The sequence below is a fragment of the Pelodiscus sinensis genome, chromosome 14, assembly GCF_049634645.1.
Source record: "Pelodiscus sinensis isolate JC-2024 chromosome 14, ASM4963464v1, whole genome shotgun sequence".
NCBI classification, from domain to species: Eukaryota; Metazoa; Chordata; order Testudines; family Trionychidae; genus Pelodiscus; species Pelodiscus sinensis.
In genome coordinates, this window is record NC_134724.1 from 35,677,076 (window position 1) to 35,907,840 (window position 230,765).

General features: G+C 54.9%; 4 protein-coding genes and 3 non-coding genes across 16 annotated transcripts; 3 read left to right on the forward strand and 4 right to left on the reverse strand.

Moving 5' to 3' along the window:
• Positions 1-685: 685 nt before the first annotated feature.
• On the reverse strand, positions 686-36,957 carry SHF (Src homology 2 domain containing F). The gene is made up of 7 exons (XM_075897458.1): positions 36,498-36,957; positions 13,872-14,001; positions 11,116-11,334; positions 9,907-10,038; positions 6,665-6,818; positions 5,515-5,634; positions 686-1,623 (listed from the first exon to the last, which is right to left on the reverse strand). The coding sequence occupies exons 1-7, from the start codon at positions 36,876-36,878 to the stop codon at positions 1,437-1,439; spliced, it is 1,323 nt and encodes a 440-aa protein (XP_075753573.1). The 5' UTR covers positions 36,879-36,957; the 3' UTR covers positions 686-1,436.
• An 18,888-nt stretch (positions 36,958-55,845) lies between these two features.
• LOC112546594 (U1 spliceosomal RNA) lies at positions 55,846-56,010 on the forward strand. Its single transcript, XR_003090331.2, has one exon. It is a non-coding gene; the product is annotated as a U1 spliceosomal RNA (small nuclear RNA).
• Positions 56,011-61,801: 5,791 nt separating this feature from the next.
• TRNAH-GUG (transfer RNA histidin (anticodon GUG)) lies at positions 61,802-61,873 on the reverse strand. Its single transcript has one exon. It is a non-coding gene; the product is annotated as a tRNA-His (tRNA).
• A 3,592-nt stretch (positions 61,874-65,465) lies between these two features.
• Positions 65,466-65,537, reverse strand: TRNAH-GUG (transfer RNA histidin (anticodon GUG)). Its single transcript has one exon. It is a non-coding gene; the product is annotated as a tRNA-His (tRNA).
• Positions 65,538-66,144: 607 nt separating this feature from the next.
• Positions 66,145-111,833, forward strand: LOC102457463 (sodium/nucleoside cotransporter 1-like). Of its 7 annotated transcripts, none has more exons than XM_075897456.1 (18): positions 66,146-66,456; positions 86,384-86,463; positions 86,534-86,619; positions 92,620-92,711; positions 93,215-93,404; positions 98,088-98,229; positions 99,331-99,444; positions 100,281-100,358; positions 100,730-100,810; positions 101,440-101,520; positions 101,948-102,073; positions 103,198-103,328; positions 105,382-105,550; positions 107,942-108,139; positions 108,702-108,783; positions 109,465-109,525; positions 110,351-110,465; positions 111,324-111,833. In XM_075897456.1, exons 2-17 carry the CDS (start codon positions 86,401-86,403, stop codon positions 110,463-110,465), a joined length of 1,809 nt encoding a protein of 602 aa, XP_075753571.1. In that variant the 5' UTR covers positions 66,146-66,456; positions 86,384-86,400; the 3' UTR covers positions 111,324-111,833. The 7 variants fall into 7 exon arrangements, 6 of the variants coding, with proteins under 6 accessions (XP_075753572.1, XP_075753571.1, XP_075753570.1 ...); XM_075897455.1 differs by having other exon boundaries at positions 66,148-66,456; positions 109,502-109,525; XM_075897453.1 differs by having other exon boundaries at positions 66,153-66,456; positions 109,502-109,600.
• A 2,925-nt stretch (positions 111,834-114,758) lies between these two features.
• ALPK3 (alpha kinase 3) lies at positions 114,759-167,521 on the reverse strand. Of its 3 annotated transcripts, XM_075897450.1 has the most exons (14): positions 167,283-167,521; positions 150,124-150,162; positions 146,893-147,014; positions 137,896-138,013; positions 133,989-135,381; positions 123,907-125,821; positions 122,213-122,360; positions 119,940-120,067; positions 119,085-119,120; positions 118,461-118,735; positions 117,858-117,946; positions 117,188-117,405; positions 116,480-116,528; positions 114,759-116,098 (listed from the first exon to the last, which is right to left on the reverse strand). In XM_075897450.1, the coding sequence occupies exons 1-14, from the start codon at positions 167,441-167,443 to the stop codon at positions 115,759-115,761; spliced, it is 5,031 nt and encodes a 1,676-aa protein (XP_075753565.1). In that variant the 5' UTR covers positions 167,444-167,521; the 3' UTR covers positions 114,759-115,758. The 3 variants fall into 3 exon arrangements, with proteins under 3 accessions (XP_075753565.1, XP_075753566.1, XP_075753567.1); XM_075897451.1 differs by lacking the exon at positions 150,124-150,162; XM_075897452.1 differs by lacking the exons at positions 146,893-147,014; positions 150,124-150,162 and having other exon boundaries at positions 167,283-167,482.
• Positions 167,522-174,850: 7,329 nt separating this feature from the next.
• Positions 174,851-219,444, forward strand: LOC102457218 (mucosa-associated lymphoid tissue lymphoma translocation protein 1-like). Of its 2 annotated transcripts, none has more exons than XM_006128025.4 (15): positions 174,851-175,231; positions 177,418-177,533; positions 178,425-178,543; positions 180,216-180,369; positions 184,942-185,117; positions 189,626-189,722; positions 191,851-191,877; positions 194,371-194,574; positions 200,633-200,810; positions 202,471-202,545; positions 203,808-203,935; positions 204,944-205,075; positions 206,880-207,031; positions 209,355-209,480; positions 215,650-219,444. In XM_006128025.4, the coding sequence occupies exons 2-15, from the start codon at positions 177,524-177,526 to the stop codon at positions 216,010-216,012; spliced, it is 1,941 nt and encodes a 646-aa protein (XP_006128087.2). In that variant the 5' UTR covers positions 174,851-175,231; positions 177,418-177,523; the 3' UTR covers positions 216,013-219,444. The 2 variants fall into 2 exon arrangements, with proteins under 2 accessions (XP_006128087.2, XP_075753576.1); XM_075897461.1 differs by lacking the exon at positions 174,851-175,231 and adding an exon at positions 175,257-175,463.
• The last annotated feature ends 11,321 nt before the right edge of the window (positions 219,445-230,765 follow it).

Here is a 230,765-nt window from a genome sequence, read left to right on the forward strand (position 1 = left end):
CCTCAAGGAAGCAGCATACCCAGGGAGGGAGCCCCAGGTTCCCAAGACCCTGCTCCACTGGCAGACAAGGGAAGAGCCCCCACAGGATCCCTGCTTTCCTGCCTGTGGCTCAGCGTCGGCCGCTCTCTACCCACCACCCAGAGCCCCTCCACATTCGCTGCCCCAGCCTGTGGCCCCTTCCCATCCTGCCCGCTAGCTGGGGGCCCAGGGCGATTCACCCACACTGGCTTGGGGATGGGCTCCTCCACTCTCAGACGCCCCAGCGGCTTCTGTTCCTGCGAGGGAGCGGTGCCTGGCTCATCTCCCAAGACAGCAGGGTCAGGCCTGCGCCCTGCAGCACGGCGGGCTGGCGTCCAGGCTGGGTCTCCCGGCCCGTGTCCTTCAGCTCCTTGCCGTCCCCGTGCTGGGGGGACGGCCCTCGATGCTGCCAGGCCTGGAGTGCACGAGGGCGATGGGCCTGAGCACTGGGCTGGGAGCCTGGAGTTCTGACCCTGTGACCCAGGCCTGCCCCCCTCCGAAGGGAAGGCGTTGGAGCCTCCCACCCAGCCGAGGGAGCTGGATTGGGGCTGGAGGAAGAGGCTGTGACCTAGGGGCGGACGCCCCCGCCTTTGAGCCCCATGAGCTGTAGAGGCCCGTGGGTGGGGCGGGGGCAGGGCCAGCGCTGCCCCATATCTCACTGGGAGGGTGGCAGCTTCGCGCGGCTTTATTGGTGCTGGTGCGGCACACTCGGTGTGTACATTGGCCAAGGAGCGCAGTGAAGGGTCCCCTGCCCACGGTCCCAGCTCTGCAGTGAGCTACGCCAGCCGGCCCGGTGGCCCATCCCACGGAGCCGTCCTCCTCCAGCAGCAGCAGTCCTCCTCCACGGACCGGCCCAGCTCCCCCTGCCTGGCTTTCTCCTCCAGTCAATTCTCGGTGATACTGGGGGGCAGCCCAAGGCATCTGCAACTGGCATCTACCCCACAGCTCCTTCACGCCACCTGTGGGCCGGCCAGCACTGCCAGGAGCCAGCCCCTCTGGAAAAGGGCCACGTACCCGGCTTAGCAATAAATTATCCCCCTTGGTCCCTGGGACTCCACCAAAGCCCAGGCCCCTGTTCTGTGCCCAGCCTGGGGAGCCAGCTGGGACAGGCCTGCAGGCGGGGGGAGAGCGGCCGGGGGCAGCGGGCACGGCGACAGTCAGGCCCAACCCTGTCCCTGGGGTATGTACACAGGCTGGTCCCAGAGAAGGGGCGCCTCCCTCCTGGAGAGCTCTCCTGGCGGCAAGGAGCCGGCGTGCCGCTAGCGGTCCTGCCACTCCCGGCGCCTGCCAGGCTGTACTTCGGCCTGCGGCCCGGAGTCCGTCCCTGGCTCTGCTCCGTACGCCAGGCTGGGGGCTGCCTTCGGCGAGCTGCGTGCATGCCAGGCCCAGGCCGGGGGCTCCCGGCACTCCCTGCTGGGCTATAGGGTTCGGATAGCCACTGGGTAGAGCAGAGACATGTGCTCGGCCCCCTTGATGGGCAGCTTGTGACTGGCGTAGTGGTGGATGATCCTGGGCACGCTGTCGAACAGGGGGCTGTTCTGGCCCAGCACGTATTTGTTCTCTGGGGTGCGGGAGAGTTTCATGTGCATGAAACCCTGGCTGCTCCTACCGGGAGAAAGAGACAAAGCCAGGATTAGCGGGGGGGAGTGCCACACTCCCTGCCCTGCCTGCGGCGGCATGGCCTCCCCTTCACACAGCTTAGTGCCAGCCGGCCCAGCCCTCCAGTATGTGACCGCAGGGCAAGAGGGCACAGGGGCGTTCGACGGCCGAGTCTCATGCATCCTGCTCACCTACCCCTGCAGCCCCTCACAGCGCCAAACACCCCCTGATCTGCGGCCCCTGCTGCAGGGTCCTGGCTCCAGGCACGAGTCAGCCCCCTTCCAACAGGGACACTTGGGTTCAGGCACAAGCTGCACAGCCTTGGCAGGTCCCTGGGGCCTGCAGCACTTTCGAAAACAGCCAGTTCCCTTGTCTGGGTCCCTGGAGGGGAACTAAACCCTCCTGGCGCCTTCCCACAATCCTCTGCTCCCAGAGGGCCTGTTGGCCAGACCTCGCTCCCTGCTGGAGAAGGGCCCCCAGGCAGCTGGGTGACGGGGGTGAACGGTGGCAGGTTCCCTTGGTAGCAGGGTGCGCTCTGCACCGCACGCTGCCCTGCGGCCCACGTCCCCCCCAGCGACATGAGGCACCCGCAGCCTGAGCCCCACGGGCCGGAGCGCCTTCCCCGGCCTGGGCAGAGGCTGTTCTCCAAGCCCCAGCCTGACCCAGAAAGCAGATCCCGTTACATCTCTGCTTCCTGCCTCGGCCTGTGCAAAAGCCATGAGCCCCTCTGGGGAGCGACGAGGGCCCCGTGCCGGCGGAGCCGCGTGGGAAGGGACCGCCGCAGCTGTGGATTCCAAGTGACGGGCTAATGGCCCTGTTGCTATTAATTTGCGTCTCCGAGGAGCGCCACAGCCTGTCTGCCGCGTCTGGAAGGCACATTACCGCAAAATATTGATAGCTCGCGAGCCGCCCGGGCGCTGAGGCTGAGCTGTTTCCAGCTCTGCGGCCAGCCCCCTCCCCCAGCCCCCGGCACCAAAGCAGCTGCGCCTCACCCGGGGGCCGTGCCCGCGATGGATTGATGGCTGCATTAGTGGAATGGGTTTCACATCCATTTGCGAGCGCGGGAGCGGAGCCAGCCCAGGGTGGGGGCTGTGCTGCTGCAGCGACTGAGCCGAGGCCGGCGGCTCCCAGGGAGCGGGGCAAAGTGAATCCCGGCTCCATTCCAGGGCTGGCGCTGCACCAGTCCTGCAGCAAGCACCAGTGCCTAGCCCCGGCTCTGCCCGCCCGTGGGTCACTCCCCCGACTGCCTGCCCCTGCTCTCAGCCCGAGCCTCAGTCCTTCCAGAGCTTCCAGAACAGCCGGTCTGCTCTGACAAATCGTCAGTGGTGGAGAATCCATCTCCACCCTCAGGAAGCTGTTCCAACGGCTAATTACTCTCAGGTGACAATTTACACCTTGTGCCATCTGTAGACGGAGATCAAGTCACCCCTTAACCTTCTCTTTGGTAAGCTAAACGGATCGAGACGGGCGTCTATCACTGTAAGCATGGGCGGTGGGAAACGGAGAGCTGGGGGAGGCAAGCTGCCTGAAGCCACGCCCCCCACAGGGATCAGCCTCCAGCCCCCCTGCCCCCAAGGCATGGGGAGGGTGCAGTCGTAGCCAGGTGCTGAAGCTGGGGTGTGGAGTGTGGGCGGGGCCCTGCCTCCCAGTTTGGGAAGGCATTGCCTTCCCCCGCCTCTTATCCCCGCTGCCCACGACTGCAAGGCAGATTTTCTAACCCTTTCGTCATTCCTGTGGCTCTTTTCTGACCCCTCTCCAATTTATTAAGCTTCTTGCATTGTGGGGATCAGAACAGCAGGCGCTACACCACAGCAGTGCCAAACACGGAGCTGAAAACTCTGCTCTTACACAAGAGTCCCCTGGTGACACATCCCAGATCACGATTAGCCCTTTTGGCCACAGCCTCGCACTGGGAGCTCATGGACAGCTGATCAGCCCCCATAACCCCCAAGTCTTTTTCAGAGTCCCTGCTTCTCAGGATACAGTCCCCATGCTGTAACAGTGGCCTGTATTGTTTGTTCCTAGATGTATATATTCACATCCTGCTGGATTAACAACGCAGACTGTTTGCTGACAGCCAATTTACCAGGCAATCCAGAGCACGCTGCATCAATGACTTGTCTTCCTTATTTACCACTCCCCCAATTTTTGTGCCATCTGCAGATTTTATCAGTGCTGATTTTCTGGTTTCTCCTAGGTCACTGATCAAAGTGTGAAACAGCGCAGGGCCAAGAGCTGATCCTTGTGGGATCCCACTTGGAAACTCACCTGCTCAGTGATAATTCCCAGGGGAGAGTTACATTTTGAGATCTATCCGCTAGCCAGTTGCTGTAGCCATTTAACGGTATCATTGCTAAGCTGATATTATGGCAACAAGGCATATGCCTCACGGAAGTCTAAATGTATGTCAACATTAATATCTTTATCAATCAAACTCGGAATCTCATCAAAAAGATATCAACTTAATTCAATATTTGCTACAAACCATATTGATTGGAATTAATTACATTACCCTCAGTTCATTATTAATCAAGTCCCGTATCAGCTGCATTATTATTTTGTCTGGATCAATGTCAGGCCGACAGGCCTGCAATTACTCGGGTCATCCTATTTACCCTTTTTAATAATTGGCACAACATTAGCTTACTTCTGCAGTTCTCCAAGCCATATAGCAAATCAACATTCAAGTCAGCTCTTTTCAAACTCTTGAATGCAAGGTATCTGGACATGCTGATTTAAAAATGTCTGACTAATAGTTGCTCTTTGACTTCCTCCAGAGGAACCAGTGGAATAGAAAGCATCGTCTCACCACCACATCATGAGACTATATCGTGTTTTTTTTCCAGAACAGAAATAGTTAATGAACACCTTGGCCTTTTCTGCATCATTATTGGTAATTCTACCATTTCTGTCTAATAATGTACCAATACCATTGTCAGAATTTGTTTTTGTTTGGTTTCTAATATTGTTTTAAAACAATTTCTTTCTTATTGTCCTTAACGCTGCTTGTGACTCTTAGCTTCCCTTATCAATTTTCTATAATTCCTAACTTTGATTTCATTTCTATCAACTACTCCTTTCTTCCATTGTTTATATAAGCAGATATATAAGTACTTTTTTGTTTGTTTTTCACAGCTGCCTTCACATTTCCTCTAAGCCAGGCTGGTTTTTTTAACCAGCTCAGCTTTCTTCCTCAACTGTGGGATTGTGGCATTTAGTCAGGTATTTTTAAGATTCACAAATCGTATTTTTTCTGATTAAATTCTTTCTCCCAACACATTTGGCTCAGAATTGTTTTCAGCGCTGTGCAAGTAGCCCTGTAAAAGCGCCCGGTACATATATTACTGGTCTGGACTTTACGCTGCTTGCACATTATAAATGTGATCAAGTCACAATCACTTACACCTAAGCTACCATTAAGTTTTAGTTCTCTGATCAATTTCTCTTTAAGTGTCAAGACATGATTTAATACCTGTGTTGGCTGCCACACTTTCTGAGCTAGGAAACTGTCATCTATAATGTTTAGAAATTCCAAGGATGCTGTAGAATAGAGACCTCCAGCATGCGTCACTCAAATTGAAGTCCCCGAAGGTCACCGAGTGTTTTTCTTCGCTAGTGTGATTTGGTGGTTTTTAGCAGACACCAACTACCACCCTGCCCTGTGTTTTATCTGGAAGGGCGTTGATCCATAAGCATGCAAGATCCTTTTCTTCCAAGTTATCAGTGCCTTGGAAAGAGGTACTGCCCTTTTAGACATAGTGTGCCCTTCCCCCTCCTGCATGCCCCTTTGATCCATCCCCAACAGGTTCTAACATTAATTGCTGTTAATGTTCGGGGCTGGGCTCCTCCTCTCCCTGGCTGCCCAGCCCCACCCCTGGCCTGGCTGAGCACACTCACTTGAGAGACAGAGAGAAGTCGTTCTTGCTGGTCTCACTGTTGCGCACAAGGTAGCTGGCCTCCTTACACAGCCTCAGCAGGGTCTCAGCGTCCGTCCGGCTGATTGCCCCATGGTACCAGCTGTCAGGGGAGAGAGAGGCTGGCTCAGGGGTGCTGCCCGGGCATGGAGCATCCGGCTGCAACTTCTGCCCGGGGCAGAGTGAGCAGGAGGCCTCTGCCAGCAGAGATGGCAGGCGAGCCAGGCCATAGCAAGCAGAACGCTGGGGTTCTCTGTGCCGGCCCTGCAGCTGCAGGGTCAGCGAGATAGGCCTTGGGGCCCTAAGCATGCCAATGCCAGGCCCCTGGGCTGAGTAGCGAGCCATGCACAGGGCAGGAGACCTGGTGGAATGGCCGGGGGGGGGGGGGGGAGGGAGGAGAGACTGGGAAAGGCTATGGAGAGTGCAGCAGAGCTCCAGGAAGGATGGAGGGGGGCAATCCGGCCTCGCAGCAGGGCGAGGGCAGACGGGAAGGCTGCGTGGGAGTGGACGGGCTGTGAAGGGGAGTGGAGCGGGACCAGAGAAGAGCACGGAGTGGTGCTGGGCATAAAACGAGAGACGAGGGGGGCAGGATATGGGAGGGAGCAGGGTAACGTGGCAGGAGGCGGAGAGGGACGCTGGGTGGGGCAACGGGAAAAGGAGGGGAAGCAGGTAGGGCTGCAGGACACTCGGATGGGGGAAATGGGGCAGAGTGGCAGGGTGCAGGGGAGGGCCAGTGGGAGAGAGCAGTGGGGCGCTGGGAGAGGGGGGAGCATGACAGAGCAGTCGGAGGTGGGGGACAAACAGGCCAGGGCAGTGGGATGATGGGGGTGTAGGGAAGAGGGGCAGGGCAGCAGGATGCTAGGGGAGAGCAGGGCGAGGTGGCGGGTTGCAGGGGGGGTAGGGCAGGGTGGCAGGCTGCTGGGGGGGAGCGGGGCAGGGTGGCGGGAATGCTGAGGGGGAGCGGGGCAGGGCGGCGGGCTGCTGGGGGGGCGGGAGCAGGGCGGCGGGCTGCTGGGGGGATTGGGGGCTGGGCAGCAGGCTGCTGGGGGGATTGGGGGCAGGGCAGCAGGCTGCTGGGGGTGGCGGGGGCAGGGCAGCCGGCTGCTGGCGTCCCTGCCCGGTACAGGACTCACCACTGGCTCTCCAGAGGCAGGGCGGGATTGATCCTCTCCCCGAGGGCTGGGCTGGGCTCTGTCCTGGGGATCCCACTCGTGTGTCTTTGCGCCGCTCGGGCCTTCTCCTCCCTGCTGGGTGACGAGTGGCCATGCCCGGGCCCCTCACCCTGGCCTTGGGGAGACAGACGCAGTGTTGGGGGCGGCAGGAACAACCTGGATGCGGATGCTGCCCCCCCACGGCCATTCTGGGGCAGAGCGCCAGTCTGCCAGTCCTGGCTCACAGGCCCCGGCGGGGACAGCGCTGCTGGGTGTCCCCATTGGGCCCTGGGGCGCGTGCGTGTCGGACCCCTCGGAGATGCGGCTCTGTCTGGGGAGGGGACACGTGCAACCACTACCAGCCTCCCCACAGCCGCAGGGGAGACGCGGGCCCTGCACAGCGCGCCTGCAGGAGCTGAGCCCAATCCCCTGGAGCAGCACCGGAGCCCACCCCGCCGGCGGCACGGGGCCGAGGCAGACTGAGCGGCGCCACGGCAGTGCAGGGGCTGCGTGGCACAGTGCGGCGTGCCACGCCCCCGGCATGGCTCCAGCAGGGAGACTGAGCTGGCACAGCCTGGGCCGGGCGGGGAACTCAGGCCAGGGCTTAAAAGGGGGACAGTGAGGCTGCACAGGAGGCGGCACGGGAGGGAACTGACGGATGCATTAGGGACCCGGTGTCCCACTAGACCTCACGGAGGGGCCTGCCTGGCCCCTCAGCCGGCCCAGCTCCCCACGGCAACGTCCACCTGGCCCCTCAGCCTGAAATATTCCCTGTCTCCTTGCCTGTGAGGCTCAGAGACTCTCCCATTCCCTCCTCGAGTCAGGCTTCCTCCAACGGCCCTCAACTTCCACACCACGCTTCAGTCCCACAGCCCCCTCCAGCCGCGCTCCCCCCCACAACCCTCTCCAGCTGCGCTCCCCCCCACAGACCCCTCCAGCCGCGCTCCCCCCCACAGACCTCTCCAGCCGCGCTCCCCCCCACAGACCCCTCCAGCCGCACTCCCCCCCACAGACCCCTCCAGCCGCGCTCCCCCCCACAACCCTCTCCAGCCGCATTTCCCCCCATAGCTCCCTCCAGCCACATCCACCCCCCCCAGCTTATACCCCCTTGTCCCTACAGATCCCGCTGGGCATGGTTTGTGTTGGGGGGGGTTGTGCAGTATCACAGGGCACTGCCTGCTCTGGCAAGGTGCCAGTGGTGCTCAACGTTCACAACCCTGGGCTGAGAGGCACTATGTCCGAGCCCCCTCAGCATTACGATCACCCAGCCAGTGCCCCTCCCTTCCCGGGGCTGCTATGTGCCTGGCCCACACACAGATCCTGACCCAGGGCTCAGCCACACGGAGCCAGTGAAAACGCAGAAGCTGCCCCAGCGACCTGGACCGAGACATGCTGATGGGAGCAGGTGCAAAAGAGACCAAACGACTGAACCGTTCCAAACCATCAGGCCTCTGGTTAGTTCCAGGCCTGTGTTACACAAAAGCAGTGTGGGGCAGGAAATCAGAGAACCAAGTATCGGTGCGTCCGCAGCTAGGCCTCACAACTGGTACCTTGCCATCCCTCCCCTTGTAATTAACACGCTTGTTTTATCTAATGCGGCGTCCTCACTCTGAAGTGTCAGGGTAATTATTTCAAATAATAAGCTGGTATTTTATTTCCTTGAACACGGAACAGACCTAAAATATGTGTACTGTCCCGCAGAGGGCTGGGCCACACAGGACATAGTAGCTCCCTACAAACATCTCCAAGACTTCCTCGTTATCCACCTTTTCCTGAAAACTCCCCTTTGCCAGATACTTTCAGAAAACTAGACAACGCCCCCACTGCCCATCATGCCGACGGATACCGACCATCTCATGGTTTCCTCTTAGCTCTGTTTGTACCCCAAGTAAGACGTGAATGGGGAAAGGAAGGAGAAGGGTCGCAATCTACCAATTAGAATTCAGGACCGGCAGCAAACTGGCAGTTGATGTTAAGGCTATTAGGGAAAAATCCCTGGTTGGCAGATCTAAAGACAATGAGCTTTCAAACTCTACTAGTAACAATGAAACCCTAGAACTGGTACGGGCCCATCGCTAGATGGAGATGGGGACATTCTTTATAATGAGGCAGAAAAGTTCAACATACATTGCTCTCTGTTTGAAAAGAAGCAGAACCACCAAAGACTTTCTAGTCCATTAGCAACCGAGGAAGATGTTAGATACAATATATGCAGTCCTGCTTTCCGTACTAAGGACTGGACTAGACGATCTCTTGAGGTCCCTTCCAGTTCTATGATTCTACAAGTCTAGTAAGGCTAAACATCATTAAATTAGCAGGTTTGGATCACTTGAACCCTAGCGTTCTAAAAGAGTTGGCTGAGGAGATTTCTAGCCAGCTGATCTTAATTTTTAATACATTTTGGAGTATCAGAGAAATTCCAGAGACCTAGGAGAGTGAATCAGAATTCTAGGGCTGGAAGAGACTTCAGGAGGTCATCAAGTCCAGACCCCTGCCCAAAGCAGGACCAACCCCAACTCAATCAACTCAGCCAGGGCTTTGTCAAGCCAGGACTTAAAAACTTCTAGAGATGGAGATTCCACCCCTCCCTAGGGAACCCAGCCCAGGGCTTCCCCACCCGCCTAGGGAAAGAGTTTTTCCTACTATCCAACCTAGACCTCCCCCACTGCAACTTGAGCCCATTGCTCCTCGTTCTGCACCTGTCACCACTGAGAACAGCCTCTCTCCATCCTCTTTGGAACCCCCTTCAGGAAGTGGAAGGCTGCTCTCGAATCCCCCCTCACTCTTCGCTTCTGCAGACTAAAAAAGCTCAAATCCCTCAGCCTCTCCTCATAGGTCATGTGCTCCAGCCCCCGAATCATTTTGGTCGCCCTCTGCTGGATCCTCTCCAATGAACGTAAGAACACTGGTCATGGCCGTGACTCCCACCCAGCCACACCCTCTCCTTTCCAGACCCCATGTGTCTCAGGTTTGGTTCAGGATCTGGGCCTGCACTGAGCTCCCAGCATTATGGGCACCCTGCATGTGGCCTCCTGGAGGTTGTGGTCTGTGCCAGGCAGCGCAGGGACACTCTCTGTGCCACAGTGAGTGTCCCTGTCGGGCATTGCCCCCCCTCCCTGGAGAATATTGGGGGAGGGAACCAGCATGGCTGCCCGTGTGGGGCAGGGCCCGGGCACTGCCCTGGCTGGAGCTTCCCAGCAGCCCCCTGGGTGCGGTCGACTCACCACTGGTGTCTTCGTGGTTGTGCTGGGGCTGACTGGGCTGCGCGGGGGCCTCACTGTCGGGGGGGCTGGCTCCGCCGTCGAGCTGGCCCACGGGCGGGGGCCACGGCAAGTCTTTGATCACTTTGATCTCAACTGGACGGAGGCAGCAGAGAGAGCGCGTGAGCGGGCTTGGCCCTGTTCCGGCACCCCGAGGAGGGGGGCAGGAAGCAGTGTGGGGCAACCAGGGTTGCGGGGGGAGGGCAGCCACACGGCCGTGCCAAGTCCCCATGTGCCCAGCCTCACACGTGGCTTCCAGCTCCTGTTGGCTGCTCCCAGGCTGGCCAAGGCTGCAAATCCGCGCTGCTTAGACACGGGCATGCAGGGCCCTGCCCAGATGGAACCGGGGCCAGGCCCCTGGATGGAGCTGCTGCAGCGTGGGGCCGGGTGCAGCCACTAGGGGGTGCTACACACCTGAGAGGAGTTCAGCTGGGGGGACAGTCCTCAGCAAACAGCCCTGATGCACCGGCTGCAGCCCTGCTAGCAGACCAGGGCAACTCCACCCCTCCCCCCGACTTGCCCCCAAGCAGGAGCCTGGAGCCATGGGGCAAAGCGGGGGGGGGGAGACATGGAGGGAGCCCCTGTTCTGCCCACCCTATGGGGAGTGGGATGGGAGCAGGCCCAGTGCCAAGGGCAGGGCATGGCTCCACTCCCTCCCCAAGGCCCGGACAAAGCGGGGGCACCCGCCAGGGAGACGGGAGGGTCGGGCCTGGACCCCTCCTGGGAGAGATGGGGGGGCATGCCCAGGCAAAGCCAGGGACGCGGGGGAGTCTCCAGCAAAGCCGAGTGCAGGAACCAGTGCAGCCGGCTCCTGCCCAGCGCCCCGAGACAGAGGGGGTGCCCCGGCCGAGGCAGCCCCAGCGCCTGCCCCTCACTCGCCCTGACACGGCTGAGCTATTGCAGCTGCGGCTCAGATAAGAGCTGGGCAATTAGCGAGCGCAGACGGGCGAGCCGAGGGCTGACACGCTGCATGGATTTCCCCATTAGCCAGCACAAACGCCATCAATCCCCACCGGGAGATGAATGGGCCGGGGGTGCCTGGGACTCCCGAACCGAAGGCCCAGAGCTGGCCCAGGGCACGGGGAGGCCAGTGAGCAACTGGCAGGGCGAGGCCTTTCCAGCCTGCCCCTGCCCCTGCCCCTGCCCAGGGCAGCCAGGCCCCTGCCCCCTCACCTGCAAAGGCCTTGGAGATGCGCTCCTTCTTCCACTCCCAGGGCTGGTCGTACTCCTCAGGCGGGCGCTCGTCGTCCTGGGGCAGCCGCGACTCCCGGGACCGGGCGCAGGATGGGCGCTCGCTGTCGGGGGGCAGCCCGTTGGGCACCGGCTCGTAGGGTGTGTCGTACAGGGGCAGCGGCGGGGCAGGGGCCTCCAGGGAGCCCTTCTGGCGGATCTCTGGCAGGAGGGAGAGGGGAGAACACCGTGAGCGCCTTCCCAAGCCCTGCCCGTGTCCCTGAAAGGCTGAGCCCCCCGCCTGAGCCTCCATGCTGGGCCAGGGCCGCCATCAGCAGCGCCAGGGCTGGAGGCAGAGACCCAGACGACGTGAGAGGCTCTCTGGGGCACGGGAGACGTTTCACTGTCTCAGAACCTGCCAGCACACAAGGGAGTCACCTGCCACGTGCCGGGGCTGGGCCCCCCCGGCAGAGAGCCCCCAAAGTCTGTGAAGAGGCCCCCTTGCAAAAATTATTGCCCCACCCCCACCTCTGGTGGAATGGGGGTTCCCTCCCTGCAGCACCTCCCCCCCGGTCCGTCCCTGTGCAGCTTATCAGCCCATGGGCCCAAACCTGGACGTGGCTCTGCCCCGGGGCAGGCCCCAGATGACACCCTCCAGGAGCTACGCTCTCTAGTCACCCCCAAGACAACCCCCCACCAGTGTCCCCTGTAAGCTGGGTGCTTCTGCACTCAGGCCACATTCCGGTGTTGCCCAGCTGACTGGTGCACATTCGCTCCTGCCTCAGCGCACGTAAAAATTTATTCTGCACCTGGATGGAAAAGATTAGTGAGAACATTACCCCCCACCCAAACGCAGCCCCCTGCACAACCGCCCAACCTACACTACACCCCCTGTCCCTGGCACCATCGCCCCCTGCCCATCAGCCCCTCCTGCCAATCGCCCAGGCTCTGGGCCAGGAGCAGGGGGCAGAGGAGTGAGCAATCCCAGCAGATGGCAAAGAAGGCAGGAGTCCAGGGGAAAGGGATCACGGTGCCAGACCGGCGGGAGCAACAGATGGACGGGGGGCCAAGGGGAGGGGCCTGGAGGGACAAGCCAGAAAGGACGCTGGCCGTGACCCAGACGGATTCGTTTGCAGGCGTTCACGTTGCTTTCTGCTCTGGCCCCACCCCCCAAAACAAGCCGGGTGCTACAAAGCAGGCTGGGGAGCAGGCGCCCCAGGCACGCCCACACTGCACAGGGCAGACAGCGGCCCCACCCGATGCCCCAAAGGACAGTTATGCCCCCCCCCCCCACCCGGCGTCCGTGTGCTCCCTGTTTAGGGCCGGCCCGCTCCGCCCGGGGGCCTGAGCCACACACGCGAAACCGCTCGAGCAACCTCGCCGCGGCCTGTGCTGGCACCCGGCCTCCTGCGCTGAGCTGCCAGGGCTGGGCTTTGGAAACAGAGACTGAACAGACGTGCGGGAGGAGCGCACGCCGGGTGCTGGCCAGGAGGAGAAGTCACCCGCCGGGTCCCATCCCCGCTGGCGCTAGCACAAAACAATCCCCCATTGGAGCAGCTCAAATAGTGCCAGCCTGTGTGGGGCCGGGAAGCCCCCGACTGCAGGGGCGCAGGCCCCGGCCTGCCCGGAGCCCGGCTTGCCAACTCGGAGCCTCCTGGAGCCTCCTGCCTTCACCAGCCGGGCCTCTGGCCTGAGGGACTCGGGGTCAAAGCGCCATCGCGCCTCCTGCTGTGCCCCGCCAGCCAGTCTCGGCTGGGCCAGCCGCAGGGGTGCTGCCCTGCCCAGGCGACTCGCCCAGCGCCAGTCCCACACGGCAGAGCTCCCGGAGATCTCCAGCTGTGACCTGACAGCGTCAGCCTTCTCTCAACTGCCCCGGCCCCCAGGGAGCCCGGCCCGGGAAGCAGACAGCGAGCCGGGCTGCCGTTAACGTCCATGGGAACATCCAGCTCCCCCTTTCAGGGCACGACACAGGCTGAGCCCCCGAAGAGCCCGGCCTCAGGGTCAAATTCCCGTGGCAGCCACGCCCCTTTCGGCAGAGGACGCCTAGGCCCGGGAGGGGCAGCAAACAACAGGCACCTGGGGCCCAGCAATGGCCTGTGTGGTCCTGGATGTTTGAGAGCCACAGCAGGGGAGCCCGTCTGTATCCTCCCTCCACAGCTCCCCCAAGGAGAAACTCCCCAGCCATCGGCTGCTGACAGCACCGGCCCTTCCCTCCCGGCTCCACCGGCCCCCTCGCATCAGTGGCATGTCCATCATCCACTCAGGGGGGCACCCCCAGCCCCGCCCCATCTGCTTTCAGCAGAGACCCCACGTGGCCCCTCGTGACACACTGAAAACACGGCCAGACCCGGGTACGGTCCATGTGGCCCCTCGTGACACTGAAAACACGGCCAGACCCGGGTACAGTCCACGTGGCCCCTCGTGACACTGAAAACACGGCCAGACCCGGGTACGGTCCATGTGGCCCCTCGTGACACACTGAAAACACGGCCAGACCCGGGTACGGTCCACGTGGCCCCTCGTGACACACTGAAAACACGGCCAGACCCGGGTACGGTCCACGTGGCCCCTCGTGACACTGAAAACATGGCCAGACCCGGGTACGGTCCACGTGGCCCCCCGTGACACACTGAAAACACGGCCAGACCCGGGTACGGTCCATGTGGCCCCTCGTGACACTGAAAACACGGCCAGACCCAGCTATGGGCCACGTCCAAAGCTCAGCAGCACCGACCCATGGCTCAAAACGCTGCTCTTACCCGCCATCATCTTCTGGGCCTCATAGGGCTCCATGTACCCATCGTTTTCTGCCACCTTCTCCTGCCCCGGCTGGCCGCCGCCTGCTTGCTTGGCATCAAAGGGATCCGCATAGTCCTCCAGGACAATCACCTGCCAGGGGAGAAGACGAGGAGGGTTAGCAGGACCAGGACTGCCCCCAACCGCCTGCCCCGCTCTGCCCAGCACGGGCCCCCCTAAGGGAGGCTGCCCGGACCTCGGGCTGGGTAAACTCCTCTGTACAAGCCCCCAATACGCTCCCAGGCCACGGGCCAGTGAGCTGCCCTCTCCCGCTCCATTCCCATTGCCCGGCCTGGCCCCGCCGAAGGACATGACCTGCCCCAGCCGCTGTGGGAGCCGAGCAAGGCAGGGCAGCGTGTGCACTGCAGGGCGTGGGATGCTGCCGGCCGCGGCTGGTAGGTGGGAGCTGGCTGCTACCCCGCTGGGGAGGGGAGACCAGGGACCGGCCGCTAAACGGTCAGTTCCCGCCAGCTGCAGCGCCCACCGGGGATGGGAGCAGCCGAGAGGCCTCGGAAGGCCCCGTCTCCTGCACATTCAAGCGTTTGCCTCTCTCCAGCCCTGCAGCTCCTGGCAGGCTTCTGCCCTGCTGGGGAGAGAGCCTGGCTTGCAGGTTCACTGTGATCCTGGGCATCCTCCCAGGGCCAGGCGGCCCCAAGCTGTGTCGGAGAAGGCACCTCTGGAAGTGGGCATGGGGCCCTGGCTGGACTGGGGTTCCTGGAGCTGCTGCCATGGGCAGAGCTGAGCTGAAAAGGGCCCCAGGTGCACAGCAGGGCCAGCCAGGGCAGGGCCCAGCCCCACCCGGGGTGAGCGGGTGACGAAAGGGGGTAGGGATGTAATAGTGTAGTTGGTTAACTGGTAAGGAAAAGGTTGATGCTGTAGACTACACGTATCCTGCCCCCCCCTCCCCCCGGTAAATGTTTTAGCAGGCTGGCCAGTAGCCCGGCTCAGTTCCAGCTCGCACCGGGTCTAGGAGCCCAGCCCCCTCCCCAGACAGGGGCTGCTGCCTCTGATACAGAGGCAGCAGCGTGCAGGGGCAGGGGGCTGCTCAGGAGTAGGGCCGGAGCGCACTGGCTGCCAGCCCCGCCCCCGGGGATTATAGACTAGTCGAGGAACCGCTGAGAATTCACGAGGTTAATCGACTATTCAATTCACCGGTATTTCACTTCCCTGGCAGGGGACCCGGGGTCTGCCCAGCCCGGAGAATGGCCAGCAAGGCGCACGGGGGAGCTAACGGGGGAGCTGGGCCAGGAGCCAGGCTGGCTCCATGAGCCGGGCAGATCAGGACACCTCGTGGTCAGGAGGCATTTCCAGCCCCGGGAACCGCCCAGCCTTTGTCTGCTAGTCGCAGGGCTCCCAGACGAAGGCTCCTTTCCCAGCGGATGCCCCCACGACACAAGCATCAATCGCACAGCCCAGCACTGGGCCTTCCTGAGCAACTCGCTACAGTGATGGCCTGCCGGAGGGTCACTGGCCTACCCCGGGGGAGCAGGGAAAACGGCTTCCCACGGTCGACCCAGAGCAACCACACGCAAGTCTGGAAAGGCGTGTGCACGCACACCTGGCACACGGCCCTGCACACGCGGGGACACCTTGCACGCCCTGGCCCCTGACAGCACGCACTCCCTCGAAGACAGAAGAGATGGCAGATGCCCATTCAGACGTGGACCCGGCAGCCGGTCACGGATGCTCTCACTGGGTGTTTTGTAGGGCTCCCAGACCCAGGTCTGAATACCCCAAGCGCCAGCGTGCACCACTGCAGGACAAGCGAGTATGAACAGGCCCCACGGCACAGCAGCAGAGCCTGCAGGTGCATTTTTATTGGCATCCCTGGGCAGCAAGAAGGGGGGGGGGTACCCAGACCCGGCCTTCTGGACAACGCAGCCCAAAGACAGCCCACAGGGGAGGGATAGAGAGACAGGCTGAGAGTCTTAGCAGCAACAGAAGAGATGGCGAGACACCCAGGAGTCAAATTACACAGCCGGAGCCAAAGAACCAGACAGGCAGAGCCTGGCCAAAGGGCTTTCCTAGAAGCTTCCGTAGGACAAGAACAGCCCGGAGAGAGGGGAGTTATTCATGGCACAACAAGGGGGTTCACTGGGGCTAACAGGATGGATTGGAGGCTGGGAGCCTGCAGGCTAATTCGCAGGAGCTGCTCTGTGCCAGGAGGCTGCAGGCAAACGGCTGAGGCGAGCGAAGGAAGTCCCACAGCTCGGGATCCTGAAGCTCAGATGAGCCAGTGTGCTGGAGGGGCCGATTCGCCCCGGGGTGCTGGCCGGCTCAGGCACCACTGGGTCATCCATGGAAGGGGCTGTGCAGTTCACCCCCCACATGACCCTCTCAGCAGTGCCCCCAGAAACTGTCATGGGAGGGGAAGGCCCAGGCTCTGAGCCCCACAGACCACAGGGGCAGGCACAGCCAAGGAGCGAGTCAGAGCAGTTCTGGATGGGCAGGCGCCTTCATCCCCCGAGTCCCTGCACCAGCTCAGCACCTGTACAGGGGCCTGAGCAGCAGAAGCCAACGTCTATGGAACATCCCAACCGGCCTGGTGTTGGGCACCTCGGCTACAGCTCTCCCCTGACCTCGGGCTGGACCATGGCTGGGGCTCGGCTGCAGAGTCGCTGCTCCCTGCCCCCCAGCAAAGGGCACAGCCCCCTCCCCACGTTCCCCGCAGTGACTCACTGCAGTGGGAGCTGAAGGGTCTATTCCAACGCTGGCTCTTCAGCCCACATCCACCCTGGGAGCCGACACTGCATCCGCCCTGCCCCCCTCCTCCAGCACCTGACACTGGGGCCCCTTTGGCCCAGGCGAGCCTGGCTGCAGGGGCCACACCAGCCCGCGCACAATGCTGCTCTGGCTCTCTCCGGCGCTACCCGGGGGCCCATGGCCGCTTTGGGGACAGCCTGGATCTGCCCACAGGGCCCGGATTCTCCACGGGCTAGGCCGGGCCAGGCCATACCGCTCCAGGGCAGCTTAGGTGCAGGCTCAGCCCAGGCCAGGGCTCTGGTTCCTTGCAGAGCTTTTCTCCAGGCACAAGCCCACGCTCAGCACAGCCAGGACCACAGCCCCTTTGGCCCAACGAGGAACCCAACAAGAGTGACCGTCCAGGGGACAAGGGACCACACACGCTGAGCCAAGGTGGCCCCAGCATCAGTCTGAAACCTCGTCCTGCCCCATGCCTGCTTCGCCTTCCCGCATCACACCCCACCTCAGGGACTGCACCCCTGTCCGCCCAGCTTCCCTGTAGCCTCCACTGTCGCCTGCAAGCAGTGCAGAGCCGGGGCAGCAACTGCCCTGCCTGGACACCACCACTGGCCCCCGAGCACGACGCACTTCATGGGCACCTCTTAGCTTCATTTCCAGGTGCAGTGCGCACTGAAGCACACGCAACATCACCTCAGCTACGCCACACTCACTGGATCGCCTGCAGCACGGGCACTGCGCAGTCACCCCAGCCCTGCCGCACTCCCTGGATCGCCTGCAGCATGGGCACTGCGCAGTCACCCCAGCCCTGCCGCACTCCCTGGATCGCCTGCAGCACGGGCACTGCGCAGTCACCCCAGCCCTGCTGCACTCACTGGATCGCCTGCAGCACGGGCACTGCGCAGTCACCCCAGCCCTGCTGCACTCACTGGATCGCCCGCAGCACGGGCACTGCACAGTCACCCCAGCCCTGTCGCACTCACTGGATCACCCGCAGCACGGGCACTGCGCAGTCACCCCAGCCCTGCCGCACTCACTGGATCGCCTGCAGTATGGGCACTGCGCAGTCACCCCAGCCCTGTCGCACTCACTGGATCGCCTGCAGTATGGGCACTGCGCAGTCACCCCAGCCCTGCCGCACTCCCTGGATCGCCTGCAGCACGGGCACTGCGCAGTCACCCCAGCCCTGCCGCACTCACTGGATCGCCTGCAGCACAGGCACTGCACAGTCACCCCAGCCCTGCTGCACTCACTGGATCGCCCACAGCATGGGCACTGCGCAGTCACCCCAGCCCTGCCGCACTCCCTGGATCGCCTGCAGCACGGGCACTGCGCAGTCACCCCAGCCCTGCCGCACTCACTGGATCGCCTGCAGCACAGGCACTGCACAGTCACCCCAGCCCTGCTGCACTCACTGGATCGCCCACAGCATGGGCACTGTGCTGTCACCCCAGCCCTGTCGCACTCACTGGATCGCCCACAGCATGGGCACTGTGCTGTCACCCCAGCCCTGCCGCACTCACTGAATCGCCTGCAGCATGGGCACTGCGCAGTCACCCCAGTCCCCTGGTGCCCACTGGATCTCCTACTATAGCTGCACTGCCGTCACTCTGGCCCCTGTGCATAGTGTCATTTGTGTTCCAGCATTTCCACGTCAGACCCGTCTCTCCCGAGGGCACAGTGCACGAGGCCCCTAGGTGCTGCAGCACCATCCCACAGTCACTTGCTGTGCGACACAGGCCTGGGCTCGTCACAGTCACACGTGTTCATTATAATCTGCTTAACCCAAAGCCTTTTCTTCCTTCCTGCCTTGTGACCAGAGCAACAACAGCCGGAGCCTGGGACCAAAGCAGGAAGGAGAGCTGGGCCCTAGCTGGGAGTACCTCCCGTGCTGCCCATACTAGCTGTGCATCTCCTGGGATGCCCACAAAGCACCCTCCATCCCAGAGTGCACCAGGACATTTGCACTAGTGCAGGAAAGGTGTGCAAACATGCACGAGTGCTGGTGTGTGGTGAACGTCCTGTCAGGGTGTGGCAAAACAACACACAGGAGACTGACAACTATTATTATAAACAGTATCTTGTGTTTCTCCAGTGTTTTCCCTGCCAGACGATGCCAAAGCCCTTGACAGAGTTGAGTGAGGAATGGTTCTGTTCACAGCTACTCTTGCTGCAATGCGCCCACGCCTGGGGAGGTGCACAGCTGCTCTTTAGCCACACACAACAGCTCTGAATAACCGGCCACACGTACGTCAGAGGGGAAGTTTGCAGCTCAGCCTCACGGCCACGAGTGGTCAGATGGAGCCTCAGCAGCGACTGGCTCTGGATCTAGAGCATCCGTGCCTCACGCTGACTGTATCCAGAGACACAAACATTGGCAGAAACAGCCCCGTTGGTGGACTGGGCAGCGCTCTCACTTCAGAACTCTTGGCCATCTGGTCCTGGTGGCTTGACACGGTTCCAAAACCTCCTCCACTGACAGCGTAGCAGGGTTCCTGCTTCCGAAGGACTTCACCGGTTTGGTGGGGAGTTCGTGTCTTTTGCTAGCTGCTCTTCAAATTCGTTCGCCTGCCTAGTTATATCTGCTAGCTCATGCTCCCTTCTATTTGCCTCAGTAGGGTTTGACTTCCAATGGGCAAAGGACACCCTTTTAGCTTCCTCCTACTTCTTCCACTCCATTATTTACCCATCCAGGCATTTTTTTGGTTCTCTTAGTTTTTTTTTGTTTGTTTGTTGGAGGGAAACATTTAATCTGCGCCCTGTTACAGTGGGGTTTTTTTTAAATGGTTTCCAGGCCGCTTGCAGGCTGTTCCTTGTCATTTCCATTGAACTAGCCATTAAAATGATACTGGGGTGGGCTGCTTTAGTACCCGCCCCCCCCCCCTCCATGAAGTTAAATTCACTGTTATGGTCACTGTTACCCAGTGGTTCAGCAAGATTCACTTCTCTGCCATGGCAACTTGGACCAAGAGCTGCAACGTGTCGCATGCTTTTGGCACAAACACCCTCTGCGCACCCTCCAAACAGATGGGCAGAAACCAGCACTGGAGCAACACCTCAGGGCTGTGTGAGCTGCCATCGAGATAACTGGCTCCTCTTCACACAACCACCGGCAGGACCATCACCGTCATCTTATTTTACTTTGCAAATTACAGCTCCCGCCCCGGCTTCCACCCAGCCCTGGCAGCAGCCTCCCCGAACTTAACAGCCACGAAGCCAACACATTCAGGAGTTTCAGGCCCACCTCGACGATGCAAAAAAGGGCGACAAGTGGCGAGCGAACCGCTGACACTGGGAAGGCCACATTCTGACACAAGCGCCTCCGTGCAAACAGGCCATCGTGCAAACTAAACCGTCTATTCCTCCTGCCGTTCTGCATCTGTCCGCAAATCAAACCCCCGCCCCTTCAAACAGCAGCTCCTCTGGCGCTTGAGGAGACACACTGCTTTCCAGGCATGAAGCCTCCACGAGGTTCCCTTTCCCAACTGCTGCCCCTGCCAGACTACGTCCCAGGGCATGAGGGCGCTGTATTCCACACCATCCCCAGCTCTACACTGCAGAGAGGCAGGCTGTGCCGGGGCTCTGAAGAATGCTCCTGGGAGCCTGCTGCCCATGTCTAGAGTGCTGCACAGATCGAAAATCTGTATCCATATCTGTATCCGCACACAGGAGCTGCGGACAGAAAGCGGGCTTATGTCAACCTGTGGAACTCCTTGCCTGAGGAGGCTGTGAAGGCTAGGACTATAACAGGGTTTAAAAGAGAACTAGGCCTGGGATGAACCTGGAGGAAGGGCGTAAGTAAAACAAGGCCCGGTGGGACCAGAACCTGCTGCTGCTCCCACATGGCCACCAGGAGGCCAGGAAGAGCCACATCCAAGGAGCACTGTGAGATTAGGTGCCACAGGAAGTCCCGCCCAAAGAATCCAGAGGGAAGCACCCTGTGGCCCTCTGATTGGCCTGTGCTCACTATTTAATACCGGGGGGAGAGGGAGGGGTCCAGGCAGCCCCCAGACCTCACCAGTTCGGACCTGGTCTGACTCCAGCTCTTGCCGGTGACCCCGGCTCTAGCGATTGCCTGTTTGCGCACGTCCGCCTCATGACGGCCTTTGACTTGCGGAGGCCAGCCAGGCCACCCCGTCCCTCATGCGAGCAGAGCCAGGGAGCGGGGCGGGAGCCGGCACCCAAGGGAGGGATGCTTCACATCAGCACCAAGGTCCCAGCCCCCGGGAGCCACAGCCTGGGAGCAGCGGTGGCTGCAGCAGCCCGGCAGGGCAGGTGCCCGTAGCCTCCAACCCAGACGGGCGAGCCCAAGGCAGAGCAATTCTCACCTGCCACTGCAGGGCGCTTCCTGCCCAGGCCCGCAGGCTCCGTTGCCCCTGGGCAGTGCCCACACAAGCCAGGCGCTGAGCCCTGGGGAGGGGCGGCCACCTCAGCTGCTCCCTTGGGGGGCCAGTAGCCTGGCCAGGCTGGCAGGAGCAGGCTGGGCCAGGCAGGAGGGAGGGGGCAGGCTGAATGGCTGGGGTGCTCAGGCTGATCTCAAAGCTGCCCTCCCTCCCACCTCCCTGCCCAAACACCCTGCAGACACAGCAGTCAGCTATGGGGCTAAGCAGCTTTTCTGGGAGGAGAGGGGCTCTCTGCGGGGGGAGGAAGGGAGGAGAAACCCAATGCTCTTTTTTTTAATTGTGTATTTAAAATCAGATGTTTATCCTGCCATTTAAATAACACTCTGTTCTTTGTTTAAAATAAACCCATTTAAAATGAAACCAGAATTTAATACAAAACATGGAGCGGCCTGAACTTTTTAACACGTCATTAAAAAACATATCGACTCCCCACGCCCCTATGAAAACACGGAGCGAAAAGCTGCTTTTCTACATAAAGAATCAGGGAGGAAACCCCTCATTGTTGAAGTCAAGCTTCCTAAATAGCGTGCAGTAGGTCAGCCTACCCAGCTTAGCAGCCTGCTGCATTCCCACCAGTTTACAGTGAGACTAGGAATTTAAACTCCCATCTTTTTCTCTTTGGCATATTTGAACATTTTCCCAGGCTGACCTCAATTAAGCAGCTTAATTCACTGCCTGCCGTTAACCCCTCTGCACCGCAAGCCGTTCGGCTGGAAGCGCAAAACGGGTTTCGATAAGCGGTAGCCCAAACACTGAAGGCGGTTTTACATAAAACTTCGTTTTCTACGCAGCGTGGCGTGTTTCATTACATTCCAGGTCCCATCCTCATGCAGCTTGACATGAAACCAGCAAAAAATTCATTATCTAGTGGATTTACCATTTCCCACCATACTCAACAATTTTTTAAATGAAAATAGGAAGTTATATGATTGCTGAAATAAATGGATATCGTAACAGCGTGACTCTCCTAGGCAGGAAAAAGCTGTGCCAAGTCTACCAGAAAGGCTCTGTTTCGCTGTAAGTCAACACGTTTGGACAACCAGAGCAAGCAGTGAGCGGGGGCACCAGTCTATAGAAAAGAACTTTGTACAAGTCACTGACGCACAAATGGAAACGACTGAAATCAGGCCAGCCTGGCCTTCCGCCAGCGAGCCGAGCGCGCGCTCCAAGAACAGCCAGCCTCTGGCTTGCATCAGGAGGCAGGAAATTCGCTTCTGTTGCTCTCTGTTCTTAGCACGGCTCTGAGCTGCCAAACAGCTCTTCCCAGCGCTGCGCCTGCCTCGCCACGCTCTCCTCCCAGCCATTTCCGAAACGCGGGGCTCCCGGCTGGGTAAGCAGCTCAGCCCACAGAGCTGAGCAGCATGCAGCTCCAAGTCCCATGGGCTGCCACTCACAAGAGGCCGGGTTTACCACAGCTGCTGGGCTCGGGGACCCTGGCCACAGACCGGGCGCAGGACTCGCTCTCAGCTTCCAGGGGCATGGCAGGAATGGGCCGCAGCCAAGCTAGAAACTGTGAGAGACAAGCAGTTTCCAGCCGCTGCAGAGCCAGCGCCGTGGGCCCTCAGCCGTGCCGAGAGCCCAGGGCGGTGGGAGCTGTGTCCAGACACGTCCCTCCCTCAGCTCCACGGAGAAGGGGTGGCCCCAAATTAGGGTTGCCAGATGGTTTCAACAAAAGTACCAGACACTCTTGACATTCCATCACAATCTACATTCCGTCTGAGTTAGAAAACACCGGACAGTTCTATTGTCTCAGTTCCATTGTCTCCATTTGTTTCCCGAACAGAAAGCTCAAATATTAGACTGTCCGGTTCAAACCCAGACACCTGGCAACCCTACCCCAAACGGCGCTGTTTCTTTTGCGGTCAGCAAGACAAAGCCCCATGCTGGGAACAGACCTCCACCTCTGCAGGCCAAATCCAAATCGCTAGCACAGCGAGGTGGGGAGACCCACCAGACCTGGGGGGGCCATGTGAGCCCAGATCACACAGGGGCTGATCTGCCCTCCCACCGTTAGGGGTCAGTGAGACCGGTGGGGGGCAGATTCCCCACAGCTGGTGCAGGCCTCCCGAGCTAGCTAGCCAACCCGGCAACTCCTGCAGCCCGTACCGGGGTGGGGAGTTATAGCTGATACACATGCATCCCCCTCACAGAAGTGCAAATACCGAAACCCATACCCCTCCCTCCGTCATACGCATGCGATGGCTAAGCATGCTGTAATCTCACACTCGCACCCCCTCTAGCAGGCAGGCACACACACCAACACACAGACAGGTACAAACACGCGCCCGGAAGCAAGCGTTTACACACAGCCCTCATTCTGCCTGCGCTCCGGAAGGGCAGAGACCTGCCCTGACTGGCCTTTGGGAGAGGCTCAGGGGCCATGCTGCTGGGGTGCCCAGCGCCCTGGGGGCTTGGAGAGCCGGGAGCCAGCATCAGCTTTGTGGGCGCTCAGCCAGTCTGGCTGACCCGGGCCACAGCGGCCGTAGAGTTACAGCCGCTAAGGCAGCTCCTTGCAGAGAGAGGAGCCACATCTGTTAGCTGGAGCGTTCAAAGCCTTTCCTTTCATGTGAGCAATAAATTGTCCCCATGTGCTGGGTTGGGCGGAAGCCAGGAAGGCAGGTCAGGGGCTTAGCTGTGAGCCGGGTGGGGGAAGGGATTCCAGGGCTAAGCAGGCAGGCTCCAGGCCCACCCAGACCCAGCAGTGTTCAGAATCCCTCCCCCTCAGGCATGTCCGGGCAGCTGCTTCGTGCAGGCCTGCCAGCCTCAAAACCAGCGTGAGCATCAAGTCTCTCTGGCAAACGCAAACCACAGCAGAGGCTCAGAGTACACAGATCCCAAGGCCAGAATTACTCTCCCGGCAAAAGAGTACTTCTCTTTTCCAGGCCAAATTGCTCTACTTTCAACTGCCAGCCAGTATTAGACCTTTCGCTGCTGGACCGAAAGCCTATCAGTCAAGCCCTTAACCGTCTCTTTGTTAACTGAAATAGACTGAGCTCCTGGTGTCCTTCACTGTAGGAAGGTTTTCTCAGGCCTTGTCTCCACTTGCCGGAGGATCGACATTGCGCTAATCCATCTTCTGTTGTTTGATTTAGTGGGTCTAGTAAAGACCCACTAAATGGAACACTGAGGATGCCACCGTCGGGGCAGGAGGTCGTGATCACGGACCAGACAGGACACAAGGTCACTCCTGAACTTGAGAGAGGAGCGTGGCCGTTTAACCCTGGCTGCATTCCACAGGCTATGGTTCTGAAGAGCTCCGAGGCAGTCATGGCTTGCAGCGGGGCTGTGACATTCGGCAGAAGGACAGCACCTGGGCCTGGGAGGGCCACCTAATTCCAAACAGACTGGGCTGAGTTACCAGCTGCTGAAAATAGCCATTTCCCATCTGCACGTTGCTCATTACAGCTAGGACTTGGCTTGCCGCCAGCCCCCGAGCTCTGTTAACGCGGTACACACACGCGCCCGCGTGCACACAGGTGTCACCGAGCTGCACGATGCACCGCCAGAGCGCGTCACAACCCTCGTAACTGAGCAACGAGGTCACACGCCACGGAGCAGTTACCAAGCTGGGAACGGAGGCCAGGCCTCTAACAGGGCAGCCCTGTGATCGGCGGCTTAGCTGCCCCGTGTCTCAGGCAGCGTCTGCCAAGTCTGTGTGTGTGGCTGTTAGGGAGGTAAAATCCCATTTAACTGGTTAAATGTCATGTTTAACCAGCTAACAGATTAAAACAGGGATGGGCGCCGGGGGGGGGGGGAAATCTAGCCTGGGTAGCCTGGAGCAGACTCCCCACCCCCCACGGACGGCCTGGAGCAGCCCCCTAACCGTAGGCCGCTCCAGCCCACTTAAGGACCTGGGGATGGGATGGTGAGGGGGGGAGCCCACGCGGGGACTACAACCAGGTAAGAGGGCGACTGATGTAGATGTAACCCAACCCTGTATTGTGCATCTTCCCTCAGTGGCAGAACCTCAGAGGATAACAGTCTACTGCTGCTGCTAGCTACAGGAGCCAGTGCTGAAGGCCCAGCCTTGCCCATGGGAGCAAGAATTATAGCGGCAACTAAGGATGTTAAGTAGCAGGTAACTGACTAATCGTGTACTCGATACAATCTGTATTGAGTACACGATTAATCGATAAAGGGCCACGCTGCGGCTCTGCCGTTTAAGTGTAGTAGCAGCCAGGCACACGGGCACTCTGGCTCCTACTATGTTTAAGCAGCAGAGCTGCAGCAGGGGTAGGTCTAGGACCTGGCACGAGATGGGACTGCTAAGTCCTGGCTGGCGCCAGGTCCCCTGCTATGGCTCTGCCTTTTAAATGTAGTAAGAGCCGCAATTAATGAGAGTTTGTGCCAGGTCCTGGACAGCTGCGCTTCTGCCTCTCCTCCTCCTCCTCCCCTCGCACTGCAGAGATGGTGCTGGGGGAACCGGCTTTAGAGATGGCTCCCCCAGCATCAGCTCCTGCTCCTTTCCCCCCCCCCCCCACGCCTTGCTGTCTCGGATACACCCTAGACTTATCAGGTAGTCGACTACTCAACTAGTCGCTTAGGGTATGTCTACACTACCCCGCTAGTTCGAACTAGCAGGGTAATGTAGGCATACCGCACTTGCAAATGAAGCCCGGGATTTGAATTTCCCGGGCTTCATTTGCATAAGCGGGGAGCCGCCATTTTTAAAACCCCGCTGGTTCGAACCCCGTGCAGCGCGGCTACACGGGGCATGAACTAGGTAGTTCGAACTAGGCAGTTCGAACTAGGCTTCCTAGTTCGAACTACCGTTACTCCTCGTGGAATGAGGAGTAACGGTAGTTCGAACTAGGAAGCCTAGTTCGAACTACCTAGTTCGTGCCCCGTGTAGCCGCGCTGCACGGGGTTCGAACCAGCGGGGTTTTAAAAATGGCGGCGCCCCGCTTATGCAAATGAAGCCCGGGAAACTCAAATCCCGGGCTTCATTTGCAAGTGCGGTATGCCTACATTACCCTCCTAGTTCAAACTAGGAGGGTAGTGTAGACATACCCTTACATCTCTAGCTACAACAGAATTTGTTTTGGCTTTTAAAAAACCCTAGGAAATTGCACACAAACGTCTGTATTAAAAACACTCGGTTAGGAAATGCCAGAATCAAGTTGCCCTTTCTACCGTAATTCAAGAGCCTGGCTTGCATGCATGATGACAGCCTGTAATTACATGATCCCAGACTATTCTCTCCATGGGCCCCCGTCTCACTCGCTGCGCAGGCTGAAGCTGCTCCGTGGGGGCTGTGTCGTGAAGGAGGCCTCACCCGCGAGGACCCCTGCCACGTTTGTGGTAGGAAGGCGGGTTGGTGCGCACAGTGCGGGAGTGCACAAGGAGAAACGATGGCCTCTTGGCTGTGTCAGGTGAGTGCTAATGAGAACTGGATTCCATTCCTGTGTCTGAACTGAGTCCCCGTGTGACACTGGGCCAGGCACTTGCACCAGACTTTTCACAGGTGATCACTAATGTGCAGAACAGGCAGAAGGTCCTTAAAAATGATGGGGGGGGGGGCGACAGGAGCCTGAACCATGGCCCCACTCTCTATGCCCCCTTCTCCCCAAGTCTCCACCCTTACACCACCCCTTCCCCTGAGGCCCTCTGCCTATGCTGCCTCTTCCCCCCAAGATCCTGCCTTCCTTCCTCCTCTCCCCCCCCCAATGTTGCTTCCTCTTATAGCTGTTAAAAGGGGGAGTGGCTCCTTCCCCTCCCCCCTCAACGTTCCCTGTGTGCCGTGTGCTCATGCAGCCAAGGAAGCGAGATTCCAGTGCTGTGCAGCTCACCCGCAGAGCGCTCACAGCTAGGGGTTTTTTTCTGCTGGCGGTGCACATTCACCCACGCCTCAGTGCACATAAACGTTTTATTCCACACATGAACGGAAAAGCCCAGCGGGAGCATTGTCCACGTTCCGGCGCCGCTGGTTGCATGTGCCTCACTTCATGGAACACCTTGGAAGCCTGCAGCGGGACGAGCACGGAGGCTGGAGTCAGGAGGCCCCAAGTTTGAATCCTGCCTCTCACTGGCCTCACGCCTGTGACTTTGCCAACCTGTCCACATTCCCCTTACAAATCCTCCCACGTCTCTGAGGAGCTAATCAGCCTCTGCCTGTACGGAATGAGAAACTGTTCCCGGCCCTCACACACCCAGCCCTCGGCACTCTCCCCCCGAACACCCAGTCACAGAAGACTCCAAATGTAGTGCAAACTCGCACTTGAAGTCCCCTCTGCTGGAGGGAGGACGGACAGACGGGGACGGGGGACACACACACACCCCTCTATTGAGACATTACATCCCTTAACATGGGGGCTGCTTTGATCTTTCACAGACGAGCAGCAGCCCGGCAGAGCTCAGGAGACAATGGACGACAATCCCCCGTCCGCAGGGGGTGCCGGTCACAAAGCAGGGGCCACCTGCCCCATGGCGAGGAGCAGCAGCTTCGTCCCCAGGGCCCCGGACTTCCTGTGCGCTGGACGAGGCCGAGTCACAGACTGTGTCAGAACACCGGTGCACACGGGGGCCAAATGAAGGTTGCCCGGGCAACTGCAAAGCGGGCATTTCCCCTAGTGTCCGAGGGCCGGCCTCGGTGCCCTCCGGGGCCTGCCCGCAGCACTGCTGGGGTGTGAGACGGGAAGAACCCGGGGGGCAGAGCCCCAGCCGGCTCGGCCATGCAGGAGGCATGACACTCCACTGCCTCCTGTCACTGGCAAGAGGCAGGGTTCGGCTCAGCTCCACGTGGGGCTCGGATGCAATCGCCCAGCTCTTCCAAAACCGCCCCACGCTCCTCCGCCGAGCCCAGCCCTGCCGCTACTCGGGGAGCTGCTCAGGCCGGGCGGGACACATGGGCTCAGGGACAGAGCGGGCCTCAGGAGAGCAGTCGGCAGCCGTGCCAGGGCAGTCATCCCCAGGCGGGGACACGGCCGCTGCTCCAAGTTGCCCGCGGCAGGCGGGATCCCTTCGGGCCCGGCCAAGTGGGGAGAGAACCAGGCTCTGGGGGCACACAGGACTCTCCCCCCCATGTAGACAGGACTGAGAAGGTGCCCCCTGCTCTCCACAGAGCCCGCTTGGGTCTCAGGTTTGCCGACAGTGGAGCGTTTATTGGGATTAAGCGGGGGGCGTTCAAAGCTCTTCCAGGCCAGTCCCACATGCAGACGAGCCGCCGGCCCCACAGGATCTGTAACTGGGCTCCTAGGTCAGTGGGGCACTGTGGAAAGGACACCCCCTGCCTGTGCTCTGGTGTATAAACCTGCGGCACCGTGCCCCCAGCCCTGTGAGCCTCGGCCTGCTGTTCTCGGGGCGCAAGAACAGCCCAAGCCAGACATGCCTGAACACTGAATGTGCCTCACGCACACACACGCCCCCGACACAAAAGCACAGCCTCACACCACCGCACACATACACCAGGCCTGCGCACACCCCGTCACCTCCCACGCACACACACAGCAGGCCGCTTTGTGCGCTCGTGATCAATACCTGGGAGTTGAACTAGGACCCATCGGAGCTGCTACAGCTAGAACTGGAGATCAGGCCTCCCTAGCCAGGGCTGTAAGACAAGGGGACCGGCACCGAGGGATTCGTGACACACGTTCACTGGTGCAGGACGTGCACAATCCAACCCAAATGCCAAGGGGCATCTATACTCTAGCACCCAAATGTGCACACACACATGCACAACACAAACACACACTCACGGGTCGTGCACACCACCCAACACACAAACCGATGCAAACACTCGTCTTAACTAACAGGCTCTGGTTAATTGTGAACGTGTGGCTTGTGCAAAGGCCTGGCCGGCAGAGGGAATACACCAGAGCGCCAGGGCTCTCTCCAGCGTGCACTGGCTGCAGAGGGTGCCCGGGCCTGCCGCTGTCTCAAGAGGGGGCGTCGATTCCTACCGGCAGAGGTGAGGTTGCTTGTGGAATCTGAACTGCGCATTTCCTAACTGCCGGCTCTCTCCAGAGGTCTATGCCCGCTCCCGGCAGCGCCTCCCCCCCAGCCCAGCCTTCCTTGGCATGGACAGCGAGGTGGGCAAGCAGAGGGTTAGCGTACAGTACTCACCCCGGAGCACATCCCCAGGTGTTGGATCACCGGGGAACCAGCCAGAGCGCCCTCGGCTCTTCCGAAGCTTCGCCGCCACTTGGGGGTGACCCTTGTCACGATTGGCCTGCGCCCGCAGGGGACCTGCCCTGGCCAGGCAGAAGAGAAGCCGCTGAGCCCCAGCGGCTGTCGCTCCGAGGAGTGTCTCCAGCAGCAGCCTCCCTGAAGCAGCCGCTGGTCCTGCCTGCGCGGTGCAGCATGCTGGGAACGCCCGCTCCGGGCAGGGGGCAGCAGGCACTTTCGCTTTGGGGGCTGAGAACACTCCGGGGAAGGAGGCCGGAGACCGGCTGCTCCACCCAACAGGGCTTCGAGGGCAGGAGGTGGCAAGGCAGCACTGCCTGCCCCACGTCCAAATGCCACGAGCCGGTCACAGGTGGTGCTTGGCTATTAGCCGACGGAGTCACATGGGTACAAGGAAACTGTCCGGAGAGGCTGGCCGGCCGCAGCGCTCCAGGGAAAGGTAGAATGGGGGCGCTGGCCTGGCAGGTCCCTATCACTGGGTCACGGTCATCCCATGGCAGGTCCCACCTAGCGCTCTGTGGTCACCCTGCACACCCAGAGCCAACACCCAGCTGCCCGGGGCCCTGCACAGCTGGGACTCGCCCCGGCTGCCCACCTCTGGCACCCGGCACATGACGAGCGCTGAGGCCCTCGCCCCCCTCCCTCTCAGCATGGCTCCAGGGCCCCTCTGTGAGGGGCTGCACTCAGAGAGGTGACCAGCCAAAAGCCCCAGGCCGGGCAGGGGAGCAATAGGATCAGCTCCCAAGCAAGGGCAGAGGGGCCCGTGTGCTGCACTCCCAGGCCCACGGCAGAGCAGCACCAGAGCCCCAGTGCAGCCGCCAGGGCTTCTGCAGGCGCCAGGGCGTTGGCTACGCCTGCTCGGCGCACGGCCCAGTGTGAGAACTGCCAGCCCCTGGTCTGCAAGGTCGCTCCCCTGCCCTGCCTTGGGGAGCTGCCCCTCCGCCCTGCCTCCGGGGAGCTGCCCCCCTCGCCCTGCCTCCAGGGAGCTGCCCCCTCAGAAATAGGTCTCGTGGGGAGACAGGCCCGGGAAGGCCTCGCTCTCTGAGGGCAGGCGACCCAGTGCTCAGGGGGGTCTCCGAGGCAGCTGTCTCCCTCAGAGCTACCAGCCCTCAAGAAAAACAGGCCAGCCCAGTGCTGGGAGGAGGCGTCAGGACGGCTGGGCACCAACCCCACTTCTGCCAGTGACTCACCGCGTGACTGGGCGCAGCATTTCCCCATTTGTGCCTCAGTTTCCTCCCCTGGGCCACGGAGGGATGGCAGGAACGGCTGCAGCGTGCTTTGAGATCCGCCTTGGGCTGGGCTAGCGACAAGCAGGAGAAACCGGCCCCTCTAAAGCACCACTCCCAGAACCCTTCTCTCAGGGGCCGGCCTCTCCCGGTGGCATCGTGCCCCGGGGCCAGACCCCCCTGCTAGCCCCATAACACCACCTCCGCCCCAGACAGCGCAGTGCAGAGAGCCCGCGCCAGGGCCACGCTGCTGTCAGCACCTCAGCAAGCACCCCAGGGCTGGGAGCAGGGGGGTTCTAAGAGAAACCTCCCCCCGTTACTGGAGCGGGGCCAGCCCCTACCCCACTGCACGGGGACTGTGACACCGAGAGGCGGAACTGAACCTAGGACCTCTGGAGCTTAGCGCACGAGCTAAAAGCCAGCTGGCTCCCAGCTATGGCTCTAGGGCAGATCTCTCTCTAAGTGCAACTCCGTGGGCCAGGGCCCTACACCCAGCCAGTGTGTGGGCCACATGGGAAGGGCGAGGGCCCGCGCCGCGCGGCAGAGAGGAAGCAGCCTGACAGCCCGCCCCACGCCTCCAAGGCCCGGCTGCTCCCACAGGAGCCCAGCGTCCTCCCGGGAATTCTGCTTCCTGCAGGGAGGTGAGGCAGGGCAGGAAGCTGCACCCTGCTCCCAGCCAGGCAGAGTGGGCGAGCGACCGTGTTCCCCAGAAAAGCGTGCGCCGGGCACAGAGAGGCTGCCAGGCCGGTGCTCTGGCCCCACCATGGGAGGCAGACGCCTGAGGACCCAAGTAGCCTCTCCAGACACCTTCCAGCCCAACGTTGATCACGCCTGGCGTGGGAGGGGGGCAGCCCTGTCCTGCCCAGACAACGCCTGGCCCCATGCGCACCCCGACCAGTGACTCTGCCAGCTCCCTCCCATTGTGTTTCACTTGTGCATGGGCTGTGCCCGGGCACCTTGCTGCGTCCGTTATGAATGCAGAAGAATGGTGTGACCCTGGCGCCTTTCGCGACACATTACGCCCTGCCGGAGCCCCAGGGTGGTGGGCATGGCTGTTGGTGATGCACACGCGGCCGTCACTAGTGACACACAGCGTGACTCAGAGCTAGTGACACATGGAGCTCCTGGGATGTTCTGCTCTCCCTCCTCTCTCGGCCCATCCTGCTCGTGGTCCTGGGGGTGGCACAGGGAGCCCCATTCAGGCAGGGCAGGGGCTGCCAACGGGCTCTCCCCAGCCTGCCCACGATGCGCCATCTGCACGGGCTGCCCCTGGAGCTCTGCAGCCCCACACGCAGCCCAGACGCCTCCTCGCACCCCCCGCCGAGCAGGCCTGTGACAGTCGTTAGCAAGCGGCTCGCTCCGTAAGACGTGAAACCAGCCCTGAGCGAGGCCACATGACCCCAAAGCAGCTCGCCAGGCAAACGCCAGGCGTGATCCTTAGCACCACGCTGGCCTCACCCCCCTCACCTGCGCCCGCAGGCCAGCTGATCTGACTCCATCTTCCGGAGCCGCTCCTCTCAGCCTGCTCCCGTCCCTGAACCCAACTCCTGGGGCAAGACCCAAACATCGATCCCACCCCAGGCAAGGAGGATGGCCCAGGGATCAGTGCACTGACATGGGACACCAGAGCCCCGGGTTCGGTTCACAGCTCTGCCACAGACGCCGTTCATGACCTCGGGCAGGTCACTTAGCCGCTCGGGGGGGCTCAGTTCCCACGTGGGAAGTGGGGCCTCTAGGCCTCCCCAGGTAAACACATAAAGGCAGTGAGCAGCCAGTGCTACGGGAACAGGGGCCAAACACCCTCCAGAAACAGCAAGCCCAGAGCCTTCAGCACATCAGGTCCAAGACGGATCCTGCCCACCCAGGACTACAGCCTCCCCAACCTGAGCCCGCCAGCTGAACGGAGGGCAGAGCCCCAGCAGTCCAGGGAGAGGCCAAGACGCTGCACATGGCTCCATACCAAGGCCCCGGTTCCCGCTGGCTCCCCATATCCCACACCCCTGATCTGCCCGTGTCTAACCCACTGAGCCGGGGGTCAGAGCCCAGGGCTGTGTGAGAAGCTGCCGGCCTGGACAAGCCGAGCAAGGGAGTGACCTTTCGGGGGGTTCCTGTAGCTGGTAACACTGCTCCGGAGGCTGGGATCCAGGCAGGCCCCTTCCTCCCAAAGACACAAAGCAATCTCCCGGCTCTCCTCAGCACTGGCCACAGGCTGCGGACCGGGCTCAGCAGCAAGGAGCCGTAGGGGTGCTGCGATCCAACAGCGGCACGGATGCTGTGGGGGGAAACATCACTAAACTGTGCCGCTCCCCCCTCTCCGAAGCCCAGGGACTGTCTCCCTGCGTTGGTAACGGGCAGCCCCAGTTTCCTCCTGTCCCTGCCCCCAGGTGCGATGGGCCCAGAAGTCGCACCGAGAACCCCTCTCCAGCAGCACTTGGGACTCCGAGATTCTCTCGGGGGGCTTCTGGCGCGATATGCAACGGTCCCCAAGAGTCCCGCCCTGGCCAGGGGGCCCAAGAAAGCAGCACTGGCAGCTGTGATTTAAAAAACAGGTGTGTGTGTGGGGGGGGGCTGCATTTCAGGACCCCGTTGGCCAGAACAGCCCCAATTAGAACAGCCCCCAGCCTGCCACACAAACTTCCTAAGTCACCTCAGCCTCAGAGCAGGGGGAAAAGTGGGGCTTTCCACAGGAATGGCGCTCGCCGCTGCTGCTGCCTAGTCAGCACCCCAGCCTGGGAAGGACGGGGTTTCCTTTCCATCCACCCGGCCGGGAGACGTTTCCCCTTCCAGCTGGTGGCCGGGTTCCTCCACGCAGAACGCAGAGGCAGATGGGTTTCGCCTGGTGTATTGCCGGGGACTCAGCTCGCTCCCCGCTCACGCTCTCAGCGGGGGGACCCTGCGTTTTGCAGCTTGCTGGGGCGCCAGGCCAGGGAACCTGGTTCATTTAAATCAAAGTGTCAGGTGTTAATTAAATAGGAAAGGGAAAAATGCAATCAGCAGAGCACCTTTCCTGCATTACTCAGATATTAAATCAAATGCCTCTCACCCTGCATCTCCCCACTCCCAGCGTGTGTGCACGCGCACGCACACACAGCGCACGCACACACAGCGCAGCAATTTGCTGACTGTTTCAGTGATGGTTATGGTAGCAGAAACAGTTAACGATGTTGACAATTCACTCCCCATCTTCAACTCTCAAGAGGCGGCTCCCTGCCTCGGAGCAATTGTGCCAGGCTCTCTGCAAAGTCAGGCAGATGCTACTCAATACACAGCACGTAGGTTACATGCCCAGCCAGGAGTACCAAGGGCCAGCTCCCTGAAAAGAAAGCTCCGATTCAGGCACACAACTGGTGATCCTGGCCGTCTGGGCAACGCGGCAGCCATGCCGTCATGGGATCCAGTCCTGCCCACGCTGCGTCATCACACTCACCACTGCAAATCTGCACTGTTTACAGTTTGATATCGCCTAGCTTCAGCTCCCGGCCTTGTGCTGCCAGATTAAAGAGCCCTTTGCTAGCAAAAGTCTCCTCCCCGCCCAGGTGCTTACAGACCACGCACTAATCACCCTGCTCCTCGACAAGACAGAATGCGCGCTGGTCTCATGCTGGAAGGCAGCTAATTCTGTGCCGAACACGCTCCAATTTTTCAACTCTGTCCGTGATGTGGAGCCCCCAGAACCAGACCTGCTAGTGCCATATACAGAGATGATCTCGTCTCAGCATTCCGCTAACAAATCCACCTCCTTCCCACAGATTCACAGGGGGCGGCCTTGTTCTATCTACAATGACCCCGAAGTCCTTTCCAGGGTCCCCGCTTTCCAGGATACAGTCCCCTAGCCTGCCTTCCTTGGTCCTAGAAGCAGGAGTTTACATTTGGCTGGATTATAATGCATGCTATGTGGCTGTACCCTTCTTTACTAAGCAGTCCTGGTGGCTCTGTCACAGGGACGGGTCCCCTTTGTCATTTACTATCCAACCAATCTTGGGATCTGCACACTTCCCCAGCAGTGATCACTGATAGCGAAACCGAACAGCCCAGGGCCAAGAACAGATCCCTGCAGGGCCCCGTAAGAAACAACCACTCATTGCTGATTGTTCGTTAACAACCAATTAGAGAGATCTATCAATTAGCCACTTTTAGCCCATTTAAAATACACCCTCTGGATTTTGCGGCGTGCTTGTTGAATCCAAATGGCATGCCGCGTGAAATCCAGGCACATGATTACATCAACACAGTTACCTCCATCAACCAGACTTGTCATCTTGTCAAGGGGAGACAGCAAGTGCATTTGACAAAAGCTGTCTCCGGCGAAGCCGTGCAGACTGGATTCCGTTCCAACTGCGGGGGGCTCCCTTCCCTGGCATAGCTGTCCCAGCTTCCCTACACAGGGTTTGAGGTTCTCCTCCCCAGCCTCACGCCCCTTCCCCAGGTCCCGGCCACGTTATTTGCGGTGGCACCCGGAGATGGCTCCGCTCAGGGCTCCTGCTGAGCCCCACGGCACAGAGCAAGGTGAAAATGCTGGAAGCCTCGTCCCCCTGTGTCCGGGCAGTGCCTGCGAGATCAGAGATAGATGAGGCTGCCCTCAGCTGCCTCCTGGTGGGGGGGCAACACACTGCTGGGGAGGCGCATGGAAGGAGGCAGTGAAGAGGGCAGGATACTGACAACATCCTGCCTCACCCCAATCCCTGAGGAACCGGCACGAATGCCACACGGCATAACAGCAGGCAAACTCCCCACCTGTGATAAGCCCGTCCGTCACTATGCGCCTGACATCCCGCCTGCACAGAGCACCCGCGCGCCCGCCTGATGAGGCTCCAACACCACCCTGCCGCACCAGTCACCCGGGGCACGGCACAGACGACGGGGGAGCGTTTGTGCTACCGAGCACGGATTGAAGGCGAAGCAAAGTGGCTCGCTGCGAAGGATATTGCCAACTGAGTGATGCGGGCTGATGTAGGGTGCCCAGGTACCAAGTGTGAAAATGAGGACAGAGGGCAGGGGTAAGAGGCACTCAGATAAGAAAAAGCCCCAAGTAGCAGGATTGTCCCTAGAAAATCGGGACATCTGGTCCCTGAGCACACTGCTGGCAACCCACGGGCAATACAGCGAGGGGGGAAGAGGGATCAGCCCGTGCAAAATCAGAGCGTCGTCTGCTGGGGGCCACAGGCGCAGGGCGATGCTACTTCACCCAGGGCGCTTGCCCTTCCAGGGAATCCACCTGTGTCAGGCACAAGGGGGGTGGCGGCTGCCGGGGCCGCCTCCGCATCACACAGGGAGCTGCTGTTGACATGTCACAGGCAGGTGCTTGCTGCCAGGACAATGGGTGGAAGGCAGGACAGTCAGGGCACATTGTGCTGGGAGCTATCTGGGCACCAGTGCCGCTCCGAAGGAGAGCTCAAACAATGGGAGCAGCGCTGGGCCCGCCCCGGAAAGGCAGCTCTGAGCTTGCCAAAAGGAAACCCACTCTGCCAGGGGAAGCCGCTGGGCCAGGGCAAACAGCAGCCCGAAGAGACAACGTCGCGCCCCTCCGCCACCTTTTCCTCCCCCAGGCAGGGCACCCAGGGGCGGAGGGTGAGACCGATGTGCGGGAGCCAGCACAGCTCAGCAGCCCGCAGCTGGCACAGGCAGCTCTGGCAGCAGCACGTCGTTCCCGGGCAGGCCTACATGGCCCACGCCAAACCAGAAACTGCAGCGGCGCGGCCGGGCAGTGACTCCGGAGTGAAGCCGAGAAGCAGGGGCTGTTGCAATCCCTTCCCCGAGCCACCTCCCGCTCGCTCCTGGAGTCAAGCCGAGCCCACTGGCCCCTCTGCCCCGCTCGCCGGCCAAGTCCCTCTGCGCCGGACCCGCTCCGGCCTGGGCACCAAGCAGCCTGCGCGGCTGAGGTGCCCAGGGGTGAGCTCTGGAGCCCGGCCCCTGCCCGGCCAGCCCCGGCTCCCTGGCACAGCCAGCGGAGCGGCTCGCCCGGCCAGCCCAGCGCGAAGCGGCCAAGTTAGTGGCGGGACCTGGCAGCGGCTGAGCAGGAGCAGCGCGGGGAGAGCGCGCAACACGTGGCCTGGCCCGGGCCCCCGGCCCCCTCCGCGCAGCGGTCGGGCCGGGTCCCGGGGGTGGCCGGCCGGGGGCTCCGAGCCAGCGGGGCTCTCACCTGCTCCGGGGCGGGCTCCTCGGGCTTCTCCGCCGCGTCCACCTTGATGAGCCGGTGCTTGGGCGAGCCGTAGCGGGCGTCTGGCGCGGCGCCCCCCGGGCCGGCCCCCGTGTAGGGGTCCTCGAAGTCCCGCTCCCGCTGCAGCTTGTAGGCGGCCAGGATGTCGGGCTGGGCCGCGGCGGGGGCGCCCCCCGGCGGCGGGGGCGGCTGGGGCAGGCCCGCCCGGTAGTCGGGCTTGGGCGGCGCGGGCGGCGCGGGCTTGGCGCTGCGGAAGCTCAGGTGCTCCCGGAGCCAGCGGGCCATGCTGCCCACGCACTGCGGGGCCCCCCCGGGCCCGGGCCCGGCGCGCTCCGAGCCGCCCGCGGCTCCGCTCAGCAGCATCGGGACGGGCGGACTGAGAGCGCCGAGGCGGCGGCGGCGCCCGGAGCCCGGCGCCGGCCGGGGAGGGGGAGCGGGTGAGGCGGCCAAGGGGAGGCGGCCAGTGCCACCTGCCGGAGCCGCGGCGCCTGCTGCACCGACCTGCGCTGCGCCCTGGCACCCCGCGCCGCGCGGCACTCCCTGCGCTGCGCCCCGCTCCCAGCGCCCCCCGGGCCTCCTGCCTTCACACCCCCCGCGCCCCCCCCCCCCCCCGCTGCCTGCGCTGCGCCCCGCTCCCAGCGCCCCCCGGGCCTCCTGCCTTCACACCCCCTGCGCCCCCCCCCCCCGCTGCCTGCGCTGCGCCCCGCTCCCAGCGCCCCCCGGGCCTCCTGCCTTCACACCCCCTGCGCCCCCCCCCCCCGCTGCCTGCGCTGCGCCCCGCTCCCAGCGCCCCCCGGGCCTCCTGCCTTCACACCCCCTGCGCCCCCCCCCCCCCCGCTGCCTGCGCTGCGCCCCGCTCCCAGCGCCCCCCGGGCCTCCTGCCTTCACACCCCCTGCGCCCCCCCCCCCCCCGCTGCCTGCGCTGCGCCCCGCTCCCAGCGCCCCCCGGGCCTCCTGCCTTCACACCCCCTGCGCCCCCCCCCCCCGCTGCCTGCGCTGCGCCCCGCTCCCAGCGCCCCCCGGGCCTCCTGCCTTCACACCCCCTGCACCCCCCCCGGGCCTCCTGCCTTCACACCCCCTGCACCCCCCCCGGGCCTCCTGCCTTCACACCCCCTGCGCCCCCCCCCCCCCCCGCTGCCTGCGCTGCGCCCCGCTCCCAGCGCCCCCCGGGCCTCCTGCCTTCACACCCCCTGCGCCCCCCCCCCGGGCCTCCTGCCTTCACACCCCCTGCGCCCCCCCCCCGCTGCCTGCGCTGCGCCCCGCTCCCAGCGCCCCCCGGGCCTCCTGCCTTCACACCCCCTGCGCCCCCCCCGGGCCTCCTGCCTTCACACCCCCTGCACCCCCCCCGGGCCTCCTGCCTTCACACCCCCTGCGCCCCCCCCCGGGCCTCCTGCCTTCACACCCCCTGCGCCCCCCCCGGGCCTCCTGCCTTCACACCCCCTGCGCCCCCCCCCCCGGGCCTCCTGCCTTCACACCCCCTGCGCCCCCCCCCCGGGCCTCCTGCCTTCACACCCCCTGCGCCCCCCCCCGGGCCTCCTGCCTTCACACCCCCTGCACCCCCTCCCCCCGCTGCCTGCGCTGCGCCCCGCTCCCAGCGCCCCCCGGGCCTCCTGCCTTCACACCCCCTGCGCCCCCCCCCGGGCCTCCTGCCTTCACACCCCCTGCGCGCCCCCCCCGCTGCCTGCGCTGCGCCCCGCTCCCAGCGCCCCCCGGGCCTCCTGCCTTCACACCCCCTGCGCCCCCCCCCGGGCCTCCTGCCTTCACACCCCCTGCGCGCCCCCCCCGCTCCCTGCCCCCCCCGGGCCTCCTGCCTTCACACCCCCTGCTCCTCCCCCCCCCCCGCTCCCTGCACTGCGCCCCGCTGCCTTCTGCGCGCTCGCAGCCCTGCGCCCCCCGGGCCTCCTGCCTTCACACCCCCTGCGCCCCCCCCCCCCCCGCTGCCTTCTGCGCGCTCGCAGCCCCCCCGCTCCCTGCGCCCCTTGGGCCTCCTGCCTTCACACCCCCTGCGCCCCCCCGCTCCCTGCGCTGCGCCCCCCCGCTCCCTGCGCTGCGCCCCGCTGCCTTCTGCGCGCTCGCAGCCCTGCGCCCCCCGAGCCTCCTGCCTTCACACCCCCTGCGCGCCCCCCCCGCTGCCTTCTGCGCGCTCGCAGCCCCCCGCTCCCTGCGCCCCTTGGGCCTCCTGCCTTCACACCCCCTGCGTGCCCCCAGCTCCCTGTGCCCTCCAGGGCCTTCTGCCTTCACACCCCCTGCGCACCCCACAGGTTTCCCTGTACCCTTACACCCGTCTGTGCTCCCCACACCCTGGTATCTTCCTGCATGCCCTGCAGCACCCCTGCGCCCCCACACTGTCCCTGCATCCCCGTGCATTCTCCTGTCCCCAGTCACACTGTCTCCCAAATTTTTGTCACCTAGCCCTCTATCTATACAACCCCCTCTCCCACACTACCACCTCTGACCTCTAACCCTCCCATGTCCACGTACCTGCAGTGCCCCGTCCTTGCGGCCTCCCACACCCAGCTTCTTGTGTTCCCCACAAGCTCTGAACCCTCTGTGTGCCCCTGGCCTGAATCTATCTACACCAGGCATGATGGTGCCCTCTCCCCATCTCCTCTCAACCCAAAGCACCTCCATCTGAACAGTGCTTGATCCTGTACAAGCGTTACTGGCTCCCCAGGGCCAAGGAAGGCCATGGACAGCGGTAGGGGGTGCAGTCACCCACAGTGTTAGAAATGCACCCTCTGCTCCCAACACCACTCCTGTGGTATGCCCCATGCAGGGCAGCTGGCAGTGAGCTGACATCTATGGGTCTTGGGTCTGGCTGGCCCACTCCTCTCTGTCCCCTGCCCCAGAAGTGGTCACTGTTACTCCTTTTGCCCTGGGAAGCCGGCAGGGCTGGTGACTCAGACAAGACATGACGCTGTTCCCTAATCCGTAGGAAAACGCCTGACTTGCCCAACACTGGTGAGTGAGGGACCAAGAATGTAGCTTCTGAATCATGCAGAAGCCCTTCCACGTGCCAACAGCACAACTCCTACCTGGGTCTGCCACAGCCACCTGTGACCACGGCTCAGCAAGCTCTGCCCTGTTCACCTTGCTGGGCGTTCATTCTGAAGCCTAATGGTGGGGACGGCAACATAGCAAACGAGCAGTTTGCTGCTGAACACACTTCTCCCACAACCCGGAACAGACTCACCCAGGCCGCCTCCGCACTGCACACACCTGCAGCACTTTGAAAACGTGGGGGCAGCTGCAAAATAATTGACCTGCATATCAGAGTACACCAGAGAGAAGGCTCGCTGTGCATCAGTCACCTGCAGAGAGGGGGTTGCCCACATCTGCAGCCTGTTGACTGCCCTGGGGCATCGCAGAATCTGAAATTCAGCGGCCCTGTCTCTCCTTCAGTTCCAGCATGCAAGAAGCCCAGGGCATGCACCCTCAGGCGTGTGCATGATAGCTAATTGCTTTGAAATGGGGTCTGTGGCAATGTGCCAAGACGCACAGGCTTGCAGTGGGGCTCTGCAGAGGCTCCGGTTTGCAGCAGTCCTCCCTTGGGCGTGCCTCTCTGGAGAGCTGCCTGGAAGTGCTTCTTCAGATGCAGTCGGAAATCGGTTTGATGGCATCCTTCTGCTCCGTGTCCCTGCGCCGCGCACAAATGCCATTGTTTGCCACCACTGGCACGTGGCGCCTTCCCACGGGAGACCCAGGACTGAACCAACAGATGAGGAGAACTGCAGGGTGTCAGCAGCATTTTAGGGCAGCAGTGGAGCTGTGGGGAGAATGGGGGCCACTGACAGAGCTGGGGGTTAGCCCAGGGCTGGAGTAGCAGAGGGGGGTGGGTCTGGACTGAAGAGCACTGGCCGAGCTGGATGGATGGGTGCCCAGGGCTGGAGTAGCAGGGCAGAAAGACAGACAATTGGAGTGAAATGCTGCTATGCCCCCACTAGTGTAACACCTCTTCCTGGGGAACTAGAATCCAGCCTTTGAGTTTCATAAGGTCCCTTGCCCGCTTAGTGTCGCAGCAGGGGAGCTGGACTGAGCCAAGCTATTCCTGGGTATTCTGCACAGACAGAGCACCCCACTTCTCTGGAGAGGGAAAACCAGGATCCCCAGGGGGAAACTGAGGCACATCTACACTGCAGCTGGTGTCAGGACCAGCTTGAGGATTCGTACCTCACTGGCTCTGACAAAGTTAGCATGCTAAAAACTAGAACTGGGGCTGCGGTGGCACGGGGGGTGGGTGGGTGTAGCTGTCCTGGCATCTCAGACAGGCTCACTCTGGGGGCAGCTAGCCCCGCCCACCAGCTGCAAGAGCAGCTCCACTTCTATTTGTTGGCTGCCAGTTGGATCACAGCTAGCATGGGGACAGCTCCTGGAGCTGGGCATTACACCTCTGCCTCGACGGTTGCCCTCCTGGGCTGGTCTGCACTGGAACGTTAGGTCGGGGTAACTATGTCAGGCTGAGAGTGAAGAAGCCACATCCTGGCGTTAATTACACTGACAGCGCCCCCAGGGTCTCATCTAAAGAGTTTGTCCGTCGGTCCCGCCGCCGTCACTCGGGGAGGTGCCTTACCTATGGTAACATCTGCACTGACGGGCGGCAGCTGTCGCTCTTCAAAGTGATGAGCCCACCCCGAGACAGACACCCGAGGAGCAGAGATACCCCATGTGTGGGTGACGCTGTCACACTGACACCTTGTGGCCAATTCCCCTCAGCCCAGGGACTCTCTGTCAGCCTCCGCTACCCCCACTGGGTCACAAGCTGCCCCAAGGGCCGATCCCCTGGCCAGGAGTCACTGCCCCATCCCTGACCCGGCAACATGCAAGCCCCAGTGCAATGCCACTTGCCACGCTGTACCGAGACGTTGTGTTGGGATGCAGCCTCTCCGTGGCCCTGCGTGTGCAATGGCTCCCCTGGGCCCACGGTACACAGGCCTGGGGGGCGGGCGCTTACTGCTCTCCAGTTGTAGGCTCTTCCCCAGTGGTCCATGGGGGAGCCCACAGATCTGAAGAACAGCAGCTGTGCACCAGCAAGTCCCCTTAGCAAAACTGCCTTCAGTTCCCTGGGCCACTTCCCCACAGTCCCAGCCTTCACTGATGTCTTGCCCTTAGCTCAGGGCTCTTCTAAGCTCAGGCCCAGCAGCCAATCAGGAGCTCTCTCTTTCCTCCCTGGATACTGCTAGCACTGATCTGTCCCTTGTGTTGCAGTAACCTTTGAGCACTCTGTCCGCACTCCTCCCGCTCCAGCAAGAGACTGCTCTCACATTGACCTTGCGGCTCCTTTATATAGAGCCCTCCTGTGCCCTGATTGGCTGCTCCCTGCAGTCATTCTAGGCTGCCTAAGGGGACTTCTCTGTTCTTTTCTGTGGCAGGGTCAAGAGACCTTCAGTAGGAGGCCTCCAGACCTAGTCCACCCCATCACCCACCCCACAAAACCACTAGACTGCTTCAGCCAGCCACCAATCCCGCTCGCTCTCACGCCCACACACCGTATCTTTCCTGGTGTGGGCCTGATGGATGAGGGTTATAAACAATGACACACAAGAAAGTGTAGAAGGCACTAGGGGGCACTGGCAAACATAATCACATTAGAGAACTTAATCACAACCATAAGTACAAAATGATGGGGTCTAAATTAGTTGTCACCATGCAAGAAAGGGAATTAAACCATTGTGGATAGTTCTCTGAAAACATCCGCTCAGTGTGCGGTGGCAGTGCAAAATCTACCAATGTTAGGAGCTATTAGGAAAGGGGTAGACGATACAGTTGCAAATATAATGGCATTATATAAAGTCGTGGTATTCCCAGCCCTTGAATACCACATGCCGTTCTGCCCAACACATCAGAAACAATGGATTACAATTGGAAAAGGTACAGAGAAGGGCAACAAAACAATTAGGGAACTGGAACAACTTCTGTGCAAAGAACGATTTGGAAGATGGGGACTGTTCAGCTTAGAAAAGAGATGGCCAAGGAGGGATCTGCTAGAGCATGAGTTCCCAAACTGGGGGGTGTGGAGAAATTTCAGGGGGGGTGGTGATCCAGACCCCCCCCCCCCGCTTTACTTCCCCCCAAATTTTGCTGCTATTTTTTGTTTTTCAGCCCCAGTTGTTCCTTTTTTTTGCTCAACAAGTTTTGCTGCTATGGGAGGGGAGGTGTGTGTGTGTGTGTGTGAGGATTTCTCAAGAATCAAAAAGGGGGCGTGATGCTGAAAAGTTTGGGAACTGCTGTGCTGGAGGTCTGTAACATCATGAATGGTGTGGAGAAGCTGAATAGGAAAGTGGTATTAACACCCTTCACGGAACACAACTAGGAACTGCCTGATGAAATGAACAGGCTGCGGGTTTCAAACAAACAAAAGGAAGTACTGTACGCACCACACTGTCAACTTGGGGTGTGCCACGGGATGTTGTGAACCCTTATAATTATGGGTTACTTTAACCAATTACCCACTCACAATGAGGATTTACGCCCACTTTAATCTGAGTGTTCACCTCCCAAAATAACCAAGGTAGGGGAGTTATCAATAGAAGGGGACATCAGGATGCACAACAGAGACTTCATAGTGCTCTTCCTAGAATCAGTACTGTTGTTAGCCGGCCACACACTGCAAGCAAGCAAAGGAGAGACATTTGTACAGAATGCGTAGTACAGGTTGAACCTCTCTAATCCAGCACCTTCTGGACCTGACTGGTTCCGAACCAGAGAGTTTTTCAGATCATGGGAGGTCGATATTGTCTAGCTGCGTTACCAACATTTCCACTGCTTTCTGGGCTGAGAGAGGATATTGAGGGGTAAATTAGAGCTAAATCGCAGCACAGCACACTGAGAGCCAGGCCCGGGGGTTGTAAACACACTTCATGGGACCAAGGGAAACTTGGCTGCACCCGTGAAGAGTGGACATCCGGCTCACTGAAATCATGCTGGATGACGGATGTTTCTGGAGCAGAGTGCTCTGGACTAGAGAAGTTCAGCCTGTATCTGCATTGCTCCCCCCACCCCTTGCAGAAAAAGCTGACGTCTTATAGTCTTCATTCTCACCCCCACTGGTTGTCAGCCTGGTACTATTCCTCCCAAGACACGCAGACTGGACACAGATTTCATGATGTTACGCTGATGCCTTTGAGCTTCCACACCCCACTACTTTTGGAGTGCTCTGTTTTCCACAGGCTAACCCCTTAGTTCTCCCTATACTCATTAACATTGCCATAGTAACAGGCAGTCACCGTAAGGAAGTCTTCAACTTTTCACCCTGTCTGCAAAGGTCATCGTGTGGTGTCTACTGATCTCTAGTAGACATTATTATCCAAACTCAGCAGCTGGTTTCAAACCATCAACATGTTGCAAACATACACACAAGCTCAGCAGATAGTAACTTAATTGATCTTCTCTTGAGAGTAATGCTAATTTACCCTAAAGCATAATTTGACTAGTTATCATACTAAACTAAGACCTCTAGGGCCTGTGTATTACAACACGAATTCCTATTTATATTTCACCTCTATATCCTAAACATACCTCATCTTTTTCATCTTTAGCTATAAGTTGCCACCCTTGATGGAGTGATTAGCTATAAAAAGCCATCACCCATGACTATGTTAAGGGCTGGTTGTTTCTCTGGATAGGAGGTTCTGTGAGGGACAAATAGAAGCATAGGCACAGACTTGATAAAAACATTTGTGTGGGAGAGTGAATTACTTTGGTTGTTTTTTACTGTGGCTCTTGGTTGATTTTGGACATTGGTTGGAACAGCTCTGAAGGACACTGGATAGGCTGAATTCATTGTGGCTGGTTCCTTTTGTTGTTTTGACATAAAACCTTTTGCTATCCACATAAGGAAATACTGAGTGATCACTATTATTATAATGAAAGCTTGAACCACAAGCCATCCTCTGAATCAAGTTTCTATTCCCAGAGGAGTTGCTAACATTTAATCTGCTCCATCTGATAATTTACAAAATGTTTGTTTTGCTTGGTTTGTGATGTTCCTGATTTCAGTAAAATGCAAACTTTATTTTAATAACTATTTTATTTGCAAATCCAGTGGCAGCTAATGCTCTTGAAACTTCCAGTTGTTTTGATCTACAGGCAGTCCCCGAGTTACACGGATCCGACTTATGTCGGATCCGCAGTTACGAACGGGGCCCTCCCTCTCCCTGGTCTCCAGCAGACCAGGGAGAGGAAGCGTCTGGGCTGTCCGCTGCCCGCGTGTTCCACTGCTTTGCTCCCCGTCCCCCTGGTCTGCAGACCAGGGGGACAGGGAGCAAAGCAGAGCAAAGCCACGGAGCCCGAGGGCAGCAGGACAGCCACGGCGCGTCTGGGCTGTCCCGCTGCCCCCGTGCTCCGCGGCTTTGCTCTGGTTGCTTGTGGTACAGCAGCTGGGGCGCTGCTGGTTGGTCCTGTAGCGCCGCTCTGGGCACTACTGGACCAACCCGGCAGCACCCCAGCTGCTCTGCCCCAGGCATCCTGATTCAGCCACTGCTGGTCAGTTTCAGCAGCGGCTGAATCAGGACGCCTGGAGCAGAGCAGCTGGGGTGCTGCTGGGTTGGTCCAGTAGCGCCGAGGAGCGGCGGCGCTACTGGACCAACCCACCAGCACCCCAGCTGCTCTGCCCCAGGCGTCCCCAAGTCAGCCGCTGCTGAAACTGACCAGTGGCTGACTACAGGAAGCCCCTGCCCCAGGCTTCCTGGAATCAGCCGCTGATCAGTTTCAGCAGCAGCTGACTTGGGGATGCCTGGGGTTCTTAAGTTGAATCTGTATGTAAGTCAGAACTGGCGTCCAGATTCAGCCGCTGTTGAAACTGATCAGTTTCAGCAGCGGCTGAATCTGGACGCCAGTTCCGACTTACATACAGATTCAACTTAAGAACAAACCTACAGTCCCTATCTTGTACGTAACCCGGGGACTGCCTGTACTCAGTTTTGATTGTCTCGATTGCAAATAACATTTTATTTTTAAAAACACGTATAAGAGAGATTACACTAAGCCCAATACCTGTAGTTGAACAGAAGTTTTGAGTTGTGAACACATACCTAATTTGACCTTAATAAAATTGTTTGGTTAATAAACATTACTGCCTTGTCTATTATAGGTCAATTTCTCCAAAGGAGATTTCTACTTCATAAGTTGTACAGGACAAGACAGTGGTGTTGAACTGGGATTTAGTTGGTTTCTTGGTTGGTCCTCTTCTCCTTGGCCATATAGTGATGGTGTTAACACACAACACCTGCAGCTATACTAATGGTCTCTTTGTGAGCAATGGGTGAGCCATGAGTTGGGGGTAGGGGATTTTTGATAAACCACTAGAAAAAGTTCCTGCAGTTACTCTCTGTAGATATTGTATTCCAAGGGGACATCCAAGCAGCAGTGTTATTTTGGAATAACTGACGTTATTTCAAAATAACATGGTGTGCATCTATACAGCAAGTTGTTATTTTGAAATAATGTCGAGCTGGAGGACTTCTTACTCTGACTCCTATAACCCTCATTTCACGAGGAGTAAGGGAAGTTGAAGGAAGAATGCTCTTCCTTTGACTTCCTGCTGTACAGACAGCCCCAAAAGATTAATTGAGCTATTTCAACTTCAGCTACACAATTAATGTAGCTGAAGCTGCATATCTTAATTTGACTTTCGGCCTGCTGTGCAGACATATTCTACGTGACCTACAGAACTGATAGTTGCTGACCGATCCAAATATGGGTGTGGTTAACCAAGCACAGGTAAAATCACTGTGAACAAGATATACAGGGATTCTGGTGCACCACAATTTTCTTAATAATGTGAACCACGATTAGGATGGGGGGGGGGGGCATGTCATACATCCTACATTTCTGATTGCCTTGATATCTATTTTCATTTAGTGCAGCATTCAGCTCTCTCTACTGTAAATATCTGAATGCATTTTGGACAATACCAGTTTCAAATTTGCTCTTCTTTGATAAAAGGTGGGGCATTTCCAATTCTAACAATTAAAGGCAGCCAATGATGCTGTTTAACACGTATTTACCATATGCAGAACAAATGTTTCACACTATTGTGTACTCATTGATGAGCAATAATCTTATCCACAAAGAGCACCAAAAAGAAAACTGTTCTCGTGGTGTATTCAACAGTGAAATTCAACTACTATGACAACTTGGCAAATTTCACACAAGAGGAACATGAATAAATTGAACCTGTTTGACTTATACACCTGGTATAGGTGCAGCCGCCTCCCCCCTCTGAAGTTATTGGCTGGGGAAAGATCTTTGTCCACTTTTCTGAGGTGCCATGGTGACCTCCACTAACACACTTGGCTCCCTTGTTTGCACCATTGGAGTCCCTTCAAATACATACTTTTCCAATTGACGCTTTATAGACAGCTAATGCGATCCCATTAGTCCAGGCTATAATTTTAGTGCCTCCCCTATTTTGGTTATTAGCCTTCTCCAAATTCAGCATACTGCCATGGGGAATGACATCATGGACTCTAGAACTGGAAGGGACCTCGAGAGTTCACTGAGTCCAATCCCCTGCCCTCACAGCAGGACCAAGCACCATCTAGATCATCTGTTCAACCTGCTCCTAGATATCTCCAGTGATGGAGATTCCACAACCTCCTTAGGCAACTTATTCTAGTGTTTAACCCCCCTGACAGGCAGGAAGTTTTTCCTAATGTCCAACCTAAATTTCCCTTGCTGCAGTTTAAGCCCGTTGTTTCTTGTCTGATCATTAGAGGCCAAGGAGAACAATTTTTCTCCCTCTTCCTTGTAACACCCTTCATCCTGCTTCTCTGAAGATGAGAGCCGTGTACCAAAGGGTATGCCTACATCAGGCTGTCCCAGATCTCAGTTATGGGGTGTCAGAGCTCTCACAGGCTGGAGCTTTCGCACACTCTGTTTCCTCCACATGGGGGTCTGATACCAGACTGAGAGTTTGCGTTTAGTTGACTTGCCAGGTGCCTGCACCAACTCAACTGTCAGGGCAGCCAGGTTCTAAAATGGAGGAACAACACCGCCAGGCAATTCTCGCTGTAAGCCAGTTCTGACCATGGCCTCACCTTGGCTGGTGGTCGGATACCTGCAAAGACCTGTCTTTTCCCTGATACAGCTGTAGTTAATGAGCATGGTAGATTTGATCTGTTACCTTTCTTTTCCCACCTGCTCTTCTGATGTGTATCTTGAGGAGCTGAGTCCACCGGTTGCATTGCCCACGGTTTGGCACTGATGGGCTAAACGCAGGGCCAGATCTCCAATACCCTGCTGGTTTTTATCAAAGTACATTTTTGCCTTTCGCTTGGATTTTTCAATTTTAACAGCTACCTACCAAGGCACATTGTACACCTGCCGGTGCCAGATTGGAAGACTTTCTTAGTTTGTAAGGCCAGTGCAAAAAAAAATCCTATTTTGCTTTTGGTCAGCCCCCTCAAAAGGCTGGCTCTGGCAGCAGAAGGTACTCTAAAAGCCATTGAAATGACAAGCATTCCCACCTCCCAACTTGCCATGGGCATTGATCAGCTTCCAATCTGATAAGTGGATTGGTTCATTCGACTATCTCTGAAAACGGGAGGTGATGAGGGAAGTGGGACTTTGGTTAAATTATATTCTAACCAATAAAATGGGGTTGTTTTTAAGTGTCAATGTTATTTTTGATGAGAGCCCTCATAGAAAATACATCGGAGCATTAGGACTGGCAGAAGGTGGGTTAATCTGTAACGGGAAAAAGCTTTTACCCCCTTTGAAAAATATCCACTATCAGCTCCCTTTTGTGTAAGAGGTAATGGTCCTACAAAATCAATGTGCAGAGTTTAATCAGTTCCCCAGTGGTTTTCAAAAGGAACATCGGCATTGAGAATCTTAACCGCTGAACTGGGTTTATGTTATTTTTATTTTCCTTTCGCAGGGCTTTCAAATCAGAGACAAAGTCCTTTTGACTTCCCTTAATCAGAGAAGCTGAAACGGGAGTGATAGGCTGGCTCACAAATGTGAAAGCCAGTTTACGTCGCATCCCCTACAACCCTTTCTGGGAGCTAAATTTGCTTTCAGGGTAAGCCACAGAGGCTCTGTAGTACAGCATGAGTTAATATTCTATTTCACCTCTATATCCTAAATATATCTGAGGTGTCTTTTGGCCTTGTTGCCATGGATAGAAGAGAACTGGGTGTGGTAACGTGGGAATTTTGGGGTAATATTTTTGTGAATCCATGCGTTCCTCAGTTTCCTCCCGTTACTTTGCAGTGCTGCCCCCTGAAGAGGAAGGGTTACATTTGCTATCAGGGCAAACTAAGAGGCATGGGGAAGGGTCACCTGACCCCATCTTGGTGGAGTGAGTAGAGTCGTTAAGGACTGACCAAACCTAACCCAGATCAACAAATGGTCCAAAGGGAGAAGGCAACTTCCAATGACTCATGAACACTCAACAATGGGATGCTCTAGCCAAGAAGGTTTGAACCTGGCATGGTCCTGCTTGGAAACTGGCTATTACGAGAGGTGTCCAGCAGAAAAACACAGGTGCTGGAAGAAGTAGGTTGCTCTTTCGGACTAAGGGAGTCGGAGAGACAGAACTTGGAAAACGGAGTTCGCTACAACGTGGTGGGTGAACTGCTCTGGTTTGCCCTGCATGGTCCCTGCTTCAACCTGTCTTTCTCTGGGCTAACCAATGCCATGTTGCACTCACTGAGAAATCCAACTGGTTTGAAAACGGTGCTTCAGAGTCACTGAAAATACTGGCTGGAGCACGTTAATCCCAGGGCTTAATCTGTGAATGAAAAGTGCCAGGGCTGAAGCGAGTCTTTTGCTTTTGTAACCGATGTGGCAACCCGAGAGATCCCAGGGCAGTGAGCTGCCAAGCCTAGCGAAGGTGCGGGTAAGCCCTGGCAAGCCCTGGCACAAATTACACCCTGATTAGTGCCTGAAGAATGTACACGACTCTACCAGGAGAGCGTCTCGCCTGGCCTCGCTGCACAGAGCTCCCCGTGTGCAGTAGGGGTCCGTGAGCCCTGCAGCACAGTCGAGGAGGTGGCAAGGCAGTATGCCCCCCTCCTCCGGAGAAAGGGTGAGACTCCGTCCTGGCACGCGAAAGGGGTCCCTCCCAGAGGCTGCTTAACAACTGGGATGTAGCACAGATCCTGTGGATCCTGCCAGTGGACAAATAGGCAAAAATAGGGAGGTAACAGTGTAGTCGATTAACCAATTAACCAATAAGCAAAAAAGTATAGGTTAATGCTATAGACGTCACACATTCTGCCCCTCCTTGCCGGTACATTTTTTAGCAGACTGGCCAGCAGCCTGGCTGAATCCCAGCTTGCACTGGGTCTGGGACCTACCCCCGCTGCGGCTCTGCATTTAAAGTGTATTAGGAGCCGGGCGGGCAGGCAGCCCAGCTCAGTCCTGGCTTGTGCAAGGTCCAGGACCTTCCCCCACAGCGGCTCCATATTTAAAGTGTGTTAGGAACTAGGTAGGCAGACAGCTTGGCTCAGTTCCTGCTCACACAAGGTTCAGGAGCTCAGACCCCGCACCCAGCTAGAGGCTGCTGCCACCCTGTGCTGCTGCCTCTGTATCAGAGGCAGCAGCATGGGGCGACAGACAGCCATCCGCGAAGGGAGCTGGTTTTTTAACTGGCTCCACTTGTGAACCAGTTTCTGCCTGGCACCTCATGCTGCTGCCTCTGATACTGAGGCAGCAGCACAGAGTGGCAGGGGGCTCCCCGGGTGTGGGGCACACTGGCTGTCAGTCCCACCCCCAGGGAATATAGAATAGTTGAGTAACTGATCAGAATTCATGAGGTTAATCGACTATTCAAATAACCAATATTTCACAACCCTAACCACAACCCCATGCATCAGGTGTCCACAAACCTACTGCCAGAAATTGGGACTGGACAGGATGGATGGACTTCTTAAAATTGTCCTGTTCTGTCACTGGCAGAAGACAGGATACTGAGCTAGACAGATCACCTGTCTGATCTAGTATGACTGTTCTTATGCCTGGGCTGTATGGCCTGCCTCTGCCCACCCTAAAGAACAGGAGAGAGACACCTAGTTACTGCTGCCACCAGGGGACAGACACAACAAAACCCTCAAGGAAGTTCTAAGCACAGCCAGTTTGTGCTGGCATGACACAAGGAAAAAGGTGTTTCCTAGGGATCCCAAAAGAAGCTTTTAGGTCAGAAACAAATATGGAATTAGTCCTACCCTTGAGAAAGTGTGAATGTTTTAACGCATCAATGAATATACAGAAATTATGCTGGACCAATATTTACAAGAACTTTCTACAGCATCAAACCCACTGGATGAACTAAGTCCAACACCTCAGGGTTATGGGGCCAAATGAAGAATCTGCCCTCAAAAATGGGAAAAGAAATTATCTCAGCCACTCCAGTTCTCAAGTGCGATGATGTGATCAAACCCACGAGGGTTGGTGCACATGCAAGTAGCTATGGACTAGGTCAGGGATGGGCAATCATTTTTGATAGTGGGAACCACTCCAAGATTTGGTAAGTGTTCAAAGGCCGCACGTTGGGGGTGTATGTGTAGGGTCTGGAAGAGAGGTTGGGTGCAGAATGGGGCTCAGGGTAGAGGAAGGGGATGCAGGACATGGTCTGGGGTCTGAGACAGCATTTGGGTGAAGGAGGGGACTGTGACCTGAGGTAAGAGATTTGGGGTGCAAGAGAGGAGTGCCTAGGGGAGAAGTGTAGGAGGGGTGAAGGGTCTGGGAGAAGTTGTGACCTGGGGAAGTGGGGGCGTGCAGAGGGTTTAAGTGGTGACCAGGGAGAAAGAGAGAGCAGGGGCTGGGGTTCAGGAGAGGGTGGGGCAGGCTCTGGCCAGGAGGCATTTACCTAGGCAGCTCCCAGCCAGTGGGACCCTCAAGCAGGCTCCCTGCCGGCTGCAATCCCAGGCCGCTCAAAGCATCTGGTTGCTGGGTCCATGTGCCTGAGGGCCCTGGTGGACTGTGGGCTGGCTGCAAACCTTGGTGGGCTGAATCTGGCCCATGGGCCACATTTGCCTGCCCCATGCCTAGGTGCTACAAGGTTACAACAAAATGACTGAGTGGAAGTTAGTTGCATTGTGCTCTGCACACTCATGGGAACAGAAATACGATCTGCTGGAGTGCGAAGGAGCGCCTGCCGAGCACGTGGGTGGACATTCCACGTCACAGAGCTCTATGCAGATTGGATTCCTGTACACTGACCGAGACCATCAACTGCTTTATGAGCGGGACCCAGCGCTGCTGAGATGCCCATGTCTATCGATGAGACTAATGGGTTCATAGAATCACAGAATCCTAGGGCTGGAAGAGGCCTCAGGAGTCATCAAGTCCACCCCCCTGCCCAAGGCAGGACCAATCCCAACTAAATCAACCCAGCCAGGGCTTTGTCAAGCTAAGACTTGAAAACCTCTAGGGATGGAGATTCCACCCCCTCCCTAGGGAACCCATCCCAGTGCTTCACCACCCTCCTAGTGAAATAGATTTTCCTAATATCCAACCTAGACCTCACCCACTGCAACTTGAGACCATTGCTCCTTGTTGTGCCCTCTGTCACAGCCTCTCTCCAGCCTCTTTGGAACCTCCCTTCAGGAAGCTGAAGGCTGCTATCCAATCCCCCCTCACTCTTCTCTTCTGCAGACAAAACAAACCCAAATCCCTCAGCCTCTCCTCATAGGTCATGTGCTCCAGCCCCCTTGCTAAATATGTTCTTGCCAAAACCCAAGGTAGCAGCAGACATTGTCAGAGAGCCCGGCGGTGCTCTCAACTAGCTGGGAGCTCGAAGATGCCATAGATGCACACAGACCCACGTCGGAAAATAGGCTACAGCAGCCACAACAAGCAACCTCAACAGCTGTGCAACTTCAAGAAGGTCCAAGCAGCAATCGAGCCACCTGGCCTAGTCACTGAAGGGCACTAAGGCAATGGCAACTGCGGTACATGGACAATTAAGCAAGTCAAATGGACTCATGACTAAGGCAAGTGGCTTATAATTTAGAATTAGATGAGAAGCCCTCAACTTCGCCCAGGAAGGACATCCAGGTCTGAGAAGGCCAGCCCGTGCAGTGGCCAGGCATTGGCAAGTTCAAAGAAGAAAGTATCTGCATGTGAACATCACAGAACAAAGCAACGTAACTACCAAGAGCCTTTAACACCTCTGCCAGGCCGACGTTGAACGAGACCAGCTGTAGAGGTAAGTGAATACAGAGGACACTGTTATCTGAACATACGGGTGTATTTTTTCAGGTGTATAAAATAATACCCATGGAAGTCATACCACATTGAAGTGTGATAGAGACACTGAAATGCAGTTGTGCTCCTTCGTATTCCTGGACAACTAGCGATGGACAATGGCCCACCAACCCCTTCAGTGGAATTTAAGTCATTCCAAAGGAAGTCTGATTTTAATCATTACTAGCAGCCCACATTACCCACGAGCAAATGGAGAGGCTGAGAGAACTGTCCAGACAGCCAAGAAAATCCTACGGCAGGAAGAGCCGTTCCTTCCTCTTTTGAGCTAAAAATCAACACCGATAACAGTCACTAAGCACAATTCCTGATGGGAAGACCACTCGGAACTACAGTTCCGCTGGGGGACAAGACCCTATCTCCAAAGGGGCCAGACATGAAGAGATTAGGCAAATTGTATTAAAAGACAAAAAATGCTTCTGAACTTTCAAAGACCCTCTCTCTGAACTGCCTGGTCTCGAATCTGGTGAGTGTGTTTGTGTCAAACTGGGTGGAGAACACCAGCTGTTAGAAAGGAAAATAATTTATCACCCAGATTATATGTGATTGAATTCTCCACGGTTGATCTCAACAGAAACTGTCCACTTCTAAAGTCTGTTCCTCAGAAGGGACCATCAGCAAAGAAAATGCCACAGACGGTGGATGCAGAAGAAGACAATGATTCCAGACTGACCACAGCTGATCATTGCAGCTAATGGTCAGCCAGATGTTGTTTTGCTCTCTGGTCACGTAATTCGAAAACCAGATTCAGAAACACTGTTACTCGTGGTCCCGATGTCTCTTGTCTGATATTATGTATGTGACTGTGGTGCCTCGGCGTGTGTGGAGCAGGGGATGTATCTCGGTTAGGGGTTTATAAGGTGGGACCCCGATCTTTAATTGGGCCCCTATGTGCTACCCTGATACAAATAAAACACCCATGCTGGAGACTCATGGGCAAAGGCCATAGGGTTATGCAAAACTAGGATGATTCAGAGACACGTTATAAATGGAAAGAAAGTAAAATGAAGAGGGGAAGATGTAATGGAATATTAAACCGTATAATACTGTTCAATACTAGGTGGTACCCTGTGTAGCATTCCTTATCTGAGCTGCGCATAGCTAGCTGTGTACTAGAGATATCTTAACGAGACCACATCTTCATGTCTCTCTCAGGCGGACGTTCTGTGAGCAGCATGTGCCTGATACATGACGACTCGCGTTCAGCATCACTCTTGGTTAATGATACCTGGTGACAGCAGCAGGAAGAACTCGCTGTAAAGCCCCCAGGACTGGAGCTCTGGATTTTGCAGACACAAACCTAGTCCAGAGATGGGAAGGGTTTGAGCTGTGTACAGCCATGGCCAGGCAGGAGAACAACCACATGGTGGGAAAGGGGTTGACAGAGTGCTATTAGCTGGAGATTTCCTCTGCAAACAAAGTACACAGGCTTTGCTCTAATTGCTGCTAAACCAGGCCCATGCATGCATGGATTACTGCTCTCTGCAAGCCAAGGAAGGGAGCTTAATGCCATTCCTTGAGGTGGAAGATGATCTAGCTATGTATTTTAGAAATGTGCATCTGTCTGAGAGTCCGCTTGTTCAAGAACTCCTCCTAAACGGTCAGAGCTACGGCCGCCAAATTCAGTAGGCAGCTTCCTCTTCTCTTAACTTGAAGCAAGGTCAGGGTTTGGTTGTGCCTGGAAAACGGGAAGTGCTGGGAATGGGACAGTTCCTCCATAACATGGAAAGGGAGGGGGCAGAGAGAGGAGGGATGTGAAAGGAAGAGGCACCGAGAGGAGGGAAACTTCCACCTGCATATGAGCATGTTTCACCAAGAAATCCTGCACACGCAGCTTGGAAATGTGTGTACATGGGTCAGGCCAATTCCACTATTCACAGGAAAGGGAACCCAAATCAGAGGCTGTCAAACCTGAAGCACATTCATTTAAAGATTCAGGCAAATTCTTGGGGACATTTTTGTGGTCTTCATCCCTTCCTCACCCGTTTACTAATGTTTGCAAGACCAAGCGAATTGCCTATCGACATGCCAAATCACTGAGAGGCACCAGCCTGTTCTGAGCCAGAAATACAGCTCCTCATCCCATCCCCTTCAAACAACAGTGAGAGGAATTAACCGCTGGAGCGGTTCACCCCGTTCTCCCTTCAGCACTACAGAATCAGCCGCTGTGACCATGACCCTGAGCTTCAGAGCTGCTGCATGGTCTGATCCATCATTCCATTAGCCCTTGATGAGGTGTGGAGGATGGCAGAGAACTTCATTTCCCCGAGCCTCGCCGTGCTGTGCTGGAAAATGGCCGGCTGGAAAATGGTAGGCTTGACAGTTTCTCTGCTATACTAGCAGATGTACCCGGCATTACTTGGGTCTGTAAGTGAGGTAGGAGTGCAACTAGCTCTTCCGGGGGGGCATGCAAGGTATGATTTTGGGCCCTCCTCCTCTCACTGCTCACCACTTGAGCATCGCTGCTTAGCTAATGTCAATTATTTGACCCCATCTTCTCAGTGCATTCAAGAGCAATTAAAGAAGTTTGCGTAGTTTTAATTGTGCCTAGTATTACACAGGGGGTGAAAGTAACGTAAGTTACTCAGGGCAGAGGGGCAGGGGAGTGCGATATGACTGTACCTGTAAGTAATTTAAGTGTGGGGTGGAGTGTGGGCTCCAGACAGGGGGTGGGTGGGTTCAGGAATAATGGGGGGGAATGTGGGGGTACTGGAATCAAGGCAGGGGTCTGGGGATAGGGAACTCAGGGCTGCTCTTCCCCCCGACTCTCAGGGAGTGAGGGGGAGTGCGCAGCATGTGAGTCTCCTCTGCTCTCCCCTGGAAGGCGGGAGCGAGGGGAAGGTGCACACGCTGTACTTTCCCCTTGCTCCCCCAGAGTCAGGAGACGGAGGGCAGAAGCGTTCCAGTCTCATGCGGCTGCAGCCCCCCTCACCCTCCATAAAGGGTGAGGGGGGAGTCTAGAGATTGGGGCAGCTCCAGACCGGGGGAGGGAGCCACACCCATCCCCCACCCCCAACCAGCCCCTTTCACTTGCCTGCCTGCCTGCTTCTAAGCAAGGCAGCCTGCAGGAGAGTCCTGGGAGCGCAGCTGGGAACAACAGCAGCCGAGCACCCCAGCCCGTCGGCGTCTCTGGATGGGGGAGATACCATGCTCACGAAGGTGGTTTCCCCAGGGTGAGGCTCATCCAGTGCACTGCGGGTGTGCTGACCCCTGCGATTTCCCCAAATGCGGGAAATTCGACTGCATGATTTGTGGTAGAGGGGGACTGCGTTCACGCTTTCCCCTGGAAATCCTTTCTGCGGCGTGAGGGAAGACCTGGCACACGCGTACCTCGAATGCACCAGGTTGCAGTCCCTATTCCGGCTCCTCCAGCACCTTTTATTGAGGTTCTGGCTGCACTTTTCCCCTCACCTTTTTATTTATGCACACCCCATCTGTGGCCCCACAAAGTCGTGAGAAATCCTCGTCAGCCTCCTCCTGGCTCTGGCGAAAGCTGCTATATACACTACCAGGAGAAGGATGCTGGACGAGGAGGTTCTCTGCGACTGTGGGGCCTACTTCCGCTTCTCCCTAGTGTCATGCATCCGGGCGGAGTTCCTCTGGGTGGTGTCCTCTGGCTCCATTGACAGATGTGAGGAGCAGTGGGTGCTGTTCGGGGATCTCTGCTCGGTGTCCCCATCCGGGTCCTTCATTTTAAATCTGTGACCCACACCCCTTGACCCTGTTTTGTCATTATTTGTCCCCCGATATTAATTGGATCCTGGGTTTAGTCGTCCCTCCTGCAAGGCTGGGGGAGGGGCTTTGAGAAGTGGGCGGGCTGACGCCTGCCCACCTCTAGGGTTTCAAATACGCATGTCATGTTTGCTCCCTCGCTGTGGAAGAGGCGGGGCGAGGACAAAGCAGGGCGGGGCTAGAGAAAGGGGGAGAGCAGGGGCAGGAAGATGTGGGGCAGGACAGGGCCATGGGCAGAGGAAGAGTTGTCCCAGGCCCCGCACCCCCCAAGAATAGCCCTGGGGGCCAGACAATAGTTACGTAATGACAGCAGATGTTGGGATACAAAAGCTTTCTACTCTTTAAAAGACAAATTGCTGGCATCACATGCCTGAGTGTACTCAGTGAACATCCTTACATCCAAGTTCTCAAGCCGCAGTCTTCTCCCTTTACCTGGCCGTGAATTTCAGTGCTTATTGATGGAACTACTTTGCCACTGGTCTGCGTGTGCTGGGTGCAATCGATGTTTGCTGGCATTGACTGAGAACCATTGAATCCTTCCGAGCCTCCTGATGCGACTAGGAATCTGCGCAGGAGTGTGAGGTGTATTTAGTATACGAAGCAGAGATATCACAACCGGAGCACCAGGACTTTTCTCCACGGCGCCTCCTGGTACTGCCTCCAAAGAGCCTGTCCTGCTGAAAAGCAGATGCGTTGCAGCCAGAGTCAGATTCAGGTTTCACAGCCCGGGCCCTGTGCTCAGGGCCATTCTGATCCAGTTTTGGGTCAAGCCCCATCAGTTCTATTGCACTGGAACGATGCAGCCTCGGCATTGCTCAATGGAGGTTGGGCCTTTAATAAGTAGCTATATCAGCATGGGGTTCCTCCCTTCCCTGGGGCCAGGGAACATCTTCCTGGTACTGTCGCTGGTGCAAGAAGCCAGCTGAGAAGTCTGCAGCACCAGGAATGAGACAGGCCCAGTATACAGGGCCAGCCACACTGCTGAGACATAGAATCATAGAGCTGGAAGAGACCTCAGAAGGTCATCAAGTCCAGCCCCCTGCCCTAGGCAGAACCAATCCCAACTAAAACAACCCGGCCAGGGCTTTGTCAAGCCGAGACTTAAACACCTCTAGGGATGGAGACTCCACTACTTCCCTAGGTAACCCATTCCAGGGCTTCACCACTCTCCTAGTGAAATAGTTTTTCCTAATATCCAACCTGGACCTCTCCCATCGCAACTTGAGCCCATTGCTCCTTGTTCTGCCATCTGTCACTACTGAAAACAGCCTCTCTCCATCCTCTTTGGAACCTCCCTTCAGGAAGCTGAAGGCTGCCATCAAATCCCCCTCACTCTTCTCTTCTGCAGACTAAACAGACCCAACTCCCTCAGCCTCTCCTCATAAATCATAAGCTCCAGCCCCCTAATCATTTTGGTTGCCCTCCGCTGGACCCTCTCCAATGCATCCACATCCTTTTTGTAGTGGGGGGGCCCAGAACTGGACACAATACTCCAGATGTGGCCTCACAAGAGCCGAATAAAGGGGAATAATCACATCTCTGGATCTGCTGGCAATGCTCCTCCTAATGCACCCTAATATGCCATTAGACTTCTTGGCTACACTGTTGACTCATATCCAGCTTCTCATCCACTGTAATCCCCAGGTCCTTTTCCGCAGAACTACTACTTAGCTGGTTGGTCCCCAGCCTGTAACAATGCTTGGGATTCTTCTGTCCCAAGTGCAGGACTCTGCACTTGTCCTTTTTGAACCTCAATACACATACACTGAGCAGTGAAACCATCTCACTCCTCTGATGGGCGGGAGCACACAAGCCCCCATGCCCTTGGTCCCAGCACCTCTGCTGGCCACGTCTCTTGGCTGCTGCTAGCTGAGGCCTGGGGCACCCACCCTCTCTCCTGGGATGACCAGTGGCTGCTAAAAAGGGAGGTCAGATCTCATTAGGGAGGCCTCTGACAGGAGCCAGAGCAAGGAGCCGACAGCTAAAGAAAGGCTGTGAGAGGGACCTAGCGCCAAAGGTGCCCAGGCTGGCTGTGCGCCCCAGGACAGGGTCGGCGCCGAGGCACAAGGACACACAGTAGTGGAGAGGTGAATAAAAGAGCCACAAAAGCGATTCAAGGGCTGGAAAAAAGGCCTTACAGTAAGAGACTTAAACCCTTAATCTGGATGCCTTTCTCAGGGTCGCATTAGTCAAACCCAAGTTACTGGGTGTGACGGCGTGTTGGGGTCCCCCGCCTCCTGCACCCCCGTAATGGCACGAACAGACTCCACCAGCTGGTAGAATAGAGGTGGTTTATTGCTTCTTCAGGATACAGCACAGCACAGATGTCATCAGGTTACAGGGCAGGCCTAGGATGCCTCAGCCCCCCTTGAGATGGGGTGGGGTGGGTCCGGCTTCTAAACCCCCCAGCCTGTTGCTGAGGCTGCTTCCTCCATGCTCCCAGACAGAAACTAACCTAAACTAACTCTCCTCCAGCCCTGCCTCCCAGCCAGGGCAGCATCCACCTTCCTTTGTTCCTCTCCATGGGGGTTAGCTGGTCAGACCGGTTGAGACACCCTCTTTGCATAATGACTCATCGCCTGTCTTGCTCGGTGGTGCTACAGACAGTGGCCAGTGAGTTAGCAAGTTACCCCCAACTATGTCACACTGGGCTTGACAGACGGTGTCAGGGTGAGGTTCACTGGCCTGGGACGTGCAAGAGGGCAGACTAGAAAAGTCCCTTCTGGCCTTAATCTCTCTGGAACAGTGAGGGATTGGCGGGTGTCATCTCTCGGCAGACCCTGGCGCAGCAGCCTGGGTCTCCCTGTCTGTACAAACAACTTAAGATGCCAAAAGGGAACCAGATAGCCCCCATCCGAGTGGGAGAGGAGGTGTCAGCAGCGTGCCAGGCCGCACCGCTCACCGCTAGCTCCAGTGCACATTAATCTTCAGGAAGGTACCATACTCCATGTTGACTTTGTTTCTTTAGTGCAGAGGTGGGGAACCTAAGGCCCGGGAGCCGGATCCAGCCCCTGAAGCTTGGGGCTCCCCTCAGCATCGGGAGCCTGCGCTGGTGCTCCAGTCCCCCACCGTCTCCCTATGGAACTGGAGCACACAAAATCTACTAGCCTGGTGCGTGAGGGGAGTGTGGGGAGTGTCCTTCTCCTCCTCAGTCAAGGGCCGCACCAGCGAGGGGGTGGTTGGTTTGTTTGTTTGTTGCGCTTCTCACTTGTGTACGGCCCAGAACGGATTTTTCTGTGGGTCAGAGGCCTCCAGCCCAAACAAGAGTCCCCAGCCCTGCTTTAGCATCTCACTTGAAACCAACCTGAGTTCAAATTGCTGGCTTCCCTGTGCCCCAGCACAGTCTGTTGGGTACGTCTGCCCTTCGAACTGGAGACGTTAATCCCAGCTCCCAAGCAGACATACCCCCGCTGTGCTGCGTGGCCACATGCTGGTTTTTGTGCACTAGCTCAGTGAGAGCTGGTGTGAGTAGGTCTCCTTCCGCTGGCAACGACACCCCCAGCCCTCCAGTAAACGTACCCCCTGGCTAGCACTTCTGGGGCAGGTGAAGGAGGCCCCAGAGGAGCTGCTGTCCAAGTCAGAGGTGGATTGCTAGGACTTTTGAGACAAGGAGGGGTCTCGTGGGAAGGGGGAGCCCCCGTCATTGTGCGTGGGGGAGCCATGTTCCAGGATGACCAGTCCTGAGTTGTGGCCATCTCTGCTCTCCCTTCTGGAACTGGCTGCGAAGGACTCTGTGTCTGGGATGTGCTCTGGAGACCCAGCAGAGCCATCAGTCATGGCTGTCACCCTAATAGAGACCTCTGGGCTGTGTCTGCTCCCCCAGGAGGAGTGAAATGAATGGCTGCCCACGTGGTGAGGCCAGGTGCAGGAGCGGGAGCATGGCGCTGGGAGTCGCGCTGTGGTTAATGGGACTTGTCGCCACGCCAGCCCCAAGATTGATGTTTCCACGGCAGAGGGGCCGCGTCTCAGGGACGCCGCGTTCTCAGCTCTTGTTCCCGCCTTAGGGCGCCTTTGAAAACTACAAAACTTCCAGGGCTTCGAGGAGGGGGCTGCTCACTGCGGGACGTTGGCAGATCCTCTGGGCGGCAAGTGCTCTTCCAAGAGCTCGCTGCAGCTCAGCGCCGCGGTGCAGACAAAAGAGCATGTTCTGCCACTGCCTAGCCTTGCCTTGCCTTGCCAGAGACTCAGTAGGAGCCTGCACAGTTAATTTCCCCACCTGGCTCTGCACCTGACAGCCCATCTGTTACGGGGCCCTGCTGCGTCCCAGCCCAGAGGTTGTCATACAGCCATGGCAGCCCCGGGGCTGTGTGAGTTCTCCAGATGCTGGGCCCTCCTGTCCAAGTAGCAGCACCAAGCCCCTGTCTGCCTTCCACCCACTCTTTCATTTCCACTGTTTCCCTAGCGTCTCCTCGCTGCAGCCTGTATCTCACTGGCCCCCCTTCTGGTAACCGCAGGGACACAGCTACCTGGTCCCATTGCAGGCCCAGTGTGAGGGGTCACAGTCTGGGGCAGGGCCCCCCAAGCCTGCTGCATCCCCAGTACCTCCAAGCCTGCTGTTTCCAGAGTGGCCTCCATGAGCCTGCAGCTTACATAGCACCCCCGAGCCTGCCGCCCCCACAGTGCCCCTGAGGCTGCCGTCCCCAAAGTGCTACCCCCGCAGCGCCCCCCTGAACCTGCCGCTTCCACAGCAACCCAGAGCCTACCACCCCCACAGTGCCCTCACAAGCCTGCCACCCCCACAGCGCCCCAGAGGCTGCCGCCCCCACAGTGTCTCCAAGCCTGCTGCCGCCCCCACATCGTCTCCGAGTCTGCTGCCTCTGCAGCACCCCCCAGAGATTCTGCCCCCACCACATAACAATTCTGAGCCTGCCCCGCTGCGGGGCGTTGTGAGGGGAGGTACAGAGCTCTCCTCCCCCCACGTAGTCTCTCAGTGGCCACGAGTGTGGCACTTGCTCAGTCCTTGGCTCAGCAGAGCACCTGGGCCAGGAGGGGGTTGTGTTGGGTGGGAGGGGGGTGTCCCCCTCTGAGGTGCAGAACCCAGCAGGTTTGGGACAATGCTGAGCCCAGGAAGCAGGACAGTTGCCGAGTGCACAGGGGACTGGCCACACGCAGGGAAGAGGCGGGCGGGGAGCAGGGCAACGTGGACAATGCCACTTCTGCAGCACCAGCGCCGGGACCTAGTGACTGATGGGCCAGGGAGGAGGACAAAGATGCACAATGTCCCTTGCCCCTCACAGGCTGGCCCTGCCCAGGTCCCCCCAACTCTCACAGGCTGGCGCTGCCCGCTCCTTGTCAAGCTGGCAAAAAGGAACTGAGCCCACGTGCCGTGCTACCGCTGTACGCGATGCCGTGACTCGGATTCGAACCGAGGTTGCTGCGGCCACAACGCAGAGTACTAACCACTATACGATCACGGCGAGCTACTGGGACTCTGCGACAGCCGCCTGGCGCTAGCGCTCTTCACAGCGGCGCCGCTGACGTCATCCGTTATACTACACCAGTAGCTCCGCCCCCTGTTCTTTCTAAGACCCATTCGTGTTGTCGCTTCTACGCATGCGTACCGCAATGGGGCGGGGCGGGCTCCGTCCGGCAGGGAGCTCTGTGCTGTGACTGCGCATGTGCACGATAGGGCCCGTCGTGACAGACGCTCTCCTCCTGAGCGCGCCTTTTGGGGGCGGAGCTGCGGGTGTCACTTGTGAGCATGCGCGTGCTCGCTGGGCGGGTGTGTGGGCCACTGCCAAGACAGGCCCGCTCCAGGGCCTCCCCCCCCCGTGAGGCACAGTGACCTCCCGCCCCGCGGGCACACACAATGACCCACGGGCACGCGCGCACACATACTCCTCCCAGACAAACATGCACACTCAGCCACTGCTCCCCCACGGGCACACACACTGCACTGGTTCACACCCACAGGGGCACTCACATCTATTCACAGCCTGATATCCATGCACAGCTGTGTGTTCAACACCCCCACCTTACACACTGTGCAAGTGCCCCCTTATGTCCCCCTTGTCTCTCCTATGAAATGGGTACATACAGAATGGAGGCAGAACATGCATTCCAGAAGAACCTTGACTTACTAAACAAGCTACACCAGCGGTGGGCAAGCAGTGGCCCGGGGGCCGCATGCAGCCCATCAGGGTTCTATGTATGGCCCATGAGACATTTTGTTTATTGTTGCCCATGCGCAGAGTTGCCAGATTCCGCTGGTTTCTGTCTGTGTCATTTTTTCCACTTAAAGCCAGGGCATGTAAAGTGAGGTGCGTGCTTATTGCACAGAACATTGTGAGAGCCATGCACTCCCTCTGGCCAATCAAAGCCCTGCTACAGTTCAGTCAGCACATCCCACAAGTGCAGTTAGCAAAACTTCTCTATCCCGGGAGAAAATCTTGCAGCCCACATTGATGAAGGAGGGCCACTCCTGTGGCCCACTTACTAGCCTAGGTTGTCCCTTGCTCAGCTACACTCCTGTCTTGTAGAGCTATACTCACCCACAGTCCTTGCAGCATTTGACTGCCAAACTTCCTTTCATAAGGCAAGCACGTTGTTTAGCTTGGCTCCTTAGTGCAGGATCTCATGAGTTTCATTGTTTGAGTTTATTCATAACAGGACATCCCCACTTGCTGATTTTTTCCTGTAGATTCTCTGGTAGGTTTCTTGTAGGCTGTCTATACTGCACAGCTTTTAGCAGCAAGGCTGTGTAGACGTGGCCCTGTCACTAAAAGTTGGCATCTGTCTCTTGGCCTGGGAGAGCACAATAGGCTCTATCTACCTTCTATCTCCCAAATATCATGGCAATGAGCACAAGGTAATTTACCCATTAAACACTGTACAGTACATACAGTTTACCATAACCTTGAAAGAGACATATAAACAATAATACTACTTTAAAGTTCTACTGTAAAATGTAACAGCCCAACTATCATTTACACATCTTCCCAACAAATCCTTAAAGGTCGATCCTGGGTCAGTTAGCCTATGAGCTGGTTAACCTTCCTGCCATTTGCCACATTTTAATCAGATGTCTAACATTTCAATCAGATAATGTCACAATCGCTGCAGCTGACAAAGCAGCATTCACACATGTGCTTGCCTCCATAAAACCTTGTTGTTCATCGGGAGGTGGGGGTTAAGCACCCAGGAAAAAAATAAACGTTTTATTGGGCAAGTGCAGGTGTAGACATAGCCCTGGTCTTTTGACTGGTATCTCGGTAGGCAGGCAGGTTTCGTGGGGAAGAGGACAATACTCACAAGGCCTGACAGATAGATAAGAGTCTAGTATCAGAGGGGTAGCCGTGTTAGTCTGAATCTGCAAAAGCGGTGAGGAGTCCTGTGGCACCTTATAGACTAACTGAAGTGTAAGAGCATAAGCTTTCGTGGGCAAAGACCCACTTCAGTTAGTCTATAAGGTGCCACAGGACTCCTCGCTGCTTTTGCAGATCAGAGTCTGTTTCTTCTGGCTTCCAGACCTCAAGAACCCCTTTTCCAGTCTGGACACATCCCTACAGACACTTTATAATGAGTATGACCAGTGGGCACACCTGGCCATGGGTTGTGACCTTACTTGTTCCCCATTCTGTGACCTGTTAAGGAGATACCCAACTCCAGGGATCCCTGTAAATCTCTGTGCCCTCTGCCAGTTAGCTCCCTGGATTGCAAAATGTTTTTTTGGGTTTGTTTCTAAGTATTTGAATAAAAGTTACATTTCTTTTGAGAAGCAGTGTGGGCCCAAAGCCTTTAAGGAGGTGGGTGGGTGCCAACAAGCCCCCTAAAAGCTTCACCAATGAATTAGTTGTCGCACTCTGCAGCCACCACATTTGGGGTACGTCTACACAGAAACATTATTTTGAAATAACTAGTTATTTAAAAATAACTTAGTCTGTGTCGACACAGCAGGCAGTTATTTCGAAATTATGTCAAAATACTGGCAAGCTGGAGGACTTCTTACTCTGATTCCTGTAACCCTCTTTGTACGAGGAGTAAGGGAAGTTGGAGGAAAAGTGCTCTATTGCAAAATAAGTGCTGTATAGATGCCCCTCATTTTGAAATAAGCTATTCTGAAATATGATACACATTTGACATAGCTCAATTTGTGTAGCTTATTTTGAGTTAAGCCTTGCTGTGTACATGCACTCTTGGAAAGCTGAACCCTGAAGGTATGTCTACATAGCGGCACTATTTCAGGATATTTCCAGTATCCTTAAAGAGCTTTTCTGCATCTTTTGAGCAAGCCTGTTATTTCAAAATATAACAGGCTCGCTATTCCGACATTCTTGTAAACCTTGCTCCATAAGGAGTAAGGGACATTTTGGAATAGCGTTCTACTTCAAAATTTGGTGCTAAATTTCAAAATAAGCTGTTTTGTAATTAACTTGAAATAAGCTATGCAATTTGCAAAGCTCAAATTGCGTAGCTTATTTTGAGCTATGAGTGTAGTGTAGACACACCCAGGAAAAGCCTGGCTATGCTTGGGTTCCCTAGCACAGTGTTTCTCAATATTTTTTACAGAGTACCCCTTTTTCCAAAAAAAAAAAAAAAGTAAGTATACCCCCAGTACCTACAGTTTTCCGACAGACTTTTTTTCCTACCATTGCAACACGTTTATTTAAACAACTTAATCATAGCTGGGCAGCGGATGAAATTTTTGGATGTAAAAAGTACAAAAATAATACAGCGCTGTAAAACTTAACTGAATTTTTGTTTTTTCTCCAGATTTCAATGGTGTTGACATACCCCTCCAGACTTGTCTCAAGTACCCCTAAGGGTACTGGTACCACTGGCTGAGAAACACTGGTGGGGGTGCCACTGCTGTGATAGGCTGGCTCAGCCTTAGCTTCTCCATCTTGGCACCCCATGACGTACCCCCAATACCGTAACAAGGGGGCTGTACCTAGCACCCCGGAATAGGCTGGCCAAGCGCTGGGTGCCTCTGACACGCAGCTGGTACTAGTGCTCCACCACCAGCAAAAAAACAATGGAGCCCACGTGCCGTGCTACCGCTGTACGCGATGCCGTGACTCGGATTCGAACCGAGGTTGCTGCGGCCACAACGCAGAGTACTAACCACTATACGATCACGGCGAGCTACTGGGGCTCTGCGACAGCCGCCTGGCGCCAGCGCTCTTCACAGCGGCGCCGCTGACGTCATCTATCATAATGTACCAGTAGCTCCGCCCCTTGTTCGTTCGAAGAGCCGTTTGTGCTGTCGCTTCTGCGCGTGCGTTCCCCAATGCTCTATCCTGCAGAGGGCGCCATGCCGCGTCTTTGCGTGTGCATAATAAGGCCGGGTAGGCGGAGCCGCCACAACGAAACCCCTCCTCCTGGGCGCGCCTTTTGGGGGCGGACCTGCGGGTCCCACAATGAGGGGGGGACGAGCTTTAAGTCGCGCGCTGCTCCACACAGACAGAGCGACACGCCGGGCGCGCGCGGAGCTACCTTCGCTGTTCTGCCTGGCTCGCTGGCAGAGGCCGAGCCCCCACCCGGCCGGCCTGTCAATCAGCGCCTGGCGCGCGCTGCTGGGCGGGGTCTTACTCTCCTCTCCTCCCCTCCCCAGCCTGGGCCGGCTGGCTAGTCCGTTAGAGCCGCGCGCTGCTGGGCGGGGTCTCACTCCCCTCTCTTTCCCCCTCCCCTCAGGCCGGCTTGTCGGTTAGAGCCGCGCGCTGCTGGGCGGGGTCTCACTCCCCTCTCTTTCCCCCTCCCCTCAGGCCGGCTTGTCGGTTAGAGCCGCGCGCTGCTGGGCGGGGGGCGCTCCCCGGGGCCGGGTGGCACGTGATCAGGCCCCTTGTGGGGCGCCGGGCGCGTCCCCTCCGCGCTGCCGCTTGAGCGGCCTCTGGCCGGCGGCGCCCCCAGCAGCAGCCCGCCCGCACAAGCCGCCCCTCCGCCGTGCGGGCCCGCGCCAGCGTTGCTGCGGCCCAGCCAGGGGCTGTCCCGGGGCCATGCTGCTGCAGCGCGACAAGGCCGCTGCCTCCGTAGTCGCGAGCGAGCCCCTTAACCGGGACAGGCAAGTCACGTCCGGGCTGCGCCCCGCCAGCCTCGGCGCTCCCGGGCCGCCGTCCTGCGAGGAGCCTGGGCGCTCAGCCCGCGGGCCCTCCTGTCCCAGCTGCCTAGCACTGCACCTTGCCCCCTTCCCACCCCCATGGCTGGGAGCGCAGGGCTCCACGATCCATCTCAGGGACTGAACTGTCGGTTAATCGAACAGTCGAGTGCGCTCCTGAATTCTTATCAGTTACTCCACTAGCTTATGGGGGGGGGGGGCTGGCAGGCAGCCCCAGTCCTGAGGAAACCCCTGCCACTCCACTCTGTCAGAGGCGGCAGCATGCCAGGCAGGAGCTGGTCCACAAGGGGAGCCAGTTTAAAAACCAGCTCCCTGTCGCATGAGGTAGCAGCACCCCTCTCCGGGGGTGGGTCTGAGTTCTAGCTTGTGCAGGGTACAGGAGCTGAGCTGGGCTGCCTGCCAGCTGGCTCCTAGTATGCTTTAAATGCAGAGCTGCAGCAGGGGTAAGTCCTGGACCTAGTGTAAACTGGGACTGAGCCAGGCTGCTGGCTTGTCTTCTAACAAATTTAGTGGCATGGGGAGGAGGGAAATGCATGTAATATAGTCTATAGCATTAACCGATAAGCTTTTGCTGATTGGTTAATCAACTACACTATTACATCCTTAATCTATCTGCAAAGGGCTATAACAATGTGAACCAAAATGGATTCTTCAAAGTAGGCAGAGATTCACCCAGTACACTGAGCTAGACAGTACTGCACCAAGGGGTGGGAGTATTTCTTCTAGGCATCAACTGGGGATGACCTAAGACAGATGTCCTGATAGCCCTCCTCCTTCTCAGCAGTAGGTTCCATATTAGGTCCTGGGCATAAACATCAATCAACATATATGACTCTATTGCACTTCAACAATACCAGCCTGGATAAAGTTCTTGGTAGAGAGAGATGAGGCCATCCTGTCTCTGGCTGACTGAGTCATGCAGTAATATTAAGTAGAAGTGGGCTTCATCCTCCCTGACTGAATTAACCTCATTATCTCTAGCCTTATTCTTGCCTGCATATTTATAGCTGTCTCTGGAAATTTCCACTGCATGCATCTGACGAAGTGGGTCTTTGCCCATGAAAGCTTATGCTCCAATACATCTGTTAGTCTATAAGGTGCCACAGGACTCCTTGTTGCTTTTGCGGTAATATTAGTTCATTCCAAGTGCTTTTTATCATCTGTCCTCTGACTGTTTAAGAAACACTGCAGCAGAAAGTTCATTTATTTGGGGAAGTGGACACATTTTTGGCAGTGGTGTGGCTGCTTAACTAATTCCTTTGTTTAGTTATTTTTAAAAAGTACCCATAACAAAAGAAATGAAATAGTAAAACCCTCTGCTCAGCTGTATGTTGCAGAATACTTGTTAGTATTCTTTTTTTTAAATTTTGGTTTGTAGTAACTGGGGACTCAGTTAAGATTGGAAGCTCATTGTGTTAGACATTGTGAAAAGACAGTTGATCCCTGCAGTGAGAAGCCAATAAAGGCACAAACCCCTAGGGTATGTTCTGTCTGAAGTATGCTTCTTTATCAAGGAGTTCTACCAAAGTCATTATGTGAAAATCTGTAAATTGGCATAGAGATGAGTCATCTGGGATAAAGAAAGCAATCTACCAACTGGGGCTATTAAGTGTGTAATTTGTTAATTGTGTAGTTGACCAAAAATGTGTTAAATGCATGATTAAGCAATAAGGGTTAACACTGCAAGCACTCAGTCCAGGAGTTATCCCTGCTGCTGCTTTGCATTGAAAGTCATTTAAGAGCCCGGTGAGCAGGCAGCTTGGCTCGGTCCCAGCTTGTGCTGGGTCCTGGGAGCTACCCCTGCTGCAACTCTGCACTATTATTGCAGAGCTGCAGTGGGCTTAGCTCCCGGGACTAGGTGTGAGCTGGAGCTGAGCCAAGCTGCCTGCTCACCTGGCTCTTAAATGACTTTCCGTGCAGAGCAGCAGCAGGGATAGCTCCTGGACAGAGTGCTTGCAGTGTTTTTTAGCCAACCTGCTAAAAATATACTGGTGGAGGCAAAGGGGATGCATGTAGCTGATAACATTAACCGATAAGCATCTGTGTGTTAACCTATAAGCTTCTGCTTATCAATTAATTGTTTAATCGACTACACTATTACATCCCTACTAGGAACCCTCAGTGATTATCTTTGCAAACCTGAGGAGGACTGGAGACTTCCCAAAGGACTTAAGAAGGGCAAACATAGTACCTGTCTTTAAATTTGGGCACTAAGTGTATCTCTACTCTGCAATTGATATCCTCCACCTGGCCTGTGCCAGGTGATTTGGGCTCATGGAGCTTGGGATAAGGGACTGTTTAATTGCAGTTTAGATTGTCAGACTTCAGCTGGAGCTCAGGCACTAGGACCTGGCAAGTTGGGAGAGTCCTAGAGCTTGGGCTGCAGCATAGTCCCTAACATCTACACCACCATTAAATAGCCCCTAAGCTTGAGTTGAAGTCAGTTGGCAAGGGCCAGCTGTAGATGTCTAATTGCAGTGTAGACATATACAAAGTTGACCTGGGAAATTGTAGACCAGTGAGCTTAACTTAAATACCCGGAAGGATAGGAGAACAAATGTATTAATCTGTAAGCACCTAGAGGATAGTAGAGTTATACAGCATAGCCAGCATGGATTTATCAACAAGTAACCATACCAAACCAACCAATTTCATTCTTTCATAGGGTTATTGACCTTGTGGGTAACAGGAAAGTGTAGACATCTTGATTTTTGTAAGGCTTTTGACATGGGCTTACATAACAGTCTCATAAGCAAACTAGGGAATTTTGGCTTAGATGAAATTACTGCAAGTTGAACTTCTCTAGTTAGGCACTCTCTGGTCCAGCAATATCTGTGGTCTGGCATGATTTTAGTTAACCAGAGGTCCACTTATGGATGTGGCCAAGTTTCTGGTAAGTTTGTGGAAGTTTCTTTCTCATAAAGTTTGTTTACAATCACAAGTCCTGGCACTCAGTGTTCTGTGCTGCTATTTAGTACTAATTTACCCCTAAATGTCTTCCAAGAGCCTCGTAAGTAGTGAAGTGTTGATAACGCTGCTAGACAATATCAACCTCCCATGGTTCTGCAAATTCTCTGGTTCAGCACCAGTCAGGTCCTGAGGGTGCTGGACTAGAGAGGTTCAGCCTGCATAAGATGGGTGCACAACTGGTTGAAAGATCAGCTTCAAAGATCCCCTGGGGTCAATTTTGATTCAAGTACTATTCAATATTTTCATTAATGACTTGGATAAATTTACAGATGTCACTAAGGTGGGAGAGGTTGCAAGCACTTGAGAGGATAGCATTAGAATGCAAAATAATCTTGACAGACTTCCTTTCCCCCCTCCCCTTTCAGCAGGCTAGTCTGCAGGACACTTGACCCTGTGTGCCCTCCCTACATGTTGCTTCTGCCAGTCATGCATTTTTGGCACTGCTCTGGCCTGCAGCCATTCTGGCTACACCATGGTGCTGGAAACAGTTCACAGAAATATTGCACTGATTTTGCTTGCTCATTCATCACACTCTGCTGCCACCTAATGGCTTTTCTGTGACATTGAGTTGTAAAAATAATTTTTCCCCTCTACTCTACATCCTGCTTGTCTTGCATCCTCTGGACTCTGCTTTGCAACTGCAAATGCTTCCCAGCTGAGTATTAGCTATGATGTAACTAGCTCCAGCGTTTCCCGCAAGAGTTAGTTAGATCAGGTTTTTTATTTTAATGCTAAATTTTCAGTTGTCCACAATTTTCTGCAAATTACTCATTTAAACTATAGTAGGAGAGCCTTCACACATTCATGATCTTTCAGTTTCTTATTTTCCCCTCATCCCTCTGCAGCTTTTTTATATTTTGTTTATTGCTCCAGAATTTCATTGCCATTTTTGTCAGAAACAGGTCTGTCAAGAGGGAGATGGACTGGTTATTTTCACGTTTTACCCCAATTACCTCTCATTTATCATTTCCTTATACATAATAAGCAAAGGTGAGTCTGGTGGAAACATCAAAAGCAACACAATGGCAAATTTATTACGAACCCTTTTTCAAAGCACAAATAAAATAGCGTGGAAATACAGACTGACAAAACCAGAAAGCGCTTGATGTCTTAATAGAATCACAATTAGAAGTTAAATTTCAGTACTGAAAGACTGAAATGTTCAAATATCTGAGGTAGGCATAAAGAAATCATTTTGTAGCATAACTCTTGGATTCCTAGTCTTCCAAAGGGGAAAGAATATTCACGTTCATTTCAGTTACACATACATGAACTGTGGCTTTCACAGGTCAGAGCTTAGGAAGCTGTGATTGTCTTTAATGGCTGGAGTGGTAGGGATAGTGCGGTGACCCCTGTGCCATGTGGAAAGTTGGGGATACAGGAACGTCTCAAATGGGCTGCAGAGGCAGGTATCCCATAGTTGGGGACTAGATGATCTCCTGAAGTGTCTTCCAACTCTAATGTATGATTCTATACATCTGCACATCCACCAGAGTCTGCAGCATCTGTATTTGCTCCCTGAGAACCCTACTATGTCCTGGTATACCTTCCTCTTCTTTTCCAGCTGGGACTTCAGGGCCTCTTTCCTCTCCACTCTTTCTTTCTCCAGGTGGCCAGCAGTGTTCATTCTCCAGACTCTGTGCTCCTGATCCAATGCAAGTGTCAATTTGGAGCATCTTCTGGATCATGTCAGTGCAAGTCATCTTCTTTCTCCTCCTTATCTAGCTCAAGTGTTCTGTGGCTGTGAAAGGGGAGACCTGGAAGGCCACAAAGGCAGCAGCTGCAGATTCAACACATATACCATTGGCATGTATTCACTACAAAAAGTAAAACCTGGGAAGCCAGCCTCACTCCCCTTGGTCCATAAAAATTGTAAGCAGCACTACGTTCTCACTTCTGCTTAGGATGCGTTGTGCATGCACGCATCACAGCACCACCCATAGTGTGTATGCCCTGCCATTGAGTGGAAAAATGAGGCAGGAATTGCTGGGACACATGAATCTAGTAGTTCACGGTGAATGCACTGAACACTGGCATCGTATCCTGCAGGCAGGGTGATTTTAGCCAATATATCACTCCTGAAGGTAACAGGCATAGAGCGCTCGGCTGCTGGCATCCTCAAGTAAACCACGACTATGCACTGAGCGGTTGTGTGCTGCCATGGTGCCTGCTAAAATTATCACCAAGTGGCATGGGAAAAAAAAGAAATAAGGCAGCTGTCCCTAGAAACCAGCAGAAGAAGAGTGCAGAGAATCTCCATGAATTTTTCACCAAGATCTCAGGAGGATTCAAGGGATAGCCCTACGTGCGTAAACCAACAGCTTCACTTGGGCCCCTGCCTAACTCAAGGGGAGGAATAAAAAGCATTTAGTTACCCTACCTAAAGATTCTCATCTGAACCATTACCTCTTCTAGCATGAGTAACTTAGCAAAAGCTCAAAAGAGTGTCTGCAGGGTTTTTTTGGCGGGGGAGGGGAAGGCGGCATCCCTGTAACTGAAAATGTATGTACACTTACCAGAGATTTTTTCCTCTGAACTATGCTTGTTCAGGTAGGACTGTCTGGACTGCAGTAGAGTCAAAAACAGATCCTGGCTCTCTGTGCAGCTGGATCCTCTGGTTGCCTGTTCCCCCATACTGCTCCTATATGGGAGGGGAAGAGGTTCATTATATATAGCTGCCATTTTGAATGTGATCGCCATCTTGGACTGGCAGAAGAATAACCTGTTCTTCCTCTTGGGGGCCCCTTCTCTGTTGGGCTTTTGGCCCCTTTTTTGAGTTTGGCACCAAAATGAAGGAAAAGGCAGGAACTGTAGTGTCTAGTGACAGTAAATTTTCCTACCAACCAAAATGCATATAAGGGAGTGTCTGTCACTCTGAGAGTGTGCTGTGTCTCTGGATGCTGTGCAAGCAGGTCAGCCCAGGGAGACATAGAGACCCTCATATAGCATACCAGCCAAGCTTACAGTCAAAGCCTTGAGGGAATAGACTTCAGAAGGAGCCAGTAACGTCTACAAAGATCCCTTTACCTTACACCAGTGGTGCTCATCCTTTTTTAATTTGCAACACCCAGGGATGGGAAAATTTTTGTTGTGCAGCAAAAAAAAACCCAAAAAAGTGCTGGGAACATTTTGTTGCGTCCCCTTTAATTTAGAGTGCAGGTCTGCTCCCCCGCCGTGTGAGTGCTAGGCCGGTAAAACAAAATGGCGGCTGGCCCGGCGCTGCGACCCCCAGGAAGACAGACCACTGATTGTGCACCGCTGCCTTACACCACCAGACAGAGAGATGCACAGTGATTGCTCCTCTCCCCCAACATAACAGTTCTTTACACTGGACTTGATGATAAACAAATATGTTTTATTAAGTATAAAAAGTTGGATTTAAGTGATTGCATGTGAGAATAGACAGATCAAAGTAAGTTACTAAATTAAAATAAACAAAACAGACCAGATAACCCTAATACACAAGAGTGCATCTATACTGCACCCATAACTCGATGTAAGCTATGTAATTTGAGCTACGCAAATTGCATAGCTTATTTCGAGTGAATTTCAAAATAGCTTATTTTGAAATTTGGCACTGTCTACACAGAACTTATTTTGAAATAAATTGGTATTCCGAAACATCCCTTACTCGTGGAATGAGGTTTACAGGGACATCGGAATAGTGAGCTGGTTATATTTTGAAATAATGGGCATGCTCAAAAGATGCGGAATAGCTATTTTGGGATACCTCTGGTATCCCAAAATAGCACTGTAGTGTAGACATAGCCTAAAAAACCTGTCTCATGCATTTTTTTACCCTAACAGTTCTAATAATCTCTTTCAGAAGCTAAGTAGGCTCCCAGCTTGGGCCCAATCCTTCCCTTTGTTCAGTCTTAGATGCTTCCAGCAGGCATCTTGGGTGATAAGTGGGGTCTCCTGGCATCTGGCCACTTTTATTGTTTTATTCCCCCCTTCATATCCATTTTGCCCAAGGCAGGAATTCTTTGTGCTCAATTAAAAATTTTTCACCTGGAATGGAAAAGTACCAGATCCAAAATGGGTTCCAGCATCAGGTGGCCTAGCCACATGTCCTAAACTACAATCCAGGGTGACAGGGAAAACAAAGCCACTCACAAAGTGTTACCTTATTTCCTATGCCATTAAGTGCCTTCTCTTCCCCATATCAGTTATCATCCTTATTAGCACATTTAGAATTATAAACAGATCCACACTTTGTATTTCTAATTTCACATACAAGAATGATACATGTACAAAATAGAAAATCATAACTTTAAAATTGGTTTGTTATACGATGCATTTTGCTTAAAGCATCATTGAGTCATGCATATTTATATTTCATAAAGCCTGGCAGGAACTGACACAAACATTTAATCATTTTAAATGATTGTTGTAAAAATACTGTAGAACTAGCTTTTGGAACCAGGTTTCATATTGACAAGGAAACTGTTAGCCAATATAATCATATGATATCTTTACACTTCAAGGTCTCTTGACTCTCTCTGAAAGCGCAGCTTGACACTATGCAAAACAATTCCGAGGAACTTTAGCAGATCAGTTTCTTTTTTCCTAGTAAATGTGCCAGGGATTAAACGTTAAATCTGTTGCTTTTGAAAGCAGGCTAATACTGTCACTGACACACACAAACAAACACACACATTCTCTAAGAGCTCGCACACACTCTCTCTCTCTCTCTCTCTCAGAAGTTTACAAGAAAATTCCTTCATGATGCACCTCAAAGATCTCATTATAGCTAGAAAGCCAGGCCCACCCACAGTGCAAGGTGCTTCATATCAGTGCCACGCTGCATGGACTTGATGTTTCATGAGCACGTGCCCTTGAACTGGTGTATGTGCAGCACTGCAGGCTCTCACTATCAGCTTAGTTCTGTTGCAATAATATTTGTGAACCAGCACGCATCCCCTTGTTGTGTAGCATGCCACTGCTGCCTAAGTTTCTCATCAGATTCCTGCAAATAGACACTAAGGGTATGTCTAGACTACATGGCTCCGTCGACGGAGCCATGTAGATGAGTTTACTAGACATAGGAAAATGAAGCGGCTATTTAAATAATCGCCACTTCATTTACATAAAAATGGCCACTGCACTGTGCCAATCAGCTGTTTGGCGGCACAGCGGGGCAATCTGGACGTGCCGCGGTCAACAACGGAAGCCTTTGTCGACCGCTCCGGTATGCTTTGTGAAATGAGGTTTACTGGAGCATTTGATAAAGGCTTCCATTGTCGACCGTGGCCCGTCCACGCTGTGCCGCCAAACAGCTGATCGGCAGAGCATGGTGGCCATTTTGATGTAAATGAAGCAGCGATTATTTAAATCACCACTTCATTTTCCTATGTCTAGTAAACTCATCTACATGACTCTGTCGACGGAGCCATGTAGTCTAGACATACCCTAACTGTGAGAATAGTGTGACACTGTTGCAAACAAGCAAACATCGTTCTGGGATGTATTAGCAGGAATGCTGTGAGCAAGACACAAAAATAATTCTTCCACTCCGCACTGATTAGGCCTCAACTAGAGTATTGTGTCCAGTTCTGGGTGCCACATTTCTGTAAAGATGTGGACAAACTGGAAAATGTTCAAAGAAGAGCAGTACAATGATTAAAGTCTAGAAAACATGGTCTATGAGGGAAAATTGAAAGAACTGGATTTATTTAATCTGGAAAAGAGAAAACTCTGGCTGCGTCTAGACTTGCATGATTTTCCACAAATGCTTTTAACGGAAAAGTTTTTCCGTTGAAAGCATTTGTGGAAAAGAGTGTCTAGATTGGCACGGACACTTTTGCGCAAGAGCACTTTTTGCGGAAAAGCATCCGTGCCAATCTAGACGCAGTTTTGCGCAAGAAAGCCCCGATCGCCATTTTCGCCATTGGGGCTTTTTTGCGCAAAACGGTTCTCAATTGTCTACACTGGCCCTCTTGCGCAAAAGCATTTGCGCAAGAGGGCTTTTTCCCAGAATGGGAGAGTCATTGTATTTGCAGAAGAACACTGACAATCTTACATTAGATAGTCAGTGTTCTTGCACAAATTCAAAGTGGCCAGTGTAGACAGCTGGCAAGTTTTTCCGCAAAAGCAGCTGTTTTTGCGGAAAAACTTGCCAGTCTAGATGCAGCCAGAGTGGACATAACAGCTTTCAAGTACCTAATAGGTTGTTACAAGGAGGGAAGAAATGATTCACCTTATGATGGTACAAGAAGGAATAGGCTTAAATTGCGGTGTGGGTGGTTTAGGTTGGACATTAGGAAAAACTCCCTTTCAGGGTTTTTAAGCTTTGCAATACACTGCCTAGGGAGTTTGTGGAATCTCTGTCATTGGAGATTTGTAAGAGCAGGTTAGACAGACACCTGACAGGGAAGGTCTAGGTCAATGTTCTCAAACTTTAGCAAGTCAAGGACCCTCATTTTAATTTAATTTTTTTCAGGGTTCCCCTGTCCTGCCCCACTCCTGCTTACTCCATCTCCCTTCCCTCTATTACTCACTTCTCCCACCCTCATTCATTTTCATTGGGCTCGGGAAGAGCGGTTAGGGTGCGGGCTTTGGAGGGAACTCTAAACTGGGGCCAAGGGTTGGAGTGTGGGAGGGGGTTCAAGGTCCTATCAGCATTTACCCTAAGTCCCAGGAAGTGGCTGCCACTTATCTGATAAGCTGAGCAGATAGCTTTAGCGGTTCCTCAACGCTAAAGCCACATTGGACAGGCATTGGCCACACTGGTGATGTATGTGAATGTCTCAATGAACTTTTCAGTTGAAAAAGACCTTTCGACCATGGCCGGAGCATAGAGAAAAGGCAGAATTAAGCCAGATGACTTGATGTTAGACTCTCAAGAATATAGATTCAGCATGTGAATAATTCTATGCAGACAAATGCCCCTTCTCCTACAGCTGTTCTGAGTTATACACAGCACACAGTTTGGAACATAACCAACTGTCAAAAATATTCAGGAAACATATTTGCAGAGATTTGAGAGCTGATACTGTATTGTCAGGAACCTAAGAAAACAGACATCTTTATGTTGCCTGGCCTTATCTTACTCTTTTTTTTTGCTGAGGTTCATGTGCACCTAGCTCTTCAACCTCTTTCCAAAACTAATCTAAAGTTTGCCAAGTTTGGGGAATTTGCTCTACTGTCTCACCAATCCACTGAATAGAAAATCCAATATCATACATCGAGATCTGAAGAATATCAGACAGCACTTCAGATATGTTGCTGTAGAGGCAAGGGAGAAACACAAGTGAAAAGCATCAAGTGTGATGAGAAAACCAGTAGCTGAGGAGAAAGACTAAGCGTCCCAATTTGCTGGATATTGCACCACACTTTTGAAGAGTTTGATCAGAGCTTCTTTGCTGTGCTTAACAGTTTTTCCAAGCCTTGAATGAAAATTCCCCCTTGTGGTACAAAGAGAAGGCATTGAATGTGTTTAGAAGTTCAGCTTGTTTTGAAGATAGAAAAACACAGGGATTCCTTCTAAATGTGGAGAAAGTGCAACATTTTCAGATGCCATTTGCTGCAAAACTGAGGACGAGTTTTAAAACATGAGTGTAGCAAAGAACAAAAAGTGCTAGGGGAACTTTCTACTAACACATTTCTGAAGCCAGATTAAATGAATATCTGAGATTTTGTCAAGCAAAATAGCAATGAACTGTGCTTCCTCAGTAACGTTGGCAATGGAATTAAGTTGGACATTCATTACTTACTGCTTCAGTGAAGTCATTCTGAATTCTGTTCTCGGTGCGAGAAAAAAAGGTAGAGGTTTCCAAATGCTGCCAAATAAAGGATCAAACCCACTAATTAATTCTAAGGTAACTACAGAATTGCTCCATTGCAGGGAATCATCTGACTTGTGAATGCTCATAAAAAGCCAGCTCTCATTCTTTAATATGTTATGCCATATGAATTAGCCCTTGCAAAATGGTCTGATTCTGACAATCATTTCCATTGTGTTGTCTCACAGTGATTCTCCTTTGCTTATCTAACTGAAGATCAGTACGAGTTTGCTCAGACGTTTGCAACTGTAAACAGGCTGCTAGGTGATGCCGAGTAGTTTTGTGATATCTGCAGGCATTGTTTGGGTTGTTTAGGTCATTGCATCCTCTCTTTTTTCACACATTCTTTTAATTAACAAAAAGTAGAGGAGGCCAGAAGTATAGCTTGTTTGTTTACTCACACCCATAGATCCATTCACATGTGTACACTATTTCCCTGAAAAAACATTTGCAGCTCATTTCCTGCTTTTTTATAAAGACTCACTTCTTGCTTTTTGGGTTTTGGCTTTCTATTTCTTATAATTTCTGGGGTTCTTTTGAATAGACTCTGACACTAAATAAATGACAAATTTTTCCCTAAACTTTCTATCCTGGTGAAAATTTCACACCCCTTATTTTGTGCTACCACAAACAATGTAATTGTACACTTGAATGCCTTGAGTATTCAAGTCTACCCTTGCAGCAGGAATTCTCTTTGGCTCCGTCTCAGCTGTAGAACTGCACAGGTGATGAAAAAAGAGGTAACAGTGATCATCACCTCCTTGGACATATTTAATATTCTCTTTGCTTTTCCACACCTTCATATTGTCATCAATGAGCCATTTGTTATTCCAAATTGAGCTTTACACAGCAACCCATATGTAAACTCTAATCTCTTCCTGACGCTCTTACAGAAAAATATTGCTTTGCAAAGTAGTGGCTGGTGAGAGAATATATGGCACAGAACAGAACATACAAACAAGAAGCATATAAAAAGGCAGTTTTCAAGGATGTTCTTCAAAGCCAAGTCAAGAGTGTTAATGAAATAGAGGGGCATTTTGCTTTTAAGTCCCTTGAATATTTAAATAGATTTCTTATTTTAGAAAACATGCCGTTTCAAATTAATTATCTGTGTAATTATCTAGGGCTTCGTGCGCTATGAATTTCCAGTTTCTCCTGCGTACATATTTAATGGAACCTGGTTATCACTAAGTGACTGTTCTTACCTTAGTTTCTCCCTCCAGTGCATGCCTTATGTTTTCAATGACACACTTGCTTGACATTTACTCAACATGTCTTCCTCTGTAGGGTGCATGTGAGATCAGACATTGTAAAAAATGATGTCCTCCATGCTCGTTCAGAACCTGATGACAATTCTGCCTTATCAATCACCCAGTTTTGTTTGTTACATATTTCTGTAAATGCTTTTCGTTGTTTGAGTTTGTCTTTTCCCTGGACACTTGGGTTCCCACTGAGGATGCTGAGGAAAATTACATACAGCTCAGCAACTCAAATCACATTAAATTCCTGAATTTGGGTCACTCAGAGATTATAAACCAACTCTCTGGTCTTATTGTAACACACTCTTGGCTGATACCTTAAAGATTTTGTGAGAATTATGACAATATGAATGAATTTAATATACCAAAAGGAAAGGGGCCTATGAGGATTTACTAACAATGGTGTTTCACAGGGCAAGGTGGAAGGAACAGGGCTACTCACTCAGATTATTGGGTTTGAGTTTCTTCAGTGGTTACTGTTAGCCAAGTCATTAGGAATTTAGCTGGAGGAGTGTGCAGGAGGAGCAGGCATGGGTGGTACCTGATGACCTAGGAAGACGGAGTCCAATTCCTTGGACTTTTCTGTTAATTGGTAACCTGCTCCTTTGCCAGCCCTGGCACAAAGCAATGGGAAGGACGCTGTAAGCTCGAGGGAGCTGAGAATTCAGTATTTAATCCCTACAAGAAGGTCTGCGGTGAGTCAGTTACTAACAGGGGCTGCAGCCAATGGGGAGTGGGGCCACCTGGGCCGAGGATCCTTGACCAGGGCACCAGCTCTGCTAGAGAAACAAAAATGTGGGAGAGAGAAAGGAATGGGCAGGGCAGGGTGAGGATGAGAGCAAATGGCCAGGCTGACAGAGCACTAGGGAAGGTCAGCACCAGGGCCGGGGACGGAGGACATGGAGGCTCTGGGCTGGTGTTCTGAGGACAGGGCTTGGTTTGAGTTTAGTGGACTCTTAGGGCTGAGGTTGTGCCATTCGTTGTATTTGAAAGGAATTGATGGCGAACCTGAGGCTTTTTGGGACAAGCAACACTTGGAAGAATCCAAGTCTTCATTATCTAGAGTCTCATTCCTCAGTGACACCTCCACTTTGGAAGCTCATTCACTCAAACTCAGAAGGCCTCATAGTGGAGTGGGGCAGGCAAGGGTGCATCCTCTACATGTGGTGGCATTGGATGACCTGGGGGAGAAGGAGAATACCTGAGCTGAGAGATTGCACTCTGTTCCTGGCTTTCTCCCCTAGCACCATGGGCCAGTCCCTTTCCCATGCTGGTCTATGCAGTGGGGATAGGGGATCTTAGCAGCCTCTTAGGAGCTGCACGCTTTGTGTCTGACAAGGCACTGGGCAGCCTAGTGGGCAGGACCACCATTCATTCACTAATCCACACCTGAGGGGGGGAAATGCAAATGAGCATGTGTCCGTTAGGCCAGTGGTTTTCAAACTAGGGGTTGCGAGTCGTGACTCAGCACTGGGTCACACAATGTCAGGCACTAGGTCCCCTTGCTGTAGGCTGACCCGGTCACTAGTGGGGGTCCTGAGGCAGACTTCCCGCCTGACCTGGCACTGTGGACCATGTTGCATCCTGGAAGTGGCCAGCAGCAGGTCTGGCTCCTAGGTTCAAGGGGAGAGGCCTCTATGCACTGGTCCCACCCCAAGCACTGGCTCCACATTCCCATTGGCCCGTTCCCAGCCAATGGGAGCTGGGGAGGGTCTGTGCCTGCAGGCAAGAGCAGTGTGCAGAGCTGCTTGTGGACCTCCATCTAGGAGCCAGACCTACTGCTGGCTGATTCCGGGAAGCCTGCTTTAGCGCCCCCACTGCACCGCTTACCAGGAGCTGCTGGAGGTAAGCCCATGCCCAACCATTAGCACCAACTCCCTACCCCAGCCCTGAGCCGTTCTAAACCCGGAGCCCACTCCTGCAACCCAGACCCCTCATTCCTGGCTTCCTCAGAGCGTGTACTCAAGTGAAAAGATGTAATTATGTTGGGTTGTGAGCATCACAATTTTCGTCAACTGGGTTGCGAGAAAAGAGTTTGAAAACTGTTGCATTAGTCTGCAGGGTTGCCTTCTCTTGCCATTTCATTGATTTCAAGGCCACAGGGACTGTAGTGATCTAGTCCCGTGGTGTGAAAACATTTTCAGTTGTGTCCCCGTACCAGCAATGGAGTCTCCCCATGCCCCCTCCATTACTACACAGCTTCCTCAGCAGCAGAACTTGGGCTGAAAGCAGCCCTGGGGGTGGAATTGGGGATGTGGGAGCAGCTGGGGATAAAGTTGAGCTGGGCTGCGGACAGGAAGGAATGAGGGCAGAGTTGGGCTGGATGCAAAGCGGGAGAGGGAACTGGGGTTGGACGATGGAATGGAGTTGGGACTGGTGAGGATCTGGCCTGGAGGCGCAACAGGACTGTGGGACTGAACAGGGTTGAGGGCAGAGCTGGGCTGGTGGTGGAACCTGGCTGGAAGTGTGGTGGTCCCTCCTCCCTCCTGTGGGGGTTGCCCTTGGCCCTGCTGTGCACCCCCGAATGTTCCTCTGTGCCACACTAGTGAGGAACACTATGGGACCACTGATTAGGGATGTAATAGTGTAGCTGGTTAAACGATTAACCAACAAGTGGATGCTGATCAGTTAACACTACCAGCTACATGCAACCTCCCCTTCTTCCCTCTCACTCTTCTCTGCCCCTCGCTTCGTGGCTCTGCATTTAAAGTATTTTGGGAGCTGGAACACAGCCTGACTCATTCCCAGCTCACGCCAGGTCCTGGTAGTTACCCCTGTTGCCAGGACCTGGTGCGAGCCGGGACTGACCCAGCCTGACTGTGCCTGCTCCCAAGCTCCTTTAAATGCAGAGCCACTTATTGGTTAATTGTATTACATGCTTCCTGACATCTCTGCCACTGATCTAGTCTGACCTCCTGAATAACACAAGCCGGAGACTTCCTCAAAATAACCCCTAGAGATGATTTTTTAGAGAAAGTCCCATCTTTATTTTAAAAAATGGCCAGTGATGAAGCATGAACAACATCCCTTGATCAGTTGATCCAGGGGTTAATTATCCTCCCTATTCAAAACGTGCATCTTATTTCCAGTCTGAACTGGTTTGTCTTCAACATCCAGCCATTGGGTGGGATTAGCTCTTTCATTTCTAAACGAAAGAGCCCATAAGTAAATATTTTTTCCCCAGGGAGGTACTTATAGCCTGGAATCAAGTCACCCGTGCACCTTCTCTTTGTTCAGTTAAATAGATTGGGATCTTTTAGTCTGTTACTCTAGGGAAAACCTTGCTAACTCTTTAATCATTCTCACAGCTCTTCTTTGAGCCCTTTCAAATTGCTCTACATCTTTCCTCAACTGTGGACACCAGAACTGGACTGAGCATTCCAGCAATAGTCACCCTAGTGCTAAGTAGAGAGAGAAAATAACTGCTCTGCTCCTACTAATGGTTCTCCTGTTGATGCATCTCAGGATTACATTAGCCCCTTTGGTCACAGCATCCTACTGGGAGCTCAAGGACAGCTGACTATCTACCACAAACCTCATCTTTTTCAGGGTCACTGCTTTCCAGGACAGAGCCCCATCATGTAAGTGTGGCCTGCAGTCTTTGTTCCCAGATGTAGACATTTGCAGTTAGCCGTATTAAAACACACCGTGTTTGCTTGCCCCCCAGTTTACCAAGTGTTCTCGATCACTCTGTGCTGTGGCTTGTCCCCTTCATTATTTACCATTCCCCCAATTTGTGATGATTTTGTTTTCTTCCGAGTGATTGATAAAAATGTTAAATAGCACAGGGCCAGGAACTGATCCCTGCAGGATCTCACTGAAAAAAACCCTACTCAGTGATGATTCCCCATTTAAATGACATATTCAGACCACCAGTTAGCCATTTTTTAATCCATTTTATGTGTGCCAGGTTAATTTTATATTGTCCTACCGGTAGTTGTTTTAATTAAAATACCACACAGTATAAAATCAAATGCCTAGCAGAAATCTGTTACTTCCACACTATTATCTTTAACAATCACATTTATATTAGGGGGAGGGGGTGTTGTGCTGCACCCGCTCCTCACACAGTGTGTTGGGAAGGCCAGGGGGAGGTCAAGATTCTAAAGCAGACCAAGACTATGTTATAACCTTGTAATAAAATCTCACAGTCGGGAGCCAGGTCTAGGATTGCTGAGTCTGACTGATGATGTCTGAGCTTTTGGGGTGGGTGCATGGTGTGAGTGCGGGGTCAGCGGCACCTACCCCCAGCCCATTATGTGGGCCTGGGTCATATTGAGCCTTTGGCCAGCAATGCCAATGGCAGGGTCCTGTTCACGTTTAATCTAATCGTGGCACCATGACAGGGCAGAGTTAAGGGTGTTTGGGAGCCTCAGCTGTGCTTTTCCCCACTGTGATTGTCTACACATCACCTTAGCTTTGAATTCCTGGGTTTTGGGGGGGATAAACCTGTTACTTAGTTTTATTCTCAGCCAGTTGAACATTGGTTTTGTCCAGGGCTAGAGCCCCGGAAATGAGCTCAGGAAAGCAGCTGAACAGTGACTGTCTGCTCCTGTCCCTCTGCGAGGCAGGCCTGGGGCAGTTGAAAAGAAGGAGGCTGCTCGGGGCTTCTCCTATGTTTGGGCAGTGAGGAGGGAGAGAGGCTTCCCTTGGGCAAAGAAGAGGGAGAGATCAAATGGACCTTCTTTGCACCCCTGAGCTCACTGGCAGCTCTTCGCTTATTGTAATGTTGAAGGGACAAATTCAGTGCTTCTCTGGACAGGAGAGAAATTCAAGGCTCTTCCTGTGTTGTCCCTCTCCTGCAGGCTGTTCCAGAGCTGGGAAAGAGCTCCCAGCTTTATCTTCTGTAATACTTTGGGGCTTAATCCAGAGCAGGTAGAGTTGGCCCTGTAACTCTGGGTGCTCTGCTGCTGTGGTTCACATCCCAGACGCCAACAGCCAGCAAACGCGTGTGTAGCTCCCTGAATGTCTGTGCGCAGTGCAGCCTTGTTTTAGCACTCCGATCCCAGCAGCTTGTCTATAGCACAGCAGCCCCACTCTACTCTCCACCAGCCCCAGTTACTACCTGCAGGGTGACCCCAATACACCCTATGACAGGTGTGGATTGTATTTGCTCTGTTCGCTTTGTTATGTTGCATGTGATTTCTCCTATCCTGTAGTAAACCCATGTGTGTGCCTCAGTTTCCTTGGGCACTGCACTAATGCCTAGATGATGATGGGATTTTGGTGTGACAGCCTCCCCCACATATACAGTGGAGCTGTGTCTAGATTGGCTAGTTTATCCAGAAAATCATCCGCTTTTCCAGAAAAACTTGCCAGCTGTCTACACTGGCCGCTTGAATTTCTGCAAAAGCACTGACTTCCTACTGTAAGAAATCAGTGCTTCTTGCGGAAATACTATTCTGCTTCCGTTCAGGCAAAAGTCCCTTTTGCACAAAGCTTTTGCGCAAAAGGGCCAGTGTAGACAGCTCAGATTTGTTTTCCGCAAAAAAGCCCCAATCGTGAAAATGGCGATCGGGGCTTTTTTGCGGAAAAGTGCATCTAGATTGGCATGGACGCTTTTCCACAAAAAGTGCTTTTGCGGAAAAGCGTCCGTGCAAATCTAGACGCTCTGTTCCGAAAATGCTTTTAACGGAAAACTTTTCCGTTAAAAGCATTTCCAGAAAATCATGCCAATCTAGATGCAGCCTGGCTGATGCTTTCTGTAACCTGAGTCTGGAAGGGGGGTGTAACCAGGTAACACCTATTTCCTGGGCAGGGCTGGCTGCTGGGCTGGGGTGGGCTGCTGAGTGTGTGAGTCTCCTATAGACATAGTCTCCTATAGACAACCACCTAACCTCAAGATGATTCTTACCAACAACCTCAGGACATACCACACTAATACCATCCCTGGAACTTTCCCTTGCAACAAACCCTGTTGCCAGCTTTGTCCACATATTCACTCTGCTGATACCATTATTGGACCTAACCAATTCAGTTATAAGATCAAGAACACATATTCCTGCTCATCCAGAAATATAATTTATGCTATCATGTGCCGACAGTGTCCGTCTGCTATGTACATTGGACAGATGTCTCAGACACTTCACCAAAGGATCAATGCACAGAAAACAGATATTAGACAGGATCACAAAGAAAAAACAGTTTCTTGCCATTTCAACCAGAAAGGGCATTGTCTCAAGGGCTTAACTACCTGCATCCTGCTTCAAAGACATTTTAACACCAGACTTGAAAGAGAATCCTCTGAACTGTCATTCATGCTTAAATTTGACACTTTACACCTAGGTCTCAACAAAGACGCTAATTATCTTACCCATTACAAAGATAGCTTCCCCAATTATCACCTCTAATATCATTAGCTCGCAGACATTTACCTCCCCCCCCCAATCCCCTCTCTGTTCTGAAATTTGATTTGTCCTTTTCATATGTGTTCATTTTTTTGATTGTATCCTTTGGTATATATGGTCATGCCAATTTTCTTCCACTATTTGATCTGAGGAAGTGGGTCTGGCCCACGAAAGCCCATCACCTAATAAAGCATCTTGTTAGTCTTTAAAGTGCTACATAGTCCTGTATTTTGTTTGAGTTGGTCTTGGCTGGTTTGGAGTGCAGGGAGGGGCCAGGGGCCTTGGCTCTCGGCCCCCTCTCTCGAAGATGGATTGGACTGACTGCTTCTGGTGTCTGGGTTGACAAGTTTGTTCTATGCTGTGTCCCTGTCAACTAATAAACCTGTTCTCCCTGCCAACTGAGTCACATCTGGCTGCGGAGGGGGGTGCAGGGCCCAGTGACTCTCCACAACTTTGTGACAATCCCCAGTCCCAAAACTGTCTGCCCTGCTGTGTCCAGCCCAGAGGAGTCACAAAGGTTTGCTGCTCCTTTTAAGAGACAAAAGTACAGCTTGTCCCTATAACGGGAGTGAATAATCACTGCAGTTCAAATGCAGCGTGGAGTTGTACCATAGGCAAATAGAGCAAGTTAACAAAAGGACAGAGGTTACATGATAACAGGCACAAGAAAGCGAAAGTAAAGCAGGCTACAAGCAAACACGGGTGAAAATATGCTTTTTAATGGCTAAAACCCAACTTAATAAGCTACGATTTTGCTCTAGGTAATTTTCTCTTCAATCGGTCTTTTTCTAGTATGGCTAACCAGGTCCCAGTACACAGAGTACAGGAGTGCTTGGTTCTGTGTCTCCTCAGGTGTAGGCCAAAGGCGGAGTCTCTTTCTGTCCCTGATGTCCCCAAAGGAATTGTCTTTGTCCTAACATCAGGAAGGCCTCCGGGGATTCAGTCTCCTGTGTCTCTCAGGGTGCAGGAGCCATGTTAATTCTCTGTCTTGTGATTTTGGACTCAGAATATCTTTGCTGGTTTAGCTAGAGTAATTTTGTTTACTATAAGTAATTCTGTGGGGATCAAATATTTACTAATGAGCTCTTCAATCTAGCAGACAACAATCTAACATGAGCCAATGGCTGGAAATTGAAGCTGGACACTTTAAGACTGGAAATAAGGTGCACGTTTTTATCAGGGAGTGTCATTAACCATTAGAACAATTTACCAAGGGTCATGGTGGATGTTCTATCACTGACAATTTTTAACTCAAGTCAGGATGTTTTTCTAAGGACTTATTTCAGGAAGTTCTCTGGCCTATGCTCTCCAGGTGGTCAGACTAGCTTTCTGGCCTTAAATCTGTGAGTTCTGAGCTTCCTTCCCTTGGGTCCAAAACAAGGAAGCTGCTCCGGGTTTCAAAGCAATGGCTGTTGCCTCTCAGCTCGGGAACCAGATGGTGCTCAAGGCATCATTCCTTCATACGATGGACTATTGTGGGGCTGTCCAACTAATTCCTGAGTTTGTGTTATAGCTGGAGTACATCTGGATATGGCGGGTGTCACAATTTCACTCAATGAGAAGGGATTGACGAACAAAGCTTTCGACTCCACGGTAAATCTTTCCTATTTTTCTGCATGGGCCTTTGAACTTTCTCTAAGAACACTAACAGGGTATTTTACAGGAAGAAGAAGGATTCCCAGAGGAAGAACAGAATCCACCTCCTGAGAACAACAGAAAGGAGAGAGCTAGACGCCCGGCCTTCTGGAGGTATGGTAATCCCAGCATGTGTCACTGCTCCCCAGACAGCTCCTATTAACTCACTACACATGCCACAGTAACACAGAGACTAGCACACAGCCACTTTGGGTATGTCTACACTGCAAGGTAAGCCCAGAGTCCGGCTCAGACCTTAACTCCTCTTCCATCTGTACACACATCTCTTGGCCTCGGCCCTATAGCCCCATGAAGATGGAAGGTTTGTACCAGAGTCAAGGTGGTGCTCAGGATACGAGCCCTTGCAATGTCCTTGGGCTCTGATGCTTGGAGTCTGCCAAAAGCATCCCACAATTCTGTGGGTCATCTTCCTTTGTCCTCTTCTAAGTATTGTTACTTGACTCCAGGGAAACGGAAGCACCCCCCTCCCCTTGTTCTAGTACAGCAGCTTTGCGGTTAACCCTTGTGTTTTACTCTGACTGCCAACCAGAAAACACACCTTAGGAGAGTGCTCTGTTTTGGTAATGAAAGCGAGCTGCACCATGGTCGCATGAGACAACCAGAGCAAGATCTTGGGTAATCTTTGGTGCTCAGCCAGCAAAACAACAGATTTCAGTAAGAGTGCATAGAATGCCCATAAATACCCACAAATCGCAAAGAAGTTGGTAGTGTTGGCAATTTGCCAACCAGAGACTAATTCAGGGAGCAGATGAAGGAGTTCCAGAATGAGTACTGGAAAACCAGGACTGCAGCTGCGAGTCCAGCAACTTGCTGACATTGTGCCCTTCTAGCGATGGGTTTGACCAGGTGCCAGGTACTGTGCCGAGTGCTGATCCACCAGTGGTAGATGGTGACTTGCTCAGCCAGGATGACACCTCGGTGCCCACAGAAGCCACCAGGGGACTCACTGAATGAGGCAATTGAAGTGACTGCTGATGAGTCTGGGGCCATATGCAGAAGAACAGCCCACCAGGGAGCTGGCAACAGAAGGGAAAAGAGAGAAGCTGCCTTGGAGTCCAGTAAGTTTCTGGCTTATTTTTCTGTTTATTAATATAGGAAAGGGAGGGATTTGCACTCTACGACCAAATGCCCAGAGCTATTATAAGCCCTGGGTAGTGGTGTGTAGCTGCTAGTAGTGCATTGTTCCTGTCCTCCCCCCATGGAATGCCAAACAGGGACCAGGAAATGCCAGCAGTAAAACAAGCATTTCCTGGGAAAGTACCTTCTGGTTTGTTTAAATAAGACCCTTGTATTAGCCCTCTGAACACTACTCAGTACCAACCCCATTTTGCAATGAGCTGCCTGAAGGCTGAACTGTGTGGGGCGAAAGGAAGGGCAAGGGGTTCAAATGTGGTCTTCATGGCTAGTCCATGTCTGTCCCTGCCATCTAAGGGTCACAAAATTTTTAGCCCCAAATCTGGCTGGGCGTTTAAAATCAGCCCAGAGATTTCCCAGAGGCAGAAGAAGGATGGCTGTGCAGTTCCCTGTGTTTGCATGCCATCCTGCCAGGCTGCAACAACAGCCATAGAGAGGCACTAGGCCACATGGATGCTAACGCAGCACCTTGTTGATTTGTTTGCAAAATTTGACCCTGGCCTGGAGGCTGATAGATTAACTCGGCTGTGTCCAGGGAGCTTCTGTAGGCCAAAGCAGCCTTCTGTCAATATATTGCAGTTCAGTTTCAAAGAGTAACATTTTCTGCCTTTGAAATTCCAAAATGAATTTTTGTTCTCCTGCACCGAGCTGTTGGAGACTGTAACCTCTGTGTCTTGTCCTATTCCAGGCCCCTCAACCTGCACAACCTACAGTATCTCCACAGCTCACCTTCACTGCAGAAGCCTGGGCCAATGTGCCTTCCTGGATTGTTCCAAGAGGAACCATTTCTGTGAAGAACTTATGGTTCAAGTTTGAGGCAGGGCAACAAGCAGGTCAAGTACCAGGAAGAGGGGCTTGTGACTAGAGGAAGGCCATGCCGAGAGGTGAGCAGAAGGATCAGGCTGGCTCCATGGTTTGGGGACAGGGTAGCAACACAGGGGCAAGCTTTTGATTTGCAGTTCCTGGAACGGGAACAGCTTGGATGACTCAGTGACTGGGCAGCTGATGTGATCAGCTTCTGTGTGTCCCCTGCCTCCAGCAACCTAGTGCCACGTGCCCAGCAAATAGAAGGAAGGCAAAGGAGAATGGGAGGGACTGGGGACACTCAATAGCATGGGAGGCGTCTTGTAGATTAACTGATTGCACTTTGCTCTTGGTCACGTCTAAAGCTTTCAGTGTTGCTGGTGTTTTGCATTGATCAAATCATGCTGTTTCTCCTTCCGGCTCCATTTCATAAGAATTCATATTAGTCAGAGTGCACTGCAATCGACCCCTTCCCACACAAGAGCAATCAGCACCCCCTGCTCTCCAAGCACGTTCTTCCATTGGGCGACGCAAGTCCATAATGTGGGAGCATAGAGCATCCCTGAGTTCTGTTGATGTGTGCACCCAACTCCAGCTATCGCAGGTGCATTTCCTGGCTAAGTGTGACGGTTCATGGGTCCATTAGGGGGGAAATGGCTTCATGACGGTTGTGAAGAGCGCAGCAAATCAGAGCAACGCACACCGTACTGATGACACTGGCACCCAAACGGGCCTCTAAACATCAGCCGCGGGATTTCGATCAGCCAAATGCACATTCACTCACCATGCTACACCTGCTGAGACTGTAATTACACCTTTTACTAGGGCCTTGGACATGAGGGGTCAGTTTCATAAGCCAAGGCAAAAAGGGGGTGCTCACGGTACCCCCAGAATAATAAAGGGAATAGTAACGCCACGTATCACAATTTACGACGTTACTCACCCGTCATGACTGTAGTGTCCCATTCAGTGGAAATCCCTGGCATCCAGTGCTTCCAGCCAACAGTGGCATTCTTAAATTGGCCTCTTTGGCCCATGAAGACCTGCATAACTAGGGTGCTCAAGCTCTCTGCCCGGACCCCCACAGCTCCTCTTCCTCTATTGGGCCTCAGAGTTTTTATAGCATGTTGAGGTGGCTACTACATAGTTCTGATTGATTGCTATTGAACTCAGCTGAATTCGAGATAGTTTGCTAGGTGACCCATACTCAGCCATGGGAAAAATGGTCCCCCTAGACATAGCTATGGAGTAGCGCCCTTTGCGATTTATGTTCTCACGTGCTCCTCAAGAAGTGCAAACGATGGGCACAGGGGAGCCATCAGGGTTCTGGCAGGATTTGGAACCACCATTCTCTCAAGGCCAGCAATTCCTTCAGGAATATCTTCCATGCCTGTCACCTTGCTCCACCTCAGAAACTACCACCCCTGCCTTGCCCAGTCAACTTGCCAGCACCAGATTGGTTGGCAACAAAGCTGGCTAGTGCCAATGCCTACAGCTCCCTTTGCAGTTATAGGACTCTGCTTCTGGACAGGCCTGGCTTCCCTCAGACATGTTTCTTTACATGGGGGAGTCAAGACAAGGTGCTCACAAGACTCCAGACACATGGCTCTCTTTGTGCAAAGCTTCTGGACCCTCTGCTCGTCATCCCAGGTCTGCATGATGATGTGGTCCCACTGGTCTGTGCTTGTGGCCCAGCTCACTCCAGCAGCATTGTCTGTTTAGGGAACAGCATCAGTCTGAGCCTGCCACATCGGTGTCTGCCTTGTCCTCTGCCTGCTCTGTTGCTAGGCCTGCCAGGGCCCTTTGGCAGGAGAGAAAACACCCCTGAACTGCCCAGCAGCCTCTCAGAGAAGCTCTACCCATGTTCTGAAGCAGGAGTGAAAGCCCAGGCAAGAGAAGATCACATCTCCGTGTTGCTGGCTCTGGTTGCAGGGAGCGCTGAGGCCAAAATGCTGACTCGGCAGGATGTGTTCGTAGGCTGTTCAAGTCTCCTGTATATGCAGCACAGACTGTCAGGTTCTCCTGCTGTATCACCAATACAGAGCTAGAGCAGCCACTTTTCAGCAGGCTGCTAGGAAGTCTGTCTGGGGCAGGGTGGTTTGGACTTGGGATTGGGTACTGCAGTGTGGAGACGGGAGCCCCCAGTTCAGGCCTGGGTTAAAAAATTCTTAACCTTGGGTTGGCAATCAGTGTAGATGCTCAAGCTTTGGCTCTGCTGACTCCAGTCCACTAACCCTGGGCTTCCATGGCAGTGTCGACATTCCCTGGTCAACGTAGCATCCTTCAGCCATCACTGCAGGTACCTCACACTCTGCTGGCACTTGGAACATTGCAGCTGCATGACTGTAGTGTAGATGCTACCTACACTGCTGGGAGCGGGTCTGCCCTTGGCAGGGTTACTCCACCTTCCTGAGAGCGGTACTTAGGTTGATTTTGAAGGTTAGGTCGGTTTAACAACGTCACTCAGAGCTATGGATATTTCATGCCCTGTCCGAGGTCGCTGGGCCTACCTAAGTTGGTAGTACAGATCTGACCTACTGCTGATAACAGTTATTTTTAAATGGGTTATCAGGTGGGTGTAGCCCCACAACCTTCAGCCTTATCACTGAGCCCAGCCCTCTTCTGCATCAGCTCTCAGTGTTACTGGGACGGCCAGAAAAACCTCTGCCTTATCGCCATTGTGGCCGACCACAGCTAGGAAACCCTGCCCACATGGCCAGTGGATTGCGCACATATCTGTGAGCTGGAGCGGATCGCTGGACATTGGCAGTCCTGGCTTCTCCTGGCTCTGGGAGCAGCTTGTGGTCCAGGGTTACACAGCGGGAGTAGCTCCAGGTTCTCGTGTGCTCCTCGAGGAGGGCAAACGACGGGCACAGGGGAGTCGGTGTTCTGGCACAATTCTCTCAAAGCCAGCGATCCCCTTGGGAATCTCTTCCATGCCTGTCACCGTGGCATAAACCCAATCACCTTAGAAACCACCACCACCACCATTCTGCCCAGTCAGCTTCCCAGCAGCAAGCTTGTTGGCAACAAAGCTGGCTAGTGCCGATGCCTACAGTCCCTTGGGGTGTAGCAACCCACTTCTGGACAGGCCCGGCCTCCCTCCCGCACGTTTCTTTACACGGGAGAATCTAGACAAGGTGCTCACAAGGCTCCTGCTCCCTTTGTGCAAAAGTTCTGGTCCCTCTGTTGGTCATCCCAGGTCTCAATGGGCAGGGTCCCTGGCTGTGCCGCAAACAACGGGGATAAGCCAGGGGTTCCTTCATACCTCCCACGTACATTGAGAGTGGTGGGCCAGGGTTACACTCTGGGACATCCATGGGCTTGGAATCCGGGCTCTGTGGATATAAGAACCCGAGTCTCTGCCATGTGAGCTAAACAGGCATCTCTGGTCTGGGAGCAGCAGCCCTCGTAGATCTCTAAAACTCTGGCTGATGTGGAAAGCCACCCCGTGCACTCTCACAGAAGCAGCTGTTTGCCACGTTCCTTGCAAGGGGCCGCATGGCAAAGCTGCTGAGACTGTTCTGTCAGGCTAGCTCTGCCTGCCGTGCTTTGCGCAAGCTCCCTTATCACTGACCTGGGTGGATGATAGCTCAGGTACATGGGCTTGGCTCACCACCAGGGATGTGCAGGGCTGTCTTAACTGCAGTCAGCAGAAGAGAGCTTGCAGCAAGAGGCACCACAGATGGCAACTTTCATTTTTCCAGGGGGATGCTCCACTCTGTCTCCGCCTCAGGGCCTGGCCATTATTCTGCCTCTCCCCCCGAGGTCGCACCCTCACTCTGCCTCTTCCCATCCCTGCTCCGCCCCCTCCCACCAGCCCCTCCTGCCTGCCACTACACTGCTGCTCAGCGGAATCCTGCCAAAGTAACAGCTGATTGGCTGGTGGGTGCCACCCACCATTTTTTTCTAAGGGTGCTCCAGCCCCAAAGTGCCCACTGAGTCGGCACCTACGGAGGGTGCTGTTCCCTGGGGGGGCGTCTTTTCCAAAATCACAGGAAGGTTGGAGAGGTTTGTGCGGCAGCCTGCAGCCGAGTGTCTAGGTAGGATAAATGGGTGAGCATAGGCTGCTGGGCACAAGTGGCTGCTGCAGCAGGGCAGGTTTGCTCGGTGAGCACCCTGCATGCACCTTGGTGTCTGTTTGCATCTCCCCAGGCATGTGGTGCAGCCTGTGTCGCGGGCCACGAGGTTTTGTAAGGCTCACGACAAGGTGATCCGGAAGATCTTCCTGGGCCTCCTGTGCGCAGGTGAGACTGCTAGGCCCTCTCACAGCATGTGAGGAATCCTCCCTGGGAACAGAGACACTAGAACTGAGAGCCAAGTGGACTCGCCCACTCAGTGTGTTCTCCAGGCCTTGGGCTGGCCTGGATTTCCATGTCTTCTGGCCTTCCCATCGAGCTTGCGCCTGAGCTCATCTCCCATCTAGCCGGCTGCAGTGGGCCTGTGCCGTTCTTGCCCCTTAGCTCCTGGTCAGACCTTCTCCTCCCAAGGGGTTCAGGCATCTCCAGTTCTGGGACAGTGTGGCCCTGTCCACCCACCCCACATGCAAACATGCAGAGATCTCTTCATCTGCCCTCCTGGCGACACCCCTCCCCCCCAGCTCCAAGCCAGCTGGTTTGACTGCTGTGGCAGCACAGGCATGGAAGGGGTTGTGTGGCGAGGGATGGGGGAAGAATGGCAGGAGGTGAGGGAGGGTTTGTCAGAGCTGAGTCTGCCCAAAGTCGCTCACAGCCTCTGTTCTCCTCCTCAGCGTACCTGGCCTATTTCATTGCGGCCTGTTGCCTGAACTTCCAGCGAGCCCTCGCCTTGGTTGTTATCACTGCTCTGGTCATCTTCTTCGTGGCCTGGGACTTCATTCAGAAACTCTATGGAGACCAGCTGTCGAGGTTGCTGAGCCCCTGTCTGAAATGCTTCCTGAAGTGCTGGCCATGGCTGAGATGGTGAGTCTGGCCATAGACTTGTCCGCCAGAAAGCAGCTTTCAGCTGGGCTGCATGTTTCACCAGGTGCAATGTGTCTCCATCACATCAGTGCACACCCATACCCCCATGGGCATAGGCAGCTGGGCTGGTGCGCACATATGGAGGTTCCCACAAACTGGGCAACCCTCCCCCACACACAGATGTGGCTTTAGAGACCTCTCCGGGGAAGGCTCTGACAGTTGCTGAGGGTGTGTGAAGAGGGATTGTGCCTCTCCATACTGATCAGGGCTGCAGTTTAGTTGTTTCTTTGAGTGACCCTCCTCTCTTACTTGATGGAAGCTGAGCTCTACGATTGGGAACTCACTCAAAGAGCAAACATCCCACTTTGGTCCGTGTGTTCAGGGCAGTAGGAGTATCCTGGGCTTTCCTGCCTTGCTGGGCAGATGGCACTTTGGCTTTGATGAGGCTCCTTGTCACCATGGAGGCACTTACTGGGATCAAGTCCCCTCTTAACCTTCTTTTCGATGAACTATAGACTGAGTAATGAGAATTGCATCAACTCCTTTACCCACAGTATTGCACTGGGAGGTCATGTTCAATTGATTTCCAGCAGGGATGTAACACATCTAAGCAAAGCAGGGACAAACTGTATTTACATAAGCACAGCCAGGATTTCTTTCCCATTCCAGCTGGCTGTAATGGAAGCAGTGATTCAGACCTTGCTTACAAAGATATACAGATCCAGCAGATTATGACATTGATTCATAGGTTACATGAGGTATTTTTTCCAAAACATCTTCGAGTTATGCATATTTGTATCTATAAGTCAATTTCATAAAGCACGGGGAGGGGTTGTCACACGTTGATAATATGCAAATCTGGTGGCATGATTCCCATGATTGGAATGTAAATAGCAGTGGGAACTGCTGGGGAGGGACAGAAGGGCAGCACTGGTCATGTGACTGCCTCCCATGTGACTTTTCCCCACCCCACTTCTAGCCTGGTGGAGGGCCCTGCCTCGTCCTGTCCCTAACCTGCCCCTACACTGCTCTTCCCTGCCCCTGCACTCTTTCCATTCCTAGTATTTAAGGAAAATGTTCAACAATACTACCAAAATTAGACGTTTTTAACTCAGCAGGCCAGATAACTTGTATCCATGAGATTGAAAAGAGCTGGATGAGGTGCTCACTGGACTCCTAATGATTTTCAATAACTCTTGGAATACCGGGGAAATGCTAGAAGACTGGCAGGAAGCTAATGCTGTGCCAGTATTTTAAAAGGGTAAAAAGTATGATTCCCATAATTATAGGCCAGTCAGCTTGACATTGATCCCAGGCAAGATAATGGTGCACCTGATATGAGACTTGAGCAATAAAGAATTAAACAAGGATAATGTAATTAATGCCAATCAACATTGGTTTATGGAAAATAGATCCTATCAAACTAACTTGATATGTTTTTGGTGAGAGTACAGGTTTGGTTGATAAAGATAATAGTGTTGATGTAATATAATTAGACTTTTTAAGGCATTCAACTTGGTATCACATGGCATTTTTATTTAAAAAACTAGAACAATATATAATTAGCATGGTATTCATGAAATGGATTAAAAACTGGCTAATTGTTAAGTCTTAAAACATTATTGTATATAGGGAATGACCCGACTGTAAACATCAGATCATAAACTTGGCAGATGAATTGATAAACTTGGCAAATGATACAAAAATTGGTGGAGTGGTAAATAATGAAGAAGACAGGTCACTAATATGAGTGATCTGGCTTGCTTGGTAAACTGGGTATAAGCAAACCAGGTGTACATTTTAATATGTCTCAGTGTTCATGGCCACAGTCACAGCATGGGAGACACTGTCCTGGGAAGAAATGACTTTGAAAAAGATTTGCGAGTCATAGGGGATAGGATAATCAGCTGAACATGGGCATGCAGTGCAACACTGGCCAAAAGGCCTAGTATGATCCTAGGTGAATCTCGAGTAGGAGCAGAGAGTTTATCGTACTTCTGTCTTTGGCACTGGTGTGACTGCTGGTGGAATCCAGGTTCTGGTGTGCATGATTGACGAAGGATGTTGATCAATTGGAGAGAACTCAGAGATGAGTCATGACCTTCGTTAAAAGGCTATAAAACATGCCAGCAGTGGTAGATTCAATCCGTTGAGCTTATCAGACAGGGCCAACTTATCAGACAGTAGGCACAGTGCTGTCGAAGCAAAAACACGCTCCGCTCTGTTTAGGCGGCTAACAACTGATTTGCTTTATTGATTAGTAAAGCAAAGTGAGCCAAACGTGGTTCCAGCAAAGTCGGGCCCAGTAAAGCTGCTAATACAATCAATCCTAGTATTTTTATACCCTTAGCCAAACAGTCTGACGTCAGGGCATCCAATTACAGAAATTCTTAATTAAATTTGGAAAAACAAAGCCTTATTAACAAGATGGCGGACAAGTACGAGGGAGTACATCTCCTGTCCCAACCATCCCAATTAACACATACCAATAGCTTATCCTGTAGGCCTCTTCTCACGGGGTGACAGAAAGTTTACTCTGGTTTACGTGCTTGAGAGAAAAGCTAAAATGGTTTCTAATATACAAGATGGCTTCTAGCTAAACATAAAATAGTTTCTACAGTGCCTAGGGCCCATGATACTTTTAGGGCACATGAAAATGTTTTAATGTCTTTTAAACTCAGAAGAAAAAATGAACTTTTAGGGTCGAAGAAAATGTTTTAATGTTTTTCTCACATCAGAAAAAAATGAAACTTTTAGGGACCACAAAAATCTATTAAATTTTGCCTAAAACAGAAAAAAATAAAATGTTGAAGTATTTAAAGTTATATCAAAAATAATTTTTAATATTCATATTATTATGGAGGAAGGAGCCAATGAAGGCAAAAGTGCCTAGGGCCCACGAAAGTCATAATGCAGCCCTGTTATCAGAGACAGGTTAAAGGGTGACTTGATCACGGTCTATAAGTAAGTAGCTATGCAGGGAACGAATATTTGCTAAGGGCTCTTTGATCTAGCAGACAAAGGTCTAACGAGAGCCAATGGCTGGATTGAAGCTTAGACACAGTCAGGCTGGAAATAAGGTGCACCTGTTTAACACAGAGTAGTTAACCATTGGGACAGCTTACCAAGGATCGGGTGGCTTTTCCGTCACTGACATCGTTTAATTCAGGATTGGGTGTTTCTCTAAGAGCTCTGCTCTAAGGATTATTGTGGCCAGTCGCTGGTCCATCCATACAGAAGAGCAGACTTGATGATCACAGTGGTCCCTTCTGACCTTGGAATCTGTGACACTATGGCTACGTCTACACTGGCATGATTTTCCGGAAATGCTTTTAACGGAAAAGTTTTCCATTAAAAGCATTTTTGGAAAAATCGCATCTAGATTGGCAGGACGCTTTTCCACAAAAGCACTTTTTGCGGAAAAGCGTCCATGGCCAATCTTGACGCAGTTTTCCGCAAAAAAGCCCTTATCGCCATTTTCAGGGCTTTTTTGCGGAAAACAGTACTGTGCTGTTTACACTGGCCCTCTTGCGCAAATGATTTGCACAAGAGGGCTTTTGCCCGAACGGGAGCAGAACAGTATTTCCGCAAGAACACTGACGATCTTACATGAGATCGTCAGTGTTCTTGCAGAAATTCAAACGGCCAGTGTAGACAGCTGGCAAGTTTTTCCACAAAATCATTTGATTTTGCAGAAAAACTTGCCAGTCTAGACACAGCCTATATGTTAATGATGCTGCCATCTTTAACGTGTTTACTGGAGTGCATCCCACGTCAGCTTCTCCATGGTTTGGCCTAAGGTCTATGCCAGGCAACCCAGCCGGTGCCTGAGCCGGTGTTGGAGCCCAAAGAACTCAAGTGCTGGAACACGAGTCATTGGGAGCCCCTGGGAGCTAGAAGAAGCAGCTGAGGGTAGTGTGAGAGCTGGGTGGAGGGGAGGGGAGGATGGCACAGGGTGTTGGGGGAAACCCATGGAGCAGGGTGACTCAGAGCCCATCTGCACATCCCTTTACATATGTAAGGCACCTGCTCCCTTTGTAGGGTTCTGCTGTCCAGGAGACCCCACTACCCAGTTCCCAACATTGTGTGGCATTACCGTGAGCTGCCCAAGGCTGGCTGCAGCATCCTGATTCCTTCTGTGCTGACCTGCCCCAAGGTCTCCACCTGGGCTCAGCACCCACTCCTGCTCTGGAAAGGAGCCACCTGGACTGGGACCAGCAGGAGCACCACAGCCCCCTTCCAAATGTCAGGAAAGTGCTAGGACAATGCTCCTATGCAGTTCCACCCTGACCTGAGCAGGATCTTACACTGCTGAGGCCATCTCGTCATCTGCCAGGGTGGGAAGGAGTCTCCTGACCAGCTGTGAATGGTAGAAAGTGTCACCCACAGATGCTGCTTTCTACACTGCAGACCGACTGAGGTCTTTGTCTCCCACCACAGGAGGTGGGAGGCTCCTGTTGGCATTGTCCTGAGCCATCCAGCCATCTTCCTGGGGGTTACTTTCCAGCCACTGCCATTGGGACAGCCTGAGGACAGCATGTCATTGCAGGTGGTGAAGGCCAAGTAGAGGCAGTTGCTGGTACTGACCGCTGGTTCTCTCACTGTTGCCCATAGGGGCAGCCTGTAGATATGACTGGAGGGAGAGCTGATCTGGCCATGTGCTGTCTGGTTCTTGCCTTGCAGGGTGTTCTGTCTGGCCGTGCTGGTGGGCCTGGTCATATGGCTGGCTCTGGACACCTCCAAAAGGCCAGAGCAGCTGATTTCATTTGCTGGCCTCTGCGTGTTTGTTCTGTTCCTCTTTGCCTGCTCCAAGCACCATGGTGCAGTAAGTGGATGTTTCCTTTGGGTTCTGCGCTCCCGTGCGGGAAGAACCAGCTTAGGCCCATGCTGCAGATGCTGCTTCTCCATGGGAGGGTCTCCCTGAGCAGCTCAGTGCTGTGTGTCCTGAGGGCTGAGGGTAGAGATCGTCGCTGGGAGAAGGCGCCCTCTTGTCCTGCTTGCATCTATTATCTCCTGGTGCCCCAGAGAAGAAGCATGGGGGAGGGAGGGGGTGGATGCAGCCAGTGAGGCTCACTGGCAGAGATCAGGCAGGCGGCATGGCCAGAGAACTGAGCATAGACCACCTGCTCCTGAGCCCCCATTCTGGCTCTCCAATGGACATTGCTCTGAACTTGACCTCTGCCCACAGTAGAGGGCGGAAATACTGAGCTAGGGCCAGAGATGCCAGGGGATTTGGGCACCTAATGCAGATAGGCACCACGTGGGGTTCACAAACCACTTAAGTGAACTTGGCACCCAACTCCCATTGACCCGCAACGTCACCTGATCCTGAAAATCTCACTTGGTGCCTCATTGCAACATCAGGTGCCTGAATCCCTTTGCAATGCTGCCCACCACCCACTTCTTGTTCAGGATGGTCACGTTTGCTCTGGGACTCAGTGGAACAGGGCCATTAACAGCAGAGGGCCTCTGAGAGAGCCTTGCATGTGTGCAAAGGGGGCTGTGTCCTTACACTGGGGTGCTTCCCCATCTCCCTTGCACCTTCCTCTGCGCTGTCTGCCCCATGTTTTCCTCCCACTCCACCCCTTCATCCTGCATTTTCAGAGCCCACCAGAGCCCTGGGATATTCAGAAAGCCCTGCCTCTCACTGGGCGGGGTCTTGTCAGTCACACAGAGGTGGAAGGCTCACTCTGGACTGGAGAGACCCCTGCAGAGCAGAGAGGGACGAGCATCTTGCAAAATGCTCCCTCAGCTCAGCACTGTGGGGCCAGTGCTCACCTGGTTCTGCCTGCTGCCTACTTTGGGTTTCTATGGCACCCGTCACCATGGCAGCTGCTGGCTCCTCCCATGAAATGACCCGGGGGCTGGAGTGGTGGGAGGATGGGACTCAGTGATACACAGGGCACTGCTTTGCTCTCCATCCCAGGTTGCCTGGAGAGCCGTCTTCTGGGGCCTGGGCCTGGAGTTTGTTCTTGGGGTCTTTATCATCAGAACGAACCCTGGATTTGAAGCTTTCCAGTGGCTTGGCAATCAGATCCAGGTACTGGGGCGCAGCTGTGCTAGCAGGCTGCCAGACGGGGAGGTGGGGTGAGGTGGAGTAGGCTGAGGCCATGCAGGCGAGGTGGCATGGGCCTGTTGGAAGCGGGGGAGTTGAGTGTGACGATTGAGGGGGTGGTGACGGGGTTGAGGCTGGCATGAGGTTGAGTATGGAGGTGGGAATGGGAGAGTGGGAGTGGAGAATCAAGGTAGGGCTGGGAGTGGGGTGGAGGATGGGGTGTGGCTGGTGCTGAGGATGGAGGTGGGGCTGGGCAGGCTGTCACAGGGACTTGGCATGACTGGCTGTTTTTTTAGCCATGCCAGGAAGCCAGGCAAGAGGCTCTGGGCAGGAGCGGCACAGAGACTCGGAGGGAGGACTAGTAAAGTTCCTTGTTCTGTGTTAGCAGAAAGTGGCTCCCTCTGTCCTGGGGCCCCATGGGCTCTGGCCCGTCTCTCAACTTAGCTCCCGTTAGCTCCTCAGTAAGCGGGGGCTCCCCAGCTGCTGGCACTCGGGGCAGCTTCCCACCTTGATCCCTTTACAACACTGCCATGATGTCCCCAGGGGCTGCTGCCAGATTGCTTGTCAGGCCAGACTCCTCCCTTGCACTCCTGGCTCACCTCCACTCTGTCCAGGGCAGTGGCTCTAGAGCAGCCCTCTAGGCCGATGGCCTCCCCACACCATGCAGTGCTAGACCACACTGGGGCTGGCTGGATTGGGGCTGGGAGCACGGGATGAAAGGAGGGGGACCTGCGGGGTGTCCCAGTGGTGGTCATGGTTCAGCAGGCCCTGGTGTATTCCCCAGGGCACTGCTCCCCAACTTGTCCCATCTCCCCACACAGATCTTCCTGAGTTACACCACCGCCGGCTCTGGCTTCGTCTTTGGAGAAAATCTGATCAAGGAGGCCTTTGCCTTTCAGGTCAGCTCGTGGGGAGGGCAGGGGGCTCAAGAACTAGCTTTTCGCTGGCCTGGCTCAGCCTGCGAGGGGATGCCCTTGGCACTGCCCGGGGCAGAAGGGTCTGCAGGGCGGTGTCGGGGATGGCTCATTCTGCCATTCTGTGCCCACAGCAAGAGCTAGCACTGAGAGCCCCCTGCTCTCTGCTAGCCCTTCAGGGCCAGCCCTAGCACGGCCGGAGTCCCAGGCTCACAAGCCGTCCTGCGCACGGCGCGGTTCAGTGCCACACCATGCCCCGCTGCAGGCCCAGGGGCCAGCTGTGGGGCCTCAGCCACCCCGGGCTCCCAGCAAGCCCTGCTCCCCCACGCTGACCTGCACGCTGGTTCCTCCTGCAGGCTCTACCGATTGTCGTCTTCTTCAGCTGCGTGATGTCCATTCTCTACTACACTGGTCTCATGCAGTGGCTCATCCTGAAGGTAAGGCCAGGCCCGGCCACTTGGGATTGCAGCTCTGGGACGGGGGCGGGGCCTGCTGGTAGGACCTGCCCCTCCCACCCTTTGCTCAGGGCTGTACAGGCCTTGGTGCCCCAGTGTTCATGTCAATACCAGCCTGTCCCCTCGTTTCACGAGGAGTAACGGTAGTTCGGAATAGGAAGCCTAATCCGAACTACCTAGTCCATGCCGCGTGTAGCCGCGGGCACGGAGTCCAAACTAGCGGACATTTAAAAATGGCGGCGCCCGGTGAGATGCAAATGAAGCCCGGGAAATTCAACTCCTATTGCCTACATTAACCACCCTAGTTCGAACAAGGGTGGTAGTGTAGACATACCCTCGGAGAATACCTGGGTTAGCCAGCTGGCTGGGAGCCCAGCTTGCAGTGTGGCACCCACACAAGTCCCAGGAGCTCCCAGCAGGCTGGGGCAGCAGGAATCCTTACGAAAGGGCAACACATGGCTGGAAGCTTTGTATTACATGTGACTCAGCCCCAGAGAGGCTGCCCTGAGCTCTCAGGAGCCCCCATGAGGCTGGGCAGTGCCTCCTGGCGTGTCTGCCTCGGAGGGCAAGGCCTTCGTGGAAGGTCAGGGGTTTGTCCTGCTTCTCTGCAGATCTCCTGGCTGATGCAAATCACCATGGGTACCACATCCACCGAGACACTCAGCGTGGCAGGAAACATCTTTGTAGGGCAGGTGAGAGCTGCTGGGAGGCAACCTCAGACTGGGCAGCACCAGGACATGACCCCCAAGCCCCTCACACCCCCACAAGGGGCAGAGAGCCCCTGGCCCTCCACCCAGAGCCAGGCCCTGTAGCCTGTGCTGTGTTTCTCCTGAGCCCTCACAGCCAGGAAATGCAGAGATGTCAGGGGCCCTCCCCCCGGCCTCTGGGTCTCTCCCAGTCCCTCTGAGGCTATGCTGGAGGCCAGGCCCCTAGTCCCATTCCCCCCCCCCCCAGAGGAGGGCCGTGCTGCAGAGTGTGCTGTTCCCTGGCAGTGCAGTGCCTGCCCACTGCTTCAAACTTCCCCTACATCCTTGGGGAGACCTGACCTCCAGGGCAACACTGAACCCGTGTCCAGGCCACAGCATCGGCTGGCGCTCACTGCCTTTTCTTCTGGCACAGACGGAGGCCCCGCTGCTGGTGCTCCCCTACCTGGCGGACATGACGCTCTCCGAAGTCCATGCGGTGATGACCGGGGGCTTCGCCACCATCGCCGGCAGCGTGATGGGGGCCTATATGTCCTTTGGGGTGAGCGCAGCACTCAGCACCCAGGCAGCATGTCCGGCAGGCCTGCCACCCATCCAGGCTTTACCTGCACAGGCCTGGCTTTGGCTTCTGGGGCCGGGTGCCATTGGGGATGCCAGGTGCCTGGTTTTCAGGGACCCGGTCACTCGACATGGCATCCAAACCAAAAGTCCAGTTACCCAGGGGGGGAGGGATCATCCTCCACCTGCTCCTGCTCCGCTGGAGTCACCTCTGACCTGCAGGCTGGCTCCTTGAGGTATCCAGTGAGCAAGGGGGCGAGGCCTGGGGGCAAGAGGTGGAGATGGGACTGGGCTTGAGGGAAGAAGCAGAGAAAGGGTGGGCCTTGGGGGAAGAGGCAGGACAAGGGCAGGGCTTTGGGGCTCAGGTTACCAGGAGTTAGAATGAGCCATTCCATGGATTGCTTTGGCTCTCCATGTGGGCTGAGATGGGATAGCGGCTGCACCGAGCGAGGCCATAGAGTCTAAAGCCAGATCTAGCTCACCTGCTATCGCAGGCCACGTGCCCCCGAGCCGCAGCAACGGGACTCAGACCAAAGTATTCCAGCCTTCCAGGGGACGTCTACACTGGAATCTGAGCCCGCAGCCAGGCCGGGGTGCTGACTCGGGTTCGTGGGGCTGGGCAGCTGTGGTGCGGCTGTTTGGACTCAGGCTGAGCCGTGTGCTCTCGGCCAGCTCTCGCTGTGCTGTGATCTCCACACGAGCCAGAACCCCCTTCCATAAAGCCCCCCAGAAGCCTGTCTTATGCCCATGCAGCTGCTGGACATGGGACAGACCTGCCTCCCCCTCTCCTGGGTGAGTCTGAGCCCTGATAGCACTGGGCAGGCTGGGAGCCCTGACACTTTGTCCAGCCTGAAGCCTGTAAACACCAGCTGCTGTCATGCTTGTCCTGGGGGCAGGTAAATGGAGGCTGGGGTGTGACAGGTGCAGCAAGCCCCTGGTTCTCCTGTCACTGCTGCCCTGCTGCTCACACCAGGCGCCTAGTAGTGTTAGTGTGCCCCGTGCCGGCAGAGCTGGGGGTATGAGGTGCCCGTGCATCCTGCCAGCGGGCACTCCTGGGCACTGTGCCAGGGCTCACCTCTAGGAACCTCCCCACTGTGTATGCTGCAGATTGACCCGGCCTCGCTCATCGCTGCCTCTGTCATGGCTGCGCCTTGTGCTCTCGGCATGGCCAAGCTGGTCTACCCAGAAGTGCAAGAGTCCAAATTCAAGAGCAAGGAAGGCGTGAAGCTCAGCAGAGGGTGAGTGGTGCAGTGCGGGGGTGGTGGAGGCTAACAGCAGCTGGCACTGGCTAGGCACCTTTGCTCTAGGGCAGTGGTTCTCAAACTGGGGCTCATGGACACCTTGCAAGTGGTCTGCAGCACGAGCTCAGCCCCCTTCACTCCCCCCACAACGGGGAGCCTGCACTGGCACTCCAGCCTGGTGTCCCCATCCCCGTGAGGTTGGGGCACCTGCTTCCTTCTGGGGGGCGGGGAAGAAAGACCCACGCCTCCTTGCCGGATCTGGCTCGCGCTGCCTTGAGGCTTTCCCAGCTGCTTCCATTGACCAGATTCCTGCCAATGGGAGCAGCAGGAGGCTGTGCCCAGAACATGGTGCTGGGAATGGCACAAGGTGCGAAAGCAAGTGCCCTCCACCTCCCATGCCCACCCCCCCCCACCTCCAGCCCCTCATGCATCCCCCCTGCTGAGACCCCACACCCCCAGCCTGCTCATGCACCCTCCCCCCGGCCAGGCAACCTATCTCTAGCCTGCTCCTGCATCCTACCTCCCACCCAGACCTCACGCTCTAACCCCTTCCTGCACCCCACCTACCCCCCAGATCCAGCATCCCCATCACTATCCCACTCACTGACAGCTCTGAACCCCTCATATTTTACCCAGACACATTCAGAGCCTGGTGGGGGGGTCTACAAAATCCACTAACCCCAGAAGAGTAAATCTGGCCCATAGGAAGCCCTGAACCTCAGTCCTCCCTGTCCCTCCCCCTTACACTCCCCCATGGGGCTGAAGCACCAGGGGAGTGAGGTGTCTCAGTCGGGGAGCCACATCAGTGAGGAGTGGGGGGCTTTGGAGGGTTTTTTTTGCTTCTCACTTGTGTGGCCCCCCAACTGATTTTCCTGTGGGTCAGTGGCCCCCGACCCAAAAAAGGTTCCCCAGCCCTGCCATAAATAGACAACATTGAAAGCTTTTGTGTTGGACATAAATTAATATTTTACTTTTTTTTAAATGAAGTTTGTAAAGTAACATGAGAAAGTTAAAGCGCTTAATCTGTTTCATACTTGTGATTAATATTTCCTTTCTTACTGGTTAAATTAAACCATCGTCCCTAGCTGCAGCACTAGCAAAGTTGCATGGGCGTAATTATATAATTAACGGTACGTTTCCATTAGCAGCTGGTGGTCCGCAGAAAGGTTTGCATTGAGCCAGGTAGGCCATGGGCCAAAAAGTTTGAGAACCATGCACTAGAAGATTTACCCAGCATTGCTTGGGTCCTTAACTCAAATACATTTTGTTTTTCTACATTTAAATCATTGCTCTGGGATGGGGCTGGGCATGAGGGTTTCGGTAGGCAGGCTGTCCTGGGGAGAGAGGAAAACCCCAGCCCTCGATCTACGCAGTAGCTTGGAGCCAGGTGAGACGCACCTCTCCATAGCGGTTGCAGTGGCAGTGGCAGTGGGAACAGGCTGGGGAGGGGTGCATGTCCCCTGGCTGGGTAACAGACAGACACACAAACTGACAGACTCTCTGAAATATATAGCAGATAGCTGGCCCTTTCTCCACCCCACCCCCTGCTGGCCCAATGGGATCAATAGCTGTCCGGGTCCCCATCTCTGGCCCCCTTGTGGTCATTCTACGGTATAACTGTCCCTCCTGCCAGACCTCTCCCTTTCCATTTTATGAGAAACAGTCGAATTCCAGGCACATCCCATTGCCCTGCCACGGCCAAGCCCTGACCTGGCTTTAAGATGGGTAAGAGGACGTTGCCTACCCAATGTGGTGGTCCCAGCACTTACCGTATAGGAGGAGTTTGTGAACAAACAGACTCACAGGTAGACAGCTGCACATTTCTAAACCCTATAGTACGACTGGCCTTTCTCTGTCCCTGCACACACATCTCAGTGACAGTGCCGAGACGTCCACTCCCACACTGCCCCGATGGCTCGGGACCACAGCAGTGGTGTGGAATTAGGGGCAGCGTGATTGAAAAGTCTGACACAAGCTGCTTTTACAGAACAGGGAGCCCTCTGCCATTTGGCACTAGCCCTCTCCCCACTGACCATTCTTGTGCCACCAGCACCGAGCAGAACATCTTGGAAGCTGCCAGCAATGGTGCGGCTGCCTCCGTGGGGCTGGTCGCTAACATAGCTGCCAACCTGATCGCCTTCCTGGCTGTGCTGAAGTTCATCAATGCTGCCCTGGCCTGGTTCGGGGAGATGGTGAACATCAAGGAGCTCTCATTTCAGGTACTGCCAGGCTGAGCACCTGGGGCTGCCCGCGCCTGCACGGAGTCGCCCCATTCTGTGCTCGTTAGCTCTACCCCTCGTCTCACACGGCCTCCTCTGACCCCGCCAGCAGCCCGCCCTCGTCCCACCTCTTCCTGCTTCATCGCTCCCCAAGGCCCTGCCCTCGTCCCACCTCTTCCTGCCACTCTCCCGCCCCAAGGCCCTGCCCTCGTCCCACCTCTTCCTGCCACTCTCCCTCCCCAAGGCCCTGCCCTCGTCCCACCTCTTCCTGCCACTCTCCCGCCCCAAGGCCCTGCCCTCGTCCCACCTCTTCCTGCCACTCTCCCGCCCCAAGGCCCTGCCCTCGTCCCACCTCTTCCTGCCACTCTCCCGCCCCAAGGCCCTGCCCTCGTCCCACCTCTTCCTGCCACTCTCCCTCCCCAAGGCCCTGCCCTCGTCCCACCTTTTCCTGCCACTCTCCCTCCCCAAGGCCCTGCCCTCGCTCCACCTCTTCCTGCCACTCTCCCTCCCCAAGGCCCTGCCCTCGTCCCACCTCTTCCTGCTTCATCCCTCCCCAAGGCCCTGCCCTTGTCCCACCTCTTCCTGCCACTCTCCCTCCCCAAGGCCCTGCCCTCGTCCCACCTCTTCCTGCTTCATCCCTCCCCAAGGCCCTGCCCTTGTCCCACCTCTTCCTGCCACTCTCCCTCCCCAAGGCCCTGCCCTTGTCCCACCTCTTCCTGCCACTCTCCCTCCCCAAGGCCCTGCCCTTGTCCTACCTCTTCCTGTCCTTGCTCCTCCCCTTCTCTAGGGTTGCCAGGTGTCTGGTATTGAACTGGACAGCCTGATATTTGCACCTTCTGTCCGGTAAAAAAATTCAGAAAATACCGAATATCTAAAATGTGTCGCTTTCTGGTTTTCCCGAGGCTCGGCTTGGGCGCCTGACGGAAGGCTGCTTGGGACATGCGGTGCAGCTTGGGGCAGGGGGAGCAGCTTGGGAATTAAAGGGACCACGACTCCATTTTGGCTCTGATCTTTTTTTTCTTCCTCAACAGAATTTTGAGCTTTTTTGGGGGGGAGGGGGGGTGTTCAGTATTTTTTGTGAAACCACCTGGCAACTCTATCCCTCCCTGGAGGTTCAGCTCTTGCTCCACCTCTTCTTGTCCTGCTTCGCCTCCTCCCCCCAGGCCTCCCCTCGCTCCACCTCTTTCTGCCGTTGCTCCGCCCTCTCTCCACCTCTTCCCACCCCTGCTCCCTCCCCAAGGTTCTGTCCTCACTCCACCTCTTCCTGCCCCCTCTGCACCCTCCCTCAAGCCCTACTCCCCACTGCCTCTCACTCACCCTCTTGCTTCCACCGGCCTCTTCTCCCCTCCCTGGGATTCCCCAGGCTTTGCCCTTGCTGCTCAGGCCTATGCAGGGGCTCCCAACTCAGAAACCCACTACTCAGCCCCGTCACCTACATCAGCACAAACCCGACTTGTCCCCAGAGATGTTCTTCTCCTCCAGGATCCCTGCCCCAGCCCAGCATCATGGCTCTCACCGCCTTCGCGTGGCTGGATCACCGAGCTCCTGCTGCCTGCCTCCTCCAAGCCTTCTGACAGTGGCAGTCCTGGCCCCCAGAAATGCTGCTCCTCGCTCAGCCTGCCCGGCTCCCCCCACCTCCACACCCAGGACTCACGTTCCACCTCTCCTTTCCTGGAGCAGGGGCTGGCGTGTGTGTGGGGGGTCGGGCTCCAGCTAGGGGTGCAGGCTCTGGAGTAGTGCTGGGGATGAGGCAGTTAGGGTGTAGGAAGGGAACTGGGGTGGGGTCAGGGGGTTTGGACAGGCTACAGACTCTGGGCGGGGGGGGGGGGTGCAGCCTCCGGGGCGAGGTCAGGGATAGGGAGTGGGCTCAGGGCTGAGGCAGAGGTTGGGGCACAGGCAGCGCTTACCTCAGGCGGCTCTGGATCCTAGGAGGAGGCACAGCGAGGGGGCTCTGTGTGCCTGCAGGCGCTGTCTCCACAGCTCTCATTGGCCGTGGCTCCCAGCCCAGGGGACCAGTGGGGACAGAGCCTCTGCATAGACACCAGAGAGACATGGCCCCTTCCGGGGAGCTGGCACGGAGCCTGCCTGAGCCGCCAGCCGAGCTTTTAACAGCCCGGTCACTGGCGCTCACCAGAGCCACCAGGGTTCCTCTCAGGCAGGTGTTCTGGCAACTCTGCTGTGTGAGCACCCCTGGGACAGTGTGACCCTGTTTGCCCCTGGGAGCAGCTGCAAGGTGCGAACCACGGCCCAGCCCCCGCCAGGGGTCTGCAGCAACACACCCAGTGCAGGCTGGCGCTGGGCAGTGGGGGAGCAGCCCAGGGAAGGGTGTGGGTCACACACACATCAGGTGTTAACCCCCACACTCCCTTCCCCCCCGGGGCTCTGTCCCAGGTAATCTGCTCCTACGTCCTGATGCCCGTGGCCTTCCTCATGGGGGCAGACTGGGAAGACTCGCCACTGGTGGCTGAGCTGCTTGGCATCAAAATCTTCCTGAACGAGTTTGTGGCCTACGAGCAGCTGTCCCGGTACAAGAAGAACCGGCTGGCGGGGCTGGAGGAGTGGAGTGGGGGCCGCAAGCAGTGGATCTCGGTGAGAGCCACCAGCTGGCACGCTGGGGAAGGGGCCGAGCAGCAGGCGTGAAGGGCTGGGGGCTGAGCTCAGGGACTCTGGGTATTGGGGTGGGCTGCAGGGAGGAGCGGATGGGGGTTCAGCGCACAGCTTAGAAACAATCTGCCTAGTGTCTCGGACATCCTGGTCCGGGCAGCGCCAGCCTGGCTCTGCCTCTGGCTTGAAGCAGAAAGCGCCAGGCTGTCCAGCGAGTGCCAGCTGCCACCAAGCAGGGATGGGTGCCTAGGCGCCGGCATGGCAGGCCCAGGGGCACCTTGGAAGCAGCACCTTGCTTTGGCAGATAGCAGCACCTGGCCAGGGGTGGGTGCTGCCAACACTGAGCTGTGTGGGGAGGGGCGAGTGCCTGCAGTGCCCCTCCCTCTGGCTTGCGCTGCTCCGGTTTGCACCATTCCTCCCTGTTAAAGGGAGGAGCTCTTGGCGGCTCTCCCAAGCAGAGGCGGGGGGTGGAGGGGGGGCGAGGGCCCATTGTCATGGGGGGGGGGGTGGCTCCATGGTGCCTCTCATCTGCTGTTGTACTATTTAGATGCGAGCTGAAACCATCAGCACCTTTGCCCTCTGTGGATTCGCCAATCTCAGCTCCATCGGGATCATGCTGGGAGGCCTGAGTGAGTTTGCAGTGCAAGGGGATGGGGGCTTGCGAGCAGGAGTGAAGCCTGTGGGGTATTGCTGGGGGAAGGCCCCAAGACCAGGATCAGGGCCCTACTTAACCGCTCCCTGCCAAGGGAGCTGTGCCAGGCTCCGCCTGGAGGGGGGGGTCATTCCATGCGGGACACAGACACAATGAATTTCTGCCACAATCTGCGTGGACAAGACATGCCAGTGGGAGGAGAAATAGATGCTGAGGGGCAGGGACTGGGCTCCAGTCACCCGGCCACAGAGCTGGAATTTACGTCTCCTGATGCCCCGTGCCCAGGCCCTTGGTGATGACTCTTGGGCAGACCACATGGTGCCTTTGTGGCCTGCTGGGAGGAAGGGGCGAAGTTACGTTGTTGAGCACCAGCATCACTAACCATCTACTCTAGAGAAACAAGCAATGGGAGACCAGCCCTTCCCACCAGTCGTGGCCACTCAGGGCTGTGACTCCTCTCACCTAGTTACTGGGCTACCCCAGTTCAAATTAGACACAAACATCCCTTAGTGAGCAGGGCGATTCTGTTATAAAGGGAATTCCCTTGCTGCCAGCCCAGCCACCGTGTCCTGCGCATCGCCCAGAGCCACAGGCCGCCGCAGCAGGGGGCCATCAGTGGCCCCTACCCGGCTTTTCCTGACTCCCAACTGGCTTCTAGGCGACTGGGCGCAATCTGTGTCCTCTGTCCCCCGTAGCCTCCATGGTGCCTCAGCGGAAGAGTGAGTTTGCGAGAATCGTGCTGCGCGCGTTGCTCACCGGGGCCTGTGTCTCTATGCTCAATGCTTGTGTGGCAGGTACGGGAAGGTGAACTGAGAAATTGCTGGGGGGTGGGGGCAGATAATCTGCGACCCCAGGTCAGTCCCTCAGAATGGGGGAGCGATGGCGGATAGGCTCACAGTGCTCTACGCTGGCCCATGCCCTCACGCCAGACACAACCTCCCTGGGACTCAACAAGGACCAGACAACCCCCTCAAAGTCGTTTTACTAGTGACCTGAGCCGAGCGTCTAGTTTCCTGCCGGAAAATCCTGTCGAAAAGGGGCCCTGGCAGTGTACGGCCACCACAGGCGGTGATGGGGAACCTGGGTCAGCCCCTGCTGGGGCCAGAGACAACTGGTGAGGGAGGACCCAGGAGGCCACCAACCATAGGAACCTCCATCTTGGGGAAGAGCTGGGACAAACCCCCTCTGCCCCAGGCCCTGCCTCCCCCAACCAAGGTGACCCAGGGGAATAGGGCCAGGGGGCCAATGCCAGCAGCAGGAGTTCCCTCCCTCCTGCCTCCCTGAAGCCCTGGCAGTGGGTGGCCTGGTCCCTGTTTTCCAGCTCCCCAGGGTGGCACTGACTCCCAGGTGGGCCTGGGCCATAGCAGCTTTCTGCCATGGCTCAAAGCCACGGCAGGGCTGGCAGCTCCAGGGGCTGGCTGTGCCTGCAGCCTGGGAGAGGCTCCTTCTGAGGGCCTTATGCTGTGTCCCGCTCCAGGCCTCTGGGCACTGGGGGAACACAAGGGCTTCCCAGTCAACCCTTTAACAGGCTCTCCTGCCCCCAGGCATCCTGTACGTGCCCCGAGGGGAAGTGACCGACTGTTCTGCCTTCCTGAGAGCCGCCACCTTCAACACCACCAGCTACGACATCTACATGTGCTGCCGGCAGCTGTTTGCTAAGTGAGTGTTGTGCCTTGCACTGGCCCACGGTTGGCTGGCCTGCCTCTGCGTCAGGCAGCTGGTGCTTTGGGAGCTAATGGGACCTGGACCCACCCGCACCAATCCAGGGTGGCTGATGCCCAGTATAGACGGTACCCCCTGCGGCGGATGCCTGGTTTGGCATGGAACCCCCTGCTGCCACTGGGGGAGCTCCACCTTCACTGTGAATGAAAAAACCCCTTTTAGTGCAAAAAAGGTCACCCAGCTGGGGACAAAAACTGCAGCATGAGGTATCCTGGTGCAGGGAAGGTGGGGAGGAGGGACAGGGAAGGTGTGCACTGCGGGACGGGCTGAGCTGGGTATGGGATGCCTGGGCAGGGGCTCAGCTGAGAGGCTGCGCAGCGTGAGGAGGGGCTCCCAGCCCAGGGAATGGTGGGACAGGTGGTTTGGTGCTCATTGGGCGGGTGGGAACGTGGGAGAGGTTGGGCCTAGAAGACAGAGCCCAACCTCAGTGGTTTGAGCATTGGCCTGCGAAACCCAGGGTTGTGAGTTCAATCCTTGCAGAGGCCATTTAGGGATTTGAGGCAAACATTTGTCAGGGATGGTACTTGGTCCTGCTGTGAAGGCAGGGGACTGGACTCAATGACCCTTTCACGGTCCCTTCCAGTTCTAGGAGATAGGCAATCTCCATCATTATTTATATTATTATTATTATCCCCGGGAGATTCACAGAGTGGAATGCAGGCCCAAAATAGCATCACCGTGGCTGGCATTCACGCCGATACTGGCCACTGGCAGCACGGGTTATGGCGTCCCAGGGTGATTCCAATGGCAAGGTGTCTGTCTGGTGCCCAACCCTGACTGCGCTCTCCCTTCCAGCACGGTGCTCAGCAGCAACGGCACCTTGTCCTTCACCGGCATCTGGGAAGGCCTGGAGAGCAGCACGGCATCTCTGGCCCAGTGCTGCGGGCACTACAACAACACAGTCTGTGTGGGGCAGCCCTAGAGGAGATGGGCAGGTGCCCAAACCAGCGCTCGGCCTCGGCGCCAGCTACCAGAGCCCATGTAGACTGTGGGAACAGGTGCTGGCCTCACCTTCTGCAGCACCAAGCGCACAGCCCCATCGGCCTTTCCTCCTTGGACAGCACAGGACAGCCAGCAGCCCTATGCCCTTGATGGGGTTTCCTCCCCCAGTCCCTGGGTCTGTGCCCACTAGGGTGGATCACAGCAACTGCCCAGGTCGGCCCTCCCCAAGCTGGGCCTGCCTGACGACCCAGGCCTTAGCAGCAGTATTGGACCATTTCTGGTAGGACTTGCTGGGGACTTTGGCTCACGCCCCAAGGCTTTGTTTATGTCAAAACTACCTGCTACTAAAACCCTGGAGAGCCCTGGGTGCCTGCCAGTTGTTTGCGGTGTTCCTGGCTGGACCATGCCACCGCCCCTCAGCCAGTGGGACTCTGCCCCTGGGGAGGGCCACCTTGCCTCGCCTGCGGCATTCAGGCCAAATGTTCAGGGTTCAGAGCTCTGGGGCCTGATTTTCAGGCATGCGCAACCCCCCACCCTTCCCCAGCAGACAAAAGCAGAGCAAGGCGGAGGGGCCGGATGCCAAGAATGAGCACATAGCAGGGAGCGGCGCAGCCAGTGGCGCAGGCTCCCAAGGGACGTGAGGCCTTCGCCAGCTCTTGGTGTCCCCGCTTTCTGGGAGACGTGCCTTAGCCACCCCCCTTCCTGTCCCAGCTCAGGGGTGAGGCGCGAGGCTCTCTGGCCTGCGGCACGTGAGTAGCCGGGTTAAATGGTCTAATGTTCCCCTCTGGCCTGGAGCTCGGGGCTTTACTTGCTCGGCCCCCGCCCCCTGGTTCACAAGTTCCAAAATGAGACACGCCCCGGTCAGCTTGTAGAAACAGACCCTCCTCCCTGGCCCCCAGCCCCACTGCATTGTGAGACTGGCCCCTCCTGCCTTCACACCTAGGAGCCTGACCACAGCTCCCCAGGGAGCTCCTAGACCCAGTGCCCTCTGGGCATGCTGAGCTGCCCCTTCAGCTCTAAGCTGCCCCATGCCTGGAGCAAGGAGTCACCTGGGAACTCTCCAAGAACGGGGGGGGGGGGCACAATGGCAAGGCCGGCTGCAGGGCAAGTTCCCCAGGGCTGCAGCCTAATGCTAGTGCCAGGCCCAGGCTGGGGGCAGTGCAGTGCTGCAGGAACAGCTGAACAAACACCTCCCTGGGGGCGCCTGGTTCTGGGGAAATCCTGGGCAGCCTCGAGAGTTACTCAAAACACGCCTGACATCTGCCCTGGACCCTGGTCCATCCCAGTTCCCTGCCTGCCCCTCCCCTTTCAGGCAGCTCTGGAACTTGCAAAATGCATCTTGTTCACAGGTGTCTTTGGCAGGGAGCTGCAGCCAGGCCCAGCTGCTCTCACGCTGCCATGCAGGGTCCCTGTCTGGAATGAGGCTCCGTGGCACAGGCGCCAATGGCAGCAGCTTTGCACGGGGGCGGGGAGCAGCCACATGAGGCCCATGGCGGCCTAGGGCAGGAGGAGCATCTGCCAGGACTCAGGAGGGGCTCGTCGCCTGGCAAAGGGGGACAGGACGCTCCAGGTGCCTCCCAGGGCACAGAGTGGTTACTAACGAGTGCCCAGGAGGCACAAAGTTATCCAAGCTGCTCAAGCCCAGCCCAGGCTGCAGGAGCTCCCGAGGGCCCTGCTCTGGCAAGGCAACTGGGCAGCACCGGGCAGGGGACTGTCACTGGCGACCAATATGCTGCACCATGACAGCGACTGCTCCCTACACCTCCCTAGGGAGCCCCAGGCCGAGAGGGGGCACCCTAGGGGCAGCTCAGCTCAGCCTCTGTGTAAGCTGCAGCAGCAGCGCTAGGTGCCAGCAGCATGTCTGGGTGTGTGAGGAGCAGGAGGAGAGGAAAGTACTGTGGTGCCACCTCTCGGCCCCTGCTCCGCCCTCTCCTAGCCAGCCGTGCAGAGATCCCAGAGCGGGGCAAGCCCAGGAGGGTCAGGGTTCCCCTACAGAGATGGCAGAGCTGGGCAAGGCTCGTTTGGGCTTGTTTCCACTGCCAGGCCAGCAGCCCAAAGGGAAGCCCAGTGAAACCCCACAGCACCGCCCACAGGGAAAGGGGCTTGGGGTAGAGCTCGGCAGGCGTGGGCACAGAAAGAACAGGAGTTGGGGGGGGGGGAGACTTTGCTCAGGGACATTCAGCAGCCTGCGGTACGCGAAGGGGCAGCATGGTGCTTGCGTCTTGGGTGCACCTCATGACCTGAGCCCGGGAGAGCCCCCAGCACTGGGCAACGACAGCCCCAGCTACTGCAGGCATGTGAATTACCCCAGACTCAGCAACTCCTCAAACTGCTTCCCTGGCCTCAGACTGGAGCAAGCAGCTGGGCATTTACAGGCCCCGTTCTCTGCTACAGAGAAGAGCACAACGCCTGTGTCTGCCCCTTTAAACAACACGGCAGCCCCTGGCCGGCCGGCTGGGAGGGAGCGGCCAAGAGGGCAGTTCCAGCCTCCCAGAACCCAGACGAGATCAGCAAGACCAGAAAATGGCCAACGACTGGGCTAGACCCCCGGGTGCACCAGAGCAGCTCTTGGCCCAGGGAGGTAGGGAACTCGCCCTCTGCCCCTGCTGAGCCGGCACCCCCAGCATGAGAACAGCCCGAGGCTGCACTGATTTGCACCAGCTGTGGGCCAGGATTGCTCCCTCCTCCCTTGTGCTGGCAGCTGGGGAGCAAGGGTCGGACTTGGGTTCAGGGGGGAATCCTCAGCTCTGCCTTAGGGCAGCTTTAAATCCCATTTGTGCTGTGGCAGCGCGACCAGGGCTGAGGGGCCAGGCCAGGCTTCAACAAGCTCACTCAGGGCTGCCTGGCTGGGCCATCCCGGTGGCCTGAGAGAGCAGAGCCCTGACGGCAGCCCTCCAGCACCAGGGGCTGCTGCAACGCCCCCACCGCCCAGCTGCCAACGTGCGCCCACGGCTGCAGCCACACCCTGCTCTCGGCAGGTCGCACAGGGAGGCTGTTCCTGGCCGGAGGACAAAGGGGCTCGCCAGGCCAAGGCTGGGTTCTCTCGCCAGCCCAGCCCTGCTGCGACGGAAGTGGCTGGGGCTGTGTGGCTGCAGCTGGGGAAGCGGCCTTGGGTTGACAGCGAGGGAGCTGCAGTGCATCCTGGCTCGGCTGGGGGTGGGGGTGTCTTCCTCCCCCTTGGAGGTTTGAAATGTTCTCTCAGAGGAGCAGGAGGCTTGAACTCATTGTCTCCAGCCCAGTCCCCGCTCCCCCCCTGCCCCGGCACCAGGCACCTTCCGCTCTAGGAACCAGGGAACGAAGAGGTGACGCTTTAATTGCGCCCGACGGGCTCCGAAGGTAACACATTCCCAGCTGAGGCCCCTCTCTGCAGTCTCAGGTGGGGAGGATGCTGCACTGGGAGGCGTGAAGCACACGCGGAAGGCTGGCTTCACGCTGCGGGGGGAGGCGTCTCTCTGGCAGAAGCGAAGACTCTGCCACCTGGTTCTGTAGCAAGGCCTGGGGGCTGCCAGACTTCCCGGGCCCAGGACATCACACACAAGGCAGGGCCATGCCCACAGGGCACAGAGGGGCCAAGCAGGCTGTCCAGTGAGCTCCCACAACAGAGGAGCGACGGGAGAGAGGCGCTGAACTAGCAAGGCGGGGAGCTACGGCAGTATGGCAAAGGGGCGAGCAGGGCACATGGAGGGAAGACACCAGGAGAGGCTGGGAGCTGGGGGGGGACGAGGCCTTTGTGACACACATGGAGCGCTGCAGGCCGGTGGGGCGGCTTGGCACAGTCCATGGGACACACAGGAGCACCAGCCTGCAGGGCGCTCTGCTCTGTTCGTCGCTGTTTGGATGACAGCCGGGGCCGGGGCCGACGGGAAGAGCCAGCGCTGTCCAGAGCAGGGGTTTGGAAACGAGCCGGGGTCAGCAGCAGGCAGTGGCCAGTGCCCCAAGTGGCCAGGCTGGAGCACTGCCCCAACTCCTCGGCATGGGGCAGCGCTGGGGCGCCTGCCCAGCCCGGGCCGCGGGGCTCGGTGGCAGGCTCGGCCAGCCTGGGTGAACTGTTGCTCTAAAGAGGTAAGAGACAGGCCGCAGGGCTCCCTGCCCGGCTGTGCAGGCCCTGCCGGGCGCCGAGCCAGCTCCAGCCACTAGCCTACGCACAGGGCGCCCCGCGCTGGCGCCAGCCGCCACGGCTTCACTCGCACACCACACAGCGCAGCGCGGGGGCGCCGGAGCAATGCTAGGGTCCCTGTCCAGGTGTGCGCGGTGGCTGCACCGAGCAGCCCAGCCCGGCTGGCTGCGGCTACTGCAGCAGGCCTGGCCTGTCGCTCTCCTGCACCTTGTGCTTCGGGGCCGGTTGGGCCTCCCCAGCTTCGGCGGATTTCCGAGAGGCCTTGGGGCTCACGGCGCCTTTGCGGGTGCCCTGGGGGCTCGCCAGGCCTTTCTTCGGCAGCTGGGGGCTGGACTGGGCTGACGGGGCCTTCCTGCCCAGGGAGGGGCTCTTGGAGCCCTTGGGTTTGGCTGGCTGCTGCAGGGCCTCCAGACTCCTCAGGCCCAGGAGCTCACAGTAGCGGTTACACTGGTGGACAGCAGCAAACTGGTCCAGCAGGGCCGGGAAGCAGCTCTCCTTCAGCCCCTGGTACCTGCCAACAGATTCACGCTCAGCACCAGCGCCCGGCCAAGGGGCTCTGGCCAGGGCGCCCACCCCACGTGCAGCCCAGGCCTGGCAAGCGGGGAGCCCGGGGGCTGGGGCTGCTGGCGGGTCAGAAGGGCTCAGAGCATTGCTGCACTGTGCTCACTCGCACAGGCTCAAAGCACCTCCGGGCCCTGCCCTTGTGCTGCCTTCTCACCCAGCCTCCCCCCACCATCCCCCCAAGGCGCTGGAGCGTGATGGGGAGGGCAGCAGGGAGGTGGCCCACGGCTGACCAGTGCAGGACAGCTCTAGGGATGTCTGTCCAGCCAAGCGATGGGGCGGGGCACATGCAGCCCAGCGCAGGGGGGCCCCCAGCTGCCCAGTCACTTACCCCTTCAGCTTTGTCGCTATCCTCACATTTGTGATCCTCCAGCCCACACCTGCAATGAAGGGAACAGTCACCAGCCTCAGGCGGAGCCCTGCCAGCTCCCATGGCCGTCAGCAGGCGCCTGGCCACCGACTGCCCAGGGCAGAGTTGGCCCAAGGCAGCTGCATGTGGGGAGCGCCAGCTCTCTGCAGTAGTGGGCTGGGCGGAGGGGCACAGGCGGGGGTCCCAGCCACCCCTGCACGGGCTGGGTGGCACAAAGGGCACTGGTACGGGGTCCCTGCAGGGTCCCAACAAACCATGCTTAGGCCCTGAGTTGCCCTCTGACTGCACCTTGAACTCAGTCCCTGCCCGAATTCCTCCTCCCAGTGCCAGGCTCTGAGGCTGAGGGGGGAGCTGGGACCGGCCAGGCCCTTAATGGAGTCACTGTGAGGCCCAGGGCGCAGAGATGGAACATTTCACAGCGGGCCAGGTTGGGCTGTGAGCGGGCGCTGCCCGTGGTCACCCTGTGGCAGCTTTCGCCGCAGCGCCACCAGCTCCACTGGGACCAGGCATTCTCCGCATGTCAGGCCCCAGGGGGCTGGAGTTGGGAGCCCCCCCCAGTCGGTTAACCACTTAAACCTCATGGGGAACCAATTCAACAGGCGTTTACATCCCTAGCAGCGTCCTGGGCAGGGCAGGGAGCCCAGGGCTTGGCGCCGCCTCAGCCGGTACCTTCCATGTCTGTCACCAGGATGTTTCCATTTGTCCACTGGTAGAGCCAGTGCTGGAAGGCGCAGCACTTCTGCGCGATCTCCGAGCTGCTCCGCACGGCCAGGCTGCCGTCCTGCTCCTTCCCGCAGTGCCGCTCGAAGGGCCCCGCCAGGTCCTCCTCCAGCGTGGCGTAGGGGACCGTGTTGGCGGGTCGGTAAATGAGATACAGAGGGAGGATCCTGGACAATGGCAAACGGCCGGCTCAGCCCAGGGCAAGTGCGGACGTCGGCCCACGTCCCAGCTCCGCCACTGGCTTGCAGAGCGCCTGGCAGACCCCAGCCCAGAGCCCAACTGGGCCAGCTCCGGCCTGACCGTGAGCTGCCAGACATCAGCCATGTCAGTCTCGGGGCCCGCTCGTGTTAGCCCCAGGCCCCTGGGCCCTTCCCACGCGATGCGCCCAATTCAGCTTCTGGGCGCAAGAGACCGGAAACAGGCCACTGGAGCCGGGGGAGGCGACTGTTCTGGTGCCACCCACCACATGCTCCCACCCCCCCGACACTCGGTGCGGAAGGAGGCTACGCTGCCCTGTGGCCCCGGCGTGCTCCACAGACACCCATCCCCGCAATGATGCTCCATGAAGCTGCCCTGTGGCCCCAGCATGCTCGGGATGGAGGGTAGGGGCCCAACTTACTCGGGCACCGCACCGAAGTCTGGGATGGCCCGGGCTTCAGCCGCAAAGATCTTGCAGTACTCCCGGCTGGAGTTCTGGATTTTACACTCCTGGGGGTTCAAAGAGAGTCGTTACCTGCCCCAGCAAGCTGGGCTCAGCATCCTGCTCCCCCGCTGGCAGTGCCAGGACAAAGGTGACAGCCCCAGAGCGCCCACAGCCTGTGTGGGTGATGGGCGAGTACCGGATAGCTAGGGAGCAGGGTGCAGGTGCTGACCCCAGCCCCGCAGGCTGGTGTGACAGCAGCAAGGCCAGGAGCAGAGGAGCAGGAAGGCCGCTGGGCAGGCACAAGGGGCAGAGGCTGTGGGGAGCAGGTCAGGAGCCTGTGCCAGGGCAAGGGGAGGCGTGTTCCGGAGCTGGGAGAGGGAATGTGGGAGGAGAGACGAGGCCAGAGGCCAGGGCCAGACAGGCTGGGGGGCACAGGGAGGTGCTGAGGAGCAGCAGTGAGTTGGGGGGCAGGAGCCGTGTGCCGGATGGGGGAGGGACACACTCGGTGCAATGCCAGCAATAAAACACAAGCCCAATCTCCCCACATGGCAGGAACGAGGGGGCGTGGCCTGGGCCCACCTGGATGGTGATGTCGTAGTTCTTCTCGATGAGGGTGTTCTCGTTCTTGGTCCCGAAGACGATGAGGTTGTGCACTTTGATGATGCAGGTCCGACCGGACTCGAAGACGGGCTCCAGGCCGTAGATGGCCCTGACGCGACAGGCCTTGCGCACGAACCCGGCGCCCACCTCCATGTCCTCGCTCACGATGCGCCCAAAGAACTTGTCCCCCCAGTAGCCCGAGTCGGCCAGGCCCTTGGCGAACACCATGGGGGTCATTTCGATCTCCTCGCCGACTAGCGGGAGGAAAGCAGCGAGGGGCTCAGCAGGCAGCAGGCTGGGCCCCTAGTTCCCAGGGGGTAGCGAGGGCTGCAGGCTCAGCCCCGCAGGAGGGAGTGGGGAACGCCTGAGTGCTAGCGCCCCTCGGGTCGACAGGTGGCGATCAGCACGCCTGGCATCCGGCTGGCATGAGCCAGAGCCTGGCGCGAGCCCTTGCACGCAGGCTCCGGCTCGTTTGGGAGCAATGGCTGGCTCCAGCTACGCTGGGCTGTGTGGTCCCCCTCCCACCGGGCACCCTGCCCCACACCGGGCACCGCAGCAATGGCCTGGGCAGCCCGCACTGCTCCTCGGCTGCTCCCACTTTACCTTCAATTTCTTCTCTGGAGACAAATCCCGAGAGCACTGGAGGAGAAATGAAGGTCGTTAGTGCCCTGACGGGGCCGGACCTAGGAGCCGATCATCCCAGACCCCTCCCTGCCCTGGGCTCTGGCACGTCCCTGAGCACCCCAGGGACACCCAGAGCAGCTCCGTCGCCCAGGGCGCCTGGCCAGAGACGGGCAGACAGGCCAGCTGCTGCCCTTCAGGGGAACGGGCCAGGCCCAGCCACTGGAGGGACTCACAGCGCCAGGCCCGGACTCGTTCCCTGCCCCAGGGTCAGATCTCTGGGGGGCAGCGCATGGAGAAGGCTCTTTGCTGCTGGCCAAGTATCACTCGCATTCCCCCCGCGGGAGCTTGGAATCGCAGCCTCCTGGCTCCCACAGCTACCATGCTGCTCCCAGCCACCAGCCATGCCCCCTGCCCTCCCCACTCCGGCCTCCGCCGCCCCGCCCCCATCACCCGGTACCCAGTAGAGTTGCCAGGGTTTGAACCGGACAGTCCAGTGTTTGCGCTTCCTGTTCGGGACACACATGGAGACAACGGAATTGTGGGGCGTTTTCTAACTCGGATGGAGCGTAGATTGGGGCGGAATGGCAAGTGTGTCCGGTATTATTGTTGAAACCATCTGGCAACCCTAGTACCCAGCCCCCGCCACCCAACCGCCCCCTTCTCCTCATCATCCGTCCCAGTCCCTCTCCTGCACCCTGACCCCCCCCACTCTCCTGCCCCCATCACACAGTACTCAGTGGCCACCCCCGCTCCTGCCCCCCAACTGCCTGTCACCCACCTCTCCTGCCCGTCGCCCAGGATTCAGCTCATTCCGCCTGCCCCCGCCCGCCTCACCTTCTGCGCTGAGCAGGAAGTCGGTGGAGTCGGAGCCGTACTCGTTCTCGATGGTGCACTGGTACACGCCGCAGTCCTTCCGGGACGCCTGCACAATGGCCAGGGCTGCCTGCCCCTCGTCGCCGGAGCTGAGAGAGGACGGAGCCAGCCGGGGACCAGGCTGTAGTGTCTGGTCTGTGGTAGGGCCTAGGAGCCCCAGCTGCGGAGCACAGCCCGCAGGAGCTGTACACACCCACCCCTCAGAGCCTGCATTCTAGCGGAGCCGCAGCGGGGCGTGTGTGTGTGGGGGGGGGTGGACCAAAAGCCAGGCCAACGCTACCGGGGACAGCACCCCGAGGAAGGGATTTGCCCCTGTGACCCAGGGAGATCTCGGGGGGGGGCGGGGCGGGGGCCTCAGAAAACAACCTTACCCCTTCGTGACACTCCGGAACTACTGGACTATTACGGTTTCCTGTCCACTGTGCTTGGGGAGAATTAAAAGGAAGAGGGACCCCACCCTCTCCCCAGCAGCCCCCTGGAACTCCAGCAAGGCAGGCTGGAAGGACTGGAGGACAGCTGCTAAGATGCATCACCTACAAAGCATGATGCAGGTGGGGACCCTCCCTCGCATCCTCTGCAGTGAAGACAGATGCAGAGAATTGATTTAGCTTCTCTGCATGGGCCTTGTGGTCCATGAGTGCCCCTTTAGTGCCTTGATGGGCCGGGGCCCCGCTGATGGTTCAGCCAGTATCCCACTTACAAACTGGTTTGCTGTCGGTTGTTAGTTTTTTGCTAGTTTCTCTTCAAAATTTTTTTTGGGGCTAATTATAGTTTTACACTTGACTTGCCAGAGTTGATGCTCCTATCTATTTTCTGCAGTAGGACTTATCTTCCAGTTTTCAGAGGGTGTCTTTTTAATTCCAGCTGCTTCTGTTAATTCATTGGTTAGCCAAGGTTCCTGGTCCTCTTACTAGGTTTTTTAGTCTGGGGCATAAATTTAATTTGAGCCTCTTAGGAGGTTGTAAAAAGTCCCCATGCAGTTTGCAGGCATTTCACTTGTGTGCGGGAAGGGTGTAACCAAGAACAGGGGCCACAGCTCCGTACAGAGAAGTGTCCGGTCTGAGGTTGTATCAAGCCGGGGGCCCTCTTCATGCAGCCAAAACACACTTGTACCCTCAAGATGAGCATGTGTGTGGCTGAACCCAGAGCCCACTTGCTAGGGTGCGGGGCAGACTCTGTCCCCGGTCGTTATCAGTGTTGCCCACTCTCCCTGTGGCTCCAGAATTAGGGGTTGGGAATGGGGGTTCTGGACACAGTGGCTGTGTCTACACTGGGCCACTTATTCCGGAAAATCAGCCGCTTTTCTGGAATAAGCTGCGAGCTGTCTACACTGGCCCTTGAATTTCCGGAAAAGTAACGACGCTCTACTGTACAAAATCAGCCGCTATTCCGGAAAAACTATTCTGCTCCCGCTCGGGCATAAGTCCTTATTCCGGAACACTGTTCCGGAAAAGGGCCAGTGTAGACAGCCCAGTAGTCTTTTCCGGAAAAGCGCGTCTACATTGGCCACAGACGCTTTTCCGGAAAAAGGGCTTTTCTGGAAAAGCAGCCGGCCAATGTAGACGCTCCTTTTCCGGAAAAACTGAAAACGGAATAGTATTCCGTTTTAAGCAGTTCCGGAAATTCATGCCAGTGTAGACACAGCCAGTGCGGCCCTGCTTCCGAACACTCAGTCCCAGGACGCACCGTTGTTAGAGGCCGGCAGATGTTCTCTCAGGGAGGGGCCTTGGTGAGGGCCTGGTCGTCTCGCTCTCTGCCCTGGGCTCTCACCTTCGTGGTCAGCAAGGAACCGACTCTGGTTCCTTTGGTCTCACTGTGGCTCTCCAAAGCCGGGGGCCGTGTGCTAATACCCTGGAGTCCCTCAGCTTGATACCAAGGGATGCCTGTTAGCAGGGGGCACCTTCACCCCCAAATAACCTGGGTGGGTCCAAGGCAAAGGTGTGTGTGGGGGGGGTGATTGCCACACAGGTAGGCAGACCCAAATGAGCTAAAATCTGCCTAGATCAAAGCCAGTTGGAGTAACAATAGCCGTAAAGCCCAGACAGCCCTCGTGTGCGGGGGTTGAACTCCAGACACTACGGTTACCGGACCTAGGCTTGATGTTGCTAAATCACAGCTAGTCAGGGCTGCAATCACATCTCCCGACTGCAGACACCCCAGAGCCCGATCAATGCAAGCCAGAGTTAATGCAGCCGCCACCGGATGAGCACAATGCAGCAAAGCTGGCAGGTTACCTCCTTCGGGCCTCTGCTACAGGGAGCTCGTCCTTGTACCACGTCAGCTTTGAGTCACTCAAAATATTGAAGAACTGGCACCAAAGTTTCAGGTTTCCTGAGGCATCAGAAAATTGTTCTGCTCGGATCTTACGAATCAGCTGGGGGGCTAAGGACAAAGGAAGGAGCGGTGTGAGACGAACAGCAATCCCGGCAGTCCACTGCCAGGCCGGGGCAGGGAGTTCTCGCCGCGCCGCTCCCCAGTGCTTGGCCAACCATCCCTGGGATTAGCAGAGAGTCCTAGTGCAGCTTTCGCAGGCCGGCCAGCCAAGTGTGACCCAAACAGAGACCCAAACTACAGCAGCACCCCGGCTGCTCACCGCAATGGGAAAGGAAGAACAATACCAGGTCCACCCTGAAGTGCTCAGGGAGGCAGACTGCACCTGGTTTCACGAGGCATACCTGTGCCGATCAAGAAAGGCTTCTTTGTCGTCGCGTCGCGTCCAGACTCCCCCGATCTGCCGACAAACAGCTGATCGGCAGAGCAGGGCAGCCATTTAAATTTAAATGAAGCCGCGATTATTTTAATCGCGGCTTCATTTCCCTCTGCCGATCTGGCTAATCTACATGCCTCCGTCGACAGAGGCATGTAGTCTAGACACACCCCAGATTCACAGCTCTGAAGGCTCCTCTCTTCCTTTGCACAGGCTCCCCAGCAGCACTGGCTGTGGAGAGCCGCCAGTGAGTGTGCACCCCCACTCCGGCATGGTGCGTATCCCCTCCCTTGTTAGCTGGGCAGCCAGTGGCATCCAACCCCGCTCGTTCTGGGGGCGAGAACAGAGATGTGAAATCCACGCTTGTTACACACGGGGCATGACACAGATCGGCCGGCGCTGCAGCGCGACCAAGGCTCGTTCAAACGCTGCCCCCCACAGAACCAGGTTTGTCTCTTCCAGGGAGGGAGCCCAGGCCATGCTGCCTCTGTGCCACCAGCACAGCACTTAGATCCCTCGCCCCCCGAGACTGGGCAGGTCCCGGCTCTGGGAACCTGAGTGATCCCGGCATGGTCGCTCGAACGCCGGGAGCCTCGCAGTGAGCAGCCACGTGGGTTACTGTGGGGTCTCCTTTGGGTCCCAGCCCTACCCTGATCGGACTCTGCTCCTCCAAGCCCTAGAAAGCCGCAGCAAAGCCAGTCTGCCTGGGCCTGCTGGGCGTGGGCGCCTCCTGCTCTCAGGGCTGCTGTGCTCAGGGTACAGGCGCTACCCGGTGGTTGACTCGGTAGCTGTAAGGGCGCTGGGGTGCGACCTGCTCAGGGTTCCGCTCCGCTTTCCAAACTACAGAAAAGGAGATGGAGCCTCCTCTGCCCGGGCTGAGGGGAGGGGACCCCGGACTCCAAAACAGCAGGGTTCTTTTCCCTTGCGCTATTTCTCCATTCGCCTGCCTTCTGCTGGGGCAGGAGATGCCCCTTGGGCTGTGGGTCAAAGGAAGGAGAAGCATGTGGAGATTTCACATTCTGCGAGTTGCCCAGAGGCCTGGTGGCTCCCTACGCCTGCTGCTCCTGCCCCAGCAGTCACTGCTGCGTGCTGACGTAACCCCTCCCCCCCAGCTCTCAAACTCTGAGGGTTAGTGGGCAGCATGCAGGGGGGGGTCACTGTGAGAGAGGGTCTGTGTCTGTCCTGCCTGGGGGTGCCCCAGGCCTCTCCTGCTTTTCTTACCTTTAAATGGGTTGTTGGTTTTCCTTGACTCCCCTGCCTGCACTTCCTGCTTGGGGTCCTCAGGGCCTTTGGGGGCCCTACTGCTGTCCTCCGCGGGCTCCTCGTAGGCCTTGGGAACTTCGAGCGTCGCCATCTTTCTGGGGAGGGTGGGAGAGGGTCGGTCCGTAGGAGGAGACAGAGCTGGGGCAGGAGCTGGTAACACAGCAAGGCTCTTCCTGCACTGGCGGGGGGACACGCTGGGGCTGTCCCTCTTCAGATGCACTTGGCTCTCCGAGGCGGCAGCGTCCGCCTCCTCCGCCTGCTTGCTTCTGGGCAGGTATATTTTGCGTCGCGCCCCGGAGGCCAGCTCCTCCGGCGTGGCGCAAGGTAACGCTGCCCCCGCCTCGCTGGAGCTCTCCTTCGTGCCGCTCTCGAGGGGCAGATCGGAAAGCCCTTCGTCTGCCCGGCCTGTTCTCTCCAGGGCCACGTTCCCCACCACGATAGAAGGGACAGGCAGCAGCAGGGAGCCTTCGGATTCAGATGGCTCCTGGGCTGGCGGTGTCCTGCAGGCCAGCGGGCTGATCCCCAGAGCCTCTTTGCTGGAAACTAACTCTTGGTTAATCATACCCGTGAGCCTTCTCGACGTGCGGGGGCTCAGACACAGGCTCTCTGCGCTCTGGAAGAGCTGGTTATTTTGCACCCGTTCCAAGATTTTCCTTGATGTGCTGGGGCTCAGGCCTGCGATGGCCACTTCTGGCCGCGTGTTCTCCTCCCCAGCGGGCGGGCTCCCCGTCTCCTCAGTCGCGGCTGCTCCCTTTGAGGGGCCCTTACTCGCAGCCGGCTCCGGCGAGGACATGTTCAAAAGCAGGAGTAAATAGTTCTTCAAGGAGGACACTAAGTTTCGGTGCTGGACCTTGTGCTCCAGGGACTCCTCCCCGACCGGAGCGCTCTCTTCTGCCCGCAGAGCTAGCGGCGCCTCCGTTTTCAGCTCAGATTTGGCTGTAGCGGCCATGCTGCTTCTCCCCGCTGTCCCCGCTCTCTGCTCACTTCCCTCCCCGTTCTCAGGGGTCGGCGTGGCCCTGCCCTCCTCTGCGGCGCTGGCTGGGAACGGCTCGTGGGGAGGCCTGGCAGCCGGGCTTGGGGCAGATTCCTTTGTTTGCCTTGTCTCCATTTCACTTTCCACATTGCCGGGCGGCTGGGCTGCCATCTGGTTCCCCTCAGCAAGGCCTTCTGTGCCCGGAGAGGGGGAGTCTGAGCCCGGTGCCTCCGTAGCCTCAGGGCTCCCAGGCACGGAAATGGGACACGGCTCTTCCTTACTCCCTGGGGCGGAGACTGGGGCTGCCTCATTGGGCACCCAGGGCATCCCATCCTCCACAGCGGCCGCTTGCTGGGAGGTCTCCTGGGAGGGCTCCCCGGGGCTCTCCTCCACCTCGGAGAGGGACAAGCCGCCCCCTCGCCAGCTTCCAGTGGGCTCTGTTTGGGCAGTTAATGGCTGAGCTCTCTTTGCAGCCTCCCCCTCCCCGCTCCGACAGGCACCTGGCTGAAAGGGGGCTTTGCCACCGGGCCCTGGACTTTCTTCCTTCGATTCGGGCCCATGCTCCTCACGCCCGTCGCTTGGCGTTGGCCTGTGCTGGGTCTCTTGGCCTGTTAAATTCTGGGAGTGCCCGGCTCCCACCTCTCCCCCTGGGGGCTGTGTGAGGCCAGGGGAGCCAACTGGAGGCCTCTGGGGACTCTCTTGGCTTAATTTCCGCACCCCCCTTCTTCGCGGCTTGGGGCGGACTGGCTGCGCAGGCGGCGCCGTCTCGCTCACCGGGCAGGCGGGCTCCTCTCTGGTGAGCTCTTGTGATTGGCTGGCCCAAGGATCAGTGTGCTCCCTGGGCTCCGGCGCTGGGTGGTTCGGAAGGTCGCTGGCAGAGGACGATCCCAGCTCCCGTGCCTAGGAACAAACGCAAAACCAGGGTTACGCTACTGCCTGGGTCCACTGGGCATTAACTTAGCACCGTGGGCCCATCTACACTAGGCTGGGCCTGGGAACAATATTGGCTCATGGTCTCGTCTTGCCTCTGTGGGAAAGGACCAAACGGGGAGGGCCTGGTTCTGACTGGTGCTGAGGGACACTAGATGGGGCAGGCTCTGAGACACTACCCAGAACCCTTTCCCGGAGGTCTGCCTGGTAGGTCTTGCCCACATGCTCTGGGTCTAACTCAGGGGTGGGCAAAAGGGCCTCCACAGGGTTGATCCAGCCGGCAGAGACCCTGCCGCTCCCCAGCCAATTAGGGCCTGGGGGCAGGGGGAAGCACACGCAGTTTCCTCCACCCTGCCAGGAGCACGAGCTGCTTAGAAGAGCCACGTGCTTCTGGCAGGTAGGGAGGAAACTTTGCATGCTTCCCCCGCCCCCAAACCCTGATTGGCCTTGGGGGCAGACAGGGGACGCGCGCAAAGTCTCCTCCCACTGCCAGGGGCATGGGCGCCTACGGGGAACCTTGGGGGGGGGGGGCAAAGATTTGACATGCTCCCCCACCCCCAGACCAATCATGGTCTGTGGGTGGTGAAGGAGGGAACTATCCTGGCCCCGCCCCTTCCGCCTGAGGCCCCGCCCCTTCTGGTGCAGCCCGGGGTCACTTCAAAAACTTCTGAAGTAGCTCCCAGCAAAAAATGATTGCCCACCCCTGCTCTGCCCGAAGGCCATATTTGGGGTCAAGAAGGAATTTCCCTCTGGGTCAGATGGATGGAGGCCCTGGATTTTTGGAGGGATTTTTTCCTTCTTTGGCAGCCTGGGGCACAGCGGGTCAGTTGCCGGTTTAAACGAGTGTCACGGTGGATTGTGTGTGACCGGACGTCTTCAAACCATGATCTGAGGACTTGAGTCGCTCAGCCAGAGGTGAGGGGCGGCCGGGCGAGGGTCTGTGGCCTGCGATGTGCAGGGGGCCAGACTAGACGGTCACAATGGTCCATACTGACCTGATGGTCTAAGAGTGCCCCATGCTCCTGCACCCCTGAAAAGTCAGGCCCTCACTTGTAACTACGCGCCTGCCTTGCAAAGGCCACGGCTGCAACATGGCCCCATCGCATTTGATTCTCTTCCCTATACGGCCCCTTACCACGCTCACCGCCACAGCATGGTGCCTTCCAGCAGTGCCCTGAGCAGCAGCACTCGCTTCTCTCACCTGCTGTTCGTTCTCTCAGCGCCTCAGTGTCTGGTTGGATTGGGGTGCAGATTTTTATTGTTGTTTTAAATACCCATGCGGCTTTGTACTTGTGCTAGTGAAGGCACGATCACAGACGTGTGCCTGGCGCTTAGAGCGGACGGTAGGGAGCCTTGGGATGCAGAATTCGCTCCTCAGGCTCGAACCTGCCACTGGGGAAGTTGTGTCTCCCACACTAAGGGCTTGTCCTTGCTACGGGGTCGATCGACGCTTCTGCCATCGAGTTTCTGGAGTTCGATTTAGTGGGTCTAGTAAAGACCTGCTAGACTGAACTCAGAGGGCTCCCCTGTTGGCACCAGTACTCCTGTTCATGCGAGGAGTAAGGGAAGCCAATGGGAGCGTTTGCTTTCATCGACCTCCCACTGTGGGGACGGCAGAGAAACTCGAATTAAGGTAGGTCGACTCCAGCTACGTAATTAACATAGCTGGAGTTGCGTATCTTCCCCTGCAGTGTAGGCCTGGCCTGAGTGCGCTCCATGGGCCGGAGGAGCGGAGGAATTTCTCTGTGTTACACAACCGTGACACATGGAGAAATGGCAACAAAAGCACACACGCCTGGGCAAACTGACTGCAAATCCCAACAGGTGGATGGCCTGATGGAACAATGGGAGAATCACTGTCTCCCATCTCCCCCTTGGCAACTGGTGGCACCTGTGTGAAAAGGGCCTGGAAAGGAGAAACAGATCAGACCAGAGGGTCTCCCAACCCCATGTCCCTCCTCAACAATGGTCAGCACCGGACGCTCCAGTGGAAAGTGCAAGAAACCATCAAGTAGCAAATATGGGATCATCTGACCCCCGTCACGGTTTTGTCCTAACTCCTAATAGTGAGGGAGCCGTTAAAGACTGAAGCAGGCGGTTTTATCTCCTACCCAAAACTTTTTTTAAGCATATTTTCAGATGATTCTGTGCCGCCAGCGCCAGCAGGAAGACCAGGGCGGCACAGGACAGCACAGCCAGGGCAGCTCCATCCCCCAGAAATCCCAGGCCAACAAGTCTGCCTAGAACAGCTGCAACTGGGGCGCCAACTGAGACTGCAGCGGCCTCCCGCACCTGGAAGAGAAACATCCCGAGACCGACAACGAAGGAACCTGGGGAGGAGAGAGCGCCCCCTATCCCCGGCATGGTGCCCACAGCTCCGGGCCAGGCTGGCCTCCTGGCTCTGCACTGTCTGTTTTCACCCACCCTCCCTGTCTGCATTCAGACTCTGAACTGTTTGCCGTAGGGGCCTTTTTTGGTTTTTACTCCTTTCTCTCCCCCCTGCCTCCTGCCCCCCCGGTGGACCCCAAGGGGTGGAAAGCCGCAAGTCACCTACAGCAAATCCCCTTTATTAATAGGAATAAGATCCAGTAATTGACATGAACAGCAGTGTCCCATGAATTAGTTGAAGTGTTTTTGTTCTGTGTTCTAAATTGAATGGATACACGTGTCTTGTATATAAAACTGAAAACAAGCACAACGAGATATTCTGGCTGCCTAATTATACATCCAGTCCCCTCTGAATAGTGCTAAGCTCTTGGCCGCACTGACATCCTGCGGCAGCACGTTACAGTCTAATTACAGGTTGTGTGGACCAGTGTTTCCTTTTATCAGTGTTGACTTTGCCACCTTCCAATTGCTTGTGTCTTATTCTTGTGTTATGAGACAGGGAGAACTGAAGAGGTTCCCCATCTGCCTTCCCTAGGCCAGTCATTATTTTCAGTTCTTTTATCTCCTCTCCCAGTCTTTTCTCTCTTTGAATGAGAGTTTTCCTAGGCCCCTAATCATTCCTCTCAGACTCCTCTGAGTCCCTCTAGTTCTGTAGTACCTCTCTGGAGATGGTATGGCCAGTGCTGCCTACGGAATCCAGAGTCTCACAAAGGCGTTAGTAGATTTTCTTTCTGTTCACCGTCCCCTTCTTTATGTGCCCTAACATCTGGTTTGCTTGTCTGACCTTAGGGCACCCAGAGCAGAGATTTCACGGCGTTGCCTGCAACGTTCAGAACTCTAAGGTGTACGAGTCGTTCAAATCACTCTCTGATGTACGTCACTTGGCCTCCTCCCCTTCTCCTTGTGGGACAGTTGCCATCCTCGGTCCTTCCAGTTGGGCACGAGGAAGTTTGGGGTCACAGCAGCATCGCTGCCAATGTGCCACGGGGCCCTCCAACCGTGCCATCCTCGGCCACTTCCTCGTCTGACTTGCTGAGTTCTCCAACTGCATTAACCATGGGGCTAGGAACCACAGCCACGTATTCCTGACAGAAGGTCACGGCTCAGAGTAAAAGTTCCCCTCCCCCTCGCTTGCGCCTCAGTCCACACGCTGCTCCATGTCGCCTAATATAGTCAAGTGACAAGCAGCCTCCACTTCAGCCTTGGCGATGTGGAGACCCCGTGACTTGCAGCGCTGAAACCTCTTGAAAAACCTGATAAACTGCTTGTGCGGTATCCAAGTGAGGCCCCAATAGCGCCCGTTAGCGGAACAGAAGAGGAAAGAGCCGTTTCCCTGAGTCTCCGCTGGTAAATCATCTGCCCGGCTGTTCTGATGCACTGGTGCTTCCCCCGAGAGGGGCGGGGCTGGAATCCAAGTCCCTGGGAAGCCGTTAGAGCATTACTCACAGAAGGGCTCAGAGAACTGACCTCTCTGGCGCTGTATTAACCCGCAAGCGCTTTGTTGCCGTGGAGGGCTGGTTCCGGGCACTGCCCTGTGCTCCTCCAGCTCTCCCAGAATAGGAGAGCTGAAGTTTGAAGGGTCACACCCCAGGAAATGCAGAGCCACGGTCAGCTTTATAAGGGCGTTAGGGAACAGCAGGAAGCCAAACACAGACGCTGGAGAACCAGGAAACAGAGCTAAGGGGACATTTCCCACACAGCCTCAGCTCTGCCCCTGGGGGGCAGGGAGGGAGGGGGATGGGATACGGTATGGAACTAAAAAAGGCAGAGAATTGGGCCTAACTCCCGTGACTGTTCAATCCAAGTCCCACGGCTGGCACAGCAGGATGCTGCTTCACACCGTTCAGTGGGCACTCGGCATAGCCAGGTCACCTCCGCTGGCCACGGGTACTTGCTGCTGTGTGACAGGCAACACAGGAAACACTCTGACTGCCCTCAAAAGAGGCTCACAGTACACAGCAAGATTTCCTAACACAGATTGAACCTCTCTGGTCCAGGACTCACTGGTTCAGCAACATCTGTGCTTCAGCAGGACCACGGATGTTGCTGGACCGGAGAGCCCCAGACAGTCCAGAGCAGAGGAAATGGCCGGGAGTCCAGAGCAGAGGGGATGGCGGCTGGTGAGGCTGGGAGACCAGCCAATGAGGCAGGGAACCCAGCCAGCAGTCACCGGGGGCCAGCAGCAAAGCCCGGCCAGTCCAGCAGCTGCTGGGGGCCGGGAGTACAGTCCAGCCAATGGGCCATGGCCAGCAGTGGGGCCGGCAGCCAGGAAGGGAGCCAGCCAGGAGGCTAGTGGCCCTCCCAGGAGAGCTCTGACCTCCCCCGGACCCGCAAACTCCCTTGTTCGGATTGGTCAGGTCCTCAGGGTGCCGGACCAGGGAGATCCAACCTGCCTTGTCTTTTCTGGAATTGCTACCAGAGCATTCTCAAAGGGCAAAGCAGCGGGACTGGTCCCAGCGTATGGCAGTGAACTTGAACAGCCTGGCCTGTGTGGTTTGGGGGAGAACGAGGAACGGGCAACCCAGAACCACTCCCTCGCCTGGGCCCCCACGACACTTTCCCCTGTGCAGATGCTGCCCCAAAGCCCAGTCTGGACTGTTAACCCTGCGGGGCAGGGATTCCTGGCACGGAAACAGACTTGGATTCGCTCTCGCTGGGCTAGAACATTCAAAACAGGACGTAGCCATCTCCATCGCAATCACCACGGAGGGGCCACAGGACACCAAGGAGAACCTGGCTCTGTGCCTGGAGGGCACCTGGAGCGTGGCCTCACCAGTCACTGACCGCGCAGGACGCGAGGAACGGCCAAGGCAGAGAATTCTCCTAAGCAGTCCCCTACTGAAGGGAGCCTGGAGGCTGGGATGCAGCCAGTAGCATTTGCCCTTCGTTACGGCCGGTCTGTGGTTATCGTAGCTCCTGTGTTTTATCCACCTTTGAGGAAAAGGAAAACCGGGTGGGGCGGAGAACTGTACCACTGGAGGCAGTGGGTACAGAGCCTGTCATGGGCAGGGGCACTGACCTCACCAGCCTGCCAGAGCAATTGAGTGGAAATAAAGCACTGTCTCTTTCAGCCTCGCATTACAGTGGGTACACTCTTCCAAGTGAGAGGGATGGTCAGGCTTGGACTACTGGAGGTGGGGCAGGGGGATGAGTTGATCACAGAAGACGAATGGACAGGCTCCAGCAAAGGCGCGGGTGAAGGAGGAGGCAGCTCTGCAAGCCGGGGTGATCCAGGAGATGGTGATGTCACAGAGTGGGGGAGGGGAGAGAAGGGGTGGTTTTGGAGGAGCGGGGAGGGCTCCGTTTGACTTGCTGGCGGCAGACATCCCAGAAGAGACTCCCCAGCACAGGACAGGGACGGTCAGGGCCCAGCGGTAGACGTAACCCGAGAGAGACGATCTTCCCACGAGTTGCTGGGAGACGAGCGGCCAAGCCGCACAGATGAGCATCACAGGTACCCAGAGCATCCCCGCTTCTCCACAGCATGACAATGTCAAGTCCAGACCTTGTTGTGGGGGCACCTTATTACACCCAAGCCGTGAGGGCAGGCGATGGAGCACAAGTTCCACTCAACGTCAAAGGCTTCCTTAGAAAAACGACGGCTGTCAAACGACGCTGCGCAGCGAGTGGACTTCACGTCTGTTCTCTGTACCCCAGAGAACCGTGTCCCCGCTAGTCATCCCTCCAACAGTGTGAACGAAGGCCAGTTAACATTCCAGACACAATCATTTTTGCCTGCACTCGGTGCGAGACGGCCTCTATCCAGGTGTTCATTCACAGCATGTTTTCGGCCTTGTCTATACTACCATTGGCTGTACCCAGGGCTGCTCACCACTGTATCTTCACAGTGGTAAGTCGACGGTTCAACGGTCCTGTCAACGCAGCCTATTCCTCTCATTTTGGTGGCGGTGATGGGGGAGTGCTCGGTGGTACATGTATCGTGTCTACACTAGTCGCAGTAAGTCAAGCCCCACTGGATTGGTCGCTGTCCGTCTCTGCAGTAGGCAGTGAAACATGCCCAAAGAAGATGCGTTTTCCGATGTAGCTAAAGCCCTAAGATGGCAGCATACCTGGGCTACGTCTACACTGGCCCCTTTTCCGAAAGGGGCATGCTAATTTTAAACTTCAGAATAGGGAAATCCGCGGGGGATTTAAATATCCCCCGCGGGATTTAAATAAAGATGTCCGTCGCTTTTTTCCGGCTTGTAGATAAGCCGGAAAAAAGCGTCTAGACTGGCCCGATCCTCCGGAATAAAGCCCTATACCGGAGGATCTCTTATTCCTACTTTGAACTTCAAAGTAGGAATAAGAGATCCTCCGGTATAGGGCTTTATTCCGGAGGATCGGGCCAGTCTAGACGCTTTTTTCCGGCTTATCTACAAGCCGGAAAAAAGCGACGGACATCTTTATTTAAATCCCGCGGGGGATATTTAAATCCCCCGCGGATTTCCCTATTCTGAAGTTTAAAATTAGCATGCCCCTTTCGGAAAAGGGGCCAGTGTAGACGTAGCCCTGGTGCCAGAAACACTCTCTCTTGGGAGCAAGCGGCACAAAGCCAAGTGGCAGATGGGGAAGCTCAGAGGTATTTTTGTGGACAGCAGGGATTTGTGCAGCAGTTCGATAAGTGATATGGCCCATGGGAGCTGAGCAGTCGGGTTAAAGAGGGTCCCGGGGGACTGTACTAGAATAAGTGCAGGTGACTCCAGGAAACCGATCCTCAATTCTTTGCAAAGCTTGATTAACGTGGCCAATCCCCTCCCACCGCATGGCTGTGCTCCTGGCTATGGCTGCGCATCTGCAAGGAAAGTTAGAGGAGGAAGCCCGGGACTAGCCGTGGGAACCGTGGATTGTATTGCCTGCCAAGCCTGCCGTGTGAGTGACAGCGCGACTCCGCGTTGTGCATTTGGCCAGGCCCATGCAGGAGGAACCCGCCCTCGGCGACACGGTTCTCCTCCCAGCTGCTGTCGTCACAACAGTGTACGAGAGAGGCTTTCGGAAGTGGGTCACAATGGTCCAGCTACCCCGTGCTCTCCAGGTGGGAACTCTGGGCTTTTCCCCACCTTCTGGGGGAGCAGGAGCAGGGACTGAATCCACGTGCACCTGCAGCTCTCTGTTCCCCTGGTAGTGGAGCCTCGGCCCTGTCTTTTGATTCGTCTAGATCTGTACTGCAAAGACCCCCCCGCCCATCGATGGCACTGTTCAGGTTCAAGCCTGCCCTGGAATCAGTATCACAGGACCCTGGGCCATGAGCTGTGTTAACAGGGAAACATGCAGCCTCCAGCCCAATGCTGCATTTCATGGAAAACACTTCAGATGAAGCGACAAAAATAGACACAGCCTGGAAAGAGCCCGTGACGGTCAGGAGCAGATGCAGAGCTCTGACTCGGCAGCCAGCACTGCATCTCACCTACAGCCCTGTCCCAGCAGAGCAGGCAGCCAACAAGCGGCCAGCTCGACTCGACGTATGTTTTGCTGTAAACAGAATTCCAGCGGCTGCCCCGTGAAGTTCACAAAGCCTACCTGGCATGTCTGCTTGTCGTTTGCATAACGACTTATTAAAATGTGCCACTTAGAGGGCTGGGCTCATTGCTAAAAGGAACAGATGGCATCATACTCTCTGTTGGTCATACGCATTCAGCATTCCCGGTTGCCGTTTATAGCTAAGTGTGATCTGTGTTCACTGCTGAGCTGATTTGGAAACATTTGCCTGAGGTCAGTCTACCAAAAAATAAAATAGAACTTACAGTACCTCACACGGCTTTTTGAAGACCACCTGTTCTTCCAAGGAGCCCTGAAGCAAGCTTCCTCCTGCCTCTTGTCTCAGCGGGGACAAATCCAGACACGGGAACACTTGGTTCAGAGATGGGGTAGTAGGTTGAAGGGGCTGCGTGGGGTTCGGTTGTCCGGAGTCCAGCAAGTCTGTTTCTTGGATGTTTATGCCCGACGAGATGCAAGAAGTCCCTGATGCACTTCCCGCTGGGAGGGAGTGCCACGTCTCTGAACTTGGCTTCATGGAGCTAGGAGGCTCCATTCTTTTCTTATTCAAGAGTGGTTCACTTTCCTTTTTGGTTACCTTTGTATCTCTGGCCTCATTCCTCTCCCGTTGCACATGTTGGCCTTTCTTCTCCTCACCTGGTGCAGTCCCTACAGGGGGCACCTCAGATACTGGCGGAGGACTCTCTCTTTGCCAGTTAATGCTTACTGCCAGAGCATGCAGTTGAGCCCCATTCTCAGCTTCTTTTGGGGCTTGGGCCTTCTTCTTCTCCACTGCTTGCTTTGCTCCCTTCCCAAAAGGCAGATCTGCCAAAGAGAAGGAAACATCACCCTTGGGAGGCAGGGAATGTGGCTGAGGTTTGCCAGTTTCAGCATCCTGACGGTTGGGCGCTCGAAGCTCTTTGACTTCTGGAACGTCTCCCACTAGCTGGCTGATTGCGGCCACTGATTGTGTGCTCCCCAGCATGGTGACAGAAGGAGCATTTCTTTGACCTTGGGAGGGGTCCTGGCTCTCTATCAGCCCATTTTCTTGAGTGGAGACATCCTGTTTTGGTGTTGGGAGGGCTGTCGGCTCTTCCCCTTTCTTCTTCTTTTTAGCAAAGGACTCTCTGGTGGTGGGTTTGTTAGTTATTTCCTCCACTGTCTCATAGATGTATGAGAAAAAGCTATGTCCATTTTCCTCCCCGCTTTCCATGGAGGAGTCTCCATTGGTGGTCACCTCCGCTTCCAGAGGCCTGGTTATGAAGTCGTTTGAAAATCCAGGGGTTGCATTTAAGGACAGTTCTTTGGGCTCATCTTCCTGTAATCTCGACTGAGCCTCCGCAACATGCACTTTTGCGGCATCTTCCTTCTCCCAGAGGGAGGCCCCAGACCGCAGGTTCAGATCCCCAGTTAGTCGGCGCTTTCGCTGGAACCTCTCAGGGCTTATTCTCCTCAGAGTCTCCACCACCATGTTTTCTTTCCCTCGTTTTCTGCTCTGCTCTATTTCACGCAGTTTGGCTTCTGCCTTTTGCTTGAGCTTGGCAAACCACCTCTGGTGTATTTTATACTCCGTCATGGTTCCCACTTCCAGGACACCGGAACAGGATACGATGCCTTTGGTGTTGCTAGCAGAGGCCTGGTAAATAGCCGCATCATCTTCTCTGCACCTGGTGACCAAAATGAACACTGTGAGACACACCTGTCCCCCTTAAGGCATTTTCTGTACACGCATGGACACCCGCACATCAGTGAGAACAGTTCAGGAGAAGAGTCCTTTCCACAGCTGGTCAAAGAGTAGCCACCAGGTATAACCCTCCAGAAACTGGGAATGTTTTGGTATCACCATTATTTTTAAGTCTCAGAGAGGTAGCCATGTTAGTTAGTATCTGCAAAATAGTTCTTCCAGAATCTTAAAGATTAAGGGTATGTCTACACTATCCCCCTCGTTCAAACTAGGGAGGCTAATGTAGGCATTCGAAGTTGCAAATGAAGCCCGTGAGGTACTGTAAATACCATTCCATGAGGCGTAACAGTTAACTCGAACTAAGTACTTAGTTTGAGTTAACGTTTGACTGCCGCGTGCAGCCATGGGCAGTTCGTTCGTTCGGTCTAAGGTGATTTAAAAATGGCGCCTGGACGGAAAGATGCAAATAAAGCCCTGGGTATTTAAATCACGGGCTTCATTTGCAACTTCGAATGCCTACATTAGCCACCCTAGCTCGAACTAGGGGGCTAGTGTAGACATACCCTAACAGTTTTATTTGATAAATTGGGTTATTTATCAAAACCAGACTACAAAGAGAAACAGCAGCAATTAATTTGCAAATTTAACATAATCAAATTAGGTCTGAATAAGGATTTAGTATGAATAAGGATTTAGTATTTTCTCTCACTACAAAGGCAATTTTCCCTCTCCTGGTATTCACACCTCCCCCTCAGCAGCTGGGAGTGAGTCACATCTACCCTGACTGAACTGGCCTCCTTAACAACTGCTCCTACACTTGATAAGTAACTCCCTTCTTTTGATATGCTACTCCAGCTATATATCCCTGCCTCCGTAATCTCCACTCCAACTCATCTGATGAATTGGGATTTTACCCACAAAAGCGGTGGCCCAAATAAATCTGTTTGTCTCTAAGGTGCCACAGGACACCTCATTATTTTCAAGTCTGTTCACAGTGTGAAAATATTGGACAGGGAATCAAATGGCCCCCAATGGTGATAGCTCGGGGGATACAGGATTGGTTGGTCACTGAAGAGCCGGATACACATATTTGTGGAAGCTAAGGGATTTGTATGTAGCCATTCTGAACTTTTGGTTAGCCTAACGCATGCTAACTCTGAGACCTAAGAACGCGAGAGCAGAGAGAGACGCTGTTTTCGCCTCTCGTCTCTCTGGTGCTTGAGATAAGGATAGAATGCTGACTCTAGTGAAGGCCTTGAGATAAGGTGGCGTCTGAAGGGAATTGTTATGGGAAGGGGAATAATTGTTTATTGTTATTATATATAAACAGACAGTGTATATATATATAGGCTTCTAATTGTTTTGTATTTGATGATCTGCCTAGCAGCAGCTTCTTCCCTTACAACAGTGGTCCCCAACCTTTAGAGGCTCCCGGGCGCCTGGGGGAGGGGCCACTCACGTGCCGGGCACCGGCATGTGCCTCAGGGCCGGGGCTGCCCGAGCCCCTTGGGCTGTGGGCCCGGGGCCGGCGCCGCCACCCGAGCCGCGTGCCTGGGGCCGGCACCGGCACCACGCGCCCGCTTGTGCCCCGGGGCTGGGGCCGCCCAAGTGCCGCGCACCAGGTGCCGGCGCCTCCAGTGCACCGCACGCTGAGGACGGGGCTGGCCCAGGTTGTCGGCGGGCGCCATGGCGCCTGCGGGCACCGCATTGGGGACCACTGCCTTACAACATTGCTTGAATAAACTGTCTCTGACTACCTGTTGCTCACAAACGCAGAGTGAAGGCCTGTTTTCTTCCACCTATTTAATGCTGAACACAGGGGCTCAGTCTCAGAGACGGCCAGGAATCGATTAACTCTAGTCCCTTCCAGCCACGGACGAGGAAAACAGGGAGCTGACTGACTGGGCGGGGCTGATAAATCCGCTGTGAGGCTGTGCTGCCATGCAGCTTAGAGGGACACTGGTCTACACTAGGGCTTTATTCCGAAATAACTGCCCCCCCGCCCCCGGTAGAATTTACAAGCAGAGCTTCCACACTACCAAGCCCGTTATTTCGCAATAATTGGCTGCTTATTTAAAACTCTGGACTCCTGCTTTTCTCAGGGAATAACGCTAATTTCAAAACATTATTTTGAAAGAGCAGGACCATGGACATTCCGGTGCCGCAATTTCAAAATAATGACACCCCAGAGTTTTTCGAACTAATTACTCCCTGCAGCTCTAAGTCGAGGTAGCACATCCACATTAATGGAGCCTGCCTCAGACAAATTTCGAGGCTTCCCCATAGTGGGGACACACTATTTCGATATTGTTATTTCAAGAGTTAAGTCGAATTTAGTTATTTCAAAATAGTTTCCTAGTGTAGACACGGCCTGACTGGCATGCACACAATTGGAAGCGGATATCTCAGGCTGTTGTAAATAATCCCTATGCTTTCTGTTAAAACAAGTTACTCAGAGAGGATTCCTCCATCAAATGCTCTCTGCTTTCTGTCTTACCTGTATAGCTGCAGGGTGTGACGGTTTCCATGGCGGAATATCTCATACTTTGGTAAGCCGCAGTATCGGTCCATCTCCTCATCATCCTTATACCAGGTCACTTCTGGCTGGGGGTACCCTGGAGAGGAAACGGTATATCAGCATAGGGGCCATTGCAATGAGTGAGAAAGGAAAGCAGACTCAGTCCCCAGAAGTATAAAGAATCAACAGAAAAAATAAACCTCAGTTAACATGAGCAAGCCCAGCCCTTTGGAAAGGTCGTGTCCTCTCTTGTCATTTACACGCCCAGGAATCCAGCTCTTTGCAAACAAAACCCTTCCTTTCTAAGCAGGGAGAGTGGCTCATGTGACCATATTCAGCCACGCTGGCTGCCGCGAGGAGGCGAGAACACGGATGCTTTGAGGCCAGGCGTGTTTGGACTAGGACAAGCCTAAGGTTAAAAAACAGACCCTTGGTTCTCCATGGAGCTCCTCGCAAGGCCTCACATTCTGTAAGCTGAGCCCAACGTTTCCATTGAACAGAAACAACCCGGATTGCATCACCGTTGGCTTGTGTCCCACAAATGCTACTTGACAACAGATGGTTCCTGCCTTTTCAGTAAAATGACCTCACGACACGGGTGACTGGCTGGTCTGCGAGCCAGGGAACCAGAGACATTCCTCCCATGATCAGCTGTGGCAGAGATCAGGACTCAGCAGGGCTGCCCTGGCAAAGCCCAGTTAGCTGCCTGCTCTATAAAGCAGCTTCCTGTCCAGGCTGCTTTAATGCACAGAGCTCTCTGCTGGGAGCTCCTGTGCAGAGGGAGGTAGATTTAGGGTTACCCATCTCTGCTGCAGAAACAAGGCAAAGTAGCAGTCTTGAGTGAGTTCTGCAGAATGAATGGGCGGTGGGTAATATAGACAAGGGAAGGCATTGCCTTCCCAAAATTGCCTGCACTCGCCTGACACTGGGAAAGGCTGGGGCCGTGACGCACCAGCTGGGGCCGCATCATGAGAGCCCGGCTCCCTAGTAAGGCTGGGGCTGCTACGTGGGAGCCCAGTTTGCCAGCCACTGGGGAGGGCTGTGCAGCAGCCCCAGCCCATCAGGTAGCCAGGAAGCATTGGGCTGGGGTCTGGTGGGGCTTGGCTCCACGGGACAGGGAGGTTGCTGAAGGGGCGGAGCCTCAGATGAAAGGGGTGGAGTTGGGACTCATCTTCCCCAGCTGGGCCTTCCCCCGCCCTCATGGCACAATGATAAATGGGTCATTTATCTGAGCATGTCCGCAGGTTGCCCACCACTTCTTTAAAACCTCACCTCTTCCGTGTAGCATGTGGCTGAATTGCCTGTGGGTGCCTGTCACAGCGTGCAGGGTTTCCTTCCCTGCGCCCCAGGGTGCTTTGGGATATGCTCTCTCACTCAGGCTACATCTACACTGTGTTTTGCAGAAGACGAAATGCTAATGGAGTGCTCATTTGCATATTGTGTGCTCTCATTTGCATATCTTCTTCCGATCCTTTTTGCAGAAGAGGTTTTTGCGATAAAAAGCCCCGTGTAGACAGGGCCATTTGTCGGGAAAAAACCCTTTTGCGCAAGAGCCTTATTCGTCCAAAAATGAGGTTTACAGGCTCTTGTGCAAAAGGTTTTTTTCCGACAAATGGCCCCGTCTACACGGGGCTTTTTATCGCAAAAACCTCTTCTGCAAAAAGGATCGGAAGAAGATATGCAAATGAGAGTATGTGATATGCAAACGAGAGTGCACAATATGCAAATGAGCGCTTCATTTGCATGTCCTCTCCCGCAAAAAACACACTCAGTAGACATAGCCTCAGTAAAAGTAGCTCTAATTCCGTTAGTCTCCTGTTTGTGGCGGCTGCGTGCGGAAGCCCAGGCGCAGCTGGGCGGAGGCTCACACCGGGCGAGCTGCAGTGACCAAGTCACCTCCCGCTCTAAGGAGGTTTGCATCTGCTAGTGATAATTGCGTCTCTAGTCCCAAGCTATTAATCGAAGGCTCATTTCCTGCAAGCATTCCGCTGGGTTGTCCACGCTGCCTCTTGGCTACACACCCGCACGCCGTCCGTTTGTTCTTCCTCTGCATTGCCCCAGCCTGCCCCAAGTCCCGCTGCATGCTGGGGGCTTGCCCCCACTCCAGGCCCAGGAAACACTGCAGCCAAAGACCCCATGGGAACAGCCAGCACAGCGTCACGCTACGGCTGAGTAGCCGGGAGAAGGCCCCGGGGAGCTCAGAGGGTCTGGAGGTGCCTTGTGTATTTCCAGCTTTCAGCTCCTCCGATCGAGGCCAGAAAGGATGATGATCAGTGAGTCTGGCTGCAGCTAGGCCACAGACCAGGGCACCTCCCCCGGCGAGCCCTGCCCTGCCCCCAAGACCCGGCGTCTGGGCTCTGCAGGGCTGTTCTCTTCTGGGGCCTATGCTACCCTTTCGTTAGGGTCGGGGGCAGCAGTGGGCAACCTGCGGCCGATCGGGGTTCTAGGTGGGGCCCATGAGACGTTTTATTTATCACGGCCCTCGAGCAAGGCTGCCAGATCCTGCTGATTTCTGCCCACATCGGTCCCTTTCAATGCACTGCCAAGGGCCCATCTATCTGCACATTTCCACCCCTCCTAGGTCTCCACCCGGACTCGTCCTCTTCAGGGCAAAGTTCAGGGCCGAAATCACCTTCAAAGCCCCCCTCCCTGTAGCCCCTGCACCCTGGCCCACTGTCACGGCGGCCTTGCACTGGGAACCTCCCCTGGCCAGAGGGACACCTGGGGTGGCAGCTCGCCACGGCCCCCAAGCGGCGTCTCCCCACGCTCCCACGCCGCTCAGCACATCTGCCACCGCTGCCCAGTCAGAGCCTGCCGCCCGGCCAGTGCCGCCTCCTTCCCCTCGACAGCCCCACCGTGCCCGGGACAGGCACAGGGAGTCTCTCAGCTGCCGCCCACTGCTAGCTAGGGAGACAGTGGGGGAACCGGGAGAACCAAGAGCAGCCCCACAACCTACTGCACAAGCTGGTGGCTAATGCGGAAAATATTCTCAGGGGACGCAAGAACACAAATGCTGGGTCCCCGCGCAGCCGGCTCGGCCTGCCCCCAGCCCCCCAGTCTGTGTTTCCAGAGAGCAGGCCTCCTCAAGTAGCTTCCCTGCTTGGCTCCTGTAGCCTCCCCTCCCCCTCCTGCTTCAGGGCCCGGGAAGCTTTCGGAGGCTAGGAGCAGGAACCCAGCAGGCAGCTGTAACCGGAGCTCCCAGTGCCCAGCACCGAAATGGAGGGATTACTGAACACAGACTTCCTAGAACTAGACTCCTGTCTTCTCCCCAGTGCCCCAGCACCCTTCGTCCCCCGCCAGCGAGGGGCAGGGCGAGCCGGCTGGTAGCAGGCTGCTGCCCTGAAGACAGAAGGAAGAGATCTCAAGGGATGTCGTGTCGCACTCGGAGAAGGGCATGACTCGATTTACCTGTGCCCACTCCCTCGAGGAGCTGCTGAGGGTGCAAAGGGGCCGCAGCCCAGCCGTGCATGCTCTGAAAGGACTGAGGAGCAACAGGGCTCGTGCCAGGGCAGCGGTTTGGGGTTTTAATACACATCCTGCTTTGAAAAGCGGCTGTCCCAGGTCCGGGGTTGTAACAAGGGCGTGACGCCCTTCACGCTGGGCTGGCTCCTGCAGCCCCCGCCCCCGCTGGTCACAGCAGAGAGGCAGTGTGCCTGGGGTGGTCAGCAGGTTTCAAAAGAAATCAACCCAACCAGCTGACTGTGTAGCTAAAGCCCTAAACACAGCCCCGGGGGTAGCTGCTTTCCACAGCACAGGCTCCCTGCTGGTAAAGGAAGCACAGCTCAAAGAAAGCGGCCATTGATGGTGTCTACAATCCCTCTTTTGTGACTTGGCACACACGCACACACACTGCAGCAAGAGGGCTTGCTGGCAGGTCACACACACACACACACACACAGAGTGCAGCAAGAGGGCTTGCTGGCAGGTGACACACACGCACACACACAGAGTGCAGCAAGAGGGCTTGCTGGCAGGTGACGCGCACACACACTGCAGCAAGGGGGCTTGCTGGCAGGTGACACACACACACTGCAGTAAGAGGCTTGCTGGCAGGTGACACACATACGCACGCACACACACACAGAGTGTAGCAAGAGGGCTTGCTGGCAGGTGACGCACACACACACACACACACACACACACAGAGTGCAGCAAGGGGTTTGCTGGCAGGTGACGCACACACACACATTGCAGCAAGAGGGCTTGCTGGCAGGTCTCACACACACACACATACACACACACACTGCAGCAAGAGGGCTTGCTGGCAGGTCTCACACACACACACATACACACACACACTGCAGCAAGAGGGCTTGCTGGCAGGTGACACAAACACGCGCGCACACACTGCACCAAGAGGGCTTGATGGCAGGTCACACACACACACACACACACACACTGCAGCAAGAGGGCTTGCTGGCAGGTGATCCTGTGCCTAGAGCATCAGCTTGGGGGGGGTAAAACCCGCTTGATGAAGGACCAGCTGGTGCAGAGGCAGGAGGCAGAGACTCCCATCCAAGCACTCTTACTGCAGTGCTCGCAGCCACAGAGAAAACTGCCACGGGGCTGAAAGAAGCTGGCCTAGCCAGACCACCGAAGGGAAGCAGCAAAGCGGTGCGGGAGGAGTGCCCGTTGAAAGGGCAGTGACGAGATGAGGCCACAGAGAGGGGTGTCCCAGTAGGTGCGGGGGGTCGTCCATTCAAAAATCCGGCCCAGGGACGTTCCAGGGCAAGCAGGTGACTGGGAAATAAGCACGTGGCAAGAGCGAGAGGGAGGGGGCTAGAATGGCTGCATGGTAGCTGCAGTAACTAACGCAGGCTTTGGAGAAGAGAGTTCTTTGGTAGAGTGCCAACAGCCCCACCCCTGCACTGACCGTGTCTGAGACCCCAAACCGCAGGGGCAGCTCCCCCATGCTTGACAGGCCGAGCAGCAGGACTACGTGGCCAGGCTCTTTCATTAGCTACTGAAAGGAGCAAGAAGAGTCACATTCAGGCCTTTAAAACTCTGTTTTGGTCACTTACCCACTTGCACTAGTGGGGACGGGAAAGAGTCTTTTCCTTCCTCCTGCACATCCATGAACTCAGGGGATGTCTACACTGCGGCAGCGAGTCTCAGGTCAACTGACTAGGGGCTTGTCTACGCTGCAGAGTTAAGTCAGCTACAGTTAAATCCATGTACAACCACCACAGTCCACGTCCGCACCCTGCTCCGTCGGTCAGCGGTGTGTGTCCTCCCCCGGAGCATGCCCGACTGAATTAGCTGGGGCACCAAAAGCAGGGGTCCCTCCCTCCAGCATTGACGGACATGCACTGGGCTTGCAACTGCCCCCCTTCGCCGGCCCTGGCACTGACAGCCCGAACTGGCAGCTGGGCTGGGGGTTCACAGCTGGGCCTCCCCGGCACCTGGCTGATGGGTCAGGCTGCCAGCGCTGGGCTAACCACCAACAGGAGTAGCGCCATGTGGACATGGACACCGCGCCGCCCTAACGCTGTGGACGGCAGTGTTACGCCTCTGGCGGAGGTGGAGTTCTTAGGCTGGTGCAGTGGGCGACTGACATTGGCAGGGCCTCAGCTGTAGTACAGACGCTGACCCACTTAGGGCAATGTAAGCTCCTGCCGACCCCATGCTGTAGTGCTGCTCGCGTTCCAGGCTCGCGCTCAGGGTCTCAAGCCACCATGCAGACGTGCCTGCTCAGGGGAGGCCTGGCCTGAGACCCTCCCCACTTCCCAGGTGTCAGAACCTGGGTGCCTGCCTCAGCAGGGGCATCTCCATTGTTAGTTGTAGCCTTGTAGCACATCAGCTGCACAAGCCCGACTCAGCCAACCCGAGCCCTAGGGCTTGCTGCTGCAGGGCGCTTTCAGAGAACTGCGCGGACACGGGAATCCAGGGATACTTCACGCCACAATCAGATCGGTCTTGTTCTAGCTGGTGGTGCTCTAGCTTTCCTGTAGGCTGTCCCCACCCAGTGACCTGTCACACACCAAGCGGCAGAGTAAACCCTGTACTCTGAGCTCATGCTTATGCCTGCCCACCCTGCTACAACATGCCACGCCAGGGGTCCCCGTGCTCTGGAAACTGGGCCATAATATTCTTAGCTTGCGGGAGCGCTCTCCCACCTGCAAGAGTGAAACCACCGGGGAGGTGGCCTCCAAGGTGGACCACAAAAGCATACCTGGCCTAAGCTGACCGGGGGAAGATTCCAAGCCCGGTTTCTGACAGCCCCAATCTGGCTAGTTTAGCAGCCAAGAGTCTCGCTGGACTGCAACATTCTACACTGAAGAGCAGAGGGGCTGATGTTACTAGTCTGATGTTCTGCCTTCGCCCAGCCTAATCTTCCAATCAGGGGAGTTAAATTCTTCATCGCATTTTCCTTGGAAGGGCTGCAGCGGGTTAGAGGGGTTTGCTCACCAGTTCCTAGCAAAGGCCAGAAGGGGCTGGTATGTTTGTACCACTCAGGCCATGTGGCTGGCCCGAATTCATTCTGGTTTGAACTAGAGCACACCCATCTGATCCTGATCAAACATGTTCCAAGGATGGACAAGCCACCACATCTCTTCGTACGTTGTTCCCATGGTTAGTTACCCTCGCTCTTAACAAGGTGCCCCTTATTTTCTAGGTGTTTGTTTTAGATGCAATAAATTGACCCTCATTGGATAAGATCACTGCCATGCAATGCAGCCCATAACATGCCCCAAGTCTCCTCTCGTAAGGTTGGTTCTCCACCCACCTGATTGTCCTGGTATCCTTCTCTGCACTTGTTCCGGCTTGAATTCATCTTCCTTAAACATGAAAGACCAGGACTGCAGACAGTATTCAGCTGAGGTCTTACAATGCTTTGTACAATAGCAAGAACACTTCCCTGTCCCTACTGCTGCAGCCTAGGGTAGCAGCTGTGTTTTGCATGTCTGCCTCACATTGGCGGCTCAGTCATCCTGTGAACGACTAAGGCACCCAGGTCTTTCTCCTCCTCGGTCCCTTCCAAATGATAAGGACACCGATTTATGGCAAAAATTCTTGCTGTCAGTCTCTATGTGCCTGACTTGCACTTAGCACCGTTAAACGTCTTCCCCTTTGTAGTTTTCAAGGTCACCCCAAGTTTCTCAATTTGTGGACACAAGAAATGGACACACTGTTCCAGCAGAGGAAATAACTTTAGCAAACACCAGCCAAATGGCCCAGAGTTGGCCCCCTAAATGTGAGGAGCAAGTTGTGTTTTCTCTGGTGATGGTTCCAGAAATGGTCATGGGTTGCCCTGGCTATCCAGGCTACACAGCAATGAAGCAGTCCCTCAAGCCAAAATGGCTGACACGGGCCGTCACACTGCTGTGTGAGATCAAAGGGGAAGGTCCAAACAGGCTCTTTAACACGCCAAGATTCAACAGCACATGCCTGAGCCAGCAAACCTCCAAGAATCCACTCTCAAAAATAGTTCACTGAGGGCCTTCCCCGTTAGGAACTGACACCAGCCTCTCTCCGGTGCAGCTTTTTGTCTGCAGCTAATCAGTGAGGACGCTGCAGTGTTAACAACCCCAAGAATTCAACACTCATGAATCACGCCCCCCCCCCCCCCCCACACACACACTCCTTCCCCAAATGGGATTTAAAAGAAGTTATTTTCATTTGCCTTTTGGTCCCACTCGGGGCATGTTTGCAAGCCTTCCTCATGCAGACCCTAGTTTCCCACAGCTGGAGGGTTAGCAGAGACGCTTTGGAGAGAGAAAGTCTGATTTCAAGGCCAGAAGGGATCTCTATTGTGGTCGTCAAGTTCTAGCTAGAGAATGTCCCCCACTAATTCCCGGAGCAGAGCTTTTCAAAAGATCTAATCTTAATTTTAAGATGGGCTCTCCATCATTGGCAACCACAATTCTAGGTAAATCAATTCAATGATAGACTCATAGGACACTAGAACTGGAAGGGATCTTGAGAGGTCATCAAGTCCAGTCCCCTGCCCTCACGGCAGGACCAAGCACTGGCTCATCCCTGACAGGTATCTGTCTAACCTACTCGTAAATATCTCCAGTGATGGAGATTCCACACCCTCCCTAGGCAATTTATTCCAGTGTTTAACCACCCTGGGTATGTCTACACTACCCCGCTAGTTCGAACTAGCGGGATAATGTAGGCATACCGCACTTGCAAATGAAGCCCGGGATTTGAATTTTCCGGGCTTCATTTGCATAAACTGGGCGCCGCCATTTTTAAATCCTTTGAACTAGGAGGGTAGTGTAGACATACTCCCTGACAGTGACAAAGGTTTTCCTAATGTCCAACCTAAACCTCCCTTGCCACAATGATTAATCGCTCTGGGTATGTCTACACTACCCTCCTATTTCGAAATAGGAGGGTAATGTAGGCATACTGCAATTGCAAATGAAGCCCGGGATTTGAATTTCCCGGGCTTCATTTGCATAAACTGGGCGCCGCCATTTTTAAATCCTTGCTCGTTCGAACCCCGTGCCGCGCGGCTACACGCGGCACGAACTAGGTAGTTCGGACTAGGCTTCCTAGTCCGAACTACCGTTACTCCTCATTCCACGAGGAGTAACAGTAGTTCGGACTAGGAAGTCTAGTCTGAACTACCTAGTTGGTGCCCTGTGTAGCCGCGCGGCACGGGGTTCGAACCAGTGGGGATTTAAAAATGGCGGCACCCCGCTTATGCAAATGAAGCCCGGGAAATTCAAATCCCGGGCTTCATTTGCAATTGCGGTATGCCTACATTACCCCGCTAGTTCGAACTAGTGGGGTAATGTAGACATACCCTCTCACTGTTTAAAAGACTACCCCTTATTTCCAGGCTGAATTGTCTAGCTTCAACTTCCAGCCATTCAATGAAAATGTATTTTCCAATACAACAGAGAGCTGGCAATACTGGGGCTGGTGTTCCCTCCCCTCCATCCTTCCTCCGGTTTTCTAACGACTAACTTTGCGCAGCAAAGGATTGGGCAGGGCGAGCTGCGCTGCTGATGGCACTGTTACCTGTCACTATGCACGTGAATTTGGCATCAGAGTCCTCAGACACGGCGCGAGATTTGAGGGTCGTTTCAAACTGCGGCTGGGTCTCCTCCGTCAGCTGAGCAATGATTGTGCAGAAGGTGCTCCTGAAAGAATTAAGAAGTGTTTCTTAGAGCTCAGACGAAGTTTTGAGAAACAAATGAAAGGGCTTTCCCCTGCTGGCTGTTCCTTGCAAGCTACGGTCACCGTCCAGGACGGTCATCTTCCCCTCATTCAGGTTGGCAGTAACCTTGGGAAGGAGAGAGTTCCACCTTGTTTTGCAGCATGCGGATGTGGGTGACTGGCCAGCATTATCTGGGCATAAATTCCCTGCCCTGGGCATTGGTGCATCTTGGTCCCTGCTTTCTCTGGCCGAGGCACAGAACAGTCAGTGACCTGTGGGCTGAAATGCTCGTGCTTTCATCTAATTTTGGTGGCTGGGTTTAATGTGCAGGAGCTGGCAGGCTGTGATTTACAGGAGATCAGATCAGAGGCTCTGCTGTTCCCGTCTGGCCTTCAATCTGTAACAACCCCACACCTGCCTTCAGATGTCCCTCCTTGCTTCTCACTGGAGTCTAATGTTCTCATTTTGAACTCCCTCCCTGGCACTGGGTTCATACCTCGCTCACGGTCACTGCTTGGCTGCTGGAGCCGGGAACACTGCAAATGCAGCTGGTTAGCTACTGAAAGGGACCCCGCCAATTTAAGTGTCATTTGTAAAACTTCCCATTTGTTTATTTTGACTAACACTTCAGATCAGCTGCACAAGAACTGTGAAAAGCCAGATCACTTATCACTGTTTATGTTATGTTTACCTGTTGTGTTTCTGAGACAAGGACATTAAAGAAACCAGAGAAGGCACCTACACTTTTAGACTGGCAGCATTGAGGTGAGGAGGTCACTTGCACTGTAGGGGCACAGGTCGCCTTTTATTGCAATTCCATTTTAACTGTGGAAGTTCTTCCATTGGTTTAGGATTGGGGCCAAGTTTGAATGGACACGATCCTTTGGACAAGTACGTGCCCCTTATTTCAAAGGCCCAAGTTTACAGCAAAAGTTCTTTAGGGCATCACGCTCCAGTGACAGCCCTTTGCTCATATATACCCACAGAATCTAGGCCTTAGGAACCATGCCTCCTGTAAGCTCTCGCCCTGTAAGGTGTGGGTGTAGCAAGTTCAGACTGAAGCATTAGCCTGAATTGGCTCAGCAGCCACAGTCTATGACGTTCGTGAGATGCGCCATAGAGCTATTTTGGTGCTGTTCATGTGTAGCGCTGAATGGCTGCAGTGCGTATTGGTTCGGTATTGCCAGTCTCACACGAAGGGATTTTAAAATCAGGTTCCCCAAGAAATCATGAGATTTCCATCGATAATTTTTTAAATTTCCTGGCATTTTAAAAATGTGGTTCTTTGCATTCTGGTCTGCAGGGGCCTTTTGGGATCATATTTTCCAGTTTTTCCTCTGCAACCAGGACAGAAATTTATGCTTTCTTAACATGGGACAGTCTCGTATAAATCCCAGGACTCCAGGAACTCGGGCTTGGAGAGAAACACCAAGTACTGCCATAGAGTTGGCAACACCGTTCATGCAGCAGCAGTGCCCCCTTCAGTAAGGAAAGGCTTAAGTGGTCAGCTGGCATGCAGGGGAGGCTGGGGGTGGGGAGATTCATAGAAATCGTTCCCGACAGCTCCGTGAATGGCACTAGCAGGCGTCGGTGCAGGCAGTCTCAGCAGAAGGAGCAAAGGGAAGGGCCCAGCAGCCTGTACTCCCCAACGCTTAGGGGGCCTGCCTAGGTCACAGGCAGGAAGCTAGCACTGAGACTAAGCTGTTTAGGGAGAGAACTTCAGTCCTGAGGGCTGGAAAGGCAGCTCCTTTCATCACCTCCCCTCGCGTCATTGCATTCTTACCGCGTAACTGGATACACCAAACTTGGGCGCACAGCTGAGCCCGTTGTCAGGCCTCTGAGCTGTGACAGCTGCCTAAGGATCTCGAACAGCGGCCAGAACCAACATCACCTACAGATTTAGCAGGGGATTCACAGAGTCCAGGGCTAGATGAGACGGCTGTGAACAGCTAGTCTGGCCTCCTGTACACCTCGGGCCACAGGGCCGCCCCAAAGTCAGTCCTGGAGCAGCGCTCTCCCAACGACAGCCAGCCAGATTTAAACATGGTCAGTGATGGAGAACCCACCATGGCCCCTGTCAAATGTTCCAGTGGATAGCTACGCTGTTAAAAATTCACACCTTCTGCCAGACCGAATTTGTCTAGCTTCAGCCTCCAGCCCTTCGATCAGGTTATACCTCTCTCTTCCCGATGGAAAGCGCCCGTTAGTAAATGTTGGGGCCCCATATGGGTAGTTACAGACTGGGATCAGGCTGCCCCTTCCCCTTCCCTTTGTTAAGCTCCGTAGATAGAGCTCCTGGAATGGATCACTCTATGGAACAGTGTCCAGTCCTCTCATTAACTTATCAGACTCACAGCTCATCTCGGAGCCCCCTCATTTCTTCAGTGTCCTTCTTCAGGTGTGGACACAGTACTCCAGCAGCAGTTGCGGGCAGACCAAATAGAGAGAGAAAAGACCTTCTACTCCCATTAAAAATTCCCCTTTTCTTCTTTGGGAAAAAAAAAAATCACATTGGCACTTTTGGCCAGTGTCACACTTAGAGCTCACGTTCTGTGGATTATCCACCGTGAGCGCCAAACTGCTTGCAGAATCCCTGCTTCGCAGGACAGACACCTCTACTCTGCAAGCATGTTCCCCCTCCACAGGCCATCTTTTCCTACTGACAACGGACTTATCGCACAAATACGGCTTCACTGCAGAGTCCAGCCCAGGAGGAGCTGGGCTGTGTGGCAGGTTGTGGAGAAAAGGGAACTCTTATTTGAGCCAGGTAGCATGTCCATTTTCCAAAGCGTATCCCTGTGTGAACGTCTCTCTTTAATAAGAAGAAATAGCTGAACAGACCTTCTCCCTCACCCTTACCGTGGGGGGGACGGATACTCCTTGCATCTCTCAGAATGGTAAGCAATAAACTCCAGTCTTGCTATTTGCAGTGTGAGAAAGTGTTAGTGACTCCTGCATGCAGAAATTCCCGGGTGCACATTGTGTAAGTGCCATGCTCTCTTCAGCTAGTACCAACGCACGAAGGTTAGTCATGCCAAGCCATGGGCCCAGGGAGGGTTTGGTCAGGGAAGTTTAATAGAATATCGGTTTACCTTCCAAAGCTGGAGGGAGATAATCTGTTGCCTGATAAGCTAAGCAGAAACAGCAAACAAAACCATTAGACCAAAAAGCATGGAAGACAGCAGAAATTAACACACCGTTATGTCAACATATTAATGATAAGTCATCTTGCCCAGGTCAGAGTCTCTATTAAAAGGGCCTTAGGCTGCCTTAGACTGCCCGTCAGGAGAAGCAAGCGCCACTGTAAACTAACCACAGCGGTGAAATAAAACTGTCATTAACTGCAGAGTACAGGTAAGAACATTCGGGAAGGCTGGATTTCCAAAAAGCACCTGAGCTGTCCATGCCTGCCTGAAGCTGGGTACTCTGATTAGAGGGCACATCGGACAGTGGGCCCTGCTGCGGGCCCTGAGGGGCAGGGCTGGGGCCTCGCCCATACTGACCGGCAACAAGTGAGTTTGCAGCAGAGTTTGACACAACCTGCACCTCCAAGCTCCGCGGCGGGATTTGCATGTTGAAGGAAGACGCTCCCGGCTCGTAACGCTCTGGCTCCAGGCCCGGCAGGAGCAGGTGGCGAGCATATTTCACAGCGGCATCCGTGGTTTCCATCCCCTCGTGGTGACAGGTTACAGAGCTCACCATTTCGTCAAAACCACTCCAGCGCCAACCCATCTACCTGAGGGGCGCTGGGGAGGTGCTTCCCAGGAGCTGAGCCTGTTCTCCAAGGAGCCACACACCTGTCCACAGAACCATTCTGGAGCAGGGTTTGGCAGTATGAGGCCTGTGCCATTCCCTGGGGCCCAACACCCCACACAGACTGAAGGGGTGAATTCCCCCTCCCATCTTCCCTTGGCTCCTCTACCTCCAGAGACATCTGGGGCACGGGAGGAAGTGGGGGGGGAGGGAGAGGTTAGGTCTGAGGCAGCCCACACACTTGAGAGCAAGAGCTACTGTTGGTAAGTGAGCCTTTCTTCCCCGCCCCTCCATTGCTTCCACAGAGCTTCACCACAAGCACCTGGCCACCAGGACCTCCCTTAGCCAGAAAGCAGAGGAACCCTGAGTGCTGAACAGTGACAGAACCTGCTCCCCAAAGCCAGCATCTGCTGCTGCTGGAATATCCAGAAACATGTGAAGGTGTGCACTGAACTCCGGGCAGCTGTCCTATGGCTGGGAGTCTGCCAAAACACACTCACCAAGGGATCCTGGAGACATTCAGAAACAGGACGCCAACTACCTCAGAGCCTAACTAAGAAAGTCCTGTGGGTCACCAAATGAAATTAATAGGTAGCAGGTTGAGAACAAACAAAAGGAAGTTTTTCTTCACACAGCGTACAGTCAACCTGTGGAACTCCTTGCCAGAGGAGGTTGTGAAGGCTAGGACTATAACAGGGTTCAAAAAAGAACAAAATAAATTCATGGAGGTTAGGTCCATCAATGGCTATTAGCCAGGATGGGTAGGAATGGTGTCCCTGGCCTCTGCTACTCAGAAACTGGGAATGGGCAACAAGGGAGGGATCTCTTGATGATTCCCCATTCTGTTCATTTCCTCCGGGGCACCTGGCGTTGGCCACTATCAGAGGACAGGGCACTGGGCTAAATGGACCTTTGGTGTGACCTAGTGTGGCCGTTCTTATGTGGATAAGAGACTGTAAAGTCTTTAAACTGAGATGGCCTGACAGTCGGCATTTTCTCCAAAAGCCACATGTAATCTGTTCCATTGCTCTACCAAGCCAGAGAAGGTAGCCTCCCATGCCCTGTGCAGAGCTCAGGTAGCCTTTCCCTCCTCCCCTTCACTGTAACTTTTAAACTGAATGACAGAGACGCAATTCTGTTTTTAATCTGCCTTTTTCAGTTGTTCTGTAATCCCTAAAAGCGACGAGGAGTCCTGTGGCACCTTATAGACTAACTGAAGTGTAGGAGCATAAGCTTTCGTGGGCAAAGACCCACTTCGTCAGATGACATGCATCTGACGAAGTGGGTCTTTGCCCACGAAAGCTTATGCTCCTACACTTCAGTTAGTCTATAAGGTGCCACAGGACTCCTCGTCGCTTTTGCAGATTCAGACTAACACGGCTACCCCTCTGATATCTGTAATCCCTAGTAACCAAATACGCTTTACCAAGTCTATCTTCTGTTGTTTTTGGTTAATAAAATCACCTTGTTAAGACCATGATCTGATTCCTGTGCCCGAGAAGGCAGGGGGTTGTGTGTGCATGCGCTTGAGACCAAAAGGTCTGCTCTTAAGAAATTCCAGTTTGTTTTCAAGCTCTCGCCAGAGGGAGGGTTAAAGAGTTTGAGGGCACCCACAGGAAGAAATTCCCACGTGCACCTTCCTGGGTTCTTAAAGGGGTTTTTGCATTTGGGTGGTGGCAGTGAACTACCAAAGGCCTGGGAATCTGTGACCTTTAGAGGCAGTGTATTTTAAAGACTCTTGCAGGCCCCCACCTTTTGCACTCAAAGTGCCGATGTGGGGAGCAGCCTTGACACGCACAAAGGCTTCTTTGCCAGCTATTGTCTGGGGGCATTTAGGGAATTAGGAGACAAATTAGCTGATAAAAGTAAACTTGTTTGGCCTCTCACCCGCCTTCTACTCGTCTTGTTTCCAAAGGATATTCAGCAGAAAGCAGGACAGGAGGAGATGACAGATCCTTCAGTCATGTCGCAAAGGAGTACCCGAATGGGCGGGAACGTGTAAAAGAGCAAGAAGGCACTATTCCAGAGATTGATTGGGGCGGGAGGTCTTGTTTGGGGTTTTTTACAGGCAGAAGCACCATCCTCATCCAGTCCAACCTCTCGCATAAGGAGATCTCACCCAATGAGTGCTACCTAGCGTCTGAGGACTTCTGCCTGAGCTAGAGCAGTGGTTCTTGACCAGAGGTAGGTATGCTCCTGAGGGTGCCCAGAGGTTTTCCAGAGCAGACATCAACTCATCTAGATATTTGCCTAGTTTTACAACAGGCTGCATAAAAAGCATTAGCAAGGTCAGTGCGAACTAAACCTTCAAACAATGGCACAAATACAATATTTATATTCCAGTTGATTTATTGTATAATTTCATGGTGAAAATGAGAAAGTGCCAGTTTTCAGTAACAGCGTGCTGGGATGCTGAATTGTTAGGTGTGATTTCGTAGTTTAAGAAAGGTGAAACCTCGGGGTGCACAAGACAAAGACTCCTACAAAGGCCACAGTCATCTAGAAAGGCTGAGAATCACTGGGCCAGAGTACGTCTTTGAGAACATTTCCTAATCCTAAATCAATGACCGAGAATTTGACAAAGCCCTGCAGAAATTGCACCAATTTACCTTATGTGCTTTATTTCCAGTCTGAATTCATCTAGCTTCCTCTTCCATCACTAGATCCTGCTATGCCTTCGTCTGTCAGACTAAGGAGCCCTCTACCATCAGGAATATTCTCTCACAGAAGAATAGTGATAGAAATGTAGCCATGTTGTTTCAGCTACACCAGACTAAAAAACAGGACTATGTAGCACTTAAAAGACTAACAAGATGGTTTATTAGGTGATGAGCTTTCATGGGCCAGACCCACTTGAAGTGGGTCTGGCCCACAAAAGCTCATCACCTAATAAACCATCTTGTTAGTCTTTTAAGTGCTACATAGTCCTGTTTTCTCTCACAGTAGGTACTTGATAGCTGATCAAGTTGACTAACTCTAACCTCGCATACTTCGTGCCATGACACAACAGCCAAAAAACCTTCCCCTTTGTTTTCGGAAGCCATTATGAGGGAAGAGCACAGTTAGGGACAAAAAGTTCAAACACATCAATCCTCCCCTTGGGGCTTCCGAAATTATGTCCAAGAGACCATAAGTCCCTAAATGCATGAAAACAGGTGCTCAGAGTCTAGTGTTAGCAACGTCATACAAGCCAGCCTCTGAGAACTGCACCTGCCAAGTCTACTAGTGTTTCCATTTTTGGAGGTAGAGCCCCTAATTTCTATGAGCAAAATCAGGAATAACACCCCCTTTGATTTACAGTTTTTTTGCTTTTGCAAATGGCTGCTCAGAGACTTTTGAAGAGTGGCAAACCAGGCGGTGACTTCCCCTTGTTAGCATCTGCAGAAGACACACACATTACGCAGGGTGAAAAGGTCATTTGCAACTTGAAAATAAGTTTGTGATTGGAAATTCTGGACTGTCCATGTAACCACAATGAACGTCATCAGCAATAAAAGCGGGGGGAGGGGAGGAATGTTCTCTACCGTTTCTTTTGAGCATTTGACAGCTCTCCATGTGGTGTCCAGCTCCCTGGTTTTGCTGATGTCATTGGCACTTCCTGTCTGATGCATTAGCAGGGCAGAACACAACAGATTTCCAGACTGTGCTACTGTGAAAATATTGATTTTAAATGGCTTAACCAGCCACACATTCAAATTGTAGCAGAGGCAGAAGTGGAATTTGTTTTCTCTCTGTGGCATTCACCTGTCTTAGCTATGAGACAATCCTTTCTCTCCCTGTAGACTCCTGTTTCGTACTTTCCAACTTTTGCAACAGGCCAAGCAAGAGACCTACACAACAGCCTCCTTCACTGTATAAACCTGATTCATCCCATTCTTGCATTTAAGGTGTGGGGGAAACCTTCTGTTAAGTACAACTGTACCGCCTGCCAAGGCGGCTGAGCAATGGACTTCCCTCAATCTTTATCAAACACAACACTGGACAACCTATTGTTACCTCTTGGTGCCACTCCCTAGGTTTGCAAAAAGTGTAAGATATTTGTTTTAAAATGCAATTAATTGCACTGGGTACTTCTGAGTCCCTGCCTCCAAAAATATCTGCTCTACCTAGTCCCCACCATTTAGTGATAGGTCAGTGTTCTCCTTCCTGGTCATGCCTACCTCAAGGAATGGCCTGAAACTGCTGAGGGGGACACTTCTAGAGACTGGTTCCACACACACGTATGCATTGACACACTGTGGCTGGTTAGTGAGCCACATGCACTGCAGTGAACACAGCAAGTCGCTCACAAATGTCAACCTCCATTCCTGATCAGTAGCTTGTTTGTGCTGCCTCAGCTGCCCGAGTGAGAGAGCAAGCAGGAGACACATGTTGGGGAGGACAACATTTTGAGCTCCTGAGCATGTGGTCTAGAGGTGTGCTGTTGGCTCCCAGGTCAGAGCAGTTCAGTAGGACCCCCTAGGATCTCATTCTCTCTGGAGGGAGAAGATGGTATCTCCTGAGTGATTACTTCAATGCTAGACCTGGTCGGATCTGTTTTACTGCACTCTGACAGATGATACCGCTTGGCACATGCAGACTGCTTGGTTTAAGATTGCATTTGAACCTCTCTGCCTGCAAGATGAACGCTACTGGAAACAGACAAACATGGGATCATAGAAACAAAGGCAGGAGTGGAAGGGACGTCTACAGCCACCGGCCAAATGGAACATTTTCTAATCTCCCTACTGTCCAGTAGTTACCCTTGATTTTGGGAAGAGACAAAAAGTGGGTGAAGGAATCTCTCTTGCTGGACCAACTGCTGTTGGTGAGAGAGACAAGCTTTCAAGACACACAGGGCCCTTCTCCAGCTCTGGGAAAGGTACCCCACACACCTAGATACAAGGGGCAACAGATTATTTAGCATACGTAGTTAGCATGTATTCTACGGTAAGGGGTTCTCAACCAGGGTCCCAGGGATCTGGAGCAGGTTTCAGGGGGGCTGAAGCCACAGCCTGAGCAATGTGGCTTCATGGGGCCCCCTGTGGCGTGAGGCCCTGGGCAATTGCCCTGCTTGTTATCCTCTGATGCTGGCCCTGGCTTTTATATGCAGAAAAATGGTTGCTGTGGTACAAGTGTGCAGCGGCGGTCAAAAAGGCAAATAGGATGCTAGGAATTATTAGGAAAGGGATAGAAAATGAGACCCAGAACATCTTACTGCCCCTGTATAAAACTATGGTACGCCCACATCTTGAATACTGTGTACAGATGTGGTCTCCTCACCTCAAAAAAGATATTTTGGCCTTGGAAAGGGTTCAGAAAAGGGCAACTAAAATGATTAGGGGTTTGGAACGGGTCCCATATGAGGAGAGGCTAAAGAGACTGGGACTTTTCAGTTTAGAAAAGAGGAGACTGAGGGGGGATATGATAGAGGTCTATAAAATCATGAGTGGTGTGGAGAGGGCTGATAAAGAAAAGTTATTTATTAGTTCCCATAATAGAAGAACTAGAGGACACCAAATGAAATTAATGGGGAGCAGGTTTAAAACTAATAAAAGGAAGTTCTTCTTCACACAGCGTGTAGTCAACCTGTGGAACTCCTTGCCAGAGGAGGCGGTGAAGGCTAGGACTATAATAGAGTTTAAAGAGAAGCTGGATAAATTAATGGAGGTTAGGTCCATAAAAGGCTATTAGCCAGGGGATAAAATGGTGTCCTTGGCCTCTGTTTGTCAGAGGCTGGAGAGGGATGGCAGGAGACAAATCGCTTGATCATTGTCTTCGGTCCACCCTATCTGGGGCACCTGGTTCTGGCCACTGTCGGTAGACAGGATACTGGGCTAGATGGACCTTTGGTCTGACCCAGTACGGCCGTTCTTATGTTCTAAGTGGGCCGGGGAGTTTCTAGAGCATGCTGGGGGGGAAGCTTCAAAGAAAAACGTTGAGACCCGCATTCAAAAGGTTCAAGGTCGAGTTGCTCTGTAACAGGGTGGCACTCACCTCTCGTGAGCATCCCCCTTCTGGTCAAATAAGTTTGCCCTGCACCGACTCTTTAAAAGCCTTTTTGGCTACTTAGCCCTCTGGCCGAGTCTCACACTGTGTAATCATAACCCCTCCCAGGGTATACGCCTCACAGGGGCCCATCCCGGTGCCCTCTGGCGGTGTCTCCAAGTCTGTCTCTCTGTTTCCCCTCGTGCTCTTTTCCCCACTTGGAGAGAGTGCCACCTCCAGGAGTTGCCCTTCCAAAGGCAACTTCCTCAGCCAGCCTCACAGTCTGCTATAGGGTTGCCAGATGGTTTAACCAAAAATACCAACCCCCCCCCCCAAAAAAAAAACACACCAGGAAAAAAATTCTGTTGAGGGAAAAAAAAAGGGGGAGACCAAAGTTTTTGAGAAAAAATAAAATAAAAATCAGCATGGCCCCTTTAAGAAAAGGCTTTTTTGCCAGTGGCCATTTTGTTTTTCTGCTCCAGCCACAAGACAAGCCCCTACGGAACCAAGTAAGTGTTGGTGGGAGGAAGGTGGTGTCTGGGGACCACCTCCTGGGGGGGGGGGGGAGAGAATCAGAAAATACCAGACATTTTAGGTGTCTGGTATTTTCTGGATTTTTTTACCGGACAGAAGGAAAAAATACTGGACACCTGGCACCCCTAGTCTGCTCACCTCAAGCTCTGCCCCCACACCAACTGCTGCTGCTCCTTTTGTAGGCCTTCCTGGGCCCTGATTGGCCAGTTCCTCCACAGCCTCTCTAGCCTCCTGGAGAACTTACCTATGGCTCTTTCTGGGCTTAGGGCCTTGTCCGCCCTATCACATGCCCATTGACACCTCTGCAGTCATAGGACAAGAAGAGGGGATTTGTGGGTTACAGATTGTTGTAAAAAGCCATAAATCTAGTGCTGCTGTTCAGGCCATTATTTGTAGTGGCTAGCAAATTTACGAATTCAAACTCTCAAGCTTGTCTTTTACAGAGTTGTCCAGGTTTTCTTTGAAGAGGGGGGCTGATAGGTCAGAGAGACTGCTTTGTGGGAAGTGTTTGCCCACAAGTGATAATTATTTTCCTGTGAGTTCCAGTCTAACGATTGTCTGGTCTCACCCACATAGCTGGTTTGGGGGCATTTCGTGCCCTGGATGAGGTGCATCTCCTGTTGTGATAAGGCATGTGTAATATCCATCACTCTTGAAAGCTGTGCTGTGGGGAGTGTTGATCATTTTAGCGATGGAGAGCTGTCTGAAGATTTTACATCTCTTGTTCTGGCAGGGTCTGGGGCTGCATTGAGTGGCTATGCACCAGTAGTCTATGGTTAACTTGCTGTTGATGATGAACTTGAAGTTGCTGGAGGGTTATATGAAGGCCAGCAAGGGGGTTCCAGAATGATTTATATCAGGATGGGTGTGGAGACCCCTGGGGTGCTTGTACACAGCTGGCTGTAGGATTCCATTGCATAAGCTGATCATGGGAGCATTCCAGAGAGTTGAATGGGCAGGTGGCTGCTGAAGCGGCAGTGGGACGCGGAGAGCTGGGTTCGGCGTTGATTCTGTTTGCATTTTGAGTTTATGACCAAAGCTATCACTCAGCTGTGTTGATCGGAGTCTGCTTTTCAAGTACTTCCCATAACAAAGCAATCTGTTCCCTACCAAGTATCGGCACTTGTGTCACAACTCAGCTCACTGCTTCATGCACCGCAGTAACTACTGGTATGCAACAGTCCTCTGCCAGCAGAAAACAAGGAGCTTTACAGGATATTTTTCAGTAGTATCACTAAGCAGGGCTGAGTGCCACCACGGGGCCTGGGGCAGAGTGGGAGGTAGCTCTGTGCCCCTGAAGGCCAAGGGCAGAAGAGGCAGGGCCGTGGGCAGTCAGCCCTTAGCACTGCCCAGACTGCAGCGTACCTCCCCCCAGCCCGCAGAGCCGTGCGGAGCAGCACTCCAGCAGCAGTTCAAACTGGCTTGGGGCTCTGGCTGCCACAGTAGCAGAGGTTGTGAGCTCTGGGCTTCTTTGACTCTCCAGCCTCTGGGGCAATTGCCTCCTTCCTTCCTCTCCCTTCAGTTGACCTGGTGTCACTCACCATTTTATGAACTGGAAAATAGAGGCAAAGATGGGTTAAGGGACTTGTCCAAGGTCACCTGGGGCATGTCAGAATTAGAGCTCAATGAAGAGTAGGAGACATTTTCAATTCAAAGAGTGCATGGGGTTTGGTTTGCAACTTGCAATTCAAAGTTAAGGTTCAACTTCCGCAAAGAGCTGAACAAGCAGCTAAGGTTGCTGGAGTAACTGAAACTCAGCCCTGTAACATCTCCCCTGACAACCTGTAACAGCCATAATCCCTTCTGCACAGGACTGTGGAGATTCAAGGCGAGAGGAGTGTTTCTGTGCTCCCAGTTAAGCCGGCGGATAGCTGGATAAAGTTGTCTCAGAAGACCCCCAAATTGTTGACTGAAGGCAGAATGGACAGTAATTCAGACAGACTGACGTGTGTGGTTGGGAACAGAATTAATTGCTCTGTTAGGCACGTTTCCTAGCCCCGAATCAGAGTGTGAAGAGCATAAATCAATTATTGCTGAGGTAGGATCAGCCTCATACCACACACTAGCCACCTGTCCCAGTTGCTCTGACTGGGGATCAGTGAAGACAAATTCTCTCTTGTCCAGATACAAAATGTCCTGGGGCGGACTCCTGACAAAACACCACACGGTCACAGGAGCTGCATGTTTCAGAGACCATTCTGCAGGGGAGTCGCCCAGGTGCTGAACATGTGGGAGGGATTATTCAGAGTGTGGGCATTGCTGTTTATTACAGTCCCACGGGGAGACTAGAAATCACACAGAGGTTCTGACTAGGGATGTTAAAAAGTGGCTAATTTAGTAACCGTGCATCTGCTGCAAATCTTAGTGGTTATACTGCAGAGCCCACAGCATGTAACCATGGAAAGCTTGTACTGCAGGGCCTGAAGCACAGCCAGCTCCTCAGAAGCAGGGCCGGCAGCTAGTGCGTGCCAGGAGCTGGCTCCCGGCCCTGCTCCCAGGGAGCTGGCTGTGATGTGGGCTCTGCAATATAAGCTTTATACTGCAGAGCCTGCAGCGTGGGGTGGCAGCCAGCTCCCCAGGAGCAGGTGCATGCCAGAACTCAGCTCCCGGCGCACACCCACTCCCACCTGCAGCACCACTCCTGGGGAGCCAGTACATACTGGCTCCCAGTCCCACTCCTAGCCCTGCTCCTGGGGAGCCAGCTGCCAGCCCATGCTGCGGGCTCTGATACAGAACCAGCATTGCGGAGTGGCAGCTGGCTTCGCGGGAGTGGGGCTGGGAGCTGGTGTGTACCTTTACAGTAATCAATAAGCTCATGCTTATCAGTTAGGGTATGTCTACACTACAAAGTTAGTTCGAACTAACGAACGTTAGTTCGAACTAACTTTGATAGGCGCTACACTAGCGCTCCGTTAGTTCGAATTTAATTTGAACTAACGGAGCGCTTAGTTCGAACTAGGAAAACCTCATTTTACGAGGATTAAGCCTAGTTCGAACTAGCTAGTTCGAACTAAGGGGTGTGTAGCCCCTTAATTCGAACTAGTGGGAGGCTAGCCCTCCTCAGGTTTCCCTGGTGGCCACTTTGGCCAACACCAGGGAAACTCGTCTGCCCCCCTCCCAGACCCAGACCCCTTAAAGGGGCACGGGTTGGCTACGGTGCCCGTGCCAGGTGCAAGCCTGCCAGCACCCAGCCAGCAGACCCTGCACCTGGCATGGATCGAGCCACCCACCCGATGCCCCCCAGCCCTCCCCCTCTTCCCGGGACCAGGCTGGCGGATCCTGGGAGCTTGCCCGGGACTGCAAGAGGCGGGCACCCACCTGGGCTAGTGCAGACATCGTGGACCTTGTCCACGATCTCCGCACTAGGCACAGGAAAGTGGCTAGCTAGGGCAGGAGAGCTGCCAGCCTGGCCACCCAGGAGCAGGTGTGCAAGAGAATCAAGGGGGTCCACTGAGACCCCCGACCCTGAGCCCTGAGCTTACAATGGCCGTCCTGGGTCAGACCAAAGGTCCATCTAGCCCAGTAGCCTGTCTGCTGACAGCGGCCAACCCTAGGGACCCTGGAGGGGATGGACCGAAGACAGTGACCAAGCCATTTGTCTCGTGCCATCCCTCTCCAGCCTTCCACAAACCTTGGCCAGGGACACCACTCCTACCCCCTGGCTAATACCACTCCATGGACCCAACCTCCATGACTTGATCTCACTTCCCTTTAAACTCTGTTCTAGTCCTAGCCTTCACAGCTTCCTGCAGCAAGGAGTTCCACAGGTTGACTCTTTGCTTTGTGAAGAACAACTTTCTGTTACTAGTTTGAAGCCTGCTACCCATTCCTTTCCTTTGGTGTCCTCTAGTCCTTCTTTATGGGAACTAATGAAGAACTTTTCTTGATGCACCCTCTCCACCCAACTCCTGCTTTTAGAGACCTCTATCCTGTACATCAAGAAGAGGGGCTAGGGAAGGGTAAGTGGATGGGGAGGACTGGGCTGGCTCTGCGGGCTTCTGGGGGTGGAAGCTCTCCTGCAGCCCCCCCAATTGCCCCCTCTCCCCAGATGGCAGCCTGCAGCAAGTGCAGCCGGGCTGATGGCCGAGTGGTGTGATGTGCCCAGTGTGGGTAGTCCAGGCAATCCAAGCCAGGACTGCTTTGCAAGCGGGGCACCCCTGAGAACTGTCTGTCCGGGGTGGGGGTCGGGACCCTTTAAGCACAGCCCTCGGCTAGCCTGAGACAGCATCTCCACGCTCTAAGTCCTCCTCTGATGCCCTGCTGGCACTGCTTCCGGCCATCCTTAACCCCGGTTCAGGGTCCACTTAATGTGGACATGCTAGTTCGAATTAGCAAAACGCTAATTCGAACAATTTATTTAGTCTGGATCCGTTAGTTCGAATTAGCTTAGTTCGAATTAACTAATTCGAACTAAGTTAGTTCGAATTAACGTTGTAGTGTAGACATACCCTTAATGGTTTCAATGGTTATTCTGTTGCATCACTAGTTTTGATATCTGAACAATTCTAGAAGAGGCACAACCAATTAATAATACCTAACGCTTCTAGATCTCAAAAAGCTTAATAAAGAAAGTAAGTTTCCATCTCCACCCCAAAAAAGGTCTCTGCCCCAATAAGCTACAATCTAGATATGGGCTCAGGAAGAGTTTTTTATGTGTAGCCCAGAGGCACTGAGACCACTGACAAGGGAGCAAGACATCTTCTCTACAGCCTTAGCTCAGAGCCAGTTGGCTTTTGCTCCTACGGTCACAGGTTCAATCCCTCCTGCCAACAAACAGGGGCCGTTGGCTTCACGTACGCTTTTGGCATGTCTGACTGTCCCACTACTTTTCTGAGAATGGGATGTTGGCTGCACAGCACACCAAAATCCCATAACAACAAGGATGTTAGGTCCTTCCTGGCATTGGTTTCTTAGCAAACGTTTACTGCCAAAACAAACTCCTTTAGGAGCTTACAAAAGCCAAACCATCCATGAAGGAACTTCTATAAAATAAGAAAGCTGAGCATGTTTGAGAAATGGACACCTGTGTTCTCAGCCTGTTATTATACATGTAGGTCTGGGGGCAATTGCTGCTCAGAAAAGCAGAAAAATTAGAAATATTCTGGATACTGTGGCTGACAGCAGCATTTTTCTGAGCTGCTCTATAATGGAAAGAAAGTTATCCAAGACAAGGTTAAGAGGAGCTAGTTCCACAAGAGGGACATCAATTCCTATGCACCCTGCCACTTACTGGTATTGTCTGCCCTGAGTTAGGCACCAGATTCCTCACACAATGCACTGGGAGAGTTGGGTTATTTCTTCCAGTGGCAGCATAAAGCATATGCATAGCTACCTGCTGCAGTGAAAGGTGATTGAGCCTTTCCCCACTGCCAGAGGCTTTCTCTGAGTTTTAAATGTGCTTCTTGGGACATTGCCTTGTTCTTGTATTGTGAGAAAGGTCAGAGAATGTTTTTGCGTATTCATCTTTAACGTAAGTGATCCTTCCCAGTCTCCTCTCATGTAGAAGTCTTTATGCACCTAATCATTTTCACCACCCTATGGTCCTTCTAATTCTCTTTGAGTGAGGGGGAGTAGAAGTGAACTCAGTATTCCAGATGAAATGTGTCCTAGTCTGGGGTTAGCTTGCTTCTGATGATGAACTTGAGTTGCTGGCAGGTTATATGAAGGCCAAAAGGGTGGTTCTGGAAAGACTTAGATATATAGATAAGATATTTATATATTAGCAGGAGTTATGAAGAACTGCCAGACTTTTACAGTCCATATAACATAGAGCAATCAGCCCTCCTTTATCCAGTAAAAATAAAGTTAAAAGAATCCAAGAGATTGCAAAGGCATGGTTTTCCTTTATAAAAGCTGTGCTGCTTTGTCCTTGTCCTAGTGTGATCTAGGTTTCTTTATACTTCACACCATGGAAGCCTCCCGGATATGAAATTCTCAGATTACACTCAACGCATTTTCTTCCCACATTACAGAATAAAAGTATTGTATCTAATTCTCTGGTATAGAAACTTTTCAATGGGATTGCAAATATTTGGTATCAGCTCAGCCACTTCATTCTTAAATTCATTCAGAACTCTGGCATGGATTATCAGATTTTGATGATGTGTTATTCTGCTATTTATGACTTCATGCCAGCATCTCTTTTTAACTCTTCATTCTCTTAGTATCTCTTTATTACTTTCAAACCTGTACTTTTTGGGTAAGTATCTCTAGAATCCTGTATGGACGCAACAGTACAACTTGTCTTCTCTGCACTATTCTTATCCCACCTAAATGATTCTTCATTTCCTGTGATCTATCTTCAAATTCTTACAAGCTTCCTGTTTCTAATGCACATGGGTTTGTTTTACGTATAAACAATAGCTCTTCCAAATCCCTTGTCACTTAATTTTCCAACTTGTACTTTCACTCATGTAAAATGTAGTGAAAAATTATTTTCCTTCTAGTGAATTAAAACCATTGTTTGCCAAGTTCTACTCTATTCGAAGGTTGCAACGATGGGACCTAATGCATAATTTGGCCTGCAGAATACTTATTACAGTGTGGACGCATGAGAAGCTTGTGTTAGCCTAAGTGCTCAGGCTGAATTTGTAAGGATAGCAGATGTTTGTGTCTGTAAAGCAGGGCATTTCTGCCATAGAATACTAGGACTGGAATGGACCTCGAGAGGTCATCGAGTCCAGTCCCCTGCCCTCATGGCAGGACTCAGTAGTGTCTAGACCAGTGTTTCTCATCCTTTTTTTGTTCATGGCCCCCTTCTGAGCCTCATTCATCATATGCCTGGCAGTTAAGTTTGGGTGGCCCCCTCAGAAACTTACTGTGGCCCCCCAATGTTCTGTTTTTTTCTGTGTGGCCCCCTAGAAGTAAGGCATGGCCCCCTGGGCAGCCATATGGCCCACGTTGAAAACCACTGGTCTAGACCATCCCTGATAGACATTTATCTAACCTGCTCTTAAATATCTCCAGAGACGGAGAGTCCACAACCTCCCTGGGCAATTTATTCCAGTGTTTGACCACCCTGACAGTCAGGAACTTTTTCCTAATGTCCAACCTAAACCTCCCTTGCTGGAGTTTAAGCCCATTGCTTCTTGTTCTAGCCTCAGAGGCCAGAAAGAACAATTTTTCTCCCTTCTCTTTGTGACACCCTTTTAGATACCTGAAAACCACTATCATGTCCCCTTTCAATCTTCTCTTTTCCAAACTAAACAAGCCCGATTCTTTCAATCTTCCTTCATAGGTCATGTTCTCTAGACCTTTAATCGTTCTTGTTGCTCTTCTCTGGACCTTCTCCAATTTCTCCACATGTTTCTTGAAATGTGGTGCCCAGAACTGGACACAATACTCCAACTGAGGCCTAAAGAGCGCAGAGTAGAGCAGAAGAATGACTTCTCGTGTCTTGCTCACAACACACCTGTTAGTGCATCCTAGAATCACGTTTGCTTTTTTTGCAACAGTGTCACACTGTTGACTCATATTTAGCTTGTGGTCCACTATAACCCCTAAATCCCTTTCTGCCATACTCCTTCCTAGACAGTCACTTCCCATTCTGTATGTGTGAATCTGATGGTTCCTTCCTAAGTTGAGCACTTTGTATTTGTCCTTATTAAACTTCATCCTGTTTACCTCAGACCATTTCTCCAATTTGTCCAGATCATTTTGAATTATGACCCTATCCTCCAAAGCAGTTGCAATCCTTCCCAGCTTGGTATCATCTGCAAACTTAGTAAGTATACTCTCTATGCCGATATCTAAATCGTTGATGAAGATATTGAACAGAACCAGTCCCGAAACAGACCCCTGCGGAATCCCACTTGTTATACGTTTCCAGCAGGATTGTGAACCGTTAATGACTACTCTCTGAGAATGGTTATCCAGCTAGTTATGCATCCACCTTATAGTAGTTCCATCTAAGTTGTATTTGCCTAGTTTATTGATAAGAATAAGAATATCATGCGAGAGACAAACCACCGGAACTTCATGACACTTTACGCTTATTTGAGGAGCCACCAGATTGCCAACAATCTCCCAGCATCTAAGCTGCTATGTTTTTGGAAAGGCTCGAGATGCTGCTAAAGAGCCAACTCCAGTAATGGCTGCCTTTCACCCATGTACTGGAGCCCTCTCCCACGGGCCATAGAGTGGGACACAGCTTACTGACCTCAGCCATGGGCAACAGGCTAGTTCTCAATGCTCAGAACTGGATAGCATGTAATAATGTGGATCACATAGGTTACTACTGCACAACCTTAAGGACTTTGTACCACTCCAGCATATAGTGTGCTCAAATTACCCAAGGAGTCTCCTCTCCATCACAGAAACCATGCAGGAAAACTGTACCTCCCAGGTAACAAAAATGAGATTCCAGAGAGTTGGAAGGAGAGCTTTGTTCCAGAGGTAATTTCAACATTCCTGTGCCTTAGCTCTCCACCAGCAATAAAAGCCAGATGCCATGCCTAGGCGTTACCCCTCCCAACCTGAGACTGGAGCAGAGGCCTACAACAATGAGCTGGTTTCTTTTCTCACAAGTGGTACAGAGTCCATGATTTGGTTATGCATGTGATCAGGTAGGGCTACTTTGCAGGCCCAGGATCCCACAGTCTGCGTTAGTGGTTTGCCAGAAAGTCTGGGAAAGCTAGGATTGTCACCCCCAATCCAAGCTCATTCTTCCTCTCTTGAGGATGACTGCCTGCCAACGCCCTCAAGTGTCCAAAGGACTATCCTACCATTCAGAAACAGGTGCCTCCCTGGGCCAGTGCAACACTACACTCCCCTCTCCACAGTGAGTCAAGAGTGTCATTCTTTGTATCTATTTATAAGCCTCCCATCAACGTATATTAGGTGCTTATACAAGAGTTACAACAAAGTTTCCCAACTTCCACACAAACTCAGTAACTGATTGGGGGCCAGAGCATGGGGCGGGGGGGATGGTACCCACTGTAGGTGGAAAGGAAGCACTGGGCTTTTTGGCCTTTCTGCCATTGTACGTCCCATTATCCAAGTTACAGATAGAAGAGACCTGCGACAGCTCCCTACAGCATTCATTCCCCTGATGCTGCTTGCATTTCTGGGTTAGTTACCTGTGAGTCACCCACATTTCACAGCAAACCCTGGTACTAGCAGTCACAGAATCACAGAGCTAGAAGAGACCTCAGGAGGTCATCAACTCCAGCCCCCTGCCCAAAGCGGTCCCTAGGGAGGGCATCTAACCTGTCTGCCAGAATGGCAGGGGGAAATTCGCAAGGCCAGAGGCAAAATGACCTGACTGCACACGGAGGGCACGCAGGAATCAGCCTGCCTGAGTTACCCGTTCCCAGAAAGGGCCCGGCGCTGGCACTAGATACCATCGCTGCTCCCCTCAGCCAGCCGGAGCCCCAACCCTGCACCGGGAACTGTCACCAGCAGAACTTCCCTGATGGAAGCAGGTTCCTACTGTACCCTGGCGAGTCTGGCGAGTCTGGCTGGGCTGGGCAGCCACTGGTGCCCTGGAGGAGACAAGACACTGGGGCTCGGGCAGACCAGCATTGACCCTGACCAGATCCAATGGAGTATGCTGGGGCTCCTGGAAGGGCAGCCCCCTCTGCCCTGGGAGCCTTGGCTGCTGCCCCATGGGTCAGGGACCAGCCCAGCCATCCCTCCACCCGGCCAACCCTAAGCCTCCTGCACAGCGCCCATAAGCAGGCTCCCAGCACACTCTCCCCAAGCCTGGCCTCCAGTCCTGCTCTTAGACACCACATAGCCCCCTCCCCAGAGGCTGCCCCCTGGCTCCCCAGACACTCCCCAGCCCCCTCCGCAGCCCCCCGGCCCCTCAGACCCCCCAGCCCCCCAGAGGCTGCCCCCTGGCCCCCAGACAGCCCTCAGACCCCCCAGACACTCCTCAGCCCCTCAGAGGCTGCCCCCTGGCCCCCCAGACACTCCTCAGCCCCCCCAGAAGCTGCCCCCGGGGCCCCTTAGACACTCCCCAGCCTTCCCGGCCCCACAGACACCCCTCCCGCCCTACCTGTGCTCGGGCCGGATGCTGAGCAGGTAGCTGCGGCTGTCGGGCCGGGTGCCCCAGCCGGGGCCATCGCCCTCGTCGCTGTCCCCGGGGCCGGGGCCGGACAGCGCGTAGCGCCCGTTGCCCGAGTAGGAGCGGCTCAGGGGTCTCCGGCGGGAGCCCATCTCCGCCCGGCCGGACCCGAGCGCGGGCCGGGGGCACTGGGGGAGCGGGCAGCCCGCGGGGCGGTCCCGGCACCGGCCCGTCCCGCGCCCCCGCCCCTCGGCCGCTATTTATAGACCAGCGCCCGGGCAGCGCTTCCCCCAGCGCCCCGCGCACATGGGGCTGTCACTCACCCGGCTCGGGCAGGGACTCGGGGGAAGGACCCTGCGCCCCGCGCCCCGCCCCGGGACCCCGCCCCCCTGTGTCCTGCACCGGGACCCCTGCGCCCGCCTCAGGACCCCCCGCACCCCTAATCCCGCCCCGCACCCCTGTGTCCTGCACCGGGACCCCCGCACCCCTAACCCCTAACCCCGCCCCGGGACCCCGTCCCCCTAATCCCGCCCCGCACCCCTGTGTCCTGCACCGGGACCCCGCCCCCCTAACCCCGTCCCGCAGCCCTGTGTCCTGCACCGGGACCCCGCCTCCTAACCCCGTCCCGCACCCCTGTGTCCTGCACCGGGTCCCCCGCACCCCTAACCCCGCCCCGGGACCCCCCGCACCCGTAATCCCGCCCCGCACCCCTGTGTCCTGCACCGGGGCCCCCGCACCCCTAACCCCGCCCCGGGACCCTGCACCCCTAACCCTGGCCCGGGACCCCTGTGTCCTGCACCGGGGCCCCAGCACCCCTAACCCCGCCCCGGGACCCCCGCACCCATAATCCCGCCCCACACCCCTGTGTCCTGCACCGAGACCCCTGCGCCCACCTGGAACCCCCGCCTCCTCCGTGCTCCTTGACCTCTGCACCCTGCCCCAGGACCCCCGCTCCTCCTGTGCCCGCCCCAGGACCCCCTTACCACCTTCGCCCCAGGACCCCCTGCGCCCACACCAGGACCCCAGCGCCCCACGCTCCACCACGGGACCCCCTGCATCCCTAATCGTGCCCCGCACCCCTGTGTCCTGCACCGGGACCCCTGCGCCCGCACTGGGACCCCCGCTGCCCCTGCGCCCGCCCCAGGACCCCCTGTACCATCTTCGCCCCAGGACCCCCTACACCCTCTAAGCCCCGCCACACAACCTTTGTATCATGCAGCAGGACCCCATGCACCCTCTAAACCCCACCCCACACCCCTTGTATCCTGCACCAGGACCTCCTGCGCCCCATACTCCTGCGCCTGCACAGATAGCACCACACTGCACCACTGGGCACGAGTACCCCTGCACCAGGGCACTGGGACTCTGGCAATAGGGCCCTGGGCACAAAGACCATCTGGGACCCCACTGGCACAAGGACACCCCCACTGCCCCAGATCAGGAAGCCCTCAGACAGGCCCTTGGGAGCCACCTCCCCATGCGCCCCTCATATCCAGAACTGAGACCCTCCTCTCACCTCAGTGGGCCACTGGGACCTCACCCCCAGCCACAACCTCCATCCCTCAGCCCCATTCTCCCCAGGCAGCAGGGCTCCCCTCAGCCCCAGCACTGAGATCCCCCAAACACAACTCCCAACCCTGCCTGGGTACCAGGTTCCCCTCACCCTCCTCTAAGTGGCTGGACGAGCCCCTTTCTCCCAGTCTTTTGAGAGGCCTGAGGACATAAAACACCGGACGTGGGGAGGAATGTGGCCGGATAGGAGGCCAGAACGGAACCTGGAGAATGGGACTTGCCGTCCTGGGAGAGAGCCAGCCACAGCCACTGCTCCACCGCTGCCTCCAGGAGGCAGACACCAGACTGGCCCACTTCTTGAGAGTGAGTTTGTTGCTTCAGGGAGATGGCTGTTGAGCCGTACCCACGCCATGGCATAGAATCCTAGAGCTGGAAGAGACCTCAGGAGTCATCAAGTCCGGCCCCTTGCCCAAGGCAGGACCAATCCCAACTAAATCAACCCAGCCAGGGCTTTGTCAAACCAAGACTTAAATACCTCCAGGGATGGAGATTCCACCCCCTCCCTAGGGAACCCATTCCAGGGCTTCCCCACCCTCCTAGGGAAAGAGTTTTTCCTAATATCCAACCTAGACCTCCTCCACTGTAACTTGAGACCATTGCTCCTTGTTCTGCCATCCATCAGAACACCTGTGGAACGAGGTGTACCAGTAGTTCGGAATAGGAAGCCTAATCCGAACTACCTAGTTCGTGCCGCATATAGCCGCGGGCACGGAGTCCGAACTAGCGGACATTTAAAAATCCCGGGCTTCATTTGCAACTCCGGTTGCCTACATTAACCACCCTAGTTCGAACTAGGGTGGTAGTGTAGACATACCCTTTGGGATCTCCCTTCAGGAAGTTGAAGGCTGCTATCAAATCCCCCCTCACTCTTCCCTTCTGCAGACTAAACAAACCCAAATCCCTCATCCTCTCCTCATAGGTCATGTGCTCCAGCCCCCTAATCATTTTGTTTGCCCTCCGCTGGACCCTCTCCAATGTGTCCACATCCTTTCTATAGTGGGTGGCCCAGAGCTGGACACAATATTCCAGATGTGGCCTCACCAGAGCTGAATAAAGGGGAATAATCACTTCTCTGGATCTGCTGGCAGTGCTCCTCCTAATGCACCCTAATATGCCATTAGCCTTCTTGGCTACAAGGGCACACTGTTGACTCATATCCAGCTTCTCATCCACTGTAACCCCCAGGTCCTTTTCTGCAGAACTACTACTTAGCAATTCAGTCCCCAGCCTGTAACTATGCTTGGGATTCTTCCATCCCAAGTGCAGGACTCTACACTTGTCCTTGTTGAACCTCATTAGTTTTCTTTTGGCCCAATCCTCTAATCTGTCCAGGTCACGCTGAACCCTATCCCTGCCCTCCAGAGTATCTACCTCTCCCCCTAGCTTAGTGTCATCTGCAAACTTGCTGAGGGTGCAATCCATCCCCCTCATCCAGGTCATTAATAAAGATGTTGAACAAAACCAGTCCCAGAACCGATCCTTGGGGCATGCCGCTAGATATTTTAAGAGGGATAAGGGATCTTTCGGAAAAGGCTTTATTTTCCGAAAGATCCATGTCTAGACTGGCGCTTTTTTCCGGCAAAGCTCCATGCCGAAAAAAAAACGGCAGACATTTTTATGCTAATGAAGTGGGGGAGATTTAAATGTCTAATTTGCATCCCTTTTACGAAAAAGGGATGCAATCTAGACGTAGCCTAAGAGCCAGTAGGGGGGACTGGTGTGAGCTGGGAATCAGCTGGCCCGGCTCCCACAGTAAACCTCCTCGTCCCTGTCCCCCCCGCGGCGTTTCTGATTTTTAAATCTATTAAGAGCTGGCAGGATCTCAATACATTTAAAAAACAGAGTTGCAGCATCTGGGACTGGGTGCAAGTTAGGAATCAGCTGATTTTTGGCTCGCGCCCAGTCCCTGCTACTTCCCAGTGCCCTGTGGAGATGGTGCTGGGGAGAACTGGCTTTTAAGCCAGCTCCCTCCCCCCCCACTCCTCAGCACCGGCTCCTTTTCCTTTTCTTGGGGTGTGTCTAGACTACATGCCTCCTTCGACGGAGGCATGTAGATTAGCCAGATCGGAAGAGGGAAATGAAGCCGCGATTAAAATAATCGCGGCTTCATTTAAATTTAAATGGCTGCCCCGATCTGCCGATCAGCTGTTTGTCGGCAGATCGGGGCAGTCTGGACGCGATGCCCCGACAAAGAAGCCTTTCTTCATCGGCACAGGTAAACCTGGTTTCACGAGGCTTACCTGTGCCGATGAAGAAAGGCTTCTTTGTCGGGGCATCGCGTCCAGACTGCCCCGATCTGCCGACAAACAGCTGATCGGCAGATCGGGGCAGCCATTTAAATTTAAATGAAGCCGCGATTATTTTAATCGCGGCTTCATTTCCCTCTTCCGATCTGGCTAATCTACATGCCTCCATCGAAGGAGGCATGTAGTCTAGACACACCCTTGCTGCTTCTGTTAGGATACGTCTAGACTACAGGCTTCTGTCGACAGAAGTTTTGTCGACAGATACTGTCGACAAAACTTCTGTCGACAAAGAGCATCTAGACTACATTGAGTTCTGTCGACAAAGCAAGCTGCTTTGTCGACATGGTAGTGTGGACGCAAAGGACAGTTTACATGCAATAACACCTTCTGTCGACAGAAACTCTGTCGACAGAAGGCGTTATGCCTCGTAAAATGAGGTTTACCAGCGTCGACAAAACTGCTGAGTTCTGTCGACAGAACTCAGTGGTAGTGTGGACGCAGGTATAGTTTTGTCGACAAAAGTCCACTTTTGTCGACAAAACCCTGTAGTCTAGACACACCCTTAGAGGCAGCAAGGGGGGAAAGCGATTAGTCGAGGAACTAGTTGACTATCCGATAAGCTTTTGCTTATTGGGTAGTCAACTAGTCACTTACATCCCTAAGGGGACCTACACTTTTCTTCACTTTCTCTTGCTCTGAATGTTTTAAAAAACTTCTTATTGTCTTTTATGTTGCTTGCTAGGTATAACTTATTATGTACCTAAGCCTCTGTGATTTTGTTCCTACATAGTTGTGCTATTCTTTTGTACTCCTCCTTATCAATTTGCCAATGTTTCCACTTCTTGTAGGATTCAGTTTTGATTTTCATGTCATTAAAGAGCTCCTGATTGACCTATGGGAAGAAAATTTAAGGAAAATGGTAGTTCAGGATGCCTGTCAGTTTCTCAAAACAATATTAAAGGCACAATTCTAAATTATTCCGGAGAGGAATAAATTATCGGCGGGTGGTGGGATGTGATTTCAGTGGACCAAAGGCAAGCAGGCGATGTACATCTGGAAACTAGGGCTGAGTCCAGAGCAATAAGGCTGTTTTACATCCTTGATTTGGCATAGAAATGTTGTGATACGATCACAACATTACTTCTTTGTACGTGTATATTTGATGTTAATATGACAGGAGGGAGTAGGAGGAGAATCGTAATTCCTGCCTTGGCTGGCTTGGTGCCATTTGCATGAATTTTCAATCTGAGACAAGTGCGTTCCTTTCTATGTGAATGTTGCACGTGTTATTTTTTGGAATGCAGGCTCCAGAGGAATGTTGTCCAGCCTGATTTCTTAAAGGTTTATGTCACAGTCAGTCCAGCTCACCAAAAACTTAAAATGTAACTTCCGAAAGGCACAGTAGGAGCAAATCCAAAGCAAGAGTACCCCAAAACAAAACCACCAAAACCCAACAGAACTGAGACCCAAAGCTGGAAATTAAACCTGCAGAAAAGAGATGGCATGGAAGTGCAGTGCCCTGGGTAGTGGAACGGTGCGGAGTCAGCATTATCCCAGGCTGGCCTGGAGCTGGAGTGCACAGGATGCTGCTGACTGTGCGCATCTCCACTACGCGTGGGCTGACTTAACCCCCATGCCGAGCACTCCATCAGCTGCATTGCAAGTAAGTAGCATGGTAGCCAAGGACCAGAGTGGCCCTAACTGGGTTGAGTTTAGAGCAGGCACATCCTGAGATTTTGGGGCTCATGTCTAGAAGAGTTTCTCAAACAGTCCCCTGGATTGTTCCCTGTCTCTTTCCTGCTTTCCCTAGTCTCGCCCCTTCGTCTCCCGGTAGCCCATTTGCCAACGTCTCCTCCCTCTTCAGCATCTTCTCGGCCACTACCTGGTTTGTCAGCTCCAATTCATAAAGCCTGACCGACCTCCTGGCAAAGTCCCTTTGCATTTCCGGCACCAGGTTCTGCTGGCTTCTTTGCCACTTGCTGCAAAGGTGCAGCAGCTGAGGGTCACCATCAGGGAGCTCTGCGGGGGCGGCTTGTTCTCCATTGGGTTGGGAGGCCCTGGGATGCAATGAAACAACACATTATGAATTTGTTCCTTGGCACAAGTGTCCTCCCTTTCACTTCCTGCCTCATAGCAAAGCAGAAATTGCAGCGTCTATCCCACATTCCCTTTTGGCGGCACACTTCTTCACCTGGAGCTTGCTGCGCGACAGGGCTCTTGCTTGCTCTGTACCTTTGTCTGCCAGATCTGGCAAGGCTTTTTGTGGGCTGGAGGGGAAAAGGCAGGGGAGGAGGCGTTGCTGTTGATGGCTTTAGCATTTCAGGCTGTGGGGCACTGGAGGATATGACTGCTGGAGAGCCAAAAAATTTGTTGAGGAAAAAAAAGGGGGGGTCAGGGAGTAACCAGGGAAACCTGGGGGGAAGATTTGGGAGGTCGGGCTGAAATACAGTCATGGCCCACCCCTAAGACCAGCTCTGTCAGCGGTCCCTTGAAAATGGTGGCCCCAGGTGACCTCCTGGCTCGCCCGCCCATAGGACCAGCTCTACTGATAGAAAACCATCCCCCTAGGGATTGGGCCAAAATAAATCTGAGGAGGTTCAACAAGGACAAGTGTAGAGTCCTGCACTTGGGACGAAAGAATCCCAAGCATTGTTACAGGCTGGGGCCCGACTGGCTCAGCAGCAGTTTGGTGAATGCCTGGATTTGGGGGCGGATACGTTGTATTCCCCCTACCTAGCTAAGAGGCTGAATCCCTGCTTTAGTTGCACAACTCAACTCATCCTTCACTATGAGGTTGAGATCAGGGCCAGATGAAGACATAAGCACTATAGGGTCATAACTGAGGCTCCAGCTCACCCAGGGACATGAATACATCACGCTCGGTTTCATGGTTTAACAGGGTCTGCCTCTTATGGTTGGGAAAGTCAGTGGGAAAACACTGCTGTAGCATCCACCCATGGCTGCAGTGAGCTTGAAACCATAGTCCTGGGGGATGAGGCTGCCCCATTCACCACAATGGGGTTTTAACTCTGAGGCCTGCTGCTCTGGGCAGCTCCACTCTCCGTGCCAACCCGACACAGAATTCTGGCACTGGAGAGAAAGTGAGCAAACGGCACCCCAGCAGCTATGCCCTGGAGACCGGAATAAACAGAGGGCCTTTCTCTTGGGGGAAGGAGGCCTCCTTCCGCCAGCACGCCAAAGGAGGTGTCAGACCACAGTATAAAGTCTGGGCTGGAGGAGCGGAGCTATGGGGCATCCCATAGTCAGAGGAACCTAAGGCCCCAGATTGCTTTGAACCATCCCTAGTCATACCCAGGCCCTAAATCACCTCTGGCTTCTGGTGATCCAAGCTTCCCTTCGATGTTCCCATGATTCTCTGGGCAGAGCACGACGCAGCTGTCTCTGGTTCTTTTCCTGGCCTCTCCCCTCCCCTTTCTGAAGCCACATACTCAAAAAGCTGCAAAACAGAAGTGCCTTTAAAAGAGCGATGACTTTCCTCCCTGGAGAGCCAGATTATTGGCTAGCAATGCTGGTCCCTAGGTACAGGGCCGGGCAGCTGTTTGAGGTGGAGGGCCCCAGCAGGGAGAGTGAATGTGTGGTGGGAGGGAAAGGAGGGGGAGACGTACTATGATTAACAGCTGCTATTACTCCCTTAAGAAATGCTGATTTCTGGAAGGAAATCTGAGTGCTGATTCATAAGCAGCCTCCTGCTGCTGCTGGGAAGTCCCTTTCTAAGGGCTTCCCTGGAAGTGTCCATGTCCCTATCTTTGGCAGGAAGATGAGTTCCCTCTGCCTATGCCAAAATCTCTGCCTGTGTCATGGGACCCATGCTGGTGGCAGGCCTGTCTCCCAGCGAACTGTCTCAAAGTCTCTCTGGAGGAAGGAGACTCACTCACACTAGACCAGACTAACACAGCTACATATCTATTACTAAGTTTTCCCCCAGTTTCACTTTCAGTGCTGGGACTTGTTTTGGGATTGGCTAGTGACTCAGCCTGTGGCGCTGCTGTGCGGCTCCTCACCGGAACGACTGCAGAAATGAGGAAGTGATGGATCACTGCACAGGCAGGAGCGTTCCGGGCAGCCAGTGGCGAGGCAGCTCTCCTGCGAGCCGAACACCTGGTAAGTTCCCTGGCGTTTCCCCCTGGGGAGTTCCTGCCCTTGCTGATGTCTGGGGCTCTTTTTATTTTCCTTCGCGGGGAAGGTAGCAGACGCAGGGAGGCTTCGGTGATCCCCCAAGCAGCCTGCCAGCCAGGGACCTGCCTGCTACGCCGGAGTCTGCTTTGTTCTGGCTTGGTGACGGGTCACAAGAGTCTGTCTTTCTGCAGTGGGCTCCTCTGGTAGAGCTCTGAAGGTGCGTGTCTGAGTGGAGGCTGAAGAAAGCCAGTATCTTCTGAGCCTCATGGAGGATGTGAAAGCATTAATATGTGAGAAATGATACTTTCTCGGTGTCACATTTTCTGCTCCTCCCCGGGGCCTGAGGCAGGGTGAAACCGACAGGTCTGGGTTTAAAGATTATTCTTAGGGTTTTATAAGCAGCCAATGCTCTGTTCCATTCAGCTTCCATGCCACCTGGCATTGTCTGGAGGATATTGCAGGCGGTGGTAAGGTAATACTTTCTACAGATTAGAAGGAGCCGAAACAACGCCCACCACAGAAAGGGTTTTATTTTCTCAATGTACGCAAGACGGTTGTAGAGGTTCAAGAAAACAGCTTGAATAGGTCGTGATCCTGCAAACCCTTCGGCACGTCAGTAATTCGTGTACAGGACCATCGTCCCTCTGAGGTCATTGGGGCTAGTCCTGGGTGTTCAACAATTCACACGCCTGAATACGTGCGGGACGAGGGCCCAGCGTTTGGGCACGTGCGGTCTGGATCTATCACCGGAGCGTCTGAGGATCTCAATGCGGTGATGCCTGTGGCGAGACAGATCATTCAGCGAGGGGTTCTCCTGGTACAGTTCATGTTCTCAAAGCCATGACGCCGAGGGCAGAGGAGTTGCTCCAGATGGTGCTGAGCACAGCCAAGGACTGGGTTTTCGTAAGATCCAAGTGTGAATGGGTGGCCGGGGCCCAGAGGCTATCCTGTGGCCTCCCCTCCTTTGCCCCTGGAGTATTGGTCGAACGGGCCCACCAAGAGAGGCTGTGGCCCCTCAGAATTTCTTTCTGCCACTGGTTTGTGTCTGCCTGGGCCGTTTTGAAAAGCACACCCACTGCGTCAAAGAATGGGAGCATTTCTGCCGCTCTGCTCCTGCAACAGGCCACGTGGACCTGTGGTGCTACCGGCCACATCCTCCTTTATGGTCCCATTGCTGCTCACGTCACCCTGAGCCACAGCTACTCTGGAGAGCTTCCCTTGACACCAGGGAGTTTCCCGGCCCCACTGCGTCTCCCTGCAGGCTGTTCTCACTGTGGCCCTCCGGCCTCCCTCGCCTGCCGCACAGACTGTGCCCTGTGGCAGCGTGGCGGGGTGGGGGGAGCCAGGAGATCTGCAGAGGCAGATGCCCGGGCACAGGGAGTGTGGCGGGAGCACCCGAGTTGTAAGGCTGCTCTAACCTGCTCCACAGATCAGAACCCAGCCAGGAAGGGGGAGCTGCAGCTAGCCCCTTTGCACCCCCCCTCACTCCCAGCTGGGTCTGACCCCCTCTTGCGGGGTGGAAGGAATGGATCGGGGGGCTAGCAGGGAGTCCCGATTCCCAGGGCTTGTCCTTGGAGGTCTGTGAAAGAAGGAGGGCTGGAGCTGGGGGGCAAGGCGTGGGGCAGAGCTTGTGGGGAGGGAAATGGGAGAAGCCCGGCTGGGGGGGATGGGCAGGGGGAAGAAAGCCCTGACTCCCTAGCCCACTTCTTTTAATGGCTCCTTCTGTTCCAGCTCCAGAACCAACCCCTGTCTTCAGCCTCTGCCCCCATCTTCCCTTTGGCACATGGGCAGCCTCCTGCTCTCCCTCGGCTCCCCCTGGCCCAGGAGCCCTGGCTGCTCTTGCCCTCCCTCCCGTTGCTGGCTTCTCCACAGCCCCCGGCCTGGCACACTCAGCCCCACTGCCCCTTCCTCCCAGAAGAACACACGCCCCCCCAGGAATGCTGAGCCCCCCCACACCTCGCAGTGCCACCCCCTTCCCCAGCTCTGCCTTCTGCTCTTCTTGCCCAGCATCAAGGGGCCACAGACCGACTGGGCACCCCGGGGCCCTTCGGAGCCCCCATGTTTGGGGGTCTGTTGCTGCGGCAGCCTGTCGGGGTAGCATAGCAACAGCCAGCTGCTTCTCGGCGGGCCAGTAGCTTCCTTTCTCACAAAGCCCCTCTGCCTCTTCCCAGGGAGGAGCTGCTTCCCAGCCGGGAGAGGGGCCAGGGAGCGAGCCCGCCCATTGCTGACGCCAGCCCCTAGCCAGTGCCTGTGGAAGAACCAGCCACTGAGTAAACGATGCCAAAAGGTGAGCAGCGCCTTCGCCACGCTCAGGGCCCACCCGAGCCGTTTCTCTCTTCTGCCCCCACATCAGATGAGCCGAAACCCACCCCCGTCTCGCTGCGCTGCCAGCGTGGCACACAATCCCCCCGGCAGAGAAACACTGGGACATGCATGCCCGGAACGCTCCCACGCCAGCAGGCGAGGGAAGGGAACCTGCCTGTGTTACCCTCTCATGCTATTTACAATAGTCTCCTGGTTTCTGGAGCGTGGCTCCTGATTTGTGACTGGGGGAGGCGGGTTGAGGCTGGGGTTATTTTTCTCCCCAAGTTTAACTGACCCTTAACGACGGAGCCACGATTGGTGCTTCCGGAAGCGCTGTGGGAGGGTGCTCGGCGAAATAGCCGGGTGGAGCGGAGCATTTCTGCGTAATGCCAGCTGTGCGGCGCAGCGCATGCTGCTGCTTGGCGATCAGGGCGCCGGCGCCCCGCTCCGTGGCCCTTACGTTTAACCCCCGTGCGGGCGTGGAGAGCGGATGCCAGAGCCCAGTTCTCCAGGCGAGGAGCCCAGCCACAGCAGATGGGCCCAGCATGTGGCAGGAGCGTCCTGGGGATGATGCAGCGTCATGTGCCGGCCGGCTGAGAGGGATGAGCTAGGGCCTCGGCCTGTCCCCACTGAGGGGGCTTCTCACCCAGCCGTCCAGGGAGTCTCGAGGACTGCATGGGACCTGAGATGAGGGAGAGCTCCGGGCACCAGCCTTCGCTCCCATCCCGTGCACCCACGCTGGGCCAGGGCTCCGTCTAGCTCTAGCATCCAGCCATCCAACTCCCGGGAAAGCAGGCTGCACATTTCAGGGCTCTTTGTGGCTCCTCTCTCTGCCCCAGAGGCTGCTGTTACCCCTGCGTCTGCTTCTCTCTAGCTGTTGTGATCACGGAGCAGCCGGCCTCCGCCTCCGTCCCTGCTGGTTACTCCCTCACGCTGCGGTGCCGGGCCGCGGCCTGCACCACCCCACGGTACCAGTGGTTCTACCAGCACCAGGTAAGGCCGGCGCGGCTTGCAGGACAGAGGCAGTTCCCCCCCCCCCCCCCCCCGCCTTCCCCTCGCTGCGCCACGTGCATCGGTTACCCCCCTCAGCTTCCTCAGTACTATGCTGCCGCGGCCGCGTGGCCAGGAGCTGGGAGGGCTGGGGGCAGGGGCCGGATGAGGGGCTGCGGGACAATGGCAGGAGCAGTGCCTGGCAGGGCCGTCGAGGGGCACGGTCGTGCTCTGTGAGGCAGCTGGTAGAGAACAGAGGGGCAGGGGGCGGGCGGGGAGCAGCCTCGCTGGTGGCTGGAGGCGCGGGAGCAGTTCAGTGAGGCATAGGTTTGTTTGCTGAAGGGAAATGCGGGGATTTGCCAGGAGGGGGAATTCCCAGCCCCTGGCGTTTCTCCACAGCGGCTCGGCTGAGCCAGAGGTGCAGGCCCAGAGGGAAGGCCGGGGGCGGGGAGGAGTGGGGACCTGCGCCCATGGTGGGGAGGCCAGTCGGTTGCAGGAGGCGAGGGAGGGCAAGGGGGGCTGGTGGGGAGTGACAGAGAGAGGGGCTGAAGCGGAACGCGGGGCACTGAGGGACCAGACGGCCAGCAGGCCCTGGGAGAAGAGAGCTCTCCCGTCTGGGGAGGGAGAAATGCCCTGGCACAGCCGTTGTGGTCAAACAAGGAAGCAGGGAGAGGAAGGGAGGCAGCAGAGCTGGAAGGGCCCTGGCAGGGCCAGTGAAGTCCCGGTGGGAGGAGGAGGAGCCAGGGAACAGTGATAGAGCCAGAGCCCAGCCAGGAGAGGCAGGAGGTTCCCTGGAACGCCAAGGGACCGTGCAGATTGGCCATGCAACGGGACACCAGGAGTCTGCTCTCAGGGCCCGACCCTCCATTGCCCGGCATCCGGATCCAGAGCTGCCCTGGGCACAGCCCCCAGGCCGCTGCCCCTGCCGCAGAGCCTGGCCCCGCGGCCGCACAGGCCTCAGGTGACACCAGGGCCAGACAGCAGCTCCCCAGGTGCTGAGAAAGCAGAGCAGGGCCCAGTGCCAAGGGGGAACAGCGACCCGGCACCCCCTCGGGCTGGGGCTGCCTGCGGAGCCCTCCACCAAGACGCCTTTCCCCCGTGCGTGCATGCCCAACTCCGGCTGCCGGGCTGTGTGGCCCCTGCTCGGCCCGCAGGCTCATCTTGGGGCAGGAAAGGGCACCCTGGCTCAGGCATCCTGGCGAGGCTGAATCCTGCCACTGGGGCAGGGCTGACACGCAGCCAGCAGAAGGCCGTCACGCCGCCTGAGAATCCCAGCTCCATTTCCCCGTCTGGCTTTTCCCGACTCCTTGCTCTGGCTTCCTGGCTCCTTCTGATCCACCCCGTCCCCACGACGGGGCCACTTCAGCCCCAGTGCAATAGAGCTGGGTCTGTCCTGGAGCTGGCCAGGTTTGAAACCAGGTGGCTAGGGAACCAAAACCAAAGAGAATGGGGCGGAGGGGGACGCGTTCGCTCCCCCAGACCTGTCATGCATCAACGCCATGCGGCTGCTGGGCGCTGTCGTATGAAAGCCTCGCCCCGCCCCGGCTCTGCGTTATCCATCAGTCTGGCTGACAGGGCTTGACACAGGGAGGTTCTGCCACCTCTCTCCTCTCGTGGCTCTCTCCACACGCCTGGGGAAAAGACAGGATGCCCAGGGGCTGTCTTGTCCTTTCAGGCTGCTTGCTGCCCGATTGCTGGGGCCACGGAGCCAGATTTGCTCATCACGGCAAGGGAAACCCGCCTCTACATCTGCCGAATCAACGACCTGCACAAAAACGTCGCCTTCTCTAACTGGGTGAGAGTAGAGGTCCACCAGCATGTTGGCAAAGGTACAAGCCCTTTCTTCCCCCTGCACACAGCCCGCTTCCCTCTCGTGAGAGCCACCCTCCCGGAGAACACAGACACCCTCCCGCGGGCGGGCAGCATGCTAGGCCAGCCCAGGGAGAGCAGGCTGCAGCAATGGGATCCTGTCAACTGGGTCTGTGCTCCCAAACCATTTAGAGACCTGTCCTCGTCCCCCGAGGGGGTGGCTCTGGATCCTCCTGTCTCCTGTTTAGAACACTCACTCCAGCGTTCCGCTGGACTGTGGGTGCATATTCAGCCAAGGGACTTGGATAATAGAAAATCCCTGAAGCTAAGGGAGAGGGAGCAAAATGAACAACCCGAATTAGCAGATAAAGCACAAATGGCTTATTAGTTAGTGTCTGTCAGGCCTTCCCATCACACCAGGGAAAGCTCCTTATGCACCCATCTTCAGCGTGTAGGAAAAACAGCTGTGTGACCACGGAGCATTCAATCTGAGTGGCATATGCTGGAGGTCGCATACTGCCAGTTCTAATCATCCTTGGAATTTCCAAAGGTAATAGAGGACAGTTCCCTAACTCCAGAAGTGTGCAGCCGACATGGGGGAATTCTCTGCTATGACAAGGTCCTATAAAGAAAAAGAAGATGATCACAGATCTAAAAATGAATGTTTGCTTATGTATAAGTGCTCATGTCTTGATCACATTCATAATGGGCAACTAGATGAAAGTCCTGACCAATGATATACAGTGTTCCCATAAGCTGAATGCTTGGGTGGCCACCCAGCTGATTAGCAGAATGCCCACAGCTGGCAGCAGGTGGTACAGATATGCACATGCCTCAGTGCATTAAATAAAATTTAATCCACACATGGGTGAAAAAAATTAGAGGGACCATAAATAATATACTTACTTTGTGCTTGGGTCAATTTCTCCAAGATGAAAACAAATTAAGAGCCAAAGGAGCAGGAAAAAATAATTTAATCAGAAAAAAGTGAGTGATAATGGGAAAACCATACTAAATCCCCAAAAAGCCATAATCCCACAAGTGAGGAAGAAGGCCAAATTGGTTAAAGAAAACAACCTGGTTTAGAGGGGAAGTGAAGGCAGGCTGTAAAAAATAAGTTGATATATAACAAATGGAAGAAAGAGGAAATTGATAATAATGAATATAAATTAGTAGTTAGGAAATGTAGAAAACCAATAAGGAAGCAAGAGGATTAAAAGAAATCCACGGCCAGCAGAGTTGTAAAAATAAAAGTAAAAGTAAAAACGAAATATATTTTGAATAAAAGGAATCCTACTATTGCTATTGGCCTAGCGCTAGAAGGAAATTTTGGAATCATCACTAATAAAACTGAAGTGCCAGAAGTGTGCAGAAAACACTACTGTATTTGGGGGTAAAAGCAGGTGGTGTGGTCTCATCGTGTGGGGATGAGACCACCCTTTCCATTCCTCTAATACCTCCGGCGAAAGTCAGCCAGCGGCTGCAGAGGTTAGACATTTTACAATTAGCGCCTCCAGAGAACGTGTATCCCAAAGTGAGCTGTGGAGTGCGCCAGACCATTCCTGATGACCTCCCTTGGCCGGGGGAAATTCCTGCAGACCGGAAGCGAGCAAATGCTGAGCCAGTGTTCATAATGGGGAAACAGGACGGTCTGGGTAATTGCAGGCACGTCAGCGTGACTTTGCTAATGGAATGACTGATATGGGACGCGATTAATCTACTACGGTGGTTCCCAAGCACCGGTCTGCGGACCAGTGTTGGGCCGCAAACCATTGGCTGCCAGGCCACAGCACACTGTCAGGTCACGCCCATGGGGCTGGGTTATACCCGTGTGTGTGGCTGGCGGCTGCCAGAGTTGAAGCCGGCTATTCGCAGCAGCTGCTGGGGCTAGGGTACCTATTTTGGCAGACTGGTAACATTTTATTTGCATATATATTTGCATAATGAATACGCAAATATAATGTTGCCAGTCCACCAAAAGTTTGTGAATAGGTTTGCCAGTCTGCCATATAAAAAAGTTTGGGAATCTCTGATCTACTGTTTATTTTAGAGAGCTTGTGCATCTGTGTGTGTGTGTGTGTGTCCATCCATGAGCGGGAACTTCTACTATGAACTAAGGGAGGAGGATGTAGTTAATGCCAATCAACATGGTCTGTTTTCCAGAAACACCTGTCAAATTAACTTGATGTCTTTTTTGATGAGATTGAAGGTTTGGTTGTTAAAGAGAATAATGTTGAGATAACAGACTTCCGAAAGGCATTTGGCTTGGTACTGCCTGATACTGTGCTTAAAAAACTAGACTATTAAATTAACACAGCATACATTAAATGGGTTAAAAACTGTTCAGCTGGGAGGTCTCAAAATGTTACTGTAAATGGGGAATTGTCCTTGAAGGGCTGTTTTGAGCCGGGTCCTGTCGCAGCGATCCCCTGTGCTGTCTAACGTTTTTATCAATGACCGGGAAGAACATACATAAAAGCATCAATGATAAAGTTTGCAGATGACACAAAAATTGAGGGAGTGGTAAATAATGAAGGTCAGTGGTTTAGAGTGGCCTGGATTGCTTTGTAAACTGGGTGTAAGGCAATACCATGCAATGTAGGCTAAAGGTCAGTGTATACTTCTCGGAGCAAAGACTTCAGGCCTCACTTGGCAGCATGGGGGGCTCGGTCCTGAGTAGGGGTCACTCTGAAATGTGCTCCTGGGCTACATAAATGGGGGACTCTCAAGTTGGAGCAGAGAGGTTATTTTTCCTCTGGGTTTGGCACTGACGCAGCTGCTGTCTCGCACTTCAAGAGGGATGTTGATTCATTGGAGAGAGTTCAGAAAAGAGCCCTGAGAATGAGTACGTTTTTAGAAAACACCACACGGGTCAAACTGTCAGAGCGCCATCCAGCCAGCTCCACGAAGAGACAGTGACTGTCTCAGAATCTACACAGGGAGCAAATAGTTACTCATGGGCTCTTTGGAGTAGCCAAGAAAGGTCCAGCTCCATCCAATGGCCAGACCAGTGGTACGAGTCCCCTCGAGACAAGTCTGGGGGATACGTCAACACAACTGAAATTTGGAGAAAACTGAATTTTTGTTTCAAGTTTTACAGCGCTTTATTATTTTTGTACTTTTTACACCCAAAAATGTCATCTCCTGCCCAGCTATGATTAAGTTGTTTAAACAAATGTGTTGCAATGGTAGAAAAAAAATGTGTGTGTCTGTAGGTGCTGGTGTACTTATAATTTCTTTTAAAGGGGTACTTCATAAAAAAAGATTGAGAAACACTGAGCTAGACAAATTCAGACTAGAAATTAGGGGTAAATGTTAGGGCCGTCAAGCGATTAAAAAAATGAATGATGAGATTTAAACCATTGTGATTAATCAGTTGTAATCCTACTGTTAAACAACAGTCTGGAGGTGTTTGGTATTTTCTAATATTGATTTCAGTGACAACCAAGTCATTGTACGGTGCTTGCTTGATTTTATTACAAATATTTACTGTGTAAAAATAAAAGAAATAGCATTTCAGTTCAGCTTATACACGAAGGGGAGTGCGAGCTCTTTCATGAAAGCTGAGGTTCCAGCGGCGAGGGATTATTATTAGGATATTCTGACATAACTCCTTTCCACTGAGGGAACCCTTGTTTGCAAGAAGGAATGGATTTTACCTCAGGGACTCTGCGTGCGGCAGAGGAGGAGGCTGGCACGGGGAAGCTGCGCTCACCAGGCCCCTGCTCTCCGTGGTAGTGTTTCTCAAACCTTGAGTGTGGAGAAGTTAGACTTAAAAAAAGATGGTGGCGTACTTTGTGACCCGCTCCAGGCTCCCACCCCCTCACTGAGCATCTGACCCCCTCCCCCCAAGCTCCTGCCCCTTTGGGGCACAGTGTTCCTGGCTTCTGCCTCCCCAAGAGCTTCTGGCTGAGGCTTCAGCCCTCCCGCCACGGATGCTTCCCTTCCCCCCTGCCTCTGCTCCATGCCATTAACCCTTTACAAATGGACCCGTTCATTTTGTTTTCCATTAATCGCGGGTGCTAATTGTGATGAATTGAGAGTCTGAGTGGATTTTTAACAGTGAGGGTAATTACCCACTGGAACAATTTGTCAGGGCTCATGGTGGATTTTCCATCAGGGACAGGTTTTCAACCAAGACTGAATGTTTTTCGAAAAGCTCTGCTCTGGGGCCTATTGTGGACCAGGTTTCTGGCCCCGGCTCCACAGCAAGTCAGGCTACGGCACCACAGTTGTCCCATCTGTCCTGGAGTCTATGACTCTATGGCACGGCTGCTTTAAATGCTGAGTAGGGGGTGAGCATGAGTCTGGGCTGCGGGCACTACTGAGGCACATGGCGTGGCCCTCTCGATGGAAGCTGTGTGCTGCAGACCACGCCAGGGGTTGCTCTGGGGTAGGGCAGGAGGCATCGCTCCAGACATGCCCTAACTGGAGCACTTGAGAGGCCTTGCCTCAGAGGGGACGTGGAACACCCGGGGGCCATTATACCGCTGGGGTTCTAGCACAGCCTCCGGCTCTGGGGAGCCCCAGGTCCTCTTCCCTGACGAGGTAGCAAAGAACTGCTCTAACTGAGGTTTAACGTTACTCCCCAGGCCTGCTCCCTGTGCCATGGCAAGGAGAACCAGTCATAGTCCTGAACCCCACCGCGCCAGAGGTGAAGGTGGGCAAGCCGCTCCTGCTGCAGTGTGCCGCACTGGGGGTGCCAGCCCCACACTACCAGTGGTACCACAATGGGATCCCCATGAAGCATCAGAAGAAGAAACTCTTGGTACGGTTGTCTTTAGAGGGTTCGTACGCCTGGCCTCCGGGTGGCGGTGCAAGGAGGGGAGGAGAGGGTCTATGGCTGAGCTGTGAGCATGAGAGAGCTGCCCCCATCCCTGTCCGTCACAGGAAAGCGGGTGTGAGGCTTGGAATGTCATCTGCTGCTGGCAGGGAATAGGCATGAAAGACCTGTGAGTGACTGATATAGCAGTGTGCCATCACCGTGGTTACCAGAGCCCCCGGTGAGCCCTGCGGGATGTTGTAGCTGGGAGTCCCTCAGCTTCCAGGCCTTTAGATGAGCTGCCTTGGATTGAGGCACATTTCCCTTCAATGCAGTGTGCAAGCTCTTTGCACTATTTGGGTTGCTGGGGTTGGATGGTTGCTCTGTCCCTTGGGTGGCGGAGACTTTGCAGAACGTAAGAATGGCCAGACTGGGTCAGACCAAAGGTCCATCTAGCCCAGTGTCCTGTCTGCCGACAGTGGCCAATGCCAGGTGCCCCAGAGGGACGGAACACAACAGATAATCTTCACGTGATCCCTCCCCTGTCACCCATTTCCAAACAAACTGAGGCTAGGGACACCATTCCTACCCATGCTGACCAATAGCCATTGATGGACCTAACCTCCATGAATCTATCTAGCTCTTTTTTGAACCCTGTTCAAGTCCTAGCTTTCACCATATCCTCTGGCAAGGAGTTCCACAGGTTGACTGTACTCTGAGTGAAGAAAAAATTCCTTTTGTTTTAAGCCTGCTGCCTATTAATTTCATTTGGTGACCCCTAGTTCTTATACTGTGGGAATAAGTAATTTTCCTTAATCACTTTTTCCATACCAGTCTTGATTTTATAGACCTCTATTCCCAGCTCTTCTCCAGCACTTGCGATGGTCTTATGTTGGCTCCAAGGGCAGCGCGGGTGCCTTTTCCCCGACTGGGTGGGGAGGTTTTGTGGCTTACTGTTACGTTCGGCATCCTCCCCCTACCCTCGGCCCCTGCTGCTGCAACGAAGTGCTCCATAAAGGTGACAGCTTCATCTAAGGTAGTGGACCCACCTTTGGCCTTCAGGGGGGAGTATCCTCCTCTAAAATGACCATTTCCTCCACCTGATGTGCTGATTTATTTTCTGGCTCCAACCACCTCGTCCCCGCCTCTTTCACCCGCTCGGCTACTGCTCGTGGCCGTTCCGTCGAGCTGTAGCGGGCCTCCCTGAACCGCTGCCGGTATGTCTCGGGCGAAACGCCGAGTTGGGTGAGGATTGCCTCCTTCACTTTATAACAACAGAGCGCGTCCCTGGCTCACACGCCCCGGTAGGCGAGTTGTGCTGGTCCCGACAAGTACGGGGCTAACAGGGCAGCCCAGTGTTCTTGTGGCCGTTTGGCCGCTGTGGCCACCCTTTCAAATGTGACCAGAAAGGCTTCCGGGTCATCTTGGGGTCCCAATTTAGACAACTGGCTTGGTAACTGCCTGCTGACATTCAGTCCTTCTTCCTTCCCAAATAGGCTGTCTCCTCCACTCCGGGCTCCTCCATTCCGGGAGCGGTTTCCCGCATTTCTTGGATCAGCTGCTGCTGCTGCTCCTGAAATTGGGCGGCAATCTGTTGCAACACTTGGGTCTGTTGTTGCTGCCGTTGCCACTGGTTGTTCATCAACCATTCGAGGAGTTTCGCTACCTCCATCTCTACTTTCCCTTGGGCAAAATCATATTCATATCAATTAATCTTGTTGTTCTCCTTCTATCCCTTCTCGCTGGGCTGGGCTCCTGCCCACATTCTCCACCATGTCTAAAGAGGCCAGTCCAGAGTCCTTACTGGTTACTCCCTTTTAATGTTTTCCCGTCATCGTTATCACCCATTTTTACTGACAGGGCAATGTCCACCCCTTGCAATTATGCGTCACTAGCGTATAACTTTTCTCCGCCGTTGGCACTTGGCCGCGGACAGTGGGGTAGGGGGACCCGGGCCTGCCCACTCTCCCGGGTCCCGGCCCAGGGCCCTAAGGCAGGGATGGTTTACCCCTGATCTAGAGGACAGGGGAGTTGCCCATAAACGCGTCCGCCTGTGGACTCCACGACCCCACCTTGGGCCACTTCCTACCTCTGCATCTCTGGCTCGGTTCCTTGCCGAGGGCACAAGCCGCCTTTGGGAGCAAAAAGGGGGAAGTTGCGCTCTCCCTGGCGCGTTATCGCTCCCTCTTCCCCCACCGGCTTCCCCCCTTTCCCCTTCCTGCTGGCGCCATTTTATGACACCCTGCCGTGCCGGTGGGTGACATCATCAACCAGCACCTACCCGGCTGCTGCGTTCAGCGTCCTCTGCGCCAGCGCCTCCTTTGGCCCCGGGTGATCCCCCGAATGGGTCCAAACACCCTCCCCAGCTGTCCCGCGGCAGCTGTCTCCGCCGGGTCGCCCCTCCTCCCGGGACTCCCTGTGCCTTTGATCAGTGCGGGGTTGCTTCACCCCGTCACATCTCTCCCTTCGTCTCCTCTTTTCTAAGCTGAAAAGTCCCAGTCTTTTGAATCTCTCTTTATATGGGACCCGTTCCAAACCCCGAATCATTTCTGTTGCCCTTTTCTGAACCTTTTCCAAAGCCAATATAGCTTTTTTGAGATGAGGGGACCACACCTGTACACACTATTCAAGGTGTGGGCGTCCCATGGAGTTTACAGAGGCAATGAGATAGTCTCCGTCTGGGCAGCAGTCCTAGGAATGAACGAAGGACCTGGCCAGACATGGAGGTGGCGACGCTGAGCACAGCTTGCCCAGAGACGGTCACGTGGAATGGGACACATTGGCATGCTCTTGCGTCTGTGGCTGGAGCATCTGAGCACAGCGGGGCAGCCCTGGGGGCAGGTCACAGGGTCAGCTGCTCGCTGCTAGTGCGCCTCCTACTGCTCGCTCTGCAGCGTCGCTGATCTCAGGTCCGATGCCCCGTGCTTCTTGCCCCGTGCCCTGCCTTCTCCTGGCCCGCAGCTTGTGGGTTTGCCCTTTCGAGAAGTGATATCATCTTCTTGCATGTCACGTGTCTTCCCCTTCTGTGGTGGGAAAGTCTCTTTTTATGAATGGGCTCAGGCTGTCTGCCCATTCACTGCCCAGCCCATCACTTCCCCCAGGCCCGCCTTCTGCACCAGCTTCCAGCACAGGGACCCTCTCACCAGCCTCTTGTGCCTGTTCCTTTCTGGTCCTGACGGCTCCTTTCCCAAGCTCTTCCTAACCTTCTGCCCCCGCTATTGCCAGCCCAAAAGTTTCCTCCTGCCTGTGGGCTACTTTGGCTCTGCAGCTCCCAGCCACCCCTCCCTCCTTCCAGGAAATGACTAGCATCCTGCCTTTCTGAGCGCCACCCAGCTCATTCCTCCCAGCTGGGCTCCCTGTTGCTCAGCCCCGGGATTACTTAAACCACCTTAGTCCCCTGCCCGGTTAATTGGCCCTTTCTTAGCCTCCATTAACCCCTTTGGGGCACGCGTGGGGCAAGGACCCCCTTCCAGGGCAGGACTCTAGGCCCCCCCCCCATTTCTTCTTTAACCCTTGTCTAACCCGGCGCTCTGGACAGCCAAGCAGAAGTGATCAGTCTTCTGGGAGGGCTCCTGTGTATTCTCTGTCCATGACAAAGGTTCAAATCGGGCTCTCCATGCACCTCGTTGTCCTGGTCTGACCAGGAAACCGCCCATCACAAGCGCTCACGGACGGGCACCAGTCCCCTAGCAGTGAGCACTTCACCTGCCCTGCCCTGTCTGTGCCCCCACCCTTAGAGCTCGGGCTAGGAAGAGGCTTTGGTTCTGGGAGGGGGGATGCTGAAAGGGCGATGGGGCCAAGACCGACGCCACAGCTAGGGGTGTGGGTGGGACCCTGGGCATGGGCTGGCAGCTGGGATACAGCATGTAGCAAAACAGAGCCCTGGGCGTGGGGCTGGGAGCTGGGACCTTGCGTGTGGGGCCGGGAGCTGGGCCCTGGGCATGGGGCTGGGAGCTGGGCCCTGCGTGTGGGGCCGGGAGCTGGGCCCTGGGCGTGGGGCTGGGAGCTGGGACCTTGCGTGTGGGGCCAGGAGCTGGGCCCTGGGTGTGGGGCCGGGAGCTGGGCCCTGGGCGTGGGGCTGGGAGCTGGGCCCTGCGTGTGGGGCCGGGAGCTGGGCCCTGGGTGTGGGGCCGGGAGCTGGGCCCTGGGTGTGGGTCCGGGAGCTGGGCCCTGGGCGTGGGGCCGGGAGCTAGGCCCTGCGTGTGGGGCCAGGGATCTGGGCCCTGTGTGTGGGGCCAGGAGCTGGGCCCTGCATGTGGGGCCGGGAGCTGGGCCCTGGGCGTGGGGCTGGGATCCGAGCTCTGGGTAAAACGTGGACATGCTGCAGCACCCCCACACGCCTAGTTCTGGTGCCCGTGTGCCCCACTGCGGAATGTGGCCACGATCCTGGGGCTTAGCGAGGCAGGACGGGCTTCGTGCGAGGTGTTAGCCTGGGACTCAGAAAACGTGGCAGCTGCAAAGTGGGGACACAGGCTCCGGGGGAAACGATTTGAGGTTCTCATCAATCTCTTCAGATCAGCTCGGCGAAGCTCGGTGACGCTGGCACGTACCTGTGCTGTGCGGCCAATGGCCACGGAGAGCACTGGACGGATGCCCTGGAGATCCACGTGGGTGAGCAGCCGGGGCTCGTGACCAGATTGGGGGTCAGGGCGGTGTCCTGGAGGGGCCAGTGCCACAGCGTTATCTGGGGACCAGCATCGGCGTGGCCTGGGAGGGTTAGCGCAGGACCAAGCACCGTGGCATTGGAGGCTCCAGCGCGTGGGTCTGACAGCCGTGGGTGAGCCACGTTAGCCAACCTCAGTAAAAGGGGCTGGTGATTCTGGAGCCCAGCTTTCGGCTCCGTCAGCGCGACTGAAAAGTGACGCATCCCAGAAATCGATGGCCACTCTCTGTCTTCGGTTTTGACCCCTGCCTCAGTTCCCTGACCTGAGAAATGGGGGGGATGCCGCCCTGCTCCTGGGGTCCTGGGCAGAGCAGACAGGGCTTGGGTAATCTCCAGACAATCCTGTGGAGCTGAGAACTGTCTTTGTAGCTGTAGCAACTCAAGGTGCCCGGGACACCGAGGATCCGGGGTGCCCTGACGATGGCTGCCCCAGACAGCCCTGGGGATGGTTTCTCCGCCCAGTAACTACCTAGACTTGATGGTCTGTGGGGATCTGCGCCAGCTCCCCGGAGCTGAGGAAGTAGCTGCCTCCCGCGGTTGCTGACAAGCCACTCGGCACAGCGATAATGGCATTCCTGGCATTCCACAGCAAGGGCAGAGAGTTAAATTTAGCCCAGGAAGTAGACTCTGTAATTATAAGGAGGAAAGTAACATTCTTCTTGCCTGGCTGTGCTGCGTTCGGAGGAGGGTGCCTCTGAGTCCAGTAGCAGGCAGCTGGAAATGCCTTTCTGCCAGGCCATAACAGCAATCCCCCGAAATGCCTCACTGGCCCAGAGAAGTGGGACTTTGTTCCAGAGAGGGAGCTGGGTTAGTCTGCTCCAGCACAAACCACGAGGGGTCCTGGAGCACCTTAAAAACCAACCGACTTATTTGGGCATCAGCTTTCGTGGGCGGGAACGCCTGCCCCGGGGACTCCTCGTCTAGCCCCCCCTTTGGCGCCCACATGGGCAGCCTAGGGAAGCTAGCCCAGGACCCCACTGTCTGAGGAACTGGTAGAGTGGTCGCAGGGCACAGGACGTGGTGAATCAGAACGCGGCGCGTATCCAGACACACTGGGAAACGCTGCAGCAGGGTGGCCTGCCCTCTCCTACAGGGCTGGGGCCCACAAGCTGGAGACTGCACAAGAGGGAAAGGGCAAGTGGACTATTTCAGGTGAAATTGGACAGAGTCAGACTCCGGCCACAGGGTATAGAATGAGAACAGCCATCCGCGGATATGTTCAAACCCAGCATCCTGAGACTGGCTTACACACCTTGGGTATGTCTACACTACCACCCTAGTTCGAACTAGGGTAGTAGTGTAGACATACCCCATGAGACTTATTCAATCATTTATAACGTAATAAATGTGACGGGGAGCCATGCCCCCCACACCCATGCTCACACCCAGCCCCCTTTGGCAGCAATCTCGGCACAAAATATGTCTCGTGCGGGACTGTGTGAAAATGACTCAGTGGCTGGCCTGTGTCAGCAAGCGGGGCAGGCTTCCCACTGGGTTCACGCAGCCACCCGGAGCCCACAGCAGGTGAGACAGCAGCTAGAATCTGTCAGCAAGTGGATGATCCCCCAGTGGGTCACTAAAGATCATTGGGGGGCGCACAAGTTTAAAGCAAAGATTTCATTTTTCCCCTTCCTGCCCCCTTCTCCCGCCTGGCAGGGCAGCCCAGGGCGTGCTCCAGCCCTGCCAGGAACTCATTGCAACCCACAGCTTAGTGCTAATTTTGGTACAGTCATTAAATGGCTATTGGGTGCAGTCATTAAATGGCTATTGGGTGCAGTCATTAAATGGCTATTTGGTAATTGGGTACAGTAATTAAACGGCTGTGCTAACTCCAGGTTCAGCTCTCAGGACTGAACCAGGCCCCAGCATGTAACATGGAAGCTCAGTGCCTCCATCCTGGCCGTAAGCTTCCCACCCCCCAGCTGGTCTGGGTGGAGGAGAGAGCTGAGCTTTCCGATCCAGCATTCTGGTGGTGGGGCTGTTTCACCAGGGACTGCTGGGATCAGACCTGGGAGTGGAGTTAGCCCTGGAATCCAGGAGTCTGCATGGGCTGATTTCCTCCCTGTCTCTTTGCAGGTCTGGGGCTGGCAGATCCGTTTGTGGGTGAGTGCTGCGTGCGTCTCTTTCTGTGAAATCAACCCGTGTGCACAGTGCCATGAGCCTGACACTGACTTTAATCTAAACACTCCCGCATCTGTCCTCTGCCTTTGGGAAATACAGCTGTGCAAACAGCTGTGCCTGGCCCCTCCCCCAGCTACCATCTCACTTCCGGTGTGCGTGCACCCCGTGCCCAAGGGCTTTCCCCCTCGCAGTACTAACCAAGGTGGGGAGTGCAGACTCAGCAGTCTCTTAGGGTATGTCTACACTACCCCCCTCGTTCGAACTAGGGGGGGTAATGTAGTCATACGGAGTTGCAAATGAAGCCCAGGATTTGAATTTCCCGGGCTTCATTTGCATAAAGCCGGCCGGCGCCATTTTTAAATGCCGGCTAGGTCGGACCCCTACATTCATTTGCAACTCCGTATGACTACATTACCCCCCCTAGTTCGAACGAGGGGGGTAGTGTAGACATACCCTTACTGCCGCTGCATTGTATCAAGGGTGGCTCCACCTCTGGCCCCCTAGGACCAGGTCTACACTGCAAATCAATGCATGATGCACGTCCAGCTCCGTGAATGGCCTCGCTGGAGCCCCAGCATGCCTTGCACCAATTTTCTGGTGTGGCCCCACTACGGGAAGTTGAGAGAGGAAATGTTCCCCGTGACTTTCCTTACTCCTCGGGCAGCAGGGTCCGCGTTTCACCCAGCAACAGCCAACCAACCAGTCTCCTTTCATCGTGTCAGTCGGATTCTGACAGGGTCTGGCCATATCATGGCCCTCACTCCAGGTCTACTCTTACTGGATCTTTCTAGGAGCTCAGCATTTTGGAGAACTCCACTTATGAGAACCCTGTTACCCCCATGAGAAAAGCAATGGGGTTGTGAGCATTGACAACTGACCCTGCTCACACAGGTGTTACAGGGACAAGTTACATGTGTGTCCGCACTGGGATTTCCTGACTACATGCGAGAATCCCATCTCGGTCAAGCCAGATGCAGACTTTCTTCCCAAAGGCCTGTTCTCATCAGGATGAGGAGAGGCTCATAGCTTGAGTGTTGGGTTTATGCTTGGCCAGAACTAGGCCTTTTAGACCATTATCCCTGTTTGTGCCATGGTAGCCAGGAGGAAAGGCCTGCCAGGCTCGACGCAGACATTGGCAGAGCTGTAGCTTGCACATCGGTGTGTGCGTTTAGTAGCTCAGCGTTGCAGAGATGATGCCCAGGCGTGCAGATCTTCGGTCATGGTTCAGGTTGATGCCAAAACCCACCTCTAGATGGAGCTGTGTGTGAGTCCCCTGAGGACAGGTGCAGTCGCTCAGGGAAGGGAAGAAACGGTGATTAACCCGTTCTCTGAGATGTGTCCATGTCCAGCTGATGATCTGCCCTCCTTCCCCTCTCTGCTGGAGTCGGGCTGGTAAGAAGGAGCTGAGGAAGGTCTGCGGTGACTCCACCCCACAGTGGTGTGAGGCGGTTGAGGGGGCTTATGCCCCCCTGACAGGCACCGCTACGGGAGAAATCTCTGATTCTGGTGCACAGGGCGCACGCCCACCTGAAGGGGAAAGGACGCAGGCAGCACCCCCTTGCAGAGCACAATTACAGAAGAGGCTAATCACTGGTTTGAATGCCCCTGGGGACAAGCAAGCTAGCTGGGTGCGATGCAATCGGCAAGGTGCAGGAATCTTTCCCCTCTAGAGTCCACACTGTGGCTTTTGTCCTTTGCCTTTCTCTGGCTCCTATGGCCTTGTTCCCTCCCCATGCAGCAAGGGGAGTTCCGGGCCACGCGGGGGCTACGTCTACACTGGCACGAATTTCCGAAAATGCTTTTAACGGAAAAGTTTCTGTTAAAAGCATTTTCGGAAAAGCGCGTCTAGATCGGCAGGATGCTTTTCCGCAAGAGCACTTTTTGCGGAAAAGCGTCCGTGGCCAATCTAGACGCGGTTTTCTGCAAAAAAGCCTCGCTCGCCATTTTCGCCATCGGGGCTTTTTTTGCGGAAAACAGTCCTGTGCTGTCTACACTGGCCCCTTCACGCAAAAGTCTTTCAGAAAAAGACTTTTGCCCGAATGGGTGCAGCATAGTTTTTCCGGAAAAGCACTGATGATTGTACATGAGATCGTCAGTGCTTTTGCGGAAATTCAAGCGGCCAGTGTAGACAGCTGGCAAGTTTTTCCACAAAATCATCTGATTTTGCGGAAAAACTTGCCAGTCTAGACACAGCCAGGAAGTTCAACCTGCCAAATCCTTCCCACCTTATATGGTGAGACGGCCCCTCTTCAGCCCTGACTGTGACGGGGCAAAACGTGTCCCCAGTGAGCAATCGTTCCTCCGCCTCCCCCGCCACTTCCTGGGCTGCTTCCTGGCCAAACAGCCTTGAGGAGTCGTGCAGTTTCTGGGTAGTGTTGAGGCTCCAGCCGCAGGCCCTTCTGGGGGTTTGGTGGATCAATCTGGCTCTGTGCTTGGACACTTACCTCTTGGCTTGTCATGTGCTATTTCTGCCAGCAACTGACAAGGTGGCGCTCTTGGTGGGGAACAACCATTACTGGAACCACCCTCACCTGATGGCCCCCGTCACGGATGTGTTTGAGCTCCGCCTCCTCCTCAAGCGACTGGGCTTCCGGGTGGTCTCTCTCCTGGACCTGAACAAGGCTGAGATGCTGTCAGCTGTCAGCCGGTTCCTGCAGCTCCTAGGGAAAGGAGTCTATGGTAAGTTGCGAGCCGAGAGCCCCTTCAGCAGGAGCCCTTCTCGGGGTCTTCACTGCCTCCTGGGGGCTGCATCTCTGAGCCTCCAGCATGTCTGTCTCTCTCCAGGAGCCCCCTCGGGAAGTGCACTTGCTCTGGACCCCGGGGGTCTCCAGAGCCAGAGGGAGCAATGCACCCCCAATCTCCAGCCTGCAGGGACCCTCAGCCAGGGCAAAACAAGGGTTTATTGAACCTCTGAACACAGCCCAGGGAGTTCTCGTGGCCCTTGAACCTAGTCCCAGCCCTGTTCAGCCGAGTCTGTGGAAGTCCAGAGGGCTCAGGCTGCTCTTTGTCACCTCCTCCCATCCGGCCATCCTACATCACCCCTCCTCTGCCTTGCCTGGGCAAAGAGATCACCAGGACCTCTCTTCAGCCCTTTGGCCTCCCCTGGCCAGAACCAGCTGGCTTCCAGAAAGGGGTAGGTGGGTCTCTGGTCACCAGTGGCTGCATTTCTCTGTGTCCGTGGTCCAGGCGGTTAGGCGAGGTCACGCCTGGTCCTCTGCAACAGCGAACCCCGTATCCTACCAGCTTGCTAAACCTGCAGCGCACAGGAACACCCAGAGACACAGTCTTCATGCGAACCACTAAGGAACCTTGGTCTGAAGCTATGCCTCCTCTACATGAGCCATTACGTGAGCTGGGGGCAGAACCAGCTCTCGCATATTGTAACCCCACCTCCTCACCGGAGCTTTGGGCTTGGCTAGACTGCTGGCAAACTGCGGCTCAGCAGGCGTACTTAACCCACTGTTCCCGTGCGTCACGCTTCCCCCACTAGGGACCGGTTCACTTTTTTTAGAACAGGCCTCTGCCACTGAAGCTCTTTACCTCAAGTCCTCCCACTCTGTTGAGAATTGCTGTAGCAAACCCTGCGGACATTACACAGCGGTGGCGATTGTGACATTTGCGTGAAACAGAATTTGCTTTTGCCTTTTTGTCCTTAAAACACACCCGGGAAATGACATTTAAGAAATGCCTCCAAAGAGCGCACCAGCGATGCTCAAGGAACCGTTTGGGGGAAGCCCCCTCCGCCGTGCCATCCAGGCAGTCAGACTAAGATGATCCCAGTGGTCCCTTCTGGCCTTGGAATCCATGAACTCAGCGCCCTTGTGAGTGTGCAGGACGATACAGCGTCTAATTACACACTCAGGCTGTGTCTACACTGGCATGAATTTCCGGAACTGCTTAAAACGGAATACTATTCCGTTTTCAGTTTTTCCGGAAAAGGAGTGTCTACATTGGCAGGCTGCTTTTCCGGAAAAGCCCTTTTTCCGGAAAAGTGTCTGTGGCCAATGTAGATGCACTTTTCCGGAAAAGAGCCCCGATCGCCATTTTCACGATCAGGGCTTTTTTCCGGAAAAGACTACTGGGCTGCCTATACTGGCCCTTTTCCGGAACAGTGTTCTGGAATAAGGACTTATGCCCGAGCAGGAGCAGAATAGTTTTTCCGGAATAGCGGTTGATTTTGTACAGTAGAGCATCGTTGCTTTTCCGGAAATTGAAGGGCCAGTGTAGACAGCTCGCAGCTTATTCCGGAAAAGCAGCTGATTTTCTGGAATAAGTGGCCCAGTATAGACACAGCCTCACAGACTGTTCCCCAGGAACCTAGCCTCACTCGCAGCAGCTTGGAGCTGCTCAGGGATGAATCAGGGCTGAGTCGTGAAGGAGGCTGTTGACTGTAGAATCTCAACCTCATTTGTTGCAGAAGTTGGAAGGAGGGCAGTGAAGGTAGCTAGGGTGCAACTTGTCCCGAAGAACTGGGCTCTCTTTCTGGCTCTGCCACAGAGCTCCAGCATGAGGCTAGGGACTCTCATTTAACCCCCAGCTATCACAGGTGGACACTGTCATTTCCCCCTTCTCTGGTGCCCAACTCACTTGGCTTCTGGTTTGCAGAAGTGCTGGTCACTCACAACTGCAATGGATAGGGGCGGGTATAGGGCAGAGCGAGCGGGTTGGCCGCCCCGGGCCCCATGCTTCAAGAAGCCCCGTGTATGTGCCGTGGCAAAGGGGGGCCCCGTGAAATTATGCTGCCCTGGGCCCTGCGAAATGGTCATCTGTCCCCGGCAATGGAAGTCAATTGGGGTTGCTCCTTAAACCTAGGACGTGCTACAGAAATGCGACGACCTCGGGAAAGGCAGCCCTTCGGTGTCTCAGGCTGGAAACCCAGACTTAGTGGGCACTTGGGGCAAGTTTGGCTTTAGCCCCTCTGATCCTCAGTGCCTCCTGTGTGAATTCATGCTCTGGTCTCTCCTGTGAGGGCAGGGGAGATAAATTGATTCATGTGTGTGATCCCGTCGCTATGGCGATGCGCACCTCAGAAAGACCCATGAAGCAACTTGCCACCCCGTTTTCAGTGCAGGGTGTGCAGCACATAAAGCGGGGGCCTTGTGAAATGCGGATGAGAAAAGAAACATTGAAGCGCAGCCTCGTTCCCGGAGCCTGCCCGTGCCGTGCCGTGCATTGCATGAGGCAGCGGTGGTTTCACCTGGGCTTGGTCGGGATTTGAGGAACTATCCTGTAGGCTCCATTCGCAGACAGGCCCCCACATGCTGCTCACTACTGACCATCTGCTGGGGTTTCAAAACAAGTGCGCGAATGCGGAGGTAGAGGCATCCCGCCAATGAAAATGTGAACTGAAACAAGGCCCAGAAGGTGGATCCCCATGTTGGATGATTTCACGACTGGTGGTTTTCAGCCAGGCTTAGAAAGCCGGTGTGTGTCTGGACAGACCAGCCAGTGGCCTTACAGGGCTCCAGTGTTTCATGTTGGCTCTTAGAGGACAGTTGCTTGTAGTGGTTGAATCTAAGCTGTTGCTGGATTCATATTCCTGGGTGGCCTGCCAGGAGGGATGGAGAAAACCCATCTTTCTTGGGCAGGTGCGGGCCCGTTACAGAACTCGACGAGACCAGCATCCAGGGGAAGCCAGAAGCACATTACCAGCAGCATCAGGGCTTCTGTTTTTGAAGATGGGAACCTGGCTGGTTCCTCCTGCTTGAAACTGCTCTCAGGGTCAGAATGGAGGGTCAGAATGGAGCCTCCTCTTCTGTGGTGACTGGCGTCACCCAGTGGTGTCTAATTAGGACTCCGTGTTGCAAACGAGGAATCTCCCCGTTCCACTGACTCTGGGCTTGGAAAATCCACAGACCGAAAAATCTAGCCAATCTGTCAGTCAGCCGGAGCGGAGATATTTTGAGATGTTTGAGTCATTGGCCAGTCCACAGGCTTTATCTCAGCCACCCGAAAGCCATCCCAGCTCCCAGATAATTTCAGAAAGGCAAAGATAGCGAACTGTGGTAAGAGATAAGACTGTACACGCTGCCCTGCCCAGAGAAGGGCACTTCCTGTTTTACAAACAGATGCCTGTAGCTTCCCCTTTATGTTTGGGTGCTCAGCAGTTTGTCTTTGAACCACATTTTTTTTCCCCACACAAAATCTGGGAGAAAGGTTGGACTTTAACTTGAGGAAGTGGGGAAAGGAGGGCCACTAGGCTATGTAGCCTCCAGGGACTCGGCCACACTTGGGTCGCATGAAAAGGTATTTCTTGCTTAAAATCACAAGTTTGGGGGTTCTGTTTTTACATGCGTATGTATAGGGGCTGGATTACAGAAGGGGTGTGAATAACCATCACAATAGTTAACTGGTTAAAGAGATAAAACTATACCGTTTAACCGTTGGCAGGCAGGTCTTGCCTGATGGTGCAGTGCAGACAATGCCCCGCCTGCCCCACTCCAGCATGGCCAGAGTCCCACCTGGGTCACTTCCGTGTGGCCTGACCACTCTGGTGCGGCCGGGGCCAGGATCTCGCCGGCCCACCCCAGTACAGCCAGGATCCCTATTGGCCACCCCGGCTGCTCTGGCACAGGAAAGTTTCAGAGGGATCTTGTGGAAAACATTGTATGTGAGTGTGTCATGATAGACTGTAGCGTAATACACGTGCACAGGGGAGGTGAATTAAGGTTACACAGGCATCATGAGTCTCCTGGCATTTCCTAGCTTTTCAGTGTTTGTCTCGCCAAACCTTAATAATGTGCTTTCAATCCAAGCGTTACAGAATTTCTTAGGTGTTTTTAAAAAAAACCTAAAAATTGAAAACAAAAATTCCATCCTGTGGCCCTTCCTCAGCAGGGTTGGGATACTGAGAGCCAAAGCCCAGCCCTCCTTCTCTAGAGCGAATGGAGTAAGAGGGAGCAGTAAAAGGCTTTTATCTTCTCTGTGGCGCAGCCATTGGAGAGGAATGGAGAGGCGCTTGCCTGGTGGGTGTGACAGGACCCCCAGGTTGCCCCATGAAACTCTCCCCAGCTCAGGCTGACTCTCCCAATGCCTTGCCAACAACTAACAGCAAAGCCCTCCGGGTGCTGTTATCACTCTGCACACGGCATGTGGAGCCCCATATCCAGCTGGATTGCAGGAGTACTCTCAAAGCCACGCATGGGTCGCACAGAGCGGCACCAATCAGAGCCCCCCAGCTCTGTACCTCCGGCATTCACCACTTCGTTTATTAATTGCTTCACCACTTCATCAATGGAAAGCGGACATAAGCCAGCCTTTGCAAAACCCCTGAGCTAATTTACCAAACCCTGTAACCAGCAAAACAAGTTTGTTGACTAAAAAGATAGATGCTAACGACTATACACGACAGGCAAAAAGTCAGAGCTTGGTACCAAAAGAAAAGAAAATATAAACACACAGTCTAAACCCCAGCCCTATTAGACTGGGCAGCAACTAGACTGAGCAGTTTCTCTCACCCTACTGCATATTGCCGTCCTTAATACACATGGAGGCTGCGTCTAGACTGGCAAGATTTTGTGCAAAAGTGTTTGCTTTTGCGCAAAAACTTGCCAGCTATCTACACTGGCCGCTTGAATTTGCACAAGAACACTGATGATCTAATGTAAGATTGTCAGTGTTCTTGCGCAAATACTATGATGCTCCCATTCAGGGATAAGCCCTCTTGCGCAAATATTTTTGCGCAAGAGGGCCAGTGTAGCCAGGGAAGAACTGTTTTGCACAAAAAAGCCCCAATGGCGAAAATAGCAATCAGGGCTTTCTTGCGCAAAATCGCGTCTAGACTGGCCACGGATGCTTTTGCGCAAAAGCGTCCGTGCCAATCTAGATGCTCTTTTGTGCAAGTGCTTTTAATGGAAAAACTTTTCCGTTAAAAGCATTTGCGCAAAATCATGCCAGTCTAGACGTAGCCTCAGGGTTGGGCCTTAAACCTGGGCCAGCCTCCTCTGTGGGAGTCTGCAGGCTTTGTTGCTTGCAGCGCAAGTGGGGGCAGGAGAAAGGCCAAGCATGGGCCCCTGTGTTTGGCTTAGACCATGTGCTAGGAGAATTCCAGTCCAGGCATGTCTGGTGGGGTTTGCTGAGTTTCCTCAGGCAAGGCTGAGCAGTTCCCTTGGGGTGGCCTCATGCAGGCAAGTCATTGCATTGTGGCTCCCTTGCTGGACACTACACCCGGGTGTTGGGCACCTCCCTGGTCGTTGTCTCTGCAGAGCTAGTATCTCAGCCCCTCCCAAACTCACCACACAGTTCAGTGAAAACCATACAACAGAGCTCTGACCGTTTCATATGCAATACTCACCATTGGATTTAGAGAAACACGACGTCCAGCCGGTCAGAGCCTTTCCCCTGACACCTCACGTGACATGCCACAACTGTACTGAGACGAGGAAGAGGGGGGTGACACTGAATGTCCCAGTGGGCTCCACAGCTATTTGTGAAGAGTCGGGACTAATGGATTCGGTTCCAGTTGGAGCAGCCTCTCTAGCGGTTCCTAGGGTTGACAACATTGCATTTCAAAACTAGGGGACAGATCTCAGATGTCTCCCATCTTGACTTGACCCTCAAGGGCAAGTCCTCCTCCTGACGCAGGACCCTGCGGTCCGTGTGTAACACAGCCACTACACAATGGGGGGAGGGAGGCTTGCTGGCCCTAGGAGCAGTTGCTTGGATAACAACCAACGCCCTGTGTTTTCCATGCCTCTCCTCCCCGCGTAACTCTCCCTTTCTTCTTCCTGGTTTGCAGCCGTATTCTACTACGCCGGGCACGGATACGAACATTCTGGGAGAAACTACATGGTCCCCATTGATGCCCCGCAGCCCTATGCCCCCGAGAATTGCATCAGCGTGCAGAGGATCCTCCAGAAGATGCAGCAGCGGCAGACAGCCCTCAACCTCATCCTGCTGGACACCTGCAGGAAGTGGTAGGCCCTGTTCTCCTCCCCCCCTCGCCCCTCCAACCAGGGACAGCAGGGCTAGGAGCCATCGCACTCCCTCCAGGGGAGATCCCGGATGTTGGCCCAGGAAGCTGGATGGTGCCTGGTCAGAGCAGCCCCCTCTCCGGGCTGGAGGCAGTGATGTGCATCCCGCCCCTCTCCGCCTGGTTACCTCGTTTAGTGCCACTCTCCTACCAGGTTTGGATGGACAGGTCTGGGTTCATTTGGCTCCCGCTGCCGCTTGGCAGGGCTCTAGCCTATTCTGGGGTATGACGTCTTGTTGTCCTTCGGGTCTGGAATCCACAAGCCGCTCATGTGTTTGTCTGGAGCAGCCGAGGGCAGATAAATCCGTCCATTCACTGACTGTATTTAGCCATGTGCCTCATGCCTGTCATTGTCACTTCTGGGGGGGCTGGAAGGGGGCGCCAGCCGGGCACACATTGCCCTCCAGTGGCCTCCTGGTTCCCGGTCCCCAGTTACCAACGCAGCCTGCTGCCGGCTCTGTAAAACGGGGCCTCCTGTACCTTCCCCTTCAGCGGCCATGGAGCTGATAACGCCACTGCAGGGAGCCTGTGGGGCCTGGCTCTCAGTTCCACAGGGAGTGACTCCACTTTGGTGGTGTAAACACGGCCTCAGTGACAGAGACCCTCCCTACGCACTGGTATCTTCAGTGCCCAGAGACACAGCGTAATGCTAATTCTCCATGCGAGGATGGTGGAAGCCAGGCCTTTCGCACCAGATCAGCCCTCCTGCCCTTCACGGCTACACTGCAGCGCTATTGCGGGCATCCTAAAATAGCTAGTCTGCGTCTTTTGAGCGCGGCCGTTATTTCGAAACAGAACGGGCTCGCTATTCCGGCAGCCCTGTAACCCTCGTTCCACGAGGAGTGAGGGACGTTTCGGAATAGCGGTTTATTTTGGAATAAGCGCCGTGTAGACAGCGCCAAATTTTGAAATAAGCTATTTCGAAATTAACTGGAAATAAGCGACGCAATTTGCGTTGCTCAGAATGCGTCGCTTATTTCGAACTCCGGGTGCAATGTAGGCGCACCCCACCTGATCTTGGGAATGACGGGCCCGTTCCTTAGCCACACCCAAGCTACTTGGCACTGCGGTGGCAGCAAAGCAGCCCGATCAGAGTGATGGGGAATTGCGGCGGATTGTGGACCGCAGCTCCCTGGGGAAGGCCAGAGGTGTGCGCTCCAGCAATCCTTACCAGCACGGTAGCCCCGGGGGGCCACTAGGAACCAGTGGCACCTTTCCTGCTGCACCCTCCGCTCCACCCTGCAGATTTCAGCCAGACATGTTCCCCTTTGTTTAGCCCCGGACGCAGGAAGAGCCCAGATCCGGGCTGGGCTGGGGAAAAGACCCCGTGGCCATTGCTACACACTCTGCCAGGGCTCCGGGGTGTGATGTGGTTGTCGAGTGCTTTGCTGTCGCTCAGCAAACGCCATCGTTGGGGTTGGTCCTGATTTGGGCAGGGGGTTGGACTTGGTGACCTCCTGAGGTCTCTTCCAGCCCTAGGACTGTAGGTTCTATTGCCTTGGCTGCACTGGCTCTGCGTGTGCCCAGGGTTGGGGTCATGCTGTGCGTGTAGGAGGGTGACTCCCCTTCACCCCGTTCACACCGTTCCATCCTCCCACCCCTAGGTACAACCCGCAGTGTGCGCTGTCACAGGTGCAGCCGCTGGAGCCCTGGGGGAACACGGTTTATGGCTATGCCACGTGAGTATCTGCCAATGGCCTGTGGCCAGAGACCTTGGCACCTCCCAGCGCCGTGGCTTGAGGCTCTTGCTTCTGCAGGGCTGGAACACTGGCCATCCGATCCACTGTCATGGACCGGGGGACGTGCTGAGAACGCCACAGCCCCGACTCTATCTGCCAGCTGGTGCTGCTGCAGCCGGACCCCCCAGTGCAGACAGCACCTGTCTCTGGTTCTCAGGCCTTTTCTCTGGCTTCCCTGCTCTGTCCCCTCCTCTCTCCCCAGCGGTGGCAGATCCACAGTTAGTCTGCGACACCCCTCTCTGGTCTAATATCCGTGAGCGTGTGAAATGGAGGCTCTGCCCAGGGCGCTAAGGTGCTGGCTATCCTGGGCGGCAGCACCTCCTCCAGGGCTACAGCCGGATTCTTCCATTGACACAGCTGGGGCAGTGCACAGGACACCCTAGGAGTCATGGCACTGACTTGTCCTTTTCCTGGTGGCTGCTCCATCCCCGCTCTGCCCCACGGCCCTGCCCCCTCCCCACCCCTTCTCCCAAGGCCCTGCCCATGCTCCGCCCCTCCCACTCCCATTCTACCCCCTCCCCTAAGGTTCTTGCCCTCACTTCACCTGCTCCCACTCTGCCTGATCCCCCCATTGCTCTCTGCCCTCCCCCAAGCGCCTCCCACCAGCTGGTGCTGTGGCGGGGGGGGGGGGGGGTGCTGAGCCCCCACCGTTTTGTTCCTTGGGTGCTGAGGCCCTGAGCATGCAGGGAGTCAGGGCCAAGAGCCACAGATCTTCCCCCGAGCCCCGCAGATCCTGGCGGGGGAGATTTCAGAAGCGCCGGGCTCTGCCCGCACTGAAACGAAATGGCACAGGGGCCGGTTCCTGTTCCCTGACACGCGCCTCGTCATGCACTGACATGCTGCCGGGTCACCCCATGGCTCCCGATGCAAGCAGCAACAGGAGCTCCAGAGAGGACCTCCGTTCGAGGACCAGCTTTGGGGGACCAACGCTCCCAAGCACATACGGGCTCCTTCACCCAGAAGGGCAGCGTGCATTCCTCTGGCTCTCCATTGGCAAGGGGGCTGTGTTGCTCCCCCAGACCTGGCACCTGACTTTTCTGGGTCCTTCTGACCACGGCCCCGGCACTCACTTGCCCAGCAGAAAGGGAAGGGTTAGAGCCACTCCTCAAGCACAGAGTGTCTCGGGGGGGCGGGGGGGAGGTTCCCGGCTGCTCCTGCGCGGTGAGCGTGGCACACAGCTGAGGGGGTACTTGCCTTTGAAGGAGCGAAGATGCAGAAGCCTACGAAGTGCAGGATGGGGAGCTCAGCTCTGGGATCTTCATGAAGTATCTGAAAAGACACATTCTGCAGGAAAAGAAAGTGACCCATATGCTGGAGGATGTTCTGGAAGGTAAATATTGGACCAGGCTCGTTTAGTTCACGCCGGGAGCTATTTATTCCGGGCAGTGACGGGGCGGTCCAGTGGTGAGCGAGGATTCAAAGGGAGAGGAGAAGGAGCAGAGAGACGAAAGGTCAGGAAGGCCCCCGGCCCAGAGAGTCCGTCCGAGGGCATGAGAGTGAAGGGGCTGAGCTGAACCGAAATCCCTCCTTCCAATCAGGGAACACCCCGGGGAGGGGGGGGGCTGTTTGCAAAGGGGGATCCTGTGGGGTAGAGGCCAGAAAGCCTCGCGCTGGAACGCAGCAGCCTGCTGCCACGAGCATGGCAAAGCCCCCGCGTGACCATGGCACGCTGAGTCTAACCCAGCCCGGCCTCTGCTAACGAAGATCCTGCCTCTGACCCTGGCAGCACCGAAGCCGGGGCGGGAGGAGAGCCAGCTGGCCGCGTTCACCCCGTCCTGGCGACGGCCCTCGCAGGGGGCGGGGAGGGAAACGAATGAGCCGTGGGTGGCTGGGAGGGGTCCCAGCACAGTGCAGGGAGACGTGGCAAGTTCTCATCGGGGTCCCCAGACTGCAGCTGGCTCGGCGGGTGGCAGCATTTGCTGAGGGCTCAGTGGCGGTTGAAACCCGGCATGACAGATGGGAGGTGGGGAGTGATCGGGACTCTCCCTGCACAGTGCTGGCTGCCCAGGACTTTCCTCCTGGAGCAGGGACCGAGGGGTTTCTACAGCGGCCAGTTCAAGGCAGGGCTCGGGGTGCATGTGGAGCGGGAGGGGGACTATCCCAGCCCCTAGAAATCTGCCCGTCGCTTGGCCTGCAGGCGCGGCACTGCCCGAGGGGGAGCGATGGTCACAGCAGGAGCTGGGGAGACCGGCCTGGCGCAGGGACGGTGGGAGCCGGGTCTCCAGTGCAGGGGGAGAATTCAAAGGCACAAAGAGGAGGTGGTTGCCCAAACCCCACCGGCTGCCCCAGCGCCCTCTCCGGATCATGAACCGTTACGCAGGCAGCTCTTCTCCCCCAGACATTGGCCGGGACCCCTTGGTAACTGGGAAGCAGGTGATGGAGATCAAGCACACCCTGAAGGAAGCCCGGGCACTGACAGACCCCGTCTGCACGGCTGGACCGGCTGTGGAGCTCTGGGGACACAGCCATGGTAAGAGACTCTGGTGTCTGGCCTTTCTGGCCTCTATCGCGCAACGTGTTGGACAGTAGAAGCTTTGGTGTCCAGCAAGGTGGGAGCATGGGGGTGCCAATAAGTCAAATATTCTGGGCAACTAAGAGTTTGGAGGGTGGCAGCTCTGGGCTGAGGCGGGGGATGAGGTGTGGGAGGGGGAATGGGCCCTGGGCTGAGGGGTGCAAGCTCCGGGATGGAGCCAGATCGAGGAGTTCAGGGTGCAGGAGGAGGATCGGGGCTGGGGCAGGGGGTTGGCTGTTGGAGGGGGTGAGGGCTCTGGCTAGGGATGCAGACTCTGGGCTGGGGCTGGGGATAAGGGGTTTGGGAGGTAGGAGGGGACTCCTGGCTGAAGCTGGGGGGTTTGGAGTGCAAGAGGGGGCACGAGGTTTGGGCTCAGGGAGGGGTTTGGGGGAAGGGGCTCAGGGCTGAGAGGCAGGCTCTGGGGAGGAGTTTAGATGCAGGAGGAGGATCGGGTAGAGGAGGGGCTTGCGGGTGCCAGATCTGAGCAGTGCTCACTCTGCAAGCGGCCACTTGTCCCTGTTCGCCTAGGACCTAGGTGGAGGTGCAGCTAGGTGGCTCTGTGTGCTGCCTCCGCCCGCAGAGCTCCCATTGGCCACAGTACCCAGCCAATGGGAGCTGAGGCGCTAATGCTCGTGGTGGGATGGGGGCAGTACATGGAGCCCCCATGGCCGTTCCGTCCCTCTGCCTAGGAGCCGCTGAGACGTGCCACCACTTCTGGGGAGCCAGGCAGGCCAGGTAGAGAGCCCGCCGGCCCCACGCCAACTGGCCTATCCACCGGACTTTCAGTGAAGATGAGAAATGCTGGTTTATAGGCCCTCCGGCAGGCACAGGCCAGATAACACTGCGTTAAGGGGGTGTCTGCACAGCAGGGCTTAACTCGAAATACCCGAGGCAAATGGAGCTGTGTCAGTTGCGTAGCTTCTTTCGAAAGAGGGAGCGTCTGTTACGCTGCCTTCTTCCATTGAACTCGCGGGTGGTAATGAGCCTCAGGGTGGTCGGTGCAGCTGGAGCGGGGGGAGACAGGCCCCAGCCCTGCTATGGCCCCGCCCCCACCATGGGGAGGGGAGGAGGAGCAGTGCATCGAGTGCCCCCCCAACGGAGAGGGGAAGTGCATGCACCCTAGCCTCCCTGGAGCAGCGGGGAAGCAAGAGGCCACATCGCTTAACCTCCCTGCCCCCACTGCAGCGGGGAGGGAAGAGGCCACGTGGTGTGAGCCCGCCTGAGCCTCCCTGGTCCCTGAAGCAGCAGGGAAGGAGACGGCCGCACGGTCTGAGCACAGGGACAGCGGCACTGGGGGCAGCAGCGCTCCGCCCTCAGGACCCCGACAGCAGGCGCTCTGGCAGTGGGGTGCGGGCGGGGCCAGGCTGGCGCTTTGGGAAGGCAAAGCCTGCCCCTGCCTTACATACTGGACGTGCACGTGAGGCCTAGCCATTGGCCCTAGGACTGTACCGCCCGGAGGAGCAAGCGCTCTCAGACTAGCAGACCCAGGCCAACCCGCGCCGGTGTCTGGGCGGCGAAGCTGGACAGGTTCAGACTGGAAATCGGGCATTGGCAGGGAGGGTAATTAGCCACTGGGCAGTTTTTCAGGTTCTCCTCACGGACGATTTTGCAGCCCAGAGTGGCGGGTGGCCTGTTCCCCAGCTCCTGTGGGCCGTCCCCTGCGAATCCTTCCTCCGGCTGGGTGGGGCCGAGCCATGAGCCAGGGCACTCGGGCCTGCGCGGCCGGGCCTCTGCCCTGACTCCGCTCTGATTTCCCTTGCAGAGCTGCTCAAGGAGACCCTGACTTTCCCATGTGGCGTCCAGGTGGAGCTCCGGTGCCAGGAGGTTTTCTCCAACGTAATGCACGTCAGCGCGAAGCTGCGGGCTCCCCCCCCGCACGTCACTGACGTCCGCCTCCTGCTCTGCAGGCCCACGGTGAGCAGCCAGCCTCCTGCACGTGCCCCGGCCGCTTCCTTCAGCAGGGTGGGGAAGGCTCCAGTGCCGGGGCAGGAAGGAGGCACCCCCAGTGCGGAGGGGGGCTGGGAGTGGGGGGTGTCCCGGAGACGCCGAAGGGATGGGATTACAGCTCTGAAGTCCCGTGCTGAGGACGCCCTGCCTGGACCCGGGTGCTGGGGACAGGGTGGCAGGCTGGCTTGATGCTGAGGGCAGCGCCACTGGAGGGATGTCAGATGTGGCTGGAGATGGCTCAGTGCCCTGCCCTTCCCAGGTGTTGGCGGGGGGTGGGGACAGGAGCATGTGTTCTGAGGGGTCTGCGGGACAGCGTGTGAGCAGGGGGCAGGTTCCAGGAGTGTGCCCCCCCTCTCAGAGGGACTAGCCAGATACAGCAGCAGCCCCAACCACAACCAACATGGGCCTGTTCTCCCCGCTGGGGGGCCAGGCCCTCGGCTCCTGGCACCAACCAGGGCAGGTGCTTCGGGCCCCCTGAGGCCGCCCGCGGTTCTGAACACACAGGCGACGTGCAGGGCTGCGGCTTTGTCTAGCTTTTCCGTGCATGGGTTTCCAGCGTTCGGGATCCACCCGGGAGTCACATGCAAGCGGGTGAAACCACGTCCTCCCGGTGGCTGCCTGGCTGCTTTGCACTGCAGGGCTTTGTGCGCGGCCGTGCGCCGCTGTCGGAACGCTTTCCCCGCCGCAGTGCATGCTGGGGCAGCTCGCGCCCCACGGCCTCACTCACACCGGGTAGGCAGAGAGGGCTGAGCTACCCCAGGCTCTCCTGTCGCCACTGATGGTTGTTGGAGCTCGCTGGCCTGGCTTCTGCCAGCCCTGTTAGCTGCGTATGGCACCTGCGTGCCGTTCGGGTGCTCAGACCGGGTCCTAGCAAACAGAACTGTGGGGTTCTTGGTCGTGTGGGCTCCAGCACCCAGTGTGGGGGACACGCTCTCGGGTTCCAGGCCTGCCACTCTCGTGGCGAGGATGCGCTGAATAGCGACCTTCTCCCTAGCTCCCTTAGTGCTTGGGGGAGGTTCACACAAGCTGGTCGCCGTGTGCGGGGTCCCCGTGCGGCTGCGCTTACTGGAGCAGAGCTAGCTGAGAGGTAACTCAGCAGAGACGGCAGCCTCGTCACCTTCCGGGGGGGGCCAAGCACACAACAGTGCAGCCCCCCGACAGGTCCAGGAGATTGAAGCAGCTGACCGGGCATTGGCACGGGGGTGGAACAATGCTGGGCTCGCCCCTCACCTGCGAGGACACGGCTCTGTCGTGTTTCCTACTGGCCCCTTGCCTCACACCACTGACAGGCAGGTTCTCCCTCCCCCCCCCCAGATCTGCACCAAGTGCTTGGAAACAGATGCATCTTCCTGTCCGGCTGGTTTGCAGAGACTCATTCCCCTCGCCAGAGCCTTGGATTTATCCCCTTCCTCCAGAACGCAGCAGGCAGGGCAGGAGCCGGAGGGGGCCACTGTCTGCCTCTGTCCATGCAGCGAACCCGCCCGCGTCCCTAGCGCCCCATGCACAGTGGCGCCTGTGAGCAACAGAGCCTGAGCAGGCGGGTCAGCCCCAGCGCCCCACGCCCTTGCCGGGACTCCCCGGCCCCCTGCGTGCACGCCTGGAAGATCAGAGTCAGTGTGGAGTTGCTGTGGCGCGCCCCCTCGTGCTGGTTTGCTGAGGGCCGCACGACACACTCCGAGGGCCGTGCCTCCACGACACCTGCCTGCAAGCACTGCATGGCATTGGGCAGCTCGCCGCTACCCTAACGGCAGGGGCTTTTGTGGGGAACGGGCCCATGCGCCGTCTCTAGCCACGGCAGCTCACACTAGGGGAGGGAGGCTTCTGGGCCATTGGCCAGTTCTTGCAGCCAGAGAGCCAGGCAGGGCAGAATGGCCTAAGGAGCCTGGTCTTCTACCCAGCCTGTGGCAGCAAGCTTCCCCGCCCCGGTCGACCAGCGCAAGCCCTGCTAACCTGGGCGGGGATGCTTGGTGGGAGCTGGGGAAAAGCCGGCTGTTGTAGTGGGGACGAGCCACCAGGGGTCCTCCTGGTCCCACCAGTGGGCCAGCACACTGCACGCTCTCCGGCTGCCGTGCGCCACCACGCAGCCCACAAGCAAGTGCTCGGAACCGTGTCCCCGTGTCCTTCCAGCTGGAGCACCGGGGTTCAGAACTGCAGGGTTGGCCTCAAGCCGAGCTCGCCGGGCCGGGCCGGTCGCAGGGGTGGCTGGGTTTGGCCAGGCCGGTGTGGGAATTCCTGGGCTTCGGCGTGTGCTGAGAAAGCTCTTTGGTTTGTTCTGGTCTGGCTGCTCCAGGAGGTGCAAGAACCGGCCGTGCTGAGCAACAGCCCGTCTGACCGGGTGGCGTCGCTGCTGGTTTCCTTCTGCGAGCAAGAGGAATGGGACTGCGTGCTCTGGCTCCACGGCCTGCAGAAAATTCAGGTAAAACGCCCCCCAAGAGCAGCCAGTGCCTCTCAGACAACCCCTCCAGGCGGCTCTTGGCGTCCTCGCCCATTTCTCAGGTGTGGTCCTGGGGTGAAAGGAACCAATGGCCCAGATCTGGCCACGATGCAGCAGCCTCTCCTTTGGGCCATGGTCGCTCCTGTGGCAGGGGCGTGACCAAGCCAAGGCTGCGGCTGGCCATGCAATTCACAGCTGAGACGCCAAACTCCTGTCCCCTCGGAGCACACTGGCTGGCTAGCCGCGGAGGCCAGGCAGCACCTTTTCCCCAGGCCCATCCCTGCAGTAAACAGGATGAAGTTTAATAAAGACAAGTGCAAAGTGCTCCACTTAGGAAGGAACAATCAGTTTCACACATACAGAGTGGGAAGCGACTGTCTGGGAAGGAGCACGGCAGAAAGGGCTCTAGGGGTCATAGTGGACCACAAGCTAAATATGAGTCAACAGTGTGATGCTGTTGCAAAAAAAGCCAACATGATTCTGGGATGCATTAACAAGAGTGTTATGAGCAAGACACAAGCTTAGCTACGTCTAGACTGGCATGATTTTCCGCAAATGCTCTTAAGAGAAAAGTTTTCTGTTAAAAGCATTTGCGGAAAAGAGCGTCTAGATTGGCACGGATGCTTTTCCGCAAAAGCACTTTTTGCGGAAAAGCGTCCGTGCCAAACTAGACGCGCTTTTGCGCAAAAAAGCCCCAATCGCCATTTTCGCCATCGGGGCTTTTTTGTGCAAAACAAATCTGAGCTGTCTACACTGGCCCTTTTGCGCAAAAGCTTTGCGCAAAAGGACTTTTGCCCAAACGGGAGCAGCATAGTATTTCCGCAAGAAGCACTGATTTCAGACAGTAGGAAGTCAGTGTCCTTGCAGAAATTCAAGTGGCCAGTGTAGACACACTTGCCAGTCTAGACACAGCCAAGAAGTCATTCTTCCACTCTACCCTGCGCTGGTTAGGCCTCAGTTGGAGTATTGTGTCCAGTTCTGGGCATCACATTTCAAGAAACATGTGGAGAAATTGGAGAGGGTCCAGAGAAGAGCAACAAGAATGATTAAAGGTCTAGAGAACATGACCTATGAGGGAAGGCTGAAGGAATTGGGTTTTTTTAGTTTAGAAAAGAGAAGATTGAGGGGGGACATGGTAGCCGTTTTCAGGTATCTAAAAGGGTGTCATAAGGAGGAGAGAGAAAACTTGTTCATCTTGGTCTCTGAGGATAGAACAAGAAGCAATGGGCTTAAACTGCAGCAAGGGAGGTTTAGGTTGGACATTAGGAAAAAGTTCCTAACTGTCAGGGTGGTCAAACACTGGAATAAATTGCCCAGGGAGGTTTGGAATCCCCGTCTCTGGAGATATTGAAGAGTAGGTTAGATAAATGTCTATCAATCAGGGATGGTCTCAGTATTTGGTCCTGCCATGAGGGCAGAGGACTGGACTCGATGACCTCTCGAGGTCCCTTCCAGTCCTAGTATTCTGTGATTCTATGATTGTAATCCCATTCCCTCCACCAACACTTACACAGCACAGCGCAGCAGCTCCAGGGTCCTGGGAGGAATAAAGATCTTCCTTCTTTGGGATCACCTTCGTTCTGGGCATGGCGAGCTCTGTCCTGCCCTCTTGCCTCCTAGCCCTGCCTTTTCTCTGGCTAGCTGACTGGGAGAACTCCCTGAAGCTGCAGTGAGCAGAGTGCTGACCCCTTAGGTCTCAGCGCTCGGTCCTGGCTCTCCCCTTTATGGGGGCGGGGGAGGAGAGGGTTGTGCCTTCCCCTCCTTGTACGAGGTGCTTGCCTCTTTACATTCCCGTTTGCCCCACGCTGGTCTGGCAGGGTCTCTTTTCTGGGTCGTTCCATCTTCCACCCACAGAAATGGCTCCTTTAATTCAGTGCTGGCCCACAGATCTTTGCCCTGTGGGCCCACTCACCTTAACATCTTCCTCCTTGTTGTCCCCAGCCCCCCGGCGCTCTTCCCTTCACCCTTTCTGCCAATCAGGTACCTGGGACTTGGACTTTTCTATTTCCACCTTTTTCTCCCTTTTCCCCAGGGCGGTTCTATGTTTGGCTTGGCTTGTGCCGGTCAGACTAGGATGGTCTGATTCTGTTAATGCAGGCTCTTCCCCGCCCCTCATTTGCCCCTTTCTCTGCAGCTGTGGGGCCACGGCTGCCCGCTTTCTTGTTCTAGAAGAAGGGGCTTCAGTCCATCCCTCTGCAGCCAAAGGGGCCAGCCTTTCCTCTACTCCCCTTTCGCCAGGGTACCTCTGCCACTGGGCAGTTTCCTCTCCCTTTGAATGCCATGGGGAGCCTCCAGCAGGATCACTACAAGAGCATCCTGAGGCAAAGTCCACAATCCCCCTTCTGCCCACTTTTAGGGGGATGGCAGGAGGTTTCCTTTTCCTCCCACCCTGACAGTCCCAATCCATCTGCAGAATTCTGGGCCCCTGCACTGCGGCCTGGTGCAGTCCTGTGCAATATGTTCTGTCCTTCCACATTGGTGGTGTACTATTCCCCGGCCCCCTGGAAGAGCTCCTCTGGCTTCCTCCCATTTCTTCTTGGCACTTTTCAGTTCCCTCCTCTGCCCTCGGCTTCAGCCCTGTAGGCAGCCAGACCTCTCTTCTGAGAAACCCAGCTTCTAAGACCTCTTGGGAGAGTTAGATTGTCCCCTCTGGGGTTCTGGGCTGGCTCCCCCCCGTCCCGCATTCTCTGGGAGGCTCAGCAGAAATTGGGCCAGGACTATCAGGGCCGTAATCCCCCCAAATATGTGACTTCAGCCAGCGGGCTTCCCAGTCTCTCAGCTTTCGTGCAAGTGCCTTGAGTTGCAACCCTCCAGCCCATCGAGTGGCCCAACATTTCTGCTGGGACATTTCAACAGACCGCCCCTCCCGGTCCAAAACGGACCTTTGTAACATCTCCGTCCTGCTCCTGCTCCTGCTCCTGCTCCTGCTCCTGCTCCTCTCTCAAGGCCTGCAAGCCCCTGAGCTTCCCCCATGAGACAGAGCGCCGCCCCCCAGAGCGCCGCCCCGGGGGGCCACTTTCCCTGCTCCAGCTGGCTCCTGTGGCCATACCCACTTATATTGCCAGGGATGAGCCCAGATCACCAGCTGGGCCACTTTGTACAGAGTCGCTCCCCATGTCTAACTCCCTGTCTCTGCCCCGGGGCTCGTTACCTTCTGCGCCAACAGGCAAATCCCTCCAGGCTTTTCTGCTGCTCTGCCGTGCCAGCCAGGGGATAATCGTGGCAAAGCGCCGCCCGTTTATTGCCCGCCCGTGCTACATAGATTAAGCTTCCTTAGTCACGACTGCACGGAACGTTTTCCAGACACTGGACCTTGTATTTGACGGTACTGCATGCAGCTAACCAAGGGTATGTCTACACTACAAAGTTAATTCGAACTAACAAATGTAGTTCGAATTAACTTTGATAGGCGCTACACAGGCAAACCGCTATTTGGAACTTAATTCAAACTAGCGGAGCGCTTAATTCGAACTAGCGGAGCGCTTAATTCGAACTAGGTAAACCTCATTCCACGAGGAGTAACGCCTAGTTCGAATTAACTAGTTCGAATTAAGGGCTCTGTAGCCACTTAATTCGAACTAGTGGGAGGCTAGCCCTCCCCAGCTTTCCCTGGTGGCCACTCTGGGCACCACCAGGGAAACTCATCTGCCCCCCTCCCAGCCCCGGAGCCCTTAAAGGGGCACGGTCTGGCTACAGTGCCCGTACCAGGTGCAAGCCTGCCAGCACCCAGCCAGCAGACCCTGCACCTGGCACGGCATGAGCCAGCCACCCGCTGCCACCCAGCCCTCTGCCTCTTCCCAGGACCAGGTTGGTGGCTCCCAGGCTGGTGGCTCTAGTGCGGACATCGTGGACCTTATCCACAACCTCCACACTAGGCACAGGAAAGTGGCCGTCTAGGGCAGGATAGCTTCCAGCCTGGCCACCCAGGAGCAGGTGTGCATGAAAATCAAGGTGGTCCAGTGAGACCCCCGACCCTGAGCCCTGAGCTTAGAACGGCCGTACTGGGTCAGACCAAAGGTCCATCTAGCCCAGTAACCTGTCTGTGGACAGCGGCCAACACCAGCTATCCCGGAGGGGATGGACCGAAGACAATGACCAAGCCATTTGTCTCGTGCCATCTCCAGCCTTCCACAAACAGAGGCCAGGGACACCATTTCTACCCCCTGGCTAATAGCACTCCATGGACCCAGCCTCCATGAATTTATCTAACTTCTCTTTAAACTCTGTTATAGTTCTAGCCTTCACAGCCTCCTGCAGCAAGGAGTTCCACAGGTTGACAATTTGCTTTGTGAAGAAGAACTTTCTGTTATTAGTTTGAAGCCTGCTACCCATTCATTTCATTTGGTGTCCTCTAGTCCTTCTATTATGGGAACTAATGAAGAACTTTTCTTATGCACCCTCTCCACACCACTCGTGCTTTTATAGACTTCTATCTTATGCCCCCTCAGTCTCCTCTTTTCTAAGCTGAAAAGTCCCAGTCTCTTTAGCTTCTCTTCATATGGGACCTGTTCCAAACCCCTGATCATTTTAGTTGCCCTCCCCTCTCCCACCTTCCCCTCTCCTGATAGGGAGGACTGGGGTGGCTCTGCGGGCTCCTCTCTTGCAGCCCCCCGATTGACCCCGCCCCCCCCCCCCCCCAGATGGCAGCCTGCGGCAAGTGCAGCCGGGCTGATGGCCGAGTGCTGTGATGTGCCGAGTGTGGGCATTCAGGGCACTCCAAGACAGGACTGCTTTGCTGTCCCTCATCGAGTTAGACAAGCGAGTGGGGAACCCCTGAGAACTGTCTGTCCGGGGTGGGGGTCGGGTCCCTTTAAGCACAGCCCTCGGCTAGCCTGAGACAGCAGCTCCACGCTCTAAGTCCTAATCTGATGCCCTGCCGGCACTGCTTCCGGCCATCCTTAACCTCGGTTCAGGGTCCACTCAATGTGGACATGCTAGTTCGAATTAGCAAAACACTAATTCGAACTAGTTTTTAGGTCTAGATGCGTTAGTTCGAATTAGCTTAGTTCGAATTAACCAATTCGAATTAAGTTAGTTCGAATTAGTGCTGTAGTGTAGCCATACCCCAAGGGATCCAGATTGCTTGGTGTCGATGATCTGTCCTCGTTACGTACCACTGCCCCGGTCTGTGTCATCTGCAAACTTTACCAGCAAGGACTTTATGTTTTCTTCCAGATCACTGGTAAAGATATGGGATAGCAATGGGCCAAGAGCAGAAACACCCCCTGCCTTTATAGTTCCCCATTAACAGCTACACTGTGGGGTCAGTCTACTTTTCATCCCCGGAACGAGCCATCTTGAATTCCTTTTGAGCCCTGATACTGGGCTTGCCTTCCCTGGTCCATGCAATTAAACCAGGGCCAAGGCGACTGGTTCGAAACCACACTGCAACAATTTCATAAGCAGTCACGATCCGCACCGCAAGGGGAGCAGCCTCCCGCAGACCCTCCTGGTGCCATCTGGCCTCCCACCTGCCACGTGTCGCCAGTGACAAAGAACACATCCTACTGTTTCCAGGGGAGCGCGTTTCAGTGGAAGCCAGGAAGCCCGGTTGGCAGATAATGGGCCAGATTCACAGCTGGTGTGAGCTGGTGGAGCAACCCAGTTTGGTGACAGTGAATTTGTCCCAGTGAAGTGTGTCAGTGGCTCGGACCTCCGAGCAGGGTTGTCCGGGGGCAGGGGTCTCCCAAGGGCACTCAGTCCTGCCTCTGGCCCCTTGCTGGTGGTGGTGGAAGTAGGGATGTTAAATATCATTTAATTGAATAGTTGATTAACCTCATGAATTCTTTTCAGTTAGTCGACTATTCTATAGTCCCTGGGCAGCCCCTGTCCGGGGGGGGAGGCCTGAGCTCCTGGACCAAGCATGAGCCGGAACTGAGCCGGGCTGCCTGCCTGGCTCCTAATACACTTGAAATGCAGTGGGGGTAGGTCCAGGACCCAGTGCAAGCTGGGACTGAGCTGGGCTGCTGGCCAGCCTGCTAAAAAATGTACTGGCAATGGGTGAGGGGGAAATGCATGTAGTCGATAGCATTAACCTATATGCTTTTGCTTATCGGTTAATCAGTTAATTGACTATACTATTGTATCTCTAGGTGGAAGCATAGCCTGCTTTAGGCTTTCCGCTCACCTTGTGTCTCTGCTCTTCCCCCAGACGGACTTGCTGCTGCAAATGGATTTGCATTACACCCAGCTGGGCACCAAGCAGAGGGCCTGTGAGAGTCTGCAGAAAATCCTCCAGAAATCTCTGCTAGCAGAACCGTTCCCCCAGAAAAGCGCGGCAAACCCCTCCTGCCTGGCCGGCCAAGGGGCTGCTGCCACCCTGTGCCCCAAGAGCACCGCTGCTGGGAGTGCATCCCGGGAGGAGTCCTGCTGTCTGAGAGCAGAGCTCAGACACAGCTGGCAATCGAGCAGCCGGTCGAACACGGGCAGCGAGCCGGAGGAGAACGACGAAAGTGACCTGAGCGGCCTCTGCTCAGCGCTGCAAAGGGCAGGCCCAGGGCAGGATGGGCCTTGACATGTGCGGGAGTTTGTCTCAGTGTAGGCAGGCTGGATTTCAAGTTCCAAGCTAGACAGCTCCCATACCCTGCGTTCCAGGCTGAGCTCTCCTCCAGTCTGGGGGGGTCAAAGCTGCTATTAGGAGGGTTTCTCCTCTCGTCCCAGGAGCGGGGAGTCCGAGCGAACAGTTATCTGTCTCACAAACAAAGCTCTAAGCTGTTTAAAACAGGGCCCGTCTGCAGAAGGGAGATTTTACTGCCCAGTGGACAGAGTGACCGACACGAATCATCGCATTCCCCCGCAACAAACGTCACTCGTTGACCGCCAATGGCGGCAACTGATTGGCTTTGAGAGTCCGGCTTCCAAAGGCAAATGTCTACGTCGAGCACTGAAAAACCGACAAGAACTGGTCAGGGAAGAGATCCAAGGAAGTTGCAGGAATTGTAGGAGATGGTAAGTGAAGAGACCCAAGTGCCTCGCAGGCACCGCTGAAACCACAGATACCATTGAAAAAGCAAACAGTTCCCTCAACTCTGTCTACATCTGACAAAGAATTAACAACTGACGCATGTAAAGCCGTGTGAATGCGTAGCTGTGTCCGCTGTGGGTGTCGAAATGTTAGGCTTTTCATCTATTGGGGACGTGCAACAAACAATTGTGCAACACAGATTTGTGTTTCGAAAGGAGAGACTCAGTGTCTGTATTTGGGATGATGTTCTCTTGTCTCTAATCCACGTTCCCATATATATGTTTTGTGTGTAATTTTAATGTATTTTAACCTATTTATTACATTGTTTTTTCCCCATTTCTAACATGGGTCAGAGTTAAGGGTTTTATTATGTTCTAATGACAGTGTTTGCCGGATGCGTCTGACGTAGCTGGATGCTTTAGCCTGGGTGTCCACTGGCATCCGAGTGGCTTTAGGGATCTGTGGGTGAGATTCCCAAGGGGGACGTAAGCATCTAACTGCCACAGTCGGTGCCTCGGCCCAACATTTAGGAACCACTGGCATTCCCAAAGCTCCTGCCCCGTTGCCAAGTAATTCTGGAGTTTCCCCTGCCCACAGCTCTGAGGTACCTACATTTCAGGGGCTGCCTGGGCAGGCACACAGAGCCTGCTTTTCTATATTTTTGGAGCCAGAGCCTGACACGTGGTTCTCCCACTTCCCGGGTGGTGCTGTAGTGACTGGCTTATTGAGTCATTCTCATCCTCTGCCCCCGACTAGCCACTCGCTCCCCTGTGTGATGCCCACCTTGAGTGTTACCATATGGATTCATTTTTTCTAGTACTTAGATCAGTGGTCCCCAACACGGTGCGCCCGCCAAGTGCTCGGTGCTGGCCTGGCCCTGGGCACGTGGCGCATGCATGGTGCCGGAGCCGGCCCCGGGAGCTTGGCGCAGTGAGCGCCGGCTCCGGGAGCGCCGCAGATTGGCCGCCCGCGCTCTGGGCGCGCGGCGCTTGGGGGGGGGAGTGCCAGCCCCAGGTGCGCGGCGCTTGGGGGGGGCGCGCGGCCCTTGGAACGGGCCCCGCCCCTGGGCACGCGGCTATGGGGGGGCCCTGCCCCCGGGCGCGCAAATGTCCCCACCCTCTGGCGCCCAGTGGGCGAATGGCCACGCCCCCCTGGCGTCCGGCAACCTCCAGTGGTTGGGGACCACTGACTTAGATGATGTGACTGCAGCCTTCACTCTAAAGGGTCGGTTTGCTAGGGTGGGAATTGCCGGGGGGGTTTCTTCCTGAAAAAGAGAAGGAGCTGGCCCGTGTAGATTGCGCTACTGTAAGAAATGCTTCACCTGGCAGGAAGCTCCCCTGTGCTGGCTGAACAGACTGAAAACACCTGTTCAAGGGAAGTCCTGGTTTGAAGGCTGCAGTCCTCCATGGGCCTCTTGCCGCCTCCCTGCAGAAGGCCGAGGGGTGGCTCTTTAGCGGCTCTGTAGGCGAGCTCCACTGAAGTCTGTGGGCGTGGAAGGGAGACAGGGACACCTGCGTTTGTGCACTGAGCAGCAGAGGGGCAGGAGGAGCTCTGCCGGAGCGCACACTCAGAGCTGCATGTGCAGCACCTACCGCAGTGCAGAGGGACGTCCTACAAGGGCGGTGGCGGTGAGTCACCGATCCCCTCTCCGGACTGAGTGTGGCCCTTCCGCAGCGCTGTCTCCTGCACTGTGTGACACTGACCTTGCAAAGCGTGGACGCCCTGGAATGCAGCCCCGGGTACGCAGGCATGTCTATCTGTCCGGGAGAGGGGCAAGAAACGGCCCACGAGCCGGACGTGGCTTGCCAGGGTCAGCATCTGGCAGCCCACCTGGGGCTAACTCTCGCAAACCCCATCCAGCCCGCAGCCTGTTTATTGCCCATGCCTGGGCTAGCCGGTGTACTGCCGTGGGGTGTGAAGGCTGATAGGCCTGTTGGGCCACAGAAGCTCTGGACCTACATATATTGCTGCTTATATACCAGGGCCTGAGCCCATCTGGTCTGGCTGCAGACTGAGCCCAGGGAAGGCTGCTGAAACTGACCAGCTGCGGGTACCAAGATGGGCCCTGTTGGACTGTTAAGAAGGAAGGGCCACCGGAAAGAAGCCTTCCAGACACAGCCCTATATCAGGGCTGGAAAAGAAACCAGGACTGTATATCTTGGAAGGGGGAATGGTGAATGTGGCTCAGCTGGAGGGCTGAGTCACTGAAGACCCGCTCCAAAGAACTGTGATTGCAGGCGCTATAAGCCAGGGGAGGGGGCACTTGCAAGAGGCAGGCGCCAACTCGTTAATCTTGATAGAGCCTTTTCACTGCCTTGCGTGTGATTTAGGAGGATTTTGACTCAAAGCAGGTTAGCCACTAATTTTCAGGGTTGGATGGGACGTCTTCTCGGAGCAGGTTATAAAATGATTGTGGTTCTAGTGCCTTCCTCATACAAGACAGACCCCTGGACTGATCTGACACGGCAGTTCTTGTGTTCCTAATATTTGTCTTGACACATGAGGAATGAATTTGCACACATTGAAGTACCAGGTAATGGTAAAGTGTTCCGTGTTGATGCATAGGGCCCACGGTCTATAAAGTGTGGAACTATGACCTGGGGACCTTCCTCCATCACTTTTGCACATGAAGACCCAGCAGAAGGACACGTTCATGAGTTTTTGTCAAGCTTGCTAGGACTTGTGCATTCTGTGTAGCCCAATATTCCTGTTCTCATCACAGATTGAAAACAACCAAAGGGATCTTTGTGAGCTTTGTAGAAGTTTAGAAAAAGGAGGGAAAGGTCATGAAAGCTAGCGTGGCTAGAAATGTGAGGGAACCAAAGTACAATCTTTCCAAAGGCCCCTGCCAGCAGCTCCTACAATGTTGAGGACCATCTGCCAATTGAAGTCCCAAGAAAGAAGCTGTATTTGTGCTATGTTGAATCATGTAACTTATTCTTTATTAACAGACATTAAATTATTGATAACGCTGTCTCTTAATACGGTTCCAGGATTCACAATGTCTTTCAATAGTTATTTCACATCCTGGTCTGCTGTTGTTGTTAATCACTTGAAATTGCTTTGGTGATGTCGTGTCTCAGAAGAGAAAAGCATTTTGCGAGAAGAGATGTCATGAAATACTTGAGATTTTTCTCTCATCTTCTGAGATGTAGAGAATTTTATTCTTTTTCGGTGACCATTTCAAATATAAGGGTCAGCTTGCATCTTGGCAAAGGATGAAGACACCCTCTGAAGTGAGTGACCAAATGTCACACGTGCAGAAAGCACTGGCGTGCCATCACACGCAATGACGACAAGCTAAAATCCCTTTGATAATTCTGCCTTTGCTGAGGTTGAGTTTCTTGCCACTGTGCCAGGTTGATGAAACAGATGTGGTATTAGACTTTACAAATCAACAGGGATTGAAGAGGCAAAGTAGAGATGTTGGCTCTGACTTCCCAGACCTTTGAATCAAAGAACAGACTAATGAGTTACATTTCTGCAGCGTAGCATCTCCCACAGTTCTTGATATTGGGTCCGCTCTTCTTTCTTCACAGCGTATGGAGGCAGATTAGAGTTTTGGAGCCCCATGGTCCGGCCTATCCATCAGAGCAGCTGTAACTCCAGTGTGGAAAAAATGAATTGGCAGAGAAGGGAGAGGCTGCAAGGACAAGGAGGACCCCAGTTAGCTGGCTCAGAGGGGTCCCAACCCCGGAGAACACAGTTGGCCGACTTGTGGGGTCATAAATCCCTCCCCTCAAGTCCAAAAATGGGTCCTGAACACCTAGAGGAAAGAAGAAGGGTTCATGAGCTCACCCATGTCCTTTCCCAGTTGGGGCAGCAGGGTCCTGCTGGGGAGGGATAGCTCAGTGGTTTGAACATTGGCCTGCTAAACCCAGGGTTATGAGTTCAATCCTTGCAGAGACCATTTGGGGCAAAAATTTGTCAGGGATGGTATTTGGCTCTGCTCTGAAAGCAGGGGGACTGGACTCAACTTGATGACCTTTCAAGGCAGGGGACTGGACTTGATGACCTTTCAAGGTCCCTTCCAGCTCTCTAGGAGATAGGCTATGCCCTAAATGTGTTTCCCCTCTGCAGCCCCATGGAGAATGAGATCTAGCTGCTGAGGACTCAGGGTGCTCAGCAAGGCTAGCTGCAAAGGGCCTCATAAGAGCCACCAGAGAGCTTGTATACTCCCACAGGGTATGTCTACACTAGTTCAAACTAGCGGGGATAATGTAGTCATCCGCACTTGCAAATGAAGCCTGGGATTTGAATTTCCCGGGCTTCATTTGCATGAAGCCAGCCGGCGCCATTTTTAAATGCCGGCTAGTTCGGACTCCGTGCTGCGCGGCTACACGTGGCACGGACTAGCTAGTTCGGATTAGAAGCCTAATCCGAACTAGCTAGTCCGTGCCACGTGTAGCCGCGCAGCACGGAGTCCGAACTAGCCGGCATTTAAAAATGGCGCCGGCCGGCTTCATGCAAATGAAGCCCGGGAAATTCAAATCCCGGGCTTCATTTGCAAGTGCGGATGACTACATTACCCCCGCTAGTTTGAACTAGCGGGGTAGTGTAGACATACCCTAAGTGACTGTGACGGGGTGTATCAAACTGAAGGGGGTTAACCAGGCTCAGCTGACTGAGGAGGCCCCACCCCCACAGCCCTGCTGGGCATGCTCCAAGGGGAGGCTGGCTATAAAAGCCTCGGCAGCTGCTCAGTCAGGGCTGACTGCCATAGGGGAAGGAGGTGCTGCTGGTGCTTCAGGGGAGGAAGCACAGCCAGACCAAAGGGTGGCAGAAGAATTCCTACAGGCTATGGGTAGGAAATAGCGGCCCACTTCTTGCTCAGGGGGGAATTGGTCCCGGTCCCCAGGAGTTTGGCATGTTGTGGTGGGATTCCCTGCCAAGCTAGCAGTGGACCACTCCAATGCTGACAGGCAGGCCCTGGGCTGGGACCCGGCGGAGAGGGAGGCCCTGGGCGGGCCACACAGGGAAGCTTTGTCTAGTGTATATTGACTCTGTGGCTGCTAGGCCTATGCTATGCTATGCTATCCTTAAACATGGGGGGAGATAGGGAGATATTAAGAGTCTGTAACCATTAGGCCATACTGCCCTGAACACAGGTTGCTGTGCATAGACTCTGTCTGTTAGTCCACCCCATCCCAAGTGGGAGTCAGGAGTCCAAGGGACCACAGCTGACCCGTCACTGTCCTCTCCAGCAGGCAGATGAGGTGCCCCTTGACAGTGACCACAAAAACCACACTAAAAATCATCAAAGAAAGCAAAAACGGGATCTGTTGGGTTGTGGTGTGTGTGTGGAATTGTTGTAAGCAAATTCAGCCTGGGGAACAAGTGCCAGCCAATTGTCCTGGCAGTGGTTCAGGAAGCATTGTAGGTACAGCTCCAGAAGCTGATGGACCTGCCTGGCCATTGATGGTAAGCGATTGAGGTACCTAGGAGGTGCAGAAATCCCCTCCAAAGTGGGAAGCAAACTGGGACCTCCGGTTGGATACTATGCTTGGGTGCAACCCATGGAAGTGACGGACGTTGTCACTGAACAGGAAATAGGCTGTTTTCTGAGCAGTGGGGTGGCAGCGACATGGCACTGTCATCTGGAGGTTGACTACCCCTAGTACCATGGTGTTCCCTTGAGAGGGGGTAGCTCTGTGTGGAGTCCATTGGCATAATGGTATAATGGCCCAGGGCTGAAGGCGGCCCAGCAGTTTCACAAGGAGGGTTTTGGTCTGGGCACAGAGGTCCCAGGGCCAGACACAAGTTCCAGCTACTGCAGAGAAGGCCCAACCATGACACACTCCATGGCACCAGGACACCAGGACCGGAGTCTTGAATCCACCACAGCGAGCAGCCAGTGGCACATCATGGAAGCAAGCAGCAGCTGGGGGGATGAGACCAGACTGTGAAGTGGCAAAACTCGGCTGCACCGTGAGCTGCAGAGAGAGGAAAGCAGCCTGGAGGTCAAGAACCGTGGGAGAGGCAGTTGGCGGAAAGAACGGAATTTTCCATTCTGGCTGGAGATGAGAAAACAAGGCATTTCCACCACAGCTGAGAGGGTGACACAGCTGCTGTACCACTATGGCCTGGCAGTAAGGCGGCTGACAGAATTGCCGGGCCCCTGGACAAGGTGGGGGCCCAGCTTTGTCCTCCCAGAAAGGGCAGGGCCTTGAATGACAGAGGCAGATCTAGGGCTAGCCTCCCTTTGCCAGCCCCCCAGCCCAGAATTGCGCTTCCCAGGGCTCCGGCGGCAATTTAAAGGGCCGGGGGCTCTGGCCACCACTGCTGTCATAGGAGCAATCCCTTCGTGTAGATAAGATGGCAGCTGATTGAAAGCACTGCAGCGCATGCTGAACGGCAGCCTCACGAGCTGTCTAATTCAACGGCCACTAAAAATCGTGGCAGTGGGTTAGGGGTCAGCGAAGAGTTTGTGGCGCCTCTGGAGGCACAGGGGGTTGGGACTGTGGAACAGACCCTCTAGCTGGATGTAAAATGTTGTCTGCAGTCTGGCTGTCGCTGTGTCGGTGCCAGGGTGTTGGAGAGAAGGTGGGTGAGGTACGAAAGCTTCGCTCACCACCAGAAGCTGATCCAGTATATGGTATTATCCTACCCGCCTTGTCTCTGATAAATTGCCACCTGGGCCCAGCAAGGGGTGGATTCCACAGCAGCTCTGCCTGGTGAGCTGGCTACAGCCACTAGTGTTATTTCTGGTCTGCACCACTGATGGTGGGCGAGAGCATGAGAGGGTGGGCAATTTAACCCAACCCTTCAATCAAAAGATTTCTGTGCATTCATACACATGCTTGTCGACACACACAGGTATTGCCATCCCCCAGGAGCACAGACACACACTACATAGATCGCATAACACACAGTCATGTACGCACCGATAGGCATACACCACACATGTACAAACACACTTGACGGTACCGAGCTCCTGGGACAGAATTAACGCCTCCCAAATCTCTCTGATCCTCCAGAGTTCAACTTTGAGGCTATGTGTAGACTGCAGGCTTCTTTTGGAAGAAGCTTTTCCGGAAAAGATCTTCCAAAAAAACTTCTTCCAAAAGAGAATATCCACACTGCCAAAGCACATCGAAAAAGTGATCTGCTTTTTCGAAAGATAGTGTCCAGACTGAATGGGTGCTATTTTGCATGTACGCTGTGATTACTATGGGCGGAATGGCCACCAGGACACCTGTGCTTTTTCCTCCTTCCTCTTCTTGTGAAAGAACTCCCTCTTCCCTGTCCACACACGCCTTTTTCCGAAAGAGCTCTTTCAGAAGAAGGCTTCTTCCTCGTAGAAAGAGGTTTACCAATGTCGGAAAACCCCCTCTGTCCTCTCGATTTTTCTTTTGAAAGAACACGATTGCAGTGTGGAGGTAATTGAAGTGTTTTTCTGAAAAAAAAAACCCCTCTGTAGCGTAGACACACCCTGAAATACCAAGGTGAGGGCATGTCCATCTTTCCTGAAGGAAAGGAGGCTGATCTCTAGGCCTCTTCAGGAGCTATGCAAACAGAGCTGATAAAACACAAAGCAACACTTCACCCGCAGAATCTTCCCAACTCAGAAGCTGCCAGCTGCTTCCGGAAGCTCATTAACATCGATTTTAGCCTCACCAAAGGCTACTTGATAAGACTGAATGAGAAGCCTGAAGTGAGAGGCCTTGAAGAGGCAAAGACGCGGAGTCTGTAAGCGAGGCCTCAGATTCCGGGAGATAAAAGCGATCATTAAAAAGGCATAAACAAAGGGCATCACAACTGTGCCATTCTGTCTTCAGACTAAGGAGAAGGATGAAATAACCTTTTACAAAATTCCATTAGCATTTCCAGAGAAAACAACAGCATCTGAGGATGTAGAAAAAGACATTTTCTTATCATCCAGAAAGGCCAAAGGTATTTATCTGATTTAATATTTTACAATTGATATTAAGCAGCCCAGAAGAACAGGCAGCAAGTCTGAAGTTGGCTACAAGCAGAGAGTGAGGTGGAAGTGTGCGTTATCCCACCCCTCACAAACAGGATGGGGGTCTGGCCAGTAACCCAGTGCTGTAAATCACAGCTCTCCTCAAGATCTATGTGTAACAGGGCTTTGCTTCAGGTCCTACCATATCAGCCTCTCCAGGACTTGCAGACAGGTGCCTGTTTGATCCTCAACTTCCCTATAGAAACAGCCGGTAGTCCTGTTCCACAACGACACCCCTGCTGTGCGTGAGGCCAGTAACATACGCGCTAGGCTCAAAAGGCCTTGCATCCAAAAGAGAACCCGCCGCTGCTTTAGGGTCTGTCCCCAAACCTCCTGAAGATGGAAGCCTTTTTACTGCTGTCAGTCACCTGCGGATCAAGTCTGCAATGGTCCCAGGGGTTTGTAAACTCGGTCTGCATTCCACAGACTCATGGAGCTGGTCTGTCCGGTCAGCTACTAGCCTCACCATCATAGTCCTCCTACACCTATCCTGGTGTGGTGCGGTGGAGCAGCTGCTGATGCCTGCTACCGTTGCATCGTCTCTTTGGCTGGTGAGTCTAATGTGAGTGCTGCCAGGGGGCCAGGGACACACCGCCTTCGTTACAGGCCCGTGCGCGGGGCAGGGGAATTAGGGTTAGGGATATGAACGCACCCCCCACGGTCCTTCGTGGTCCGCCATGCAGCTGATTCCAGCAGATCTGGGAAAGGCAGAGGCGGCACGCTGCCCCAGCCTCCCTCCCTGTGCTCTGGCCGCGGGGGGGAAGCATGGGGCTTATTCCCCCCCTTCTTACCCAGAGAGAGGCTGTGGGGGTGGGGCTGGGCTTTGGGGGCGGGGCAGCCACCAGCCCTTCATCCAGCTGGTACCCCCTCTCAGAAATTCCTTTGTACAGGCCTGTTTCCTACACACAGTGGACCAGCTTCAGCAGGAGAAATTAAGAAAGCCTCGTCCTATTACACTGGCACTCTGCTGAGAAGTGGGGAACCTGAGCTCCACCCTGATCCGAATTAGGCAGCAGGGAACCTGATCCTAGGCATCCTACCGCCCAGCTAAGTGCCCTGCACGCTGGACCCCACAGGACACCCTCACGGTGGCTTAGCACCTACCCGCAGGAAAGGTCAGAGCTGTGGATCCTGATTGGAGCTAAAATGATTGTTGCCTGGGGGGAAACAGCTGTGCCTGCCTCTCTGCCAAGGATAAAGAGGCTAAACATTTTATGAGCTTGCTCTGTATAACACTTTATGCAGAGGAAGAAGGATTTATCTGGGGTTCTGGTGCCACTGGGATGTGCACCTGCCTGCTGTGCTAAGTCCCTTTGTCTGAGCCTTCCCGGGGCTGATCTGATCTGTCTGTATTACTCTGCTATGGGCTGTGACTCCAACTTTGTGCTAGTTCTGGAGGAGACCAGAGGGTCTGGCCTAGCAGGACAGGGTGGTGGGGCGTCCCAGAGAGCAGGTAGGTGGGCTCAGGGGTATTTCAGCCCATCAAGTGACAATCTCAAGGGATCTCTGTGACCAAACCCATCACAAGCCACATCTCGTTTCTAGTTGCTTTATTATTTCTCTGCTCTCACTGGGGTTCCCAACTCCTCGCTGTTTAGTGCGGTGAAATTTTGTAATGTCCTCTTTTCCCCCTCTTCCAGATCGTTAATCAAACATCCCTGGTTGCAAAGTGTCCTTTGCCACTTACTATCAGACAGGCGTCTGCAAGCCTTGCAGTCTGATTCAGACTTAGCTAGGCTGGCCCATGCATTTGTGATTCATGCTCTGCTCTCAGCACCAGCTCCCCATGGAGTAGCTGGTCAAACTAAAGGGCTGTGTCTACACTGGCATGAATTTCCGGAAATGCTTAAAAAGGATTACTATTCCGTTTTCAGTTTTTCCGGAAAAGGAGCGTCTACATTGGCAGGCTGCTTTTCCGGAAAAGCCCTTTTTCCAGAAAAGCGTCTGTGGCCAATGTAGATGCGCTTTTCTGGAAAAGAGCCCCGATCGTCATTTTCGTGATCGGGGCTTTTTTCCAGAAAAGACTACTGGGCTGTCTACACTGGCCCTTTTCCGGAACAGTGTTCCGGAATAAGGACTTATGCCCGAGCGGGAGCAGCGTAGCTTTTCCGGAATAGTGGCTGATTTTGTACAGTAGAGCGTCATTGCTTTTCCGGAAATTCAAGGGCCAGTGTAGACAGCTCGCAGCTTATTCCGGAAAAGCGGCTGATTTTCCGGAATAAGTGGCCCAGTGTAGACACAGCCAAGCAGTTGGTCCTTGTCTTCAAAGCTGTCTATTCCCAAGTTCCCCAAAGGATGGCTTCTCTGCGGTAACGGTGACCTTCCATGGCAGCTGCATTCCATGGTCACCCTCAAGACTGAGATGTGGGTGTGCAAGAGAGAATTGTGTCTTGGCGCTCAGCCTAGGAATTGTGAGCTCAGTCCTGGCTGAGATTAGGGTGGCCATGAACCTGCGCATCTTCAGAACAGTGACAGTAGCGGGCATCTCAGGGATCATCAGGGATCCATTTGGTGACATGTGAAGGGGGGACTGAGGCCATGTGACCTCCCCAAACACTGGGTGAAAAAGGCAAGGCCTCCGTGTAGTCTGGGGATCTAGCAGTGGGACCTGACATTGGCAGCAGGATTCAGGCCTTCCTCACTCACTGGTGGCGGCTGGGGAGAGCAGAGCAATGGAGCCCCAACTTGCTCTGCTCTCTGGCCACGTCACTTGGGGAGGGGCAGGACCCCACACTCACTGGCGAGGAATCACATGGGGGGGCAGTCACGTGTCCCTGTGTACTTCCTCACCTGTCCCCCCTGAGAACTCCCATCATATTAGAGACTGGGGAACATCATGACGTTTACAAACTACTCTGTCTAGCCTAGTGATAGAAATGTAGCCGTGTTAGTCTGGTGTAGCTGAAACAAAAAACAGGACTATGTAGCACTTTAAAGACTAACAAGATGGTTTATTAGTGATGAGAGGAAGTGGGTCTGGCCCACGAAAGCTCATCACCTAATAAACCATCTTGTTAGTCTTTAAAGTGCTACATAGTCCTGTTTTTTTGTTTCTGTCTAGCCTGTGAGGCATCCCCATCAGGAGAGCAAAATGCAGGACAATGTAGCACTTTAAAGACTAACAAGATGGTTTATTAGATGATGAGCTTTCGTGGGCCAGACCCACTTCCTCAGATCAAATAGTGGAAGAAAGTAGACACCACCGTACAAATCAACAATGGAAGATTAGACACCACTCTCTACAGAAAACCCACCGACTCATACAGTTACCTACATGCATCCAGCTCCCATCCAGAACACACCACACAATCCATCGTCTATAGCCAAGCCCTTCGATACAACCGCATCTGCTCTAACCCCACTGACAGAGACCAGAAGCTTCAGGATCTCTACCAAGCATTTATAAATCTGAACTACCCACCCAGAGAAATAAAAAAGCAAATTGAAAGAGCCAGACGAATACCTAGAAACCATCTACTTCAAGACAGACCCAAGAAAACCAACAATAGAACACCGCTTGTCATCACCTACAACCCCCAACTTAAACCTGTCCAACACATTATCAATAAACTACAGCCTATATTGGAACAGGATACCATACTCAAAGAGGCTCTGGGAGACAGACCCATAGTCTCCTATAGACAACCACCTAACCTCAAGATGATTCTTACCAACCACCACAGGACATACCACACTAATACCAACCCTGGTACCTTCCCTTGCAACAAACCCCGTTGCCAGCTTTGTCCACATATTCATTCTGCTGATACCATTATTGGACCTAACCAAGTGAGTTATAAGATCAAGAACACATATTCCTGCGCATCCAGAAATATAATCTATGCTATCATGTGCCGAAAGTGTCCGTCTGCTATGTACATTGGACAAACATCTCAGACACTTCGCCAAAGGATTAATGCCCACAAAACAGATATCAGACAAGATCACAAAGAGAAAACAGTTTCTTGCCACTTTAACCAGAAAGGACACTCTCTAAACGACTTAGCCACCTGCATTCTGCTACAAAGACCTTTTACATCTGCACTTGAAAGGGAATCCTCTGAACTGTCATTTATGTTAAAATTCGACACTTGCCAACAAGGACTTAACAAGACTTTGAACTTTCTCACCCATTACCAAGACAGTTTCCCCAATTATGACCTGTAATACCATTAACTCACAAACATCCCACTCTCCCTACCTTTAATATCAGCAATTCACAGACACTTACCTTCCTTCCTCCCCCTTCCCACCCCCCCGCATCCCCCTTCTGTTCTGCAATGTGATTTGTCCTTTTCATATTTGTTCATTTTTTTAATTGTATCCTTTGGTATATATGGTTGTGACTACTTTCTTCCACTATTTGATCTGAGGAAGTGGGTCTGGCCCACGAAAGCTCATCATCTAATAAACCATCTTGTTAGTCTTTAAAGTGCTACATTGTCCTGCATTTTGCTTCAACTACCCCAGACTAACACGGCTACATTTCTATCACTATTCTACCATCAGGAGAGGGGATTCAAGACCATAGACCATGTCACAGAGGATAAAATCAGGCTGTGTAAACCCAGCATGCTGCCTCTGACAGTGACCAGTAGCAGATGCTTCAGAGAAAGGTACAAGAAACCCCACAGTTGACAGTTATAGAAAAAACTTCCCCGGGGCAAAATTTAGAATCTAGCTCATATGCTTTAGCAGAAGGCTTATTATTGTATCCTACCGAATGTAACTTTGGATGTTACAGATACAGATTGTGGCTAGTCCTTTTTGGGCCCGACCGATACAAAGTTCTTGGCCTCAATAATATGGTGATGAGCCTTTCGGGTCGTTGTCATGGGCACGCTTGGGATGGAAGTTTCTCGCCTACCAGCCAAGCGAGTGGCAAATGACTTCCAGATCCTTTCTGTCTTTGGCAGGATGACTTGGCTCTTCAACAGCTGCACTGCTCTGGAAACAAGTGACAGCTTGGAAAGCCCAGGGTTGGTTTTCTTTTTTTTTTTAAGCAATCTGCTTGAGGGAAGTATATTTCAGGACATCTGGCAAGTCACTGATTGAAATATCATGCATATATGTCTGCATGAGTCAGAAATCATGTAGCATTTAAAAGCTTGTATTTGTTTGTCCTATAGTTTAATATCTTCAGACAGCTACAGCACAACACAGTAGTACTATGAATAGTAGGACAGTACAACTGATGGCGCAGTGAGAGCCTAGCAGTATAAAAGGGTAAGGAAAATACCCTTACGTCCACAGTTAGGGGCATCAAATGGACACACTGTGGAACATTAACTTTTCAAAGGCTTTTGATTCCACTTACAGCCCTTTCATGTTCTCATCATCACAAACCCTACTGTTTTTACTAGGAAAAATATTTTTTCATAATAAACCCTGTATTTTCCCACAGCCTTTGTAATATGTTTTCTTTTTTCTTTTACACTGGAGTTTGATATGAAAAAAGGGAATTTCTCCCCTCTCAGCTCCTTTTACTGAGATTGTGCGCTTCTCTGTTCCACTTTCGCTTCTCTGTTCCACTTTCTCTTCTCCCTCAACCCCACCAGGCAGCCACTTGTGTGAGTTAGAAATATAAAGAAACATATTCTGCTATCAGAGGAAGAAATGTTTTGACATCAGGATATTCACATGTTTTACCAGGAAGTAAACCCTCAGGGGAGAGTAGGTCTGAAAAAATCCTGGTCTACAGATCCATCGCAAATTCACAAGATTCGAAGGGAGTTTGAAATCACACAAAGTGAAACTTAAAACCAGGAGAAATATTTTTAAATGCAGACACCCAAATGTAGGTGCTGAATTCCAGAGAGGGGCATTTACATTGAGGCTTTTGTTTAGGTACTTGTGATGTTGCAGTCCATATCTTTATGGGAATATGCCTATGATTATGACAACTCAAATATGCTTTACGCAAAATACTTCATGTAATGTATCACTGGAAAGCTTGTACTCCGCTGAATGTGCACATTCTATTTGTGTGCATGTACGATTTTTGAATCTGAAATTAGGACTATTGACTTTAAATTTATTATCATTGTGTTCATGTTGGAAAAAGCCTATTTCCAGCCCATCAGGATTAATAATGAAGCAACCAGGCAGAGCAGGAAACAATTGATTGGGGGAGAACTGTCTTCCTGTAGATACGTTACAAAGACATATGTCCGTGTCCCCTGATGCTGGAATCCATCTTGAATTTTGTACTTTTCCATGGAGGTGTTAGGGAATTGAAAAAAGGCTTCCCGCACTAGGGAAATGCCATATAAGGCAAGGAAAATAACAATGATTGTCTTCAGCCTGCTTTACAGACTGTATCCCCACTTCCAAAAGATGA

Bases quoted from the DNA above. Each gene is read 5' to 3' on its own strand.
- SHF (XM_075897458.1), bottom strand. From the start codon at position 36,878: ATGCTGCTGAGCGGAGCCGCGGGCGGCTCGGAGCGCGCCGGGCCCGGG. The intron at 11,335-13,871 runs GTAAGAGCAGCG...CCCTCCTGCCAG, and splicing joins GGCCCAGAAGATGATGGCGG to AGATCCGCCAGAAGGGCTCC. The intron at 10,039-11,115 runs GTGAGGGGGCAG...GCCTCCGTCCAG, and splicing joins CATCTCCAAGGCCTTTGCAG to TTGAGATCAAAGTGATCAAA.
- LOC102457218 (XM_006128025.4), top strand. The intron at 194,575-200,632 runs GTAAGTTGCGAG...CCTGGTTTGCAG, and splicing joins CCTAGGGAAAGGAGTCTATG to CCGTATTCTACTACGCCGGG. The intron at 202,546-203,807 runs GTGAGTATCTGC...TTGCCTTTGAAG, and splicing joins ACGGTTTATGGCTATGCCAC to GAGCGAAGATGCAGAAGCCT.
- ALPK3 (XM_075897450.1), bottom strand. From the start codon at position 167,443: ATGGGCTCCCGCCGGAGACCCCTGAGCCGCTCCTACTCGGGCAACGGG. The intron at 147,015-150,123 runs GTAAACCGATAT...TAATTCTTTCAG, and splicing joins TCTCCCTCCAGCTTTGGAAG to GAGCACCTTCTGCACAATCA. The intron at 122,361-123,906 runs GTAAGAAAAGCA...CTTTGTCCTTAG, and splicing joins AACCAACAACCCATTTAAAG to CCCCCCAGCTGATTCGTAAG.
- LOC102457463 (XM_075897453.1), top strand. From the start codon at position 86,401: ATGGCGGGTGTCACAATTTCACTCAATGAGAAGGGATTGACGAACAAA. The intron at 99,445-100,280 runs GTACTGGGGCGC...CTCCCCACACAG, and splicing joins GGCTTGGCAATCAGATCCAG to ATCTTCCTGAGTTACACCAC. The intron at 108,784-109,501 runs GTGAGTTTGCAG...TGTCCCCCGTAG, and splicing joins GATCATGCTGGGAGGCCTGA to CCTCCATGGTGCCTCAGCGG.